Here is a 252720-nt window from a genome sequence, read left to right on the forward strand (position 1 = left end):
CTAGAATGTTTTAATTTCAGTGAAATCTATTTTTCCTTTGTTATTCATGCTTTTTGTGAATCTATTGCTAAATCTGAGGTCATGAAAATTTACTACTGTTTTCTTCTGAGAGTATTATTGTTATAGCTTTTACATTAGGTCTTTGATCCATTTTGAATTAATTTTGTATGTGATGTGAGATAGGGATCCAACTTTAATCTTTTGCATGTGGATGTCCAGATGTCTCAGCACCAGTTGTTGAAAATGCTATTGTTTCTTCCCTTGAATGGTTTTGGCATTCTTGTCAAATTTCAATCGACCAGTGATTGATATATTTATTTCTGGAATCTCGTTTTTATTCTCTTGTTCTCTGTGTCTGCCCTTATGCCAATACCACACTGTCTTGGCTACTATCGTTTTGCAGTAAGTTTTTAAATTGGGAAGTGTGAATCCTCCAACTTTATTCTTCTTTTCTAAGGTTCTTTTGTCTGTTCTCAGTTCCTTGAAGTTTCGTATGGATTTTAGAATCAGCTTGTCCACTTCTGAAAAAAAAAAAAAAAAACGAGAGAAAAGCAGTTATAATTTTGATAGAGATTGCATTGACTCTGTAGATCAATTTGAGGAATACAAAACACAATTTTAAAGTAATATCTTTTTCTTTTTTTTGGCCACATTGCATGCAGGATCTCAGTTTCCCCGACCAAAGAGGGAACTTGCTGTGGAGTCTTGACCACTGGGGAAGTCCCTCAAGTTGTTATTTTAATACCCTTAACTATGGAGTGATTTTTGTATGTAGCAATGAATCGCTGTTGAATATACCAATGAATTGCTGTTTTATGTAGCAATGAATACTGTTTACAGGAAAATTGAAAAAAATGAAATGTCCACACATATATGTCCTCTTTATGGATAAACAAAATGTGGTCTGTATGTATAAATACAATGGAATGTCATTCAGCCTTAAAAAGAAATGAAATTCTAATATATGCTACAACACGGATAAAACTTGAGAACATTATGCTTAGTGAGATAAGCCAGACAGAAAAGAACAAACCCTGTACTCTTCCTCTTGTACGAGATGCCTAGAATAAGCAAATTCATGGAGGCAGAAAGTGTAATAGAGGTTACCAGAGACTGGGGAATTTTTGTTTATTGAGAGAGAGTTTCTATTTGGGAAGGTGGAAAAGTTCTGGAAATAGATACTCGTGGTGGTCGTACAACACTGTGAATGTACTTATTGCTACTGAGTTGTATGCTTAAAAATGGTTGGCATCATATAAATTTTATGTTATATACATTATACCACAATTTTTTAAATACGGGACTTCTCTGTTGGTCCACTAGTCAGGAATCCGCCTTGTAATGCAGGGGACATGGGTTCTGTCCCTGATTGGGGAACTAAGATCCCACACGCCACAGGGCAACTAAGCCTGTGTGCCGTAACCGCTGAGTTCGAGAGCCACAACTAGAGAGTTTGTGTGCCGCAATGAAAGATCCCACATGATGCAACGAAGATCCTGCCTGCGGCAACTAAGAACCAATGAATCAAATAAGTAAATGTTTAAAAAAATATATAGGGACTTTCCTGGGGGTCTAATGTGTAAGGTTCTGAGTTCCCAATGCAGAAAGCCCAGGTTTGACTTCCCTGGTGGCTCAGACGGTAAAGCGTCTGTCTACAATGCGGGAGACCCGGATTCAATCCCTGGGTTGGGAAGATCTCCCGGAGAAGGAAATGGCTATCCACTCCAGTACTATTGCCTGGAAAATCCCATGGACAGAAGAGCCTGTTAGGCTACAGTCCACGGGGTCGCAAAGAGTCGGACACGACTGAGCGACTTCACTTTCACTTTCAGGGAACTAGATTCCACACGTCACAGCTAAGAGAGTTCATAAGCCGCAGCTAAAGATCCCTGATGACGCAACTAAGACTCAGCACCACCAAATAAATAATTTTTTAAAAAATGTTCTCTTTGAGTCTGAGTTTTAAAACATGGCTAATCAACTCACTCATCTGGATCACTCTCGAGAGTCCTTGGGTGATAAAACCGCTCTCTAACACATTACTCTTCTGAGCAGCTTTGTCAGTTCTCCTGATTGGCCCCATTCCTGACTCTAGCCGCTTGCCCTACTACAGGGCCACCAAGCTCCTGACCCAAGGATTCAACTTTCACTTCCTGGAATTGACAACAGGATTCTACTTGCTGGGCTTGGCCTTTGGGATGCCCCAGCGCAGGACTCAAACGTTACCCATGATCCTTTGCATTCCTGGCGCTACTGGCAACCACTTGCTTCCCCCGTGTGCTTCTGCTTTTTCCAATTAATTAATATATTTTGATTGGAGGACAATTACAATGTTGTGATGATTTTTGCCATACATCAACATGAATTGGCCACAAGTATACACGTGTCCCCCCCATCCTGGACCCCCTCCCCCCTCCCCCTCCCCCCTCCCCCTCCCCCCTTCCCCCTCCCTCCCCACCCTATCCCTCTGGATTGTCCCAGAGCACCGGTTTTGGGTGCCCCGCTTCATGCGTTTGAACTTGCACTGATCATCTATTTTACATATGGTAATGTGCATGTTTCGATGCTATTCTCTCAAATCATCCCACCCTCGCCTTCTCCCAGTGAGTCCAAAGTCTGTTCTTTACATCTGTGTGTCCTTTGCTGCCCTGCATGTAGGATCGTCGTGACTGTCATTCTAAATTCCATATACATGCATTAATATACCGTATTTGTGTTTCTCTTTCTGACTGACTTCACTCTGTATAATAGGCTCCAGTTTCAAACAACTCATTAGAACTCAGCCTCTTTATAGCTGAATAACATTCCATTGTGTATATGTAACACAACTTCCTTATCCATTCATCTGCCGATGGACATCTAGGTTGCTTCCGTGTCCTAGCTATTGTAAGTAGTGCTGCAATGGACATTGGGGTACACGTGTCTCTTTCAATTTTGGTTTCCTTGAGATGTGCACCATGTGCTTCTTACATCCTCTGAACTTTGAGATGCTCTAGGCTCTGCTCTTCAAATAAAATGCTTGCAAAATTTGGGATATGTTTAAAAATTATTACTTGTTTATCTGAAGTTCAAATTTAACTAAATGTCTTGTATTTTTACTTGCTAAATATGGCAACCCTAGTCCCAGAGCTCTCCCAAGGATATTTCAAAAGAAAATGCACCAGGAAAAATATATGAATATTTTTTAATTTTATTCTCTTTCCTGGTGAAGCCATTTTTCAAAGAATCACCTACGTCAGTATGTCAAGTCCTTTAGCAGCCAGGCTAATAGTCAAAAACCCAGATTTAAACACATATACAATCCTGCACTCAAGAGAGAAGATAGTGTATAATGAATCTGGTAGCATTTTATTCCACTGGGATTCAATGTATTATTCCACTGTCACTCAATGCAGTTTTTCACAACAAGCTACATTGTATGTGTATTTAACCATATAATTTTATACTAGATTAATTTACACTAAATTTTAAATTTACATTAAAAAAATGTTTTCTCAAATTATTTACAAAGCATGATCCTCATATAAATAGCACATGTCAGAGTTTTATTTAACTCATTAATGAAGGAACCAGAAGACAGAGAAAATAGTTGAATTAAAATATGAGAACCTGGGGGGCTTCCCAGGTGGCACTAGTGGTAAAGAACCCACCTGCCATGCAGGAGTCGCAAGAGACATCTCTTGGGTCAGAAAGATCGGGAAAGGCACCCCACTCCAGTATTCTTGCTGGGAGAATCCCGTGGACAGAGGAGCCTGGTAGGCTACAGTCTGTGGGGTTGCAAAGAGTCGGACATGACTGAGCGACTGAACTGAACTGAACTGAACTGAATCAGTTTTTGCAAGTTAACATCTAACTTTACAGTGTTGTGAGATATCCAGGCCCTAATCAGTTGCTAGCCAAACAAAGTTACACTTTCTGAGAGACATGACCTCAGGAGAGTTAATGAGAAAATGCTCTAATGTGGGGGCTTCCTTGGTGGTCCAGTGGCTGAGACTCTTCCCTCCCACTGCAGGAGGTGCAGGTTTGGTCCCTGGCCGGCGAACTAAGATCCCACATGCCCTGCAGCCAGGAAAAAAGATCCCCTAATCATGTTTTTGCCCTCTGTCCAATTTCTGGAAATTTTTTTCTGTACACCACCATACACAACGTTTATAACTATATTTGGTATGGAAAAATAAAGGATAGAGACAAATGATATGCTTGGTCCCCTTACCATTCGTCCTGGGATGAGCCGGGAAAGGAGATAAAAATCTACTCTTCCCTCACTTCCTCTTTGTGTCCGGGGCACTCTGGTCAAAGAACGAGTCCAATGTTTAAAGTTGTGGATTTTTCAAACAGGAGGTCACCTAAATGCAAGCCAACTAGTTCACATGGTGCTTGTCCAAAAAAACCCAATCTGTTCCAGTACTGGAGGAAAAATTGACTAACGTTGTCCAAAACTGGAGTCTTGCTAAGTATTTTGAAGGCTAACTTTTACTGTTTAAATTTTGGCATCCGTGCTGGATTTACCTTTAGCCAATAGAAGCCCCTTCTCCTGAGAGGATACTCCCTCCTCCTGAAGGCAGCTCACAGCCCAAGACTGACAGGTAAGGATACAAAAGCCTGGACCTTCTGTCTCAAGGTACAGTTCACACTGCAGAGCTCCTCAAGGTGTCAGGCAGAAGCTAGACTCCAGGTAAGACACATTCTCTCTTCGTTTTTTTTCTTTTACCTTTTCAAAAAATGTTTACGTAGTTATTTTATGTTTGGCCGTGTTGGATCCTCGTTGCTATGAGTGGGCTTTCTCTAATTGCGGCAAGCCAGGGCTACTCTACTTGTGGTACACAGGCTTCTCACTGCAGTGGCTTCTCTTGTTGCGGAGCACCGGCTCTACATTGCATGGGCTTCAGAAGTTGCAGCTTGCAGACTCTGGAGCATGGGCTCAGTAGTTTTGGCACAGGGGCTTAGTTGCCCCATGGTATGTGGGATCTTTCTGTGTTCCTCCCTGGCATTGCAAGGCAGATTCTTTTTTTTTTTTAACATTTATTTTTATTTATTTATTTGGCTGTGTCAGGTCTTAGCTGCTGTGTGTAAATCTTTAGTTGCGGCATATGGGACTTAGTTCCCAGACCAGGGATCAAACCCAGGCCCTCTGCATTGGGAGCGTGGAGTCTTAGCCACTGGACCACCAAGGAAGGCCTGCAAGGCAGATTCTTAACCACTGGACCACCAGGGAAAGCCCTCTTGCTTAGCTTTTGATCCCTGCCCTTTCCTTGAAAGCACATACTCAAGAATCCCTATTTCCGCATCTAGGGAACATGACATAAGTCAAGAGGATCAAGTGAAAAGTAAGCTTCCTTCCTGCGTCTCTCCTGCAGGCATCCAGTTCACTCATAAGAGGTAAGCAGGGTTGCCAGTGTTTTGGATAAACTAACAGAAATATAAAATAAAAATATACCTGAGTCTCCTACATTGAGATGAATTCTTTACCTTCTGAGCCACCAGGGAAGCCCATATATATCATATGTACATATAAATTAGATGTATGAAATATGCATGTTTGTGGGTTTATTTTTGTTTAATATAAACAAATGGTATCACTGTCACTGTTTTGCATATTTATTTGAAAATACATGTTGGAGATGGTGCCTAACCAGTAAACAATGCTGTTTCACCTGTGGAAGCCGTTCAGTATTCTGTTGTAATTAGGAAATTGATCCTCTAATTATGAACATGTAGGTTGTTGCCATGTAGGGCTTCCCTAATGGCTCAGTGGGTAAAGAATCCATCTGCAATGCAGGAGACACAGGAGATGCAGGTTCGACCCCTGGGTGGGGAAGATCCCCTGGAGAAAGGAATGGCAACCCACTCGAGTAGTCTTGTCTGGAAAATCCCATCGCCAGAGGAGTCTGGCGGGTTGTAGTCCATGGGGTCACAGAGTTGGGCACGACTGAGCACAAAGCAGATGCTGAGGTTGTCTCCAAAGTCTAGGTACTAAATAAGTACTTGTGGGAATGCTATAGTGAATCCTGTTTTGTGTGAAACATCATAAATTATGAATATTGTTATAGGGAATATTCTCATTCGAGGAATTTCTGGGTCAAAAGGTACATGTATTTTGCCAGATATTGCTGAAGTGCTTTCCACAGAAGTTAAATCAGTTTTCACTGCCACGGAAAATATGTGGAAATGGCTGTTTGTCTAACCCTCCCCAACATGATGTGTGGCTATTTGTTTTATATTTGCCAGTCTGACATGTAAAAAATGGTATCTTTTACAGTAAATGACATTATGCATGTATTTATATATTTAAGAGCCATTGGCATTTCCTTTTGGGCACTATTTATGTTCTTTTCCACTTTTATATTGGATTTTGCTATTTATTATTAATTTGTAGACACTCTATATATTAGGAAAATTAACTCTCTGAAATGTAAATATTATTTCCAAGTTTATTGTTACCCTTTTCCTTTCTTTATGCAGTTTCAGTGCCATGCAGAATTCTGTCTTGTTTTTTTAGGTAGTTCAATATATAAATCTGTTGCTTTATTGTTCTTGATTTTTATGTATTACTGGGCAAATTCTTCCCTGGTTCTAATTGTTTTGAAAATTGTCCCACATTTTCTTCTGATACTTTTATAAGTTTTCCCTTTTTTTAACATTTAATCTAATGCATTTGAAATTTGGGTACAAATTGAAAAGAAATAATGCAGTTCTTTTTTTTTTTTTCAGATGAATAGCCAGTTATCTCAATATAATTTATTTAAAAACCTATCTTATTATTTCTGTCTAGATACAATAAAAAATAAATGTTGGACTTCATTAATGTTTTTCAGGACTTGTGGAGATAATATGATTTTGCTTTTCCTCTAGTAAGTGGTGAATTATTGAACAATCCTTGCATTCCTGGAGTAAATATCACTTAATGAAGCTGTATCATTTTTTATATTTTTATTTATTATTATTTTTAATTAAATAATAATAGGCTGTGCTGTGCAGCATGCAGGATCTTAATTCCCCAACCAGGAATTGGACCCATGCCCCCTTCATTGGGTGTCCAGAGTCTTAACCACTGGGCCCCCAGGGAAGTTCCTGTATTATTCTTTTAATGTACTCCTTAATTCTGTTTGATTTAGGTCATACCTGAATGGTCTAGTGGTTTTCCCTAGTTTCTTCAATTTCAGTCTGAATTTGGCAATAAAGAGTTCATGATCTGAGCCACAGTCAGCTCCTGGTCTTGTTTTTGCTGACTGTATAGAGCTTCTCCATCTTTGGCTGCAAAGAATATAATCAATCTGATTTTGGTGTTGACCATCTGGTGATGTCCATGTGTAGAGTCTTCTCTTGTGTTGTTGGAAGAGGGTGTTTGCTATGACCAATGCATTTTCTTGGCAAAACTCTATTAGTCTTTGCCCTGCTTCATTCTGTACTCCAAGGCCAAATTTGCCTGTTACTCCAGGTGTTTCTTGACTTCCTACTTTTGCATTCCAGTCCCCTATAATGAAAAGGACATCTTTTTTGGGTGTTAGTTCTAAAAGGTCTTGGAGGTCTTCATAGAACTGTTCAACTTCAGCTTCTTCAGCATTACTGGTTGGGGCATAGACTTGGATTACTGTGATATTGAATGGTTTGCCTTGGAAACGAACAGAGATCATTCTGTCGTTTTTAAGATTGCATCCAAGTACTGCATTTCAGACTCTTTTGTTCACCACGATGGCTACTCCATTTCTTCTGAGGGATTCCTGCCCACAGTAATAGATATAATGGTCATCTGAGTTAAATTCACCCAAGCCAGTCCATTTTAGTTCGCTGATTCCTAGAATGTCGATGTTCACTCTTGCCATCTCCTGTTTGACCACTTTCAATTTGCCTTGATTCATGGACCTGACATTCCAGGTTCCTATGCAGTATTGCTCTTTACAGCATCGGACCTTGCTTCTATCACCAGTCACATCCACAACTGGGTATTGTTTTTGCTTTGGCTCCATCCCTTCATTCTTTCTGGAGTTATTTCTCCACTGATCTCCAGTAGCATATTGGGCACCTACTGACCTGGGGAGTTCCTCTTTCAGTATCCTATCATTTTGCCTTTTCATTCTGTTCATGGGGTTCTCAAGGCAAGACTACTGAAGTGGTTTGCCATTCCCTTCTCCAGTGGACCACATTCTATCAGATCTCACCACCGTGACCCGCCCGTCTTGGGTGGCCCCACAGGCATGGCTTAGTTTCATTGAGTTAGACAAGGCTGTGGTCCTAGTATGATTAGATTGACTAGTTTTCTGTGAGTATGGTTTCAGTGTGTCTGCCCTCTGATGCCCTCTTGCAACACCTACTGTCTTACTTGGGTTTCTCTTACCTCGGAGGTGGGGTATCTCTTCACGGCTGCTCCAGCAAAGCGCAGCCATTGTTCCTTACCTTGGATGAGGGGTATCTCCTCACCGCCGCCCCTCCTGACCTTGAACATGGAGTAGCTCCTCTAGGCCCTCCTGCACCCGCACAGCCCCCGCTCCTTGGACGTGGGGTAGCTCCTCCCGGCTGCCGTCCCTGAGCTTGGACGTAGGGTAGCTCCTCTCGGCCGCGCTTGTGCCCCGTCGCAGCCGCCCACGCATATCTGAGGAAATATCAGTAACCTCAGATATGCAGATGACACCACGCTTATGGCAGAAAGTGAAGAGGAACTAAAAAGCCTCTTGATGAAAGTGAAAGTGGAGAGTGAAAAAGTTGGCTTAAAGCTCAACATTCAGAAAACGAAGATCATGGCATCTGGTCCCATCACTTCATGGGAAATAGATGGGGAAACAGTGGAAACAGTGTTAGACTTTATTTTTGGGGGCTCCAAAATCACTGCAGATGGTGACTGTAGCCATGAAATTAAAAGACGCTTACTCCTTGGAAGAACAGTTATGACCAACCAAGATAGTATATAGAAAAGCAGAGACATTACTTTGCCAACAAAGGTCTGTCTAGTCAAGGCTATGGTTTTTCCAGCAGTCATGTATGCATGTGAGAGTTGGACTGTGAAGAAAGCTGAGCGCTGAAGAATTGATGCTTTTGAACTGTGGTGTTGGAGAAGCCTCTTGAGAGTCCCTTGGACTGCAAGGAGATCCAACCAGTCCATTCTGAAGGAGATCAGCCCTGGGATTTCTTTGGAAGGAATGATGCTAAAGCTGAAACTCCAGTACTTTGGCCACCTCATGCGAAGAGTTGACTCATTGGAAAAGATTCTGATGCTGGGAGGGATTAGGGGCAGGAGGAGAAGGGGAAGACAGAGGATGAGATGGCTGGATGGCATCACTGACTCAATGGACATGAGTCTGAGTGAACTCCGGGAGTTGGTGATGGACAGGGAGGCCTGGAGTGCTGTGATTCATGGGGTCTCAAAGAGTTGGACACGACTGAGCAACTGAACTGAACTGAATTGTGTTTGGAGAAGGAAACGGCAGCCCATTGCAGTATTCTTGCCTGGAGAATCCATGGACAGAGGAGCCTGATGGGCTACAGTCCATGGGGTCGCAAAGAGTCGGACATGACTGAAGTGACTTAGCATGTGTGCGTACATTAATTCTGTTTTGTTGTTATTCTTTGTCACTAAGTTGTGTCCAACTCTTTGCAACCCCATGAACTGCATCATGCCAGGCTTCCCTGCCTTCACTATCTCCCTGAGTTTACTCAAACTCATGTCCAGTGAGTCAGTAATGCCATCCCACCTCTCATCCTCTGTTATTACTTTCTCCTCCTGCCTTCAATCTTTCCCAGCATCAGGGTCTTTTCCAGTGAATCAGTTCTTTGCATCTGGTGACCAAAGTATTGGAGCTTCAGCCTCAGCATTAGTCCTTCCAATGAATAATCAGGGTTGATTTCCTTTAGGATTGACTTCCTTGCTGTCCAGGGGATTCTCAAGCGTCTTCTCCAGCACCACAGTTTGAAAGCATGAATTCTTCGGCTCTCAGACTTCTTTCCAACTCTCACATCCATACATGACTACTAGAAAAACCATAGCTTTGACTATGTGGACCTTTATTGGCATAGTGAAGTCTCTGCTTTTTACATAAATATTTGTAAGTTATATTAAGCTATAGTTTTAGTTTTTGGTAATATCTTTGTGGTTATATTCACTTCATTAAACATTACGAAGCCTTTTCATTTCACGCTTTAGAACACAGGAGCACAGAGTCATTATTTCTTAAGGTTTGGTAGAAGTTTCAGTGAAAATGTTTGTGCCAGGATGGTTTGGGGGGGAGTAGCTCTTTAATATTTCCCCCCATTTTTCTGTGGTACTCAGTCTATTTATATTTTCTATCTATTCTAAGGTCAGTTTTGGCAATCCTCCATTTGAACCAGGTTCTCAAATTTCTTTTCTAGTGATATACAAGATAGTCTCACCTCAATCTATTAACTTCTCCTGTATCTATATTTAACTTTCATATAAATTCTTATTTTATATATTTATGATTTTACTCTTTTAACTTCAATTAAGTTTAAAAAACAATTAATCTTGCTTTATTTTTTTTTGAAAAATTCTGTTTGGGGTTTATTTCTCAGATCTGCCACTTAAAAATTGTTAATTTTGCTTTTATATTTAATTCATTAATTTTTATAATGCAAAGATTATTTTCTTGTGTTTTTCTAATTTTTTGATTTGAACATTAATTCTTTTACTGTTAATCTTGCTTTTTAAAAAATTAATGTATTAGAACTTAGTACTTTTGTATGTATCTCAGATGTTTTCCTACATGAAATTCAGTTACAATTTCACTTTCAATTTCCTCTTTAATCCAAAAGATGTTTAAAATGTTTATGATTTACTGGTATAGTCATATTATTAATTTCTAATTTAATTATATTAGGTAAAAATAATATTTTCAAAAATTAATGTTGCCTATATAATTTCTATTTTTTGAAATTTATTAACTTTTAAAAATCATATTTTGTGAATATTCTTGGTCACATAAAAAGATGTATTTTAATATGGAGAGTATGGAGTTATATAGGGCTTCCGAGGTGGCTCAGTAGTAAAGAATCCTCTTGCCAGTACAGGAGATGGGGGTTCAATCCCTAGATCCCCTGGAGGAGAAAATGGCAACCCACTCCAATATTCTTGCCTGGGACATGCTGTGGACAGAGGAGCCTGGCAAGCTACAGTCATGAGGTTGCAAAGAGTCGGACACAACTGAGTGACTGAGCACACGTGCACACATAGGGTTATTTATATAAATTAGGGCCTTAATATGTTTGAATCCTTGGTGGAAAGACACAGGGAAAAAATATCATTTTAAAAGATGGTTTTACTACTCCTTTGTTGTAGAGAGTATTGTGGGAACACTGTTCCTAGGGTTTTAGGGAAAGAGAAAATATTGTTTTAAAATTTATAGCTGTAATTTTTGTCTTTGCTTTGTAGGTTGTAAAAGCTGTAAAGAGTCTTTTAAGAGCTGTTATTTGATGCAAAAAAAAAACAAGATTTTGCAGCATGGCTGATTTAGGAGTAGTAACGATTTATGTACAGGTTTTTTTTCCTTTTTTGGCTGTGCTGGCTCTTCACTGCAATACTTGCTCTTTCCCTAGTTATAGCACCCAGGCTTAGTGGCTCCATAGAATGTGGAATCTTAGTTCCCTGACCAGGGATCGAACCCATGTCCCCTGCATTGGAAGGCAGAATCTGAACCACTGGGCCACCAGGGAAGTCCCCTGATATATGGTTTCAAAGTTCCACTTTCTCTGTACTAACATTCACTTATGTTAAAACTTTCAGTAAACCTCCTATATGGAGTGTTTGGGAGTTAAAAAAAGGAGACCTTTGTGAACATTTGAGGTAGTGGAGGGCTGCAACCACCAGGAACAGTTACAATACAAGCAGTGGTGACCAGCAGAAAAAGACCTGACTTTGGTACTGAGGATTGAGACCTTAAGGCGCCATTCAACAGAGAAATTGGGTTCAAGTGTAGGTTAATTCAGGAATAAACTTGACATACCTTCTCCTGGAATATACTGGATAACACAAAACATTGAAAAGAGAAGCTACAGCCTGCTAAGCCACGGGTTGGGACAATCTATCCAGCAGATACTTATTTCATGTCATTGTAAATAATAAAAGCTCATTGTTTTATTGAGTACTTGCTATTTGCCATCCACTGGCACTGGGCTGATGAATATACACATTAAATGAATTGTGGTTCAGTTGCTAAGTTGTGTCTGATTCTTTGCAACCCTATGGACTGAAGCACATCAGGCTTTCCTGTCCTTCACTATCTCCCAGAGCTTGTTCAAACTCATGTCCATTGAGATGAGATGAGATGCCATCCAATAATCTCATCCTCTGCTGCCTCCTTCTCCTCCTGCCCTCAATCTTTGCCAGCAGCTGGGTCTTTTCCAGTGTCGGCTCTTTGCATCAGGTGGCCAAAGTACTGGAAGTTCAACTTCTGCCTCAGCCCTTCCAGTGAATATTCAGGGTTGATTTCCTTTAGGATTGACTGACTTGATCTCCTTAAAAACTTTGGATACTATATTTAAGACAAATAAAGACAGCTTTGAAAGATGGAGCAAAGAAAACAGAATAGTTAGGGACCCCAGGACTCAAGGATTGCTGTGTATTGAATTCTGTAGGTTTTCTTTTTCTCTCATATTTTCAACTGGGTCCTGGAGAAGCTACCAACCCAGAAATGCCATGTCAACCAAAAAAAAAAAAAAAAAGTCTAAGAAAAATTCATTCTTTCTAGCCAAAGGACAGGAAAGGAGCAGTCTAGTAAGACTGAAAACTTGTAGACAATAATGGCCCTACTGCAGTCAAATGCCTCAGGAATAACTGGCCCCATCCCCACCCTTGTCAACAGAGGTTGAGTGGAGAGCCTAGACTTCCATCCTCATCTCGCTGGAATGAGGCACCCTCCCTGCGTCTGAATGATGTCAGAGAAGGTCGTGAGGAGCCAGGACTTTCATCCTAACCACCCTGTTCAAAAGCCCTCCATCCTCCACAGCTTCATGCAGAGAACTTGGCTCCCACTCCACCTGGCAGTGAAAGGCAGCATCCCACTCCCTCCACTGGTGTGATGTGGGAGGAAACCTGCTGAAATTAAAGCTTTCAATAAGAGGAATGATTTCATAACATAATAACCAAGTTGTCTGGAACTAATTTAGAAAAAGAAACCCTACTCCCACGAATCAGGAAAAGTCTCCACTAGAATGAGAAAAGATGGCCAAACAGATGGCAAGACCAAGATAACACAGATGTTGGAACTAGCCGATGGGGGTTTTAAAGAGTCCATCATAAAAAATACTGCAATGAAAAATTTTGAACATGCTTTAGACAAGTGAAAAAAATGGGAAATTTCAGCAAAGAAATGGAAACTATAAAGAAGAGCCAAAAGAGAATTTTAGAACTGAGAAATATAATAAAATATAAGAACTCTCTGGAAGGGCTAAATAGCAGACAGGAGAATAAATCAGTGAGTTTGAAGTGAGATCAGTAAGACTTATCCAATTAGAACTACAGAAAGAAAATAAACTGAAAGAAAAAAAAAAAAAATGAAGAGAACCTCAGGGATATGTGAGATCATAACGAGTCTTTCCAGAGAAGGGAAGGAGTGTGAGACTGAAAAAGAGCTCAACAAAATAGTGGCTGAAAGTGTTCTGAACTTGGCAGAAGATATTAACCCATAGATTCAAGAAGCTGTTGAATCCCAATCAGGACAAGCCCAAAGAAATACATACCAAGATTGATCCTAACCAACTTCTGAAAGCTAAAAACAGAAAAAAAGAGAGGAGACAGAAGTGATGTCTACAAGTAAGTAGAGTAAAAACAAATTGAATGATGTCAGATTTCTCATCAGAGATCATGGAGGCCAAAAGGAAGTGACTCAACATTTTTGAAGCATTAAAAGAAAAGAACTGTGAATCCAGAATTCTACATTCAGTGAAAGTATGCTTCAGGTAGAAGAGGATATCAAGACATTCTCATGGAGAAAAACTAAAAGGATTTGTCAACACAGACTAAACCTGAAAAGATATAGTTAATGGAAATTCTTTAACAGAAGGAAACTTACAAAAGGAGATGGGTGGTGTTTTTGTTTTGTTTTTTGGCTGCACTGAGTGGCATGTGGAATCTTAGTTCCCAGACCAGGGATTGAACCTATGCCCCCTGCGTTAGAAGCTGAGTCTTAACCTCTGGGCCTCCAGGGAAGTCCATGAAACTTATAAAAGGAGGAATCTTGTAACCTGAGGAAGGAAGAAGGAAGGATAATGAATAGAGTAAAAATACTGATAAATACAATTGACTTTTCTTCTTGAGTTTTTAAAACTATGTTTGTTTGTTGAAGCAAAAACGATAACATTGCCTGACATACCTCAATATGTGGAGAGGAAACACTTAAGACAATTATAAATGGGGATAGATAAGGGGAAAAGACAGTAAGGTTTCCACGCTTCACTCAAACTGGTAAAATGTCAACACCAAAAACTCCCTTAAAATTAAAAGAATGTAGAAAATTAAAAATAAGTGATACATTTCACCACCAGTTTTATACCATCATTTAAAAAAAATGTAAACCAAAGAGCTCCTTTTGAAATGAACATGTGAAAGCCTTTGCTTTTGCTAGAGTGCTCAGTACGACGAAGGTAAAATTTGTCCGTGCTGCTGTAGGTGGAGAGACTATATATTTACTTTATAAAAATGGCTGTGTTCTGTATCTAAAGAGCAGTGTGCGTATGTATAAGCATGTGTGTGGGGTGTGTATGTGTGTCCATGTTCGAACTTATGGCTCAACCTGTGTTTTTTTTTTTTTTAAAGTCTTTATTGAATTTGTTACAATATTGCTTCTGCTTTGTGTGTCCTTGTTTTGGCGACCAGGCATGTGGGATCTTAGCTGTCGGACCAGGAATCAAATCCACACCCCCTGCATTAGCAGGCAAAGTTTTAACCACTGGACCGCCAGGGAAGTCCCTCAACCAGTTTTCATAACCGACTTTATGAGACTTTAGTGCTACTTCAGGACCTCCTGGTTGACGATAAGCAGCAAGCACTTGCAGAGAAGTCATTCTTCCCACTTTGACACAACAACCACAAGCCTCTGGAAGTTCGGGGGTGCAGTAGGGGGTCCAGGAGATCAGCACTGCTCCTTGACTCTGGATTTGTCTTGAAGACTCCAGACAGCCAGGGAAGCTGATCAGACAGGAGCAAAATGAGGGTCATTTTGTCACCAGCAGTGAGACAATACCTGGGGAACTCTGAGAAAGGACAGGGCATATAGGAGCAAAGACTGGGTACCCTAGTGGGAGGGAGGGGCTCAGTATCTTTGTAACTGGCTCAGCAGCAAAGAATCCGCCTGCCAATGCAAGAGAGTTCGATCTCCAGATCCCCTGGAGAAGGAAATGGCAACAACTCCAGTATTCTTGCCTGGGAGATCCCATGGACAGAGGAGCCTGGCAGGCTGCAGTCCATGGGGTCGCAAAAGAGTTGGACATGACTTGCAACTAAACAGCTAAAGATCCTTAAGAAAATATGGCTTCATTTTACTCTTAACTTCAGTGTAACTTTGACAGATAAGCGATAGTTGCATTCTCAGAGATCTTAAGCTGTCGCTTATTCTCCAGGTCTAGAGAGCTAAACCACTTTCGAGGAGAGATCATTTCTAAACATTCTAAAAAGTTACTTATTTACTTTCATTTTCTATTATTTATTTTGGCTGCACTGGGTCTTCATTGTAGCGTGTGGGCTTCTCTAGTTGCGGCACACAGGCTTAACTGTGGATGTGGGATCTTAGTTCCCCAACCAGGGATCCAACCCAGGCCCCCTGCACTGGGAGTATGGAGTCTTATTCACTGGACCATCAGAGAATTCCCTCAAAAGAAATGTTTAGACTTCCTCACTACTTCTATTTATTGTCTGAAAGATTTTACTATTTGAAAATTGATCCTAGTTGCAAACCATTCTCTCCCAACATGGGGTTAAATTTTAGTTTCCTGTATTTTGTTTTCATTTGAGTTGGGAGACTGTTGACCTTCATATTGATCTTTAAAAGTAATATTTTAGAGGGTGCCATTAAATCATGATTGCATTAGTTGGAATTCTTTTGGCTGTGAGTAACAGAAACCCAACTCAAATTAGCTCAAACAGTAAAGGATTGCGTCTACTTTCAGCTGTAGCTGGATTAGGGGCTCAAATACTATCTACAGGGGCTCATGTTTTTCTCCTACAATCAAAGGTTATGTCTGTATCTCATGAGACTTCCCTGGTGATCCAGTGGTTAAGAAGCCACCTTCCAATGCAGCGGATGCCAGTTTGATCCCTGATTGGGGAACTAGATCTCACGTGTCATGGAGCAACTAAGCCCATGTGTTCCGGTGTTAGAGCAGCAGTTCGAGAAGCCCAAGAGCTGCTGTAGGGTAAGGGAGTTAGAGAAGGTGAGGTTTGGAAAAAGACCGAGCGGGCACTTTACAGGAACAGATCACCTTTAATGAGGCGAGAAGGGGCAGCCATCAGATTAGCGAGCGGCTGCACAGACCCAAGAAAAGAGGAAGTATATACAGGCATGTATGTGGAAAGCTACAGTCTTAAGGGGTCTGTTCTTCTCCAAGGTTGTTCGGAGTAGTTATCTCTTAAATGGCTGGGGCCAGGAATTCTGGAGACCGGCCAGAGGCTGGACCGGCTGGGAGCTGGGCGTAATCAACCTTAATGTCCATTTTTTTCCTTCGGGTGAGAGAGTTCTTTGTTTTGCATAGAATAGTGGGGAGGACCCAGAGGGGAGTTTTAACTCCAGGCTATTTTGGGCCGTGTAACTTTCCTTCAGCTGCAATGAAAGATCCCGCATGCTGCAACTAAGACCCGACACAGCCAAATAAATAAATAAACAAATAAAAAGCTAATTCAAAAAAAAATTTTATATAAAAAATCAGTATCTATATCTCGGAGAAATCTCTCCAACAAGCAGGCAAAAGAAGTCTTATTGAAAACTGCATTTGGCCTAGGTTAGTTCAGGTAACTGTCTAAATCAATTAACGTTCCCAGGGAAATGAATGGCCAGACCTGGTTACCTGTGGGGGAGTGAACACTGACAGTCTCACCAGACCCACTTGATAGGACTTCCCCACAGGAAAGAAGCAGTCTGGTATCAGAGTATGAGGAGAGGAATGCAAATTACACCCCAAATGATAGATGCCCAACAGACGTCTAGCTGTTGTGCTTGGCAATATGAGTACAGAAGTAATAAAACACAGACACTACCCTCAACGGGCTCATTTCCCCCAGTTTTCTTCCTTTTCTTTCCTTTAACAATTTAGTAAATGGCTTTACCTCATTTTTAAGGTGCTATTCCAGACTGGAGCCTTCTGATTTCTATCTGAAAGGTCTTTGAGATCTGGAGAGTTTCTGTTTCAGATTTATACTCAAGAAAAATTCCTGATCATCCTGGGACTTTCCGATTCACACTGTGAGAACAAAAACATTTAAAATGAAAACCATTATTTATCGAATGTGTTGTAAGGAAAATATAACTGGTAAAACTAGAGACTCCTCTTATTAAAAAGAAGTAATGCATGATTAAAGCAGTGCTGAGGAAAAGAATTCCCATCTAGATTCACCAATCATGACATGGGTGTTCCTCTGACATGTCCACACATGTGATGGGCATACCTTACATGTGTACATCATTCATGCTCACTCCACCCATCCCAGGAACCTGCAGAGTCAAGGTCTTTTTCAGATACTATTGAGACTTGGATTACGCTTGGATGAAGGGGTGAGGAGGGAGAGGACATATACAAAACTGCAAATGCCAAGCCATACTATCTAATTTGTCAACTCCTTCATTTTTAAGAGTCACCATTTATAACATGAGCAATCAATGCTTGTTGAAAAGAAAAGAACCTGAAACATTGATTGGTCTATTCTCTTGCTTCAGGGACAGATCTGTAACTGATTTAACTATGCAGTTAATCCTCAGGCAATAACATTCCAGGTATCTTCCGTAATTCACTGCATTGAAGCCCATCCCTAGGACTCAACCCAGAACTTGGTTGGGCTGGGAACAAAATGAGGCATAAATAAATGGGAGTGTTCATGAGTGACAGAGAGAAATAGACCAAGAAAATTACAAAAAAAGTTTTTGAAATGAAAACAGGATTCTTTCAAAAGTTATGTGATTGGATTTTCAGGTAAACATGATGGATGAACCACATCTATTTCTCTGCTCCATCCGGAAACCACACCAAAATGACAAGAGTCCACCTTTTTATTGCACCACTTGAAAAAAAGTGAAGTGTAGTTAATGTACAGTGTTGTCTAGTTTCAACTGTACAGCAAAGTGACTCAGTTGTATGTGTGTATATATGTGTGTGTATGCATGTATATATTTCCGTAAGGGCTTATAAAACCCACATGAACTTTTTGGCCAACCTAAAATATGTATATCAGTTCACTTCAGTCCAGTCGTGTCTGACTCTTTGTGACCCCATGGACTGCAGCACGCCAGGCCTCCCTGTCCATCACCAACTCCCGGAGTTTACTCAAACTCATGTCCGTTGAGTCGGTGATGCCATCCAACCATCTCATGCTCTGTCGTCCCCTTCTCCTCCCACCTTCAATCTTTTCTCGGTATCAGGGTCTATTCAAATGAGTCAGTTCTTTGCATCAGGTGGCCAAAGTTTCTGCTTCAGCATCAGTCCTTCCAATGGATATTCAGGACTGATTTCCTTTAGGATGGAATGGTTGGATCTCCTTGCTGTCCAAGGGACCCTCAAGTCTTCTCCAACACCACAGTTCAAAAGCATCCATTCTTTGGCGCTCAGCTTTCTTTATGGTCCAACTCTACCATCCATACATGACCACTGGAAAACCATAACTTTGACTAGACAGACCTTTGTCAGCAAGGTAATGTCTCTGCTTTTTAATATGCTGTCTAGGTTGGTCATAACTTTTCTTCCAAGGAGCAAGAGTCTTTTATTTTCATGGCTGCAGTCACCATCTGCAGTGATTTTGGAGCCCAAAAAGATCAAGTCTGTCACTGTTTCCACATCTATTTGCCATGAAGTGATGGGACCAGATGCCATGAACTTAGTTTTCTGAATGTTGAGTTTTAAGCCAACTTTTTCACTCTCCTCTTTCACTTTCATCAAGAGGCTCTTTAGTTCTTCTTCGCTTTCTGCCATAAGTGTGATATATATTCTTTTTTCAGATCCTTTTCCATTAGAGGTTCACACTGACACTGAGTATAGCTCCTCGTGCTATACAGTACGTCTTTGTTGTTTAACTATGTTACACACAGTAGTTTGTGTCTGCTAATCCCAACTCCTAATTTATCCCTCCCTGTGGAGCACAATAAACTGTGGAAAATTCTGAAAGAGATGGGAATACCAGACCACCTGATCTGCCTCTTGAGAAATTTGTATGCAGGTCAGGAAGCAACAGTTAGAACTGGACATGGAACAACAGACTGGTTCCAAATAGGAAAAGGAGAACGTCAAGGCTGTATATTGTCACCCTGCTTATTTAACTTATATGCAGAGTACATCATGAGAAACGCTGGACTGGCAGAAACACAAGCTGAATCAAGAGTGCCGGGATAAATATCAATAACCTCAGATATGCAGATGACACCACCCTTATGGCAGAAAGTGAAGAGGAACTAAAAAGCCTCTTAATGAAGGTGAAAGTGGAGAGTGAAAAAGTTGGCTTAAAGCTCAACATTCAGAAAACGAAGATCATGGCATCCGGTCCCACCACTTCATGGGAAATAGATGGGGAAACAGTGGAAACAGTGTCAGACTTTATTTTTCTGGGCTCCAAAATCACTGCAGATGGTGACTGCAGCCATGAAATTAAAAGATGCTTACTCCTTGGAAGGAAAGTTATGACCAACCTAGATAGCATATTCAAAAGCAGAGACATTACTTTGCCAACAAAGGTTCGTCTAGTCAAGGCTATGGTTTTTCCTGTGGTCATGTATGGATGTGAGAGTTGGACTGTGAAGAAGGCCGAGTGCCGAAGAATTGATGCTTTTGAACTGTGGTGTTGGAGAAGACTCTTGAGAGTCCCTTGGACTGCAAGGAGATCCAACCAGTCCATTCTAAAGGAGATCAGCCCTGGGATTTCTTTGGAAGGAATGATGCTAAAGCTGAAACTCCAGTACTTTGGCCACCTCATGTGAAGAGTTGACTCATTGGAAAAGACTCTGATGCTGGTAGGGATATGGGGCAGGAGGAGAAGGGGAGGACAGAGGATGAGATGGCTGGATGGCATCACTGACTCGATGGATGTGAGTCTGAGTGAACTCCGGGAGTTGGTGATGGACAGGGAGGCCTGGCGTGCTGCGATTCATGGGGTGGCAAAGAGTCGGACATGACTGAGAGACTGATCTAATCTGATCTGATCACCACCCTTTCCTCTTTGGTAACCATAAGTTTGTTTTCTATGTCTTTGGGTCTCTTTCTGTTTTGTAAATAAGTTCATGTATATCATTTTTTTTATTCCACATATAATATGACATTTGTCTTTCTCTGAGTTGAATTTTTAACAGCTTTAATGAGGTACATTTGACATACAGTTAACTTCAGTTGACCCTCTGTATCCACAAGTTCTGTGTTCATGGGTTCCACATCCACAGAGTCAACTAATATGAATGTATTTGGAAAAAATTTTCTTCTCTAGAAAGTTCCAAAAGCAAAACTTCCCTTATTGCACTGGCTAGCATGTCCAGTGATATGCTGAGTAAAAGGGACATAAGCATACTTGTTTTGCTCCTGGTCTTAGGGGAGAAAGCATTCAATAATTTTGCCATTAAACATTATACATAATTAAATATTATATTAGCTGTAGGTTTTATCAAGTTGAACAAGTTCTCTTTTCTTTCTACTTAACTCACAACTAGATCCTCTAAAAAGTTATGTGGTTGGATTTCTAGCTGACCATGCTTGATTGAGTACATAGATTCATCAGCTCCTTCCCAAATCCTCACCAAAATTATCATATATAATTTTTTAAAAAAGATATAGACTCATAAGAATAAAAAACAAAAGCCAAAATATTGACAACCAAAAAACCAGACTTAACAGCACTGAAAAAGCTGAAAGCCTACTTTTCAGTGGTGGGGGAGCAATTTAGAACAAACTTAATGGAAAGGCAAAACCCTCCAAAAAGACCTGAACTCAGCATAAGTAAGGAATAAGTACTGGGACTTCCCTGGTGGTCGAGTGGTTAAGACTTCACCTTCCAATGCAGGGGATGCAGATTCACTCCTTGGTGGGGGAGCTCAGATCCCACATACCTCACAACCAAAAAACCTAAACAGAAAACAGAAACAGTCATGTAAGAAATTCAATAGAGACTTTAAAAATGGTCCACTTAAAAAAATCTTTCAAAAAATAAATAAAAAGAAAACTTTAAAAAAGAAGAACCAAGGGTTTCCCTAGTGGCTCAGTGGTAAACAATCTGCCCGCCAAGGCAGGAGACATGGGTTCAACCCCTGATCCAGAAGATCCCATATGCCATGGAGTAACAAAGCCCTTGCACCACAATTACTGCGCCTGTGCTCTAGAGCCTGTGAGCCACACTACTGAGCCTAGAGCCCCTGGACTGCAACAAGAGAAGCCACCATAATGAGAAGCCCACACACCGCAACTGGAGAACAGCCCCCGATCATCACTGCATCTAGAGAAAAGCTCACGCAGCAAGACCCAGCACAGCCAAAAATAAATAAATATAATTGGAGTAGACAATGGCAACCCACTCCAGTACTCTTGCCTGGGAAATCCCATGGATGGAGGAGCCTGGTAGGCTGCAGTCCATGGGATCGCATATAAAAGAAGGACCAAGTACTTCCAAAGGTAGGATAAGAGTGTGGGAGGATTGGCTGATTATATGAATAAGAAGCAGTTAAAACAACAGGTGAGAAACAGAAAGTCACTTTCCCCACCTGGTGCCACCAGAAGGCTATCCTTCCCCCACAATAGCACAATACTGGAGGCTCAGTACTGAAAACTCTGAACCAAAGAGCATATGAGGCAGAGCTGAGGGCAGGGTTAAGTGCCACAGTGAGACGAGGGGAATTAATTATAGTCTAGATACTGAATGGGATCAGCAGCATCCTTTCCCTGCTGTTTTGTGAAAACCAGGCTTATGCATCTATATTAATTCCTCAGGCTATTGTACTGCAAATTAGCTGGTTTAAAACAACATCTCTGGTGGCTCAGACGGTAAGGTAAAGAATCTGCCTGCAATGTAGGAGACTTGGGTTTGACCCCTGGGTCGGGAAGATCCCCTGGAGAAGGGAATGGCTACCACTCCAGTATTCTTGTCTGGGAAATCCCATAGACAGAGAAGCCTGGTCCAAGGGGTCTCAAAGAGACAGACACGACTGAGTGCCTAACACTTTCACTTTCACCTTATTGTCTAACAGTTAAGGAACTAGAAGTTGGAAATCAAGGTGTTGGCAGGGTCATGCTTTCTCCAAAGCTCCTAGGATTTTTCCTTGTCTCTTCAAGTTTCTGATAACCTGAGGTATTATTCCTTCTACCTCCATCCCCACATGGTGGTTCTTTCCCTGTGTGTGTGTGTCTCTATCTCCTCTTATAAGGACATGTCATATTGGATTAAGGGCTCACCCTACACCAATATGACCTCATCTTAATGAATTACTACCCTATTTCCAAATAAGGTCACATTCTGAGGTACTGAAGGTGAGCAACAGATCTTTTTGGGGAACACAATTCAACCCATAACTGCATTCTAGGCAGGAGGTTGAAGGATTACTCTCTGAGAAAACTGACCTAGTCAAGCGGAACAAACCTAAAGATCCTGACATTTGGTGAAGTACAAATCAAACATCCTTGTTCTTGCCTGATCACCCCCTAGTGATCTGATTCATACATACAAAGCTTCTAAAATATTTTTGTTATCCTCCCACTAAATAAACATTTAAGGACACATTCTATCGTGAAAGACAGAGATGAGATGAAAAAAAGGAAGTTCAGGTAAATAGAATATGCAGGAAGCATAAAAAAAAATCTGTAAAAACCTTTAGAGAAATAACAGAAGTTACATCTACGACACAAGAACAGATTTCTTAAAAGTACAGTAAGAGATTTAGAAAAAGTTCTTGGAAATAAAAAAATAACAGTATTTTAAAATTCAATACATAGTTTGGAAAATAAAATAGAGGAATTATCCTAGAAAGTAGAATCAAAATAAAAGATATTTGAAATAAAAGGAAAAAAGCATATGAAAATCAGTGAGTGCAACTAATCCAGAAAGTCTAATGTCTAACAAATAGTTCTGGAAAGAAAGACCAGAGCAATAGAGGTGAGAATTTTTCAAAGAAATAAGTTACCTTTTATCTTTGATGCTCTCTGCTGTGTTGTTCCATACCCCCAAGTCATTACATCAGTCATTGAGAGATGGTTATTGGAAGCTTACAATTAGCAATGAAAATAAAACAGAGGCAATATTGTAACAAATTCAATAAAGACTTTAAACTTAGTAACCTAAATACAACCACTAAGAATAAGTTATCTGTTCTAGGCACTTACCAACATCTCTTGTCTGACCTAGGCATAAATGTAAGCTTTTAAAAATGAGCAGTAACTGGAAATTTCAGAGCACCAAGGGACTAATAAACTAGTCAGATATTCTGCTACTCCTTTTTCTCCATGGCAGTGTATCTCAACCTTGTCTACACATTAGAATCACTAACAAAGCTTTTAAAATTCCAAACCCCAGCCACACCTCAGACCACGTAAATCAGAGTCTCTTCAAGTATGACCCAATCGTTGTATTGTTAAAACTCCTCGGGTGATTTCAATGTACTGCCAAGGCTGGGAACCATTGCTCTATAAAAATCGTCATGTCCAGCATTCAGATAATACCACATTGGTTTCAGTGTTTTTAAAATAACCTCAGCTTTCTACTTGTAAGATGTACAAGCAAAATTTGATCCTCTACCTTTTTTTAGAGATGGTGTTAGGGAAAGGGAGATTTTCCCTCTCCGCAAGTCACCTTCTTCAAAGAAATGGCTGCTCCAACCCCATATAAAACCTCTCTTTAAGACAATAAAAATGAGCAGGGATAATATCTAATTATAATTCTTTTACCCATGTGAGCTATGTTCTATAAACAAATCTCTTTCTGTTCTTTAACTGCTATATTAAACAAAAAGTTATTTTCATGTGCACAGCAAAGTAATTCAGTTATACATGTATCTATTCTTTTTTCAAATTCTTTCCCCATTTAGATTGTTATACAATATTGAGCAAGGTTCCCTGTGCTATACAGTAGCTCCTTGTTTGTCCATTTTGTTTTATTTCTTTTTGAGATTTTTTGATGTGGACCATTTTTTAAGTCTTTATTGAATTTGTTACAATATTGCCTCTGTTTTATGTTTTGGTTTTGGGCTTCGAGGCATGTGAGATCTTAGGTCCTTGACCAGACCAGGGATCAAACCTGCACCCCCTGCATTGACAATGGAGAGTCTTAACCACTGGATTATCAGGGAAGTCCTGGTTATTTATTTTAAATATAGCAGTGTGTACATGTCAATCCCAAACTCCCTAACTGCCCCTCCCCCACCCCTGCCCTGGTAACCATAAATTCATTCCTCTTAGTCTGTGAGTTTATTTTGTAAATAAGTTCTTTTGTATCATTTTTTTTTAGATTCCCCATATAAGTGACGTCATGTGACATTTGTCTTTATCTGACTTACTTCACTCAGTATGATGATCTCTAGGTCCATTCATGTTGCTGTAATGGCATTATTTTACCTTTTTAATGGCTGAGTAATATTCCATTGTGTATATGTACTACATCTTCTTTATCCATTTCTGTCAATGGAAATTTAGGTTGCTTCCATATCTTGGCTATTGTAAACAGTGTTGCAGTGAACACTGGGAGTTAGCACTTAAAAAAAAGAACAGTTTTAATGAGACATAATTTACATACTGTGAAAGTCACCCATTTAAAATGTACGGTTCAGTGGTTTGGGGTATATTTGCGGAGTTGTCATCACTACCAACTAATCTCAGAACAATGTAGCTAATGGGCCGTGTTACAAACATAGGGGAAGAGTCCAAGACTAGAAAAACATCATTCAAAGTTGCAGTTTGAGTAACAAAATAGGAGTAAATCAAGTTATCATCATAAAGCAAGCATATCCTTGCAGCAAAGTTCATGTCAAACCTTAGGCTTGGAGAGCTAGCAGAAAGAACTGCTGGCAGCATTTATTTTATTAAATGACACTGTCGGACACAGAAAATAAATTGCCACCGTGTATGCATTCTCACAGATATTTAGCTCTTGAGTTGCTCAGAACTATGTAAGAGCAGGAGGGAAAAGTGCTCAAAGACTTCGTGTTCTGTTTGTTATTGCAAGCCCATGTTCCAAGAGAACATTCTGTGTTTTAAGTCTGAGGCATCTCACCTTCACCTCTGACCTCCTCTGGGGCAGAGAGGAGTGACCGGCTCCTCTCACGTGCATATCAAAACCAGTCCTCTGCTATACAGTAGGTCCTTGTTGGTTTTCCATTTTAAATATAGCAGTGTGTACCTGTGCATCCCAAACTCCTTAACTATCCCTTCCCCCAGGGAACTCTGCTCAATGTTGTGTGGCAGCCTGGATGGGAGGGGTATTTGTGGGAGAATGGATATATGTATATCTATGACTGAGTGCCTTTGCTATCCCTCTGAAACTATCACAGCATTGTTAATCAGCTATAATCCTGTATAAAATCAAAAGTTTAATTTAAAAAAACCAATCCTGAAAAGTTGTGACAAGAGAGGGACTTTCCTCGTGGTCCAGTGGTTAAGACTCTGCGCTTCCAATGCAAGGTGCGAGGGTTTGATCCCTGGTCAGGGAAATAAGATCCCACATGCCACATGGCATGGCCAAGGGAAACAATTTATTTAAATCTATGAGAAGAGAGAGTTTGGTGTCTCCATTTCCAAGTGTTCTCCACGCAATAGCCCTGGGAAGCAAGATAGGCAGGACCGTGTGGACTCGCAGATCTTTGGTCCTTGTTGATTTTCACAAGTTGTTGCTTTACCAGTGGGAGAAATTATAGGTGTGTGCAGTGTTCATGATACCTCGGAACCAACAGGTAAAGTGTATTCCTTTTATTTAACATCTGTGTTCACCAAGGAACCTTTTTTCTCCTTGTATACGAGGGCTTTCTGATTCTCCAGGAAGTCAAGTGTCTCTAAAAGTTTCTGCAATCTGGTTTTGTTGTTGTTCAGTCGCTAGGTCGTGTCCTACTCTTTGCAACCCCATGGACTGCAGCACGTCAGGCTTTCCTGGAGGCTTCACCATCTCCTGGAGTTTGTTCAAACCCATGTCCATTGAGTCCATGATGCCATCCAACCGTCTCATCCTCTGTCATCCCCTTCTCCTCCTGCCTTCAATCTTTCCCAGCATCAGGGTCTTTTTCAATGAGTCAGCTCTTTGCATCAGGTGGCCAAAGGATTGGAGCTTCACCTTCAGCATCAGTCTGTCCAATGAATATTCAAGGTTGATTTCCTTTGGTATTGACTGGTTTGATCTCCTGGCAGTCCAAGGGATTCTCAAGAGTCTTTGTCAGCACCACAGTTCAAAAGTATCAATTCTTCCATACTCAGCTTTCTTTAGGGTTCAAATTTCACATCCATACATGACTATTGGAAAAGCCATAGCTTTGACTATATGGACCTTTGTTGGCAAAGTGATGTCTCTGCTTTTCAATATGCTGTCTAAGTTTGTCATAGCTTTCCTTCCAAGGAGCAAGGGTTTTTTAATTTCATGGTTGCAATCACCATCTGCAGTGATTTTGGAGTCCCCCCCGCCAAAAAAAGAAAATCTGTCACTGTTTCCACTTTTTTCCCTCTATTTGCCATGAAGTGACGGGGCTGGATGCCATTATCTTTTTTTTTTTATATTGAGTTTCAAACCAGCTTTTTCACTCTCCTCTTCCACCCTCATCAAGAGTTCTTTAGTTCCTTTATACTTTCTGCCATTAGAGTGGTATCATCTGTATATCTGAGGTTGTTGACATTTCTCCCGGCAATCTTGATTCCTGCTTGTTATTCATTCAGCCTGGGATTTCTCATGATGTACTCTGCTTGTGAGATAAATAAGCAGGATGACAATATTGTCACCCTGCAATCAATACTTGAGTGCTAAGGAATACTCAGGAGACATTAACGGTATGCTATTCCCTTCCCCTTTGTTGATTTCCCTGCTTCTTGCCCCAATCTCCAGTTTCCTACCTGATCCATGACCCAGAGCTTCGGAACCAGCTCTGAGCTTCTGAGTGTCCTAGGATAGGCTGCAATAGATTGCGGCATTAGAGTTCCTCATCTAGGACTTCGTTCATGGCACAGTGGATAAGAATCCACCTGCCAATGCAGAACACATGGGTTTGATCCTTGGTCCAGGAAGATTACATATGCCATGGAGCAAGTAAGCCTGTGTGCGGCAACTACTGAGCCCACTCCCTTTAGAGCCTTTGTTCATCAACAAGAGAAGCCACTGCAATAAGAAGCCCCCACAACACATCTAGAGAGTAGCCCCCACTTGCCACACCTAGAAAAAGCCCACTTGTAGCAACAAAGACCCAGCACAACCAAAAAGAAAAAGAATTCCTCACCAAGAAGTCTCCATGTTCTCATTTGAGGATGAAGTGAAAGGGATGAAATTGCTCCAAAGACACTGCCAATTTTTAACTTTATCTGAGCTCCTGGACAACAAGGAGAGTTGGGAAAGTCAACCACACCCGTACCTCCTCCTCACCCACCCTTTTGCATTCTGGGAAACAGGCTCACTGGAAAGAACCTTTTTTCTCCATATGACTTAGATAAGGCTGATGAAATACAGTAAGTAAATTAATTATTTAAATAAAATCTATACCCTTCCCAGATGATATAATTTTTTATCTTTTCCGGACGCTCCTTCTAAATGTTATGCCCAACAGATCTTCCAAGTGTCCAACTGGCTCTTGACTTATGCTATTAATGCTTCCACGGGGTTTTGCTCATTATAATGAAATTAGCATAGAGGGCAGCCCTTAGCATGCACTTATAAGGTTATGCAGTCTGTTCTCAGTCAAGCTCTCTGTTCCCCTTGGTACAATCTCAGCTCTGTCTCACTTTACTTTTTTAACTAAAAAAGTGCAGAAACTGAACTACCTCTTCCTCATTATCAGTGCCTGTGCCCTTGCTGATCAAAATGTGTTTATCTTATTCTACTGATTCAATGCACTCTTTTTTTCCCCCCACTAAGTTATTCACGAAAAAATTTTCACCAAGCATGTATCACCATATGAATATATGCCTTCCTTTCAAATCCTCTGTTAACTACAATTTACATCTTTCATAGCTATCCCACTTGTGATATACTAAATATCCTAAATCCAATGCAGTAAATTCCCCTTTAATGATAATGTTACCTAATATTTACAATAATATTGAGAGCCTGGAAAATGTACTCTCATACCAGGAAAATGTGCTTTCCTATCAGCTGGTGACACACCAGCTCTATAGGAAGGAAGAAAGGATATGCAAATAAAGAGGTTAGACTGAATGTCACTCCACACACTGCTTTAATCATGTCTTTGTGGGGAAGAATATGCTCCCTGACCTTGATTTTATACTGAAGGAAATCGCAAAAATAAAAACTGTAATCACAGAGATCGGGATTGGGGAGGAAGGGGACATAGAGCCTCATGCCAGCCAGGCTGCAGACATCCGAGGCGAGGACAGGTGCTCCCAGCTGCTCAGGGTCTATCAGCAAACGGAGAACCTCACACTGGTCTCCTGTTGCTGAAGCAAACTTGATTTTGTTTCATTTTTAGAGCTTCAGCTAAACAGTGTATATTTTGCAATGGGCCCATTGGGCTTCCCAGGTGGCTCAGTGGCAAAGAATCCGCCTGATAATGCAGGAGACGTGGGTTCGATCCCTGGGTCGGGAAGATCTGCTGGAGAAGGAAATGGCAACCCATTCCAGTATTCTCACCTGGAGAATTCCATGGGCAGAGGAGCCTGGCGGGCTGCAAAGAGTAGGGTCGCAAAGAGTCAGACGTGACTTAATGACTGAGTATGTGCTGTTGGTGCTACTTACCTGCCTAACTACATACACGGTCAGAGGACCCTAACCAGTTGGACCAGTCTTGGCCGAGTTGCTCAGGGCAGTGACGTCCTAGCCTGAGTCAGGCTCACTGGCAAGTAGTCCCAGGGCTTGAGACGCAGGCAGCAGAAAGATAGAAGGCCAACTGCGGTGGATCCAGACATGTGCCGGTGCTGACAGCTGCCTCAGAAAGCAGATCCTGCAATATGGAACAGACCAGAAGGGCTATAAGAAGGACTATCTGATGACTCATAATATGTGTTTGGAGATTTTTTCCCTGTAATCTTTTATATCAAAATAATTTCAAACTTACAGAAAAGTTTCAGTCAAAAAGAAAAAGCAAGAGAGAAAAAAAGGGTACAAAGGACTCCCATACATGCTTCATCTCAGTCCCACTTTTGTTAACCTTAGGCCACTTTTACTTTTTAGCTTCTCTTATCATTATTATTAATTTTTTGGACATGTGGGATCTAGTTCCCTGATTGGGGATTAAATCCACACCACCTGCTTTGAAAGTTCAGAGGCTTAAACACGGGATCACCAGGGAAATCCCATCTCATATTATTATTTTCCCAAACCATTTGAGAGTAATTTGTTTACGTAATGCCCCTGTACTTCTAAACACTTCCCACTTCTCATGAAGGCAAAGAAGCATATCTTCTCTTAGGTCTCTTTCACTGAAGAAAAAAAAAATCTACTTATACGATTATCTTTTCATGAGCGTTAACTTCACAAACAGTGAAACAAAAGATTATAAGGATCTAAGAGTAAGTGTTCTCTTCAATTTTATATTTTCTGTCTAGCGGTCATGTATTAATACAACATTATGTAGTATTTTAAGCTGTTTTTCACTTACGTTTAAATCTTTAGGCCAAACACTGCATTAAATTGGCTTTAGGAAAAGTCTGAAATATTAGAGGGAAGTCAGGAAAATGTGTCAAATACATGATTTCTAAACTTTTTAGATTAATTTTAGAGCATTTTTATTGGCTTGTGACTTTTAATTTTGTTATGATTTCTAATTTACAGGGAAGTTTCAAGACGAGTACAAAGATTGTTTGCGTACTCTTCACCCAGTTTGTTTTCATTCTCCTGCATTAGATTTCTCATTATCTCCCTCTGCATAAAAAAAAAGTACACTTTTTCACGTATACATGTACAACATGCGCTATAGTTTAACAAAAAAGGAGAGAAACCTGAAAATATCAGGCCTTTCATTTCTAAATATTTCAGTGTATATTTCCAAAGTACAAGGACATCTTAACGATCAAAATCAAGAAGTGAAACACTGATGCAATGCTATTAGCTAATCCGTAGTAAAATTCATGCGTAGTCCCAGTATTGACTTTATAGCTGTGTTCCCCCCAGTCCAGGGTCCAGTCCAGGATTATGCGTTGCCTTTAACTGTCGTGTCTCTTCAGTCTCCTTTAATTTGGAACAGATCAATGACCCTTCTTAAAAGGCTTGAAAAAACTATTTTATCTAATGTGCTAGCTTCATGAAAGAGATTCAAAATTGTGACCAGCTTTAAGTGTCAATGTGGGTATAATTTGTGCTGGTCATTGTGCTATATTCTTATTGGGGATGGAACTGTATCCAAAGAACTTTCTCCTCCATGTTGGTATTAATCAAAAGTTGTTATAATTTGTAGCTGTTTTTCGCCACTTAATTGGTGTTGATTGGAAATGTTCTGAAAAAAGCTTGGGTTTTTTTTTTTTTTTTTTGCCACATAATATAAATATAGTAATAAAAATAATGTAATAGTTGGAAGAAACTTAAATATGACAAAACTGCAAGAGGCAAAGTAGTTGTCTGAGGAGGCTTTACAGATAGCTGAGGAGAGACAAAGCAAAAGGCAAGGGAGAAAGGGAAAGATAAACACAACTGAATGCGGAGTCCCAGAGAAGATCAGGGAGGGATAAGAAAACAGTGCAAAGAAATCGGGGAAACAACAGAATGGGAAAGACTAGAGATTGCTTCAAGAAAACTGGAGAGATCAAGGGAACTTTTCATGCAAAGATGGGCTCAATAAAGGACAGAAATGGTCTGAACCTAACAGAAGCAGAAGAGGTTACGAAGTGATGGCAAGAATACACAGAACTATACCAAAAATGTCTTAATGACCTGGATAACCACAGTGGCATGGTCACTCACCTAGAGCCAGACATCCTGGAGTGTGAAGTCAAGTGGAACTTAGGAAGCATTACTAAAACCAAAACTAGTGGAGGTGATAGAATTCCAGCTGAGCTATTTCAAATCCTAAAAGCTGATGCTGTTAAAGTGCTGCACTATAAATGCCAGCAAATTTGGAAATCTCAGCAGTGTCCACAGGACTGGAAAAGGTCAGTTTTTGCTCCAATACCAAAGAAGGGCAATGCCAAAGAATGAGAATGTTCAAACTACCACATGGTTGTGCCTAATCCACATGCTAACAAGGTAATGCTCAAAATCCTTCAAGCTAGGCTTCAGCAGAACATGAATGGAGAACTTCCAGATGTACAAGCTGGATTTAGAAGAGGTAGAGGAACCAGAGATCAAATTGCTAACATTCACTGGATCATAGAAAAAGCAAGGGAATTCCAGAAAAACATCTAGTTCTGGTTCATTGACTGTGATAAAACCTTTAACTGTTTGGATCACAACAAACTGGAAAATTCTTAAAGAAATGGGAATACCAGACCACCTTTCCTGTCTCCTGAGAGATCTGTATGTAGGTCAAGAAACAACAGATAGAACTGGACATGAAACAAGTCACTGGCTCGAAATTTAGAAAGGAGTACGTCCAGGCTATATATCGTCACCCTGCTTATTTAACTTATATGCAGAGTACATCATGCGAAATGCCAGGCTGGATGAGTCACAAGCTGGAATCAAGATTGCCAGAAGAAATATCAATAACCTCAGATATGCAGATAATACCATTCTAATGGCAGAAACTGAAAGGAACCAAAGAACCTCTTGATGAGGGTTAAAGAGGAGAGTGAAAAAACCAGTTCAAAATTCAACATTCAAAAAACTAAGATCATGGCATCTGGTCCCCTCACTTCATGGCAAATAGAATAGGGGAAAAAGGACAGATTTTATTTTCCTGGGCTCTAAAATTTCCTGCAGACAATGACTGACTCTATGAAATTACAAAACCCTTGCTCCTTGGAAGGAAAGTTATCACAAACCTAGACAGCATATTGAAAAGCAGAGACATTTTACTTCGTCGACAAAGGTCCATTTAGTCAAAGGACTATGGTTTTTCCAGTAGTCATGTACAAATGTGAGAGCTGGACCATAAGAAGGTTAAGTACCAAAGAACTGATGATTTTGAATTGTGCTGGAGAAGACTCTTGAGAGTCCCTTGGACTGCAAGATCAAACCAGTCAATCCTGAAATTAGTTCTGAATATTCATTGGAAGGACTGATGCTGAAACTGAAACTCTAGTACTTTGGCCACCTGATGCAAAGAACTGACTCATTGGGAAAGACCCTGATGCTGGGAAAGATTGAAGGCAGGAGGAGAAGGGGATGACAGAGGATGAGATGGTTGGATACCATCACTGACTCAGTGGACATGAATTTGAGCAAACTCCAGGAGATAGTGGAGGACAGGGAAGCCTGGCATACTGCAGTCCATGGGGTCACAAAGAGTCAGATATAACTTAGTGACCGAACAATAACAACAAAAATACAACTAGTATGTATGTTTTCAAATACATACCTTAAAAAGATCAGCTGCTGCTGCTGCTAAGTCGCTTCAGTTGTGTCCGACTCTGTGCGACCCCATAGACAGCAGCCCACCAGGTTACCCCGTCCCTGGGATTCTCCAGGCAAGAATACTGGAGTGGGTTGCCATTTCCTTCTCCAATGCATGAAAGTGAAAAGTGAAAGTGAAGTCGCTCAGTTGTGTCCAACTCTTAATGACCTCATGGACCGCAGCCTACCAGGCTCCTCCGTCCATGGGATTTTCCAGGCAAGAGTACTGCAGTGGTGTGCCATTGCAACAAGATGTATATGAGAAAAATTATAAATCTCTGATAAAAGAAATTAAAAAAGAACTAAATAAACGTAGAGATATTTCACGTTCATCAATAGGAAGATTCAAATTGTCAAGATGTTTATTTTTGTTCAGTCACTTAGTCGTGTCCAACTCTTTGTGACCCTGTCGACTGCAGCATGCCATATGTTAGATCAGCCCAATTTGATCTGTGGGTTCAACACAGTCTCAATCAAAATCTCAGCAAATCATTTTGTGGATATCAATTAAGTGATTCTGAAGTTTATATAAAGAAGCAAAATGACCAACACAATATTAAAGGAAAAGCACGGGGTCAGAGGACTGCATTGTGAAAGAATAGATGAACAGATCAGTGGAATAGAATTGAGAGTCCAAAGATAGATCCATATAAATAGAGTCAGCTAATCTTTGACAGAAGAACAAAGATAATACAATGGAGAAAATATCATCTTTTTCAACAAACGGTGCCAAGCAGCGAGGTATCCATATGCAAAAAAAGAAAAATTTCCAGACACAGAACTTAGAATTGTGACAAAAATAATAAATCAAAATGGATCATAGAACTCAATGTAAAATGCAAAACTATTGATGTAAAACTCCTAGAAGGTAACATGGGAGAAAATCTGGGTGACCTCAAGCATGGTGATGACTTTTTAGAAGCAATACCAAAGACACAATCCATGAAGGAAATACTCGATAAATTGGACCTCATTAAAATTAAAAACTCTGCTGTGCTCTGTGGAAGAAACTGCCAAGAGAATGAGAAGACAAGCCACAGACTGGGAGAAAATACTTGGAAAAGACATGTCTGATAGAGGACTGTTATGCAAAATACACAAAGATTTCTTAAGATGCAATAATAAGGAAACAACCTGATTTTAAAATAAGCCAAAGATTGGAATAGAAAGCTCACCAGATACCTCACAGATGGCAAATAAGCATACAAGAAGATGTTCCACATTGTATGTCATTAAGGAAATGCAGATTAAAATAAGTGTGAGCTAACACTGCACACCTAAAACCCAAAACACAGACAACACTAAGAGCTTGTGAGGATGTGGGGCAACAGGAACTATTGCTATGAACTATAGCAACATTTGAACTATCAACAATGAACTATCATTCATCGATAGTGGGGTTGCAAAATGGTACAATCTCTTTTGAAGACAGCCTGGAGACTTCTTATGAAACTAAATACACTGTTACAAAATGATCCAGCTTGGTATTTACCCAAATGAGTTGAAAACTTATCTCTACCCAAAACCCTACACACAGGTCTTTAAAGCAACTTTATTCATAATTGCCAAAACTTGCAAGCAATCAAGATGTCCTTCTGTAGGTGAATGGATAATAAACTATGGTATATCCAGACAGTGGCTAGTACTCAGCACTAAGAAGAAATGAGCTATCAAGCTATGAAAGGACATGGAGGACCCTTAAATGCATGTTACCAAGGGAAAGAAGGCAATTTGAAAAGGCTGTATGATTCCAACATTCTGGAAAAGCAAGAACAATGGGGAAAGAAAAATATCAGTGGTTGCCAAGGGTTGGGGCAAGGGAGAGATGATAGAGCACACAGGTTTTTAGGGCAGTGAATCTTCTGTACTATATTATAATGGTAGATACATGTCATTATGCACGTGTGCTTACTAAGTCATTTCAGTCGTGTCCGACTCTTGGCGACCCCATGGATTGTAGCCCACCAGTCTTCTCTGTCCATGGGATTTTCCAGGCAAGAATACTGGAGTGAGTTGCCATGCCCTCCTCCAGGGAGTCTTCCCAACCCAGGGATTGAACCCACGTCTCTTATGTCTCCTGCATTAGCAGGCAGATTCTTTAGCACTAGGGCCACCTGGGAAGCCCACACGCCACTGTACATTTGTCCAAACCCATAGAATACTCAACACCAAGAGTAAATCCCAGCATAAACTGTGGTGTAAGAGGTGTTGATGTAGATTCATAGATGGTAACAAACGTACAACTCTGGTGGGTGGGGAAGGTTGATAGTAGGGAGGGTTGTGTGTATGTGGAGGCCAGGGATACATGGAAAATCTTTGTACCTTCTACTCAGTTTTGCTGTGAACCAACCAGTCCATTCTGAAGGAGCTCAGCCCTGGGATTTCTTTGGAAGGAATGATGCTAAAGCTGAAACTCCAGTACTCTGGCCACCTCATGCGAAGAGTTGACTCATTGGAAAAGACTCTGATGTTGGAAGGGATTGGGGGCAGGAAGAGAAGGGGACGACAGAGGATGAGATGGCTGGATGGCATCACTGACTCAATGGACATGAGTCTGAGTGAACTCTGGGAGTCGGTGATGGACAGTGAGGCCTGGCGTGCTGCGATTCATGGGGTCACGAAGAGTCGGACACGACTGAGCAACTGAACTGAACTGAACTGAACACTGCTCTAAAACTTGTTTATCTAAAAGGGAAAACAAAGGACTACTCTAGCGGTCCAGTGGTTAGGACCCAGTGCTCTCACTGCCAGACCCCAGGTTCAGTTCCTGGTCGGGGAACTGAGATCCCTCAAGCTGCACCTCAGGCAAAAAAAAAAAGAAGCAACAACTATAACTGAGATTCCCTACAGAAACATCTTTCCTGTTGAGGGGAGAAGCACCTTTCCTGTTCTCACTGGTCTTTTTAAGGAGGGATCATCTGAATACATTTCTGTATGTCATTTTTAAAGCCAGTTTTCAAGTGGCTTGCTTAAGTAGCACACCTCAGGGATATATTCACTCTCTTCACTAGCTCTCACACCGCTGACATATTATAACCTTTAACACTGAGGATGCAGTTTCTCAAGATGATCAAACTGAGGAGATCAACCCCTGAGCATTTCAGCCTTTCTCAGCAATGGATGACTTTCAGTGCAGATCATGGACATAAACAGATGGCGTAGTGTGGTTATAAACAACATCTCAACAGGATTGTACCTGAACATGAAGAAATCCAAGACAAAAACCAAGAAGTAAATTAGGAATCCTTTCTTTCTTTCTTTCTTTCTTTTTGGCCACATTGTGTGGTTTGGCTTGTGGGATCTTAGTTCCCCACAGTGTTAGCTGCTCAGTTGTGTCTGACTCTTTGTGACCCCATAGACTGTAGCTCACCAAGCCCCTCAGTCCATGAAATTCTCCATGCAAGAATACTGGAGTGGGTTGCCATGCCCTTCTCAAGGGGATCTTCCCAACCCAGGGATCAAACTTGGGTCTCCCAGGGACTGAACCCTCGTCCCTTGCATTGCAAGCAGATTCTTTACCATCTGAGCCACCAGGGAGGGATCAAACCCAGGCCCCAGCAGTGAAAGCGCTGAGTCCTAACCACCAAATCGTCAGGAAATTCCCAGGAATCCATTTTTTTTCTGTCTCTCAAGTTGAAATATTTGCCTTTTTAGTTTTGGGTATATGTTCATTGACTTTGCATAATGCTGGGAATGATATCAGTTAAAAAAAAAAAAAGCTGCTCTAATTTCAAGATTCCCCTTCAATCACAATATTTAGCAGCAGCTGACGGTGATACCCGGAGAAGGCCATGGCACCCCACTCCAGTACTCTTGCCTGGAAAATCCCATGGACGGAGGAGCCTGGTGGGCTGCAGTCCATGGAGTCACTAAGAGTCGGACGCGATTGAGTGACTTCATTTTCACTTTTCACTTTTATGCATTGGAGAAGGAAATGGCAACCCACTCCAGTGTTCTTGCCTGGAGAATCCCGGGGACGGGGGAGCCTGGTGGGCTGCCGTCTATGGGGTCGCACAGAGTTGGACACGACTGAAGCGACTTAGCAGCAGCAGCAGCAGCATGTGATACCCAACACACAATGCCCATCCCAGGGACCTGGAGCAAAGCTTGGGTCATTTCCTTTAGCAGAGATAACATTAGAAAATAAACCAAAACACAAAAGAAAAGCCTGACTGGACATAAAACTTGATCTGCAGTTCAAGCTGTATAGAAATTACTTTATCTGTCATCTGCTTCATGGATACCCACCTTTATAACTATTCATTATGAACATTATAAAATTCACCTTATAAGCACGAATGAAGTTGAAAATCTGTTAAGGAAAAAAACATTAGATTGCTTAGAAAAAAGGCAACGAATGCAAATAAGTTATTATCTTTCCAAAGAGTAAGAGAGAATAGCTATAATTCACTTAACAACTTAGTTTAATGAATGGCGTAGATTTAACATGGTAATTGTATTATTAAATTGGCTCCTGAGAATTTTCTAAGCATTTTACATATATATCCTTTGTCATTTAACTCTTATGAAAACCCTGTAAGTTTCGATTATTATCAACATGCTTCTGTAGGTGAGTAAATTGAAGTACAGAGAAGAAAAGTCACATAACTAATAGACCAGGGAAAGGACATTCAACACTCTCACTGTCCTACCTGAAGACAACTGAAGTCACACATTTCTCTCCCAGATCGTTTCCCTGGCAATGAGGGAATGCTGGGGAATTAAGACCTTAAGAGGTAGACTTCTCTGGTGGTCCAGTGGCTAAGAAGCCATACTCCTAATGCAGGGGCTTGGGTTCGATCTCTGGTTAGTGAACTAGATTCCACATGCTACAACTAAAGATCCCTCATGCTGCAATGAAGATCAAAGATCCTGCGTTCCCCAACTAAGATCTGGTGCAGCCAAATTAAGAAAAACAAACAAATAAACAACCCAAAAGCAACCTTCAACCAAAAAGGTTCAGGAATTGGTCAATAAATATCCCATCTTCCTTGCCTCTCTGTGAGACGATTCTAAGTATTCTGCACAAGGATAGAGCCCTGACTGCCCACTGTAGTAACTCATTCATTAATGTCTCCTTTCCTGGCTCTCTCTCCTTCCCAGTCTCACTTTTCAACTCTCCCATCATCCTTGCAGGGATCACTTCCTGAATCAACCACCTTCCTCCCCCACTGGTCCCAACCTCTGCATATCTATGCACTCTTAAGAGCTGGTTGTCACCATAGCTCCTCTTGGGAGGGTACACATTCATTTTACTGATTTGGCCGAAACTTGAAATCTGTCATGGTGACTATATATTTATCTTATTCCCCAAGTCTGCAACTTTTCAGGCAGTTATGACACAGAGGGGATTTAAATGAACCCATTTTTGAGATTCCCTGTTTCACTGTGAAGCTTTTCAGAGAGCACCCGATGCAGTCAGCAGCTTTGGCCCAGTCATTGCAAGCTGCTGCTGGGGAACAAAAATATTTAACAGAAGCCTGGACTGGGAATTTCTCGGGTTCTGATTCTGCCTTATTCCGTATTCTCATACAACTTATGTAACTTCTCCCATATTATGATTGGATATTATTTTATAAAAGCACTTTGTAAAGATTGAAGGGCTTTTAGCTTCCTTGGTGCAGTTCAGTTATCAGAAGGATCTAGAGAAGATTGGCTTGGTCATATTCCATGCCTCCAGGAAAAGGAAATCCAGTACCTCGGTCAAGACCGCTGCAATTCCCTGTGGAGTTCTGGTCTCTTGGCCTGGCTGTTGTGAGCTGCCGACACTGAACCCTTGCTCTCCATCGTGCAGTTCCAGATTGTTCTTTCATCTCTCCTCTTTGATCCATCTCTTCGTTTCTATACCAGAAGCAGCTCCTATTTACCCAAGGTTTGGAACTGTCTACAACGACCGCTTAGCGGAACAGAGCCACACAGCATCTTAAAATCAAACATCAGGCACTCTGGTTCCCAGCAGTCTTTTGGCTACATCTGTTGTTTCTGCCTTACTCCTCTCTCCTCTGTGCTTGCCCTCCCAGAAGAAAAAAAAAAAAAAAAAAACAACATAAAAAACAAATTCTTTCCATTTCCTCTGTAGAGTAATTTGACCTCAAGTCCCTACTTTCCACCCAAAGTGGCTGGGAGCCTTCCTCCAGGACTTTTATGGTTTCCTTTTTTAGATATAAATCTTTGGACTATCTGGTATTTGCTTGTGTTTAAGAATAATTAAAATTCTTTTTATTGTGTTATATAAACAAATACAAGGAGGTACAATATAGTTTAGCAAACAGATCAGGAAAAAAAAAAATCAATGAACCAGAAAAAAAAACCCAGGATGAACAGGAACATAATGTTCAAAATGAACCAAAGATGCCCTCTATGACCTGTGTTCCCAGGTGCAATGAACACAGAGATACACTGCTCAGAACCCCTCAGAAACTCCTCGGGTTATACCAGCAAGCTTCTTCAAAGAATTGCCCCTGGGCTATTGGAGCCACCTCCATCTGGAAGGTTCGAGATGCCTGAGAGTGCCCATTCCCCAAGATGGCTGGCAAGCAGCCCCTGACTAGTGAGGGTGGACGAAGCCCAGCTCCCTAAACCTCAAGACTTCAGGAACTCAAGGTACAGTTTATGCTCCAGAGCTCCCTACATGCTCAGACCATGTCCAAGAATTCATCAAAAATTGCACCCTTTTCTTGTCTGCCTCCCCTTCACTGTCCTGCTTCCCTTACTCCCTTATTAACCTGTGCCAGGAGAACTTCAACTTGAATCTGTGGTTCAGTTGGCTTCTGGAAGAACCCAATCTAAGATGCTAGGTATTCTATTTTATTGCAGAGACACCCTGGGAATTCATTCTTTCATATATATACAGTGAATACCTTTTATATATTTGATGCTGTTATGAAAAAAATGCTTAAAGTGAGAAGCCAGACAGAGAAAGACAAATACTGTATGATATCACTTATATCTTAAATCTAAAAAAATACTGTTGCTGCGTTGCTTCAGTCGTGTCTGATTCTGTGCGACCCCATAGACGGCAGCCCACCAGGCTCCCCCGTCCCTGGGATTCTCCAGGCAAGAACACTGGAGTGGGTTGCCATTTCCTTCTCCAATGCATGAAAGTGGAAAGTGAAAGTGAAGTCGCTCATTCGTGTCTGACTCTTAGCCACCCCGTGGACTGCAGCCCACCCGGCTCCTCCATCCATGGGATTTTCCAGGCAACAGTACTGGAGTGGGGTGCCATTGCCTTCTCCAAAATACTACAAACTGGTAAATGTAGCAAAAAAGCAGACTCATAGAGAACAAGCTGGTAATGGGGAGAGGTGGGTATATAGGGGTGAAGGATTAAGAGGTACAAACTATTATGTATAAAGTAAGATACAAGGATATATTGTACAACACAGGGAATATAGCCAACATTTTACAATTACTGTAAATGGAGTATAACCTTTACAATTATGAATCACTATATACCTGTACACCTGTAACATATAATATTGTACATCAACTATACTTCAATAAAAGAATAAAAAGAATAAATAAAATAAAGAGAATAATTTTTTTAAAGAAACAATTATGATGATATATATAATACAGTCCAGACCTGCATGGAAAGTAAAAACTAATTAGTGAGGTGAGACATGGAGAGACAGAAGCATAAGACGAGGTCAATTGCTTTTTTATTCATGCAGAAAATATCAAATATCTTCCATATATGGGCTTCCCAGGTGACAGAAATGGTAAAGAACCTATCTGCTAATGCAGGAGATATAAGAGACATGAATTCAATCCCTGGGTTGGGAAGAACCCCTAGAGGAAGGCATGGCAACCTACTCCAGTATTCTTGCCTGGAGAATCCCATGGACAAAGGAGCCTGGTGGGCTGCAGTCCAAGGGGTCACAAAGAGTGGAACATGACTGAGATGGCTTAGGACACACATACACACACACACACACACACACACACACCCTCTATGTATACATGATGGAATCTGAGAGAGATCGAAAAGGAGCGCTCACAGCTTCATGGTTTCATATGCTGGGATTTGGAGGACACATAAGATTTCCAAACAAAAAGTTGGAAGCAGAGAGCATATAAACTGGGGAGAAACAGTATGGGAAGTTGAGCATGTGAGGTTGACAAGGTACAGCGAGCCACAGTGTTAAGAGAACCCCTGAGAGGATCCTTTGTCTTCTCAAAGACTGAATCCCTGCCATTGTAACTTCCTTCATTCTGCCACTCTATTCTATGGGCATACGGTAGGATGCAGGTCAGTGACCTCTGTGCTTCTGTGCTTTGTAGATACAGATCTTAGGCAACATGTTCAGATATGCAAAGATATTACATTCATTCTTTTTATATTTATTTATTTATTTACTTTTTGGCCACACCGCATGGCCTGTGGGTTCTCATTTCCTGGACAGGGATCGAACCTGGGCCCCACTGCAGTGAAAACGCAGAGTCTCAATCACTGGACTGACAGGGAAATCCCTACATTTTTTTTTTCCCTGTATGATTTCCCTTATAATTGTTCTTGTAAGCCTCTGTTCCACTTGGAGTGGTGGAAATTTAATCTTGGTCAAATTGTGTGGTCCCTGCTACCCTTTTCTCCTTAAGTTTTCATCCAAATTCCTGCCTTCTGGAGAATTTGGTAGGATCCCTAATCTTCTTCATCACCTAGGCATCTGATACTTGGCTTATCAGACATGAGCAGTTCACTGCTGAGTTGTCCTTCGTTCCTACCCTCAAGACACCTCTATAGCTCACTGCTCTTTCTGCTCCTCCCATGCAACATTGGAACACATAGACTGGTGGGTCTGGGAGGTGAGTCCCTGGGATCTGCCCAGGGGTGAGCAAGGTGCAAGGTCTCATTTCTACTTGTTTATTTATTTTTTGGCTGTATCGCGTGACATGTGGGATCTTAGTTTCCAGATCCGGGATTGAACCCAGACCCTCTGCATTGGAAGCACAAAGTCTTAGTCACTGGACCATCAGTAAGTCCCACTATCTCATAAATTTATAATGAGAGTTAAATGAGCTAATATTTGTAAAGTGCTTAGAATAGTGTCTGGCTCTTGATAAATGCTGTCTGGGTGTTTGCTATATGAAGCACTTTATATATGTTGACTGTTTAATATTTAGTATGTCCTTTCCCTTTTATAGTTGGCACTTGCATGGGTCAGGTAGAAACCAGAACAGAAAATCATTTATCTTTACTGAGACTGTCACTATTACTTGTCTTGACAATTGTACTGAACTCCAAAGGGGTCTCATCTGTAATCTCCTCTTTTTCCAGACCATCTTACCTATTGCTGTTAGTAGCTCTGGTCAAGTCTCTGCTTGTTTCCAAAGTTTTTAATAGGTCTCTATTTCCACTGTGAGACTTTGCTAAGTTTTGTACAGAAATACCTTTCCTAAGTACTCAAAAAAAAAAAAAGAGAGAGAGAAAAGAACATGTGCCCTGGGATATATATATAAACTAAAACAATGAAGCACAAGTAAGAAATGTCTTTGAATTCTAGGCTCTTAAAATTTTATGTCAGCTTTACATTCTAATCCATAACCTGGCCATGCTTATTTTAACTTCAGAAACATTTCACACGTCTTGCTAATCAAGAAAGTTTTCAAGGGACTTTTCCTACTTGTTTCCTTGGTTAATTGATGAAAGCTATTGCATCAATTTTGGATAATTAGACTGAATAACAGAGACCTGACAGCTCAGACTAGGCAATTTATTTTCGCTGTTGGTGTTACAATACTTCTAGAATCCAAACAGTTAAATGTATGGATATATATATATATTTTGTTTGTTTGTTTGTTTGTTTACCTGCTTTAAGTGCTATGTGGGATAATGATTAAGTAGAGATGCACTGAATGCTGACAAAGAGGTGGAAAAGTACATTTTCAGACTCCTGTTGATTAAAATTTTAATAAATGTGCCTTCGTGCTGACAGGTTGTTGGACTCTTAGGGTTGTAAGCGAGAGAAAGTCAACTTAAACAAGCTAGAGCAGAGAAGGGAATTTATAGCTTAGTAAGTTAAACGTCCAGGGTGGCATCTGGCTTCATCAGTGGCTGTTTCCAGGGGTCAAATGATCAGGTCCCTGGCTCTCCGCTTCTAGGAAGGATCTTTCCACAAGGTAATCAAGATGGCGATCATGGTAAATGGTACAAGTTGAAAAGAGCTCATTTTCCCTATTCCCGCTGGTAGAGACAGACCAGCTTTGCTCAAATCTATTCCTCATTCAATCACTGTGACCACGTGGGTAGGATGCAGTAAGTGATCAGACCTTGATCAAGAGCCACACTTACGTCTGGGAAGAAACGAGCCTGTCACCACTCCACACCTCACACTCCTAGATGACTGATGCTTCCTGTTTACCCAGGACTATAAAGTTTCCTATGCATAGAACTTTAAGTGCTAACACTGAGTTAGGGCAAACCAAGGCAGTTGGTCTCTTTCTCCCGTTACCCAAAGGAAAATTGGTTGCAACTCAAGGGTGGGTGGGAAAGGGTGCTAGGCAGAAAAAATACTTAGCTGCCTTCCACTGTGCATCACAGGATTGAATTGCTTTGGTTTATTGGCAGACAGAACTCATTTCTGGCCATTCCTGCTCCCCAGGCTTCCCAGGAGGTCCAGTGGTTAAGACTCTTTCCTTCCACAGAAGGGGATGTGGGTTCAATCCCTGGTTGGGGATTGCATACCCTGAGTCTCAGCCAAAAAAAAAAAGCGGGGCGAGGGGGGATTGGTCATTCCCGTTCCCTTATTCTCTCAAGATACTTGTCAAAAGACTTTTTCAATGACTGGAAGAGCTTACTGACGATTCTTAGTTAACTGCCAATATTTGAAATCTAACACAAATGAACCAAAATTCTCAAACAACCCATAGTTCCACCATGAACTCTCCTCTGACGTTTAGTCGCTCAGTCATGTCCAACTCTTTTATGGCCCCACGGACTGCAGCCTGCCAGGCTCCTCTGTCCATGGGATTTCCCAGGCAAGAATACTGGAATGGGTTGCCATTTCCTTCTCCAGGGGATCTTCCTGGATCAGGGATAGAACCCATGTCTCCTGCATTGACACGCAGATTTTTTACCACTGAGCCACCAGGGAAGCCTGAATTCTCCTCTAACTCAGACTTTATTTTCACTTCAGTAGTCTTGTCACATACAGTAAAAATATTAGCTTTACTTTGTAATTGTCATCTGAGAGTTTAGCTTTTAAAAGGCAAATGATTCAATTTTGTGATTGATAAGATGGCCTTATAAAGAATTCATTCATTTAATCCAAATTTTACTCTTTGTCATAGCATTTACTTTCTTTTTTTATAAACAAAGAAAAATAACAATTCAATATTAAGTTAGAAACCTGTGATCAGCTGCTCTTTCTAATTCAGTATGTATCTGCATAGTAAAGCAAGTTCTCAAAATCAACATATTAAATATAACTTATACTCAAAAGAAGAAATGATCAAACCACTAATTTGTTTTAAGAGCAATCTTTACTTCTTTACTAGTCCTCTAAAAAAAACTACAAAAACAGATTATTTGCAAAATGTGTTCTTGAAGCAGGGCCTGGATGTGAATTACCACTTCTGGAGTTCTGTCCATAATATGTTTCATCTCTGCCTATCCCTGTATTTTTAATTCCAGAAAATGCTGTGTGCTAAAATCCTTTACTATTTGGTTGAAAATATTTCCATCAGTTTACCAACATACATCTTCACAGACATCACCAGTACAAATATAATAAAAATTTCCTAGTCAACCGTGAAAAATATAATTTTTCATCCAATTATATGAAAAAGAACTGGATTACATATGACTTAAAAAAAAAATCACTCGTGTGTTTATTAACTGTGCTATTTTTATAAGAACATATTTTTCAGATTGGCAACCTCTTTTTGACCTGAACAGATTTGGAAATATCTATTCCGGGAGATAGTGAAGGACAGGGAAGCCTGGTGTGCTGCAGTCCACTGGGTCTCAAAGATCTGGACACGACTTAGTGACTCAACAACAACAACAACAAATCACATAGCTTGTTGCCAATTTTTCTTTTTCCTTTTTGGCCAGAGCATATGGGATCTTAGTTCCCTGACCAGGCACTGAACCTGCACACACCGAATGGGAAGCACAGAGTCTTAGCCACTGGATCCCCAGGGAGGTTCCCAGATTTTAAAAAGAATTGTCAGTTTCCAAGGTAATTTAAAAAAATAGTCTTGAAGCTTTACGAAATTTTTAATTGATCTGTGAATTTTATTCTAATACCGTAGTCAGGACTTCTCTGTTTATAATTTTAAAATGCGGTTACAGTTTAAGTTTGCAAATTTGATTTTTTTTTTTCAAATTTTTTTTCTTTAACTGCACCTCACAGCATATGGAAATTCCATGATCAGGGACAGAACCTGTGCCTCCTGTAGTGGAAGTGCAGAGTCTTAATTGCTGAGCCATCAGGGAAGCCCCACAAATTTGAATTTAAGTCACTTTGAATATAATGGTTTCAGGCAATTATTACTCAGTTTTCTCAAAAACCAGATACCAATCTTTAGACTCATTCACACTTGTACAATAATAGAAATTTGTATTAAACATCTGATTATATCCTGTATATGTTTTAAATGGACTTCAGCTTGTTAAAATGATGGTTGGAATATAGCACTGTCAAAATAATTACAGGAAAACTGGGGTAGTTCTCACTGTCAGTAGCCTCAATAATTTCAGGTTTTTCTGAATTTCTTTTGTTCTCACTGTTTCAAACTAACTAGTAAAAACTTAATCCTTTTGATTCCTGTTCCCATTTGAAAATGCAATTATCAGCATATTTCAAACATCACAATGAAAGAGAGTGTGTTATCAGCTTTCATAACAAATCCCCATTCTTGCCTCCAGTTTTCACACAGTAGTATTGATCCCTCCCACCCTGATCCCTGTAAACAATGACTATTGGAGCAACGATGGTGTGTGACTTCTGAGATGAGGCTATAAAAGGCATTGTCAACTTCTGTTTGATCGTGGATCACTCACATGGGGAAAAGTCTGCTGCAATGTCACAAAGATCAAGCAGACCTCTGGAAAAATGAAAGAGGTGAGGAGCTGAGGCCTCCTGCCCACAACCATTGGAGTGAGCCACATGGAACGGAGATTCTCCAACCCAGTCAAGCCTTCAGCTGACAGCGTGCGTGCATGCTAAGTCGCTTCAGTCGTGTCCAGCTCTGTGCAACCCCATGGACTGGGGCTGGCGAGGCTCCTCTGTCCATGCGATTCTCCAGGCAAGAAAACTGGCATGGGTTGCTGTGCCCTGCTCCAGGGGATCTTCCCAACCCAGCAATCAAACCCAGGTCTCCCGAATTGCAGGCCCTGGTTGATGTCTTAAACTAGCTTCATGAAAGAGTGTGTGAGGAAACATCCAGCTATGTTGCTCTCAAATTCCTGGTCACCCTAATCCGTGGGATTATGAATATATACTGATTTGTTTGTTTGTTTTAGGTGGTGCCATGCAGTATGTGGGATCTTGGTTCCTTGACCAGGGATGGAACCCAGGCCCCTGCATTAGGAGCAAGGAGTCTTAGCCACTGGACCACGAAGGAACTCCCCTGTATATATATACACACATATATATTTTTTGGCTGTGCTGGGTCTTCGTTGCTTTGCACGGGCTTTCTCTAGTTGCAGTGAGCAGGGGCTACTCTATTGCAGTGCACAGGCTTCTCATCGTGGTAGGTTCTCTTGTTGCAGCGAACAGGCTCCAGGGGCGCAGGCTGCAGCAGTTGTAGCACGCGGGTTCAGCAGTTGTGGGCGCACGGAATCAGTTGCTCTGTGGCATGTGGATTCTTCCCCAACCAGAGTTCGAACCCACCCCCTGCATTGGCAGATGGATTCTTATCTACTGTGCCACCAGGGAAGTCCTATACTGTTTTTTAAAACCATTAAATTGAAGTAATTTGTAATTCAGTAATAAATAATGAAAAAAGACAATCAAAGAATTGATGCTTTTGAACTGTGGTGTTCGAGAAGACTCCCGAGAGTCCCTTGGACTGCAAGGAGATTCAACCAGTCCATCTTAAAGGAAATCAGTCCTGAATATTCATGGGAAGGACTGATGCTGAAGCTGAAACTCCAATACTTTGGTCACCTGATGGGAAGAACTGACTCATTTGAAAAGACCCTGACGCTGGGAAGGATTGAAGGCAGGAGGAGAAGGGGACGACAGAGGATGAGATGGCTGGATGGGATCATCGACTCAATGGACATGAATTTGAGTAAACTCCAGGAGTTGGCAATGGACAGAGAGGCCTGGCATGAGGCAGTCCATGGGGTTGCAAAGAGTCAGACACGACTGAGCGACTGAACTGAACTGAACTGAACTGAAGGATAATCAGACAGAAACCAAAGTTTCAAAACACAAACTTTTGTGTGTTTTTTTCTTATCAGACAATGCACTGCTAAATGAAACTTAAAAAGTGACACTTGGAATAAAATATCCAGTCATAAGCAACTGAGCAGGAATTGATATAATGAGAGTTAGTAGATCATTTTCTTTGTCACGGAAAAATTTAAACCAGGGCACATCCCTGGTGGTCCAGTGGTTACAAGTCGGCCTTCCAATGCAGGGAGTATGGATTTGACCCCTGGTTGGGGAACTAAGATCCCACATGCCCAGCTCAGTGTGGCCAAAAAAAATTTTTAATTAAAAGTCTTTTATAAGGTGGAAAAATTTATTTTTGAAGATATTGGCTGAGTACATCCTTGTGGACTGAGCAAGAAATCTCACATTAAAGCAATGTCTCCCAGTGATATTTTCATGGCTTTCTTACCACATTCTAACTCACCTTTGATATGTTTGATGGGAAACCATCAATGGACACCCTGATAACATCAAACCACCAAAATTTCCTATCATTCATTGCACATAAAATTTCCTATTTTTCCAGACTCTTATGGAAAAGAAGATTGGCTGCCATGAAAAAGTGGAATGTTGTTTATTTTCCTTATTGAATGCATGTGACAAACCTTTTTAGGACTTAAAAATTCTGGTAAGAACTCCTCCATATAAGTCCCAGGAACCAACTGAAATGGCCAGGCCATGGTTGCTGAGCTCAGCCTGGTATTTCCTGCCTCTGCATCCAGATTCCTTCCCTGTCCCTGGGAGCCCTTCTCTGCTTCTCCTTGCTGAGGTCACATTCATTTGCCTAATGTGCTCCTATCTATAGAAGTAGCTCTTAAATCTGCCATGTGAGAATCATTTTTCCCACCTTGGACCCCACTCATTTATGACTATTTCTACATCCAGCATGATAACATAAACGTTTTTGAAGTTGAAAGTTTTGAGTTAAATTCTTCTTGCCAAGAAGCATTAAGTTCCCTCTGGCTTTGAATGATCCCTCATAGCAGCAGTCCCCAGCCTTTCTGACACCAGAGACTGGTTTCCTGAAAGACTGTTTTTCCACGGACTGGGATGTGTGGTTTTGGGGATGATTTACATGCATTACATTTACAATGCGATTTATTACATCAGCTCCACTTCAGATCATTAGGCATTAGATCCCAGAGGTTGGGTACCTGTGGGAACGTAACTCAAATTCTTAAAAATGGTAGGAACCCCAAAGGTATTTCCTAGTTAAAGAAATACATAAATAAGTCCTGTAACCCAGTGTCGTAGTGGGAAATTAGGAGGCTTGAAGCCATTGGTAATATAGTCGGGTAAAGCCTATCTAATAGGCAGGGTGATTAAACACTATAATTCTCAATGCATCTGGACCTGATCACCCTTTTAACTCTTAGCCCCGTTCTTCAACAAAGCATTCTAGTCTTTGGGAACCTACCTTTGACTGTTTTGGTCTGCAGCAGGTCTTAGTCATGGCATGCTGAATCTAGTTCGCTGACTGATCGAAACCATGCCCTCTGCGTTGGGAGAGCAGAGCCTTAGCTACTGGACCACCAGGGAAGTCCCTGGCTTTCTTATATTGGAAATTTATGAGAAAATATTTACTCACAGAAACAATTTTATAACACTGTTGCAACTGGTAGGTCTATTTCATCATTAATTTCTAGAGCGATCTGTGAAGTTTTATCAGATTATTTTAGCCAGACTTCCTTAACACTTGCGTTTAATTTGTCTAGGGTTCATTATATGCCACCTAGTATTGTTTTTCAAATATATCTACTACACTGATGAAATCTTTTTGTAAAATTTCATTGAAGTATAGTTGATTTACAGTGTTGTATAAATTTCTTCTGAACAGTTTTTGTACCTATATATATTTATATATTCAGTTATACATATATATATGTTCTTTTTCATATTCTTTGATGGAATATTGTCACTTCCTAATGAATTTCATTTTATTTTTACCAAAAAAGAAAAAAAAAATACCTTTGACTGTGGGAAATGGGATTTGATTTTACCCTACTTGCAAGCTAATTACTCAGCCTTTTGCTGTTTCATAGATGCTAACGGAAGACCCAAGACTCCTGCATCAGAAACAAAAGCCTTTTCCACTCAAGGCAAATAACCAGCATCAGTTCAGTTCAGTTCAGTCACTCAGTCGTGTCCGACCCTTTGCGACCCCATGAATCACAGCACGCCAGGCCTCCCTGTCCATCACCAACTCCCGGAGTTCACTCAGACTCAACGTCCATCAAGTCAGTGATGCCATCCAGCCATCTCATCCTCTGTCGTCCCCTTCTCCTCCTGCCCCCAATCCCTCCCAGCATCAGAGTCTTTTCCAATGAGTCAACTCTTCGCATGAGGTGGCCAAAGTACTGAAGTTTCAGCTTTAGCATCAGTCCTTCCAAAGAACACCCGGGGCTGATCTCCTTTAGGATGGACTGGTTGGATCTCCTTGCAGTCCAAGGGACTCTCAAGAGTCTTCTCCAACACCACAGTTCAAAAGCATCAATTCTCCAGGGCTTAAGCTTCATGTTTGCACCCTTCTGCTTTGTCTCCACCCAAATTTCAAAGGGTTCTGTTACAGGAGAGAAACAGAGTCTGGGAAATCCTCTGCTCGATAGCAAGCCCTAAGTAACCTGTTCTTTGTCCTGGAGGAAGACATCATTTCACCCCTCCAGGCTGCTCACTGCAAACATACCAGGCGAAGAGGGGCCACGAGGCAAGCTGGAAGCCGGGATCTGGGAACCCTCAGCTCAGTGTTCCTACCCAGACTAATGTCTCCTTGAGTAGCAAAGTGCAAAGGCACTGCTGCTGCTGCTGCTGCTGCTAAGTTGCTTCAGTCGTGTCCGACTCTGTGCGACACCATAGACAGCAGCCCACCAGGCTCCCCTGTCCCTGGGATTCTCCAGGCAAGAACACTGGAGTGGGTTGCCATTTCCTTCTCCAATGCATGAAAGTACAAAGTGAAAGTGAAGTCACTCTGTCATGTCTGACTCTTAGCGCCCCATGGACTGCAGCCTACCAGGCTCCTCCGTCCATGGGATTTTCCAGGCAAGAGTACTGGAGTGGGGTGCCATTGCCTTCTCCGCAAAGGCACTGCTGCTGCTACTGCTAAGTTACTTCAGTTGTGTCCGACTCTGTGTGACCCCATAGACGTCAGCCCACCAGGCTCCCCCGCCCCTGGGATTCTCCAGGCAAGAACATTGGAGTGGGTTGCCATTTCCTTCTCCACACAAAGGCACTAGGGGGAACTAAAAATAACTGCGTGTATTCGTGGTTGGGGCAAATTATGGACAAGATACAAAAAGACCAAAAACCCCAACTGCCATTTCCGAACAGCCAGGAGCAAGAGCAGGGTACTGTGCGTGTAGGCAGTACATTAGGAAGTGAAAGATGCACACACCACCCCAAAGAGGGGGGTAAACCACCCACACCAGCCCTCTGGCCCCACCCCTGGACCTGCCCCTATCCTCACCCCATATAAGAAACCAGCTCACCCTACCGTAGCTCAGGAAGTGAGCAAGCAGGCAAAGCTCCCGGCCCTGCTGCAACAGAGGCCTCCAGTAAAGCCTTGCCTGAATTTCTCGTATGGCCTCTTATCTATGTCTATTTTGTATTTAATTTTTTAAGTTAATTTTTAAATTTTTGGCTCTGCTGGGTCTTCCTTGCGGCTCTCTCCAGTTGTGGTGCATGGACTTCTCAATGTGCTGGCGTCTCTTGTTGCAGAGCATGGGCTCTAGGGCGCTCCGGCTTCAGAAGTTGTGGCCTGTGGGCTTAGTGGCATGTAGACTCTTCCCAGAACAGCGATCGAACACATGTCCATTGCACTGGCAGGCACGTTCTTAACCACTGGGCCACCAGAGAAGTCACATCAATTTCTATTGATCAAGGAAACCAAAAACCGTTGTCAGTAACAGTCAGGGTCTCCTTTGTTGGCATACAGAGCAAGACGTATGTGAGACTCATGTAGGAGAGTCTCTCTCCCCACAGTCATTATTAATTTCCTTCATTTAGACTGATAGTTTACATAAAACACTGATGCTCAGACAAATTGATAGTTTACATAACTAAGAACTCAGAACTTGAGTTTTCTTCAGTTTTTTTAGGAATATGATATAATTTTATTTTTTGCGTTTTTTAAATACCTAAAATTTTTTGTTGGATTATAATTAATTTACCGGTTATTTCAGGTATACAGTGAAGCATTCAGTTATACATGTAATAACTTGAGTTTTCTAATTCTAAATTGGTGTTAATTTCAATAGACTTGCATGTACTGTCTAATATATGCAATACTTTATTAATAATTTTCATTTTGATCACAGGTCTAAATAACATCTGAATATTGATAAAATGTTAAATATAAATGTGAAAATATTGCCTATAATTTTATTAAATGTTATTTTTAAAATATCATTAAAATATTATAAAATATAATCTATATGTTACTAAGTATAACCTCATTTTTTTTTTACTTTTCAAAATGTGGCTACTAGAAAAAATTTAATTGCATATATTTTGTATTTCTACTGGATAGCACTGCAATAGACCATAAATCTTTTATCTCTTATTTTCCTTTAATTGATTCTTAACTTTTTAACTATTTTTGTTAGTTTTAACATAAATGTAGTAAATGTACCACGTACTAGTCTTACATACATAACTTGTTGAATTGACACCTATGCATACACTTCAATAATCACTATTCAGGTCAAGATACAGAACATGTCCATTACTGAAGAAAGTTCTCTTGGGCCCTTTCCTAGTTAACACCCACCGATGGCCATTCTTTGTGATAACCACTCTTCTAACTTTTATCACCACCAGTAAGTTTTCCTTGTATTAGAACTTCCTGTTATCAGAATTGAAACAGAGCAGATCCTTGTCCCCCATGCCTTTTGTCTGTAGAAAAACTTTAGCCAAGGAATAAATTTAATAGGAGAAGTGAGAACATGCGGAAACAAAGGAAAACAGTCAAAGGAGACCAAATAATAATGGTTTAGTCATTAAGCGTAGTCAAGGACCTTCAGTTCCTCCTTAAGGACTATAGATCAGATCAGATCAGATCAGTTGCTCAGTCGTGTCCGACTCTTCGCGACCCCATGAATCGCAGCACGCCAGGCCTCCTTGTCCATCACCAACTCCCGGAGTTCACTCAGACTCACGTCCATCAAGTCAGTGATGCCATCCAGCCATCTCATCCTCTGTCGTCCCCTTCTCCTCCTGCCCCCAATCCCTCCCAGCATCAGAGTCTTTCCCAATGAGTCAACTCTTCGCATGAGGTGGCCAAAGTACTGGAGTTTCAGCTTTAGCATCAGTCCTTCCAAAGAAATGCCAGGGCTGATCTCCTTCAGAATGGACTGGTTGGATCTCCTTGCAGTCCAAAGGACTCTAAAGAGTCTTCTCCAACACCACAGTTCAAAAGCATCCATGTTTCGGCGCTCAGCCTTCTTCACAGTCCAAATCTCACATCCATACATGAGCACGGGAAAAACCATAGCCTTGACTAGACGGACCATTGTTGGCAAAGTAATGTCTCTGCTTTTGAACATGCTATCTAGGTTGGTCATAACTTTCCTTCCAAGGAGTAAGCGTCTTTTAATTTCATGGCTGCAGTCACCATCTGTAGTGATTTTGGAGCCCAGAAAAATAAAGTCTGACACTGTTTCCACTGTTTCCCCATCTATTTCCCATGAAGTGGTGGGACCGGATGCCATGATCTTCGTTTTCTGAATGTTGAGCTTTAAGCCAACTTTTTCAGTCTCCATTTTCACTTTCATCAAGAGGCTTTTGAGTTCCTCTTCACTTTCTGCCATAAGGGTGGTGTCATCCGCATATCTGAGGTTATTGATATTTCTCCCGGCAATCTTGATTCCAGCTTGTGTTTCTTCCAGTCCAGCGTTTCTCATGATGTACTCTGCATATAAGTTAAATAAACAAGGTGACAATATAAGCCTTTATGTACACCTTTTCCTATTTGGAACCAGTCTGTTGTTCCATGTCCAGTTCTAACTGTTGCTTCCTGACCTGCATACAAATTTCTCAAGAGGCAGGTCAGGTGGTCTGGTATTCCCATCTCTTTCAGAATTTTCCACAGTTTATTGTGATCCACACAGTCAAAGGCTTTGGCGCAGTCAGTAAAGCAGAAATAGATGTTTTTCTGGAACTCTCTTGCTTTTTCCATGATCCAGCGGATGTTGGCAATTTGATCTCTGGTTCCTCTGCCTTTTCTAAAACCAGCTTGAACATCAGGAAGTTCACGGTTCACACATTGCTGAAGCCTGGCTTGGAGAATTTTGAGCATTACTTTATTAGCGTGTGAGATGAGTGCAATTGTGTGGTAGTTTGAGCATTCTTTGGCATTGCCTTTCTTTGGGATTGGAATGAAAACTGACCTTTTCCAGTCTTGTGGCCACTGCTGAGTTTTCCAAATTTGCTGGCATATTGAGTGCAGCACTTTCACAGCATCATCTTTCAGGATTTGGAATAGCTCAACTGGAATTCCATCACCTCCACTAGCTTTGTTCATAGTGATGCTTTCTAAGGCCCACTTGACTTCACATTCCAGGATGTCTGGCTCTAGGTCAGTGATCACACCATCGTGGTTATCTGGGTCATGAAGATCTTTTTTGTACAGTTCTTCTGTGTATTCTTGCCATCTCTTCTTAATATCTTCTGCTTCTGTTAGGTCCATACCATTTCTGTCCTTTATCAAGCTCATCTTTGCATGAAATATTCCCTTGGTATCTCTGATTTTCTTGAAGAGATCCCTAGTCTTTCCCATTCTGTTGTTTTCTTCTATTTCTTTGCAATGATCACTGAAGAAGGCTTTCTTATCTCTTCTTGCTATTCTTTGGAACTCTGCATTCAGATGTTTATATCTTTCCTTTTCTCCTTTGCTTTTCGCTTTTCTTCTTTTCACAGCTATTTGTAAGGCCTCCCCAGACAGCCATTTTGCTTTTTTGCATTTCTTTTCCATGGGGATGGTCTTGATCCCTGTCTCCTGTACAATGTCACGAACCTCATTCCATAGTTCATCAGGCACTCTATCTATCAGATCTAGGCCCTTAAATCTATTTCTCACTTCCACTGTATAATCATAAGGGATTTCATTTAGGTCATAACTGAATGGTCTAGTGGTTTTCCCTACTTTCTTCAATTTAAGTCTGAAGAGAGAAGGGAATGGCAAACCACTTCAGTATTCTTGCCTTGAGAACCGCATGAACAGTATGAAAAGGACTATAGATAACATTCTGAATATCCTGTGAGTTACCTTATAAACACTGAAACCCGTTAGGTGGAGAAGTTAACGATGACCAGACTGTAGCCATGACATGCATGTGTGCATGCTCAGCTTTGCTCAGCTGTGTCCCATTCTTTGCAACCCCCTGGACTGTGGTCTGCCAGGCCCCTCTCTCCATGGGATTCTCTCTAAGAATACTGGAGTGGGTTGCCATTTCCTTCTCCAGGGGATCTTCCCAACCCAGGGATCAAACCTGAGTCTCCCCCATCTCCTCCATCGGCAGGTGGATTCTTTACCACTGCGCCACCTGGGGATTAGCCATGGCGTAAGCTGCACAGTTCTGAGAACTGGCCTCAGAGAAATGGAAACAAACCCGTCCTGGAACTGAAGATTAACTCTGCCTAAATTCCAGTTGAGCTATTTCAAATCCTGAAAGATGATGCTGTGAAAGTGCTGCACTCAATATGCCAGCAAATTTGGAAAACTCAGCAGAGGCCACAAGACTGGAAAAGGTCAGTTTTCATTCCAATCCCAAAGAAAGGCAATGCCAAAGAATGCTCAAACTACCACACAATTGCACTCATCTCACACGCTAAAAAAGTAATGCTCAAAATTCTCCAAGCCAGGCTTCAGCAATATGTGAACCGTGAACTTCCTGATGTTCAAGCTGGTTTTAGAAAAGGCAGAGGAACCAGAGATCAAATTACCAACATCTGCTGGATCATGGAAAAAGCAAGAGAGTTCCAGAAAAACATCTATTTCTGCTTTATTGACTACACCAAAGCCTTTGACTGTGTGGATCACAATAAACTGTGGAAAATTCTGAAAGAGATGGGAATACCAGACCACCTGACCTGCCTCTTGAGAAATTTGTATGCAGGTCAGGAAGCAACAGTTAGAACTGGACATGGAACAACAGACTGGTTCCAAATAGGAAAAGGTGTACATAAAGGCTTATATTGTCACCCTGTTTATTTAACTTATATGCAGAGTACATCATGAGAAATGCTGGACTGGAAGAAACACAAGCTGGAATCAAGATTGCCAGGAGAAATATCAATAACCTCAGATATGCAGATGACACCACCCTTATGGCAGAAAATGAAGAGGAACTCAAAAGCCTTTTGATGAAAATGAAAGAGGAGACTGAAAAAGTTGGCTTAAAGCTCAACATTCAGAAAACGAAGATCATGGCATCTGGTCCCATCACTTCATGGCAAATAGATGGGGAAACAGTAGAAATAGTGTCAGACTTTATTTTTCTGGGCTCCAAAATCATTGCGGTGACCGCAGCCATGAAATTAAAAGACGCTTACTCCTTGGAAGGAAAGTTATAACCAACCTAGATAGCATGTTCAAAAGCAGAGACATTACTTTGCCAACAAAGGTCCGTCTAGTCAAGGCTATGGTTTTTCCCGTGCTCATGCATGGATGTGAAATTTGGACTGTGAAGAAGGCTGAGCACCGAAGAATTGATGCTTTTTAACTGCAGTGTTGGAGAAGACTCTTGAGAGTCCCTTGGACTGCAAGGAGATCCAACCAGTCCATTCTGAAGGAGATCAGCCCTGGGATTTCTTTGGAAGGACTGATGCTAAAGCTGAAACTCCAGTACTTTGGCCACCTCATGTGAAGAGTTGACTCATTGGAAAAGACTCTGATGCTGGGAGGGATTGGGGGCAGGAGGAAAAGGGGACGACAGAGGATGAGATGGCTGGATGGCATCACTGACTTGATGGACATGAGTCTGGGTGAACTCCAGGGGTTGGTGATGGACAAGGAGGCCTGGCGTGCTGCGATTCATGGGGTGGCAAAGAGTCGGACACGACTGAGCGACTGAACTGAACTGAACTGAACTGAACACGATCAAGATGACACTGACCACACCACCGATGACCAATTCAATACGTCTGTCACTGCTGACTGAACTTTTTTGCACGCAGCCCACTCCCTCAGCCTATAAAAGCTCTTGCCGGCTGGTAGTCAGTTGATGGGAGTGGGCCTTTGGACAGGCATCTGCAATGCCCCCTATTCCCCCTCCCCCTAGTTACCAGCATCCAAAATAAAGCAAACTTTCTTTTCCAAAAATCTTGCCTCTAATGGCTTTTGAGCGATGCGCAGCCAGATCCCACTTTCGATTATAGAATCACAGAGTATATATTCTTTTGTATACGATTTCTTGTGCTCAGCATGGTGTTTTTGAGATTCATCCTCATTGGCAAGCGCATCAGTAGTTTGTTTTTTTATCGCTTTGTAGAATTCCATTGTACGCTGTGTACCACAGTCATCAGTTTTCCCGTTGGTGGGTGTTTGGGGTGTTTCCAGTTTGGACTCATGAATAAAGCTGCTCTGAATGCTCATTTTAACACTCTGAACACCTTTTAACCTTTGAGGAGAGATTGTGATCTGTCTTTGGTAAGCCACCCAACCCCCACACTCCAGTATCACTAACACCATGCCCCCCTTGATGGATATTTGTTGGAAGTATAGTTTTAAACTAGCAGTGTGGTGATTTGTCTGTCAGTCTCCATGTGGAAAATAAAGTCCAGTGTCAGAACAAAGTTGAGTCAAAGTTTCCACGATTATCACAAATAATGAACAAATAGGTCAGGAAGTCAGTCTCCTGTATTTATATGATCTATTTCAGTCTTGTTGCCAGTTAAAAATAAACTTGCACTCCCAGATACATTTGGTGACTGATTATGAAAAAAATGTAGTTGTTTCTTATGCTGTTTTTTCCCTTAATTTTTCTACCCATTTCCTTTATCTTCTTGTCCTTTTCTTTTTAACAGCAATTCAAAGGAAAGTAGATTCTCAGTGAAATTATTGCCTAGATATTCAAAGAAAGACTATTATATATAAGGAGTGTTATTATTTTGGTAGTAAATTACAAACTTTTTTTGCTTGTTTGTTTTCTTTCCTTTAAAATTATCTGCTGGGGAGAAGCCAGATATCCTGTGTTTAAATCATGAATCTGAACTCATGAGTGAGGCTGGAGACTTAACATTTGAGCCTTAGCTTTCTCGTCTTTAAAATGGCGATATAGTATCTTCCACATAGGGCTGCTTGGAGGATTAAAAGACTTAACATGTGTCAGGCTTCCCTGGTAGCTCAGTGGCAAAGAGTACACCTGGCAACACAGAGACACAGGATTTGATCCTTGATCAGGGAAGATCCCACACGCCACTGAGCAACTAAGCCCATGCTCCCCAACTTCTGAGCCTGTGCTGTAGAGCCCATGAAGCCCATGCGGCCTACAGCCTTGCTCCTTAACAATAGAAGCCACTGTAATGGGAAGCCCCCACACCACAACTGGGGAAGCATTTTTGGGCTTAAGGAAAGTAAAATTTGCTTTATTTTGGATTCTGGCACTTGCTCACCGCAACTAGAGACAAGCCTGTGTAGCAAGGAAGAACCAGCACAGCCAAAAATAAATATTTTTTTTAAAAAAGACCTAACAAGTGTCAAGCTGAGCAATGGCCTTCGTGAAATCCATTTCTCACTAGACCTACGCCTTCTTCCTGTATGAGCTGCTATTTTTGTTTCTTATCCTCTTTGTCTCTCTGATAACTCAAGCATCATCAGATATGTCTGCCAAGATTCCTAAACTGTGTGCTCAAGTACAGCACTGTGCTGCCAGAAACTCACCAAGAGCATTCCAGGGGACTTTCCTGGTGGTCCAGTGGTTAAGACTCCCATGCTGCCAGTGCAGGGGACATGGCTTCGATCCCAGGTCAGGAAAGTAGGTTTCCGCCTGCTGGTGCAGAGTGGCTGAAAAAAAATAAAAATAAAAGAAAGAGCATTCCAAAATAATTTAACTTTAAAGGGCAACAGTGATATTTGGCATGCTATGCTATGCTATGCTAAGTCACTTCAGTCGTGTCCGACTCTGTGCAACCCTAGATACGGCAGCCCACCAGGCTCCCCCGTCCCTGGGATTCTCCAGGCAAGAACACTGGAGTGGGTTGCCATTTCCTTCTCCAATGTATGAAAGTGAAAAGGGAAAGTGAAGTCGCTCAGTCGTGTCCGACTCCCAGCGACCCCATGGACTGCAGCCTACCAGCCTCCTCCATCCATGGGACTCTCCAGCCAAGAGTCCTGGAGTGGGGTGCCATTGCCTTCTCCGATTTCCACGATTATCACAAATAATGAATATTTGGCATACGTCAGTCATAGAGTGAACTACCAGCTCCAAGGAGTTCCAAGTTCCAACATTAGATTGTGGTACATTTTTTGCACTGATATCTTATTTTTACAAGGCTTTGTTTTCTGTGGTTGCTGTGATAAAAAGCAAGTGCTACACGAAAATCAGTGGACCACAGGATGCAGATGGCCATGTCCAGTCTGATTTCAAGGTTTTAGAAGTTGTGCAGTGTATCCACAGGTATAGACACTTTATTAGTGTGTTATTTAAGAATGAAATGAAAATGCACTTCCTTCAGTTTATGTGTATTATTTTTCATATGTCTACCAAGATGTTAGGATGTGAATACTCATTAAGTTGTTTGGATCTTAGTATTAAGTAGATGGTAATTGTTAGGTGTTTCTTTTGGTCTATGGGTGTGTGAAAAATGACTGAGATAAAGTGCTGAACTAGGAGGTTTGAGAACTTTCTGTTCTACGGATGTTCAACAGAGGACAGACAACAGTGATATAGAGAAATAAGTAGATTTTGTAGGAGGTATGTAATGATAATAACAAATGTTAAATTTAAATAGTCAAGTCTACATCTTATAGATAAACAGGTTATTCCTCAAAACACCCCACTTTTTTAAAAAAAACTTTTTTGGGAGTATACTTGATTTACAATGTTGTTTAATTTCTGCTGTATAACAAGGTGTCTTAGCTATATATATATATATATATATATATATATATATATATATATATATATCCTGCTGACAATGCAGGAGACCTAAGAGATGCAGGTTCAATCCCTGGGTCTGGAAGATCTTCTGCAGGAGAGCATGGCAACCCAGTCCAGTATTCTTCCTTGGAAATACCCATGGACAGAGGAGCCTGGAGGGCTACAGTCCATAGGATCGAAAAGAGTAACACATGAGAGAAAAAAGTTAGTTCAGTTCAGTTGCTCAGTCATGTCCGACTCTTTGCAACCCCATGGACTGCAGCACAACAGGCCTCCGTGTCCATCACCAACTCCTGGAGTTTACTCAAACCCATTGAGTTGGTGATGCCATCCACCCATCTCATCCTCTGTTGTCCCCTTTCCCTCCCACCTTTAATCTTTCCCAGCATCAGGGTCTTTTCAAATGAGTCAGTTCTTCCCATCAGGTGGCCAAAGTACTGGAGTTTCAGATTCAGCATCAGTCCTTCCAATGAATATTCAGCATTGATTTCCTTTATGATGGACTGGTTGAATCTCCTTGTAGTCCAAGGGACTCTCAAGAGTCTTCTCCAAGACAACAGTTCAAAAGCATCGATTCTTCAGCACTCAGCTTTCTTCACAGTCCAACTCTCACATTCATACATGACTCCTGGAAAAACCATAGCATTGACTAGACAGACCTTTGTTGGCAAAGAAATGTCTCTGGTTTTTTAATATGCTGTCTAGGTTGGTCATAACTTTCCTTCCAAGGAGTAAGTGTCTTTAACTTTCATGGCTACAATCACCATCTGCAGTGATTTTGGAGCCCCCCAAAAATAAAGTCTGCCACTGTTTCCACTGTTTCCCCTGTTTCCCCATCTATTTGCCATGAAGTGATGGGACCAGATGCCATGATCTTAGTTTTCTCGATCTTGAGCTTTAAGCTAACTTTTTTACTCTTTACTTTTTCACTTTCCTCAAGAGGCTCTTTAGTTCTTCTTCGCTTTGTGCCATAAGGGTGGTATCATCTGCATATCTGAGGTTATTGATATTTCTCCCAGCAATCTTGATTATGGCTTGTGCTTCCACCAGCCTAGCATTTCTCATGATGTACTCTTTATAGAAGTTAAATAAGCAGGGTGACAATATACAACCTTGATGTACTCCTTTTCTGATTTGTAACCAGTCTGTTGTTTCATGTCCAGTTGTAAATGTTGCTTCCTGACCTGCATACAGATTTCTCAACAGGCAGGTCAGGTGATCTGGTATTCCCATCTCTTGAAGAATTTTCCACAGTTTGTTGTGATTCACACTGTCAAAGGCTTTGGCATAATCAATAAAGCAGAAATAGATGTTTTTCTGGAACTCTCTTGCTTTTTCCATGATCCAGCGGATGTTGGCAATTTGATCTCTAGTTCCTCTGCCTTTTCTAAAACCAGCTTGAACATCTGGGAGTTCACGGTTCACGCATTGCTGAAGCCTGGCTTGGAGAATTTTGAGCATTACTTTACTAGTGTGTGAGATGAGTGCAATTGTGCGGTAGTTTGAACATTCTTTGGCATTGCCTTTCTTTGGGATTGGAATGAGAACTGACCTTTTCCAGTCCTGTGGCCACTGCTGAGTTTTCCAAATTTGCTGGCATATTGAGTGCAGCACTTTCATAGCATCATCTTTTAGGATTTGAAATAGCTCAACTGGAATTCCATCAACTCCTCTAGCTTTGTTTGTAGTGATGCTTCCTAAGGCCCACTTGACTTTACATTCCAGGATGTCTGACTCTAGGTGAGTGATCACACCATCGTGATTATCTGGGTCATGAAGGTCTTTTTATATAGTTCGTCTGTGTATTCTTGCCATCTCTTCTTAATATCTTCTGCTTCTGTTAGGTCCATACCATTTCTATCCTTTATCGAGCCCATCTTTGCATGAAATGTTCCCTTGGTATCTCTAATTTTCTTGAAGAGATCTCTAGTCTTTCCCATTCTGTTGTTTTCCTCTATTTCTTTGCATTGGTCACTGAGGAAGGCTTTCTTCTCTCTCCTTGCTATCCTTTGGCACTCTGCATTCAAATGGGTATATCTTTCCTTTTCTCCTTTGCTTTTCTCTTCTCTTCTTTTCACGGCTATTTGTAAGGCCTCCTCAGACAGCCATTTTGCTTTTTTGCATATCTTTTTCTTGGGGATGGTCTTTATACCTGTCTCCTGTACAATGTCACGAACCGCCATCCATAATTCATCAGGCACTCTGTCTATCAGATCTAGTCCCTTAAATCTATTTTAGGGGCTTGATTTAGGTCATACCTGAATGGTCTAGTGGTTTTCCCTACTTTCTTCAATTTAAGTCTGAATTTGGCAATAAGGAGTTCATGATCTGAGCCAAAGTCAGCTCCTGGTCTTGTTTTGGTTGACTGTATAGAGCTTCTCCATCTTTGGCTGCAAAGAATATAATCAATCTGATTTCGGTGTTGACCATCTGGTGATGTCCATGTGTAGAGTCTTCTCTTGTGTTGTTGGAAGAGGGTGTTTGCTATGACCAGTGCATTTTCTTGGCAAAACTATTAGTCTTTGCCCTACTTCATTCTGTATTCCAAGGCCAAATTTGTCTGTTACTCCAGGTGTTTCTTGACTTCCTACTTTTGCATTCCAGTCCAGTATAATGAAAAGGACATCTTTTTTGGGTGTTAGTTCTAGAAGGATAGAACCATTCAACTTCAGCTTCTTCAGCATTACTGGTTGGGGCATAGACTTGGATTACAGTGATACTGAATGGTTTCCCTTGGAAACGAACAGAGATCATTCTGTCATTTTTGAGATTACATTCAAGTACTGCATTTTGGACTCTTTTGTTGACTATAATGGCTACTCTGTTTCTCTTAAGGGATTTTTGCCCACAGTACTAGATATAATCGTCATCTGAGTTAAATTCACCCATTCCAGTCCATTCTAGTTCGCTGATCCCTAAAATGTTGACCCTAAAATGTTCACTCTTGCCATCTCCTGTTTGACTACTTCCAATTTGCCTTGATTCATGGACCCGACATTCCAGGTTCCTATGCAGTGTTGCTCTTTACTTGTTGCTCTTTACACATGCATATTCTTTTTCATATTATTTTCCCACTATGGTTTACCACAGGATGTTAAATATAGTTCCCTGTGCTATACAATAGGACTTTGTTGTTCATCCACCCTATAGTAACAGTTTGCATTTGCTAATCCCAAACTCTGTCCTTCTTTCCTCCACCCTTTCCTGTCCCAGAGCGAACATGAGCCTGTCCTCTGTAAGCCTGTTTTTGTCTTGTAGGTAAGTTTGTCTGTGTCGTATTTTAGATTCCACATATAAGTGATCATATGGTGTTTTTCTTCCTCTTTCTGACTTACTTCACTTGATCATGTTTCGGTCCATCCATATTGCTGCAAATGGCATTATTTCATTCTTTTTATAGTTGAGAAATATTCCATTGTATATATGTACCACATCTTCTTTATCTGTTCATTTGTTGATGGACATTTAGGTTCTTTCCATGCCTTGGCTATTGTAAATAGTGCTCCTATGAACACAGCAGATTTATGTATCTGTTCTGATTATGGTTTATTTTAAACTAATTTTTATCAGAGTATAGTTGCTTTACAATGTTGTGTTAGTTTCTACTATACAGAAAAATGAATCTGTTATATATATATACATATATTCCCTCTTTTTTGAACTTCTTGAATTATGGTTTTGTTTAGTAAATATGCCCAGGAATGGGGCTGCTGGATTTTATGAAAGAACTGCTTCTTTAATTAGTTAAATCCTATATATTCTCAAACCTCTGCCAAATCCTATATAGTCTCAAACCTCTATATATAAACCTCTTCAAGGAAACCTTCCCAATTTACAACTCTCCCACCTCTGTTCTCTGTGCCAGCTAGACAAGGAGGGACTCTCACCCAGGCTTCCAGAAACCCTCTGCTTACCCGATCCTTGCATCCTAGACATGTTGACTTTCTTGTCTCTACATAGGTATGTTGTGGGCAGAGATCATATCTAAATGAACTTTGCATCTGTGGCCTATGGTACAGTGCGTAGCATAACAAGCTCTCAGAAGATATCTGTTGATGAATTAATGAAACATACAGAGGAGATACACAGGTAACGGTAGCCAGTGTTAACTAGACATTGCATAGGTAGTTGCAGAGTTACTCAAATACTTGCTGTTGTTGCTTTAGTCACTTAGTCGTGTCCAAATCTTTTGCGACCCCATGGACTGTAGCCTACCAGGCTCCTCTGTCCATGGGATTTCCCAGGCAAGAACACTGGAACGGCTTTGCCATTGCCTTCTCCAGGGGATCTTCTTTACCCAGGGATTGAACCAGGGTCTCCTGCATCTCCTGCACTGGCTGGCAGATTCATTATCACTGAGCCACGTGGGAAGCCCTACTCAGACACTATACGCATATTGTCTTATAACATGAAGACTACTTAGTTATCTTATAACTCAAAGACCTTGAGCTATACAAATTCAGTCACTTTTAGTCACAGGGACAAATAGGGCTGAAACTGGAATCCACAGCTCCTACATATTTTTTTGTTTTCTATACAACATACTGCACCTGGTCACTGGTAATTATTAACAGAACATAAACTTCTGTGGATTGGACCCTCTTTTTATATTCTTCTGTAACCCTTATGGCTGTACAAATAGCTGAGGAAAGAAGAGAAGCAAAAAGCAAGGAAGAAAAGGAAAGATAAACCGAACTGAATGCAGAGTTCTAGAGAATAGCAAGGAGAGATAAGAAGGCCTTCTTAAATGAACAAAGAAGAGAGTCGAGAAAAACAACAGAATGGGAAAGACTAGATACCTCTTCAAGAAAATTAGAGATACCAAGGGAACATTTCATGCAAAGATATGCTCAATAAAGGACAGAAATGGTATGGGCCTAACAGAAGTAGAAGATATTAAGAAGAGGTGGCAAGAATACACAGAAGAACTGTACAAAAAAGATCTTCACAACCCAGATAATCACGATGGTGTGATCACTCACCTAGAGTCAGACATCCTGGAATGCGAAGTTAAGTGGGCCTTAGGAAGCATCACTACGAACAAAGCTAGAGAAGTTGATGGAATTCCAGTTGAGCTATTCCAAATCCTGAAAGATGATGCTGTGAATGTGCTGCACTCAATATGTCAGCAAATTTGGAAAACTCAGCAGTGGCCACAGGACTGGAAAAGGTCAGTTTTCATTCCAATCCCAAAGAAAGGCAAGGCCAAAGAATGCTCAAACTACCGCACAATTGCACTCATCTCACATGCTAGTAAAGTAATGCTCAAAATTCTCCAAGCCAGGCTTCAGCAATATGTGAACTGTGAACTCCCAGATGTTCAAGCTGGTTTTAGAAAAGGCAGAGGAACCAGAGATCAAATTGCCAACATCTGCTGGATCACTGAAAAAGCAAGAGAGTTCCAGAAAAACATCTATTTCTGCTTTATTGACTATGCCAAAGCCTTTGACTGTGTGAATCACAACAAACTGTGGAAAATTCTTCAAGAGACAGGAATACTAGACCACTTTACTTGCTTCCTGAGAAATGTGTATGCAGGTCAAGAAGCAACAGTTACAACTAGACACGGAAAAACAGACTGGTTCCAAATTGGGAAAGGCGTACGTCAAGGCTGTATATTGTCACCCTGCTTATTTAACTTGTATGCAGAGTACATCATGCGTACAAATGATAAGCTGGATGAAGCACAAGCTGGAATCAAGATTGTGGGGAGAAATATCAATAATCTCAGATATGCAGATGACACCACCCTTACGGCAGAAAGTGAAGAAGAACTAAAGAGCCTAGATGAAAGTGAAAGAGCAGAGTGAAAAAGTTGGCTTAAACTCAACACTCCAAAAAGGAAGATCATGACACTGGCCACATCACTTCATGGCAAATAGATGGTGAAACAATGAAAACAGTGAGAGATTGTATTTTCTTGGGCTCCAAAATCACTGCAGATGGTGACTGTAGCCATGAAATTAAAAGACACTTGCTCTTTGGAAGAAAAGCTATGACAAACCTAGACAGCATATTAAAAGCATAGACATTACTGACAAAGGTCCGTCTAGTCAAAGCTATGGTTTTTCCATAGTCATGGATCGATGTGAGAGTTGGACCATAAAGAAAGCTGAGCACTGAAGAATTATTGCTTTTGAACTGTGGTGCTGGAGAAGACTCTTGAGAGTCCCTTGGACAGCAAGGAGTCAGTCCTAAAGGAAATCAGTCCTGAATATTCACTGGAAGGACTAATGCTGAAGCTGCAGCTCCAATACTTTGGTCACCAGATGCAAAGAACTGACTCATTGGAAAAGACCTTGATGCTGGGAAAGATTGAAGGCAGAAGAAGGGGACAACAGAGGATGAGATGGTTGGATGGCGTCACTAACTCAATGGACACGAGTTTGAGTAAGCTCTGGGAGTTGGTGATAGACAGGGAAGCCTGGTATGCTGTAATCCAAAAAATCAGACATGACCCAGCAACTGAACTGAAATGAACTGAAAGAAAGTAAGGGAATTCCAGAAAAACACTGATTTCTGTTTTATTGACTATGTTAAAGCCTTTGACTGTGTAGTCACAATAAATGTGGAAAATTCTTAAAGATATGGGAATCCCAGACCACTTTACCTGTCTGCTGAGAAACCTGTATGTGGGTCAAGAAGGAACAGTTTGAACCTTACATGGAACTGACTGGTTCAAAATTGGGAAAGGAGTACGATAAGGCTGTACATATTGTCACCCTGTTTATTTAACTAATATGCAGTGTACATCATGTGAAATACTGGGCTGGCTGAGTCACAAGCTGGAATCAAGACTGCTTGGAGAAATATCAACCCCTCAGATATGTGGATGATACCACTCTAATGGCAGAAAGTGAAGAGGAACTATAAAAAGCCTTTTGATGAGGATGAAAGAAGATAGTGAAAAAACTGACTTAAAACTCAACATTCCAAAAACTAAGGTCATGATATCTGGTCCCATCACTTCTTGGCAAATAGAAGGGGAAAAAGTGGAAGCAGTGACAGATTATATTTTCCTGGGCTCCAAAATTTCCTGCAGACAGAGATTGCATCCATGAAATTAAAAGACGCTTGCTCCTTGGAAGGAAAGCTATGACAAACTTAAGACAGTATATTAAAAAGCAGAGATATCACTTTGCTGACAAAGGTCAGTATAGTCAAAGCTATGGTTTTTCCGGTAGTCATGTATGGATGTGAGAAATGAACCATAAAAAAGGCTGAGTGCCAAAGAATTGATGCTTTCGAACTGTGGTACTAGAGAAGACTCCTGAAAGTCCTTAGAACTGCAAGGAGATCCAACAAGGTAATCTCAAAAGAAATCAACCCTGAATACTCATTGGAAGGCCTGACGCTGCAGCTGAAGGTATAATCCTTTGGCCACCTGATGTGAAGAGCTGACTCACTTGAAAAGACCCCTGATACTGGGAAAGGTTGAGAGCAGGAGAAGGGTGTGGCAGAGGATGAGATGGTTACATAGCATTACCGAATGTACATGAATTTGACAAACTCTGGGAGACAGTGAAGGACAGGGAAGCCTGGCATGGTGCAGTTCATACGGTCACAAAGAGTCGGACACAACTTAGCGAATGAACACCATCACAACAACCCTTAGGAAAGGAACCTCTAGACAGCAAGGAACAGTTATTATAGTAGTTGATTTAGGCCCAACTGCATGGAAATTACAGCTAATTAACTATGGAAGAAACTTTACATCATGATACAAAGAGAAACAGAGTAATATAGGGGAAAAAAAAAAAACCTCAGAGTAAACACAGAAAAGGTTTCTTTGGATTTGGAGAGTGTATTATTATTTTGTTCTTATTTTGTTAATGTGAGCATTTCATTAAATTCATTCACTTATTCAGCTTAAATTGATTGAGCACCCATTATCTGTCTAGCACCATCCTAGGGAAAACACGAATGATCTTGGAGTTTCTGTGTAACAGAAGAGACAGATATTTAAAATTATTAAATTGTGGCTGGAAATAATTAGCAGGAAGGTAAATAACATGTCCACTTAGAATGTATTCTAGAACAGTTTACACCCATTAACATGACTTCCATACGTTGGCCACCTGATTCAAAGGGCTGACTGATTTGAAAAGACCCTGATCCTGGGAAAGATTCAGGGCAGGAGGAGAAAGGGGGGCAATAGAGGATGAAATGCTTGAATTGCATCCCCAATTCAATGGACATGAGTTTGAGCAAACTCTGGGAGCTAGTGAAGGACAGGGAAACCTGGCATGCTGTGGTCTAGGTCAAAAACAGTTGGATACAACTGACCGATTGAACAACATCATGGATAAAATTAATCACCCCAACCAAACTAAATATTGTGGAGAATGTGGAGCAACTGTACTTCTGAGCACTGCTGATGGGAGTTTAGTATGGTACAGACATTTTGGAAAACAGTTCAGCAGTTTCTTCTACAGTTAAACATACACTTATCACACAGACCTAGTAATTCTAGTACTTGGTATTTACCAAAGAGAAATGAAACCGTGTCTCTGCACAATGACTTGTACACTAGCGGTTATGGCTGGTTACAGCCGGAAATCTGAAAAATGAAACAGTGCAAATGTCTATAAACAGGTGATGGGGTGACAAACTGTGGTGCTTCCATATAAGGACTCCTACTCAGCAATAAAAAGGGACTACTGACACACCAACAGCACTGGATCAACCTCAAAACATCCTAAAGGAAAACGCCCAACTCAGTAAAAGCACAGACTCTATGAAGTCATGTGAAATTAAGTAATATGGAAACCTATGCTACGGTGATAGAAATCTGATTAGTATTTCCTGGCAAGGCTCTATCGTTCCTAGGATGGTGGTTATTCACACTTTGAATACCTTTGCCAAAACGCACGGACCACTTAAAATCTGTGCATTTTAGTCTGTGTAAATTAAACCTTTTTTTTTTTTTTTTTTGTAAAGGATAATCAAATGGCAACCCAACAAGTGGCGGTGGCTGGAAGCAGGGGTCATTATTAACATTTTTTTTGTACAAGAAAGTGTATTCTACAAAAACAAAAAACAAAAAATCCCAAACAAACCAACAAAAAAACAATAAGACCACGACCAACAAACCCAAACGCCCAAAGCCTAAAAAACCCCCACAAATCTGGCAGTGGAGTTAGGGAAGGGGAATTCCAAGTCAAAGAAACTTTCCCAAGTATTGATTTAAAGTGTAGGAAAACGTGAAAGGGCCTAAGATTTTACAAGGCGACGGCTGAGTGCTGAGGTGGCGGCTGGCAGAGAACTGTCGGCTTCCTGGGGGTGCCAACCCAGACCGACCACAACTTCCCCAGAGGCTCCACGACCCCCAGCAGCTCCCGCTCCAGCCGCCGCCTCCGCTAACCTTGTGTGAGGACCAGCGGGCAGGCGGGCGGGCGCTCGCTCGCCGGCGTCGCGCTGACGTCACGCGCGCGCTGACGTCGCCTGCGGCCGCGGCCTCTGAAGCGGGTTGGGGCGCGGGGGGCGCCGAGTTTGACTAGTTTGGGGGGCCGCTGGGTGTCTGGCGCTGCTCCCGCCGCCCGCCGCGGCCCGCGAGCCGCGCCTCGGCCGGACCGAGCGCGTCCCGCCCGTTCCCGCGGGGCCCCGCTCTGGCGGCTGGGCGGCGCTCGGCGAAAGTTGGCCCCTCACGAGCGGGCGGGCGGGCGGGCGGCCGCGGCCATGGAGCCCCGCAGCATGGAGTACTTCAGCGCCCAGGTGCAGCAGAAGGACGTCGGCGGCCGCCTGCAGGTCGGACAGGAGCTGCTGCTCTACCTCGGCGCACCGGGCGCCATCCCGGATCTGGAGGAGGACCTGGCCCGTCTGAGCAAGACGGTCGACGCTCTCACCGGCTGGGTGGGCTCGAGCAACTACCGGGTAAGCGGCGGCTGCGCGGCCTGGCGGGGCACGCCCTCTCCCGCCGGCCCTTTAATCCCGGACGTGCTCGGACGGCCGAGTGGGCCCCCGGGTGGCCCCGGGCACCTCTGGACTTGCCCCCAGCGGCGAGCCTGCCTCTCCGAAAGCTAGCGGGAGCCCACCTTCCCACCAAGACCAACTTTTTCCACGATTGTGAGCTGTGGCAAATTCAGTGATTCCGTGACACCGTGTGGAGTTCCTTGGCACTAGGGCATTATGTTTCAACACCTATTTTAAAAAATTAGTGATCATTTACATGCGTAAAAGTGTAGCAGACCCTTTATTATACATTCGTACGTACCTGTGTAACACTACCCAGGGCAAGACGTAGGACAGGAAGATTCAGATTTTAAGTTCAAAAGAGATGTCAAGTTAATCCTTTTGAATTAGTATTTTTATCCTACTTAATCGCCTGGTTTCTTTTTTCTTGTATAATATTTTCTGTTTCTGAAAGGTTGTGCTTTTCGTGTCTAAAGCATCTTTAGAGCGTAATAAGGTGCCTGATTAAGTTTACCGTTAAATCTAGTGAAGAGTCTGACTTCATGGCATTATTTATTTGCTTTTCGTTTATAGTCGACGCAAAGCAGTTGAACGCTCTGTGTCATTTTGTTTTGCCGTAGTTAAGGACTGACTCGGATTTGAAACCGTGCCATGGCAGGTTAGCTGATACTGGCAAAAAATAAAAAGATGAGGTACAAGAAGGAATGAGTGTTTCAGAAGAGCCGGTAGTAGGCAGGTTGTAATGTAGCCACGTTGGGAGACCAGGTAAACTTTTTGTAATCAGCCTGTACTGTGGTTTTTAGCAGTAACTTTGCTTTCTAGTCTTCTGGTGGCAGTGTTGCTTTAAAATGCTGGTCCGAGCATCGTGTGGTTGAAGTGATTCTTCTTAGTAACTGATACTTATAACAGCGAATAGGCTGTACTTTGAAATCATTATCATCATAGAGAAGAAAGGGAAACTCTAAAATTATTATGCAGATTTAATGATGAAACTTAAGAGTTTTGGAAGGGTTTGACTTTTTACAAGGATAATAAACAGTTTGAGAATTAACCACCTCAGTGTTCCATTATATACTGCTTCTGTATTACTTTTGAAAACTTTGAGAAAAGTTAGTGTTTAAGGATACACCATTACTGTTTAGAGGATTAGTCTTGTTTCTTTGGAAGACACGACCTAAATTTACTTGCACTGTAGGAAGGGCATACGCACTTAAGATAGTTGCTTTTGTGTGGTAGCCGAGGCTGCTGTAGAAAGTTGGCTCTTTGGTAACGCTTATGTCACCCCTATGCTGCCTGTGGTTGAATCGGCACTCCTCAGAGGTGCCATCAGTGAATGACAGTTGAGCAGTCCCATCTCCTGAAACATATTCTTGGCTTCTGTGATTCCACAGTATCCTGCTTTTTCTTTGATGTCTTTGCCCAGAACTTCTACTCAGTGCTTTGTTTTTCCTTTAACTGGTCCTTCAGAGTTAGATCCATCAGGGACCTGACTCAAGTTCTTATCTCTACTATACGTTCTCCCCATGCTCCTCTCCCCATGCTCCTCGGTAGACACTGTAGCCTGAGACAGTTTCAGAAATCGGGAGAGAACTCCCATAACCTCAGCTACAGACTTCCTTTTGTGCCCCTGTCACTCTGCCTTTTCTGTTATGGAAGTGAGCCTTTCTCACTTCTACCAGTTCCTCCATATGGGTATTGAAGGCGTGTGTATCCATGCCCTCTTGTCTTCTCAAGGACATGAATTCATCAATTTGGATCTCTCCTGCCTGAATCATTATTCCTCTCCTTTCTACTGAATTCTATAAGACCTTTTCTGACATTGTTCCGGAGAAGGCATTCTAATTAGTTTATTTTAAATTTATATACTGAGTTACCAAGCTAAGTCATCATTTTTTACTGAAGGTACAATGACTATTGAAATCTTTTGAAAAAAAGTGTATCAGTTTTTTGAATATACACACAAATAGAAGTGTACTTAAATTTCAAATTATGCTGAACAAAATAGTTTTTCTTCGGATTTGTTAGTACTTCACAATTTGAGTGTCTTTAATAACATTCATTGCTTCAGTGAATTTGAGTGCGTATACTTAATGCTAAGTATTTTTCCAGATATTGAGAACCCACCTATGGACAAGACTAGAAAGGCTTATTCACTCAGCTTCAGTTGGGTGTTAAGTAAGGACCTACAATGTGCAGACACTCCTCTGGGCACTTGAGATACAGAAGGGGGTGGCAACCCAGTCCATTATTCTTGCCTGAAGACCCATGGACAGAGGAGCATGGTGGGCTATATATATAGTTCACGGGGTCACTAAGAGTCGGACACAACCGAGCGACTAACATTATTACATGAGGACCTACGATGTACAGATATTCTTCTTGGCACTGGGATACAAGAATGAAAAAATGACAGAAGTCCTTGCCTTTGTGTGCTTGGATTCTCGTGGGGGCTGAGGAATAAACAAGATAAATAACTGGAGTCTCTTCTGTTTTAGATGATGATAAATGCTTTGGAGAAAAGCAGTGAAGGGAATAGAAGCATTGGGTAGGATGCAGATGTGTGAATTTTAAGTTGTCGGTGAAGACCTCACTGAGGGGAGTGAGATTGCTGCTGTCACGGAGATCCTATTAGAAAGAGGAAGGCAGATGGGTATACAGATTTGTTCCATGTAATAAGTGCTTATGAATCAACTGATGTGAAAGAATGAGGCGAAGATGAGACTGTTTGGGATGTAAAGGAAGTGAGATGAAATTTGAGTACGTTTAGGAAAGAAATATAGGAGTGAAGAATGCCTTTGGGCAGAGGAAACCACAAATGCAGAGAACTTAGTTCTGCTGAGGAACATAAAGTAGGCCAGTGTGGCTAGAGTTTCTAAGTGAGTTGAGGTGTTCAAAGAGGTGAAACTGGGGAGGCAGGTAGAAAGAGCTGTATAGGATTTTATTCTAAATCATTAGAGGGTTTTTACTTAGAGGTTTGGCTGCTTTGTGAGGTGAGTGAAGTGAGGGAAGTTGCTCAGCCGAGTCCGGCTCTTTGTGACCCCATGGACTGTAGCCTACCAGGCTCCTCAGTCCATGGAATTTTCTAGGCAAGAGTACTGGAGTGGTTGCCATCTTTGTGAGGAGTGGACAGTTAAAGCAGCAAAAGAATCGGAGAGTTGGTGGCTCAGACTGGTTAGGTAACAGTGGCAGTACTTGAGAAGTGAGAGATTGGGGTGTGATTTAATGGTAGAGCCAACGGCATTGAGTATGAGGGTTGAGAGAGAGGAATTGGGGGTCACTGCATTGCTTAAGCACTAATAGAGGGTAGTGTTTACTGAAATGGGGAAGACTGAGAAAACAAGTCAGGTGAAGGAAGTAAAAAGTTAGGTTTGAGAAGGTGGTTTGACATCCAAGTTGAGATGTTAAACCAGCAGTTGGGATCTTCAGCTGAGTGGAGAAATCATTAATTAAAGGTTTAAAAATGTGTGGATAGGTATGTACATTATATAAAATATATATGCTCTGGCATTTGATTTTGGTAAGTCCTGTGATTTTCAGTTCAGTTCAGCTCGGTTGCTCAGTCGTGTCCGACTCTTTGCGACCCCATGAATCACAGCACACCAGGCCTCCCTGTCCATCACTAACTCCTGAAGTTCACCCGAACTCATGTCCGTTGAGTTGGTGATGCCATCCAGCCATCTCATCCTCTGTCGTCCTGTTCTCCTCCTGCCCCCAATCCCGCCCAGCATCAGAGTCTTTTTCCAATGAGTCAACTCTTGAGGTGGCCAAAAAGCTGAAACTGGAGTTTCAGCTTCAGCATCAGTCCTTCCAAAGAACACCCAGGACTGATCTGCTTCAGAATGGGCTGGTTGGATCTCCTTGCAGTCCAAGGGACTCTCAAGAGTCTTCTCTAACACCACAGTTCAAAAGCATCAATTCTTCAGCACTCAGCTTTTCTTCACAGTCCAACTCTCACATCCATACATGACCACTGGAAAAACCAAATTTAAAAATGGTGTTATAGCAATAAACCTTGTAAAATGTTCCTTGTAAAATGTAGTTAAATATGATAACCACCATTTGAAGAGCCCTTGGTGAGTACCACGCATTGTCTCTGTGCTTTGTTTCCATTATCTCATTTCATCTTTAAGGTGGCCTTAGAAAGCCAGTACTGTTTCCTCATTGTGTAGAAAAGATGTCAGTGTTTTGGCTTAGGTCCTAGACCTGGTAAATTGGTAGAGTACTTGAACCAAGGGACATTAGAATTTTCCTTTCCTTTTCTGTACTTTGGTAAACCTCTTCAACATCCTATCACTTGTCATCTCTACTCTTTTTTATTTTGTCTGTCTGTAAATGTAATAAGTAGACTCTCAAAATGGGAAGAACACTAAATAGCATTTATATTATAACTGTGTAGTGCTGGGCTAGTAACATGCTAGGATTTCAAGTCTTTTCTTGTAATACAAAATCACAGCTCTTTTACCATCTGAAGGATGATGCCACCTTCCAGTGTTAGCAAAACCTTGATTGTATATCTTATAAACCATCAATTTCTTACAGTATACTATTTTTTTTGTTTGAAGTCTGTCTGTATATATGGATCTTGTCTTTTTCGCTTGCCTGCCACATTGGAAGAACATCCAGGTTTTTAACTTTTTACTATTCACATTGTTCTTTTGCATTGTCACCTGTATGTGTGTATGAGAGTTCTGTAGGGTAGTGATTGTGAACCCTGTCCAATTTAGTGCCCCCTCTTTTTTTTTTTTTGGCTGTGCCATGTGGCATGTGGGATCTTAGTTCCCTGACCAGGGATCAAACGCATGCCTCCTGCAATGAAAGTATGGTGTCTTAACCACTAGACTGCCAGGGAAGCTGCCAGCACCCTCTTTTAATGCTCCCCCTTACAATCCTGAAATAAAGTTTATAGATAATACTCAATACACATCATTTTTAAAAATCCCCAGTATGTTCTCACTGTACTATAAAGGAAAATTACATATAGTTACAATGAGATAAAATGTTTCAGTGTATAAATGTGCCAGCCTGATTACCCAGGGAGACATAATGCTAGTCAGATGGCTGCCCCAGTCCATGTTGCTGTAAATGTTACCACTGCCAATTCAGACCACTACTGGTGTGTGGTTGCTGGTGGTTCAGACTTTACAAGTGGCATTACTGTCAGTGATTGTGATATTCTGGAACTCTAAATTCTGAACCTTGTTTCATTCCTTTCGTATAGTTTGTATAATTTCTTTCTTTATTTACTAATTGTGAAAATAATGAGGTAAAAGTAACTAGCATGCTTCAGTGTTGGCCAGATAGTTTTTATTATCATACGAAGTCTTGCATTTAAATATGTCTAATACATTTCAAGTTCCTTAACCAGGGATTGAACCCATGTCCCCTACAGTGGAAGGGTGGAGTCTTAACCACTGAATCTTCAGGGAAGTTCCCAGTTATTATTCTTACTAATATCCAAACTGTTCTATCAGATGACCCTAAGAATCTTTGGTAGTCTTTGCTCTCTGGTATCATGAGATCATATTCCTGCTCCTGCCCTGGAATCAGCTACTTGGTTCCTTTTTGTGGGAAATGGTATGTGGAAACTACAACGTAGGTGCTCATGGAACTTATTGTTACTCATTTGATCTTTGTTTCTAGATTTTTTAATTTTAAAGAATAATATTTCTTCAGTTCATACTGATATTCAGATTCAAGACTGCAGTTTTTGCTATTTTTATATATCTTCCATCTATATCTCCTTTTATCAACAGAAATTCTAAATAACATTGACAGTTTCTCTTTGGCAGAGTTTTGTTTTTGTCTTTAGGGTATATCCCACTAGAGAGGGACAGTCAAATTGCTTTATTTTAGTCACTTGGAATAGTCTTCTGTGTGGTTATGCTGTTAATTGAGTATACATTTCAGTTTACTTGGGCTTCCTGGTGACTCAGATGGTTAAGAATCTACCTGCAGTGTGGGAGACCTAGGGTTGATCCCTGGGTCGAGAAGATCCCTAGAGAAAGCAATGGCAACCCACTCCAGGATTCTTGGCTGGAGAATTCCGTGGACAGAGGAGCCTGGGTGGGCTACAGAGTTCATGGGGTCTCAAAGAGTTGGACATGACTGAGTGACTAACATCCCATTATGTTTACTTATTTTATTTCATTTTCAATGAAATTAGTTATTGCTGCAAAGAAGGTATATTCAAAGTAGTCTGTTTTCTTTGTCTGTGACTTATACCCTATTCCCAGCCATAAAATTATTTTTTTCTGATTATCTTTCCATTGTTGTTATTTTTTAAACATTCATAACTATATCCCTTAATATTTGTAGCCCTCCTTTAAAATTTCTTTTAATTAAAATTTTTTAATTGGAGGAAAATTGCTTTACAACATTGTGTTACTTTCTACTACGTGAATCAGCTCTAAGTATACATATATTCCCTTGCTGTTGAGCCTCCCTTCCACCCCCGACCTGTAGTCCCATTTTTAAATATATATTAAATATGTGTCTCTCCAACTTGCTTTTTTCACTTAATGTATCTTGGAGTTCATTGCAAAGCAAAAGTTGGGTAGCCCTCAGTTTTATTTTTAAAGTGTCATAGTACTCAGTAGTGTGGATGGACCATAATTTTTGAATCTGTCTCATACTGATGAACATTTGGGTAGTTTGCAGTCTCTTGCATTAGTCTTTTTGTGTCTTCTCATAATTTTGCTGGTGTATCTTCAGGATAGATTCCTAAGTGAGCTCTTACTAAGAGTGCGTGTTTTTCCTGCTTTTTTCAGATATTGCTTTCATCATCTATGAAATTTTGTGTATGAGTGTGACTGTGCACTTCCAGTTAAGTTTTTAATAGCTTTATTGATGTAATTCACATGTTACACGGTTCCCTCGTTTCAGATGCACACCTCATTGTTTTTTAGTGTATTTGCAGGTATGCATGACCGTCAGCACAGTCGATTTTGGAGCATTTTCATTACCTCAAAAAAAACCCCTGTACCATTTAGCTGTTACCTCCCTACCCCCTACATCCACTAGCCCTAAGCACTACTCATCTACTTTCTCTGTTTGGATTTGTTTGTTCTGGACATTTCTGAGAAGCTGAATCACACAACATGTAACCGTTTGTGTCTGGCTTTTTCACTCCTCAGAAGGTTTTCAAGGTTGGTCCATGTTGCAGCTTGTGTTGGTCATTACCCTGCTGTGTGCTTAGTCGCTCAGTCAGGTCCGACCCTTTGCACCTCCATGGACTGTAGCTCGCCAGGCTCCCCTGTCCCTAGGGATTCTCCAGGCAGGAATACTGGAGTGGGTTGCCATGCCCTCCAGGGGATCTTCCCAACCCTCGTCCCCCGCATTGCAGGCAGATTCTTTACTGTCTGAGTCACCATGAAGCCCATCAGTCATTACTGTTTATGGCCAAATTGTATTTGATTGCATGCATATACCACATTTTGTTTATTTACCAATCTGATGGCCATTTGGGCTTTTCTACCTTTGGGCTGTGATGAATGATGTATAATGACATTGGCATGCAAGCATCTATGTCCTGCTTTAATCCCTTTGGGTATATACCTAGGAGTGGAATTGTTGAGTCCTCATTGTTTCTGCACCCACCCCCCAACTTTGTTGTTGTTGTTCAGTTGCTAAGTCGTGTTTGACTCTTTGTGACCCCATAGACTGCAGCGTGCCAGGCTCCTCTGTCCTCCTCTATCTCCTGGAGTTTGTTCACATTCATGTTCATTCAGTCAATGATGCTATCTAACCATCTCATCCTCTGCTGCCCCCTTCTTTTGCCTTCAGTCTTTCCCAGCATCAGGGTCTTTTCCATTGAGTTGACTCTTCACATCAGGTGGCCAAAGTACAAGAGCTTCAGCTTCTGCATCTGTTGTTCCAGTAGATATTCAGGGTTGATCTCCTTTAGGATTGCCTGGTTGGATATCCTTGCAGTCCAAGGGACTCTCCAGAGTCTCCTCCAGCACCACGATTCGAAAGCATTGATTCTTCAGCGCTCAGCCTTCTTTATGGTCCAACTCTCACATCCATACATGACTACTGGACAAACCATAGCTTTGACTAGATGGACCTTTCTCAGCAAAGTGGTGTCTCTGCTTTTTAATATGCTGTCTAGGTTTGTCATAGCTTTTCTTCCAAGGAGCAAGCATCTTTTAATTTCATGGCTGCAGTCACTATCCACAGTGATTTTTGGAGCCCAAGAAAATAAAATCTGTCACTGCTTCCACTTTTTCCTCTTCTATTTGCCATGAAATGATGGGACTAGATGCCATGATCTTAGTTTTTTGAATGTTGAGTTTGAAGACAGACTTTTCACTCTTGTCTATCACCCTCATCAAGAGGCTCTTTTAGTTCTTTATTTTTTGCCATTAGAGTAGTATCATCTATATATCTGTGGCTGTTGATACTTCTTGCAGTCTTGATTCCAGCTTGTAAATCCTCTACATACACTTTAGGCTGTCTCTTTTTTCTTGTACTTCAGAGAGGGGTTTTCTCCTTTCCCCAGTGGTAAACTGCGGTTGCTTCTTCTTACCTTGCTGCCTCGTTTATGAGTAGTGGGGCTATTCTGTTTTCCTGGCCCAGCTTCAGTCTTAGGAACCCTCTGTCCCTGACCCTTAAGGTAAAGCTCTGTCAGAAATCCTGTCCCTCCTCACCTGGAGAGCTTTAACCACGAGAGCCCAGCGTGGTTTCCTGCTCCTGCCCTTGAAGTAGAAGGCTTTTTTTTTTTTTCCCTTTTCTCTTAGTAGTTGTTAGTTTTTACCTCTGTCAGGAGGATAACAGTGTTTCTCTTTCCATCTGTAGCTTCAAACTTTTGTTTCTTATAGGACAAGGAGCTGGAAAAGGTTTGTGATTTGCTTGCAGAGGTAGCTACTCGTTTCTACCAAGACTTGTAACTACCAAGAGACTTTCTCTGATCTCCCACCCTGTTCTCAGTCTTAATTGTGAGTGTCTAGTGGAGGTTTGTGGAGAAAGCCTGCAAGTAGACGTGAACTCTCCTTGTGTCTGCCGCTAATAGGTTTCTGTATTTTCACGCTAACCCACACTCAGGTATTAACAAGGAGTTGAATATACCTGAATTCTTTTTACCCACTTGTACTGTGGCTTCATCTTATGTCCTCTTCCACATGTGACCTACTGCTTATGTCTCATCTCTCCTTGGCATCTGTCTTTCCTTAAGATTTCAAGCTAGATGATGATTCTACAACCATAGCTTTCTAAATGGATTCAAGAATAGTTACGGTTTTGTAGATTATTTGGCTTTTTCTTGTTTACAGTGGGAGTGATCATTGTTTCCAGTTTCTTCATCCTAGACAGAAGCTGGAATTCCTCTGTAATGAAATGTGCTGTTTTTGCTTAAATGTTTCATTTAAGAAACATTTCAACATTACAGGAAACTTGCAGATATAGTCCGTGAACTCCTGTGTACCCTTTACCTAATTCAGCAGTTATTAATATTTTGCCAAATAGGCTATATCACTATCTTCCTGCATTTGCATATTATTATTGTTATTGGCCATTTAAGAATAGCGTGCCCTAAGCTCATGACTGTTCACCCTGAATATTTCAGTGGTAATAGATGAAGAACTTTATGTCACAGTTACATATTGTTATACATCTGTAATTTGTATTCATTAAAATTTCTTTCTATCTGTAGGTCTCATTAATGGGATTGGAAATTTTAAGTGCCTTTGTGGACAGATTATCAACACGATTTAAGTCCTATGTAGCAATGGGTAAGTTCATTTTATTTACAAATTATTTTAGTGTTTCACATACTGACTTTTTCATAGTTTTTGTTTAACAGAATTAGTTCTCTGTAAATGCACAAATGTAATTGTATACAATTCAGAGATCTACTACTTAATATTTTAATTTGCTGAGACATGAAAGATTTTCAGTTCAGTTCAGTTCAGTTGCTCAGTTGTGTCCGACTTTTTGCAACCCCATGAATCACAGCCCACCTCCAGGCCTCCCTGTCCATTACCAGCTCCCAGAGTTCACTCAAACTCATGTCCATCAAGTCGGTGATGCCATCCAGCCATCTCATCCTCTGTCGTCCCCTTCTCCTCCTGCCCCCATCCCTCCCAGCATCAGGGTCTTTTCCAATCAGTCAACTCTTTGTTTGCATGAGGTGGCAAAAGTATTGGAGTTTCAGCTTCAGCATCAGTCCTTCTAGTGAACACCCAGGACTGATGGACTGGTTGGATCGCCTTGCAGTCCAAGGGACTCTCAAGAGTCTTCTCCAACACCACAGTTCAGAAGCATCAATTCTTTGGCCCTCAGCTTTCTTCACAGTCCAGCTCTCACATCCATACATGACCACTGGAAAAACCATAGCCTTGACTAGATGGACCTTTGTTGGCAAGGTAATATCTCTGCTTTTCAGTATGCTGTCTAAGTTGGTCATAAATTTCCTTCCAAGGAGTAAGTGTCTTTTAATTTCATGGCTGCAGTCACCATCTTCAGTGATTTTGGAGCACAAAAAAATAAAATTTGACACTGTTTCCACTGTTTCCCCATCTATTTCCCATGCAGTGATGGGACCAGATGCCATGATCTTCGTTTTCTGAATGTTGAGCTTTAAGCCAACTTTTTCACTCTCCTCTTGCACTTTCATCAAGAGGCTCTTTAGTTCCTCTTCACTTTCTGCCATAAGGGTGGTGTCATCTGCATATCTGAGGTGATTGATAAATCTCCTGGCAATCTTGATTCCAGCTTGTGTTTCTTCCAGCCCAGCGTTTCTCATGATGTACTCTGCATGTAAATTAAATAAGCAGGGTGACAATATACAGCCTTGATGTACTCTTTTTCCTAATTGGAACCAGTCTGTTGTTCTATGTCCGGTTCTAACTGTTGCTTCCTGACCTGCATATAGGTTTCTCAAGAGGCAGGTCAGGTGGTCTGAAAGCCTATTTAAATAAATATGTTTCCTTTGAGACAAACACAAAAGCAAAAAAATTATCGAATATACATCTAATAGATTTTTACTTCTTATTTCAATTTTTTTTTACTGTATCTTTTACTTTTTTGTAACATATTAATAATTTGTAACATAATTTGCAGCACCACTTTTCAGTCTTATCTGTGGTGAAGGACCAGTTTTTTCATTGCTAGTCTATTGCAGACCAGTATTTTATAAAATACAGTACAAATAAATTATAGTGAAATGAAATGAAAAAAAATACAAGGCTCAATTTTTATTGTGAGAGTCAACAAATGTAAAATTTACTTTGGTCATATTGTTTCCAAACCGTGTTTTAGAAACACTCACTGTCTTGACCACAAGATGTTTGTAGACTGGCCCTGGGCTGCTGGCCATGCTCCGACCAGCACTTGTGGTGTGTCTGCAGTCCAGAGTGCTGCGCCACTGTCACACTTGTGTATAGAAGTTAGGTGGCAGACTGGGCTTGACTTGCCTTTTCAACCGAAGTGACCTTTGTGTGCCTTCTGGAGTGCTTCAATAAGTGGATTTGGTCCTATTATATAGAAATGTATTTAAGAATAGCCTCAGATGTTTGTGATTTCTTTTATGGATTCAGTTAATGCCTCACAGTATACCATCATCCTTATTTTCAAATTATCTTTTGTCAGCTTCATGTTCAGTATACCACTCAATTCTGCCAATATATGCCTTTATTTTTACTGCCTCTCCTTTCAACGGAAGTATGTTAGTAACTGTCCCTATCTGTATTATTTCCTTTTTAATCAATCAGATCAGATCAGTCGCTCAGTTGTGTCTGACTCTTTGCGACCCCATGAATCGCAGCACGCCAGGCCTCCCTGTCCATCACCAACTCCCGGAGTTCACTCAGACTCACGTCCATCGAGTCAGTGATGCCATTCCAGCCATCTCATCCTCAGTCTTCCCCTTCTCCTCCTGCCCCCAATCCCTCCCAGCATCAGTCTTTTCCAATGAGTCAACTCTTCGCATGAGGTGGCCAAAGTACTGGAGTTTCAGCTTTAGCATCATTCCTTCCAAAGAAATCCCAGGGCTGATCTCCTTCAGAATGGACTGGTTGGATCTCCTTGCAGTCCAAGGGACTCTCAAGAGTCTTCTCCAACACCACAGTTCAAAAGTATCATTTCTTCGGCACTCAGCCTTCTTCACAGTCCAACTCTCACATCCATACATGACCACAGGAAAAACCATAGCCTTGACTAGACAAACCTTTGTTGGCAAAGTAATGTCTCTGCTTTTGAATATGCTATCTAGGTTGGTCATAACTTTCCTTCCAAAGAGTAAGCGTCTTTTAATTTCATGGCTGCAATCACCATCTGTAGTGATTTTGGAGCCCAGAAAAATAAAGTCTGACACTGTTTCCACTGTTTCCCCATCTATTTCCTATGAAGTGGTGGGACCGGATGCCATGATCTTCGTTTTCTGAATGTTGAGCTTAAAGCCAACTTTTTCACTCTCCACTTTCACTTTCATCAAGAGGCTTTTGAGTTCCTCTTCACTTTCTGCCATAAGGGTGGTGTCATCTGCATATCTGAGCTTATTGATATTTCTCCCAGCAATCTTGATTCCAGCTTGTGTTTCTTCCAGTCCAGCGTTTCTCATGATGTACTCTGCATATAAGTTAAATAAACAGGGTGACAGTATACAGCCTTGATGTACTCCTTTTCCTAGTTGGAACCAGTCTGTTATTCTATGTCCAGTTCTAACTGGTGCTTCCTGACCTGCACACAGATTTCTCAAGAGGCAGGTCAGGTGGTCTGGTATTCCCATCTCTTTCAGAATTTTCCACAGTTTATTGTGATCCACACAGTCAAAGGCTTTGGCATAGTCAATAAAGCAGAAATAGATGTTTTTCTGGAACTCTCTTGCTTTTTCCATGATCCAGCAGATGTTGGCAATTTGATCTCTGGTTCCTCTGCCTTTTCTAAAACCAGCTTGAACATCAGGAAGTTCACGGTTCACATATTGCTGAAGCCTGGCTTGGAGAATTTTGAGCATTACTTTACTAGCATGTGAGATGAGTGCAATTGTGCAGTAGTTTGAGCATTCTTTGGCATTGCCTTTCTTTGGGATTGGAATGAAAACTAATACCTGGTTCCAATTCAATCTTTGTATGAATTGCTTCTGAAAAGATGATTTTTGAAACTGTCAATCTCTTGGTTAAAATCCTATGATAGATGTTAACATGTGTTACTTGCTTATGTCTTATCTTAAAGTAATTTGAATTAACATTTAGGAAATTTTACATAAAAATTCATATTTGCAGCTTGTCTTGAAAATTGGCCAATGCAGCAACCCTGATCGTCTTTGCATTCCCACATACGAATGTCTATAGAAGCTCTGCTGTAGCTTCCTCTTTGGGTCACGAGCTTTCCAGCGCTTAAGTTCCTGCCATTTCCTCTTGTCTCCTCATAACTGGAATCTTGGTTATAATACACAGGTTGGAATACTGCAGTTCTTGGATCTGGTTCGTTTTTGGTGTTTCTGGCACCTCCTTGACTGTAGGCATCTGAATTTGTGACCCCTGCCCTACTAGTTTTGCAGACAATATTTCAGACTTCAGAGTAATTCTGGGTATTCCATATCTCACTTACTTCTCACACATAACCAGATGTAGTTTGATGTATGTACTGACTGCTGGAATTTAGGTACTGTGGAAATATTAGGACCAGAATCCTCATTTGTTGCCTCCCAGGACTATCCTGTTTTTAAAACTTACTTCTGATTTTGCTGTCCTTGGAGTTTCAGTCTTCTCAGCCCGTATGACTCTTCTCCACCTCAGCAGCCTTATTTATCTGTGATCGTCAGTAAATAGTGTCCACTTTTGTTAATCAAAAACTTGCTCACTCTTGTTAGTTCTGGCTTAACTTGTTTATGCCTCTGCTATGCTGTTTTTTCTTTTTCAAATCTTCTTTTCTCCAGGGTCCTTCCTTTCTCTTTTAATGATTTACTTCTGATTTTAGTATGTAGGGGTTTTTCAGATTAATCTCACCCAGTACTGAATTTTTCTTTACTTCATGATTCTATACCCTTAAAAATTAATTAATTACATTAAGTTGTTTTTGTTGGCTAGTGCTTTTTGTATATATTTTCCACATAACTACATAGTCTTATGTGTATAGCTTTTTATCTGTTAATCTCTTACTCTTTTTGTTTACCCCTATGCATTTACTGTTAGTGTTGTTTTCACTCTAAACCCTAAGTGTTCATTATTGTTCTTAGTGAAACGTGAGCTTGTTATTATTTCAGAGTCAGTGTGATGTAATAGGAATATTTAATCACAGTTTTGCTACCATTTATTGAATGCCTATTTTTTATCCATTTACTGGGCTTCTCTGCTTTACATAAATGAAAGATTATCCTCAAATAATTATTTCTAATTTGTGTGACAAATTACCTCTACAAGATAGGCTGTAGTGTATCTTTGTGCTCTTAGAGAAATATATTAGTAGACTAAGAATCCCAGAGTTGACTTGAAGAATCTGCCTGCAATGCAGGAGACCCGGAGTCTATCCCTGGGTTGGGAAGAGCCCCTCGAGAAGAGAATGACTACCCAGTCCACTATTCTTGCCTGGAGAATTCCACATCGAACATGACTAAGCAACTAACACTTTCTTGTTTTACTCCGTCTTAAATCTCAGCCAAACCATTTTAGAAGCCTTTCCTTGAAAGGAAATTGAATTCAGTTATGTTTTGGAGGTTTTTTTTTTTTTGATAACATAACCTGTAACCTTGGATATATGTAACTTGATATGAGTGATACTGTTTTTCTTTTGATACACTTAGGTTATTAACTATTGTTACAGATATTTTTAATCTTTTTATAGTAATAGTGAAGTTTTAGGAAAATTGGGATCCATGGTCAGTTCTAGTACCAAAAAGAGTATGGACTCTATTAATGTAATTCATTAGTATATTTACATTTTCTTTGGTTACTAGATGTTTTATGGAAAAATTAAATGTTCAAACCTCCCCAAAACACAATTTAATTTAACACTGACCACCGGCCTTGGTTATTTTTTGTCTGTCCCCTCCCTGCCACTACCACCCTTGGTCATGCAGGTTGCAGGATCCTAGTTCCCCAACCGCGGATTGAACCTGGCCCCTTGGCAGTGAAAACAGGGAGTCCTAACTACTGGACTGCCAGGGAACTTTATGAAAACAAAATCCAGTAAAGATATTTAAAGATATTTACAAATCTTAAACAGATAAGTTTTAGTCCAAAATGATGTTGTAGAAAGTATTAGAGCAGTCAGGGTACATGGTCCTCAGATTTGCATCTTGTAAATGGTTTGCATCTTATAGAATGCTAAGAGAATAAAATAATACAGCTATGCTTCTGTGTTTATACTAACTAATAAAATATACTAACTCCTTTCATGTTTCACTGTCCAAATTCCAGTCTATGATAAATGTATTTATTTGTTTAACAAGTTCTTTTTGAGAGTTTACAGAGTGAAAAGCTCTGTTTTGGATTCCCAGTGATTATTGATTGCATATGTTGAATAATACATAATTTGGAGGTCATTATATACAGATCTGTCAGGAAGAGTGCTGACACTTCTGAATGCTCGTTATGGTCTTGGCACAGGTGCTTTTTACCAGTTTTACTTATTCTCTCACTCGCCATGTGAGGTATAGACCTGGATCCCTCCTTATTTTACAGACGAGAAAATCTTTGAACTAAGAGAAGTTTCCTATCTTACGTAAACAAATAACCAGTAGAGCTAGAAATAAATCTTGTTCTATTTGACTCCAAGAGTATATATATTAAAAAGGGATTCTAGTGCAAAATATTTATGAAATTTTGTTAATAGCTGTAAGTCTGCAGTTTATGTAGTGTGAAGTTTTTTGATTTTGTTGTTTATAAATTTTAGTTTTTAAATTGAAGTGAGCTCCTGTTTGGGTCAAATTTTTTTTTTGACTGCAGTTTAGGAGATCTCAGATCTCCCACCAGGTATAAAACCCTGCAGTGGAAGCAAGCAGTCTTAACCACTGGACCACCAGGAAAGTCCCTTTATTTTCTCTTTGGAGTTAAACTCAACCACTCAGGAATGATGTGTCTATTTTTATTTTCCCATTATTGTCATGTGGTTGTTAATACACATACACACACACCACCTCAGGTACAAATAAATGGAATTAATTATGACGGTGACCTAGAAGATTACTTAAATCCTGGTTTTCACTACTTGCTACTTGTGTGACCTTGATCCAGGTACTTAAAATGCCTCTGGACCTTCTTCATCCAATGGACCTACTCTATTTCATAGGGTTGTTATGAGGATTAAATGAGATAATTCAGTGCTTCAGTTCAGTTCAGTCGCTCAGTCGTGTCAGACTCTTTGTGACCCCATGAACCGCAGCACTCCAGGCCTCCCTCTCCATCACCAACTCCCAGAGTCTACCCAAACTCGTGTCCATTGAGTCAGTAATGCCATCCAACCATCTCATCCTCTGTCATCTCTTTCTCCTCCTGCCCTCAATCTTTCACAGCGTCAGGATCTTTTCCAGTGAGTTAGCTCTTTGCATCAGGTGGCCAAAGTATTGGAGTTTCAACTTCAACATCAGTCCTTCCAAAGAGCACCCAGGACTGATCTCTTTTAGGATGGACTGGTTGGATCTCCTTGCAGTCCAAGGGACTCTCAAAAGTCTTCTCCAACACCGCAGTTAAAAAGCATCAATTCTTCGGCGCTCAGCTTTTTTTATAGTCCAACTCTCACATCCATACATGACTACTGGAAAAACCATAGCCTTGAATAGACAGACTTTGTTGTCTCTGCTTTTCAATATGCTATCTTGGTTGGTCATAACTTTCCTTCCAAGGAGTAAGCGTCTTTTAATTTCATGGCTATAGTCACCATCTGCAGTGATTTTGGAGCCCAAAATATAAAATCAGCCACTATTTCTACTGTTTCCCCATCTATTTGCCATGAAGTGATGGGACCAGATGCCATGATCTTCGTTTTCTGAATGTTGAGCTTTAAGCCAACTTTTTCACTCTCCACTTTCACTTTCATCAAGAGGCTTTTGAGTTCCTCTTCACTTTCTGCCATAAGGGTGGTGTCATCTGCATATCTGAGGTTATTGATATTTCTCCGGGCAATCTTGATTCCAGCTTGTGCTTCTTCCAGCCCAGCGTTTCTCATGATGTACTGTGTATATAAGTTAAAATAGCAGGGTGACGATATAAGCCTTGACGTTCTCCTTTTCCTATTTGGAACCAGTCTGTTGTTCTATGTCCAGTTCTAACTGTTGCTTCCTGACCTGCATACAGATTTCTCAAGAGGCAGGTCAGGTGGTCTGGTATTCCCATCTCTTTCAGAATTTTCCACAGTTTATTGTGATCCACACAGTCAAAGGCTTTGGCATAGTCAGTAAAGCAGAAATAGATGTTTTTCTGGAACTCTCTTGCTTTTTCGATGATCCAACAGATGTTGGCAATTTGATCTCTGGTTCCTCTGCCTTTTCTAAAACCAGCTTGAACATCTGGAAGTTCACAGTTCACATATTACTGAAGGCTGGCTTGGAGAATTTTGAGCATTACTTCACTAGTGTGTGAGATGAGTGCAATTGTGCGGTAGTTTGAGCATTCTTTGGCATTGCCTTTCTTTGGGATTGGAATGAAAACTGACCTTTTCCAATCCTGTGGCCTCTGCTGAGTTTTCCATATTTGCTGGGCATATTGAGTGCAGCACTTTCATAGCATCATCTTTTAGGATTTGAAATAGCTCAACTGAAATTCCGTCACCTCCACTAGCTTTGTTCGTAGGGATGCTTCCTAAGGCCCTCTTGACTTCACTTTCCAGGATGTCTGGCTCTAGGTGATTGATCACGCCATCGAGATTATCTGGGTCATGAAGATCTCTTTTGTACACTTCTTCTGTGTATTCTTGCCATCTCTTCTTAATATCTTCTGCTTCTGTTAGGTCCATACCATTTCTGTCCTTTATTGAGCCCATCTTTGCTTGAAATATTCCCTTGATATCTCCAATTTTCTTGAAGAGATCTCTAGTCTTTCCCATTCTGTTGTTTTCCTCTGTTTCTTTGCATTGATTGCTAAGGAAGGCTTTCTTATCTCTCCTTGCTATAGTACATAATAATATCTAACATTTATTAAATGTTTTGTTTTGTCTCTGTCTGTCCAAAGCTGTCAGAACCAGAGTCCCACAGTAGCCAATTCTGTAGATGTGGGAGAACTTCTCTAGTGTTAACAATATATGTCTAAGCAAGATGAGAAGGATTCGGACTTTGCTAGTGGCCCATTGTCTAGGACTGCCCTCCAAATACAGGGGACCCAGTTTCGATCCCTGGTCAGGGAACTAGATGCTACATGCAGCAACTAAAGATCCTGCATGCCACAGCTAAGACCCAGCAGAGCCAAATAAGTAAATAAGTTAAAAAAAATCAAAAAAAGATGAGAAGGATTTATATTGTTTCAACTGACAGATACTTCAGTTGCCTCATGGTTAGGGTTATGATTTTTATTATGGCAAAGATTTTGTTTCCTTAAATAATCATTTCCTTGATTAAGCTTAGGTATTTGGATGATCATTCCATTTTGCATGGTTGGCTTTTCATTTTCTTCCAAAAAGGATGTGTTTCTTCTTCCCTTAAATGTTGTTAATCATCATTATATCAATTCTGATTGTTACACTGTAGACAGTGTTACATTGTAGACTACGTTGGCATCACATTAGCTACACATTTAATTGTATGTCTGTAAATAACTAATTAGGCCTCAGCCTCTGTGGCCTCAGAGAAAGGAAGGCTGTAGCTGTAAGATCACAGTAAAAACAAAAGAAGTTAATATCTGTGCTTTTGAACCTGTAGGCTGATGGGAGCAGTAGGGGACCCATTTGATGTTTACCCAGTGTCCCTCACTTTCTGAGTTGTTTACATGTATCTCAGTAATCTGAGGTGAGTACTGCTCCAGACATTTATGGGTTGAGGAGATAAAGACAAAAAGATTAAGTAGTTTGGTCACACACCTGATATCACCACACTAAGTGATAGTGGTAACTTGCTGCTGCTGCTGCTGCTGCTGCTGAGTCGCTTCAGTCGTGTCCGACTCTGTGCGACCCATAGACGGCAGCCCACCAGGCTCCGCCGTCCCTGGGATTCTCTAGGCAAGGACACTGGAGTGGGTTGCCATTTCCTTCTCCAATGCATGAAAATGAAAAGTGAAAGTGAAGTCGCTCCATCATGTCTGACTCTTAGCAACCCTATAGACTGCAGCCTACCAGGCTCTTCCGTCCATGGGGTTTTCCAGGCAAGAGTACTGGAGTGGGGTGCCATTGCCTTCTCCAAATGGTAATTTAAGGGATTACAAAAATATAATTTTGACTATGAGGTGTTTTTACCCTATGGGCTGACTACAGCCCATAACTTCAGTTCTAGCCACCCTCCCATTTGCTCCTTCCCCACCCTCAATAGGTATGATTTCTTCACAGTGCTTTGTTGAGTTATAGTTATGGAAGCCTGTTCCATGAAAACTCTCCAGGAATGGACTCTAACCTGCCTTTCCAGCCGTCTTTCTTGGAATAGTGCCAGAGGCTTGGATATAGTAGAGAAGGACCTCAGTCTCATGGACCAGGCTTTTTTTTTTTGTCATTTGAGTAATACATTGTACATATAGAAGAATACATATCAAGCATGTACAATTTAAGGAATAATTGTAAAACCAACAACTGTCTATGCCCAGGTCAAAAAACTAGAACTCTTCCAGTTCCTTATAAGTGCTTTCCTGTAGACACCTCCCACTATTTACCAGAGGTGACTATTGTCATGACCTTGGGATAATCATTCCCTTGCTGCTCTGTAGCACTTAACCATCTATATGAATCTCTAGACAGAATAATAGTAAGTTTTGCCTGTTTTTTGAATATTATTAAGTGGATATCATACCGTGTGTATTCTTATGAAACTTTGCTTTTCAGTTATTTTTGATTGGAGTCACGGATAGAGAACTTGAAACAGTTTGCTTCATAACTTTTCATTATGGAAATAATTGATGTCTGTAGTTTTGTAAAGTACAGTTCATAAATGGAGATGAATTATAAATATTTATTCTTTTCTCTCCTCATTTCTCTAGTTATTGTAGCTTTAGTAGACAGAATGGGAGATGCCAAAGACAAGGTTCGAGATGAAGCTCAGACTCTGATACTGAAATTAATGGATCAGGTAGCACCACCTATGGTAAGCCTGCATTTTAAAGTTCAGATTCTGCTCATTGATGATTAACTAACAGTAAAGATAGGTGGTAATCACAGCAAGTCAATAAAGCCCCAGGGATGTGAAACTTAGAATTTTAAACAGTGAATTATTGCTAATGCTTTAAAGACATTGAAATTTTTAAAAAGTTGTCAGTATTTAACTGCTTGATTTTTTGGGTTTTCTTTTTCTTATTTTCTGCTCTTTAATGCTTTTTCAAAAAGCTAACTTACAGATTTCAGTGATTTGACAGTGTACTGATTATATTATTTGTTAGGATTTTCTGGTTTTCACTACCTGCAAATTATATTGGTGTTCAGTGAGGGTTATATGAGTTTCTGAAACCCTTACTGAGACAGGGAGAAAATTTTTATTGTAACAAGTGGTTGCTAGTTATATAAGGCATATGTTAGATGATAGTACCTGTGTTTTATGAATGTGGTAGAAAAAAATTGGTCTTATGGATGTATTTTGAAGGAGGAGTAAAGTGACATGTAAACAAATATTTAAAGAGTAGCTCACTTTTAGTGGGAAAAAAATCAGTTTACAAAATATACAATGATATTGTGTTACTTAAAATGCAATATAAGAATTGTATTATGTATATTTTATTTAAAAAATCTGGAGAATTGAGTTGTAAAAGTAGACTTCCTCTGTTTTTTTATACCCTAGAATATAAAGATATAAATATGTATATAAGTCCTTATTTATAACTTGGTGAGTATCCTTTGACACTTGCTTAGCAATTCGAATTTTAACTTGTTTTTGACATGCTATTACAATGAGTGCTATAAAGGGCATCCTTATGTCTTTGGACATAAACGTAAGTATAGAGAAGTGTTCTGACATGGTGTTAATAGGTCAGGTTATTCACATTTAAGACTTTTTTTTTTGTAAACTTGTAAGTTACTCTCCAGAAAATTTGGCAGAGAGAAATAATATTAGTAGAAATTGAATACAGAGTCCAGGGAGAATAGAGTCCAGGAAGAGGCATTTGTATGTATGTATGTGTGAAAGTTTGTGTATATGTGTGTATGTACACATTAGTCAATGGTAAGGGTGGTGTTTCTTAAATGTGGAGAAAAGACTGATTGGGACAGTTGGCTATATGTTTGGGAAAACAAAGCTCAATTCCTTCTTATAACAAACCCATGTAATTGTTTTCGATTGTATAGGTTTATCTATGCTTTTTCAAAAAGAAAAGATTACTGGGTGGGTAGCAATAGAATGATTTGCCCAAATGTGTTTCTGTATTTGGATCCAGTGTTAAGAGGAAAACAGCCTGAATTATAAAATGTTGAAAAAGCCTATTCCTTGTGACAGTCTGTACTAGTTGCTAGGCAACATTGGACCTTTTAAATGCTGACAGTACTCCGAGGCTTATAATGGTAGCATTGTTACTGAAGGTTTCTAAAGCTTAGAGAAATTTCTGTGTCCTTGGAAGTTCTAAGGTTTTTAGGTATTAGACACAGTTTTTCCAAGAATAATTGAAATCTAAAGTAAAAGATAGAAAATCGAAGTTAAAAATGTGATTAAGATATTAAAAATGGGTGAGAGCAGCATCAGTGCAAATTTGGCTTAGAAAAGCTTGCAGAGAAGTGAACAGTCCATGGGAAGGTTTAGCTGTCAGTAAGGCTGGTAGTACGGTCGAGAATAGATAAAAGATTATAACATGAGTAATTTAATTTTTTGTTATACATGTTTACTTTTCTTTCAAATAGTACATTTGGGAACAGTTGGCCTCTGGTTTTAAGCACAAGAATTTTCGATCTCGAGAAGGCGTGTGTCTGTGTCTTATTGAAACATTAAACATGTAAGTTTTATGATTATTGAAATATGTTTTTCATTTTTCTAGAAAAAACAATGTATCGATTTCACAAAGCACAAGGAAAGCTATAGAAATAATAGATTTTAAATAGTTGATAGTTGTTAATTGATCTCTGTCACCAGCATTTTTATCTTATTTGATAGCTTTATCTGCTAATTTTTTTGTGTGTAAGTGCTCTCTCATGTTGTTAATTAAAAATTACTAGTCACTGATAAGTTTCTCTTTTTCTCTTTCGTATGTTAGTGGTTGCCACCCGAAATGGATGGTCATATAACAAATATGCTGGTAGAACTTAGAATCTACTTCTGTTCTGGACCCAATTTGGAGTTTTCTTTAACTCTGTGGTATTTTAGCTGTTGTAGCCAATTTCCCCAGCCCCCTTTTGCCACTTGCCCTAGGCGTTCTAGAGCAGTGCAGGTGGTTACCAAAATCATGGACTGAGTAAAACCCCCCAGGTAATCAGACAGTGCAGCTGGCCACAGTATGCAGAGATCCGACAGCAGAGATGCCGCAGAGCTCCAGTCTGAGGAAATTGTAAACGAAAGCGTTTGTTCTCTTTCTGGATTAGTTTTTTCAAGTTCTGTGCAGCAAGATAGGTAGTGTGTAGGAGCTTTCAATTTTTCCTGTAGTGTTACTTCCTCTTCTCTAACTATACCTTTGTTTTATTTCTTTTACTCCTCTATGGTCCTTTCTGCCATCTAGAGCTTGTAAGTGCATTCAGTCCGCACAGCTTTTGTGGTTTTTGGCTCCCTTGTCGTTTGCTTTCAACCCATGACCTCATCAAAATATTAGTAAGCATAAATAAATATCTTTTAATTTACTTATTTTAGTGGAATGCCAATTTGTGTAAGACCCAGAGTCTTAAAAAAAAAATCAGTATTTTAATACAAAAGTTCAAATTTTCTGAGTGAGTGATAGGTTGCTAGGTTTAAGAGTGCCATTAGTTGAACATTTTGCTCCGTTGGATCATGTGTTGACAGTTTTCATTGTCGGTCATGATTATTAAAGTTTCCATATCTCACATTGTTTAGGATTAGTTTTTGCTTGTGTCTCATACTTTTCATGTTTGAATGATGTATGCTCATGCTCTCCACCATATTTGTCTTATTGAGACAGACAAGAAAAAAGTATAACAGTGTTTTGTTTACTATTTAATTAAAACCAAATTCTCTTTACTTTTTTTTTTTCAAATTATATTTAGTTTTGGGGCTCAGCCACTAGTCCTCAGCAAGTTGGTACCACATTTGTGTATCCTGTTTGGCGATTCCAACAGTCAGGTAAAATTTTATTTATATTCAAGCACTAAATTTACAGTCAGTTTTTTTGCCACCTCTTGTTTTCTAGTGCTCTTATTCCATGTTTAAAAAAGAAGAGAGGGTGAAGGGGAGTGGTAAAATCAAGATTCCACTTCATTTTTTTTTTTTTTCAAACTCCACCACATTTAGTTTTTAAGAACATGTTTTATTCACAACGTCACTTAAGTTAGTTAGCTGTTTGGCTAGTATTAAGGATAGATGGGACTTAAAGGATAATTCTTAAGTTAGAAAGATTGAGTAACAAAGAACCTGGACACCCTTCTGTAGTGTCCCTTCTATGAGCTAATTGTGAGGACACATTGTCAGCTTCCTTTTCATTCCTGCATTATTTTTGCAACAGTCATAACCCTGCTTGTGCCAGTGGTATATCACTTGCTGGAGATTTCATGCCCTGAGCCACAGATACTATAGACATAGTACAGGAATGTGCTCTGGAACTTGTCCCTTGTGGTGGGGTTGAATCTTGACTGTAACTCTTTTAGCACAGCTTGGGCATTTGGAATGACCCTGAGCTAGGTTTCCCTGCTTTTAGGCCCTTGTTCTTCCTGTAGAGGTTTGTAGAGAGTTCTCCTGTCTCTTTATTTCCCCTTCTGCAGTGAGCTGTGCAGAGGAACTAAGAGCTGTCTTCCACATTCCTGTGTTTAGGCCGTATTTATTTTTTCTTTTCATTGTGGTAAAATATTCAAAACATAAAATTTACCATTTCAGCCATTCTTAAGTGTAGAGTTGGTTCACTGGCAGTAAATACACTGGCATTGCTGTGCAGCCATCACCACCAGCCATCTGCAGAGCTTTTCCATCGTCCCAGCTGCCACACAGTGACTCCGCATTCCCCCAGTCCTGCAGCTCCTGGCAGCCATGTTTTACTTTCTCTCCCTATGAATTTGACCAGTCATCATGTGGAACCATGTGATATTTATCCTTTTGTATCTGGCATATTTCACTTAGCATACTGTCTTCAAGGTTCATCCATGTTGTAGCGTGTGTCAGAATTTCCTTTTGCTTTCTAAGGCTAACTAATATACACCACATCTTGTTTATCTATTCATCCACAGATAGATATTTGGGTCGTTTCACCTTTTTGGCTATTGTGAATAATAATGCTGTGAACATTGGTGTATAATTTTCTGTTTGAGTTCAGGCCACGTTTCTAAAAGGCAGTTTTATTCCAAGAAAATGTTAACTGTGATAATGATTTGTATTATCACTTCTTTACACAATCTTATTACAAATAGAAGCTTTTGTAAAAGTCACATTTATTTAGATGCTTCTTAGATTTCTGTAAAACTTTTACAAGGTTTCTCTAGACATTTCTAGATAGGTCATCTGGGTTTTTATTAATGACCTAACGTAATCTCCCAGGGGTTTAAAGGCATTAAAACCAACTTGGAGCTTCAAGTTGGTCCGTGAATGTAATGTTATCTGGAGGTAAAGTATTTTATTGTATCTTGTATTTTTTTTTTTTAAGTTCTGAATTATTTGGCAGGTTAGAGATGCTGCAATATTGGCTATGGTGGAGATTTATAGACATGTGGGAGAGAAAGTGAGAGTGGACCTTTATAAGAGAGGAATTCCCCCTGCTAGGTACGTATTACTAAATATATTTTTTTGTCACTGGTTTTAAAGGTTTTAATTTCATGTGCTTATTAGGTTTAATTTTCTGGACTGTCATCATATTCAAAATATATAAAAGGATACATAGGTCAGTTCAGGTCAGTCACTCAGTCATGTCCGAGTCTTTGTGACCACCCCCTGCAGCACGCCAGGCCTCCCGGTCCATCACCAACTCCCAGAGCTTGCTCAAACTCATGTCCATAGGGTCGGTGATGCCATCCAACCATCTCATCCTGTGTTGTCCCCTTCTCCTCCTGCCTTCAATCAGGGTCTTTTCAAATGAGTCAGCTCTTCACTGGCCAGAGCTTGGAGTTTCAGCTTCAGCATCAGTCCTTCCAGTGAATATTCAGGACTGATTTCCTTTAGGATGGAATGGTTGGATCTCCTTGCAGTCCAAGGGACTCTCAAGAATCTTCTCCAACACCACAGTTCAAAAGCATCAATTTTTGGCGCTCAGCTTTCTTTATAGTCTAATTCTCACATCCATACATGACCACTGGAAAAACCATAGCCTTGACTAGACAGACTTTGTTGGCAAAGTAATGTCTCTGCTTTTTAATGTGCTGTCTAGGTTGGTCATAACTTTCCTTCCAAGGAGTAAGCGTCTTTTAATTTCATGGCTGCAATCACCATCTGCAGTGATTTTGGAGACCCAAAAATAAAGTCAGCCAGTGTTTCCACTGTTTCCCCCTGCCCCCATCTATTTGCCATGAAGTGATGGGACCGGATGCCATGATCTTAGTTTTCTGAATGTTGAGCTTTAGGCCAACTTTTTCACTCTCCTATTTCACTTTCATTAAAAGGATCTTAATGAAAGTTCTTAATTTAACTAATTAAGGCTCTTAATTAGTTCTTCTTCACTTGTGGCCATAAGGGTGGTGTCATCTGCATATATGAGGTTACTGCTATTTCTCCCAGCAATCTTGATTCCAGCTTGTGCTTCAACCAGCCCAGCATTTCTCATGATGTACTCTGCATATAAGTTAAATAAGCAAGGTGATAATATATAGCCTTGACATACTCCTTTTCCTATTTGGAACCACTCTGTTGTTCCATGTCCAGTTCTAACTGTTGCTTCCTAACCTGCATACAGGTTTCTCAAGAGGCAGGTCAGGTGGTCTGCTATTCCCATCTCTTTCAGAATTTTCCAGTTTATTGTGATCCACACAGTCAAAAGGCTTTGACATAGTCAATAAAGCAGAAATAGATGTTTTTCTGGAACTCTCTTGCTTTTTCCATGATCCAGTGGATGTTGGCAATTTGATCTCTGGTTCCTCTGCCTTTTCTAAAACCAGCTTGAACATCTGGAAGTTCACGGTTCATGTATTGCTGAAGCCTAGCTTGGAGAATTTTGGGCATTACTCTGCTAGCCTGTGAGATGAGTGCAATTGTGTGGTAGTTTGAGCATTCTTTGGCATTGCCTTTCTTTGGGATTGGAATGAAAACTGACCTTTTCCAGTCCTGTGGCCACTGCTGAGTTTTCCAAATTTGCTGGCATATTGAGTGCAGCACTTTTGCAGCAGCATCCTTTAGGACTGAAATAGCTCTCTTCAATAAATAGTGATGTGAAAGTGGGATTTCCACATGTAGTAGAATAAAGTTTAACTTCTTCCTCATACCACATCCCAAAATTAACTCAAAATGCATCACAGAACTAAGTGTAAAATGTTAAAACTTACAGAGAATGCTAGGCAGTGGTTTCTTATATGTCACACCAAAAGGATAAGCAACCAAAGGAAAAAAATAAGATGCACTTCATCAAAATTAAAAACTTGTGCTTCAAGGGACATCATCAAGAAATCGAAAAAAAGACCCACATAATGGCAAAAATATTTACAAATAATACATCTCATAAAAAACATGTGTCCCAAGTATATGAAGAATATATAATAAAGAACTCTTAGAGCTCCACAGTAAAAGGACAGATGACCCAATTTTAAAAACAGGCAAAGGATTTGAATAGAAATTTTGTCAGAGAAGATACACAAGTGGCCAGTGAGCACGTGAAAAGGTACTCAGCATCATTAGCCATCAGAGAAATACAAGATGATACTACTAGGTTGGCTAAAATTAGAAGATAGACAATAACAAGTGTTGTTGAGGATGTAGGGCAATTAGAAGGCATTGTTGGTGGGAATGTAAAGTGGTATAGCCACTTTGGAAAACAGTCTGTAGTTCCTCAAAATGTTAAACAGAATTACCATATTATCCAGCAGTTCTACCCCCAGCTATATACACAAGAGATGTGAAAACATATCCACGCAAAAGCTTGTGCACAGATGTTCATAACAACATTGTGAACATTCATAATAGCTAAAAAGTCAAAATGTCTCATATCCCCACATGTCCGTAAGCTGATGGATAAACAATAGAATATATCTGTAAATGAACTACTACTTGGCCATGAACAGGGGTGACCGATATATATTATAACATAGATGAGCCTTGAAGACATTGTCAGTGAAAAAAGCCACCCATATTAGATGATTTCATTTATATGAAATGGCTAGACATGGCAAATCTGTAGAAAGGAAGCTAAATTAATGGTTGCATAGTTCTGAGAAAATTGGAGAGAGTGACTGCTAATGAGTATTGGGTGGTTTTTGGGATAATAATGACATCCTAAAATTGATTGTGTACATCTCTTAGCTTTATATTAAACGCCATTGAATTGTACACTTTAAAGGGGTGAATTGTGTGGCATGAATATTTTATCAGTAATTGGCTGATACACCAAAGAGATTATGTTCTGAGATACCTAATTCTCTCTTTCATGTTGTATTTGTGATTTTTTATTATGACTCTAAACTTATATATGGACTTCAGATAGAGTTTCTTTCCCAGTTCCATCCTAATGCTTTATTGGTCTCTATCCTTACCCTGAATCAGAACCTTCCAGAGCTTTACACATCTCTATCCTTTGGCCGTCTAAGTTGCTTTTGGATATTCCAGCCTCTATTGTATTTGCCTTCGGTTAAATTGCCTAATTTTTTTTCTTCCTGAATTACTTAAAAGATCCTAGTTTCTTCTGCCTACTCTTAGGTTGTTTCCTCCTTTTCCATCAGATTATGTAGCCTCCATTTTGAATAAGGTTGTTTTTCTAAATAGCTATATTATTTTATAATAGCCTTTTATTGTTTATTCCTATCTTTCTCCCTATTACTGTTATATTTGCTAGTATTTCCTCTTCCCATTAAAGCTGCCTGTATCTTCACTCTTTGCTGTTTCATCTGTCCCATGTCAATTCCTTACCAACCATCCTTTCTCTCAGAGCTTGCAGCCCTTAGTTTCCTCCTCCCATTTTGTTACTGAATAGTTGAGTGCTAATTTCATGCTCCTTAACATCTTGCTCTGACTTTTTCCCGAAGAGCTTTGTGGCCTGTATGGTCTTCATTCTGAACTCCTATCTTCCAGTTCCAATTTTCCCTACCTTGGCTCATCTTGTCCACATGTTGTCTGGGCAGCCTGTTTAATGTCTATTCAAGTCTCCGGAAGATAACTGTTCTGTAGGCTGAAGGGACTTGGTATCTTTTGACTGAAGTACTTTCAGATGTATGAATATTTGTTGAATTTAATGCTTTCAGATGTGTGACTCTGAGATGAGTTTAAGGTTTAGAAATCCTGTTATAATAAATTTCTAGAAGATTTTCAATTGAAAAAAAAAAAATTTCTAGACCAAACAGTATCTTCATCCTCAGTTTACAAGTAAAAGATGACAGAATGTGGACTAAGGCTTAACTAAAGTTTTAGAAGTGAAATTATGACAGAAACATTGATGTGAGAAAAACATTTGGCAGTTAAAGACCTACCTAGATCTCTAAGTCATAAATTGAAGAGTAAATCATAGCATGATATAATATTGAAAAATTTAAAAATAGTGCTGTCAGTGTGATCCCATTTTGACCCAAAGAAAATTCATATATATAAATATAAAGAATTGGAAAGCAGGCAATTGAATAAATTCTCTGGGTGGTGGGATTGTGGGTTTTTTCTTTGTTTCTATTTATGTTTCCTAATTTTCTTTTGTAATGAGTATATATTACTTTTTTAATAAAAAACACATTTTTAATTAGAAGTGATAACAGAAATGTAGAAAGTAATTATTCTGAATGTAAGAGTTAATAGAGTTGGTATTGAATTAAAATTCAACATGAGATTATCAGTGACATCAGCATTACTTTAATTTCTGACATTTTGTATTTCATTGTTTTTATGTTTAAGTTTCCTTAGTGTGATTTTTATGTACTTTAAAAAAATGTCTTGGTGACTGAGTGGATTCATTGTAAAGTTGGAACTAAAGTACTTTTGATGGGTTTGGAGAAATAATTTTATGATGAAACTATGAAACTGTCTTGTGTAAAAGTTATCTTTTTTTAAAAAGTGGAATTATAGTAGATGTACAGTAAGTTCTGGGTGTACAATATAACAGTTAACAATTTTTATATTCCATTTATGGTTATTCTGTTCCCTTTGTTGTACGATATATCCCTGTAACGTACTTATTTTATACATTGTAATCCCCTTCCTTTGAAAGTTACCTTTTTACAAATACACCTGTGAATGTGTAGAGTTCTACCTGTATTTGACTCCTCTTCTCTACCGAATAGATGGGTTTTGTGTCTGCTTTCAGTACGTGAGTTAATTATAAAAAGAGAGTTGTATACAACTAACTGAATCCCTGGGATTGTTTTTTCTCAGGGAAGTGGTGAAGGAAATTGTTTCTAATTGAAAGTGTATGTAAAATAAACAGAATTTATTCTTTATTCCCAGATTAGAAATGATACTTGCCAAATTTGATGAAGTGCAAAATTCAGGCGGTATGATTTTGAGTGCCTGCAAAGGTAAGAATAATTAAGTTAATCCAGATCTCAAACATTTCTGAGATTAGGTAGCAGAGTTTTAGATACTAAGATATGCCTTCAAGTCAACTATTATATCACTGATTCAGCAGATTTGACTTTGTGGGTTAAAACTTGGTTAGGATATAGTAACAAAGCCTTTATATTTCTTCTGATCATTACCTATCCTCTGACTCTTTTGGAATAAGTGAAAATTTAATAATGTGTTAATTGTGTAAAGTGGTATTATTCTTTAACCTTATTTTTGGTATCCTCTGTGTTGAAGATATGATGACCCCCTTGTCCTCTGTGTCCCTCTATGCATAAAATGTGTTTTTTACTCAACTTATTTTGTAATTGAAGTGTAGTTGATTTGCAGTGTTGTGTTGATTTCTGCAGTTACTCAGTTATACACATATACACGTTCTTCTTTATGTTCTTTTCCATTATGGTTTGTCTCAGGAGATTGAATATAGTTCCCTCTGCTATACAGCAGGCCCTTGTTGTTTATCCATTCTGTATATAATAGTTCTCAGCTGCTCACCCCAATTCCCAGTTTCCCTTCCCCTTGGCAACCACAAGTCTCTTCTCTATCTGTGGGCCCATCTCTGTTTCATAGATTGGTTCATTTGTTTTATATTTTAGATTCCACACATAAGTGATATCATATGGCGTTTGTCTTTCTAACTTAACTTCACGTAGTATGACCATCTCTAGTTTATCTGTATTACCACAAATGGCATTATTTCATCCTTTCTATGGCTGAGTCATGCTCCATTGGGTATCTGAGCCACATCTTTTTTATCCATTTATCTGTCAGTGGACATTTAATGATTGCCATTCTGACTGGTGTGAGGTGGTACCTCATTGTAGTTATGATTTACATTTCTCTAATAATTAGTGATGTTAAACACCTTTTCTTGTGCCTGTTGGCCATCTGTGTGTCTTCTTTGGAGTATTATATAATTAGGTCTCTGCCCACTTTTCATTTAGCTTATTGGGGTTTTTGTTGTTGTTGAGTTGTATGAGCTGTTTGTATATTTTGGCTGTTGGTATAATTAAGCCCTTGTCAATTGCATCGTTTACAAATATCTTCTCCCATTCCATAGGTTGTGTTTTGGGTTGTTTTTGTTGTTGTTGTTTTAATGGTTTCCTTTCCTGTGCAAAAGCTTATAAGTTTGAATAGGTCCCATTTGCTTATTTTTGTTTTCATTTCTATTGCCTTGAGAGACTGACCTAAGAAAACATTGGTATGATTTATGTTAGAGAATGTTATGCCTATGATAGCAGAGTAATTGTTTTATGTAACTGATTTTTAGTAGAAATTGTAGGGTTGATTACTCTGTTACACCTGTGTTTAGACTATCAGTGATGATACCAGTGAAGAAACACAGACATAGGAACTTCACCAGTATAATCATTTTTGGCTTCTTAATTAGAATGAGACCTCCTTGGATTCAAGGAGGCTTGGTGTTGGTATCTAGCATTTATTTGATTTTGTGGTTGCTCTTCTTTTTTGTAAGGTTTGCTAAATTGTGTTTCATCTTACTGGGTAGCATTTACCTTTAGTCCTTAAGTGTTAATTAACTGTATATGTGAATAATATAGTCTATTTCCAAAGATAGTATAGGTAGTTTTTTCACCTAGGAAAATAGGTTTATTTTATAAAGATAGTATGCTTAGCTTAATAATGTATATGATACTGGAGAAAAAATTTGTTGTATGAATTGTTATAGTCAGGTGACAGGAAGACTAGTTACTAATATAATTTAGTTATTTTTCTCCAGATTAAACCAAGACTTAAGTATTCTTGCCTGGAGAATTCCATGGACAGAGGAGCCTGGTGGACTATAGTCCATGGGGTCTCAGTGAGTCGGACACGAGTGAAGTGACTTAGCATGCAAGCCTTGTTGTATTGCATTCAGGCAGATGTAGTAAGAGTTTAGTGTTAAGAAGATTGTGTCCACCCTAATCTAAACTTAGTTGCAGGAGCATAAGTTGATTTTAGCACCACCAGTCCTCACCCTGATTGCCAGCTGTTTCTCGATCTTCCTCTCTGAATAGAAGGTGTTTTAAGTACTTTGTTCTTATTTTTCCAGCAGTTACCTCTGTCCATCTCCATACAAACCAGAAAGAGCAAAAAAGATGGCGAATTGTTAAAATTCCTTGAATTAAGGAATTGTGTTTTTGTACCATGTACAGTGCATTCTCATTTGTGTATTCCAGACTGTGTAGTCACAACTCTTAAGAAAAATACAATGCATACTATAAATTTAAGATATTTATTATTTGATTGTGATTTATTTTGAAAGTATTGCCCTTCTTGTATTTTGTGAGGTTATTTTTGTTACCTTCAAAAGATAGAAGGTTTTTTTGTTTCTTGTTCTTTTAGCTCTCATTTCTTTTTCTTTTGATGATCTCTCCATAAACAGGGAGATTTAGGGTTAGTACCTGACATTTATGTCTCTTGGAAAGAAATCTTCAGGAATCCTTTTGTTTTGGAGATTATAATCTGCATATTGAAAGTAAAGTCAAATGTGAACGTTAAAAATCTATAATATATATACTGGTGTGTAAAAATTGGTCAGGATGATTTTGATGATGGTATTGTACTATCATTGAAAAATACTGTAACAGCTTTGTTATTAAGAGGCTAAAAGAGGAAAGCCCATTTATCATGTTGGCAGGTCCCAGGGCCCAAGCCTCTCTCCCCCCTTGTCTTTATTCTGTCTCAGTGATCTAATCCAGCCCAAAGGCTTTACATGGTAACTATTTGCTGATGACTCCAAGTGTGTAGTTCTAGCCCTCATTTATCTCTCTGTGTTCTACATCTCAGAGCCTGTCACCTTGATGTGGCCTTTCCCTTTGGATGCCTGATAGGTATCTCGGGCTTAACAGGTCCAAAAATTAAAGCCTGTTCTCTTCCTTTCCCTCAAATCTGTTCTTTCCCCAGTTTACCCATTTCAGTCAATGGCACCACCATCAACTCAAGCTAAAAACTTTCCTGATTAGAATTATTAATAATTTGCATTGATCTCCCATTCTAACAAGTCATTTCTCCCTCTGAAATCCTAATATGTGTCAAGTTTGCTAATTTTTTTCACATCTCCACTGCTAAAACCCTTCTATAAATCTCCTTTAGCTTTTACCTGCAACCTACTGCAATAGGTTTTAGTTCTGTGTTTGACCCCTGAAATCTGCTTTCTACCAGAATTGAGAATGGTCTTCTTAAAATGTAAATGGATTTTGTCACAAGAGTGAAGAAGACAGTTAAAGTTTCAGCCTAGACAAACCTACATTCTAGGGACAGAGAGATCATAAGTAAGTAAACACATGGATATCCAGAGTGATTGCAGTTGGTAATGAAAGAAAATACAACTACTCCTTGTCTAATGAATTTACTGAAATTAATTTAAATTATTCCTTAAAATCCTCGCTGCTAAGTAAAAAAGCCATTAAATGAATAATTTCCTAATTTTTCCTAACATTATAGTATATTTCATCCCAACCCAAGATGCCTGAATAATTTTCACAGGTAGAAAAATATGTCAATTGAGCACTGAAAACCAGTTTTATTAACTGGCAAGTTGAAGAAGGAAACAGCAACCCATTCCAGTATTGCCTACAGAGAATCCCATGGACAGAGGAACCTGGCAGACTACAGTCCATGGGGTGGCAAAGAAGTCAGACATGAGTTAGTGACTAATCAACAATAGCAAATAAGATTATACCTAAAATAATGTAGTGAACGTTTATTTGACTCCATTTTTTTATTTCTGCACAATTTTCAATCCTTTGTTGGGTCATTGTTACTGTTCACTCAAACTAAAACTTGAAAATAAAGTTACAGACAGGAAAGCATTTAAGTCAGAATAAAGGCTCAACATGGAAATCTGTAGAAGTAGTTCATGCACACAACAGAATGAAGAGCTATTAAAGATATCACCTCTTCTCTCTTTCACTTGGTGTACATATGCAAAACAAATTATTGTGAGTTCAGCCAAACCTGGTATTTAATTTGGATTTGTTTCATCTGATGTTCTGTGACTAGAAAACTGTTACGAGAAGTAAAAACTTTTAGTGTGTCTTTGCCTAAAACTATAATAATGAAATACCATACTTCTTATATTGATTTAGGTTGTTTAGGGATGAAAAAGTGATCTTATTATGTATAAACAAACAAAAACCAACCCAGAGGATTTGTTGTAAAAGTGGTATAAGTGTCTAAGAGCCACTGTAGTTTAAAATCTGTCATCTGCACAGTCATTAAGTGAAGTAAATAGGGTATGGAGATGTTAACTCAGTGATGCCACATTAGACAGAAGGGTGAGCAAGCCTCTCTGAGCATTGACATATTTGAATTGAGACCTGATAAAGGAGAATGAGTTGGTCATTGGATACATGGTGGTAAAAAAACGCTTTGGGCAGAGAAAGTGTGTCTGTAAAGGCTGAGAGGTGGACAATATCTTCATATATATGAAGAACGGAGTGGAGGAGGCCAGGGCTGACTAGAACCTAGTGCGGAAAGGGCTAGGTTGGAGGCCAGAGCGTCTGTGAGAGCTAATTGGAAATGTAAACAGCAACCACGATATGAGGGTCTTGTAGGCCTTAGGAGGAGTCTTGATAGGCTTCTGGGAATAAGAAGGATTTTAGGCTGGAGAAGCTTGTGGTAAGTGGTAGTGATATGACCTCAAACTACCTTATATACGTTTATTGTTTGGGAAAATTGTCTATTTTATTTCCTCTTCCATCTACCTCTTCTCTCCTAAAGCACGTCCTAATGCATAACCTTACATCTCATGCTTTTGGCTCTGATTTCTTTCATGCTTGCCATATCTGTACCCTTTTAAGTTTTGTTTGAACTCTTTGACTTGATTTTCTAGAGCATTAGTTCAGCACACTCAAGAACACAAAATAAATTCTATTATCAGAGATTTGAGTGTGTTGTATAATTTAGGAATAGTGAGAAATGCATGGTTTTTTTTTTTTTTTTTTGTCTTGAGGGTATTTCAAGTCTGACTTTAATTCTCATTATAGAGTAAGTTAGGCAGAATCCTTAAGTGCAGTGGAATTAACTGCTATTAGAAGGAAACTGGACTTAAAATTAATCAAATCATGGCTGAAAGAAGGCAACAGCAGCCCTGTAGGAAGGAAAAGACTGAAACTTGCAGGCGCCCTGTGATTATGGCTGGGTCTGGTGTCATCATGGAGCTTTCTAGACAGGCTCCTACGCTCACCGAGATGTAAACACGGACGTGTTGGTGGCTGTGACTGCAAGTCTTTTTCTTTTTTTTTTTTAACTGAAAAAACTCCACATAATCCTGATTTGTCACGTGTGTGTGTAGGACCGAATGCAGTCTTGGCGTGTAATCATTGTAAGATATCTCCCAGCTTCTCTTTTTGAAAACAGTTGTAGGAAAATAATTGTTTTAGAAGGTTGGCAATAAAATAAAGCATAGAAACTAGGCTTTGAAATTACCTTGGTATTTGGCTATACGAGGCAATAAGGTAACTGGCAGTCTAGTTGATAACATACCCTTTGGCAAAAGCAAAGCAGCCCTTTCCTTAGGTTGAGTGAAAAACGTGTCTGTCTGTGACCAGGAGCCCCAGGGCCTTCTCGGAGCTTGGCAGTGTGCTGATGGCTGTGCAGCGGGGATGGAGGGTGCTCCAGGTCCCCGCAGCTGCGCACTGGCTGGGTCCTGTCTCCACCAGAAGCAAGCTTTGTTCCGTGTGGCCCTGCTGTCCGCACACAGAGCAGCCTTTGATGGGCTGCCTTTGACGTGATTTGTTTACGGCAGCCAGAAATGCTTCCTGCATAATGAGAGCAGTTAATCATGGAAACTGGGCTATTCCTGTTTGTGTGCTTCTAGCAGTCTCCGTTGTAAATATTAAAAGGTAATGACAAAAGGATGAAAACCTCTAAAAAAGGCACAAATCAGTTAATCCATCAGATCATGTGATTGCTACTGATTACATGGATATCTTTAGGGAAGCAGAAAATGATTGTTGAACACATGCCTTGTGTTTTGATGACTGCATTAAAAGTCCCTCAGTGGGATGGCATTTATTGGCTCCCAGAGCTTTTCTTACATTAAATTTCAGGCAGGCAGCACAAGGAGAAATACCACAACCTGTATCTAACCTCTTACATGCAGTTAAAGAATAATCTTGATCAAGCTCTGCAAGGCTCTGCTAAAGAGACGAGGGTTTTCAGCAAGACCCCAGACTTTTATTTTGAAGTGGAGTAGCAGCTGTTGGCTATTGCGGTGCAGAGCTGCAGCGCGGCCTGGGTCACACCGTGCTCCGGGTGTCTGCAGGGTGTCTGCAGGCTGCAGGCCGAGCCCAGTGGCGCAGGCACCGAGCTGCATTTGTTTGTTGTGCTGTTTGACCTCTTGGTTTGAGAGAGCTCCCTGGACCATCTGAATGGCTATGGGAGATGGTGAGTAAGGTTTATTTTTCTTCTTTTGCTTGTGCTGCACACTTCCTTTTAAAGTGACGATCATTTGCTGTATAAGAGATGCATTTCCCCCTAAAGAACGAAGGGCACTGTGTGTGTGTGTGCACACCGCTTGTATGTGCATATATACACGTGTGTGCACTTGTCATTGGTGTCTTTTTCTACTTGATATGTCTGTATGGAATCTGGCAAATACGACAGTTTACCTTGCATCTTACCAAGCAAACCCTCAGTCTTCGGTGGTGGATATAAAGGGATATTGAAAGAAACATGGAAAATATGCAGAAGCTTTGAAGAGAGAACATGGCCTTTGAAAGAATGACAGATTTGACAGAGTTACCTAGCTTGACAAAATTGCTGTTGTATTTGACAACAAGTAGAATTCTATAGTGATTAAGTAGATAAAGAGGCAAAATGGCTTGCCGTAGACACTGTTTTAATTGATGTGCTTGTTATTTGTCAATATCTCTAGTAGGTAGTTCTCTAGAAAATATTTAGTCCTTTACAAATTCTATACAATATAGTTTGATTAAAAAAAATCGATTTTGCCAGTATTTTATTGTGATAAGAATAATTTTTAAAATGTATTTTTATAGTGCTGTCTAGTTTTCCAAAGCACAGGAGTGTACTTATTGTCCATTAACTCCTCAGGTACAAATAAATGAAGTGTGAAGAGGATTTTGGTTTTTCCATTTCACAGCTTAGGAAACTAAGGCTTGTTGAGATTATAAATCCCAGATTCAGGGACAGAGCAAACCAGAATCAAATCTAGAGCCTCAAGTGTGCCTTTGGTATTGGCCTTCATAACATTTAGTACTTCCGGTTTTTTTTCTTCATTATTAAACCTTTTGTTAAGATGCTTAGAGGTATATATACTTTATAATCGCATGAGCACCAGAGATGTGTACAAAGGGGAATTGAGGTTACTTCAGAAGTGTTTCATGTGTTTTTTACTACGTTCTTAAGGAAGGTTGGTCTGTATTTGGAAGTTTTTTTAATAGTTTCAGCCTTCTTTTATGACTATTTAATGACTTCTGTCTAAGGAGTTTGTCCCTTTGGGATGCTGAGGAATAGAGTGCAAACTTATGTTAAAAAAATCATATTGGTTAACAGTCATTTAAATAACTATATATATGTTAATGGAATATGGTAGTAAATCTGATTTTGCATATTGTTATAGTTTATTTCAAGAATTTATCTAACTTTTATATGTCCTTATAGAAATAAACAACAATGTAATTTTAACTTCCAGTTTGTAAGGCAAAAGCCATTAAAATTAATGAATTAAGTTCTCATATACTTAAAGGCATTGCCAGATATATTTGATTGTTATTTTTAAACCTTATTTTCTAAGGAGCTCTAAATGTTGCATTTTATTTGGACTGTATCCAGATTTTATTTCCTTCTTAAACATTATAGGTTCAGTAGCTATCAGTGTATATTTACTTACTTTTTCTTTTTTCAATAATATTAAATCCATTCAGACTGTTTAAGAATGTGTTGATTTTTTTAAAAAATCAAAGTAACAACCTCTTATAAAGCTCAGAAAATAACCTTCCCACATATTCTCTTCCTCTTTAAAATGAAAATACTTTTATTGGATTTTAGTGATAAAGTAATACATCTTTATTAAAAAATTAAAAATCTAAGCAGTAACAGGTCATCTTGGGGTTTATAGTTCTTAAGAGTTTCATATGTACTCCTCTGTATATTAGTCTCTCTCACCGGTAGTATACATGTATCATACTAGTATCTTGAGAATACATACAGCACTGGTTTATGCTATTCCTTATGTATTTTGGGTTTTATTCTTTAATAAGCTAGTATCTTCTCTCTTTCAAAAATCAAATAATGTAAATAAAGAACCACCTTTCAACCACCTCCAAACCCCTAAGCCTAGAGATAAGCAGAGAGGAACACTTTTATTAGTATGGAGTTTGTTTTTTCATACCTTTTACTCTGCCTTAACATTTATATTAAGTATCAAAATAGTTTTGTTTTGACTTTGTTTACATGAATGGTATCATTCTCCACATATTTTTGCCATTTACTGTGTCTGCTCGGTAGTGCGTAGTGGTGGATTTTTCTAAAAATGCCATCCTATGTAACTGTTCTCCTTGTTTGCACTGTTGCATAGTACTCCACAGTATGGATGTGTGTCATAAATATCTCTTTGTCTATGGAATTTCAGATTGCTTAATCACATATAACTTTTCTAAATGATTCTGAAATGAACACCTTTGTACAAATCGTGTGTGTGTGCACATATATTTTTGCACACACATTTTTAAAACAATCTAGAAGTAGAATTTCTGGATCAGAGTTTTTATTCATTTCAAGTTGTTTTAGTTCTCTCAAATTTCTTCCCCAAAAGGCTTTACCACTTCTTACCAACAGTGCCTTCTATCTTACATTCAGTTCTCATGATTATTAATCTTCTAAAAATTTGTATATCAGATAGGTACAAAACATCTCACTCTTTAAAAAAAATCTCCTGTCTTCTTTCTGATAACGTTGATCATCTTCATATGTTTGAATGTTTATATATATATTTTTTACTGTGAATTGCTTTGTGGCATCTTTAGGTGACTTTTTTTTCCCCCTCTGCATCTTTTGGGCTTCCCTGGTAGCTCAGAGGGTAAAGAATCTGCCTGTAATGCAGGAGACCCTGGTTTGATTCCTGGGTTGGGAGGATCCCCTGGGGAAGGGATAGGGTACCCACTCCAGTATTCTTGGGCTTCTCTGGTGGCTCAGCTGGTAAACAATCTGCCTGCAATGTGGAAGACCTGGGTTTGATCCCTGGGTTGGGTGCATCTTTTAGAGATATTTGAGAATAATTTCTAAAATTTTTTTTAATTAATTTTTACTGGAGTAGAGTTGATTTACAATGTTGTGTTAGTTTCTGTTGTACAGCAGAGTGAATCAGTTATACATATACTTACATCCACTCTTTTAAGATTCTTTTCCCATGTAGCTCGTTGCAGAGTATTGGGTAGAGTTCCCTGGGCTCCAGCTTTTTGCTTTTGGCTTTTTCATTTATAGTTTCTCTTTCTGTGTCCTGGTTATTAGTCTGTTATCTGTTAGAAATGTTATGTAGGCTTAACTTCATGGACATATGAAAGATTTTATTAACAGTTTCATTTCTAGGCAAACTCGGTATTGAGAAGCATTGTAATGACTATCAATTGAAGAGTTGTTGGGGTGGCTTTCATGTGCCTTTTTGTTTAATTGTCTTTATCTCACCCAAGGGTACAAAACAAAGCAGTCAGATGATTATGAAGTAGCTCTGGGCAGTTAAACCAGACAGAGTTAAAAACCTGTAGGATTAATATGTGGCGCTGAGCCCTGAAATCTGCCTCAAAAGCTCACAAGAGGAATTTGGCCTTTTGTTGTTATGCTACAGAGTGACTGGAAAGAAATAAGGTTTTGTTGCAAATAGATTGTTTCTAAACTTTAAACAATTCAAAGCAGTCTATTCTTCCAAACATGAATCTTTTAAAAAAGACAAACAAGTGATGATATAACCTTGGCTTTCCCTTAGCCTTTTGGGACCATTCTAATCTGACATGTAACTACTGGTTTGGGGGATCAAGAACAATAGCAAGAAATTAATGCTGAATAGATTTCTCTCCTTCCAAACCCTTGACTGTTCTACGTGATACACTCGGAGTCAACAATTTAAGGCACTGAAAGAAGCAGTCTTTTAACTTACTGGCCAAAGGGGCAAACTTTTCTTCTAGGAGCAATAAGGGGGAAAAATAGCTATGACGAGAGGAAGTAAATTAGAAGTGAGAAAAAAATTTGGGCATTCAACAGCAATAAAGGCAGGAGGGTAGTAGTTACTAAGATTGAAAATCTTCTTGAAACAGACCCGTTTACCCATCTGGGTGCAAAGTGTTGGACATCAACAGCAACATATCTGCAAACATGATGTTGCTCATGAACCTGATTTTTCATGAAAAGGTTTACATCTTTTCTTTGTACATGTAGAATATGTAGTTGATGTTCTTGACAGCTGTTGTAACCAACCTGTAGCTGTGGTGAAATTTTAACTACCTACAATAATGACATTTTAAAGGTTTTAAATAATCCTTACTATGAGCCTCATATATTGTTTAGTTTGATATTATGGTTATTATGAAATACGTCATTATTTAATTTTATTAATACCAAATAGTGATTTAAATTGTGTTTGTCCTTTTACTTCACGGAATTACTGAAGGTCTTGAATTTTTTAAATTATTTTTAATTGAAGGATAATTGTTTTATAGTATTGCATTGATTTCTACCAAATATCAACATTAATCAACCGTAGGTTTACCCATGTTCCCTCCCATTTGAACGTCCCACCTGTCTCCCTCCCTGTTTCCTCTAGGTGCTTATTGAGCCCCAGTTTGAGTTCCCTGAGTCATACAGCAAATTCCTATTGGCTGTCTGTTTTACATATGGTAATGTATGTTTCCATGTTACTCTTTCCATACCGCCCACCCTCTCCTTCCCCGCACTGAACTGTGTCCATAAGTCTGTTCCCAATGTCTGTGTCTCCATTGCCACTTGCAAATAGGCTCTTCAGTACTATCTTTCTAGATTCGATATATATGTGTTAGGATGTGATGATTGTTTTTCTCTTTCTGACATACTTCATTCTGTATAACAGGCTCTAGGTTCATCCACCTTATTAGGACTGTCTCAAATGCGTTCCTTTTTATGGCTGAGTAATAGTCTGTTGTATATGTAACACCGCTTCTTTATCCATTCATCTGTCAGTGGACATCTAGGTTGCTTCCGTGTCCTAGCTACTGCAAATAGAACTGCAACGAACATTGACTTACAGGTGTTTTTGGTTTCCTCAGAATTAGTGGAATTGCTGGGTCATATTCCTGGCTTTATTCCTAGTTTTTTAAGGACTCTCCACACTGTTCTCCACAGTGACTGTATCAACTTGCATTCCCACCAACAGTGCAAGAGGGTTTCCTTTTCTCTACAACCTCTCCAGCATTTATTGTTCGTAGATTTTTTGATGATTAGCCATTCTGACCGGTGTGCGGTGATATCTCATTGTAGTTTTGATTTGCATTTCTCTAATAATGAGTGATGTTAAGCATCTTTTCCTGTGTTGGCCATCTGTATGTCTTCTTTGGAGAAATGTCAGTTTAAGTCTTTTGCCTATTTTTTGATTGGGTTTTTTTTTGGTGTTGACTTGTATGAGCTGCTCATACAGTTTTGAAATTAATTCTTTGTGAGTTGTTTCATTCGCTGTTATTTTTTCCCATTCTGAGGGTTGGTTGTCTTTTCACCTTTATATGTGAATAGTTTATAGTTTCATTTGCTGTGCAAAAGCTTTTAAGTTTAGTTAGGTCCTACTTGTTTGTTTTTGTTTTTATTTATTTTTAATTGAATGATAATTGTTTTATACTATTGCATTGGTTTCCACCAAATATCAACATGAATCAGCCATAGGTTTACCCGTGTTCCCTCCCATTTACTCTAGGGGTGGGTCATAGATGATTTTGCTGTGATTTATGTCATAGAGTGTTCTGCCTATGTTTTCCTCTAGGAGTTTTATAGTTTCTGGTCCTATATTTAGGTCTTTAATCCATTTTGAGTTTGTCTTTGTTTCGGTGTTGGGAAGTGTTCTAATTTCATTCTTTTACATATAGCTATCCAGTTTTCCCAACACCACTTACTGAAGAGACTGTCCTTGCCCTATTGTATATTCTTGCCTCTTTTGTCAAAAATAAGGTGTCTGTAGGTGTGTGAGTTTATCTTTTGGCTTTCTGTCTTGTTCCTTTAGTCTGTATTTCTGTTTTTGTGCCAGTAGAAGGTCTTGAATTTTTAAAGATGCCTTTGACAAAGAGAGTAAGAGTCTTCAAATATCTTTTAACTAGTTATTTAATAGAGCTTCCCTGGTGGTTTAGATGATAAAGAATCTGCCTGCAGTGCAGGAGACCTGGGTTCAATTCCTGGTTGGGAAGATCCCCTGGAGAAAGGAATGGCAACCCAATCCAGTATTCTTGCCTGGAGAATTCCATGGACAGAGGAGCCTGGTGGGCTATAGTCCATGGAGTCGCAAAGAGTGGGACACAACTGAGCGACTAACTCTAGTGAGTTAATATCTACCTAGAAATTTTAAGAGACTACCAAGTTTTTTGGCTTCTCTTAAACTTTGTATGGAATAGACTTCATTTTTAATAACTAAGAAGTAACTAAGATTAACTGTGCTATTGAACATGGTATTTTCCTGTGAATATTGAAATCTGGTGATTATTTTGTTTTGAAGCACTTTGATTTTCAATTTCTAATCATTTTACTAATTTTTTTTATTTTAGTTTAAATTGAAGGCATTCTTTATTGTTACTGTTGGATTATTTTACTTATTTTTTAAAAATTTTATTGGAGTATGATTACTTGATTATTTTACTTCTGTAAGCTTGTGGGGTTTTTTTAGCCCTAGGAACTCGTCTTGTTTTGTTTTTCTTTTAATAATAATAAGTTTCTCCCCTTAATTCGTTTTAGTCTCACTTTATGGAATTGCTTACAGTCAGATATTGAACCTCCTAGATTGAGTCACTGTGTCTTTTATGTTTTGTCTTAAGTTTTATGTTTTTTCCTTTTATTCTCTGTTCTGGGAGATTTCCTTGATTTTCTCATCTAGTTCTATTAAATTTTAATTTTGGCAAACAGAAGTTTAAATGGTTCAAAAAACTGACTTTTCGTTTTCTGGTGGTTCCGTTTTTACAGAGTCACTTGCTTACCTGTATGCAAAATGTTGAACTCCCTGAGTTGAGGGTGGGACAAGCTTAATGATGAAATCATTCCATGGGTTTCCAGTTGTTCTTGCTAATCAGCCCTGTACTTACAGGCTTAGAAATTGTTGCTTCTCTGTCATTCTGCAAGGTAAATGAGTTCTCTCTGCTGTTTCAGAGAATTCTGAGTTGCAGCTTTTCTGTGATACTATTCTTCAAAATGGTATCCTTTTTATTTGCATCTTATAGGAAATCGTTCTTATCTATAGGTGCTGATTTCACATACTCTCTGCTCTGCTTCATTTTCTTTGCTCTTACGGTGTTGCTTATCATTTTATTGGGGTTTCATTGTAGGGTCTTGAGCAAGAGAGTAAAGTGATTCAAATTACCACAATTATTTAAGGAAAAATTTCAAACATACCCAGAAATAGAGAATATATGGTAACAAACCTCCCTTACCACCCATTATCCAGCTTCAAGAAATTATCAGTATATAGGTGATCTTTATTCATCTGTATCCCTACCTATCTGCTCTAGCTTTATTCTCCTGCTGGACTGGGATGTGTTTGTTTGCACATAGGCACACGCACTCCTTCACATATGTAAAACAAAGTAAAACATCTTTTTATAAAACAATTATATGACCATTTCACATCTAAAAAATTAACCCACAGTATCAAATACTCAGTGTTCACATTTCTGTGATTATTCCATACATGCCTTTTAATGGTTTGAGTTCAGTTCAGTCACTAAGTCATGTCCGATTCTTTGCAACCCCATGGACTGCAGCACGCCAGGCTTCCCTGTCAATCACCAACTCCTGGAGCTTACTCAAACTCATGTCCATCCAGTTGGTGACGACATCCAACCATCTCAACTGTTATCCCCTTCTCCTCCCACCTTCAATCTTTCCCAGCATCAGGGTCTTTTCCAGTGAGTCAGTTCTTCACATCAGGTGGCCAGAGTATTGGAGCTTCAGCTTCAGTGAATATTCAGGACTTCCAATGAATATTCAGGACTCATTTCCTTTAGGATTGACTGGTTTGATCTCCTTGCAGTCCAAGGGACTCTCAAGAGTCTTCTCCAACACCACAGTTCAAAAGCATCAATTCTTCAGCGCTCAGCTTTCCTTATGGTCTAACTCTCACATCCGTACATGACTACTGGAAAAATTATAGCTTTGACTAGACAGATGTTTGTTGGCAAAGTAATGTCTCTGCTTTTTAACATGCTCTCTAGGTTGATCATAGCTTTTCTTCCAAGGAGCAGGCATCTTTTAATTTCATGGCTGCAGTCGCCATCTGCAGTGATTTTTGAAGCCCCCAAAAATCAAGTCTCTCACTGTTTCCATTGTTTCCCTGTCTGTTTGCCATGAAGTGATGGGACTGGATGCCATGATCTTAGTTTTCTGAATGTTGAGTTTTCAGCCAACTTTTTCACTCTCCTTTCACTTTCATCAAGAGGCTCTTTAGTTCTTCTTCACTTTCTGCTGTAAGGGTGGTCTGCATATCTGAGGTTATTGGTATTTCTCCCGGCAATTTTGATTCCAGCTTGTGCTTCATCCAGCCTGGCATTTCTCACGATGTACTGTACATATAAGTTAAATAAGCTGGGTAACAGTATACAGCCTTGATGTACTTCTTTCCCAATTTGGAACCAGTCTGTTGTTTCATGTCCAGTCCTAGATATTACTTCTTGACCTGCATACAGATTTCTCAGGAGGCAGGTAAGGTGGTCTGGTATTCCCATCTCTTGAAAAATTTTCCACAATTTGTTGTGATCCACACAGTTGAAGGCTTTGGCATAGTCAATAATGCAGAAGTAGATGTTTTTCTGGAACTCTCTTGCTTTTTCGATGATCCATCGGATGTTGGCAATTTGATCTCTGATTCCTCTGCCTTTTCCATATCCAGCTTGAATATCTGGAAGTTCATGGTTCACGTATTGTTGAAGCCTGGCTTGGAGGATTTTGAGCATTACTTTACTAGCATGTGAAATGAGTGCAATTGTGCAGTAGTTTGAGCATTCTTTGGCATTACCTTTCTTTGGGATTGGAATGAAAACTGACCTTTTCCAGTCCTGTGGCCACTGCTGAGTTTTCCAAATTTGCTGGCATATTGAGTACAGCACTTTCACAGCATTATCTTTTAGGTTTTGAAATAGCTCAGTTGGAATTCCATCACCTCCACCAGCTTTGTTCGTAGTGATGCTTCCTAAGGCCCTCTTGACTTCTCATTCTAGGCTGTCTGGTTCTTGGAGAGTGATCACACCATCATGGTTATCTAGGTCATGAAGATCCTTTTGTATAGTTCTTCTGTGTATTCTTACCACCTCTTCTTGATATTCTCTGCTGCTGTTAGGTCCATAGCATTTCTGTCCTTTATTGTGCCCATCTTTGCATGAAATGTTCCCTTGGTATCTCTGATTTTCTTGAAGAGATCTCTAGTCTTTCCCATTCTATTGTTTTCCTCTATTTCTTTGCATTGATCACTGAGAAAGGCTTTCATATGTCTCTTTGCTGTTCTTGGAACTCTACATTCAAATTGGGTATATCTTGCCTTTTCTCTTTTACCTTTCGCTTTTCTTCTTTTCTCAGGTATTTGTAAGGCCTCCTCAGACAACCATTTTGCCTTTTTGTGTTTCTTTTTTTGGGGAAGGGTCTTGATTGCTGCCTCCTATACAATGTCACAAACTTCTACCCATAATTCTTCAGATAATCTGAAGGTTTGAATTAAGATTCAAACAAGGTTCACCATTGCAGTTATTAATAGATCTCTTAATCCTCTGTTCATATCTTTTTCTTTTTCTTTGTTGAAGAAAAAGCATTTGAGAGTTGCCAGCGTATACAGAAGATGTTTAAAACTATTGAGAATGGATGAAACTACTCATAAAGTGTATTGTCTGGAGAAGAGGATATTCACCATTTAGTGGCTGAGTGGAGGAGAAAGATACTGAGCTACAGGGACTTGTGAGGTCAAAGGGAAGCCAAGGAGAGTATCTTGTTGTAACAGCTGAGTGGAGAGTGGACAACCAAAATATTTTGGATTATTGTTTACTAATCTCAGTTGCTAATTTAGCTATGACCGTGGTCATAACTGATATGTAAAAGTGTAAAACGGTTTAGTAATCCAAAGTCCCTTTACTCATTGTTTTAATTAGAATAAGGAAGGATATAGCTTCAAGTGAAAAGAGGAACTTTGGTGTAAGAAACTACTTAATTTGAAACAGTGTATTTTGTGCATGAAAATCCATGATGTGGGTTCTTAACTGAACTAGTTGGTTTACTGAAGAAAATCCACACCCAATTAATTCCTGGTTTTGAGAAATGTTTTGGCTCGCTCTTTTGCTTGCCATGTAAAATGGAGAAGTTTTTAATCTTTTATATGGATTCAGAAGCAGAAATTGCAGATTTTGGAATATATGTACCCATAAAAGTGAAGTAGAATGTTTAAATAGCCATATAAAATATATGACTTTCATTGGAAGGAAAAAGGGAAGGGACTTATAGTAATATGAATTTACTGTTTCTTCTCGGAAACCTTGTAGACCAGTTGTGTTTTGGAATTCAGAATATGTCAGAGTATAGAAAAACAATATGTTCATACACCATGCATCCTTATATAACAACTCTACTTGGGTCTGAGACTGTCCCTTGTAATCAAGTACATTAATATTTTTTGCAGTCAAATGTATGCAAATTCACAGTGAGTAAAATAAGACAATAAATAGTCTCTCGTCAAATCGGATCATATTTTGCTATAAACTGAGTTCAAATCAGTTCACATTTTGCCACCAAATGAATTTAAAAAGACAAAGCAAGCTGAAACTGGACTTCCAGAGATTTTTGGCTTTCAGGAATGCATATACAGGATTGTGGGCCTGTAATACCTCAGTGCTTGCTGAGGACTGTTTGCAAGTGTTGAATTTAGGAAACAAAAGGTAAAGCCTTATCAAACTTGGGCTTCTTTTTTCCCTCCCCCTCAATTTCTGCCTGTCCCTCCCCCTGTCTTTTTTCTTATCCCCTTCCTCCTCTTTTCTCCACCTCCATTTCCTTATCCTCTGTTTCCCTCTTTTCCTTCTCCTCCCCTTTTATTTCTCCCCCTCCTCCCTTCTGTTAACATCTCTTCTTCCCGGTCTCGTCCTCTTCTGTCATCTCCTCTTCCATCTTCATCTCATTTTCCTGCTCTTACCACCTTCTCTCCTTTTCCATCATGTGTATTACCACTGCAGCCTACTCACTTTATTAGTTTCTGTCTCCTAGTTCTTTTTAATATATTCATCCTTCTCAGTTTCTGCACCAAACCATAGTATTGTCATTTGAAACATTGAAGTGAGAACAGAAGTGTCAACATAATCATGATTTATAGGTTGCTTTTTGTATTTGATCCTTTTTTTGGTTTATTCAGTAAATATTAAAGTACCTACTGTATGTATCCTAGGTGATTTTTTTTTCTGATTTTTCTTTTAGTTCACTAATGATCCCTTGAGCTGTGTCTAGTCTACTATTATGCCTGCCTACTGAATTTAAATTTCAGTTATTGTATTTTTATTTTTAGAAGTTCTATTTATTTTTTTAAAATCTGTGTCCACTTTTAAAAATATTTTTCTGACCCCTGAAGTTATTTTCAAGCTTGCCTAGTAAAAACTTCCAAATGTAGATACTTCATAGTCTATGCTTAAGAATTCTCAGATTTGAATTTGGAATGCTGGATAGGATCTTGATAATTCTGGAATCTATTCCTGCTGTCTGTTTCTTTCTGTTTATTCTTTCTCATGGTGTCTTATTACCTGTCACGCCAAGTGACATTTGGAAATTTATTTGTGCAAAAAATATGAGGCCAGAGACTTTAAAATTTTTTCTATTTATTTTTAATTGGAGAATAATTGCTTTACAATGTTGTGTTGGTTTCTGCCATACATCAGCATGAATCAGCCATTGGTATAAATTTGTGGGCCAGAGACTTTCTTCCAGGAAAATGCTGCATTTGCTTTGGCTGTTGCTTGGGAGTACTACTAGTGTGAGCCTACTGAGTTTAAGGGCCTTGGGTGTCTCAGCTGTCCAAGTAGTTGACCTTGATGAAGTCCTCCTGATTTTTTCTCTATTGCTGTCTTTTGAGAAAAGTTTGAAAAGAATAAAAGACTATGAGAGGGTAAGGGTTTATTTTTAGTTCACTTTAACCTTGCAAGTAGTCATTTGGTACTCCAGTTTTTGGTGGAAAAAGTCTATTAATATTTTATATCTTATGTGAGTCTTAAATTCTGCTTCCTTTTCCCTATAGACCTTCAAAAGTACAAGTTTTGTCTTTGTATTTCTTACTGTTTGTCAGGTTATTAAGAAGACTTTAATTGTTTAATAAGTGTTTATTTTTATTTGTTTTGTTTTGGTTGTGTTGGTGCTTAGTTGTGGCACACGGATCTTTCCTAGCAGCTCAAGGACTCTCTAATTGTGGTGCCAGGGCTCAGTAGTTGTGACCTAAGGGCTTAGTTGCCCCAAGGCATGTGGGATCTTAGTTCCCCGACCAGAGATCCAACCCACATCCCTTGCATTGGAAAGTGGTTCTTAACCACGGGACCATCAGAGAAGCCCCAAGAAAACTTTTTTAAGTGTACGTTTTATCCAGTTTTTATATTTGTTTGCCTTTAGTTTCATTTTAGATAACCTAGTAACACTCAGATGACCATTATATCTACTACTATGGGCAAGAACCCCTTAGAAAAAAATGGAGTAGACCTCATAGTCAACAAAAGAGTCTGAAATGAAGTACTTGGGTGCAATCTCAAGAACGACAGAATGATCTCTGTTCGTTTCCAAGGGAAACCATTCAATATCGCAGTAATCCAAGTCTATTCCCCAACCAGTAGTGCTGGAGAAGCTTAAGTTGAATGGTTCTACAAAGACCTACAAAACCTTCTAGAACTAACGCCCAAAAAAGATGTCCTTTTCATTATAGGAGACTGGAATGCAAAAATAGGAGGTCAAGAGATATATGGAGTAACAGGCAAATTTGCCCTTGGAGTGCAAAATGAAGCAGGGCAAAGGCTAACAGAGTTTTGTCAAGAGAATGCACGGGTCATAGCAAACACCCTCTTCCAACAACATCAGTTCGGTTCAGTTCAGTTGCTCAGTCATGTCCAAGACTCTTTGTGACCCCATGAACCACAGCACACTAGGCCTGTCTGTCCATCAACAACTCCCGGAGTCCCACCCAAACCCATGTCCATTGAGTCGGTGATGCCATCCAACCATCTCATCCTCTGTCATCCCCTTCTCCTTCCCTCAATCTTTCCGAGCGTCAGGATCTCTTCCAGTGAGTCAGCTCTTCGCATCAGGTGGCCAAAATATTGGAGTTTCAGCTTCAGCATCCGTCCTTTCAGTGAACACCCAGGACTGATCTCCTTTAGGATGGAATGGTTGGATCTCCTTGCAGTCCAAGGGATTCTCAAGAGTCTTCTCCAACACCACAGTTCAAAAGCGTCAATTCTTCAGCACTCAGCTTACCTGATAGTGCAACTCTCACATGCATACATGACCACTGGAAAAACCATAGCCTTGACTAGATGGACCTTTGTTGACACAAGAGACAACTCTATACATGAACATCATGAGATGGTCAGTACCGAAATCAGATTGATTATATTCTTTGCCACTGAAGATGGAGAAGCTGTATACAGTAAACAAAAACAAGACGTGAAGCTAACTGTGGCTTAGATCATGAACTCCTTATTGCCAAATTCAGACTTAAATTGAAGAAGGTAGGGAAAACCACTAGACCATTCAGGTATGACCTAAATCAAATCCCTTATGATTATACAGTGGAAGTGAGAAATAGATTCAAGGGATTACATCTGATAGACAGAGTGCCTGAAAAAGTATGGGCGGAGGTTCCTGACATCCTACAGGAGGCAGTAATCAAAACCATCCCAAAGAAGAAGGAATACAAAAGGGCAAAAGAGTTTTCTGAGGAGGCCTTAAAAATAACTGTGAAAAGAAGAGAATTGAAAGGCAAAGAAGAAAAGAAATTATATACCCATTTGAATGCAGAGTTCCGTAGAATAGCAAGGAGAGATAAGAAAGACTTCGTCAGTGATCAATGCAAAGATATAGAGGAAAACAATAGAATAGGAAAGACTAGAGATCTCTTCAAGATAATTAGATACCAAGGGAATATTTCATGCAAAGTGGGCACAATAATCCAAGTCTAGGCCCCAACCAGTAATGCTGAAGAAGCTGAAGTTGAACGGATAGAAATGGTATAGACCTAACAGAAGCAGAAGATACTAAGATGAGGTGCAAGAATACACAGAAGAACTGTACAAGAAAAATCTTCATGACCCAGATAACCACGATGTGTGATCACTCACCTAGAGCCAGACATCCTGGAATGCAAAGTCAAGTGGGCCTTAGGAAGCATCACTACAAACAAAGCTAGTGGAAGTGATGGAATTCCAGCTGAGCTATTTCAAAACCTAAAAGATGATGCTGCGAAAGTGCTGCACTCAATATGCCAGCAAATTTGGAAAACTCAGCAGTGGCCACAGGACTGGAAAAGGTCAGTTTTCATTCCAATCCCAAAGAAAGGCAATGCCAAAGAATGTTCAAACTACTGCACAATTGCACTCATCTCACACGCTAGTAAAGTAATGCTCAAAATCCTCCAAGCCAGGCTTCAACAGTGCTTGAACCATGAACTTCCATATGTTCAAGCTGGATTTAGAAAAGGCAGAGGAACCAGAGATCAAATTGGCAACATCCATTGGATCATCAAAAAAGCAAGAGTTCCAGAAAAACATCTACTTTATTGACTACACCAAAGCTTTTGACTGTGTGGATCACAACAAGCTGTGGAAAATTCTTCAAGAGATGGAAATACCAGACCACCTTACCTGCCTCCTGAGAAATCTGTATGCAGGTCAAGAAGCAATAGCTAGGACTGGACATGGAACAACAGACTGGTTCCAAATTGGGAAAGGAGTACATCAAGGCTGTATATTGTCACCCTGCTTATTTAACTTATATGCAGAGTACATCATGAGAAACACGGGGCTGGATGAAGCATAAGCTGGAATCAAGATTAACGGGAGAAATAATCAACAACCTCAGATATGCAGATGACACCACCCTTACAGCAGAAAGTGCAGAAGAACTAAAGAGCCTCTTGATGAAAGTGAAAGAGGAGAGGAAAAAATTGGCTTAAAGCTCAAGATTCAGAAAACTAAGATCATGGCATCTAGTCCCATCACTTCATGGGAAATAGATGGAGAAACAGTGGAAACAGTGAGAGGCTTGATCTTGTGGGCTCCAAAATCACTGCAGATGGTGACTATAGCCATGAAATTAAAAGACGCTTACTCCTTGGAAGGAAAGTTATGACCAACCTAGACAGCGTGTTGGAAAGCAGAGACATTAACTTTGCCAACAAAGGTCTGTCTAGTCAAGGCTATGGTTTTTCCCGTAGTCATGTATGGATGTGAGAGTTGGCCTGTAAAGAAAGCTGAGCGCTGAAGAACTGATGCTTTTGAACTGTGGTGTTGGAGAATACTCTTGACAGTCCCTTGGACTGCAAGGAGATCCAACCAGTCCATCCTAAAGAAAATCAGTTGGGTGTTCATTTGAAGGACTGATGTTGAAGCTGAAACTCCAATACTTTGGTCACTTGATATGAAGAACTGGCTCATTTGAAAAGACCCTGATGCTGGGAAAGATTGACAGAGGGAGGAGAAGGGGATGACAGAGCAGAAGACGGTTGGATGGCATCACTGACTCAAAGGACATGAGTTTGAGTCTTTTTTGTACAGTTCTTCTGTGTATTTGTGCCACTTCTTCTTAATATCTTCTGCATCTGTCAGGTCCATACCGTTTCTGTCCTTTATTGAGCCCATCTTTGCATGAAATGTTCCCTTGTTATCTCTGATTTTCTTGAAGAGAAATGTATATGAGTGCATAAAACTGTAGACTTCTGATTTTTTACCCCTATTGGGTTGGGCTCCTTCATCATTATTAAAAAGTCTCTAGTAATGCTCATTCAAATTGCTTTGTTTGAAATTATTATATCTACACGAACCTTTTGGTTCAAGTTTATAATGGTCTGTTTCTTCCTTCTACTTTTAACTTTTTTGTGACCCTTATATGTAAAATATCTCTCTCATTTAAGCAACCTGTTTTTAAATACAGGTTCAGTCTTGGTCTTGTACTTGGACTATTTAGTTCATTTACTTTTAAAGTAGTTACTGGGTCTGGAAACGGAGCCCCGCCCTGTCGTGGTCACGTGAGCCGCTTGCGCGTCACCAGACGCTCTTGACAGCCTGCTGTGGGCGCCGAGTCAGCTGATCTTAAGAGTTGTGCTGCGTGCCGGCCGGTCCGGAAAATTTTTTAAAAAATAAAAAAATAAAGTAGTTACTGATATATTTGATTTTATTTTTCCTTTTTCTTTTAGTTCTATTTTTATCCTCTGTCTTTTGTTGTTTGCTAGTTTTTTTCAATTAATCAGTTCTTTCTTGTTGTTTTATTTTTTCTTTGATTTCTTTTTTTATGTCTGTGTTTACTCTTATTTCAGTGGTTACCCTCAAGCAGGGGTAGGGATACTGTTGCTTGCAGGCTAAATCCAGTCATCCTCCTGTTTTTATACATAAAATTTATTGAAACACAGCCACACTCATTTGCTTACATATTGTTATCATGCTTTAACACTACAGTGGCATAATTGAATAGTTGCACAGAGAGACTACATATATGTAAGGTTTGCAAAGGTTATAATATTTCCTATATGGCCGTTTAGAAAAAGTTTGCCTGTTTCTATCAAGTTCTTAAACTTGATCTTGTATCAGAATCTCCAGGAGAGTTTGTTAATCCAGAGTTTCTGATTCATTAGATTTGAGTTGGGGCCTCATCATTTGCATTTCTAACAAATTGCCAGATGATGGTCAGCTGCTGGCCTGAGACAACATTTTGAGTACCACTGCCTTAGAAGTTACAATCTTTGTAACCTCTCGCAAAGTTGCATCTTTGGCTTGCTGCTGCTGCTGCTAAGTCACTTCAGTCGTGTCCGACTCTGTGTGACCCCATAGACGGCAGCCCACCAGGCTCCCCCATCCCTGAGAGTCTCCAGGCAAGAACACTGGAGTGGGTTGCCATTTCCTTCTCCAGTGCATGAAAGTGAAAAGTGAAAGTGAAGTCGCTCAGTCGTGTCCGACTCTAGTGACCCCATGGACTGCAGCCTACCAGGCTCCTCCGTCCATGGGATTTTCCAGGCAAGAGTACTGGAGTGGGGTGCCATTGCCTTCTCCAATCTTTGGCTTACTGCAACCTAAAATAAATCACTGTGTTTACTACTTTCACGTTAATACTGAAAGCTTTAGAACCCTTTAATTTTGCTCACCTCTTAGCACTATTTTATATCAGTCTTAGGCAACAACTCAAATGTCTATCAACAGTAGAATGGATATTAATAACTCGTGGCACATTTCATGCACTAAAAAACTTGAAGCAATGAAAATTTGTCTTCCAAACATTTTATTGAGTGAAAAGAAACTAGGTACTAGAGTACCTATTATTCAATTCCTTTTGTATAAAAGTTCAAAAATGGGCAAAACTGACTAGACTAGTTAGCTTTGATAGACAATAACGACTTTAGGGCAATTCAGTGAGGGTGCTTAGAGAATATTGATAATGATCTACTAGTCTGGAGACTGGTTACACTAGCATATTCATTTTGTGAAAATTAATTGAGCTGCGTGCTTTAATTTATATACTTTTCTCTGCCTTGCTTTGATAAAAAGGGAAAAATTAATTTCCTAATAGTTTTAGAATGTTAAGAGTTAATTATTTTTAAGTGGTAGAAGTATTTACTCATTTCAATTCTTGTGTGTGTGTAGGAACAGAGAGCACTGTTTCCATGGGAACTTCTGGCTGCTCAGTGTTTTAGTACCTCTCACTCTGTAGATTTGTGTGTATACCCTGTCCTTCTTAGCTGCAGTTTTTAAAAATAGGGTGGTGGTCCCCCCCCTCAAAAAAAAGAAGATTTATTTGAGATTATATTAATGTTTTTTAACAGAGCAGTCTCCATAGATTTAATGGATCCAGACCGGCTGCCAGTAGCATATTGCTAAAATATGTATATATTTTTTAACTAAAAGATACATTTTTCCTACAAGTTGTACTGTTTAAGAAAAACACTTGCTGAAGTGTAAGGTGGTTTGTATTAGGGTATCTATTTGATTCTTTTTTTCCTAGTAAATAAAACAGTCTTAACACTTGTCTGGTATTTTTTTTAATACATTGAGTAGTTGGACTTGCAGTGGTTTGTAGGGATGATTCTGTTTTACCTGATTTGGGTGTTTGCGTAGGTAGGCGATGCAGACTGAAAGGAAGAGGTTCTGGCATATTGATCTGAAGCCTCTGGTAAAGCTGCTTCTCTGCCTCACCCATCTTGTTTGTCGTGGTTGGTTTGTGCAGGGTCCTAGAGAAAACCATCTTCTCAGACGAGTAAAATGCATGCGTCTTGTGATTTGGAGGATGGGTTGGGGGTGGGAGGGTTCATTTTATACGAGGAGGTTATACTAGTGTAGTTATTCATAAATAGTCCAAAAGGAGCTTTGTAGAATATTTTTGAATCTTTGATGAGAACACATTGTTCAGTTTGGTTTCTGTGGCCTAAAAAAACAGCAAATTGTAAGATTACAGAGTTAATTATGCACAGTAACGAGCGCTGTGATACTCCGTGTTTTACTGATGCAATAAGAAGCACTCCAGCAGAACAAACATTGCAGAAAAGGTTATTTTTTTCTTTGTATAAATTTTCATGTGAATTAAAGAGAAGGAAACATATTTAGGTTTATAAACCTTTAATTTTGAACACGCTTGAAATTTTTGTTATAGACTTAAGGATTGCAGCTCCATGGAGAATTTTTTTAAATACATGGAGAATTTTTACCTTTCATCTGGCAGTAGCTGCCATAAGATGATGTCACCTTGTAGCTGATTGGCTGTTACAGCACCTAGGGCAGGGAAGAGAAAGAAAAATGCCGGCACAAACCTCAGTGGTGGTTCTGTGGTTGTTGCTGTCTGTTTTTGATAGAATCTTTGATTAGTATCAAATCTATTGTATTTGGCCATGTGAACTATCCAGAGCATCCTAGGGTGAGGGAAATTAAGAGCTTTCAGAGGAATGAGGCGACTGATTTGCAAACGGATCTGTGATTGTAAGTTGCAGAATCTGGGTATAAGAAATAAGGCAGGGTGTGCTGGAAGATGCACTATGGGAGGAGCTGGCAGAAAATGCTTGTATGAGTAGCAGAGAAATGAAAAATGCTTCTTACTACTCAGCGTTAATGTGTTTGGTTTTATGTTTTGATATGTTTTGATTTAATATAGCTAGGTAAGAACTAAGATAATATTGTAAACTGATTTTAAATTACACTGGGTTATTTTATATAGTGTTAGTATATAAATGCTTATTCAGAGGAGCTTTATTTTGTATTATCTATCTTAGAAAGTAGTGACTTTATACATACCTTTTTTGATTTTTGAGTTTTATGGAAAATTGAGCAAAGCTTGGTTCTCTTAAAATACATTTTTCTGACACTTTGTGCAGATAAAAGCTTTGATGATGAAGAATCAGTGGATGGAAATAGGCCATCATCAGCTGCTTCGGCCTTCAAGGTTCCTGCACCTAAAACATCCGGAAATCCTGTCAACAGTGCAAGGAAGCCTGGTTCAGCAGGTGGCCCTAAGGTTGGAGGTAACGTAAATCCATTTCAAATCTGATGTGCTTGCCTCATGCCCTTGATATGGCCACACATACTTAGAACTACAGAGGAATATGTTTATTCATGACTGCAGCAGGATTGCAGAGCCAGAGAATCTGTTGCAGCACTCAGAAGAATGTGGTGCCTTTCCGAAAACATTTAAAATATCGTATATTGATATTTCCTGTCAGAACATATGTGAATTTGTGTTTTCTTGAGATTATTTATTTTTCAGATGCCATAAAAAGAGATTTAAGGGCGTGTTAGGGGTTTGGGTCTTTTTGTTTTCAAGGAGAAAGGTTTTTCAGAATTTGGCTATTTTCAGGTGCTTTAGTTGTTAAGGAAGTACTGATTCATATAACGTTCATATACATTTATCTAGGGCAGAAGTCTAAAATACTCTAACATTGGAGAAATGGTTAAAGATCCTGGGTATTGAATAATTTGTCACAATAGGAAATGGGTGGTGGTCAAGTAAAATTAGCTCAAAAATGTTTTTTGGATTAAATAATAATAAATAGGAAAAACCAGGTTTTATGGCAGTTATACAATACATAGTATATTCTTTGATCATAATAAACTTTTTAGCATATTTTTTATCTTTGAATTTTTTATGAGTATTTTTTTCATCCACTAATTAGAAAGCTGTATTTTTAAGGTGCTAGTTTTGCCAGGTTTTTACAGTAAAATGAATTCTATAAGAAAAACGATAAATATTTAATGCTAAAAAGACAGTAGTTTCTTTCTCTTTTTTTAATTAATTAATTTATGTGTTATAATTTAGAAAAATAGATTTTTCCTTGTTTATGATAGCTAGTGGGAAAATCATAGTCTTCAGGATTTTGTTTTTCCTCTTTTTGTCTACAGTTCTTTTATTAAAAACAAAAAGGAAAGAAAAATAAACTGTGTTTTGACCAGGTTCTATAAGTTGTGTTTTCTTGATCTTTCTATACAACCAAATGTTATTTTCTACGTCATAGGATATTCTAAACATAGTAAAACTATTATAAATATTTCATCTTTTAAATATCCTTAATATTAGCAAGAAAGATGGTATGGTATGGTATATACATGTATATTTGCATGCATATAAATAATTTCTCCATATTTTGAGTAATTTATACTTTAGTATTTAATCATTTTCTTTTTGTTTTGCAATTTTAGGAGTATATTCTCATTCTGTAGTTGTTATATCCTATTACATGATGTCTAGTATGGATTCTTATCTCTGGTATAAAGTTAATGACATTCTCGGTGGCTTACTTTTGTAACAAATGGCTACCTTCACTAATTACACGGGGAATATGTTTTCTTTATTTTGACTTATAAGTTTCCAATCTGTGATATTATGATAATTATTTTATGAAATTGTCTTGACTTAAAATGGATTAATCTTTAAAATGCATTGTGAACATATTTACCATTTTTGTGACTCTGAGCCAGTGGTTTATAATTAGCTGTGATTTTCATGTTTTCTTTTCTTTGATGAAAGTTGAGATTGTAGTTTACCTACTAAAAGTCACTTAATTCTGATGTTAATCAAATTTATAAAATCAGATTTCTTTTTAAAGAAGCAGAGACTTTCTTAACACCATACTCCCTTCTCTGATTTGTAATCCTACCAGATAGAGGAGTGTAGGTAGCTTTCAGGATTGTCATCATTAATCACTCATACAGAGGATGCTGTCTGTTTTGGTGGTAGCCCTTTTGATAAAAACAAGGATATACCTTCGTTTTTCCTTCATTCCTCTCTTCCTCCTCCTCATTATTTTGGCAATAGCATATTCATTCTGCGGTTTTTTGCTTGTTTGTTTCTTTTGTTTGCCATAGCTCATTTAGGTTCCCTGCCCATTTTTCTATCTAAGAAAAAAACTCTTAGCCAGAAGATACTGATATTGCTTCAGAAATTAATGCTATTCTTGGCTGTCAGTCCTTCTTTGAAAATATGACTTTCAACTTTTTTGTTCTTGGCAGAGGCTTACTGATTTTTAAATGAGTTGCAGATAGTTTTCTTAAGAGTTGTAGAATCTTTGAGTTAGAAGGGACTTTGGGAGTCATATAGTTAAATTTACTATTTAGGTATAGCAGTCCCTTTCACAGTATTCCTGATACGTGGTTGATTATTCAGCATATATTCAGGGATTAAATTTGGAACAAAAACCATCTGCAGTACCACTACACAAGACAAAATCAACTGTACTTTGTTCTAGTTATTTTTATAGTTACTTTTCCCATTATTTTTACACATACAGATATTTTCTTAGGAGGGCAGGATTGGCATCCTTCATTACATAGTTTTGTATACGTTTTTTCTTTATATTAATACTTAACCCTGACCATTTTCTCATTGTCTTAAATTACTAATTTAAAACTACTCATGGCTAAATAATATCTAGGCTTGCTTTCATGTTTTCTGCTGTCATATGCCATCAGTCTCATGTATATATTTCAGCACATCTCCTGCCATTTCTTGGAATAAATTTTGAAACTACTGAATCAAAAGGTGCATTGATTGCTTATGCTCTTTCAGTTTGGCATAGTATCCTTCATAAAAGTTAGAAGCCATTTCAAATCTGGATAATTTAAATTCTTGTTTTATATTGCTTAAAAATCTGCTCCTTGTAACTTACGCAGAGAAGGTGGATTATTTGTTAACACTATACTTTCAAATACTTGAGGGTTGTCCTGCCTCTGTTATAACTATTGCATTTTCCTGACTGTACATATTATTTCTCATAACTTTATATGGAATAATGGTGATTCAGTCCAAGCATTTTGTTTTCTACTCCGTGGTATTTAATAAATAGGCATGATTAGTTCCTAATTGAAAGGGTACAGTAGGTAGAGGTATATAATAGTGGTAAAAGCCAATCACAGTTCACTGTGTTTAACAAATTTCTTTTCAGGTAAGATTCCCAAAATAAAAATAAAGTGAGCTTCTTTAGAACCCTGACTGAATCTGCTTTGAAGTTTTGGAGTTTAATTTACTTCTACCAGAGATATATGTCGAGATTAAAGAGGTTTATGCTATTTTTAGCAAAATATCCTATCCAGTTAATTAAAGTCAGTAGGACCTGTGTTTAATCTTTAGTGTTAGTTTTGTTTTGTTCTTTGGCTTTATGTGCCAACATGTTCTCATACTTGGTTCTCTAAACCAAGGAGAATTTTTTAAAAAGATTATGGGTTGCTCCATATCAATATACCATTGCTATGAAAATCCATATTATGTGGATATCAAAAGTATCTTTATGCTTTGAAAATCAGAATAAAGATAAATTGAATTCCCTTTAATAGTCCATTCTTCTGAATAACATTTGTGATTTCATAGTAGGAATTTAGATAAACACATTTTCCCTTCTTTTGGCTTAATGGCTTCAATACAGTTGGTGAATGTACTTGATTATTTCAGATATTTACATTTTTATAGTATTTCAGTCAATAATTTTTTTCAAAAAAAACCTAGGGGCTGTTTTTATGTATGTTTTCATTTAAACCTTGAATTTAATAAAACTCAAGTTTTATTAAAACTCTGATTTAGCTACTTTATTATCTCAGTTTTACTGATAAGCAAACTATAATTTGGTAAATTTAAGCAACTTGAACTGGTCATGCTTTTAATAAGTAGGTGAAGCACAAAAAGCATTTTGTTATATTGCCACCAGTACTAAACTCACTAAACTTTAGATCCCAAAGTTCTGAGATTAAAATCTATAGGAATCATCACTATTTTCAACATCCACAAATCAGTCATTTTAAGCCTCAACTAGTGTGATTCCCAACAAAGTAGAATATTTGGAAATAAGCAAACTAGTAATTTTTCATTATAAATGGAAATGCTTTTTTTAGTGTTTTCCTCTTTACAATTGCCTTTTTAAAGCTTATCTTCTGAGTTATAATGTCCCTATTCCTGTACCAATTATTTTGGCTGCTATTCCTTTTTAAAAATAAAAATTGAGTTAGATGATGATATAATTGTTCTTATTTATAATTCATACCAGAATTTGAGGTTAGTGATTTTGTTTATAATTCATACCAGATTTTGAGGCTAGTGATTTGTCACCTGTCTTGCTTGTCTTACCTGTTTTATTATTTATGTCCAAATATCTATTTTCCACAGATTATGCTAATCATTCCCATTTATTCCTGTCATGCAAACAGCAAAGTTGTTTTCCCTTTTAAACAAAATCAAGATTATGAAAATTGGTATATAATTAATAAAACAAATCTCATAGAATTTGTTTAATCTTGAAATCTGAATTTTTAATTTGTAAACCTTAGTTTCTTGTTTTTGAAATTATATAAAACCAAGTAACTTTCCTGTTTGTGTATTTTGTTTTGCTTGCTTTCTTCTTCTTTTCTTCCCCCTAATGACTAGGAATGAGACTACCCAGAAGATTTTAACCCTAAAGTTATCTTAAAAGGTGGTACAACCCCAGTTCAGATGAAGAGACTCATAAGTAAATGATATATCCAAGACCAGGTAGTTACTAGCAGAGACAAGACAAGAGCCGAGTGTTTGGCCCACTGTCAAGGGCTTTTTGGATCATCTCTGGATCATCTCCTCCCTCATACTACATGAGATACATATTTCTTATTTTTATCCTATGTAGCAAAACACTATTACATTTGGAATTTAGGGATTGGTTCTGTCTTAAATTACTGTGAATCCCCTCTCATTTATTCATAAGAAGCCCTGGTGCTATCTCTCTTAACTTTGGTTTTAAGATAAATATGATTTGAATAATTAACTGGTAAGTAGTTAAATATAAATCGGTAAGCTGCCTAATTAGCTGGTATGTCTAAAAATATATGTGTTTTGCTCCAGTTATTTTCTTTTACCTCAGTTTCGTCTTAACCTGTTGTGCAAAACTTGAAACAAATTTCATTGTGCAAAGTTTATTTTATGAAGCTTTCAGAATATTTAAGAGAAGGGAGGAAGTAGTATAAACAACCAGACTATTTTGATTGAAATTAGTAGGCATATTGAAAACCCACTCTCTTCAGAGATAAGTTATTGTTCTTGTCTGCATCTTTGCGTAGAGCCTGCTATGTGTAGGGCTTCACATTAGCCACTGAGCAGACCATCAGAATGCTCAAGGGAAAAGCAAGTGGAAAAGAAATGACAATATCTGTCCATGCTCATTGTCCCACCAACTAGTGTTAGTGCTTGTTAGGGTTTTGGCCTTTCCATGCTTCATTTGCCTATACTTCTTGACTTGAGATTTAAGTGTTAGAAAACTATAGTGTCATATATAGGTAGGCAAATTGACTTCAAAGTTTGTCTCGGAAAAAAGTAAAATGTCACTAACATAGGTCACACATGGGAGGGACTTTTTCCATTAGTTAGACTTGTTATACTTGGTCCATATAAAGTAGAAATTTTTAATATTGATAGGTTATAATTCCAAGCTTATATTTATCACATTATATTATTGAATTGATAAACATTATTTCTATGATGACCATGTTGTACATTTAATTTTTTAATTAAAATTTTAAATTTCTTTTTTTAGAATTAATTTTTACTGGAGTATGGTTGCTTTACAATGTTGTATTGGTTTCTACTTACAGCAGAGTGACTCAGCCATATGTATATGTGTATCTCCTCTCTTTTGGGTTTTCTTCCCATTTAGGTCACCACAGAATATTGAGTAATTCCCTGTGCTCTACAGTAGGTTCTTAGTAATTATCTATTTTATACACAGACATTTTCCCTTTTTAGAATCAGTTTTTGTGTTTCTTAGTAATGCAATGCATAGCTTGATTTTTTTTTTTTTTTTTTTTTTTTTACGTAAAAGGCATGTTGTTGTTGTTTGGTTGCCAGGTCATGTCCGACTCTTTGCCACCCCCTGGAAGGTAGCCTGCTAGGCTCTTCTGTCTATGGAGTTTCCCAGGCAAGAGTACTGGAGTAGGTTGCATTTCCTTCTCTAGGGGACCTTCCCGACCCAGGGATTGAACCTGCATCTCCTGCATTAAAGGCAGATTCTTTATTGCTGAGCCACCTGGGATGCCCATGAAAGATATACTGACTGTTAACAAGTCTAACATTAGAAAAATGTTTAGAAAAAAAGTTCATAATATCTTGTCTCTAATCTCTTTGCCCTAAGTAGCCAGTATTATCTATGATATTCGTTCCATATCTTATTCCATGTTTATTTGTGTAGGTATTCAGATTAGATTTTGCTCACATTAAATGTGCTCATAAACACTTTGCAACTTGCTTCCCCCACCCCAAAACATATTTTTGTTTTTTTAACATCAAGAATGGGAGCTATCACATTTTTTTAAATAATGTAGAGTATTCCACATTATTGATGTACCATGATTTAATAAACCATTTCAGTGTCACTGTCATTCAGGTTGTTCACAACTTAATGCCATTACTAAGAATGCAGGTCTCCATGTGCTTATATATTTGGACCTTCTGGTGCTTCTAATCTGTAGAATTGTTCTATTTGTTGTTGTTTAGTGGCTAAGTCATGTCCAACCCTTTTGCGACCCCATGGACTGTAGCCTGCCAGTCTCTTCTGAAGAGAATACTCTAGGTTACCATTTCCTTCTCTAGAAGGAAATCTGTAGAATAGACTCCTTTAAATAAGGTTGCTTGTGTTTCATTTTAATAAAGACATTATTTTACCTTCTCCAGCATTGAATAGAACAGCTTCATTAATTGTCATTTTGGTGAATGACATTTGGTGAATGTCATTTGGTACCGCTTTCTTTTAATTTGCATCCACCTGTCCAGCCAGGCAGCAGTGAGCAAATATTTACTGAAAGCTTTTTCAGTGTGCTGCTACTTTTTTAATCTCTAGGAAATATCAGGGAACGGAACCAAGACCTGTCCTCCTAGAGTTTATATTCCAGTTAAATTTGGAATATTTGAATTTATTAATGGGAATTAGCATATTCTCTTGTACGAGTTATAATTTATTATTTTCCCATTTTTAAAAATTGGAATGTTTTATCTTCTCAACAGTTTGTTACAATTTTAAAAATATTAGGCCTTTTATGCTCTTATTATAAGTCACAAATATTTCCTCAGTCTCTCTTTTGTCTGTGGCATTTTTATATCAAAATTTTAAAATTTTGTTTTGGTAGGTAAAATATCTGTCCTTTTTTTTACTTCCAAATTTCCTATCTTGTATAAGGACGATTTTGAGCAGTCCCAAAAGTTTATACAAATAGTCTAATTTATTCTAAAACATAAAATTATTTTATGTTTAGTTCATTCAGTATATCTGAAATTCTTTTGTATAAGGTGACAGTATATTCATTTTAATTTTCTCCTCAAGCATGGACAAGTTATTGTCTTTACAATTAGATGAAACATTCTTTACTCCATTGACTTGCGATAACTGCTAACTGTGGATTTTGATTCCTGTTGTTTCTTTCCTTTTTCCCTGATGTTAATCCATACTTACTGTAGCTTTTAGTGAGCTAGAATTTATGTAGTTTTTTTTTTTAATGTAGCTTTTATTATGAAAAATTTTTAGCATATAGCAAAGTTGGCATACCACAAATAATCATCACCCAGATTTAACAATTAGCATTTTGCCATATTTGTTTTAATCATCTCCATATAGATATATTCCCATAAATACTTTTTTCAAAACTTAACAGTTGGAAAGTAAATTGTCAACATCAGAACATTACAGCCATAAGTATTTAATATGAATCTTCTAATTCTTAAAAATGTCTTCCTTATAACCATAATACCATTATCATATGCTGGAATAGTTCATAGTAATTTGTATAAAACAATTCCCTTACCAATTTTTATACCACAACATTGGCTTTTTTAAAAAAGAGTCTAAGCCAGTTGTCTTTTAAGATTTTCCCATATTGTGGATTTGTCTTGATTTCTCTGTGGTGATATTTAACTTGTTCCTTTAAGCCCTTTTATTTTCTGTAAATTTATTCTTTTAAATTATACACCTCCTTTTAAGCACTTCCATTGTATACTCAAATTTTCTCAAATATCCTAAGAATATTTTCAAAGAACAAGTGATTCTGTGGGGCCTGAAAGAAAAATATACTGTTTCTTAGTTCAGGAATGCCCTCTTCTGTTGGTATCGTGAAATGCAACCTCTTTTCTAATAAATACAAGGGGGTTTTCTATTATACTTCTGATTCTATGACACCTTCTTGTTTCAGGAGAACCCTTATCTTCTCTTCCTTTATCCACCAGGCTTTGAAGGGATACCCACCTCATCTAGATGCTACTTATCCCTGGTTCTGCAAGGAACCGTACTTGATACCTGCGTGCTCCTCCGCCGGGATCCTCCTCTTCCATACAAATTCCTCATATTTTCTCTCCAGCAAGGGCTCTGTAGTTGACATTGCTGGTTTTAGGATGTTTATATTCCCCATTTATTTATAATGGGACAATTGAAGTTTGAAGTGAGAACGTGTATAACAAGTTATGTGCTCTGGGCAGTTTTGTTTTCCTTTTTGGTCTTTCTCTGCGTTTTGGAGTATTTCGTAGAACATTTGATTTGAAATTGGATGACTACCATTTTACCCTGCGAATCAGAATGTCTACTGTTAAGTTTTAAGATTGCTTTTTAAAAAAGTTTTAAAATTTCCTTTCAAGAGGAAATAACTTTTTTGAAATGGATAATCTGTTATCTCAGTCTTTTGTTGAATTTTAGGACATCATTATTGAATTACTTTCCCTGTTAATCTGAATCATTTCTTTGTCATCTTTCAATTTTTTTTATACATTTGTGAATCTATTTTTGAGGTTTGTATTGTGTCTATCCCTGCACTAAAACCTAATTGTCATCTTCATCTTAGTTTTGTAAGTCTTGATTTCTGGTTGGGCAAGTACTTCTACCTTTTACTTATAAGGATTGTTTCAACAGTTCTTGGCCCATTGGTCTTCCAAATAGATTTTAGAATCAGCTTGACAGTTTCCACAAAAAGTCCTGTTTGAGGCTTGATTATGGCAGTAGTTTGGGAGGACTGGACATCTTTATGATACTGAGATTTCCTGTCCATGAACACAGAGTATCTATCCACTAATTTTAGGGTTCTTTAATGTCTCATTAAAATTTAATCGTTCTTCCCCTCACAATTTTTCTTTTTTTTTTTTTTGTTTGGTTTGGTTTATTTCTAGTACCTGAAAACGTTTCTCTTTTATAGAAAAACATAATATTTTGTTAAGTTATAAAACTTTATTGAAAAAAAATTTTAAAGGCGTGAGTAAATGGACATGCTACTACATTCCTGGATAGGAAAACAGTATTACAAAGATGTTAAGTCCTCCCCAGATTCATCAGCAGAGTCGATGCATTTTCTTTTCTTTTAAATAGAAGTGTATTTGACATATAAGATTAGTTTTAGTTCTACCACATAATAATTCAAGATTTGTATATATTGCAAAATGAGCAGCATAATAAGTCGAGTTAACATCTTTTACCATACATAATTGCAGAACGTTTTTTTTCTTGTGATAAGAACTTTTGATATTTACTCTCTCAGCAACTTTTTTTTTTAACTTAGTTTTATTTATTTATTTTGCTGTGCTTACTTGCAGCGTGTGGGGTCTAGTTCCCTGACCAGGGATCGAACCTGGGCCCCATGCATTGGGAGCTCAGAGTCTTAGCCATTAGACTACCAGGGAAGTCCCACAACTTTCAAATATGCAATATAATATTAACTGTAGTCAGCATACTGTACTTTGCATTCCATGACTTAATTTATTTTATAATTGGAAGTTTGTATCTTTTTACTCCCTTCGCCTATTTCATCTACCCCTTGCCTCTAGAAACCACCAATCTGGTCTCTGTATCTGTGCTTTTTTTTTAGTTCACAAATGGCAAGATCATACTGTATTTGTCACTCAGAGTAATTGCCCTCAAGGTTCCTCAGTATAGTATTTTTTAATTTAAAATTTCTAACTTTGTTGCTTGAAGCATGGAAATTAAATTAATTATATTTTGATTTTACAACTAGACACCTAGATAAAGTTTAATTTTTAGATGATTTTACTATATATTGTTTTGAGCTTTTTATCTACCCCAAAGTTTGGTAAATTATAGCCAACAGCCAAATATGTCCTTGCTATCTGATTTAAGAAATAAAGGTTTATTGAAATGTAGCCACACTCATTCATTTGTGAAGAGTTGAGTAATTGCACCACACTCCGTGAGGCCTAAAATATTTTTTATCTGGCCCTTTTCAGAAAAAAAAGCCAACCTCTTATTTAGATAAGCAGACCATCCTTAGGTAATGTTTTGTTTTCTTCATTTTCAGTGCATTGACTTTTTACACTTGTGTTCTTATTTAAAGATTAATCTTCCTAAGTGCACAATTAGATTTACAGTTCTTTTAAAACTTTGAGGATATTAACGTACTCTCTGGCTCCCACTGTTGCTTTGGAGAAGTCTGTTCTGTTCTAGGTGATCTCTTCTTTCTCTGGTGACTGACTCTTTGGTGTTCTGCAGTTACACCACAGAGTTCTAGGCGTGGGTTTCTTTTTCATTGTCTTGTTTGGGTTATGATGTGCATCCTGACTCTATAGATTGCTGGTTTTCATGAATCTTGAAAGTTCACAGCCATTATCTTTTTGTGAACATTTCCATTCTCTCTCTCTGAGGCACTCCGATTAGATAGAGATTAGAACTTCTCGTGCTGTCCTCCGCGTCTTTTCATATACTTGCGTTTCCCTGTTTCTTTTGGCCACATTCTGAGTAGTTTATTCAGGTGTATCTTCTAGTTCTCTAAATATTTCTTTTGTTTAATCTTTCGGTCAAAGTTGGTTTTGTTTTGTTTTAATTTAAATAGTTGTAATACTGCATTCTCCTCCCCCCCAAATTATCTGTTTATTCCTGTTATCTTTTGTTGATTGGCATCTTTGTGATTCTATCCATATTATTTCTTTAAGCATTATACCCTCATCTACTAATATTCTGTAGTCTGTAACTTGGAGAAGGAAATGGCAACCCACTCCAGTGTTCTTGCCTGGAGAATCCCAGGGACGGGGGAGCCTGGTGGGCTGCCGTCTATGGGGTCGCACAGAGTCGGACACGACTGAAGCGACTTAGCAGGCTGTAACTAGGCAGTTCTCATATCTACACTTCTAAAATTCTGTTCTCTGTTCCCTATGACTTAGTTCACAATGGTTTGCCCTCTTGTGTACAGTCATCCCCCAGTATCTATGAGCGTTGGTTCCAGGACCCACCACAAATACCCACGTCATCGGATACTCAGGTCCCCTAGTCAGTCCTCCCTATTTGCAATTCTGCACCCATGGATTCAGCAAACCATGCATTATGTAGTACTGCATTATTTATCTTAAAAAATCCTAGAGTAATTCCTTTGTGGTTCAGTGGTTAGGACTTTATGCTTTCACTGCCATGGGTCCAAGTTCAGTCCCTGGTTGGGAAACTAAGATCCTGCATGCCATGCAGACAAAAAAATAAGTAAATAAAACAAAGTGTAGACCTCAGTATTTTTAAAAAACTAAATTCTAAAAAACTATATGTAAGTGGACCCTTGCAGTTCAATTCTGTTTTGTTCAAGGATTCAACATATTTGAACTTTGATTGTCAGTTCATTGCTTGAACTTGGTCCTTCAATTGAATTGGTCCTTCAGGTCCAAATTGAAGGTTCTAGAAGCTTTCCTCAGAGGAAATTTATTTATGCTACACACTAGAGAATCACCAGATAGGGACCCCTTCAGCCTACCCTAGGTCTTGTCTCAACTAGAATTCTCAGTTACTCCTCTCCACCTCTTTCCTGGGAAGTTCACTTTTCAATAGGGAAAGCTGCAAAATTGTATTATAAAATGAGCAACTGTCAGCAATGAAAGCAGCTTTTATAGCTCTCTGTGCAGTCTGCTGCAGCTTGCCCTCTAACCACAGTAATTCACATGTCTCCCACATACAAAACGGTACTCGTGGACATTTCCCAGAAGTCTCATCCTAATTATACCATTGGCTTAAAGTCCATCATCTTGTGATCTGCCTCAGGTCCAGGTGCATGTGAGCCTCTGGGTGGCTTCTGTCCATCCTAAGGCCTCTGAACTAAAGAGACATCTACTTACACCCCACGTAGTCAACATGTGACGGTGGTACCGGCATGGAAAAACCGTAATAGACACTCTCATTTAAAAAGGGGAGGAACAGGAACGTCCTAACAGTCACTGATCTGTAGCATTTTGAAGTCCTGCAGGAATCTGCGGTCAGGTTCCCTTACCTCAGGCATCGTGAATGTTCCGTCAAGAAGGTTTCATTCTCTCTTTGGGTATGCTTCTCTGAACCATTGTTTTCCTCTGTTGTTGGTTGCGCCCTGGACCCTCGGCTCTGCCCCCCAAAATCTTTTCTTCTTTTGCCTAGAAGTGTCTTATGTTTTCAGCTGAGTATCTTTTTCAGCCTACTTCCCTTAGAAAGTTGAGGATCCAGAAAGCTCTTCTGTCTTTTCATAGCACTCTTCAAAAGCATCAATGGTTGTTTCATTAGCGTAATTCTCTTGAAAAATGATGGATGTTTTATGAATTTTATCAAGGTTCATGCCATACTTCCTTCCATGTTGTTTTTCCTGCATTTATCTTTCTCTTCAGTGCTAGTCGCTTCATTGTAGCGTGGGAGGAACCTGCCTCTTTCCACCTCTGAGACTTTGCTCGCCTTGCTCCTGTATCTAAAACATGCTACTTTACCCTTGGCTTAATTCACCTTTGTATCCTTAGTAGTTAAGGACTGGCAAGCATGAAGTTTTCTCTTTATACTTGAACCTCTAGAAGTAGTATTTGGGGATTTCTGAGAGTGCCTGCTCTAGCCAGTCTGGCACACGAGAAGCCATGCTGTCTCCTGACGGTACCCCTAATCGCCCTTCCCCTCCCTGTGCCTCCCAGTGCAAGTGATTACCAGCTTAGAGTAGATTCTGGAGCAGGGGTCAGCAGACTGTAGTACACAGGCCAAGTCCAGCCAGCTGTCTGTCTTTATTTCACCTATGAGCTAAGAATGTTTTCTACATCTTTAAATGACTAATAATATTCAAAAGAAGAATAATATTGTATGACATGTGAAAACTGTATCAAATTCAAATTGCAGTAGTCTGCAAGTAGAGCTTTATTGGAATACAGCCTTGTTCACTCTTTACATATTGTCTGTGGCTGCTTTTAGGCTATAATGGCAATTATAGTTGAGAAATTGCAACAGAAACCACATGGCCCCCAGAGTCTAAAATATTTACTCTCTAGTCCTTTACAGAAAAAAAATTACTGACCTCTGTTTTAAAGTGGTTAGACAACTGTGCGGGCTTCCCTTGTAGGTCAGTTGGTAAAGAATCTGCCTACAGTGCAGGAGACCTGGGTTCGATTCCCAGGTCGGGAAGATCCCCTGGAGAAGGAAATGGCAACCCACTCCAGTATTCTTGCCTGGAGAATCCCATGGACAGAGGAGCCTGGCGAGCTATAGTCCATGGGATCACAAGAGTCAGACACGACTTAGCAACCAAACCACCACCACCACCGCTAGACAACTGGGCAAAGCTCTTCTTTTCTGTTTCAGCTCATTAACGTTCTCTGGTGTGATTGTTAACCCAGTTACGTTTGAAAGAGCTTTAGTCAATTTGGAAGCCAGCTTTGCTTGTCCCTTCAGCCCAACCTTTACCTGTGCTCCTGCTTTCAAACTTAATTTATCTAAATACGTCTCCTTGGTGTGCATGCCCATTCTCCTTTTCTTGCAGTAATATTTGACATGAAAGCCCATTACTCTTTTTTACTTCCTTCTGTGTAGTTATTTCCTTGCTGGTGCTAAAGGGATTTTGTGGTATGTTTAGGTGAACTTTTTAAAGTTGTATCAGAAGATGAAATGTTGAATGTGAAATGAAACAATTGATTCAACAGTTTATTTCCTATGCAGAGATCCTCTTCCTATAATACTTTGTAGGCCAAACACTCAAAATGAAGGTGAGGAAAAAGATTAGGCAAACTAGGTTTATAAAAAGGTCTCCTTATAAGACATGTGAGGTGTAAGAAAGGTTAGAATGCAGAGCTCAGCATGGCCTCTATCTTCGCACTATTAGCAGCACTTCTGCTTAACCACAGTGCTTCTCAGAAGTAAGAGTAAGGTAGATTAGGGTCAGCTATTCAAACTATGTAAATTCTTACCAATATTCGTGTCCAGGTTTAGAGACCTAACTGTCATATCTGAGATAGTCCTAAGGCTGATTTGTCTCTGTATCTCTGCAGGACTTCTTTTTTAAAATTTACGTGTTTGGCTGCACCGGGTCTTAAATGTGGCTCATGGGATCTTCTGGCTGTAGTATGTGAACTCTCCTTATAGCATGTGGGATCTAGTTCCCTGACCAGGGATTGAACCTGGGCCCCCTGCATTGGGAGCACAGAGACTTAGCCACTGGACCACCAGGGAAGTCCCTCTTGTGTCAGACTTCTAAAAGCCATTTAATTTCTGCTCCCCCTCTATTGTCCACTAGCTTATTTGACCCTACTCATAATAAGACAGAATTTACTGCATAATCAAGACATTATGATTGGAGTAAAAATTGTGACTTTCAAACTTAGACTTTCCTATGTATGTCTTTAGTCATTGGCACTGGCCTTATCAGGGTTTAGTCAGATTCTCTGCATTCCCTTGAGGCCTTTGGCATTTGTTGTGGCTGGCGGGCTGATGTATGGGCATTAGCATTCTGTTGTACATATGACACTTGAGTAAATTGCATATACACTGTGATGACTCTTCATACTGCACTCCCCCTTCGCATCTCCATTTGTCAGTAGAACTTTCTGCTTTGCATTCTTGAGCACACTAAGGATAACTGGCTGTGCTGTGGTGTTTCTGTGCAGGTCTCCTGTACCAGCTGGGATGTATACTTTACAGGAGTCAGATATTGGTTCTCAGACTTCCCTAATGGTTGCTCAGTTGCTCTTAATATTGTAACAAAGTATTTTGCAAGAAATGGTATTAACATATAAAGGAACAAAATATATTAATAATTGTGGAAAGAAAGTTGTTATGAAAACTGTGTTGAATGTTTAGGAACTACTGGATAAGGTTGTTACTCAGTTGCTCAGTTGTGACTCTTTGCAATCCCACGGCTGCAGCACAGCAGGCTTCTCTGTCCTTCACCATCTCCTGGAGTTTGCTGAAACTCATGCCCATTGAGTTGGTAAGGCCATCAAACCATCTCGTCCTCTGTCGTCCCCTTCTCCTCCTGCCTTCAGTCTTTCCCAGCATCAGGGTCTTTACTGATAAGTTGGCTGTTCGCATCAGGTGGCCAAACTATCGGAGCTTTAGCTTCAGTGTCAGTCCTTCCAATGAATAGTCAGGGTTGATTTCCTTTAGGATTGACTGGTTGGATCTCCTTGCAGTCCACGTGATTCTCAAGAGTCTTCTCCAACACCACAGTTCAAAAGCATCAATTCTTGAGTGCTCAGCCTTCTTTATGGTCCAACTCTCACATCTGTACATGACTACTGGAAAAATGATAGGTTTGACTATATGCACCTTTGTCTGCAAACTAATGTCTGCTTTTTAATACACTGTCTAGGTTTGTCCTTGTTTTCTTCCAAGGAGCAAACATCTTATAATTTCATGGCTTCAATCACTGTCTGCAGTGATTTTGGAGCCCAAGAAAATAAAGTCTCTCACTGTTTCCATTGTTTCCCCATCTATTTGCCATGAAGTGATGGGACTAGATGCCATAATCTTCATTTTTTGAATGTTGACTTTTAAGCCAGCTTTTTCACTCTCCTCTTTCACCTTCATCAAGAGGCTCTTTAGTTCCTCTTCACTTTCTGCTGTTAAGGTGGTATCATCTTCATATCTGAGGTTATTGATATTTCTCCCAGCAGTCTTGATTCCAGCTTGTGAATCATCCAGCCTGGCATTTTGCATGATGTATTCTGCATAGAAGTTAAATGAGCAGGGTTACAATATACAGCCTTGATGTACTCCTTTCCCAATTTGGAACCAGTCTGTTTTTCCATGTCCAGTACTAATTGTTGCTTCTTGACCTACATACAGATTTCTCAGAAGGCGGGTAAGGTGGTCTGGTATTCCCATCTCTTGAATTTTTCACAGTTTGTTGTGATCCACACCATCTAGCATTGTCAAGGAAGCAGAAGTAGATGTTTTTCTGGCATTCTCTTGCTGTTTCTATGATCCAGTAGATGTTGGCTATTTGAACTCTGGTTCTCCTACGTTTTCTAAATCCAGTTTGAACATCTGGAAGTTCTCGGTTCACATACTGTTGAAGCCTAGCTTGAAGGATTTTGAGCATTACCTTGCTAGCATGTGAAACAAGTGCAATTGAACGGTAGTTTGAACATTCTTTGGCCTTGCCCTTCTTTGGAATTGGCATGAAAACTTACCTTTTCCAGTCCTGTGGCCACTGCTGCTAAATTTGCTGGCATACTGAATACAGCACTTTAACAGCAGCGTCTTTTAGGATTTCAAATAGCTCAGCTATAATTCCATAACATCCACTAGCTTTGGTCGTTGTGATGCTTTTAAGGCCCACTTGACTCCACACTGCAGAATGTCTGGCTCTAGGTCAGTGATCACACCATCGTGATTATCTGGGTCGTGAAGATCTTTTTTGTACAGTTCTTCTGTGTATTCTTGCCATCTCTTCTTAATATCTTCTGCTTCTGTTAGGTCCATATCATTTCTGTCCCTTATTGTGTCCATCTTTGCATGAAATGTTCCCTTGGTATCTCTGATTTTCTTGGAGAGATCTCTAGTCTTTCCCATTCTATTGTTTTCCTCTATTTCTTTGTATTGATCGCTGAGGAAGGCTTTCTTACCTCTTCTTGCTGTTCTTTGGAACTCTGCAGTCTAGTGGGTATTTCTTTTCCTTTAGCTTCTCTTCTTTTCTCAGCTATTTCTCAGACAACCATTTTGCATTTCTTTTTAGGTTAATTAGTGGCTTTTAAGTAAGTACTGCCTACTGAGTTTACTTTTTGATTGTGTATATACAGTAAGAGATCTCTATATATGTTTGAAGTTAATTTGAAGACCCTCATTTTTTTCACATTTGCTTTCCTGAGCACTGCAGCACACATGGATCCTTTATCTCACTTATTTGCCATCAATAGTGACATTGTCGCTTAAACTGTTCCTCTTTTTAAATGTTTATCCTTTTACCTGTATTTCTTGTGTCCTTGCTGTTTCGTTGAATGAAGGGTGAGAGGGTTTGTATAGTTTGGATTCTTTTACCAGCCTCGTCTAGTATCTTATAGAGAGTTAATCAACTACTACTAAGTACCTTCTCTTTTCTGAGAAGTTGAAGAGTTTTTAATGTCTTCTTGTAAAATGGAATGTCTCAAAATTATGCCTTTTTCATATCAAAAGTTAATTTTTTCATGGCATTCATGGTGCTAAAATGCTTAAAAGTAAACTTAAAAAAATTTTTTTTTCTTTTTAATTATCAGGTGCTTCTAAGGAAGGAGGTGCTGGAGCAGTTGATGAGGATGATTTTATAAAAGCTTTTACAGATGTCCCTTCTGTTCAGGTAAGGGTACCAGTAATGTAGCATTCCCCATTCATATTCTATGTTATAATCACTTGTTTTTGTCCGTTTTTTCAAATCTTTTTTTTTTCTGAATTGACTGCATAAATAAAATACTTGACTTACTATTATCAAATTATTATTTATTGGTACATTTGGATGTTCAAGTGATTTTTCAGTGAGGCTGAGATAAAATTAAATCCATATCGTTGAGTCATATTACATTACAGTGTCTCAGTATATCCACTGTTTTTTTTAAAGGTGCTTGTAAACAGTGTTCTTTCATTTTTTCCCCCCTATCTTTTTGTCTGCTTCATCTATTTCTCCTCTACAGCTGCATCCTTCTTTATTTGACTGTTGAATATTTGAGATTTCTTAAGGGTTTAGTTTTAGGCCTCTCTTCTTACTCTCCATTTTCTTACTAAGTCACTTCCTTCAAATCTATGGCTTTAGTTCCTGCCTTTACATAGATAATGCTTAGTTTTTTATCTCTAAGCCAGACGTCTCTTTATTGTGAAAGTAATTTTTCCACCTATTGTTTCTTTACATCTCCTTTTAGATGTCTCTGAGGCATCTCAGGTTCAACCTGTGCACAACTGGATTCATGATCTTCTCCTTTCAAATGTACTCTTTCAGGATTTCATGTGGAAGCCATTACTGAAACAGTTACAAAATCCAGACACCTAGAAATTATTCCTACTGATTGCTAACTTAGCAGGGAAAGCAGGAGGCAGGAAAGGCTTAGACACTCCATTGATCCTTCTCTAACAGAATGTTATCTGGTCCCCCTCTGACCTCTTCCACCTTGTCTCATGCCTTGCTGCTGTTGGTATTCTTGTTTCTGGCAAGTTTCGTTTCGTTTTAAGTAAAAGGGGAATTTAATGGCTGATGAAAGTGAAAAACATAACCAGGGCCATTTTGAGGTATCCATGTATACCACTCAGATGGTATCCAGAACCCTGTTCTTTGTTAGGTCTTATTTCTGGACCCTTCTACATTGTCTTCCCTTGCAGTCAGCAATATGGCTATAGCTGTTCAAGCCTCAGACCCTCACTACACTCTGTCTCTTCTCCTGGTTGACCATGTAAAACTTGTATTTCATTCTAATCGAACTGATTTGGGTCACATGCCCACTTCTGAACCTTGACTGTGATGTAGAGAAATCCTGTGTACTGACTGACTTAGGCCTGGGTCCCTGGTTCTTTGCCTGGTTTCCTTTGCACTCTTTACTACTGTACTTGGCCTTCTCTCAGTTTCTTTCAGGGCTTTGGCACATGCTGTTCACTGATCTCTGTTTTGTCTGATGATATCTGCCCCAGTTTATGTTTGACTTTCCTCACTGGTTCACTTCCCTCTTATATGTACACTTTCATGACAGTGTGTAATTCTCCTTGGTGGTACTTTCTATTTGTAATTTCATATTTTATATAATTTGATTAATTCTTTTCTCTTTTGACTAGATTATATGCTGCTGAGACAAAAACCATGCCTATTTTTTGGTAACCATAGTGTCCTTTATGCCTAGAATACTGCATCCTTGTTATGTGAACACTTGTTAAGTTAGTGAAAGGTGTTTGGCAGTTAGCTCCTGAGGGAAACAAAGTGAGCATCTCTCCTGGCTGCTGTCTAGCATGGACAGGGGTGGAGGAGGTATTAACCTAAAACAAATACGTATCAACATATGAATGCAATTTAGTTCAGTTCAGTTCAGTCGCTCAGTCGTGTCTGACTCTTTGTGACCCCATGGACTGCAGCATGCCAGGCTTCCCTGTCCATCACCAACTCCTGGAATTTACTCAAGCTCACATCCATTGAGTCGGTGAGCCATCCAACCATTTCATCCTCTGTTGTCCCCTTCTGTTTCCCAGCATCAGAGTCTTTTCAAATGAGTCAGTTGTTCACATCAGGTGACCAAAGGATTGGAGTTTCAGCTTCTGCATCAGTCCTTCCAATGAATATTCAGGACTGATTTCCTTTAGGATTGACTGGTTGGATCTCATTGCAGTCCAAGGGACTCTCGAGAGTCTTCTCCAACACCACAGTTCAAAAGCATCAATTCTTCGGCACTGAGCCTTCTTTATAGTCCAACTCTCACATCCATCCATGACTACTGGAAAAACCATAGCCTTGACTAGACGGACCTTTGTTGACAAAGTAATGTCTCTGCTTTTTAATATACTGTCTAGGTTGGATAACCTTTCTTCCAAGGAGTAAGCGTCTTTTAATTTCATGGCTGCAGTCACCATCTGCAGTGATTTTGGAGCCCCCCAAAATAAAGTCAACCACTGTTTCCCCATCTATTTGCCATGAAGTGATAGGACTGGATGGAGAAGGAAATGGCAACCCACTCCAGTATTCTTGCCTGGAGAATCCCAGGGACTGGGGAGCCTGTTGGGCTGCCGTCTGTGGGGTCGCACAGAGTCGGACACGACTGAAGCAACTTAGCAGCAGATAGGACTGGATGCCATGATCTTAGTTTTCTGAATGTTGAGCTTGAAGCTAACTTTTTCACTCTCTATGAAATCAATAGATTTGTTATATACCTGAAGTCATTTAGAGGAATCCTTCCTATTTTTACTAATCTGTAGGATATTTGTATTTCATTTTTAAATGACAAAGCATTTCAAGAGTGTATTTGAAGTTACTTATGAGTGGAGAAAATACCCTTAACTAGGTAACTGGTAAGGAAGATAAAGTATTTTATTTTATTATTGTTTGTAATGTATTTCCATTCTTCATTTTAAAAATGGTGCTAAAATGGGAAAAATACTGTTAAATGATTATTTTAAACATCAGGGCATCATTTTGTTGTGGCAAGAAATATTAATGTTATCATTTTGCATCTTTTCTTTAAGATCTATTCTAGTCGAGAACTTGAAGAAACGTTAAATAAAATCAGGGAAATTTTGTCAGATGACAAACACGACTGGGATCAGCGTGCCAATGCAGTAAGTGTTCTATTTTTTATTTTCTTCTCTCTCTCTTTCCTCCCCACCCCGCCGCCACCCCAGTGTTCTTTTTCAAAAACTTGGAAATTTAGTAGTAGTACTATCTGGTATTTGCTTGTGAAATAAAGTCTGATAAGTAGTATTTCACTCTGGAAAACAAATTGAGATATTAGGCCTTTTTCAGGGTGCATTTTTTTCTGTTTTGCTGTTCAGGAAGAGTCTTTCTCATCCATTTGTTACTGTCTCCACCTGTGTTACTTGTTGAGCTTCCCTGATGCCCCAGTGCCGTGGCTTTCCTTTGGGTTACATAGTTGTGGAGTAAAGGGAACCCTTGGGCACTTTTGGTAGGAATCTAAATTCATAGGGATGGCATTAAATCTGTAGATTGCTTTCGTAGTATGGCCATTTAACAATATTCATTCTTCCAGTCCAAGAGCATGGGATAGCTTTTCATGTCTTTGATTCATCTACAGTTTCCTTCATCAGTGTGTTATGTTTCTTAGTGAATGTCTTTTACCTCCTTGGTCAGGTTTATTCCTAGGTGTGTGTGTATGTAATATATATGTAATGAAAGTGTTAGTCCCTCAGTTGTATCCAATTCTTTGTGGCCCCATAGACTGTAGCCTGCCAGGCTCCTCTGTCCATGGAATTCTTCTGGCAAGAGTACTGGAGTGGGTTGCCATTTCCTTCTCCAGGGCATCTTCCCGACCCAGGGATCAAACACAGGCAGATCCTTTCCTGTCTGAGCCACCGTGGATGTGGTTTTAAAAGATTTTTTTTTTTTACTTTCTGATATTTCATTGTTAGTATAAAGAAATGCAACTGATTTCTATATGTTAATCTTGTATCCTGCTGCTTTGCTGAATCCATTTAGTAGTTGTAATCGTTTTATTGTGGCATCTCTAGGGTTTTCCAGAAAATCATGTTACTTGCATGTGATGGCAATTTTACCTCTTCCCTTCCAATTTGGATACCTTTTATTTCTTTTTCTTGTCTGATTCCTATTATTAAGAGTTTTAATAAATCTTGTGTTGAACCGAAGTGGTAGAGTGGGCATCCTTGTCTTGTTTCCGATTTTAATGGCAGTGTTTTCTGCTTTTTACCATTGAGTGTTGTTTGGGTTTGTCATGAACCATTGGCTGTGAGTTTGTCATAAATAGCTTTTATTGAGATATGTTGAGATATGTTTCTTTTATACCCACTTTAGTAAGAGTTTTTTATCATAAATGGTTGTTAAATTTTGTCAGATTCTTTTCTGCGTCTGTTGAGATGATCATATGATTTCTTTTGTTGATGTGCTGTGTCACATTTTTTGATTTGCATATGTTGAACCATCCTTGTGACCCTGGGATGAATCCAGTTTGATCAAAGTGTATGACCCTTTTCATATGTAATTGGATTCAGTTTGCTAATATTTTATTGAGGATTTTTTCATTTGTATTCATCAAAGATATTGGCCTGTAATTTTCTTTTTTGGTAGCGTCTTTGGTTTTGGTAGTAGGGTGATGGTGGCTTCATAGAATCACTTTGGGAAGGTTCCCTCTACTTTAGTTTTTTGTTTTATTTATTTATTTGACTGCACCAAGTCTTAGTTGTGACATGGGGACTCTTTTAGCTGTGGCGTGTGGGATCTAGTTACTGACCAGGGATTGAACTCAGGCCCCCTGCATTGGGAGTGCAGCATCTTAGCCATTCCACTAGGGAAGTCCCTCTTTTTGGAAGAGTTGGAGAAGGTTTGGTGTAAGTTCTTTTTTGTATGTTTGATAGAATTCCTCAGTGAAACCATCTTGTCATGGACTTCCATTTGCACGGAGCTTTTTTTAATTGCAGATTATGTAAATTTTTCATGATCAATGATCAGATTGTTCAGGTTACCTGTTAATTCTTCATTCAGTTTTGGTGGGCTGTATGTTTCTAGAAAGTAAGATGGACTTGTTCTATTTTGTGCTGTATTAACAATATTACAAAAAAAAAATAAAAAAATAAAAAAAAAACAATATTACAATAAACATCTATGCATGTGTCTATAACAGTGGTGTTTTTATTTTTGTAGGTTAAATTTTTATAGATGAGGTTGACGGGTAAAGAATAGATGATACAGTTTTATTTCAGTAGATATTGCCAAAATATTTTGAACAAAGATATTAGTCATTCATGATCTACTTAACAGTAAGAATATATGTTTTCTGTCTGGTACTGGGTTTTACTGAGTCTTAACTTTTGCCGATCTAAGGAAGGAAAATGGTGTGTCTTTGTTGTAATTTGCATTTGCTTATCACTAGTAAGGTTGAAGGCAATGGCACCCGACTCCAGTACTCTTGCCTGGAAAATCCCATGGATGGAGGAGCCTGGTAGGCCGAAGTCCATGGGGTCGCTAGGAGTCGGACACGACTGAGCGATTTCACTTTCCCTTTTCACTTTCCTGCATTGGAGAAGGAAATGGCAACCCACTCCAGTGTTCTTGCCTGGAGAATCCCAGGGACGGGGGAGCCTGGTGGGCTGCCGTCTCTGGGGTCGCACAGAGTCCGACACAACTGAAGCGACTTAGCAGCAGCAGCAGCAGCAGTAAGGTTGAACACGTTTCGTTGTATTTATTTTAGCCAATGTAATATTTGGTTGTCTTTTTTTCACTTTATTGCCATTCCTTGTGCATTGTACTGTTGTGTTGCAGATAATTTTTTCCTACCATATTGTGATTTTTTTAGTTAATCTCATTTAGATGCCTCCTGATTTCTGCTTATGATAGTTTCCCTTCTTATATATACTTAAAGTTATATAATATTCTTTCAACTATTTTTTTAATATCCACAATATTTTTTTATACTTTCCATCTTTAGTTCATCTTTTTTAACTTTGAAAGATATCTTTAAAAATTTAGAGAAGCTCAGAAATTAATATGCTGCTGTTGCTAAGTCACTTCAGTTGTGTTCGACTCTGTGACCCCATACGTGGCAGCCCACCAGGCTCCCCCGTCCCTGGGATTCTCCAGGCAAGGATACTGGAGTGGGTTGCCATTTCCTTCTCCCATGCATGAAAGTGAAAAGTGAAAGTGAAGTCACTCAGCCGTGTCCGACTCTTAGAGATCCCATGGACTGCAATCTACCAGGCTGCTCCGTCCATGGGATTTTCCAGGCAAGAGAACGGGAGTGGGGTGCCGTTGCCTTTTCCAAGATTAATATGAGATTCTACATAATAATGGGTATTATTTAGGTAAACTTTTAACTTCTGCGTGTGACCACAGACGTGCACCTGAGTATGTCTTTTGTCACAATTTTAAATAGACTCCCTTAAAACTTTAAGATTTATTTATATACTCAAACATTATATATGTCTATTATACATATAACTGAATCTGTAATGTTCTTTTCCAGAAAGCTGTTTTGTTTCTTCACATGTTTATTTATGTTTAGTGCTGTTAAAATGTCTGAATATAGTTATAAAATCTAATGAAAACTTCTAAAATTTTGTTCAAATAATGTTTAGGAAGTTGTTTGTTTTTTTATACTGCTTTACTTTTTAATGTCAGTAATGAAAATTTTCTTTATTTCAGCTAAAGAAAATTCGATCATTGCTTGTTGCTGGAGCTGCACAATATGATTGCTTTTTCCAGCATTTACGCTTGTTGGATGGAGCACTTAAACTTTCCGCTAAGGATCTTAGATCCCAAGTGGTTAGAGAAGCTTGCATTACTGTAGCGTAAGTATATTCTTTGTGTGATAAGTATTTTTTATGAATTAATTTCGTGCTCATTGATTGAGTTACTCATTCAGTAAAGCACTAGTAAGATAACCCCCCTAAAGCATGATCCAAAAATCATATGCATAAGGATTAAATTTGTGTGATTTTGAAAAAAAAAAAAAAATCTTTCTTAATAGTACTTTATACCAACTTTGAACTATGTTTATATGTCAAAAGTCGACTGGTAGATTTTTGGTCACTAACTCTGTGAGTATAAGAAAAAAATGAATGGGTCTCAGAACCGGCTCTTCTTATGTAATGTTCTCTTTGCTAATTTGGATATTAAGCTTTTTTTCTGACATTTTAGCAATTGTCCTCGAATTGTAACATCCATCATTAACTTATCAAAGTCTAAACCTATTCAGTATGTTTATATTTTTCTATAATTTAAGGATGGTAGAACACTTGAACTCTTCTTACTGCTGCTCCTGACCAAAAAAAAAAATTTGTTGTATATATTGTTGTATAAGCCTTCCTTTGGAGAGAGGGAACACTTAGATACATACTATTAGTATTTATAATCCGGATCATATTAGATGTCCTAGTCAGAACAGAAAAAAATAAACTAAAAAACTCAGGAAATAAAAACTATGAGGATTGCAAGAAAAGGAACAAAACTGCCCTTATTAACAGATGATATAATTATCCATGCAGAAAAAGTCAAGAATTAATAAATGATTATAATTAAGGAACTATGTAGCATGGTTGCTAGATACAAGTCAATATACCAAAATAATTGAGTATCTCTTGATAGCAAAACAAAACAAAAATCTTCAAATTGTAACCTTGGAAAATACTTCATGATGAGAATTCCGCTTCTTGCCATGATGCAATAACTGGTATAGGATTAGCCCTCTTGCAGAAAACTGAAGAAAATGTATAAGACAACTGTGTACAGATAATGGACAGCAGACAGAGCAGGACTGTAATTCTTGAAACATATCAGTTGAACAGTACCATCAGCACAGTTTTGACCTGGATGCATTTCTGAACCGTGGAGGGGGAGGGAGAACCCAGGCAGAGCAAGACAGTCTTACTCAGTTGAAGAAGAAACAAGAGATGGGAGGTTCTGAAAGCTGAAGTGGCTAAACTTTTCAGTGCAGAATACTGGGGAGAAGAGAGCTATAACAGAAAAAGAGCCATAGAAGTCTGCATAGGGGATCCATGAGTCCAGTTGAACACTAATCTGTGCATGTGAAACGTACAACTCTCTGGGGACAGGAAAGACCTACTGCTGGAAGCCATGAGGTAAACAACAGTTCCCAGAACTTGCATGGGCTGGGACAGGTTCAAGTTTTGAGGAACCAGACTGGAGAGACCTTGTCAAACCCCCAGGGCATGCATTTGAGACCCCAGAAAGGCTGTTGTGTAGGAATCGTACTGCTCAGGCTACTCGAAGCTGAGTACTCTCAGGCTACCCCTCCTAACAAGCTGGGAAAGATGAGGCTACTTCCAAAGGACATCACCTGCTGACCAGAACAAAAGGCTCACACTTTAAAGGAGGACAGCAACATCAGGGCACAGGTGGCCTCCCCTGCTTCTCATCTGAGTTTCACAAGGGAAAACTGAATGTGTAACTGAACACTAGTAAATAGGTCTGAGTACTGCTTTGAATCAGGAATCTGATATTTCGGAGCCAACTGTATTCTAAATAAGGTATAAGTATGTAGAAATGTGAGTATTTACAGCATTCTTCATAAGTGTTTTACCTAAAGTCATACTGCTGCTGCTGCTGCTAAGTCACTTCAGTCGTGTCCAACTCTGTGTGACCCCATAGACGGCAAACCATATCAAATTAATTAGGCTGGATTAGTTGTTTAACTGCAAATTTGGAAAGAGAAGACACATTTGTTTAGAGTCACCCAACTAACCAGTGCATCTGTGCACGCTAAGTCACTTCAGTCATATCTAACTCTGTGCGATCCCATGGACTGTAGCCTGCCAGGTTCCTCTGTCTGTGGGATTCTCCAGGCAAGAATACTAGAGTGGGTTGCCACGCACTCCTCCAGAGGATTTTCCCTGCCCAGGGATCAAAGCTACGTCTCTTATGTCTCCTGCATTGGCAGGCAGGCTCTTCACCACTGGCGCCACCTGGGAAGCTCCAGTCAATGTATGTGTGTTAGTTGTTCAGTTGTGTCCAACTCCTTGGGACCCCCTGGACTGTAGCTCACCAGGCTCCTCTGTTCATGGAATTTTCCCCAGGCAAGAATACTGGAATGGGTTGCCATTTCCTTCAGAGGAACTTCCCAACCCAGGGACTGAACCCGAGTACCCTGCATTGCACGCAGATTCTTTACCGACTGAACCACCATTCTTTACTGTCGGTTTACCAGGGAAGCTGGTAACCATTGTATGGTAGAGTTCTGTGTTCAATCAAGAATTCTGAAATCCTACACCAAACATGTCAGGAAGTATTTGTGACTGAAATAGTAGTGGTACCATTAATACAAATAGCAGAATACTGATTTGGGTAAGATTTTACTTGTTTGTACAGTATGTTGAATATAAGATTGATACTGGGGCATCAGAATGAAAATATCTGATGGATAAAGACTAAACATCAGGACAGTCAAAGCTGAGTGTTTTACCTGTCATGTTCATGCTTAAATTCTGAGATCAAATGGCTTCTCTATTGCAGAGAGATGCTTAAAATGCCAAAGTCAACTCTGCACTAGACAGTAAAAGGTCAGGGAGAAGAAAGAAATACTTAATATCTGCACTTCCCTTTCTCTCTTTTGTTTTTCTGCCATTTTAGAACTGGTTAAAATAAAGATTTTAGGTTAATTCAGTAAAAGAATATTTTAAAATTACATGGTCCTACCTATATTTAATGTTAAACTATTTTTCTAAGACAACATTTTTTGTCTTCCTTTATAGCCATCTTTCAACAGTTTTGGGAAACAAGTTTGATCATGGCGCTGAAGCCATTGTACCTACACTTTTTAATCTCGTCCCCAATAGTGCAAAAGTCATGGCGACTTCTGGATGTGCAGCAATCAGATTCATAATTCGGGTAGGTTCTTTTCCTTTCTTTTTTTTTTTTCCTGTCTTCCTCTGTGTGTCTGCCTGTCCATTTGTCTGTCTCTCTCTCTCTCTTTTAATGTACTTAAATAAATCATTGGAATTTTTTTAAACCCCAAGAAAAAAATTACTTTTGAGTAATTTTTCTGATAATAAAAGTAATACACAGGTATTAATGAAATTTAAATAGTAAAGAGGATCACAAAGTAAAGATGCTTGTATACAGAATATAATAGGCACAATACGCATGTGCATGTGTGAGCGTGTGTGTGTGAATCATGTTACAGGTCAGGTCAGTTCAGTTCACTCAGTCGTGTCCGACTCTTTGCGACCCCATGAATCGCAGCACGCCAGGCCTCCCTGTCCATCACCAACTCCCAGAGTTCACCAACACTCACGTGCATCAAATTGGTGATGCCATCCAGCCATCTCATCCTCTGTCGTCCCCTTCTTCTCCTGCCCCCAATCCCTCCCAGCATCAGAGTCTTTTACAATGAGTCAACCCTTCGCATGAGGTGGCCAAAGTACTGGAGTTTCAGCTTCAGCATCAGTCCTTCCAATGAACACCCAGAACTGATCTCCTTTAGGATGGACTGGTTGGATCTCCTTGCAGTCCAAGGGACTCTCAAGAGTCTTCTCTAACACCACAGTTCAAAAGCATCAATTCTTCGATGCTCAGCTTTCTTCACAGTCCAACTCTCACATCCATACATGACCACTGGAAAAACCATAGCCTTGACTAGACAAACCTTTGTTCGCAAAGTAATGTCTCTGCTTTTGAATATGCTATCTAGGTTGGTCATAACTTTCCTTCCAAGGAGTAAGCATCTTTTAATTTCATGGCTGCAGTCACCATCTGCAGTGATTTTGGAGCCCCCAAAAATAAAGTCTGACACTGTTTCCACTGTTTCCCCATCTATTTCCCATGAAGTGATGGGACCAGATGCCATAATCTTCGTTTTCTGAATGTTGAGTTTTAAGTCAACTTTCTCACTCTCCTCTTTCACTTTCATCAAGAGGCTTTTTAGTTCCTCTTCACTTTCTGCCATAAGGGTGGTGTCCTCTGCATATCTGAGGTTATTGATATTTCTCCTAGCAATCTTGATTCCAGCTTGTGCTTCATCCAGCCCCCAGCCTTTCTTATGATGTACTCTGCATATAAGTTAAATAAGCAGGGTGACAATATACAGCCTTGACGTACTCCTTTTCCTATTTGGAACCAGTCTGTTGTTCCATGTCCAGTTCTAACTGTTGCTTCCTGACCTGCATACACGTTTCTCAAGAGGCAGGTCAGGTGGTCTGGTATTCCCATCTCTTTCAGAATTTTCCACAGTTTATTGTGATCCACACAGTCAAAGGCTTTGGCATAGTCCATGAAGCAAAATTACGTGTTTTTCTGGAACTCTCTTGCTTTTTCCATGATCCAGCAGATGTTGGCAATTTGATCTCTGGTTCCTCTGCCTTTTCTAAAACCAGCTTGAGCATCAGGAAGTTCACGGTTCACATATTGCTGAAGCCAGGTTGGAGAATTTTGAGCGTTACTTAACTAGCATGTGGGATGAGTGCAATATTGCAATAGATAGTTTGAACATTCTTTGGCATTGCCTTTCTTTGGGATTGGAATGAAAACTGACCTTTTCCAGTCCTGTGGCCACTGCTGAGTTTTCCAAATTTGCTGGCATATTGAGTGCAGCAGTTTCACAGCATCATCTTTCAGGATTTGTAATAGCCCAACTGGAATTCCATCACCTCCACTAGCTTTGTTCGTAGTGATGCTTTCTAAGGCCCACTTGACTTTGCATTCCAGGATGTCTGGCTCTAGGTGAGTGATCACACCATCATGATTATCTTGGTCATGAAGATCTTTTTTGTACAGTTCTTCTGTGTATTCTTGCCACCTCTTAATATCTTCTGCTTCTGTAGTAACAGACAAATGTTAAACAGTAAAAATGTTACAAGCAGTGGTAATAGATGACAGCAAATTCTTAATATTTCTCATCATCCACCTCTTAAAGGTGGCAGAAGAAGAGTTAAAAATGTAAAACTTCCCCACTTAAATTTTTAAATTTTGCTCTTCTACAACTCACCACTCTAACCATACAGGATGTACTTTTCCAAACCTCTATTTTGTGCCTATACAAACTATATTTACTACAAAATGTAAGTGTAGCATTTATATTTTATATATATGTATAAATGTTTTTTTACCTTTGCTTTTTAAACTTCATGTACTCAGGCAGCTTCCCTTGTTTAATTATTTTTGATGTCTAAGTCAGGTCTTAGTTAAGGGGCATAATATTAAGCTGTCCTCACCATATTTGAAGTTTGTGAAATTCTTTTTCTCTGTCCTTTACCTTACGCTGTGTATTATTAGTATCTTAAAGGTTTTAAAATTTAATAATTAAAGAATATTATTTCATATTCTACTTTGCATTTCTTGGATTATTAGAAAACATTAGGTATTTTTTTCCTTTAATAGTTTTTCTAAGGATTGCCAGTTTATATTCTGTGCATTTTTTCCTTGCGTTTTTTTCTATGGCCTTTTTTCTGTGTTATTAGAACAGTTGGTCCTCCTTATCCATGGGTTCTGCATCTGTGGATTCAACCAACCTCAAATCAGAAATATTTGCGGGGGAAAGAATTGTAATGCGTTTCAAGAAGCAAAACTTGATTTGCCTTCTGCTGGCATCTGTTTCTATAACATTTATAATAATTACAACTATATGTGTATCATTTACATTATATTAACTAATTAATCTAGAGATGACAAAGTATACAGGAAAAAAAAGTGTAGGTTTTATGCATATACTGTACCATTTTATGTAAGGGATTTGTATATCCCCGAATTTTGGTATCCTCACAGGGTCCCAGAACCACCCCCGTGGACACTGAAGGACAACTGTATATTAATTTTATTTGTAAATATTTTCTACCAGTTTGTCATTTCTTCATATATTGTTTAAGCTACATTTGATATATATATAGAAATTTGATATTTTTTTGTTTTGAGACAATTCTATTTTTGTGGGTTTTGTTATATAAAGTTAAAACAACCTTCCCCATTTCTCAGTTATAAAAATAGTCAGTTTTTAAACCTTTTATGATTTTGTTTCTTAGATTTAGATCTAACTTAATTTTATTTTTGTGTACAGTATGGATATCTGACTTTGTTTTCCCCCAGATACAAAACCAGCTGACCCCGTGGTGTGTAGTAGATTATAGTTCAGTCTTTTCTTAAACTACCACTGTTTTCTTGTAGTAAATTTCCATAAATATATGGGTCTGTTTTTTAAATGCCTTTCCAGTTTCTTTGATCAATTTGTCCTCTCCTGGTAAATGATCTCTCTCTCTAATGCTGCTGTTACCAGGTGTTTTTCAGCAGTAAAATCTGTGCCTGTGAAGAAATCCATGAATCTATCTCAGAAAATGTCCCTTTTCTTTCTGTTTTAATATTTTTGTAAGCTTCACTAAATCTGGCACCTTCATAACAGTGTTCAAAACTGGTGGAAATGATTGAAATCTTTATTTTTTTCTCTGAGTTTAATAGGAGTGCTTTAAATATGACCTCTGGGATGAATTTTTGGATATTCTGGATTAGGTCTGAGAATTTCCTCCTATTTATATTTTGCTAAATTTTGATCAGTAGTAGATGTGGAATCTTGTCAGATATCCCTTTAGAAATGATTGTCTCTCTTCATTTATCCATTGTACATTCATGAAATGATTTCTGCTTGGCCATTTACATTATCATACTGCTAGATGCAGTTGGCTAATACTTAAGAAGACTCTTGACATGAAGTTGTATACTGTTAATTTAAGAAAAGTTTCTTCTACCAGGGTTATATTACCATTTTGTATTATATTATTATATGTTCTTTTTTTAAAAAAAAAAAAGGAAAATACTTGCTAGAGGTATTGTTAAGAGATTTTTTATAAGCTTCAAATTTGTTACATTGGTACCCATGGGGTTCTTTTATTTTTTTCTAGTTGTTTAATTTCTATATTTATGTTTCTTAATTACTTTATTTGACTTGCTGTGGCTTACTTCTTTTTTTCCCCTAGATTTTTGTGGTATATTCTCACTTTGTCATAGTTTTTATTATTTAATCACATAAGACTTTCTTATCATAATGTTGTGTTCTGAGTTTGGCATTAGCAGCATCCAGCGATTTAGATTTACCACACTCTATTTTATATTTCTCAGTCGTTTGTAATTTCCATTTCAACTTTCTTATTGAATTACATAAGGATATTGTCTGCATTTTCAGATGGTTCTTTTGTCATTCTTATCATTTTGTAATTTCATGACATTCTGATCAGAGAATTTGATGGTACAATTTCTTTTTCATTGAATAACCTGAATTTTGTTAATATCCGAGTACATCATATATTTAGATAGGTAGTCTTTTAGTATTTGTGAAATATGGAATTCATTTATAGAGTGCTTTATTCATTTCTAAATCTAGTTTGTTCATATTATTCTAGTTCTTTATGGTCTTATTTTTTTTTTAAATCTTATTTTCTTAAAAATTTCTTGTTCTTTGTCAGTGTCAAGAATAAATTCTCTTTTACTTCCCCAGCCTTTTGGAAAGTATATATTAAAAAAAAAAATAAGAAGTATATATTTTTATCTTATTTGTGTCATTGTTTTCCCCTTAACCACTGAATTAATTTCGAGCAACTAAAGTTGACTATGGTGGGTTTTTTTTTTTTTCTGCTTTTATTCCTGCCCAGTGTTTATTAGGACTCTTCCCATTAAAAATATTTGCTTGATCTTAGTGTGTTCTTTAAAGAAGGCAATGGCACCCCACTCCAGTACTCCTGCCTGGAAAATCCCATGGACGGAGAAGCGTGGTAGGCTGCAGTCCATGGGGTCGCTGAGGGTCGGACATGACTGAGCGACTTCACTTTCACTTTTCACTTTCATGCATTGGAGAAGGAAATGGCAACCCACTCCAGTGTTCTTGCCTGGAGAATCCCAGGGACGGGGGAGCCTCGTGGGCTGCCGTCTCTGGGGTCGCATAGAGTCGGACACGGGTGAAGTGACTTAGCAGCAGCAGCAGCACTGTGTTCTCAGTTTTCATAGATATTTATTTTTTCATATTTCTAAATGGCTTTGCTTTGCCATTATACAAGAATTCAAAAATTGGACTTCAGGTTCACATTTCTTTTCTCTCAGAATTATGTCCTTTTCACAAAGAATTGTTTTCTTCACTCTGTTGTTTTTATAGTGAGATGTTGTTTGATTCTTTTATTTAAAAACAGCACCACTGCTGCCTTAGGAAGCTTTGTAGGAGAGTCTCTCTGTTAGGAGTTCCCTCACAGCATCTTTCATTTGTGCTGTCTTTACACAGAGGAGCAAGATTTCTGACTAAAATGAAGTTTGTTCAAATTTATGTTAGTTTTCATGTATCATTTATTTATTGCTTCTGTTTGTTTCCTGTCTTTCAGTTGTATATGTTCTCAGGAAAAATCCTTTAAATTCTCCTTACTTGACAGTACCCAATTTGCCATTTTTAGGTTTGTTTATACTTCATGTATTATTTTCAGATTGCCTGTTTTTCATGAGTTTGTCTCATGTTATTGAGACAATAACATGTCCCATCATCTCACAGAAAATACGGATCAGGTTGTTGTTGTTTTACATTATTTCCTGTTTTCTATATTTTTGTTTGTTTCCCAGGGGCCTGCTTCTAAGTTGTTCTGATTTAGTATTTGTTTGAATGCATCATCTGTAATTGTGAGGATCACTTATTTTCCTTTGGAATAGCTCCCCTGAATATGGTGTAGCAATAGGTTAGTCTCTAGCCCCATCTCTGCCACTGTGTTGTTTAAGAGTTAATCAGCAGCAGTAGGATTTTGAGATCATGAGAGAGAGGAGGAGGAAGGTAGGTGAGACCTGCTATGTAGTATACTATGGCTAGGGAGTCCCTTTGGGCTTTCTTTTAACTCCTCAGTAATGTTCAGGGATGAGTTCTTCTGGATGCTCTAATAGAAATAAAGTACATGAAAAATGTAATGCACTCGAATCATTCCAAAACCATCACCACCCCACCCCCTGTTGCCCTCCCCCCCCGCACCCCCAACCTGTTCATGGGAAACTTGTCATCCACAAAACTGGTCCCTCGTGCTAGGGGAGCAAGTCCACAGAGCCCTTCCATACTGGATATAGCAGTTGAATAACATGCAGACCAGCACTGTGTTGCATTATCCTCATCTTGAACAACTTCACGTCTGTGGGTGGCTTCCCTCTGTCAGAGGTGAAAACAGTGTTCCCTCTGTGTTGGTTGAGTTAGTTGTGGCCACTCACTCTTTCCTTCACTCTGAGACTTGTTTCCTCCCAAGTACGGAGGCTCTGTGGGCTGACAGCCTTTAGCTGCAGCCTCTTCAAAGCCTGCGAAGCTTGTAGAGATCTGCCTTTCCTGGAGTCTTGCCCTTTCCTAGTTATGGCCCATATCCAGTAAACTGATTGACGTGGAAGAGTAGAGTTTGGCCATCTTAGGCCATTTTGAGACTATCTTCCAGAGCTCCCCAGTGACTTTGGGTAAAGAGGTCCTTGGGCTATATCACAGATTGATTTCTTCCTTTGCCTAGTCTTGCTTCCTTCTCACTTCCACCAGTGTTGATTCCAAAAGCACTGCTTAATATTAAAAAGGCTGAACTCCATCTCACAGCCTGCTTCCTAGGTAACCCAGCCTGTACCATCAGCTCAAAAGAAAAATAGGAGATTTAAAGCATCAAATATGTATCCTTAGGTTACTGTTTTATTTTAACGTCTCTTGTGAACTTCTTAGTGTTTGCTTTACTAAAGAAGAGGTGGCTCAGGTGGTAAAGAATCTGTAATACAGAAGACCCAGGTTCGATCCTTGAGTCAGGACGATCCCCTGGAGAAGGGAATGGCAATCCACTCCACTATTCTTGCCTGGAGGATCCCAGTAACAGGGTAGCCTGCCGGGCTACAGTCCATGGGGTCGCAAAGAGTCAGACACAACTGAGCGACTAACACACAAACACTCTCACCAAAGAAGAATGTAAGAATTACTAATAGAAATCAGAAGATTATATACCTGAATTCTAGAGAGCTGTGGTTCAGCCAGGATGAAAGTTCAGTTAAAATCACCGTTTCAAAGTGCATTCTTGATAATTACGCAGATTCACTCTGATAACCTGCTTTGATGACATAGCAATACTGTGCTCTCCAGCAGTAGCCATGGTACATCAAAAAATAAGACCAGTATGTGTCTGGTTCCCCCCAAAGTACACTGTCCTAACAGTTGTCTGTAGTTATCAGTTAACTTGTCCTTATTATTTAATATTACAACCACATCTGCCCTTCTGAAATTGTATCGTTACTATTTAATTTGGGAAAACCTTTTGACTGGTCTTAATTTCTTTCAAAATCTGATTTTATGGTTATTTTTGTTCTTTTCTAATATAGCTAAATACTTGAATGCAAAGCAAGTAAAGGAAGAGATTATGTAAGGTACACGGTATTTCTCAACCTCTTCTAAACTGTCTTTTTCAGCATACTCATGTACCCAGACTTATACCTTTAATAACAAGCAATTGCACATCGAAATCAGTTCCTGTAAGGAGGTAAGTTTTGAAAAAACTTAGTATAGCTTTATGTTGAATATTGCATTATGTCTGATTCTTAGTTGGGTACAAAAATTAGTTGTCATCAATTTCTTGCCTTCTAGAAACCTTATTAAAGTTTTTTAACTTAATGTAAGGCAAAAAGGAACAAAGTGCTTATTATGACTATCCACATTTCTTGGCCTTTTCGTATTAAAGTGTGTCTGAAAGTCGCTCAGTCATTTCTGACTTTTTGCGACCCCATGGACTTCTCCATGGAATTCTCCAGGCCAGAATACTGCAATGGGTAGCCGTTCCCTTCACCCGGGGACCTTCCAAACCCAGGGATCAAACCCGGATCTCCCACATTTTGGTTTATTTGGGCCACTATTTCTTTGGTTTTCAGAGAGTTTGGAGTCTAGAGTCAGCCCTCACCTAGAATCCTACAACTTTGATTGACTGTCCTGCCTTGGGCAGTCATTTAATTGCCCTAAACCTCATGTCTGTGTATGTTAGTGGGTCTAATGATGTGGACCCCATAGAGTTGTGAGGTTAAATGAGAAGGACACTAGAAGACATGAACATAGTGTTTGGCACAGAGTATACAATCATGTTAGTCTGTCAGTGTCTGTCTCATTATTTCTACAGTCTTTGATATCACTGGTATCACCACTAGCACCATTAGTGTTAAAGACAAAAAACAAGATTTGTGTATTGGATATTTCAGGAAATTGTAAAAAACTCTTTCCCCTCTTTTGTTTGATAAATATGTTTATTTAAGTACTTAGAATGTTCGGGAAAATAAGACATCATTGTTACCTGTGATTTGGAATTTGGGGACAGTTGTTTAATTACCTCTCTCTTATGTCAGGGTCAGCAAATAACAGTCCATTGGGCAGATCTGTCCAACAGTCTAGTTTTGTACAGGCACAAGCTAAAACTGTAACTTAACATTTTTGAAAGGTGGTTAAAAAGGTGGGAAAAAAAAAAATGAGAGACTGTGTTGTTCTCAAAGCCTAAAATATTTGCTGCCTGAAATATTTACTCTCAGGCCCTCTACAGAAAAGATTTACCAGTCACTGTCTTACACTGAATAAAATGGTAATTGGAAAATTAGGGATGTTACAGAGAAGAGGAAGTCAAGAAATGCATCATAGAATTATCCTGAAGATGGGGAGTATTTCAATACCTGTAAAGGAAGTGAGGTGTAGGCAGAGATGGAAAGCTATGCTGCAGGCTGCAGAGCCATTGGACAGGCCACTGAGCCCAGAAGGTGTGATAAATGGGAGGTTTCAGTAGGAAAAGAGGCTGACTGTGGAGGGAAAGGGGATAGATAGAAGTCAGGATATGGAGGGCTTTGAATGACTGGAAGAGAAATTCTGATATTGTTTGATCAGCGGTTTTTGGTGAGAAGTAATGTCATCCATCCTAGTTTTTATTCCAGCAGTGAACAGTGATTAAAAAGGGACAATGAAAAGCATTGGTTTAATTAAGTAGGACTTCTTACATCTCATGTAAGAGATGGGGTGGAAAACTGGAGCTGTATTTGTGATAATTGAGAGGAAGATTGAAGATTTTATTGAGTAAATTCAAGAGACTTCAGACAGAATTGAGACGTGATTATTGGATTTGGATGAGGGAGGTGATAGCAACTGCTTCAAATGTCAGGGTTTAAGTCCCACTCTGTCACTACGGGCAAATTAGTTTAACCTCCGTGTTATTTCCTGATCTGTACCATACGGACTCCACGAGTAGATTGAGAGGGTAAGGATTAATTTGTTGTTTTGTATGTAGTGTTTGAGTTGACATCATAGCTTTCTTGGTCACCATTGTGTATCTTCAATTTCTAGTGCATAGTAGGTGTTTGATAAGTATCTTTTAAATTAAATTAAATTTTATATTTGAAAAACATTTTCAAGTTAAAATTAAGGTCTTTTTGAACTATTAAGCATAGGAATAGTTGGAGTCTTAAAAAAATTTAAGTATTTGATAGTAAAAATATCTAAAAATATGTCTTATACTTTAATTCAGAAGACAAAACGCTGTATTATAGAAGAAAGTATTAATTAACATTTAGTTGTAAAATTATATAACTGAGTATTAATGTTGCAACATTTAGTTAATAGTTTATTTTTATTTTTCAGGCGTTCATTTGAATTTTTAGATTTATTATTACAGGAGTGGCAGACTCACTCATTGGAAAGGTATGCATCGACTCTTCCTCTTCCACCACTCTCCCCTCCCCTTTGTCATCAGTTCTTTAGAAATTGATGGTATTGGATTTGCATTATTTCCCATTTTCCTTTAAAAGTTATTTGTACTGATTTTCCTTTAAAGCTGAGGTGCTCCTCTTACTCATCGTAGCTGTGATTTTCTTCTTTGTGGGGTGAATGAGGGTCTCTTAGGTGAATGGGCAAGAAATTCCAGGTTAAATTGGGCAAGAGATTCCAGGTTTTATAAGAAATTCCAGGTTAAATTGGGCAGGTAGTTTAAAATGTATTTCTAGTCATGTAAGATAGGTTTCTCAAGGTGCAATTAATCAAGTAATGAATGATTTAGGATAGAAGAAAGGCACTTCTTTTCAGAGGAAAGAGATCAAAAACGTGAGAGAGATCTGTTGGCAGATTTCTCCACACCAGCTGTCAGGTGTCATTGGCCGTGTATATCCTGGGCAGTGTTTAATGAAGCTCTGCAGCGAAAAAGAGGAAAATAAGGGCAGCGAGTCAGTCACTGGCTATCTGTATGGCTGTATTTCTCATTTGTTTCACATGTGAAGCTTGGGATACACATGTATTTATGTTGAATACATTGCTGATTTTCCATTCTTATGGAAAGCATTAAATTTATTCACATCCCATTTTTAAAAAATAGAATATGTTGTTTACTGCAGGCATGATATAATTCCAAGTTTTCTTTAAGTTCTTTTGTGGCAGCTGCTATTCAGTCTGGTTAGTAACTGATTGTACTGCTAGCACATTTCTACACTGGTAGGTTAGTGAGGAACCACACACAAGATTTTCTTTAATTCATGAAAAATTTAAAATGTTAGTACTATTTGTCTGGATTCCATATAAAAATAATTATGTTCAGGTTTATAATGTTTGACTTGTCAGAAGGAAACCATACATGAATAAAATTAGTGGGGCAGATTATTAGGAAATCTTGCAATCTTAGATTCATTATTATATGCTAGTTGCCTTTTTTCTCCCCCTTGCCCATTTGTGATTGCTGTGTGATATACAGTATATAGGCAGTATCGTTTGTGGTGAAATAGATAGTTTTATACATGATCCCAAAGGTACTTTATTTTATAGACATGCAGCTGTCTTGGTTGAAACTATTAAGAAGGGAATTCATGATGCTGATGCTGAGGCCAGAGTGGAGGCAAGAAAGTAAGTCTATAACGTATTTTTGTGGTGGTTTAAACATACTTTGGTCTTTTCTTCGACAGACATTATGCTGGGAGAATGAAAATATTGAAAGTGTCCCAAGTATTGTATTTGATCAGCTCTTTAGTCAAGTGGAGATTGATTTTTCTCCATTAAACCTGTACTGGTTGTCTTATCAGTTCACTCAGCCTTGTTGTTTATATATCCATCAGTATTCGTATTACATCATAACATATTCACTTTTGTTGTGAATAAAAATATCTAATTTACTGAACATTTGTTACGTACCTGATACTTTGTAGGGCAGTAGGTATATGTTCTTTTTTAATCCTTAAAATGATCCAATGAAGGTGCTATCTCCTTTGGCAACTGAAGTTTGGAGATCTGGAAGTTTGCACAAGGCCACCCAAATTGTAAGGATTATAGTCAGATTTTGAACTGAGATTCCTTTTCTCAAAAGCCTGTTGTCTTCCTCCAAAAACTTGTTTAATTTAGAAAGTATTCACTTGGCACATTGTGGCTGTATTAAAACCTTTGGGGTTAAAAACTTTTGCTTTTCTTGAATGTACACATTTTACGGTTAATGTGTAATCATGCAAAGTTATTTCTTTAAGGTGTTTTTGTTTTTTTAGTAAAAAACCTTAAATTTTGTTGTTTGTTTTACAGGACATATATGGGTCTTAGAAACCACTTCCCCGGTGAAGCTGAAACACTGTATAATTCCCTCGAGCCGTCTTATCAGAAGAGTCTTCAGACTTACTTAAAGAGTTCTGGCAGTGTAGCATCTCTTCCACAATCAGACAGGTCCTCATCTAGCTCCCAAGAAAGCCTCAAGTAAGGTCATATAAAGGATCATTACTGATTACTTCCTCTTTTCAGCTCCACAGAGTTCCTTAAGTTGGATGGCTGAGTATCTGATTGCTTTCTTCTTAAAGCCTTGGAAGAATGATGACTGAATGTGCTTATTTCCTTTGGTCTGTTGCCTCAGGGGTTGGATTACATGCCTGTATAGCTTCTTCTCATTGGGTTGAGTTTTAGGGATTCAAAGTTTGTGCGAACATTTTCAGACACGTTTTGTTAGAATATGTTCATATCTTTGAGAAAGACTGGAAACCACTAATTCATATACTTTTTTTTAATACACCCAAAATAGTCCATATAGTAAGTAGCCCATTTCTAGGGCACTGTTGTGGAGGGATTATAATGGAGATTCATAAGTCATCTTTAAAACTTTTACACAGCACTGTGTGACTGGTAAACACGCCATTGCTTTCTTTGCTTGCCTCTGGCATAGTTTGAGATTTTCAGCAACTCCCTCCAGGGGACAAAATTATCTAGTGTCTGACTCACTTCTCTGTGACTCCACTCTCATCATTATGCTGGCCACCTCAAACCCTTGCTGCCTTGGCAGTTATACCCTATTTTCTGTTTCTCTAGCCCTGTAAGATGGCTAAGATCCCTAGCAGTGGCCACAAATATCTGCAGATTTCTCTAGGGAAGAGCAGCTCACAGAATATCGGTCTGCCTCGCTGTAGTTGCTGTGTCTTTAGGGTCTTCACCCCCACAAAGACTGCTAGTTGCGTTGGCAACTTCCTGGTCCTGGACAGGTACCAGCGTGGGCGAGAGAGGTATCTGGGGCACAATTGCAGGAAGTACTGACAGGGTCTTATGAGTACTGTACTAAATAAGAGTTCAGTGGCTTACAAGTTTTCAGAGTAATAGAAGATACGATTTGATTAAAAAAAAATAATTATTGTAGGAATAATCGTACCTAAACTTCTATTTAAATTTGTGATAAATCCTTCACCTAAAATGAGCTTTGTTGCTTTTTTTCCCTTTACTTTTTCTTGCTGTACTCAAACTTTGTATATGAGTCGGCTGAAGATCATTGTTAAAATACAGAATCTGATTAAGTAAATCTGGGATGGGACCTGAGATTGTGCATATTTTACACATTCCCATGGAACAACAGACTGGTTCCAAATAGGAAAAGGAGTGCGTCAAGGCTGTATATTGTCACCCTGCTTATTTAACTTATATGGAGAATACATCATGAGAAACGCTGGGCTGAAAGAAGCACAAGCTGGAATCAAGATTTCAGGGAGAAATATCAATAACCTCAGATATGCAGAGGACACCACCCTTATGGCAGAAAATGAAGAGGAACTAAAGAGCCTCTTGATGAAGGTGAAAGAGGAGAGTGAAAAAGTTGGCTTAAAACTCAATATTCAGAAAACTAAGATCATGGCATCTGGTCCCATCACTTCATGGGAAATAGATGGGGAAACAGTGGAAACAGTGTCAGACTTTATTTTTCTGGGCTCCAAAATCACTGCAGATGGTGACTGTAGCCATGAAATTAAAAGATGCTTACTCTTTGGAAGAAAAGTTATGACCAACCTAGATAGCATATTAAAAGCAGAGACATTACTTTGCCAACAAAGGTCCGTCTAGTCAAGGCTATGGTTTTTCCAGTGGTCATGTATGGATGTGAGAGTTGGACTGTGAAGAAGGCTGAGCGCTGAAACATGGATGCTTTTGAACTGTGGTGTTGGAGAAGACTCTTGAGAGTCCCTTGGACTGCAAGGAGATCCAACCAGTCCATTCTGAAGGAGATCAGCCCTGGGATTTCTTTGGAAGGAATGATGCTAAAGCTGAAACTCCAGTACTTTGGCCACCTCATGTGAAGAGTTGACTCATTGGAAAAGATTCTGATGCTGGGAGGGATTGGGGGTAAGAGGAGAAGGGGATGACAGAGGATGAGATGGGTGGATGGCATCACTGACTCGATGGATGTGAGTCTGAGTGAACTCCAGGAGTTGGTGATGGACAGGGAGGCCTGGCGTGCTGCGATTCATGGTGTCGCAAAGAGTCGGACACAACCGAGCAACTGAACTGAACTGAACTGAAGGTGATGTCACTGCTTTTTGTCTATGGACCATTCTTTGAGTGGCAAGGATCTAAATAAGGTATTTTATTAGAACATCTTTAAACATAAACAACTTTGAAATCTGTGGACTTGAATCAATCTGCCTCAGCATAACAGTTTTAGGAGACAGTTATAAAAATAATATAATATTGGGTTTGATAACCAAATGCCAAATTTACCATTTAATAATAATAACTTAGGGCTTCCCTGGTGATTCAGATGGTAAAAAATTGGCCTGCAGCGTGGAGACCTGGGTTTGATCCCTGGGCCAGGAAAATCCCTTGGAGAAGGGAATGGCAACCCACTCCAGTATTCTTGCCTGGAGAATTCCATGGACAGAACCTTGTGGGCTACAGTCCATGGGGTCACAGAGTCAGACACAGCTGACCGACTTACACACAATAATAACTTAAGAATATTTTCAGTAGTCTGACATTACCTCTCTTCCCCTCACCTTTAAAATTTGTAGATAGGGAATTCCCTGGCAGTCCAGTGGTTAGGACTCTATGCTCTCACTGTCATGGACCCAGATTCAGTCCCTGGTCTGGGAACTAAAAATCCCACAAGCCAACTTCTCTGGTGGTCCAGTGATTTAAGAATCCCCCGCCAATGCAGAGAATACAGATTCGATCCCTAGGCTGGGAAGATTGTACATGTCACAGGGCAGCTAAGACCGTGGGCCACAGCTGCCGAGCCTGCGCTCTACAGCGCAAGACCCACAACTACTGAAGCTCGGGCTCTAGAGCACGCGGCTTCAGAGAGCTTGTGCTTCTCTAGAGCACAAGAGAAGCCTCCGCAACGAGAATGCCTTGAACCACAACTAGAGGAGGCCAGCACAGCAACGACGGTCAAGTGCAGCCAAAGATAAATAATAAAATTTTTAAAAATCCCACAAGCCACATAGCACGACAAGCAAGTGAAAAAATGAATAATATAATAAAGTAAAATAAAATTCATAGGTATACTTTCCAGGCCCTCTTACATACTTAGATATGTTTATTTTGGGGCTGCAGAGTACCATTGTAGTTACAGGTAAGTAATCAGAAAAGATATTAAAGGAGGCAGTGGATTCTTTTGAAATGATTCTAGCTGTTTTGCTTTCTGTACGTGTTAATACACGTTACCCTCAGCAGCAGTTGTAGCTTTGTTTCTCTTGCCCCACACAGTAACACTTAATAGCACTACTGTAGATGGCATTATATCTACAGAGTAATTGCTTGACTTTCCAGTGGCCACAACTGTTATGACTTAGGTGATGGAGGCTTTGGTTTCAGTGACTCCCTGTGTACTGGTAATAATACTCCCTCTCTCTCCTTCTAAGTAAAATACCTCAGAATAAAAGTGTTGGAGAGGGCCATTATTGAGTTCCCTGTTATAATATGTGTGCCGAGGACAAGAGTGAATAGCAGCCACCTGGTCCCTGTTCCTGTAGAGCTTACAGTCTTTATTCAGTGCTAGTTATTTCATTTTTGCTTCACAACTAATTTAGATACCAGTGATACATGACAGCAACTGTTCTGAAGTGATTTGTCAAAGAAAAATTGAAACCAAGTACTTCTCAAGTCTTCAGAAATCTCAGTGGTGTTTCATTAAGTGTTATCAGAGGAGTGATAAATTATTAAAAGTATTTCTTTTTACCTTGCAGTCGCCCCTTTTCTGCAAAATGGTCTACAGCAAACCCATCTGCTGTGGCTGGAAGAGGTAAATTGCCTTTTTAAGAGTCATAGCATATTTTACTTAATAAAGTAAAAGTGACTTTATAAATAAATGTTACTGTGTAAAAAGCTTTTCTCACTCAGTGTGTCATCAAGAATTTAAAAGTTTAAAACATTTTTAAAGTTTTCCTTAAAAGTTTTTGAAGCACATTAGAACTGTTTAAAAGCTAAATAGTTAAAAACAATAGCTTTTAAACTGTTTTAATGTGACCCACAAGGAGAAAATCATTTTACATTGTAAATACCACACATACACACTTTACAACCTGTGTTTGTATACCATATACATGTACTACATACAATGTATTATATGTAATTATATACCTACAACATACATGTAACATGTAGTATATTATATGTCAATATATGTGTATAGTATAATCTGAAGTTCCAGGAAGTCTACTTACCTTTACTTGTGACACACTCTGTTTTCTATTTTGTTTCATTTCTTTAAAGTGCCATCCTGACCCACTCAGTTAATTTCACAGCTTTATTAATGGGTCATAACTCAGAGTTTATAAAATTCCTTATTAAAACTGAAAAACTAAACACCAGAAATTTATTTTTATTTTATTTTTTATGTTTTAATATTTATTCAGGTCCATTTTTGAACTGAGGTGACTTCTTTCAGCATCTCAGCCATTAAACACCAGAAATTTAATGACTTAATTTGCATTGCCTGAGAGTGGCAGAACCTGAATTATTTTCTGAATTATCTTATCCCCAGACTGGTTCTACTTGCATTATTTTTATGGTCAAATAAATCTGTTTATCTTGTGTAGCACTTCAGTTTCATGAATCAGTTGTAAATATCATCTTTTCATTTACAAAACAATCCTATGAAGTTTTAACAAAGTATAGTTATTTTTTCCCATTTTTTTGGAAGGGGGAAATGAGGCAGAGAAATATTGAGAAAAAATTGTCCAAGATGATTTACTTGCAACAACATTGAAACTGGGGCATCCTGATTTTAAAGTACTTTTGTAGAATCTAGAAATAAAAGTACTTTTCTAGTATCCATTTGGCCACTATTTCCTTTTTGGATCATTATTCAGTATCTTGTGGTGATTTCAAGTGTATATAATTTTTACGCCATTTGCAATGATGAAAATAATACAGGTTACCTTTCCTTTGTTCTTCATAGTATCAGCAGGCAGCAGCAAAGCCAGCTCTCTTCCTGGAAGCCTGCAGCGTTCACGAAGTGACATTGATGTGAATGCTGCTGCTGGTGCCAAGGCACATCATGCTGCCGGACAAGCTGTGCGAAGTGGCCGGTTAGGTGCAGGGGCCCTGAATCCAGGTTCCTATGCATCACTAGGTAAGCTGGCTCACTATAGGAAACTGTACTGCATTTTCTCCCTGGTCTCAGGACACTAATGAACCGTCATCAATTTCAGTAACGTGGTGATAACTTTATCATCTCTATTTCATTCTTTCTAATTATGAGTAGTCAGTACATGTTATATGATTCTGTCCTTGGAATGTAGTTCTGAGATATCTAAAATGCCTTATTTCTCCTCTTCCTAATCATCTTGATCAAAGGAACAGCTCTTGATTCCTTGATTTGCCTGTAGAATTTTCTCAGTTCTGCGCTACTGCCTCATCCAGCTGCTGGTTACTGAGGAAGTTCGGTCTTGTACCCAGCTTCTCTGTTCCCCTTCTCCTACCTCTGTTCCCTTCCCAAGAAGGTAAAGCCTTTTGGGAATCTGGGAAAACTGCAAAGCTTAATCATAATCAAAACTTAAACTTACATCCCCAAAACCATTCAGAGTTTGTTTTTTATATCCATCGTAAGAGTTTCCGGTTGGTTAGCCGTATTATTTGTCTTACTTTTGTGCTTCATTTTTCTTTCTCTTGAGTAGTAGTGATAGAACACTAGGCAGGTAGACCACTGGCAGTCCATAGGAAGTGCAGAGATTCTGGATGTGTATGTACTACATGGGGAAAGTGGCATGGCTGCATCCAGTGAGGAAAGCATAGATTATTCATTAAACGGTGTTTAGACACATGGCTTGCAATCTGGTACAAAAGTAAGTTAGAATCATGTTTTACACTGTATAACAATTTATTCCAGGTGACTAAAAAGTTGAACAAAAATATAAAGCAACTTGATGAGAACATAATAGTTGAATATTCATCTAATCTCAGGTTGGAGAAGACATTTCTAAGTATAAAAGCCAAAAATCCATGAGGGAAAAGTCTCTCAGATTGAAATCTAAGTGTAACAAGTGGCTGAAAACAGAAAGGGAAAAAGGTTTTGCCAGGTACTGCAAAAAAAGCTAAAATGTCTTCAAGTTTTATACATCTCGGGAATACAGGTGAGCTTATTTTTATAGAAAAAAAATTTTATATATGTCAAGAAAAGCATATTTCAGAATTGCCACCAAAACAGCAGAACAGATATTGAACATCAGTTGTAATCAAACAGATGCAAATTGACCTATAAATAAAACAAGAAAGTTAAAGTTAGTGACTACTGGTCATAAAGAATGCGGTTAAAAGTACAGATGTGAAATAATCATGGAGCACTTTTATCTGAGTGGCATTTTCATGATACCCATGAAGCTTTTTTAAATGTTCGATGTTTTGAGCCTATAGTCCAATGTTTTTAGATAACTATGCCAAGAAATAGAAAGAACGTTTATTATGTTTTTAATAATGTATTAGATTCAAGTTTGATATGTTACAAGGGGAAATGTTTAAGTTATGGTATACCCTTATATATGCCATGCAGCCACTGACAAGTCATATTTTTGATAAAGATCAAGTGATATAGCCTACTAAAAAATGTATGATAATTTCATCATTTTGCATAAAATTATACATATGAAGGACTGGCAAATACGGTTTTTTGTTAAGATTCATCTATATCATTGCATGTAGCTAAAGTTCCTTTATATTTCTATATATAATGTTCTGCTGCTGCTAAGTCACTTCAGTCGTGTCCAACTCTGTGCGACCCCATAGATGGCAGCCCACCAGGCTCCCCCAGCCCTGGGATTCTCCAGGCAGGAACACTGGAGTGGGTTGCCATTTCCTTCTCCAATGCATGAAAGTGAAAAGTAAAAGTGAAGTCGCTCAGTTGTGTCCGACTCTTAGCAACCCCATGGATTGCAGCCTAACAGGCTCCTCCGTCCATGGGATTTTCCAAGCAAGAGTACTGGAGTGGGGTGCCATTGCCTTCTCCAATTATGAATAATACTTATGAACATTTTTATTTATAGGACTGTACAAAAATGTTGACAAAGATGTCAACAGTGGGTTGATCACTGCTTTTAATTTTCATAAAACTTTTCTGTATTTGAAACATCACCTTGCTAGAAACGCATTATTATTTCAGTATATGAAAACCAATCAATATAATATACCTTGTAGTAGAACAAAGGATAAAAATCACATGATCACTAGATGCAGAAAAGGCATTTGACAAATTCTGTCACCCTTTCATGATAAAAATACTCAACAAACTGCGATAGAAGGAAACTTTCTGAGCCTGATAAAGATATCTGTGAAAAATCCACAGCTATCATATATGACATGATGAAAGACTGGATGCTTCTCTGAAAATCAACAAGATAAGGATGTCCACTCTTGCCCTTCCTAAGAGCATTGCCATGGAAATTCTAGCCAGGTCAGTTAGGCTAGAAAAAGAAATAAAAAATATCGAGATTGGAAAAGAAGTAAAACTTGATCTTACATATAGAAAACATGATCGTATATATAGAAAATCCTAAGAAATTCACAAAAAACTATTCGAGCTTTTTAATGAGTTTAGCAAAAGTTATAGAAGGTAAGATCAATATGCAAAAATCAGTTGGATTTCTAAATGCTAGCAGTGAACAATCTGAAAATAAAGTAAGAAAGCATTTCCAATGACAATAACCGCAAAAAGAAAAAATACTTAGGAATCTATATAACAGAAGGAGTGTAAGACTTCTCTAGGAATAAACTACTCCTGTGTTTCTCCTTTACTCTCACACTCACACTGCTGACACCAATGTGTGGGATTTCACACCAGCAATTATCAGACAACAGCTGGGTATCCTTCAGTGCAATTCAGTTGGAACATAATATATATTAACACAGGCCTCACAGGTTAAAGGCTCCCGCCCCGACTCATCCACACTTCAGACATCAACTGCAAGTCCAGGTTGTTACCTGTGCTTCTGACCAACTGGCTCTAAGTCAGAGGTGCCCTTGCCCCCCTCCTTTACAAAGGGAATTAAAGGATATGAATGAGCAGTCAGATGAAGAGATACAGGGGACGAGGTCTGGAAAAGTCTGAAGCCCAGAGCTGCTTTCCCTGTGGAGTTGCAGTGTGCCGCTCTCCCAGCATATGGGTGTGTTAAACCAACGAGGACCTCTGAATCTTGTGCTTTTGGCACTTTTATGGAGGCTTCATCACAAAGTCCTAGTTGATCATTTACTTGGTCTCCAACTCCACGCCCCTTCCCAGAAGATGGAGGATGGGGCTGAAAATTCCAAGCTTCAAACCATGGTTTCATCTTTGTGGGACTGTCCCACATCCTGAAGCTGTCCAGGAGCCCACCAGGAAATGCCGCAGTAGAACAAAAGACACTCTTGTCACCCAAGAAATGCCAAGGAATTTAGGAGCTCTGTCAGATACTAGGTCACCAGCAAATAATAGAACAAAAGGTACTCCATCCTACCATGTAAGAAATTACAAGGGATTTAGGAGCTCTGCCAGGAATTAAGGCCATATGTATGTTTTCTTTCACATTTGTACACTGAAAACTACAACACACTGTTAAGAGGATTTAAAGATCTAAATAAATGGAAAGGCATTCATTGTTAAGATAGGAAATTGACTTACGGATTCAATGTAATCCCCAAAGGCCAGCTACCTTTTTACAGAAATTGACAAACTGCTCCTAAAATTCATATGAAAATGCAGAGGATCCAGAATAGATGAAATAATCTTGGGAAAAAAAGAGCAAACTTGGTATACTCACACTTTCTGATTTCAGAACTTACTTCAAAGCTACAGTAATCCAGTCCATGTGGTACTGGCATAAAGATAGACATGTACACCAATGCAAAGAATTGAGAGTCCAGAAATAAACCCATATATCTGTGATCAGTTGATTTTCAACAAGGGTGCCAAGACCATGCCATAGAGAAGAATTCTTTTCAACAAATGATGCTGGAACAACTGGATAGCCACATGCCAAGAAATGAATTTGGACGCCTATCTCATACTATATCCAAAATATTAACTCAAAATAGATTAAAGACCCAAATGTAAGAGCTACAGCTATAAAGCTCTTAGAAGGAAACACATGTATAAATCTTCATTACCTTGAATGATGCGATGTTTTCTTAGATGCTTTACCAAACACACACAACCAAAGAGAAGCTGGATAAAGCTTGGACTTCTTCAAAATTAAAAATTTTGTTTCAAAGGGCACCATCAAGAAAGTGAAGAGACAACACACAAAATAGAGAAAAATGTGCAAATCACGTATCTGATTAAGGACTTAGATCTCAAATATATAAAGAATTTTCATAACTCAGTGACAAAAAGACAATTCTGTTTAAAAAATAGGCAAAGGATTTGAATACGCATTTCTCTAAAGACAATATACAAATTACCAATGAAAGCACATAAAAAGATGCTCAACATCTTTAGACATTAGGGAAATGAAATTCAAAAGCACCTCTTCATGCTCACTAGGATGGCTGGTGAAGATATGGAGAAATTGAAACATCACAAGTATGAGCATCACAAGTATCTGCTCATGGAATGTAAGCAGAGCCACCCTGGGAACAGTTTGGCAGTTTCTCAAAAAGTGAAACAGAGAGTTCCACTCCCGGCTGTTTACCCAAGACATATGAAACATATGTTCTAATTAAAATATATACATGAATAAATGTTCAAGCAACATTATTCATAACAGCTGTAAAGTGGAAACAACTCAAATGTTCATCAGCTGGTAAATGGTTAAGCAGATATGTACATACAATGAAACGGAATATCACTCAGCCATAAAAAGGATCATATTACATAAAAATGAAATACTAGTGCATCCTCTAAGATGGATGGAACCTGAAAGTATTACCAAGTTAGGTACAAACTGGCACATATTTATGATTCCATTTACATGAAATGCATAGAATAGGTGAATCCACACAAACATATAAATTAGTTGTTGCTAAGTGATCAGAGTTGGGAAAAATAGAGGGTGACATCAGTGGGTGTAAGATTTCTTTTTAGAAGTGATGAAGGTGTTCTGGAATTGGATATTTATGAGGGTTGTGCAGTCTTGTGAATATATTAAAAGCACTGAATTGTGTACTATGAAAGTGAATTTTATGGTACATGAATTATACATTAATTTTTTAAGTGGGGAAAATGGAAAACATAATAAAATTTATTCATTATGAGTCTTAACAAAACATTTAATAGTGTTTATTTTTAGTACTAGGAAAAAAATATTGAATTTGAAATGTTTTAATGTGAATTTGAAAGCCATTTGCTACAATGTTTTTTTCATAAGAAAGTCGTAACAGTGCCATGAGATTCCTTAATTTGTTTCTTTGGTTCCTTAAGGTTTGAAGGGCATGTTTGCTTTCTTACAAAAGGGAAAGGTGCCTCTGTCCTCTTCTTTTCCTGACCCAGGCTCACATTCAGGGACAATGAGATCCTTGCCTGTAGCTCTTTCCGGGCTTAGAAAATAGATTTTCTCATTCTTTCTATTTCTGTGTCTTTTTCTCTTTTCCTTACTGTCTTCCTTCCTTCCTTCCCTCCCTCCTTTCCTCTCTTCTTCCTTTCTAGACGCCCTCCTCCACTCTTTCTGACCTTTCTTATACAGATGTGACTTGTGTTTTCTTTGTTTTCTTCACTTTGATTCTTGTTTATAATGGCTGAACATTTATGGGTCCAGAGATAATATGCTTCTGTATTGAAACAGTCTCTCAGTCTATCAGTAGGTTGCTAAAGGATGAGCAGCTAAAAGCTTGTTGAGTTTTATGCATTTGGAGTTTGACATCGCCGAGACGTCAACCTGGAATTGTTTTGGAGGCACAGTAGTATATGAGAAAGAATTACATACAGTGGCAGAAAACTCAGGAGAGAGATCTGTGCTTGAGATTAGATTCAGAAATGATTAGAGATTGTTCTTGTCATAATCTTTCAATATTAAACTCAATACATTACTGAAGCAGTTGCCACTGGGTTTTTCCGCCACTAAAGTACTGAATCCTTTGACAGTGGGGTATGATGAGTGTTTTGAGGTTCACCCTTTAAAACTTTATCCTGAGGAAGGAGTTTATCCTGAGGAGACAGGAATTTCTGTTAAGGAAACCTTGATATATCTATGCCAAATGGCTAGGTTTGTGAGATTGCCTAAATGAAAAAGAAAGTAAATGGTTTCAGTGGTGTCATGTGACAGAAGTCAGACTTGATTGAGGAAGAAGTTGGAAGGAGAATCTGCATAAATTATTCCAATGCTTAACGGTTGAGAAGAGATGAAAAAACATTGTAGCAGTTATCCATAGTTAAAGGTTAATGAACTTTTTGTTTTTTTAAAATTAAGGGAGTCACATATGTTTGTATACTAAGTTGGTAGGATCAGTAGAGAAGAAAAAGTTAAAATGCAAGAATGAGAGGAAATCGCTTATGGCCAGAATTCTTACAAGAGGCATAAGGAATAGGATGTAAGCGCTAGGGAGTTAGCCTTGGATGTTGAAGGGTTATCAGCGTCACTGAGGTCGGGGGAAGAAAAGGAAGAAGCAGGTAGTTCACGTGTCTTTGGGGCAGCTGGGCATTGAGAACCACGTCATCAGGAGTTTACTGTGTCTGTGTTTTCACGTTTGAGGAAGCAGAGTCAGGACACTGCTAATAAAAAGCAGGATGCAGGATGTCTGAGAGGTGACTAGAAGTATGCTACAGCTTGTTGAGGGGCCACAAGAGATGGGGTACTCTTCTGGCCTTCCTGCAACCTCCCACACATTTAAGAGACTTGCTGGAAGAACTCACACGACTTGGCTGTGCTCATGGCTGAGGTTTATTAGAGCAAAAGGACACACAGCAGGATCAGCAAGGGAGAACATCCCGTTGGGTGTTCTGGAGGCGTTGAGGCACAGGCTTTCAGAGTTATCACTCCCAGAGGTAGAACGATGGGCTGTGTGAAACATGCTCCTTCCTCTGTCAGTGACTGTAGAACATGTGTGTAGTGTTTCTGCCCGGAGAGACTCACTGAAGACTCAGCCCAGGGTGAGGGTAAAGGGGGAGTGGTGAGGTAGGCACTGCCATACACCCAGCCACAACTACCAGCATCATTCTCCCAAAGAGAGAGTAGGTGTTCCCCATAAATCACATTATCTGCAAAAACAGTTCAGGCAAGTTCTTTAACAGGAGTTCAGTACCTTGTCCCCAACACTGAAACAGTCAGGATCCAGAAGTAACTTCCCAGCGGCCAGCTAAGGGCCAGCCCTGTAACTAGGCTCTTCTTAAGAGTGTCAGGCCTGGTATGTTAATAATTTTCTGCACAGTCACTCAAGGCCAAGCCTGATGATTTCCCTAGTTTCTAGCAGTGCCTTTATGCATGACTTTGTAGTTTTATAATTGTCTCTGTTGGGGCACCTCAGTGTAGCGGGGTAGAAAATTAGAGTCATTTGATTTATCCATACTTCAGGGCTTACAGGACCGAAAGTGCTAGAAAAGGATGGGGTGAGGAAGCAGCAAGGCAGTAGAAGGAAGATAATGACAAAAGAGCTAAATTTAGAGTGGAATTTGGGGGTGTGCTCTAGCCTATAGAGGAAGAAAGAAAGCAAGGCGAGGTGACTTAGATTATGAGAAGCTCAGCAGACCCAAGCAGGAGGTTTGTCTGATGGTGGAGGCGTCCAAGGTTGGAACATGGGCTTCTCTAACTTCTCTAGGCAAATAAAAACTAGACTGATTATCAATTCAGTTTTTTTTTTTTTTTCTGGTATCTTTGTCTAACAAAGGAAACTCATTCTTATTTAATCTAGTATGTTTTAATTGAAAAAAAGCTTCATGTCTGTGCTATGAATTCTGTCTTCTTAAAAATAATGTTTTCCAGGGGTTATAAAATCTTTTTCTAATATACCAAGTTTTCCTCTGTTCTTTGCTTGCTCTTTCATCAAAGAGGATACTTCTGACAAGATGGATGGTAAGAACTTCCTTTTCTAATTCTACTAAAAAATTTTATGGTTCTTGGATTCTATGTAATATCTTTGTTCTCTTAATTTCTGAAAATAGACTGCTTATTTAGCAGCAGTCTTAATGTGAAAATGGTTCCATAATTCTCTGATTGAATTTGGGGCTAGACATACCCATTTTGGGTTTCTCAGTTTATTCAAATACTAGATTATTGTTTGTTTAAGTTAAATCAGTTTTCTTTTTTTAACCTGAGCCCTTACAATATTCTCGATTTCTCAAGTCTTTCTCAGAAATACCAGATTCAGGAGAAAGGAACCTCATAAGTCACATAATTCAATTCTTTAGCTTACTAACTCTGCTATAGAGAGAGACAGATCACATATTTTACAGATTCATATGTCTCCTCTGGTGGCTCAGTGGTAAAGAATCTGTTGCCAATGCAGGAGACACATGAGACTCAGGTTCAATCCCTGGGTCAGGAAGATCCACTGGAGAAGGAAATGACAACCCATTCCAGTATTATTGCCTGGGAAATTCCATGGGACAGAAAAAAATCAGATACAGCGTAGCGATTAAAAAACAATAACAGTGGTCATTTATGAAAATAAAATGCCAGGTACAGATGCTGCCTTTTTAAGAGTGTGTTTCAAATGAACATTTAATCAAAATTGAACTTATTTTGAGCTGTACCTTTTAAATTTCATTATTTAGTTTATCTTTAGTTGCTTGATCCAATATGATCATTTTTATCTGTATGATATTTTTGTCTAGTACTAGACTCTATTATCCTTACTTCTCCTTCACATCATCAGATACTACAGTGTTATCTAGGAACTTGAGCTTTTTTGTAAGAACTTGTAAGAAGATCATGAATCTGTAAGTCACAGTATGAGATCTAGGAAAAATGGAAAACTGTGTGTTTTTCTGTCAGTTATTACATAAACTCTGAAACTGGTTTATCTTCCACTCTGATGATTTATTTAATCTTGGCTTGGGTACATGTGTGTTATTTATAATTGGTCTCTGTGCATCTCTTTATGTTTAATGTATTTCATAAATTTAAGGAATTATTAAATGAATGAAAACCCACCAAAAGGTAGTTTCTATATTTCAGACCATGTGGTATCACTTCTGTCACTGAGAGTCTGGATCCTTAAAAAACAAATTATTCTCATTTTCCAGATGAAAATTTTTCTTGTTTGGGTCAGAAACATCAGCCTATTTGAGAAATCACGTGTGTTATATAATGTGATACTCTAACTGATGTTTAGTCCTGCTTTTTTTTTTTTTTTTAATCTATATACACACACAGAGAGAAATATCTGCTATTGCTCTATAATAGTAACAAGTTCTGATATTCATCCTTGATTTTTTTTTTTTGACCGTGCTGTGCAATTTGTGGCATCTCAGTTCCCCAGCCAGACCTTCGCAGTAAAAATGTGGAGTCCTAACCAGTGGACTGCCAGGAAGCTCTCTTTACTTGATAATTTTTTTTGCTAGCTTTTACAGCATCTTAGGGAGTACAAAAAAGCTTGAATAAAGAGCTGACAGATTCATAGGTAACGCTTTGATGAAAACAGCACGGCCTGGGTCATGGATGTGATCCCATGTTTGTCAGTTCCTTTTCTAGTTCTTCCGTGGGCTCCCTTTTGAGAATGCTCAGAAAGTATTCTTACACTGGAAAGATACATTAAAACATTTGTTTGGAAGGGAGCAGTGACAGAGTTGTATCATTCTTGAGTAATTAGTTTTGTTACTTTTCTTCATTTAAAATTTTCAATATGAAATACAGTGGACAAACTGGTCTGTTACAAAATTTTGCTGTTTTCAGTTGTCTAGTTTTAACTGTTTTGTGCTGTGAGTCTTTAGGTTACCTCAAATTTTGTTTTATCTCAAAACCTTTTAAAAGCTAATATAAGGCTATCAAACTAGAAGATATTTTTTTCTTTTGCCCTTTTGTTTTCGTCTTGGGTGGGAGGCACAAGCAGAGTCTTAATATCAACATTGGCAGACTTTGTTGAAATGTTATTGTTTTATTTCTCTTATTTAGGAACAGCATCTGAAGATGGTAAGAATTAAACATTTTGTTAGTAACACAAATACCTCTACATTAATATTTTCATTAGGAATTAAATATTAAAAACTAAAATAGGCTACTTTCTTTGCAGATCTGTAATTTGCCAGCTGTGCTAGCCTCTACATTTTGTGTTTGGTTGTGTTATTCATGTAGGTTTTTTTTTTTTTAATCCTTCATCCTGGAGTTTTTGCTGTGTATCTTGCATTATCTCATGCTGGAAAAAATATAATTGCTTCACGTGTTTAATAATACCTAGTATAAAGTTACATAGTTTCATTTTTCCTGTAGTGACATTAACGCTTTTCTTTTATGTTTTTGTTTTTTAATTTTTGCCAGTTCATTTATACTTTATGAGTGCACGCACCGTTGCTTTATCATTGGAGTTTAAATATCATCCCATTTAAATGCATTTATTTTGTCAGCTTTTAAATGTATCTTTGATTTTGAATCAGTGCCTGGGGAATTGCATATAGTTTGAATTTGGAAGTACAAAAACCTTGCTAGATATAATACTTTATATTACTGAACCAATTTACCTTTTTAAAAATATTTATTACTTTTCAATTTGGAGAAAGGAAAAACTTCAGTGTTTTTATTTATTCTACTTAAAGGCTATCTTATTAATTAAGCCTCTGATATGAAACACAGTTTTTTCCCAGATTTTATGAGTGGTATTTTCTTGTAATACAACCAGGTAGATTTGACATTTTGATGGTCTCATGTTTACTCTGACATATTTAAATATTTTCGTATTTTAAGTTTTAGAATACTTTATAAAAATGGTTTCTGGCACTGTGTCACTATAATTTAGATGGTAATATCAAACTACTTTATCCTAACTTCTTTATTACAATGGATAAATTTTGCATTTCAAAAATAATAATTTTCTTTCTATTTTACTTCTTGGTCAGGAGAACATCATGTCCTATTCTAAGCAGACTCTGTAAAAGGGTGAAAGTCCTGAATCATGAGCTTTCGGGGGGCCTTGAAGAAGTTGATAGAATGAGAGGATCTACCACCTGTACTTCTCATTTTGCTTCATTTAATTCCTTGTTCTTAGTTATTCTCTTCTCTTCCCTCACTCATTTCATAATTTGGAAGTTTTCCTTACCTCTAGATATGTTTTCTTAATTAATATTGCCGTTATTAAGCTAGCCCGTAGATTGTGATTGCCCTCCAAGTTGTGCCTTTTAAATGAAAAGGATTCTGAGCCCTTCTCCATGATCACATTGGTATGGGTTCCAATGTGATAGTGATTGAGGCTGTTGCTCGAGAACACCAAAGTACCTACTAGTAATATATTTTTGTTTTTTCTGATGACAGTTTACTTAAGCACTTTGATAAATAAGCATTCTCTCCTTTGGTTCAAGAGCTCTAGAAACATTTCTGCGCCTTGGTTTCTGGAGGGGGATGAAACAGTAATAGAGAAGGAAGGAATACTGATTGGAGTTAGAGAAGGAAATGTGTAGAGAAAAGTGCCAACTCCTCTGTGATTGGTATTTCCTCAAATAATTTTATAAATGGAATTTGGTTGTTTGGGGAAGAGAATAGCAAACGTGTCCATGTATATCTGTAGTACTCTGATGTTTAGCACACCATATAAAAAGATATTTTAGCTAGTATTGTATCTTCATGCAAATCCCTTTGGAAGTACGTTTTCAGTCAGAAAGGCTGGGCTCTTGTTTCTAAGCTTAGGCTTGTATTTTAAACTATAGGCTGAATTTGAGAATAAATTAAATTTCATGGAAACTGAATAAGTGTATGCCTGCGGTAATTATCTTAATTATAACCCTCCGGGACTAATAATATCAAACTGAGAATGGAGATCTTTTAGCTTGACTTTACTCTTACCCTTAAAGGAAAGTTAGTTTATGGTGCAACACATAAAAAACAGTATATATTTTTAAAATTTCAAGGGAACGCTAATCTTTAAAGTGAAGTTTACAGTGTTACAGAATTTAACGATACTTGAGAAGCACACCCAATTAGAAAATTATAGTGAGATTTTTTTTTCCCCTCATTACTAAATATTATAGAAAAATGTCTGTAATTATATAAATCATTTTATTCTTTAGGCCGGGTGAGAGCAAAGCTTTCAGCACCACTTGCTAGTATGGGAAATGCCAAGACAGATTCCAGAGGAAGAAGTCGAACAAAGATGGTGTCTCAGTCACAGCGTATGTATTGCCTATTAGTTCTCTCGTGTTTCTACAATGTTAGGATAAGCGTGTTCTTTGTATGTTACTGTATTAGGAGATTGACCAGTGGAAAAAGACAAAACTAATTCCCAAAAAGACAAGCCACATACTGAGTTCTTGTTCTGTACTTTAGGTTCATCATCACCTGACAAAAATGAAGGTATTTTTTTTCAATGTTTTGGGTCAGTTGTGCATGTTTTCGAACTTTTGGAGTGGGTGTTGTCTTGTCTTTGGTGTGTTATTAGGGCTGCATCATTGATACCTGCCACTTAGAAAGAGAAACTTCATCTGTTACACAGACTTTTGCATGGAGATAACACAACTCTCTTAGCATTAAGGTTTTCACAGTCTACTCAGAAACTTGTAAATGTGGAAAATTGTGCTTTTTAGGGGCAAAATAATTGCTGTATGTTAGCATCAAATCTGGTTGCATCTAGCTAATTATTCAAGGACAGGTATGTAGTATCTTTGTACTTTCCCTAAAATCCATTAAGAGTACAGTCAGCATTTTTGGCAGGTATATACTGACTCATAAAGAGGAAACAAATTGAAATGACCAGTTTTGTTAATATTCCTTGTTAAATTTAAGATTTATATTTTTGCAATTTCATTGGAAGCTGAGTTTCTCATAAGCGCAATTATTAAAAAGCACAATTTTGAATTCTAGGTAAAATGAATGATCCATTCCTCTGTGTTCCAGAATAGTAATATATACACTTATGGCATAATTAATTTAAAAGAGATCTCTTTTCTTCTTTATCAAGAAATTTTCCTTAGTACATGCCTCTTAGAACAGGAATTTTTTCTAGGGAGGTAATTCTGGGGTTCTTCTTTATATCAATACTTGGCCATTTTGGAAAGAAATAAACATAGCTATCTTGTACTGTTCTTTAGATAATATTTCAAGATATAGATGCCCAGTTCATCTGTTTTTTAACTTGATTCTTGAATCTTAGGGAAAGGAGCTGGGCTTAGAGGGTGCCAGGAGATGATTAGACAAGTCCAGCCTAGCAGATTCTCCTCTTTCCCAAGTTAAAAAAATCCAGGCAGGGTAAAGTTTGGAGCACTCAACAAGAGTCCTAAAAAGAAGCAGAAATGCTCCAGTAAAATTGGTCTGCAAATTGTGGATTATTTACAAATAGGAAAAATAGAGTAATTGTTTAAAGTAACTTAATCTTTAGCAGTATAACACAGGAGTTTCGAGCCTTGCTATTCCAAATATGATGCCCAAACCAGCATCAGCATCACCTGGGAAATGCACACCTGAGAAATTCACCACAGGTGTAGTGAATTCAGTCTTTAACAAGATCATTAAGTGATTTCTGTTACAGTCAGGTCTGAGAAGTATTGATTTAGATCATGGTATCTGGAGCTGTACTTCCCAGAGTTGATCATGGCTATTCCAGGTTATTTAAAGTTGTTACACTTCTGTGTACTTCTAATATAACCAGTAGAATGAATAGGATAGTCTTACAGGATTGTTGTGAGGGTGAAATTAGTATACTTGCCTGAGCACAAAGTACATGCTCTATATTTTAGCTGATAAAAGTGATCTCCTTGTTTTTCTTAATGTAATGTCAACTGAATTTTATACTCCTGTTGTGCATTTTTCTATACCTTGTTAGTCTTACTGCCTTCAGGAAACAAAAATAATGGTGAAGGAAATTTAAAGCATAAGGAAAAGTAAAGATAGCAACCAGAAGCTGTATCTAGTATCTTAAGGATAAAACTCAATTTCATGTGAAATATTTTACTGAATTTTCTTCTAAAGTAATACTAAGACTGAACTCATGGCAGAGATTCAAAGTGCTTTGTGTATGATTTTCTTAATATATTACTTAAGGACCTCCATTTTAAGTGTATTATAAGTACTGATCATATCGAGAATATACAATAATTTTTTTATATTTGGTTTTTGACATTGAAACCCTATGCACAGTACTTCAAATCCTCTCCTAGAGTGTGAGAACATAATAATAGGCTTTAAGACCCAGTAAGATTTTAAGATCAGATAACTTTCCCACAGTAAAATCATTTAGGTTTTAAATCATACTGGTGAGGTTTTTATTTGCTTTCTTATATATTTATTTGAATGACTGTTTCCTTTCAAATTCTTTTGAAAAAAGATATTGCAGCTTTATATAATTTGATGCAAGTCTCTTTACACATATTTACACAGAAATATTACTGTGGTCTCCATCTTCACTTTGTTGTAAAGTAATTCACTGGGGTTTGCATGGCCTTTACATACTTTTATATCACCATTTAGGGGAAAAAAATCTTGAGTCAAAGCAAGTATGTTCTAATGGCTAACCAAAAATAAATTGAAAGCAGACCCAATGGAGAGACTTCCAGACTTAATTATTTACTTAAAGATTGTGTCTTTTCTTGTCGGTAGTGACTGACCGATGTACAAATGAACAGCCTGTCAGAAATGTTGTCTCCCCACCCACCCTGCTACTGTTCAGTTTTTTTCCCCCAGTGTCTTAAGAAAGATAAAATCTGTAGCGTTTTCATGTAATTTTTCTTCAGCTAGAAGATGCTGTAATTCTTCCTCACCTGTAGTTTTTAAATGTTTAAATTTTTATTATTTAAACATTTAATTATCTAGATTGTAGGCCTATCAGAAGAAAAGCTGAAAAACCTGCACTTACACCTTCATTTCATCTGCTTTGTACATTGATGTCTGATCTCAGTGACCAGCTGTGAAAGCTACTCAGTGTTCTGCTTTTGTTAAAGTTTGCTTTTTTTGCTTTAGGATTTTTAATTTTCAAAACTGACTAAAGCTTTCTTATTTCCATCTGCCATGCATTTTAAATCTGCTCCTTCCCTCTTCATGGATTATAACCCTTACCCTAATTCTGCCTTTACACTTGTTCAGGATCACAATCTGCTAATACCATTGGTGGTAAGAATCTATAGACTTTATATGTGCATCAGTTGTTTGATCATCTATTTTCATTATCAAGAATGGGTTCTATTCAGCAGAAATTCTTAACATTTAATATTCTATCATTTTGTAGCCATTATTGGGATAAAATTTCCCAATTTTGATTTTCCTGTGACTTGTCCTTATTTGTTACCAAAACCCTGGTTTTTTAAAATTATCCATGTTGATCCCACAAAGTGTAAACATCCCAAAGCAGGGGAGCTTTAGTAGTGCCTTGAAAATAGCTTGTAAAAAGTATAAAACAGTGATTTGAAAACTTTAGGCAACACAAGAGAAATTAGTTATCCAATTTCAAATTTTGCAAATTATTTTCTAGTAGCATGATATTGCTAGGTGCATCATACACTTTTTTTTTATCAACTGTGGTTTTCCTCAAAGAAATAATTAACCTGCTAGTTCTTTTGCTGGGGAAAGAGCCATGATATTTTCTTCTTCTAAGTATGAATGACTGCAAAATGGGTTGTAGGCACTGGATTATCATGCTGTTCATGGCAGGTAGTGGAGAAGAGCATGAAATGATTAATACTGCCAGTTACATTCCCTAGCACAGGGCATGAATGAATTCAAATATATAGAGAGGGAGCTTACATAGTTTTGATAAATTCAGCCAGTCTAGAATAGATGGAGTGGTTACTCTTGCTTCTATACTGCATGTTTCTTCTCTGCTGAATAGATCCACATCTCAAGGAGTTCTCCAGTTTCCTACCAACACCTTCACCTCCTAAACTTACATTGGTTTTAACAGAATAACATGTTGTATGTGGTCAGTTCATTATACTTTTTATATTGTCACATTCCCATAAAATATTCCATCAGCTTACCTTGCATTGTGAGTTTGTGGCATGTTGGGTGTTCGGGTGTTTTTGGTGTGTATGTTTAGTTTAGACGCTGCATGGAGAAAATAGGTGCCTTGTGAGTATCCCTAAGGTTATGACTGAAAGAAACCTCATCTAAACATTCTTCTCCTGAAATGTCGTGGAACAGTTCAGATGAACCATCATTTTAAAGTACACTTGTATAATTTCCCTGCAATAATTTAGAATTCTTTCTACACAAATAATAAATTGTCAGTTTCATCATAAACATTGCTTTGTTTTATAGTATTGCTATAAACAGCAGAAGATGAGTTTCATATTGTATACTGGTAAAGTTTAGGAATTAAGCATGAGTTTAAATTGTATTCAGGAACACCGTGCCAAGAAAACAGTAACAAGGGTCACAGATCAGCAGCCTATGGATCATATCCAGTCTGCCTCTATTCATGTGCTATTTGGTCTGTACAACATGATAAAAATCAGAAAATGTCAGAGCTTTCATTAAAAACAAATCCAAAAATGTGGCCAGTGTTACCTCAATACGGGGCTGGTTTGAACTAAAAAGTCACCACTCCCTCCCTTGAACTCAGCACTCCTTCTGCAGTGACATTCCCTGCTTCTCCCCATTGACTTTGAGTCTTTAATCTTTGCTCTGTGGAAGTGAGGCGTGACTGGGTAAGATGATAGAAGGTGAGCAGTGACTGTGGAGAAGTGTCCAACAAAGAGAAAACGTTGCTTTCATGGAGTTTTATTTAAGTTCAGGTTTAACTCTTATAATGCTACTATCCAGAATCTAGAGTTAAATTATACCTTGGACTTACCTAGTTTATTTTCCTTGTCAATGCAAACACAAAATGCTCTGGTTGACAAGGAGCTTACCCCTTTAAAAACTATACAATTCTAGTTTGAACGCATGTTTCTTTTTTTAAAAGTCTTGCCCCCGTCTTTGAGATTTTGTCCAGCTCCCTCTCTCTACCTGACCACATCTTCTCTCTTCCAAGACTGGAAATTACTAGTTTTGAAAGAATCTATTTTCTTTGATATTTATTTGCCCATTAATCTTTGTTCTACCAAAACATCTACATGCCAGACTTTGGCCACCCAAGACCCCTTTTTTATTTGAAGGCAGATAGCAAAACCTGTTTCTTTTTTAGCTGGCCCAACTTTGTAAACATTTAAAATTTAATCTTGGGACTTTGCTGGCTTTCCAATGGCTAAGACTCCACACTTCCACTGTGAGGGGCACGGGTTTGATCCCTGGTTGGAGAATGAAGATCCTATATGCCACTCAGTGTTGCCAAAATAAATAAATGAACAAATAAATAAAATTTAATCTTGTAAAAATTTTAAAATGTATGTAAGTAGCAAGATAGACAACTTTGTTATGCCCATTTCAAGACATCTCAACAGTCAAACTGTTTTAACAGTTTGAAAAACAAATTTTTCAAACTGTTATATTATAACTGTTATATATTATAACAGTTATGTTAAATTATAATAAAATAAATTTTATTATATTCTTAACAAGAATGTTATCAATAATAGAATTATTGTTTCCTTATAAATGTATAGCTTTAATAGATACCTTTTTAACATAGAGTTAAATGAAACTATATTTACATGAAGTGTATTGTTAGATAAGTTATTTCTTTGGAAACCTTTTCTACTATTTATGTTCCAAAAATCATAATAGTGTTTTCCTTATTAAACATAACATCTTATATTCCCCAAAACTGAAAATATATTTACTTGATTTACCATTCAACCCTAGTATGTGTGTATACATATATATATGTGTGTGTGTGTATATATATATATATAGTATATCTTTTTATTCCAGGTTTTCAGTATATATATAAAGCTTCCTCAATCTATTTCCTTGGAACTTAGAACTTGCCATTGAATCACAGGTTTCTCAGATGTACTTCTTGAATTTTTATCCTTTTGACAAAGATCTCTTGGAGTTCACAGGTTGACATTTATATCTGTGTTTGGTGTTCAGCTGGCAGCCGGTCTGGTTCTCCAGGCAGAGTTCTGACCACAACAGCCCTCTCCACTGTGAGCTCTGGTGTTCAGAGAGTCCTGGTTAATTCAGCCTCCACACAGAAGAGAAGCAAGATACCCCGAAGCCAGGGCTGTAGCAGAGAGGCCAGTCCATCTCGGCTCTCAGTGGGTAAGATCCTTGTGTGAAACTTGGGACCTTGTGTTTCTTTTGTACTTTAGGACTTGGTAGCATTGAAGACCTCATTTAGGTACTTCTAAGTTTGAGGAAAACAACTTCAAATTCAAGAAGAATTGAAATATAGGTTTAAAAATGAAATTAGATGTCTTATATTGGAAGTGGTATTTCTATTTTAAATCTGTTTTTTTCTTTGCAGCTGTTTAATTTTAGTAAAATACACTTTGCTCTTCTAATCACATATAAACTAGAAGAGTGTAATCAAGAATTTTTAATGGTATTCCTGGTAATGCTTCATCAAGAATCATTTCTTCTCATCCTTAGCAGAACTTGTTATTTATTAGCTTTATAAGAAAGAAAAGAATGAAACCAAAATATCAAAAATACAAACCCTTCTCCTGTTTACTCCACTTCTGTGCTGCCATTGCTTCATGCCAGCCCGAAGCAGTCGGATTCCTCGGCCAAGCGTGAGTCAAGGGTGCAGCCGGGAAGCCAGCCGGGAGAGCAGCAGGGATACGAGTCCTGTGCGCTCTTTCCAGCCCCTTGGTGAGTTGTCTGGGCTTCCCTGTTGTGTTCGCACCATCTGATAACCTCAGAAGACCCTGGATTTAGCTTTATTAACTGTATCTTTGCCTCTCTTTTCTGTCTTTTTAAGGACAGTCAGAGGGAAGTTACATGTTTGGGAAGTTCCTTTAACATTTACTTGTCTTAAATAAGCAAATTAGACATTAGATAAACAAATTGCCTTCATAGTCAAGTAAATATCACACAGATTCAGATTACATAACATTGAATTCAAGATTTTTTCTTAATAATATAAAATATAAAGATAATATTTAAGTAATTACTCTTAAGTGAAATGTGGACTATTTAGTTTGATAAGAATAAAGATGTTTATGCTTTTCAGTAGAATTATTCACTCTTCACCTTAGATATTTAAGATTGCTGGAAAGAAGACTGTAAAATAATATTTGAACTACTTATGAAAATGGAAGGGATTAATATTTTTATATATTTTAGAGTTTAATAGCATTTCCCATGCATTAGCTTTTATCATGTCATTGCTGTGCAGCCTATCTGTTCCTTATTATAGAGATTGTACCGTAACCTTGACTGTAATACTACATTTACCTCAATTATAAAATGTTAAATGGTCTTTTAAAACTTTTAGTATTTTAGAGTAGTTGGAGAGGCAGAATTTTTTTATGTTGAAAGTCTTTAGAATTTCTGTGTGGTCCTCAGGATTTTAAATAGTACTTTATTTTTGTACACTTACCTAAAGTCATTTCATGTTTTTTTCTTTTAATTCCATAGAGTGTAGGTTATTGAAACACTTAAGAGAGTTGCACTTCAGATTTTGTGACACTTAAATAGAACATGGTTCCACTCGTTAGCTGTTGGAAGCATTACTTCCTTCAGTAGACCCTTTGGTATAGGATTTCTGAGAAATTAAGTTTCTTTTGGGCCATTTGGTTCAACTATATCACTACTGAACTATCCTCTACCGACTCTTTGAGCTAGGAACACAGACAGGGAAATCCTCAGCCCTTGTTTGTGTTCCAGTTCCAGGTGCCAACGAGTTTCCTTCTGTACTTTGCCAGAGATAGGTTTAGTTCATGTATGATGATACAGTAGGTTGTAGCGTGTCTGTGTATGTGTGTATACATGCAGACACACATACGTGTATATATAGATTGGTTAATCCTCATGCATGTCTGTTTAAAAATGAAATAAATCCAATATTTGCATAACATAAGCACATCACCTTAAGAGTTGAAGTGGGCTGTAGTCATTTAAGAGTGTCTGTTCTAGGGTCGGATGGTCTGGTTGACATCCCAGCTCTGTAGCTGTTGTGTACCAGGGCTTCCTTATCTGTAAAATGAGGATAACAACAGCACGTAGTTCTTGGCATTAATCTGAAGGCACTTAAAGCAGAGATTCCCTGGAAACGACCCTCCAAGCAGCGCTTGACACCGTGAGCGTGTGGCCATCAGGACTGCCGTCTGCCAGCACCGCTCTTCTACCTCTTGCCCCTGAACAGTGCCCGCTCACCTGCAGTTAGTGGCGTTATATATTAGTGGCAAGGATCTTTGATTTTTTTAATGGTATAATACCTTGTATAATGTAGAATTAGTAGAAAGCATGAGATAGCAAGAAAAAACAAAATATGTTTCTAGACCGTTTTAAAACTGTACACCAGAGATTAGAGGAAATCTATAACCAACTTCTAATTATAAACATGTTAATATGCCTATTTTTAAAGAGAAAGTGAAAGTGTTAGTCACTCAGTTGTGTCCCCCATGGACTGTAGTCCACCAGGCTCCTCTGTCCATGGGATTCTTCAGGCAAAAATACTGGAGTGGGTTGCCATTCCTTCTCCAGGGGAACTCCCCAACCCAGGGATTGATCCCAGGTCTCCTGCATTGCAGGCAGATACTTTACAGGCTGAGCCAGGGGGAAGATATTGTTTAGTCATTAATCTTCTAGATTTATCTCAGTCTCCATTTGGCAGTTGAGATCATTAAAATTTTGTTATTAAAGGAGGCAGTTTTCTCAGTTGTGATGAAACATCCTATTTGGTTTAGAGGTGGTTAACCTTTTTATCATACAGTTTTAGAAAAATTAAATTTTATAGCCTTTTGTTTACATATAGATGTTGCATAGCAAAGATAGGGGATTAGCCCTATTTGTTAAACGAGGATAAAAATACCATTCCCAGAGATCAGGATTTTCTGGTTCATTTGCCTGCATTTTGCTGTCTTCCTTTATTTGGTGAAGCCTTCTGTCGCCTCTGACTTGCATATGGCCATTCAACACAAGAATCCCGTGGTTTGCCACTTACTCAGTTGTAGCACAAAGCCAGCGTCGGGGCCCTGATACACCAGAAGTAAACCAGAGCCAGGCAAAGATGAACTCTGGAACTTGCACTCTTAGTTTCCCTGTTTCTGGAACTAAGATTGAAAAAAAAGGCTACATTATTACCAGCATATGAGTGTATCTTCAGCCACAGATAACTGTTGATTTCAAAAGGTTTTTTATCTATTAAACCATTTCCATATTGGTTCAACTCTTCCTTATCATTTTATTAATTATTCTGTTGGGTAAAATTAAAACCAACTATATATTAGTATGTTTTACTAATGATACCGATCACCTTTCAGGGTCTAATTAAACATTTTTTGCAACATTCTGTCTTTAATCCTGTCTTTACATCTTTTTGATCATTTTCTTATTCATTCTGTGACAAAAGAGTAATTCATATAGTAAAACTACTTCAACTGTTCTAATATGTCTGCGGCAGAGTAACTTTTAAAATAAGGGCCATATGTTTCATTAAATAATAAAATGAAATTTTCCTCCCTTATTTGTGCATTTAAGAATAAGACTGACTTTATAACATGATGAAAATAAGGATTTTAAGATCTAAAGTTTTAAAATAGACTAAATTTAGATTTAGAGAGATGTCATAAATATAGGGAAAAGTCACATATTTCTAGATTTTTTAAATCAAATCAGTAATATTCCCCTTTTGGTGTTCAAATGTGCTTTGATATTTAAATCTACTGAATTCCGCACTTAGGTTGTGTAAACCATTATAAAAAATGTTTATGCTAATATAAATGAGGTATGTTATCTTTTGAACAATGTGAGGATGGTCTGTGTACTGTTCAAGAGCAAAGACCCTGAAAGACTACAATTACTGAGTGTGGCCTTGATCAAATTAATGAACCTTTCTCTGTGCTTTAGTTTAGCCATTTGTCAAATTGAATAGTAACAACTACCTCCCTGCGTTCAGGATTAGAGGAGATAAGATTATTATTGGTTACTATTTACCATAGTGGTTTTTTTTTTTAAATTGCAGTGTTCATTTTTCTGTTTCATGCTTGTACTTTTGACATTTCCTTCCATTTGAATACTTGCCTCTTTGTCTCCTGTGGGCTTATGTCTGTCCCCTTAGGTGTAAGATCTGTTGTGTGTCAAGGATGATATTTGCCCTTATCTAAGGCACTATTCTGATCCTTAAGCATTGAGTAGTACAATACCATTGTTAACTGACTGTCCTTGCCTGACTGTAGTGCTGCCACTATTCCTGTTTCTGTGGTAATAGATGAGGTTTGTATGGTCCTGTTATTCCAGCCTCCAGACACCATTCCAGATCCACTGGTGCCCTCTACGCCCCCGATGTGTATGGGGTCTCAGGTGAAGGATGAGTACATTTTCACTATCATCTGTGCATTCATCTCAGTTTTTTGTCCTTTTCAGTTCCCATTGAGTAATCATGTTTTAAAATTGATTTGTTTTTATTTTAATTTGTTGAAGAATAAGTCATTTGTGTGTTTTGTTGTTGTTAATTTTCCCCCAAGTAACTTTTTTCCTTTCAGCAATCTTACTTGAGCATTTTTCTCACTGGAGATGGACATTTTTCTTTTGTATAACCTAAGTTATGTCATTTTAAAATAGAATAGAATTGTTTTATGTTCTCTGTTATGTACTTCATCTTTTGTATATATGTTAAAAAAAAAAAAACCAAAATGGTGGATGAAGTGTTTTAATTGTAAATGATGATATATTGTAACAAGTAGTTGAGGAGAAGAACCCAACTATGATTTGTCTTTACATACTTCAGAGTGTCAGGCAATAGTAGGTGCTTAACAAATATCAAATGATATGTCTTTTAGTTATGGAATGAATCAGACTATCTTGAAGGAGAAGAGAGAATCATTGGAGGAGTTTTTCCTTGTAAATTCTTGGCATGGCTTCATTGAGCTCCCTAATCATTACTGGTTTGAGGATTGATCTTTGTTCCGGGCCATTCTGTGGCTTACCCACATGGATGAAATTTGCCTGACTGATAGAACTGGATTAATTACAGGGCTACCTACTTCCAAGCCCTTAGTTGACTAGCCATACTTTCTTCTATCTTCTGGTGATAAATGTATCATAGCAACTGTTCCTTAAATTCACTTGCCACACATTGTTAGTGATTTTAATTGCTTTTACCATTTTATTTGACCAAAACTAAATGTACCCAGAGAATACAATATTGCTTTTAAAATGCTTTGCCCCATTGGTTTTTTTTTTTTTCCCCCCTCCTCAAGGATCTCAAACTTTCCAGCCTGACCATGTTACATTTACGGCTCTCTCAAAGCTGTTTTCCTTCTTCTGATGAATTAGGTCCGGGGTATGGGATCAGCCAATCAAGCCGACTGTCATCCTCGGTCAGTGCCATGCGAGTCCTGAACACAGGTTCCGACGTGGAGGAGGCAGTGGCAGACGCCTTGGTACTCTTGTCCATTTCCTTATCACTATAGATGTTCCAGTTAATGAAACTAATATATGAGTGAGCCAGTCCACAAGTGTGGGAAAGGAGATGGAAGATTCTTGTGGATTAAATCTAGGAAGATCAAATGTGGCAGTATAAAAAGCAAAACAGTATAATTTATTGTTGATCTTTATTAATTGGTCAGGTTTTTAAGCCAAGGCCCACGATGGAATGTCAGAAATATAAATACTGGTATTGTTAATACAGTGTTTTTATGCACTGTAGTACACTGAAAATAAAGGCAGACAGATGAGTATGTAAATATGTACACTGCAAGTGTATAATTTCAAAGCTAGCTCAACCTTGAGTAGTTAGGGGTTGTTTTAGTTTGGAGTAAAGTTTGTATAGTCTTTTACTTATTTGTATTTTCTGAGCTGAGAGAAAGTACAATTTCAAAACAAATTATATTTAAGATATCTTTCTAGTTCTTTAAACCTGAAACATTAAACAGTGAGGCTTCAAAATATCACCTACAGATCCGTGATGGTTTTGTCAGAAGAGTGACGTACAGATATCACTGTAGTTTTTCCTCCCCATGAAATTATGAAGGAAGTACTTGAGACAGTGATTATGATTGGCTTTTGCCTTTTTCCCTCATCAATTCAGTATGACAGTTTCTCTTAAATTATGACATTAATCCTATTTTTGAGAAGCATCTACTCATTTTCTTACACAGAACTTAACAAAGGTGTCATGTTTGTTTTAAAATAAGAAAGTACATTGTGCCTTTTAAACCTGCATGCCACCTCTTAACCATTGCCGATACGCCATGTGCCACATATATTTGAAAAGCAAGTTTTTAAAAATATTCATCGGTCATAGCTATAGCATATTAAATGTAATCACATGTGAGGTTCTGCCCTGTGCTGAATTTTTTTCTTTACCTCAGCCACCTGATTTTTTTTCATAAAAATACTTACTAAATATGAACTTTGTTCTCTTGAGCTTGGGATATATTAATCACATCTTATTCTGATGGTATTAAATTAGTCATATGTTTTAAATTTATTCTTCCTGATCAGTGTATTTCTCAAATCACATTTTCTAGTTTCCTCTATGTGAAGGATTTACTAGTTAAATTCTATGCATACAAATTTTATGAATTGATTGGACTACTCTTGAATAATCTTTATCCTATTATTTATAATAAGATGTATTTGGTTTATATGAGGAATATTTAGCCATCAGTGCTAAAAACCAAATCCCAATAATTTGATTGTGTCTACTTCCATTATTTGCATAGCATAGATATTCCAATTATAACTATCAATTTTTAGGAAAAGACTATTTAACTATTAAGCCTGGTTGGACCTAGGGAAAATCATAGAAATAAAATTAAGTTTAGGAATGACAAAAAGATACAAATAGGAAGAAGACTTGAGTCTTTTGGGGAAATTGGTTATGTGAATATTTCTGTAACTTACATATTTTTCTTTGGACTAAAGGATATTGACAAGATTAAAGATATAACCTGCTAATAAGCAGTTCTTATGTATCTAAATATTTAAAAGCTTAATGGTTCTGATTATGGGCATTGTTTATGCCTACTTCACTGTGCTGTTTAGCAAAATGTTCTTCATTATTTTCAATTTTTCTCTTTAAAAATCTACTGCTCTCAGCTCTTAGGAGACATACGGACTAAGGTATAGACATTGCTATTTTCTGACATCTTATGGTACCATAACGTTTTTTTCTTGCCTTCATCAGTTTAACAGATGATAGTCTTCTATAAAAAATTCAAGTGGAAGTAATAAAATCTTTAGACATACATCACCTTTCTGTACATATGATTATATGATTATCAGTAGGGAGATAGTACTTAAATAGTGTCCTGTGGGGGTTTTCATCCTTTGAGCCTGACTACTTTGCACAAATGCGATGATGTCATTGACGCTATGTCTATAACAAAACTTGGAGCCTAAAACAAAAGTATCATGTTTTTGCCATTCTAAATTGTTGGTGCCTCCAAATCAAATCAATTTAGTGATGGAAAGTCAATGAAAAACTATTTTTAATTAAGTTCAGGTTATATTTCTTTTAGATTTTAAACTTGAATAATTTAAGTCACCCAGAGCTATGTAAAATTATTGTTCTTCAGTGTTTCATAGAAACATCTTCATCTCTTACCAGCCTGAATTCACATATCAGATTACATAAAGACTTAATTCTGATTCTCTCAGGGAAATCTCAAATAATCTATTCCGTCTCATTTCACTTTTAATATTCAAGGTAAAATTAGCAGTTTTATAACTTCAGATGTGAAGAAATCAAAGTAATGCTTTTTTATATATATTGAAATAGATAGTTTAGACACATTAGGGAAAGCATGGAGAACCCTTCAGGAGCTTGCTTCCTAAAAGTAAGAGTAAGCTAAACGGGCTGTCATCATTCTTTGTGGTTTTCTTCTCAAAGAAACATCAGGGATGGGTACAAGTGAAGGAAGAGCGGCAGAGAAATGATAATGGAAGTGAAAGAAGAATAGAGGAAAAGGGAGGTAGAGAGACAGAAAAAATAGAACTTTACACAGGAAACAGGTTTTTCTCGTCCATTCTCATCCTTTAAAAAGGTTATAATTTCTTTGTAACAACTCAGAGTTTTAGCACAGAGCCTGTTCATTTACACTCTGGTAGTAGTTCTTGGTTTTCCACAAAAAGAAAAAAGAAAAGGAAAAACCTCATGTTTTTAGCACTCCCCACTTTATGTATCTGACTTCCATATAGTAGTTTTATTCTGCTTCTACCACTCCCCATAGTTAAAGAATATTTCATCTCCTACTAACTCCTAAAACATGTTTTCTGAAAAAAACTAAAATTTCAACATTTTATTATTACAATGATTAGCAGCATGCTTTACACTGATTTTTAAACAAAGGCCAGTCCTTTTCTGGTCAGTAGAAATCGTGAAATACCGGCATGTTATTTTAGCTACCACTAATGAGAGTCTTTACGTATAACAGAAAAAACCTGCTCGAAGAAGATACGAATCTTACGGGATGCACTCAGATGATGATGCGAACAGCGATGCATCCAGTGCTTGTTCGGAACGCTCCTACAGCTCTCGGAACGGTAGTATTCCCACGTACATGAGGCAGACAGAAGACGTGGCAGAAGTCCTCAACAGATGTGCCAGCTCCAACTGGTCAGAAAGGAAGGAAGGCCTCCTGGGTCTGCAGAACTTACTAAAAAACCAGAGAACGCTAAGGTGAGTTACATTGTCTTCAAATAATTATCCTGTCTGTTGAGCGCTTTTTTGAGGGGGCACCGTTCTGGGTCGGAGAAGGCAATGGCACCCCACTCCAGTACTCTTGCCTGGAGAATCCCAGGGACGGAGGAGCCTGGTAGGCTGCAGTCCATGGGGTCGCTAAGAGTCGGACACGACTGAGCGACTTCACTTTCACTTTTCACTTTCACGCACTCAAGAAGGAAATGGCAACCCACTCTAATGTTCTTTCCCGGAGAATCCCAGGGACGGGGGAGCCTGGTGGGCTGCCCTCTATGGGGTCGCACATAGTTGGACACGACGGAAGAGACTTAGCATAGCATAGCATAGCATACCGTGCTGGGTCTTCACTGCTGCACAGGCTTTTCTCTAGTGACGGGAGCATGGCTGCTCCCTGGTTGCAGTGCGCAGGCTTCTCACGGCGCTGGCGTCTCTTGTTGCAGAACATGGGCTCTAGGGCACTCAGGCTTCAGTAGTTGCGGTTCGTGGGCTCAGTAGTTGTGTTTTCCAGGCTCTGAAACACAGGCTCAGTAGTTGTGGTGTAGGGACTTAGTTGCTCCATGGCATGTGGGATCTTCTGGACTGGGGACTGTCTCTCCTGCATTAGCAGGCAGATTCTTTACCACGGAGCCACCAGGGAAGGCCCTGGTTAGCACTTTTTGACTTGACTTTTTCATAACACTTTAAAGATATTAGTATGGGCTCATATGTGTCCCGAATTCAAAAAGTGGCATCAGAATATTATCCCAAGCCCTAACCCTTTAGGACCATCCATACTGTTGTTATTTTTTTTTAATTATAATTATCTTGCTCTATTTAAAGAAACATTATTAAAGGAAACTTTTTATTCATAAATAGTTATTAAATAAAAATGTTATTAATTAAATGAAAATAAATAATAAAGTATCAGATCAGTTCAGTCGCTCAGTTGTATCTGACTCTTTGCAACCCCATGAATCTCAGCACGCCAGGCCTCCCAGTCCATCACCAACTCCCAGAGATCACTGAGACTCACGTCCATCGAGTCATTGATGCCATCCACCCATCTCATCCTCTGTCGTCCCCTTCTCCTCTTGCCCCCAATCCCTCCCAGCATCAGAGTCTTTCCCAATGAGTCAACTCTTCGAATGAGGTGGCCAAAGTACTGGAGTTTCAGCTTTAGCATCATTCCTTCCAAAGAAATCCCAGGGCTGATCTCCTTCAGAATGGACTGGTTGGATCTCCTTGCAGTCCAAGGGACTCTCAAGAGTCTTCTCCAACACCACAGTTCAAAAGCATCAATTCTTCGGCGCTCAGCCTTCTTCACAGTCCAACTCTCACATCCATACATGACCATAGCCTTGACTAGACGAACCTTTGTTGGCAAAGTAATGTCTGCTTTTGAATATGCTGTCTAGGTTGGTCATAACTTTCCTTCCAAGGAGTAAGCGTCTTTTAATTTCATGGCTGCAGTCACCATCTGCAGTGATTCTGGAGCCCAGAAAAATAAAGTCTGACACTGTTTCCACTGTTTCCCCATCTATTTGCCATGAAGTGGTGGGACCGGATGCCATGATCTTCGTTTTCTCAATGTTGAGCTTTAAGCCAACTTTTTCACTCTCCTCTTTCACTTTCATCAAGAGGCTTTTTAGTTCCTCTTCACTTTCTGCCATAAGGGTGGTGTCATCTGCATATCTGAGGTTATTGATATTTCTCCCGGCAATCTTGATTCCAGCTTGTGTTTCTTCCAGTCCAGCGTTTATCATGATGTACTCTGCATATAAGTTAAATAAGCAGGGTGACAATATACAGCCTTGACGTACTCCTTTTCCTATTTGGAACCAGTCTATTGTTCCATGTCCAGTTCTAACTGTTGCTTCCTGACCTGCCTACAAATTTCTCAAGATCAGGTGGTCTGGTATTCCCATCTCTTTCAGAATTTTCCACAGTTTATTGTGATCCACACAGTCAAAGGCTTTGGCATAGTCACTAAAGCAGAAATAGATGCTTTTCTGGAACTTTGTTTCTTTTTCCATGATCCAGCAGATGTTGGCAATTTGATCTCTGTTTCTAAAACCAGCTTGAACATCAGGAAGTTCACGGTTCACGTATTGCTGAAGCCTGGCTTGGAGAATTTTGAGCATTACTTTACTAGCGTGTCAGATGAGTGCAATTGTGCGGTAGTTTGAGCATTCTTTGGCGTTGCCTTTCTTTGGGATTGGAATGAAAACTGACCTTTTCCAGTTCTGTGGCCACTGCTGAGTTTTCCAAATTGGCTGGCATATTGAATGCAGCACTTTCACAGCATCGTCTTTCAGGATTTGGAATAGCTCAACTGGAATTCCATCACCTCTAAGGCCCACTTGACTTCACATTCCAGGATGTCTGGCTCTAGGTCAGTGATCACACCATCGTGATTATCTGGGTTGTGAAGATCTATTTTGTACAGTTCTTCTGTGTATTCTTGCCATCTCTTCTTAATATCTTCTGCTTCTGTTAGGTCCATACCATTTCTGTCCTTTATCGAGCCCATCTTTGCATGAAATGTTCCTTTGGTATCTCTGATTTTCTTAAAGAGATCCCTAGTCTTTCCCATTCTGTTGTTTTCCTCTATTTCTTTGCATTGATCGCTGAAGAAGGCTTTCTTATTTCTTCTTGCTATTCTTTGGAACTCTGCATTCAGATGTTTATATCTTTCCTTTTCTCCTTTGCTTTTCGCTTCTCTTCTTTTCACAGCTATTTGTAAGGCCTCCCCAGACAGGCATTTTGCTTTTTTGCATTTCTTTTCCATAGGGATGGTCTATGTATAATAAAGTATACATAATATTAAAGTTGACTCATTTATTAAAATTCATTCCTGATAAGTTTTTCAGTGAGACGAAAGAATATTTATGTTCTGTTGAAAATGAAGGTATATTCCTGGTGTTCATGTGATATTTGAATCTTGATATAATATGAAATGGATTTGGAGTGCATTTCTCTAAGAACAGAAGTTTAAGGACTTCTCTGGTGGTCCAGTGGTTAAGATTCCATGCTTCCTCTGCAGGGGGCACGGGTGTGATCCTAGTTAAGGAACTAATATCCCACGTGTCATGAGATGTCACCAGTAAATAAATAAATAAAATTAAAAAATTTTTAAGTTTATATTGATTTTTAGTTGGGTTTGATTTGGTTTCCTGTCCTACTGGCTCTTGCTTGCTTTCCCCCTCTCTGTGTAGTGTTTTAAATCTCTACAGTCTATCCCTTTAGGAACCTAGTTTCAGAAAATTTGTAAGTTTCAGTGTGATGGAAAATAGAGGGCTACTTCCTGCCTTAATACCTGAAATTAGGGTTTGATTTTAGGAGGTGTTAGAACTGTATAATTTACAGTGTTTGTCTATGTACTTCCTAATATATTTTAATTACATATTATTACAGTTCATCAATATTACATATTATAGTTCATGAATCACTACAATAAATCATCATAATGTTGTTTCCAACCCCACCAAGGTTAGATTAGTGTTAGGTTCAATGTATTCTTTTAAATGGCAAAGAAGTAGTCGTAGTTTAAAAAGATTTTAGCCCTCAGGTGGCAAAATTTAAGAAAACATAAAAGCATTTAAAAGGGTAAGATTCATGTGCTGGGAGTGTCATCTGTATAGTTTACTCTGCTGTGCTACATTAATAAAGTACAGTTGTAATTTCATATAACTTTCAACCTTTAAAATATTGTATGTATTACTACAGAATTATTGTTGCATTTGATAAATTGTACTTAGCCCTGACTAGTAAATCCTACAAATTGCTCAATTTTGAGAGCTGAATTTTTTTGTGGGGAGGGGGGGCAGGGCGGGGGGCAGTGCGGGGCTTAAAAAAAAAAAAGAAGCCCAAATATATATGTAAGTCACTTTTAAATGACTTCTTCCTACAGCAGTGTATTAATTAGCCACTTTATTATTTTGACAGTCGAGTTGAACTGAAAAGATTATGTGAAATTTTCACAAGAATGTTTGCTGATCCTCATGGCAAGGTATGTTTTAGTATTTAAGATTACTCCTATAAGGTGTCATTATTATATTGCCCCAAAAAAGAAGTAAATAATAACAAAAAACTATAAGCCATTTTTATTTATTTATTGCCCTAAAATGGCAATGATCTTTTCAACATAATTGAAATTGAGTATTTGATATCATACATAATTTAGAAGTTGCTCTCTGATAACTATTTAAGCTTCTCTAAAAGAGGGATTATCTAAGGCTATAAACTAAAGAGTATATAGTCACATGCACAACTCTTCTACAATTAGTCAGGGTGAGTATTTATATTACTAAAAGCATTTTACTATTTATAAAGGAAATAATCGGGATAAGTTGAAAAAAGTTTCTAACTTTTTATTCAGTTTTCTTCTTTATTAACATATATTCTTAAAAGAGCAATTTTGTAGACAAGATCTGCCATTAAAAAACAAAAAGCATAAAATACGGTTTCACCTATAGTTTGTGAGTAATAAAAAGAGAAACATTTCATATGTTGAAAGAGTTCATAAAAATCTTCAGAACTTCGTTCAGCTTTTAATGCTGATTAAAGTATATGTAAGTACTTATGTATACTCTGCATGTGTACTGTGAAATTTTTGTTTTAAAATGTAAAGTTTTGTCGTAAAATGTACTCATTTGTTCTATTTTCAGCAGTGTGTTTGGCAGTGGTGAAATTTTATTCAGTATCTTCCTTTAGGACACCAGCTGTCTACATGAGAATTTCTAACCTATGTGAGAGGGAGATGTGGAAGGGAAATCATAAGAAAAATATTTATGAATTTTGCTTCATTTTTTTTATTGTCTTCACTTTATTGTTGCACATTTCATTCCTTCTCATTTTTTTTCTATTTTCAGTATTTTCATTACTTGTGACACTACTTAAAGATAATAAAATCCCATTCTTTACATAGACTAAAATCTGGCTAAGGATTATAAACTGTCTTAACTTTAAAGCAATAATTTCCAAAGATTATCCTTTTATCTGAAGGCATATTTATTTCAGATAAGTAAATACCTTCATTTAAAAGGTAAAAGATGTTCAAAAATAGAGGTAAAAGATGTTCAAAGTGCATTCTATTTTTGGAATTCATTTAGATTTCAAGATCCCATTAAAGACAAAAAGCACACTAAGTTTATAATTTTTAAACTGAGCATGTAGATAACTCCATTTTATACTGATATTACTACCACTGATTACTGTAGAAATTGTTATAATGGAAGAATTTCTATAAATCCTAAACAAATTAACTGTTGATATTTTTTTTTGTTAGCAGTATGAGTCAAAGGACAAGACAGTTATGATCTGTGTGGACTTGTTTTATCAAATAATATTTTGTTAATAATCTATACAACTTTTAAAAATAGAGTTTTAAAACATCTTCAATAAGTAATATAATTCATCTGTAGTGGAACGTATGAGAGTGAGGCTGTTACTATTTCTTGAAGTCATAGTTTTTCATTTTTTATTAGGACAGTAATGCAGTTTAGTTGGATCCTAGGATTTAACAGTGATGAGACTTTTTTTAAACAGTCTCTTGAAGAAAAGCTTTTTTAAATGAAGTAAATTTTTAAATTAAAGTCTCTTGAAGATCAAATAGGAAAGCCAAGTTTGATGTTGGTGAAGCACAGGTGTTTGGCCTCCCTTAGTAAATATGGAGAACCAGCCACGATCCTCCCTAGAGGTGTCAGGAAGGAGACTTTCTGGTTTTTTTCCTGTGGGGTTTTATAACAGCGTACAATTCTTATTGATCCATCTGGCTTTGCTTTGTTTTGTTTTGTTTTGTTTTAGTTATTTCACTGAATACAGATATAAAGGGAAGATTTTTGTTAACTCGTTTTGCTCAGCTTTTATTTGGTGATTGTCCATCAGAGACTGCCAATAATGTAATTAATTAAGAATAAACTGGCTATATCACCATACACTGGGGATTTAAAAATATCAGGGTTTGATTTGAGTTTTTGCATATCTTTATATTGTTCAAGTAGTAGATATCCCTCCTTTTTAATTTTATAAAGTACTAATAGTCCAGTCATTTGAATCAAGTAGCTGTTCTTGATGCTCTCTTTTCCTTCCAAGTAAAATTTTAGTTTTATTTTCCCAACTGCTGTCTATCAAGAGTTGGTTTTTTCTTTCCCCCTCCCTATAAAGGGCCAGACAGTATATATTTCCGGCTTTGTGGACCATAATGATCTTTGTTACAGCTCTGCCATTATAGCACAAAGGCGTCTTTTGACGGTATCTAAACAAGTGACCATGGCTAGGTGTCCATAAAACTTTACTTAGGAACATTGAAATATTAATTTTCATCAAATTATCATGTGTCACTAAATAGCCTTTTCTTTTGATTAAAAAAAAAAGCTATTTTAAAATGTAAAACCATTCTTAGCTTGCAGACTATGGTTTCCCAACCCCTGTTGTATACAATCAACTCTAATGATTGACACATTGACACCAAAATAAAAACATGTTCAAGAACCTCTACTCATGGTCATGCCACTGCTTGAAGGTCAAGACTGTTGACTGGGACCAGAACCAGTGTACCGGTCCCTGGTGGGTTAAATCAACCTTTATTCCTATATACGCTGTCCATTTCTGATCTGTGATTTTGGTCTAAAAGCTCAGTCCTGCCTTTCCTGTACCTCTTGCTTTTCTCTTCTGTCCTCCATAGAGACTGTGTCAAATAGTCTTTCCTTAAATTTAACTCTAGCCCTGTTGACCTCTCATCTCGTGCCCTGAGCATTTGTCCTGGCCTCTTAGCTTACCAAGAAAATAGATGCCATCCAACAGAAACTCCATTTCCTGCCTCCAAACCAGCAAAATTAATTGCACATAAGCCATTCTTTCTACCTTTTATCCTATGGAAATGGCAGGAGGTCTTACCTTGAAGCTGTTGGCAGCCACATAAACATGTACTCTCTTTTTTTGCTAATATACTCTCATCTGCTTGGTCTTCCAGGAAGTTTTCATAAATTTCAGCTTGCTCTTTGACATGCCTTTTTATTTTTTGGCTTTGCTGTAAGTGTATTCAGTTTATCTTTTCTGACACTAGGGGATGTGGTGTGGGAGAGGAGGAGAAGGGTGGTTTTCTGTTGTGTCTGATCCGGTCTTCCTCACAGCAGACAGCCTCTCTTTTCAGACACCTGTCTCTGCTTGTTTTACTAGTGTTGCTGTGGCTTAGAGCATTGCCCTAGGCCCTCCTTTTTCACTCTGTACCTTATTTGAAGCTTGTCGCCCACTTTATCCTGATGACTCTCAAATGGTACTCCCAGCCCATATTTTTCTCCTTCACTTACCTAGTTACATGCCTTTGGCTCATCTTAAACCTTAAAACTATTTTTCCTCTTGAGTCATGTTATCTCGTTAGATGAAGCCACCATCCCCTCATTGGGCATCAGTCTAGAAATTTACTCAGTCCTAATTGATTCAACCTTCTAAATATTTCCATTCTCACTACTCATTCCTGGCACAATTGCCTTTGGCCTGCTGCACCTCCTCCCCACCTTCTGTCCCTAAATTTTCTTTCACTCTGCATCCTTGAATAATCTTTCTAAAAGGTAAATCTTCTATCTTGACTTAAAACTCTTCAGTGACTACTCATTACCCTCAAGAAAATATTCAAAGAAAGCCTGTCATTTTTGCTTGTTATTCCCTTTTCACTCTTAACGCAGCCTGAAAACTATGTTCGTTTCCCCAGATGTGCCCTGCACTTTTCCTCATAGCCTCGAAACCGATCATCGAAGTCACTTCTCTTTCTTGCCTCAAATATGCTCTCCACCATGAATTGGAATCACTTATCTGTAACCTCAACCACCCTGAGAGCTCACAGGGCAGAAACCATCTGAAGCCTTGCCCCCAGAATGGTCCATAGGGTTTTGGAGACACTTCCTGTCATGAAATTGGTTGGGTGGACTTTCCCGTGTCCTTTTAAGTTGAAGTCAACATTTCAGTCTCTCTTAACAGCTCTGAAATGTAGCAGTAGACCACCTGCTGTCCCCAGCAGAAATAGGAGACTTAGAGAACCAGGGTGTGAGCAGCAGCCCCATCTCCTTTCATCTAGGATCACCTCCAACCCCTAGAACGTTTCTCTTATTTGTGTTAGTAAGTATCTGAGTCCAACTGAAATATCAGGTGAACTCCACTATACAGTAAAGACATCCCAGAAAGGAAGGGCTGGAAAAGAGCTGTTTTTGAGTACAGTTGAAATAGATGCTGGATTTTTTTTCTGTGACATGAGTGATGTGGTTGGCATTTACAGTGTACAAGCTGAAATTATTTGATGTCCATAACTTGATAAACTTTTTTAACTTTCAGATACTACTGATTCAGTCGTGGTATCTGTGTGAAAGTAATTTATATTATAAAGCTGCAAATGTGTAGTTTAAAGCCTCTTAATATTTTCCTGAGAGACAGCACCACACAGTGATAACAAATATGAGTAGTGGAGCTGGATTGCTTTGGTTCAAATCCTCCCTCCATCACTTTTTAGCACTGTGTGCGTTGGTTTCTTAATCTGTAAAATAGAGTTAATAAGATTGCAGTGATAATTAAATGAGTTAATGTATGTAAAGTCCTTACAACACAGTAAGCGCTACATATGTTTTTTTTTTTTTAAATAAGTTTGAAAAATTAAGGAATTCAAGGCAGATTTTTATTTTGATTGCTCTAGACACACTTTTTCCTCCAAACGTAAGATGTGTCAGAAAGTTTATCCCCTGTGATTCTGACAGTCGACTCAGAAGAAACTACTTGAGGAGAGCCACCTTTACTGAAGAACATGCTTTGATTTGACATATTATGGTCTGTGTAGTCCTGCCTACCTACAGGTCTTAGAATCAAGAGACCAAATATGTATCTTACCTAGGGAAAATTAAAAGTTGTAGTATCTTTTTACCTTCATACGATAGTAATTGTTCCAGGCCGTCACAGAAATAATTTAACTTGTGAATACATTGCTTCTCAAGAGGGGGAAAAAATAAACGAAAAATTCTTAGATACTATGCTTTGGAAGCAAATGTTGGCACTGTTCAGAAATGTTGGCATGTGTCTGTTAGTCTTAGGTTCTTTCCAGAAGTTGAACCTCAAGGATAGTAGGGTCTGAAAATAAGGGAGTTTTCCTTTTTTTTTGTTTGTAAATTTTCTTGGCAAGAAAATGAGAGAGAAATACAGGAAAACCACATATTCTTCTCACATACCATTCATTTAACTCTTGTGTTAAAAACTGTTTTGAGTTTGTCATAAAACTTTGGAAAACATCTGTCATTTTTATTTTCTAAGTGTTTTTCTCCCATACAGGAACTTGGCATTGATGGCGACTAATTTGTGTGTTTTTCTTTTTTTTCTTTTTTTCCTTTTGCATGCTGTCCCCTGTGTTGGAACTCTCAATAGAGAGTAAGTTGGTTCAGTATTTGTTGGAAACCTAACTTTACTGCATGACTGTGAAATTAACCCTTTTTCTCTGTTTTCTCTCCCAAAGAGTTCATGCAGTGTTGGAACCTTTGCAATCCACGAAATGCTATCTGCAGTTACGCAAACTGTCATTCTGTTTGGAGATGTGCTTTTTAATCTACTAATTAATCTAATTTGATTATGTTCTTCTGTTCTATATTTGATGACTGGCACACCTAAGGCATGGGGGCTTCCCTGGGGCTCAGTGGTGAAGAACCTGCCTGCAACGCAGGAGACCCAGATTGGATTCCTGGGTCGGGAAGATCCCCTGGAGAAGGGAATGGCAACCCACTCCAGTATTCTTGCCTGGAGAGTCCCATGGTCAGGGGAGCCTGGAGGGCTACAGTCCATGGGGTCACAGAGTGGACACGACTGAGCGACTGACACACACCTGATATAAGCAAGGCTGCCTCAATTGTAATAACACAGATATTACAGTTCTTTTCCCAGTGAACTACAGTTGTGAAATATGTAGGATTATACATTGAGTCTGTTGAAGGTTATTAAAAAAAAAACAATTCCCAAGTTTCACAATCAATTTTTTTAAATTGAGTTCTAACCTCCTCATATGCACTTTCTACTGTTCTGTTAATGGTGTCCCATAAAAGGAAACAGAGCAGTTTAAGGAGCAGTGATCTCAGCTTTCTCTTCTGAAATCAGATGTTTAGCCCAATGTTTTATTAGTATATCCACTTTTCTATTTCTCCTTTAATCATAGATAAGGAAATGGGAGAATATCAACATCTATCTGACAGTGAACTCTTTGTGATACAGCAGTCACATGAAATTTTATGCAAACTTCCAATGTATATTTTGGATGGAGATATATATGTGTGTGTGTGTGTGTGTGTATATATATATATATATATATATATATATGCATAAGCATTTTGAAAAATAATAGTATAATTCTATATGTAAAGTACTATTAGTACACATTTACAGTTTTATTCAGCTATACTCACATTTTATCTAATCAAAAGAAATTTCTACTTAGGAGACTCAGACACATCTTCCTGAAAAAAATAGCAGTTCAGATCTTGACAGGAATATAAACTTTGGATTATATCAGGATGAGAAGAAAGGGCCTCCTACAAATGACTACCCTGAGTCCAGAGAAGTTGGAGATGTCAAAAAGTTTATAGTAAAGAAAACCTTGGCTGTAGTGAAAGGCAGGTCATCCATATCTTCCCTTGCATTGAGAAAAGGGGTTGGTTACTAAGGTAAATTTTACTCAACTAAAAGAAAATTCTTACTTTTAAGGCAACTTTTCCTACAGTATCATCAGACAACTTTTTAATTGCATCCTCAACCTCTGATAACTTTAGATTTGGTTCTAACTGGTGACATAAGACTAAAATAGAGCCATTGTTCTCAAATGCTATATATTCCAGATAGGAAGATAACATAAATACAGAGAAATTTAAAGAACACTGTAAAGGTAGCCCAAGTACCAGTTTCAAACAGGGATGGACAGTGGCTATTATCTAAAGATATTCAAGAAGCTCTTTGGCTGGGACTTGAGTGGTAAGCTTTGTAGGGAGTCACGTACTTTGTGTAAATAGAGGGATTAGAGAGTGTGGTAGGAAATCAGGAGTGTGTGAGGTACATGTTTAGGGATGAAGACTTTATGTTGCCAAATCGTCCAACATCAGTCTGAAGAGTTAGAGCCTCGTCTAAGCATTTGAGACATTTTTCTATAGACAGGGAAGGGACATTAAAGAATTTTGTTTCTGTCAAAAGAGTGATGTCACCATCTGATAGAAAGAAGTCTGAGTTGGTCTGCTGTTTTGTAAATAAAGTTTTATTGAAACAGAACTGTGTTCACTTGTCTGCATAGTGTCTGTGGCTATGCTATGACGACAGAGTTGAAGAGTGCGGCCCACATCATATGGCCTGCAAAGCCTAGAATATCTGCTTTCTGGCCTGTTAGAGAAATCCAGACTTGAGGTCAGAAAGGCCTGGTGCCTACAGTGATGTTCTGATCGACAGATTTGAGTAAGGCCAAAAGTGAGAGCTATTATAGAGATTATTATGGGGCCTAGAAGGCTCTGTCAAGGAAGTCATAATTTCGATGAAAAGAGAATCAGGATGAAGATCTAAGAGGTCTCCCCACATTCAGGATACAAAAGGAAAATGCCTGGTAACAATGAAAAAAGGGAGATAAGAGGAAAAAAGTGTCAAACTATGGAATGGCCCGGCGTACTAAGCTCATGAAAAAGCTATGACATTTCTTGATTGGAAGGTAATTGATGGGTGCAATAGGATGGAAATTGAAAACGAAATTCTTGAGACAGTGTCTTCTGCATTGGTAAACAGATAATTCAGGTTGAGAACAGAAGAGTAAAGATAGAGGAGACCGTACTTTCGAGAGCAAGAATACAAGTAGAAAGACTAGTCTTCGAAATAAAATTGGCTCTTCCTTGGAGAAAGAGTTATTATAAGGATAGCTATAGAAGAAATCAAAGTGAGGGGAAAGTCAGTGGAGAATTTTATCATGAATGGCAGTCAAGTAGATGAAGAAGTTGTCCAGTAATACTAAAAGCCAAGTGATTTAGCCATTGATGAGCTGTGGAAACCTTGAGCAAGTAGGTCCCCTAATTTTCTAGTTCTCGATTTTCTGAGAATCAGATAAAATGAGCGAGTTGACTTAGGCATTCTAATGCCTTTGATTTTCTAAATGGATTTTGGTACAGTGAAAGCTTAAAGTTGGAATCTTGAGGAAAATAGGCAGCAGTTGGGACACTAGGAGTGAAAGTGAACCGGAGAATTAGAGAGTGTTGTGCTGGTGCACCAGGCTTAAGGGAGTAGCAGGAAGCCCCGATTTGTCATGTTTGTTACAATTCCCGAGGTGTAAATAGTCCCAAATGGCTGATTTCAAGCCATCAACCACCTCACAAAATTCCTGGATATTTAACGTTTGACTTTCTAGGCATGTACTGACTAACGCCAGGACGTCACTGGACAGATTTGCTAGTCAGAGTGAGTACTAGGTTAAATACATGTATTTGTTATGAGTAGGTCTATTGACGTTCCTCAGGCCCAGAGACAGTTCAGTGAAGCTGTGGTCCAAGTGGTTCTGGTAGGGTAGTACCGGAGTTAATGAATCTGCATTGTGATTAAGAACAGTGTTGAGGCACAGGTACTTACTGCCTTGAGGTCAGAGGTAACAAATTTTAAGTAGTCATACTTTCTGCTTTTACAAATAACGTCTTGAGCAAAGTGTATGTTTTCTAAGGCTTCCCAGGTGGCACAGTGGTAAAGAATCTGCCCGCCAGTCCAGAAGATACAAGAGATGCAGGTTCGATCCCTGGATCAGAAAGATCCACTTGAGTAGGAAATGGCAACCCACTCCAGTATTCTTACCTGGAAAATTCCATAGACATACAGGCCTGGCGGGCTATATTCATTCCACGAGGTTGCAAAGAATCAGACATGACTGAGCACATACACACAAGCACATCTTTTTCTAACTCAAATTCAGATGTTAAAAAGCTTAGTTACAATTCTGATAGATAAAAAGTCCTTCATTTCTAACATGAGAGAAAAACAGGAATTCGTGTATAACTACATAAAGGAAAGTGAAGAAATAAAATATATATTGAGAGTAAAACTCTTAATTTTAAATTAGCATACTTACTTTGGACTTAACTTTTTTAAACCATAGATTTTATAATCCATTGGGATTATAAATTGTCTCATAACACAACATGGCTGACATTATCTTAAGAACTTTTCCCTCTTTATGTAGAAATAAATTGTCCAGTATGATATTGAATTTATTGATGAGATATAACCTTATTGTATGTCACTTGTTGTAAGTACTTTTAATGAGATAAATCACTTAGGAATCTTAGCTTCCCTCCCCTTAAATTTTTCTTGAATCTTATAAGAAGTTTAAAACTAGTAGATTAATATTGGAAACAAGTATAAAACCCCTCGGTAGAAATGGAGACTAATAGCATGCCATCTGGTTCTTTGTAGAAATCATTAAAATGTAGATGTAGATTTGTGTCCTGATTTTATTTATTTTAGGCACAGGTATCCCATTTAAGGAAGTCATTTAAGGCTTCCCAGGTGGCACTAGTGGTAAAGATCCCACCTGCCTGATGCAGGAGTCGTAAGAGACATGGATTCTGTCCCTGATTTGGGATGATCCCCTGGAGGAGGAAATGGCAATGCACTCCAGTATCCTTGCCTAGAGAATCCCATGGACAGAGGAGCCTGGAGGGCCACAGTCCATAGGGTTGCAGAGTCAGACATGACTGAGCAACTGAGCACACAGGTCATTTAAAATTACTTTTGGGGCAGTTTTAATAAATAATACATCTTATACCAAAGAATTTTGTGACTACTAACATTGTGAAAACTAAGAAGTCTCCAATTAGCCCATTATGTTAAAAATCATCTTATATATTAAGGTAGCTGTCAGCATAGTCTTCCTCTGATTAACTCACTGACACTTCAGAGAGCTGGGGGCTGGTGAGACTATGGGTAGTTTCTTGCCCTAAATTCAGATAAAATGAATTTCAGTTTAAGCTATGGCATCATTGACAGCCTTAGGTGTGCCAGCCATTATGGCCAAAGTTTCTTTACCAAGTGATGCTGCATGGAATAGCTAATTGTCGAACTTCAGCAGAAGTTGGATAACAGTTCAAATGTACTCTTGTATCACAGAGTCCAATGAAAAGCGAGAGAGATTGTTTTTTCCGCTTGGCTGCCAATCGCTGTGCCTCTGATTCCTGTATTCCTTTCTCTTTCAGTTTTGAATTGATCATAGAGGTCAATATTTCCTCCTTTTTCTTCTCCTTCCCCCATTTACCCACTGTAGGTATTCAGCATGTTTTTGGAGACTCTAGTGGACTTCATACAAGTCCACAAAGATGATCTTCAAGATTGGTTGTTTGTACTGCTGACGCAACTACTTAAAAAAATGGGTGCTGATTTGCTTGGGTCTGTTCAAGCAAAAGTTCAGAAAGCCCTCGATGTTACAAGGTAAGATTTTTCTTCATATATTTCCACTTAATTCTTCATATATTTCCACTTAATTACTGAGTAGTAATTAAGAAAATTTAGTTTTTGTGTTGAAAGTTCAGATTTTTGAGTCCTTTCAAACCATCAAGATTTCATGAGCTCCATTTGAAAATTGTTAATGATGTCCATTTACATGGTGTAATTTGATACAACATAGGTTCTTAGTTCAAACATTGCATTTAATCTATAAAAAATTTCATTAACATCGGTTGAGTAATTCAAGGTAGTAATTTATTGTAATTAAGATGTAACTGCAGCTTTTCTGGTAAGCGGCCTGAGATGACCCCTAAAAATGGTGCGCTATTCACTTGACCCAGAAAACCCCACAAAATCATGCAAATCAAGAGGTTCAAATCTTCGTGTTCACTTTAAGAACACTTGTGAAACTGTCCAGGCCATAAAGGGTATGCATATCCGAAAAGCCACCAAGTATCTGAAGGATGTCACTTTAAAGAAGCGATGTGTGCCATTCCGTCGTTACAACGGTGGAGTTGGTAGGTGTGCACAGGCCAAATAGTGGGGCTGGACGCAGGGTCAGTGGCCCAGAAAGAGTGCTGAATTTTTACTACACATGCTCAAAAACACAGAGTAATGCTGAACTTAAGGGCTTAGATGTAGATTCTCTGGTCATTGAGCACATCCAAGTGAACAAAGTGCCCCCCTGCTGCGCAGGACTTACAGAGCTCACGGTCGGATCAACCCCAACATGAGCTCTCCCTGCCACATTGAGATGATCCTTACTGAAAAAGAACAGATTGTTCCTAAACCAGAAGAGGAGGTTGCACAGAAGAAAAAGATATCCCAGAAGAAACCGAAGAAACAAACACTTATGGCCCGGGAATAAATGCCGCAAAAAATAAATGCAAATAAAAGTAAAAAAAAAAAAAGATGTAACTGCAAAGTAAAAGATTTTATTCAATCTAATATAAAGATAAAATATTTGCTAAATTTAAAAAGAATGTTTTATTATGCATTCTTTTTTCAGAAGATTTTGAACCAATGATACGTTTTTACTTTCTTGTGTAGATTGTTGAAGTGACTTATTTCAAATATCCATTTATTAAGTCGAGGTGAGTCTAGAATTCAGATATTAGGTATGGAAACATCTCTGATACTGTTGAACTTTTCCCTGAACACATTTTCTGATGAAATCTATAACTGAGGCAAGAGATCATTATTTGCTCTAGTGTTGCTTAGGGGGTTAAATTTATACTTGCAGGGTATAAATTCAAACGTTCTGCTAAAAGCTTACCTGCTGACTTAATTTTTAATTTTTTTTTTTGCTTTGTTCTTTCCGTATTTCAGAGAATCTTTTCCAAATGATCTTCAGTTCAATATTCTAATGAGATTTACAGTTGATCAGACCCAAACACCAAGCTTGAAGGTAAAAACTTGAGGTCTTTTGAAGACATTGTAAGGAACTGAAGTATTTTATTCATAAAGTTAATGTTTGTACTTGTGTCACATGAGAAGCTGTTCAATCAGTGGATTTTGTTTTTATAAACTTTCAGACAGTCAAGCCAGCACTTCGGGACCAGCTTCACTCTTTTTGGAGCTCCAAGGTTTTATTGGTTTTGTTTTAATCTGCATTATTTCTTTTCTTAACTCTCTTTACAAACTCTGCAGTGTTTCCGATAATGTTTGTATGCATCTATATATTCAACTACTAACCATTATAAGCCTCTAAAGCATGCACGGATTTGATTTCAAATGTTATTCGGTGCCAGATTATCTTCCGGAGAAGCTTACTGGGGACTCATAGTTAGAAAGCAACACAAGTATGGCCGTCTAACCCTAAGCTGTTGTGCAAACTCTCTCTATAAAGTCTTTTCTCATTTTATGTTTGTGATTTCCCAGTCCTTTTTTTTTTTCTTCAAAGTTTAGGAGTTTGAATAGGTATTCTGGGCAGAATATCAGTTTTGCCTCTGTATTTCAATTAACAAAAATTTTTAAGTTTAATCTCAGAGCTGTTCTCCAGTTCTTCTTAATTGAAACAGTAGCTTTTTTTTTCTTCTTACAATGTGATATTTCTGATGTGTGCATAAGCTTTTGATTTGGGATTAGCTTTCTCAATTGTTATTAGCACACATTTTCTAATAATTTATGTGGAAACTAGGTAGATACCATTTTTTTGTTACAAATAATAATTTAACATAGAAGAAAATATGTACCCCTGAATTCTTTACTAAAAATGGTTTTATTGAGTTTTCTTAAATGAGATTAACGTCAGGGAAATAACAAGCATATGTACATTTACAAGCCTTGTATTTTCTGCTCTGTTCTGCACGAAATGTTTCTATAAGCATTATTGCCTTGGATTGATTTCCCTTTTAAGTTTCTGAATATGATTTTGCCTTAAAGTCACAATTATGTTTCTTACCAGGGTTGACATGTACTCAACATATGTTATTTTCTCAGAGCTGCTTTGTGAAAGAGGTTCCATCTGTTTTGATTTTTAAAAGTGACCTGCAGAAGGAGAATAATTTACTTGCTATTATTGATAGACATTGTTTAAACTTGTTATTTGTCCAAGCCATTGTGCTAGATATTCCTTATAATTTTGTCATTAATATTTATAATACGTGATGAACTGTAAACTGTGGAAAGAATTATGATTTAGGTACTGGTGGTAGGTATTCAAATGGTATTGAAAACATATAGAGTTGTTACATGGGCCAGTAGAAATGGAGGTCTGAATCATTAGTTTTCAAAATAAGGGTTGCTAAAGGCCTGAAGAGAAAGACAATGGGAAGTATAAAACTAGTTTCCCTATTAGGAAATGTCATACTGAAGACTGAAATCACAGACTGTTTATCTGAAAGTCATACATACATATACATACACATATATACGTCACGATGGTTTAGTCGCTAAGTCACGTCCAAGTCTACAACCCCATGAACTATAGCCTGCCAGGCTCTTCTGTCCATGGGGTTTCCTGGACAAGAATACTGGAGTGGGTTGCCATTTCCTTCTCCAGGGATTTTCCCAACCCAGCGATCAAACCTGGGTCTCCTGCATTGCAGGCAGATTCTTTACTGATTATTTACCTCATATTACCTCATATTTATGAGAGAATATGTATGTGTATGTGTATATGACTTTTAGAGAAACAGTCTATGTAAATATATGTATGTATATATCATAATCTATTATATGGACATATGTATGGCTTTTATATATTATACACACATATATAAAGCTGCAGGGGAAAGTCACTGTAGGAGAAAGACACCCACAAATTGATGTCTTAGGATAGCAAAAAGGAATTTTATTGGAGCTGTATGTTATGCTGAAAATAAAAGTAACTTTGAGATGGTTGACAGGATTAAGAATTAAAGACTTAACAGATTATAGAAAACCACAAATAACTAAATAGCTTCAGTATGAGATTTATCAAAATTCTTTATTTAAAAAGTGCTGGATCTTTCAGATAAAATTTTATATTTCTCACAGACTGTCATGTAGCCAAATGTCAAAAAGGAAGCAATAAAATAGACAAAGATGGCATACAGAGTGATTTTATTTGAGTAATATTTTTTTAATAAATGGAACTTTTTGACTTTTTTTTCTGAGTTTCAGAAATATGTTTAGAATTATACACACCTTAGCAACTATATTGTTTTTCCTCTCTGAAGAAGAATGCATGTTTATGTTATAAAAAATACAGACTATGTTTATAACCTTTTGAAATATACTACCAAAATATAAATTTTCAAATGATTATATATGTATTACGGTTGTTTTGCTTATTTGTATAGTAAACACACCTATTCTATGAAACTCTTTAGAAACTTTACATGCCTCTATAAATTGCCAAGACTTGGTACTAATTAAATCTCACATAGTCCAAATAAATATATTCAAAAAACAAAATGCATTGATGTTTATTCTTTGATTTACTTTAGCTTTCTTTCAGCTGGTCTCACCAATAGAAGGTGACGTGGCTTAAAAATCCAGAATATTATGTATAATAATTTAGTTGGACCTGCTACTCAAAATTAACCATACATCTGTTTCCCTCTTCACTGTATGATTTACTCAGGATGGTGATGGGTTGACTTAAAAAAAAAAATTCTTAAAGTTACAGTTACTTCTTAAAATCATGTATTATGAAATGAAGACAATAAGTTGATGCTTTCTGTCTTCTTTAAACTGGAAGCAGAGAGGGGAAAATGTTCAAGAGTCAGAAGTTTAACTTATTACTTCTGTATATTAACTTGACATAGTACTTCCCAGAGACCTTATTTGGATTGAGTGAGAGAAATGATCAATAATCAGATCAATAATAGGGGATGAAGGAGTACAGGGGAGAAGGCAATGGCACCCCACTCCAGTACTCTTGCCTGGAAAATCCAATGGACAGAGGAGCCTGGTAGGCTGCAGTCCATGGGGTTGCTAATAGTCAGACACGACTGAGCAACTTCAGTTTCACTTTTCACTTTCATGCATTGGAGAAGGAAATGGCAACCCACTCCAGTGTTCTTGCCTGGAGAATCCCAAGGACGAGGGAGCCTGCTGGGCTGCCGTCTGTGGGGTCGCACAGAGTCAGACACAACTGAAGCGACTTAGCAGCAGCAGCAGCAGGAGTACAGAATTCCTGATTACCTTAATCTTTGACAATATTTTTTCAAAGTTGCTATTTTAATCATACATTTAAACCTTCCTTTTTCTAAGTCTGCAAATCAGCATTTAGTACGTGTTTAGAGTCTGCTGTATCCAGGGACTGTACAGTCTCCCAGGTGCCATTTCTAAAGTGCACTGATAATGTCTTAGAGAATCATTATTTAGAAATCTAGAATGTTAGACGTGACTTTAAAAACAGTGGTTCTAAAAAAAAATAATAAAAACAGTGGTTCTCTTAACTTTTTCTACCCTGCCATACTGAGAAAGGGGAGATTATTTAATAATGGCTTACTCTAAGGATAAAGAAGGCTGCATCTGAGAGAGAAGCATGTATGCTTTGCCCCACCTCTTGCTGATTTTGAAGCCTGCATCCTACCACACTCCTACCTACCATGCCACCCACATATCAGGAATTTCTAGGAGAATAACAAGACTTTTAAAACTCATATATTATACTTCTTTTATGCACATAAGTATTGTCTCTTCCCCAGTAGTCCTTCTGTAAAGCTTTTTTGTCACATTTATTTTGAGAGGTGGTTCTAGCGGTTGATGGACCTATTAAGGAACCTGGTCTCATTGGAGCCTTAATGTATATTTATCAAAAACCTGTATTGCCCACTTTGATTATCCACTTGATTACCCACTGGATGTATAATACCTTATTTCCAAAACCCTTTGGTTCGTTTCCCCAAGAGGCAAATTATCCTTCAATGTATAAAGACTGGTTCCCGGGGAGATCTAGACAAGAGTCAGCTCTAAGCTCTGAAGGCAGACTAAAGGAGAAGTGTCTAATCTTATCAAGAGAGTCTTCAACAATTGTTCAAAGATGGGTAATAAAATTTATAAATTCTGCTATGTGTGAGAAAAAAGGCACATTATCATATACTTGTACCTCTGATAGGTAGGTGGTTGTATGTATAACTTCTTTTGCTGTTGATGCTTTTTCATTTTGTATTTGTTAAAAAAATATTACCTAACTATTTCTCAAGTGTTCTTACTGCCTGCCGATGCCCAGCTGATTGTCCTCTCTCTTTGTGCATCCCTGTATAGGTGAAGGTTGCTATCCTCAAATACATAGAAACTCTGGCCAAACAGATGGATCCAGGAGATTTTGTAAATTCCAGTGAAACTCGCCTGGCAGTGTCTCGGGTCATCACCTGGACAACAGAACCCAAAAGTTCTGATGTTCGGAAGGTATGTTTTAGTTTAAGATTCAGAAGATAAATTAGAAAAGCAAATCAGTCATTTTAGATTGCCAGTTAAGGAAGCTAATATTTTCAGGATGTTACCAGTTAGCATAGAGTTATTTACCTGGTGATATAAAGACCTTAAAAAAAAAATCCTCTCTTTTAAATTTTATCCAATTAATGTGACTGTAATTTTCAAACTTAGAGTCAAAAATAGCTGTCTTTGCCACAGTCTCCTAACCTCTACTCTTACAGCCATTCAGAACTTTTTCCCTTGCATTTACCTATGTATTTCAAATAAGAGTTGGTACTGTTTCTTGATGTATTAATTTTAGGCATTATTTACTGACCTGTTGATAGATTCAGTCATTGTGTATCTGTCTGTCTGCCTTTATAAATGAAGATTTCACTTTCCAATATCCTAGCCTATGTCTTTCCCCATAACCTTCAAAATACTTATGAATCAGCTGTTGGTAATCAGTAGAAAAGAGTTAATTTTGACTGTGGAAGTATTAATTCCTTCACCAAGTGGTTAATTACTGCCTCCCTCCTTATGGAAACTTTATTTGTCCTAGTGTTAATAATTTGCCTTGGTTTTCATTGTCCTGTTTCTCCCCCCAACATATTTTTTAAGTGTTAATAGGTTCAACATCTCTGCCACATGCTCATGGCTGAGATTTTCCATATTCTCAAAAACACTGGTTATTTCTTTTCTGGGGTGTTCCTTTCTAGACCCTCTGTTCTCTTCACCATCTTCCTGAGATTCCTCTTCAACCCTAACAATTCGTTTCTTGCATCCTGTATCTGGCTCTACTGACAGAACCAGAGTAATCAAAACAATATGGTACGGACACAAAAATAGACACACAGATCAATGGAACAGAATTCTGAGAGCCCAGAAATAAACCCATGCACAAGTGGTCAGTTAACCTATGATAAAGCAACCAGGAATATACAATGAGGAAAGAATAATCTCTTCAATAACTGGTGCTGGGAAAACCGGACAGCTACATGTAAAAGAATGCAATTAGAACATTCTCTAACACCGTATACAAAAATAGACTCAAAATGGATTAAAAACTTAAATGTAAGACTGAATACTGTTAGTATCCTAGAAGAAAACATAGGCAGAACACTCTCTGACATAAATCACAGTAGTGTTTTTTGGTTCCATCTCCCAAAGCAAAGGAAATAAAAGAAAAACAAATGGGACCTAATTAAATTTAACAGCTTTTGTAGAGCAAAGAAAACCATAAACAAAACAAAAGACAGCCTATTGAATATGGGAGAAAATATTTGCAAATGACTGTTAAGGGATAAATATCCAGCATATATAAACAACTCGTACAACTCAACATCAAAAAAAAAAAAAACAGCTTAATTGAAAAATAGAAAAACTGAATAGACTATTTTTCAAAGAGAAAATGCAGATGGCCAACAGGCACATAAAAAGATGCTGAAAATCACTAATCATCAAGGAAATACAAATCAAAACTACAAAGAGATGTTACCTTACACCGGTCAGAATGGCTGTCATCAAAAAGAACACAGATAACAAGTGTTAGCAAGGATGTGGAGAAAAGGGAACCCTCATACACTGGTGTTGGAAATGTAAATTGGTGCAGTCACTGTGAAAACAGGTCCTTAGTTTCAAAGAACTAAAAATAGAACTACCCTATGACCCAGCAATTTCATTCCTGGGTATATGTCTTACAAAAAAAAAAGCAAGAACATTAATTTGAAAAGATATACACACACCAATGATGTTCATAGCACCATTATTTACAGTTGCCAAGATCTGGATGGTAGCAACATGTGTCCATCAACAGATGAAAGGATAAAGAGGTGGTACACACACACACACACACACACACCATGGAATACTACTAAGCTGTAAAAATGAGCACAGTTTTGCCATTTGCAGCAACATGGTTGAACTTTATGCTAAGTGAGATAAATCAGACAATGACAAATACTGTACGATGTCACTTATGTGTGAAATCTAAAAAATTAAACCAACTATTGAATATAAGAAGAAAGAATTCTATTCACAGATACAGAGAACAATCTAGTGGTTACCAGCAGGAGAGGGATAATATGGGAGTGGAGAATGATGAAGTACAAGCATTTAAATATAAAACCAGTCACAATGACATATTGTACAAGGGAAGTAATAAGTATAAATGAGTTATAATGTATGAGTCACTATAGTATACACCTGTAACTTGTATAGCAAAAAGTACTTCAATTTTAAAAATCAGGCCAAACAAACAAAAAAGATTAAGCATAAATTAATAAAATAGAGAGTAGAAAAGTGATAGAGAAAATTAGTAAAACCAAAAATTGTGTTTTTTGTAAATATTAACAAAATTGACAAACTTGTAGCTTGATAGAAAAAAGAAGGCTGAAATTACTAGGTTTAGAAATGAAAAGAGATTTTTATTACTAGCCTTACAGAAATAAAGATGATTATAATTGAATGCTACAATATTGTATGCCAGGAAGTAGTAAACTTGAATGAAATGGACAAATCCCTAGATAGACACAAATTAACAAAACTAACTGGAAAAGTCAATAGAACAAGTTAAGAGATTAATTTAGTAATCAAAAAACCACCAACAAAGAAAAGCCAGGCTCAGATGGTCTAACTGATGAGTTTTACCAAACATTAATATCAATTCTTCTCAAACTCTTCTTTAAAATCCATAAGAGATAGGAACACTTTCCAACTCAATTCTATGAGGGCAGTTGTATCTTGGTAACAAACCCAGACCAAGACATCACACAGAAAAAGAAAACTACAGATCAGTATCTCTTACAAATATGGACACTTTTAATCCTCAACAAAATACTGGCAAACCAAATTCTGTAACATAAAAAGAGACTTACATACCAAGACCAAGTGGAATTTATCGCAGAAATGCAAGGTTGAGTTAACATCTGAAAGTCTCTTATAGTACTCCATATGACTACTAAAAAGACAAAAGCCACATGATTATCTCATCAGAAAAGGCATCTGGCAAGATCTGACATCTTTCATGACCAAGACTAAATAGCAAGCAAACTAACAAGGGAAGGGAACTTTCTAAGCCCAATACCGGGCACCTCCAAATATCCACAGCTACTTAATGGTGAAAGATTGGATGCTTTCTCTGTAAAATCGGGAACAACAGATAGATGTCTGTTCTCACCATTTCTGTTCAACGCTGTAGTAGGGTTCTAGCCAGGACAGTTAAGCTGGAAAAAGCAAAAAAAAAAAAAAGAGAGAGAAAATGAAAGAGACAAAAGAGAAAGAAGGAAAGAAAAACTATTTCTATTCGCAAATGATATAATTTTATGTATAGAAAATCCTTTAGAATCACTAAAATATTATTAGAACTAATAAACCCATTCAGCAGGATTGCAGGGTGCAAAATTAATATACAAATATCAGTTGTATTCTAAACACTTGAACAATCCAAAAATGAAATTAAGATAACAATTCCATTTAAAATAGCACTAAGAAGATTAAAAAGCGATAAATTTAACAAAGGAAGCACAGAGTTTATAGTAGAAACTATAAAACAATATTGAAAGAAATTTAGGATGGAAAATCATCCCATGTCCTTGGGTGAGAAAATCAGGTCTTCTGGGATCAGAAGACTTACTATATTAAGATGTCAGTACTCCCCAGAGTGACCTATAAATTCAGTGTAATCCCTACCGTATCCTAGCTGGCTTCATAGAAATTGAGAAGCTGATTGCAAAATTCATAATGGAATTCCTGGGGCCCTATAATAGCCAGAGCAGCCTTGGGGGAAAAACAAGTAGGAGGACTTTACACTTGCTGACTTCAAAACCTAATACAAAGTAATGGTAATCAAGGCAGTGTGGTAATGGGTTAAAGATAGACATAAAGACCAATAGAATAGAACTGAGAGTCCAGAAGGAAACCCGTGTCTGTGGCCAATTGATTTTCAACAAGTGTGCCAAGACCATTGCCCTTGGTAGGTCATATTTGTTATACTTTTCATAATCCCGTCTTACTTTCCAAAAACAAATGGTAAGTCGAAAAAATGTTTTTTATTGTTTCAGCAAAGAAATTTGAAAGCATGTAGGAACATCTTTTTCCCTAGGAAAGGTGGTCTGGCACTACTGAATAGAAATGTTGAATGAAGAAAATGGTCTCCTTTGAGTAATCATCTGCTTCTTATATGTCTTTGTTTTCTAGGCAGCCCAGTCAGTCCTGATTTCCTTATTTGAACTCAATACCCCAGAGTTTACAATGTTATTAGGAGCTTTACCAAAAACTTTTCAGGATGGTGCTACCAAACTTCTTCATAATCACCTTCGAAACACTGGCAATGGAACCCAGGTCTTTTTTCACTTGTTTTATTTTTTTTTGGCCGTTGTTTAATGTGATGGATGGTTAACAACAGTAATTGCTTTCTTTTTTTGCATGAAGTAAACTTTGATCCTAATGTGTAATTTTTGCATCTGCATTAGGCAGCATTTCCTGAGCAGAAATAAATATTGTCCTGGAAAGAATAGTCCTTAGGCCTGTAATTGTTCTATTATTATTTGGTGTGCATTAGGGTGGTGGTGAATGGTGACCACAGTATGAACAAGGAAAGTGAAATATAACAGAACTTAGATGAGAACTTAGATCAGTGCAAGCCATGAGAATTAGAACATGCTCTTTAGATGAACCAGTCTTTATTGGAGGACCAGAAAGGATGACTTATTCCAGGAATAACAGGCCCAAGGAGAGTAGTGCTTTAAAGGACGTGTTCACATTTAATAATTACAGGCTTGTCAGTCTATAGGTGCTTGAATAATACAAGAGTTTGTTTTGGAGAAGTAAGATCTGAGTAAATGAAGCGTTAGTGTTATATCTAAATGGTATTGAACTATTTGCATAATATGCCAAAGAATTGAACTTGGGTTTTAAAAAGACAAAGAGGACAATACCTTTGATAATGCATAAAGGAGAAAGCAGATGCACTTATGTCAGGAGTAAGGTAAAGTGTAAGGGGAAAACAATGTGAGAACCATTTCTTGGGGCCAAAGTCAATTACTTTTTTAAATGGAAAGGGGGAATTCCCTGGTGGTGCAGTGGCTGGGAGTCTGCACTTCCACTGCCAGGGCCGTGGGTTGACTCTCTGTTCAGGAAACTAAGATCCCACAAGCTACATGGGACAAAAACTAAAAATTAAAAACATAAAAGGAGAAGATATTGTTTTATTATCTTAAGAGATAGGCAAATTGCTAATATGACCAGATTTTACTTCTTTGATGTCTTTGTAAAAATCATTTGTAAATCAAACTGAAGGAGGAACAAAAATTTAAGTGATTGTAATGATTGGAGGTAAATTTCCAGTTGTTCAAGCTGGTTTTAGAAAAGGCAGAGGAACCAGAGATCAAATTGCCAACATCCGCTGGATCATGGAAAAAGCAAGAGAGTTCCAGAAAAACATCTATTTCTGCTTTATTGACTATGCCAAAGCCTTTGACTGTGTGGATCACAATAAACTGTGGACAATTCTGGAAGAGATGGGAATACCAGACCACCTGACCTGCCTCTTGAGAAACCTGTATGCAAGTCAGGAAGCAACAGTTAGAACTGGACATGGAACAACAGACTGGTTCCAAATAGGAAAAGGAGTACATCAAGGCTGTATGTTGTCACCCTGCTTATTTAACTTATATGCAGAGTACATCATGAGAAACGCTGGGCTGGAAGAAGCACAAGCTGGAATCAAGATTGCCGGGAGAAATATCAATAATCTCAAATATGCAGATGACACCACCCTTATGGCAGAAAGTGAAGAGGAACTAAAAAGCCTCGAATGAAAGTGAAAGAGGAAAGTGAAAAGGTTGGCTTAAAGCTCAACATTCAGAAAACAAAGATCATGGTATCTGGTCCCATCACGTCATGGGAAATAGATGGGGAAACAGTGGAAACAGTGTCAGACTTTCTTTTTTGGGGCTCCAAAATCACTGCAGATGGTGATTGCAGCCATGAAATTAAAAGATGCTTACTCCTTGGAAGGAAAGTTATGACCAACCAAGATAGCATGTTCAAAAGCAGAGATATTACTTTGCCAACAAAGGTCCATCTAGTTAAGGCTGTGGTTTTTCCTGTGGTCATGTATGGATGTGAGAGTTGGACTGTGAAGAAAGCTGAGTGCTGAAGAATTGATGCTTTTGAACTGTGGTGTTGGAGAAGACTCTTGAGAGTCCCTTGGACTGCAAGGATATCCAACCAGTCCATTCTGAAGGAGATCAGTCCTGGGTATTCATTGGAAGGACTGATGCTGAAGCTGAAACTCCAGTACTTTGGCCACCTGATGCAAAGAGTTGACTCATTGGAAAAGACTCTGATGCTGGGAGGGATTGGGGGCAGGAGGAGAAGGGGATGACAGAGGATGAGATGGCTGGATGGCATCACCGACTTGATGGATGTGAGTTTGAGTAAACTCTGGGAGTTGGTGATGGACAGGGAGGCTTGGCGTGCTGTGATTCATGGGGTCACAGGGAGTCGGACACGACTGAGTGACTGAACTGAATGATCGCAGGAAGGAATTGGCTTAGGGCAGGGAGCTAATTTAAGATTGTTAATTTGGAATCTTGTTTAATTATTGAGGAAAAAAGATTGTTGTTGTAATATTTAGGAGAAGGAATAGCTGAGGATAACAACAACAAAAAACTTAAAGAGCTAGATTGCTGAATGGGAAGAAAGTTTTTCCCCACAGAAACTAGAGATAAGTACATGAATATTTTAAAATAACGACCTAGCAGGACTTCCTTGGTGGTCCAGTGGTTAATAATCTGCCTTGCAGTGCAGGGAACATGTATTCAATCCCTGGTCGGGGAACCTGGGATCCCACATGCATGGAGGAACTTGAGTCTGCATGCCACAATTAAGGCCCAGCGCAGCTAAATGAATTTTAATAATAAATTTAAAAAAAGAGAACAGTAAAATAATGACCTGGGAACTTCCCTGGTGGTGCATCGGTTTAGATTCTGTGCTTCCAGTGCAGGGGCATGGGTTTGATCCTGGTTGGGGAGTTAAGATCCCACTTATCTCACTACACAGACAAAAAAATTTTTTTAATCTTTTAAAATACATAAAATAATGACCTCTTAATATAAATCTGGCTCTTTCATGTGTTCAACATGTTGACTGTATGGCTTCCCTAGGAGCCTGTCATATGTTAATGTTTATTTGGTTCTTGTCCGTCAGGGTTCCATGGGAAGTCCTTTGACAAGACCAACACCACGGTCACCAGCCAACTGGTCCAGTCCTCTTACTTCTCCTACCAATACGTCACAGAATACTTTATCTCCAAGGTAATAAAAGGATAGTTTACCATCATGGTTTGTATTTGCAGATTCCCATTCTTAGAAAAACTGACATTAATATCAATCCAGTTGATTACTACGTAACTAAAATGTCTTGGACACATAGAAACTTAGCAAATTAAAACAATGTTAGGTTTATCCAAAATGAACCCTTTAGATGATAATAATATATAGGATATGGAATTCTTTTTCTTGTAAGTGACAGGAAAACTTATGGACACAGCTTTTGGAAAAAAGCAAGCAGTAATTAAACATTAAATAACATAGTTACTGTTTCTCAGATAAGCTGTATAAATCCATTAATTTCCAGTTGTGTCTTTCAGTTATAATAGTTGATATAAACGAGATCAAGTTATAATGAAAATTTTAGATCTAATATTGGCCAACCACCTGTTAAAAATAGAAAAAAAAAGTTTATAGACAAAAAAATGTAAAAATAAAAACATAGGGAAGGGTTAAATATAAAATGGCAATATGTATACTTCTTAGGAAAAAAATGTGATCTTGAGATTGATCCTTCATGAGACTTGTGAAATTTTCACACACTTGAGCAAATCCCACGTGAGCTATGTTTCAGAAGAAGTTATTAATTAACTCATTAATGGATTAACATTTTTTTCCCTTCTCCTGGTCTTTAAAAAAATGGCTTAGTAGCCATTATTGTCCTTATCAGCTTGATTTTTGTTATTAGCCATATAGCATATTCTTCATCATATTCATTACAGTTATATAAGATGTTTCATTATATTGCAAAACATATTGCAAACTTACCATCATATTTTTTCATGCCTATGATATGTGATAATTATGATGGCTAAATTCCAGACTGAGTTGAATTTTAGAATCTGATTATAGAATTCATATTTCAGTGGGACTTCCTGGCAGTCAAGTGCTTCGGGCTCTCTTTCCACTGCAGGGGGCACTGGTTCCATCCCTGGGGTCAGGGAAGTAAGATTCTACATGCCTCATGATGTGGCCAAAAAAAAGAATTCATATCAGTAACACTTATATTCTATGTTAAAAATTCTCAATTGTCTTACATATTTGTGTAAAATGTGTTAATCTCCTCTTCCAGCAGTACCCACTGGGGTTAGCAAACTCTGTAAAGAGTCATATGGTAAATATTTTAGACTTTGCCAGCAGGGTAGTCATTGTCACATCTATTCAACTCTGCTGCTGTAGTGTGAAATAGCCATAGACAATAGCTAAATAAATCAGCATTGCTATGTTCCAAAATAATTTCGGGAAGATCCCCTGGAGGAGGAAATGGCAATCTACTCCAGTATTCTTGCCTGGAAAATTCCATGGACAGAGGAGCCTGGCGAGCTACAGTCCATGGAGTCGCAAAGAGTTGGAGACGACTGAGCACGCACACACGCACACACATAACTTGAGTTTTATATAATTTTCATGTGTCATGAAATGTGTTTTGATTTTTTTCTCAGCTGTTTAAAAATGTAAAAAAAAGTTCTTAAGGTGAAAAGAAAAACCAGTTGTCAAGGGCTGTGCCTTATAGAGTCACTATAAACTGCCCTTGATGAGCAAACAGGGGGACATGCTCTTTAGCCGTTTGTACCTGTCAGGTTTTGTTTCGCTAATTATGCTTTAGAACATACGCATTCTCTAACTCTGTCTTTATAAACATCCTGTGCCATTTCCTCAGATGTATTTGTATTTTAAAACTACACAGAAACAAAAATTAATTGTTGTCTTTTTCATAGTGCTTTTGATTATGACACAGAAAATATGAACTCTGAAGATATTTATAGCTCTCTTAGAGGTGTCACTGAAGCAATTCAGAATTTCAGCTTCCGTAGTCAAGAAGATATGAATGAACCATTGAAAAGAGATTCTAAAAAAGATGATGGCGATTCAGTGAGTATTTGAATATTCTTACATTCTACACGTTTTCATTAAGAGTTTAATTTTGTTTTTAAACTTTTCTTTCTGTCACTTTCAGATATAAACTTCCAGGAGTCAATTGCTCAGTATTTACTGAGTACCTACCTTGCTCCAGGCTCTGTTCTGAGTCTTAGATTTACAAGGCATAGATAGATGCTGCCCTCAAGTTCCTTGTGGAGTTTCGGATAGAGATTAGTGCTGTAGGAAAGATGACATTTGCATTGAGACCCAAAGAGAGCCATACAAGATCTAGGAGAGGAGAATTCCATTAAGGAAATAGCAGGCACAGAGACACTTAGATGGGAGCAGGCTTTGTCCAGCTGAGAACCAGGACGAAAGCCAGTGTAGTTACGAAAGCACGTGCGTTATGAAAGAGCGGAGGACCAGAACATCGACAAAATTAAGTGTTTAGACTTTTTGAAAATTCCCGTTCAGTGTGGTGGTATTTTCATCAGTTTATGTGGTTCTAGTTAAGAATGTTATGACTCATCTTTCTAACATTGTGAATATTATTGTTCAGTTTGTTATTTCTGCCACTATATAAAGAGCTGTTGATATTTCTACTCTACTTCGACTTTTCTCTGACATCTTAGACTTTTCTAAGAACAAGCTATCCCACCATTTCCTGTGGAATCTTTGGTTTCTCAGTGTTTGCACAGTTGTAGAACACTGCAGTACTTTAGCAGATCTCTAAAGGGCCCCCTTCTCTGCCTCCTGACTTCTTTCCTGCTATTGTTTTTCTCCCCATGCCTACATGGCAGATGGGCCAGAAAACTGAATGCCAAAACCCTGCTTACTACTCGTATTTGAGGTTCCCTGCCTCACAAGTTGAGTGTGGCAGCAGTAAGAGGTAAGGAGGCATCACTGCATGATTGAGACTTCCCTCCTAGAGTAGCAAGGGCAGTGCCAAGTAGTGGATTCCGGCAGGAGTGAGTGTGCCATTTACTCACTAGTCAGATTATCATTTGTAAACCTCATGTCTGCCTAAGGAAAATAGGGATGTTACTGCATACCTTAAAAAATTATTATGTGTATAATAAATCATGTGATTCCATCTAGCCCAGACCTCTTCTGAGTTCCAGATTCATACATCTAGCTTCCTGTTTGAACTCCAGATCTTTCCCCCAAACTGTTCTTTTCTGTCTCAGTTGATACAATGCTAGTTGCTCAGCCAAAAACCTTGGACACACAGTTGTCCTCATCTTGTCTCTGTGTCTCATCCTCCCTACTCAGTCCATCAGGAAATCTGTTTAGTCTGTCTTCAAATACAAGCCGCAGTCTACACAGTAGAATTTTTTCCCTTGTTACCTCTCCAACCTCATTCCCTACTACTCTTTTCTGCTCTAGCCACTTGCCTCCTCGCTGTTCCTTCAATGTACAGGGCATGCTTTTTGCCTCAGTGCCTTTGTCTTAGCTGCCCCCTCTGCCTTAAACATTCTTACTCCAGATAGCCATGGCCAGTTTCCTCCAGAGCTTTGCTGCAATGGCTTCCCAGTGAATCTTACTCTAACCACACTGACTCACCTGCAGCCTTGGCACTCAGATCCCTTTAATACTGCCCTTGCCTGCCATAGGAGAGTCACCTCCTACTGTACCACATATGTAACTCACTCATGACATTTTCTAATGTCTCTGTCCCTCGACTAGAATGTCAGCTTCATGAGGACAGACGGCATTCTCTCATTTGTTAACTAATATATTCTCAATGCTGGTAATGATGCCTGGCATGGAATACGTGTACAGTAAATATTTAAAGAATATTTGTAGAACACCTTGCCACTGGCATAGCACATGGTTGCTCACTGTATGGTGGTAATGGTGATACTGATGGTGGTAATTGGTATTTTGATAAGTTATGTTAATGTGCCCAAACTCCATCATGCAGCATTCCAAAAGTCATGCTGTCCTGTGTGGCCTCTTGTTCCTTAAGTAGGCCTTTTTAAATTCAGTTTTCTTATACTTTATTGACATATTGTCATTGTAGAATTTACAACCTTAATAATGAAATCTGGGAGCTTTTTGTTCTGTGTTTCTAATGAAAGTTGTTTTGATCTTTTACTGGCATAGAGAAACTTGCTAATCACATTGTATATATTTGATCCCGCCCTTAATAAGGAAACTGTAGGAATCATTAGAGACAGCATTCTTTCATGATTCTTATTTGCCCTTACGGCTATGGTTTCTTTACGTCTTTTCTAGTAGACTTTGACTTTCTGAATGTAAGTTTTAGCTCATCATCATGTGGATTTCTGTGACTTAATTTTTTCAGCTGGTTTTTGTTATCTTTTCAAAATAGCCTTTCAAGCAGTAGGGAAATACCTTTTTAGACTTTCAAACAGACATTTGAAATGATTTTATTTGCTGTTCATTCCTCTTCCCATTAATAGATGTGTGGCGGCCCTGGGATGTCTGATCCAAGAGCAGGAGGTGATGCTACTGACTCAAGCCAAACAGCCCTTGATAATAAGGCTTCACTGCTCCATTCAATGCCTGCTCACTCCTCTCCACGCTCTCGAGACTATAATCCATATAACTATTCAGATAGCATCAGTCCCTTCAACAAGTCTGCCCTCAAGGAAGCCATGTTTGATGATGATGCTGACCAGTTTCCTGATGGTATGTCCCATCTGTGTTCGGAGGACTGGTAATCAATGATGCAAAAGAAATATATGCGTTCTTTTTGTGTAATTCCCTAAAAAGGAAGGATCTTTGAGGGTGGGAATGTTCTCTGCCATCTTCTAGGAGCTCATTTCTATTGGTTCAGTAGTTTTCTTCTTCATAATAAAAGGTTAATCCTCCTAAGAGCATCTTTGAAATCAAGAAAACTTTAGTTTTCCCAGGAACAACTGAAACCAGTTACATTTTCATTTAGTTATTAATTTTTATACGGAGTGACAAAACCCTTTAAAGGGATACCCATTCTTTAGTGTGAAGTTATAAACTCTTTAATCAAGGATTGAATATGGGAAAAGGTACAATTAAGATTTGGAGTTGGCTTAGGTCTAAGCTCTGTGTGTGTGTGTGTGTGTTAGTCGCTCAGTCATGTCAGACTCTGCTACCCCGTGGACTATATAGCCCACCAGGCTCCTTTTTCCATGGAACTCTCCAAGCAAGAATACTAGAGTGCGTTCCCATTTCTTTCTTCAGGGGATCTTCCCAACCCAGGGATTGAACCCAGGTCTCCTGCATTGCAGGAAGATTCTTTACCATCTGAGCCACCAGGGAAGTCTGGGTCTAAGCTCTTAATATATAGGAAATAAGCTGCCTCACCTGGGAGGTTGGTTGGCCTTCCTGCACTTCACTTGTCACGGTTTGAGATCCATCTTACCTGCCCTTCTGACCTTAGTATGCTGTAAGGTTTGGATAAGATGTATAGAAACTGATTAGAAAGTGTAAAACAGTGCGAATAGTATTTTTTTTATTTTCTTTGTTTTTAATAATAAGGAATTGCATATTTCCTCTGTAAATTACGTGATTCATTACTTCTTTATTGAACTAAAGGCTTAAGTAATCTTTAGTAATATGTAACTAAATGTAGATAAACTTGAAAGTCTCCCCCTCAACACTGCCTCATGATTTCATGATTAGGTATTCATAGTTTCTGGTATTCCTTTATTCCCTCAGTGTTGCTGTCAGTGAACTTATTTTTGCATAAACTTTTGTGCACATACACAGATAATTTTAAGAGCATTCTAGAAATAGAATTGCTCAATTAAAGGATATGTAAGTCTTAAGTTTTCAGAGTTACTACCAGTTACCAACTCAAAACACATGGCCAGTTTAAGTAGTACTGATTTCCTTAGCAACCCAGAATGTTTAAGTGTTTTTATGTTTTATCATTATGATAGGTATAAAATAGGTTATCCTAATGAGCCTTTCTTTAATTGTTAGGAAGACTGAAAAATTAGCTCTCAATTTTGTTTTTTAATTTTTCTGATTTTGAAGAGGAGAAAGATCTCTTCACTTCTGTATTTCTTTACTAATGCAGTCGATGAATCATGTTTTTACCAACATGTCATATTAAGTGACTGAATATATCACAAATATCACAAAGGCAAAATTATGACAATATACCAAATTCCCTAAATTACATAAGAATCTATAAAATTGTGACCATTATGCACTTCGGTGTGTTTTAATCTATCATATGTAGTTGACTATGCTGTTGAGGTTTAGTCACAATAGCAGCATAACAGGAGTGTGTGAATAAACTGGACATAGCAGCAAAGTGCCCTTGGATCCCTGAGTCATACCAGCAGCCTGGTGATTGAGACCTAGCTTTAACAACTTAATTGTTTTTATATTATTTATGCACAGCAGTCACAGCTGCTTCATTGCCCATCTATGTGTGTGTCTATGTGTAGGGTTGCTTTTTTTTTTAAGTATTATTTCAAAACAGGCAAAAGTTTAAAAGTTGTGAATACAGTTCCTCCTTGAGAAGGATCAAACCCCATCAACCCTAAAGAAAATCAACCCTGAATATTCATTGGAAGGACTGATGCTAAAGCTGAAGCTCCAGTATTTTGGCCACCTGCTGTGAAGAGCCAACTCACTAGAAAAGATCCTGGTGCTGGGAAAGATTGAGGGCGGGAGGAGAAGGGAATAGCAGAGGATGAAATGGTTGGATGGCAGCATCAACTCAATGGACATGAGTTTGAGCAAACTCTGGGAGATGGTAAAGAACAGGGAAGCCTGGCGTGCTCAGTCCATGGGGTTGCAAAAAGTTGGATACCACTGAACGAATGAACAACAACAACAAATCAGAAACAGGATATTTACAGTTTTAAAATACCTCTCCAAAAAAAAAAAAACCCTACTAATTACAAAATGAGTAACTTCACAGTGGAGAAGCCTAGGAGCAGCACCATAATTAAGTAATCAAGGTTATATCACCAACCTTGGGCAAAGTGAAATCGTGTGTTAGTCAACAGATGCACTGTCACTTCTGTGATACTGATGCCAAGAGCACATAATCTAAATCTGATCATAAGAAAACATCAAACAAACCTTAATTGAGGGAAATGCTACAAAATAACTGGCCTTTAGTTTTTAAAAGTGCCACGGTCATGAAAGCCAAGAAAGGACTGAACACTGAAGGAGACGTGAAGACTAAATGCAACATGACCTTCTTATAGGTATAGACACATAATTTCCTATTGTATTCAATGGGTTATAATGTTTAATTATCATTATTTATTTTGATGCTCAAGTTGTCCTTGACTTGACTACCAGGATCCCATTTAAGCTGGCTTTGTGTCCTTTTAACATGTCCCCATCCTTACATTCTGACACAGCATAATCTTACACTGTCCTTACTTCAGTCCTGGAACTAGCCATTTGTCCAAGGATCAATCCTTGGTTTCCTTTAATAGGAACTGATCTTTTAAGACTAAAGTTTGGGCACTTGTTATATACTTCCTCTAAGTGACTAGAGCTAAGGAGTATGTATGCATTGATATATATCTATTTCTGTTTCTGTCAAAAGCTGTATGTTTGTACCAATAACTCCAATTGCAGTCTAGCACCATGAGATTAATTTTAGTTTCTCTCTTTACATGCTGATAACTCCTGTGAGAAGCCTGACTTCCATTATCTTTAGTACATTTACTTATTTGATCAGCCCTCCTGTGTGCAACCTGTTCTCCATCCCGACCACCACTTCCTCACTTGCACACACGCATGCCTCACCCTGCTGGGCTCCCCCTTCCACGTGGACACTGACACCCAGTGCTCTTCTGCTTGGGCTCTTGACAGATCACACCTGGTTGCCACTACATGGGGACACGCTTCCTATTCTGGCTGAACTCTGAAACGCCTGCCTTTCCCCTTCTCACATGTGGAAACCCTCTTTACTCTGACCATGAATGTGTCCCCAGGCCCGTAATTTTGATGAGTGAAAAAATATCTTCATTTTATGAGATTGAGGAATTGTGTTTTTACCAACTTCTCATGTTAAAAGAGACTCGATATATCACAAATATCACATCACAAAGCCAAAATTGTGACAGCATAGCAAGATCACCCCCTACTCTAATTTTCTTCTCCTTTACTAAAGATCATCTGTTTCCTATTTGTTAAAGGAAAATATCTTTGGAAATTAGCTGAAACCTAAACTGGGTTGAATAGTTCTGAACTTGAGAACATTATTTCTTCACAGTGTAATACTTGATTGACTTCTGAAACATAAGCTGGACCTTTTATGTTGAATAAACACTCTTCAAAGATGGATAAGCCTCCTACTAAACCAAAATAGTAGTTTCTCCAGGCTTTGTGCAGCAGTTATTTTCATTTATTGTCTGTTTTCTTTTTAAAATCTGAGGTGAAGACTTTGTTTGACATTATTGTGAATGTTGCTGACACTATCCTATTTAATATATTGACCTCATTTTTGCTGTTTTGACTTTTCTTTTATACCCTGGCCCCAGGTAAAATTTCCCCTCTTCTTTTTGTTTTTACAATCTAAAACTTTTGTTCAGTTCAGTTCAGTCACTCAGTCGTGTCCAACTCTCTGCGACCCCATGAACCGCAGCACGCCAGGCCTCCCTGTCCATCACCAACTCCTGGAGTCCACCCAGACCCATGTCCATTGAGTTGGTGATGCCATCTAACCATCTCATTCTCTGTCGTCCCCTTCTTCTCCTGCCCTCAGTCTTTCCCAGCCTCAGGCTCTTTCCAGTGAGTCAGTTCTTCGCATGAGGTGACCAAAGTATTGGAGTTTCAGCTTCAACATCAGTCCTTCCAAAGAACATCCAGGACTGATCTTTAGGATGAACTGGTTGGATCTCCTTGCAGTCCAAGGGACTCTCAAGAGTCTTCTCCAACACCACAGTTCAAAAGCATCAGTTCTTCTGCGCTCAGCTTTCTTTACAGTCCAACTCTTGGATCCATACATGACCACTGGAAAAACCACAGCCTTGACTAGATGGACCTTTGTTAGGAAATAACTATTTTCTTCAAGTGGGAGTTTCTATGAAAGAAAATTTGTTTTAAAACTCTGAGATACTCTTATTAAGTATGTCTCTTACTCAGATGTTTCTGTACATGTCACAGACAGATACATACATTAGTGATAGATTTATCAAAATAACAAGTCAAACTCACTCATAGCCAGTTCTAATTATGACCTTCGTAAAGTTCACCAGGGACTGTAATATTCCAGAATATATACTATCTCTGGTGAGGATAATACTGTTATTCAAGAGAAACTCATGTTTTAGACCTAGATTCTCATTCTGACCCTAGGAGGTGGGTGCCGTTTTCCAGTTCTACTGATAAGAAAACCCAGCCTCCACAGTAATTAAGAGTGTGCTCCTGTCCCACAAAGGCTGAGAGAGAGAGGCTTGCTGAGACTCATGAGCCTCTGTTCTTTTCACAGAACCACAATGCCTTTCTGTGTTAGAAGAGGAAATACAGTTGACTATACTTTCTCAATAAATAATTTGTCCTTTCTTTGGCAGAAATTATTTTCCTGTCAGTCATCTGTCCAGACCATTATATGTGACAAATCATTTCTAATTATCTTCTAGAGTAATTACAAAGCCTATATTCATGAAGAAGAGAACTGAGTTCCTTTGAAACAAAGCGTTTTCTTGAGATTTCCCTTTATTCAGCTGAAATAAAATACACTCTTAATCAGAATGATTTTCTGACATCTTTGAAAGTCTGATAATGTAAGTTCTCAGGAGTGATTCTTGAGGAGTTTGTAGAGATGTATTTATCCTGCTGCAGTAGTTCTTGTTAAACCAGCAACATTGTTCTAATGTTGGTCTATAACAGATGAATTTATTATAAGTTTATTTTTATTCTCCAAATTAAGATCTTTGAACTGAAATTTCATATTTTTCATGATTTTGCTTTGCATTCCTAAAAAATTATTCTTAATTTTCCAAAATCCTAATTTGGTTCTCCTCAGTGCTCATTCTTTCCAGATTACCTCAAGTTATCATTTCAGTAGTCACATTTTGTGCTGTCATATATGAGTGTTTGGGGATCAGAGGTTCTTAGTGCTCTTACTATAGTTCCACGAAAGTTGTCCTAACACATTTCCTTTTTTATAGTTGGTAAGTGTTGTCGTTTTATTTGATTCAGTTTCCCTTGCCTATCATTGTTAGTTTTATTCCAATAGAAGTCATCTGGGAACTTGTGTGGAGGTTCAGTGATTAAGACTCGGCGCTTCCAATGCTGAGTGGGGCCAAGGGTTCAACGCCTGGTTTGAGGAGCTAAGATCTCCATGCTATGGGGTGCACCCAAAAGGGGGAAAAAAATCATCTGTTCTGGTAGTTCAGCTTGGTTTTCTTTCTTCAGATTTCTGAATCCTCTTAAGTGAAATAGAGCTTTTCTTTCCGTAGTTGTAGATTTCCTGAGATCTGTAATGTCAAGTCATTGGTATCTCTAGGTCCGTGGCTAACCAGCCAGCAGGATGTGCACAGTAGTGTCTATTTTTACGGACCAGTAGTGAGCCATCTGGCAGACTACAACCTCCAGGTCACTTTAGGAAAACGTGCAGTTTCCTCTTGAACCTTTCCTTTTGTTGGCTCTGACCCTCTCCAGAAGACCAGAATGCTCGTGCCGAGCAGAGCCACAGAGCATACGGCTCCACAGTGTCAGCCGTCTTTCCTGGAGAGGCAGTGACCCAGGTGGACCTTCTAGGCTCAGGCACCATGGTCTGTGGTTATTTTATTCCGGAGACGGGGTTAGAAGGGAACGGAATCTACGGCACAAGCTCTGCTCACACAGATGCCTGCCCAAGTCCCTGAAAACCTGAATTTATCATGTATTTTATCATCAAAAGAATTTAGGAAGAACTCTGGTGTTTTGTAGTGTTCTGAAGTGAACTTTTGGATTGAATTGTCTTTCCTACAAAGATGACTCAAAGCATTATCTGGTAACTGTTGAAAAATAACCAGCATGTCCTTAAAATTCAGAAAATTAATGAGTTCATAATTACACTTTTAAAAAAGAAAGCAGAAACAAATGAAAACTCTTCGGTAACCACTGGGCCCAAACTTTTGACTCTGAAATTTAAAGGGAAATATTAAACTCCTTTTCAGGGTAATCAGAATAGCACTAGTTGACAAACTCACGCTCAGAAAAATTACAACACATTTTTAACTCCTGATAAAATAATTAATTCAACCCCTTCAGTAAGTGAAATCTTTAATTCAGAGATTGACAGACAGAGAACTTTACAATGGTGGGATCAAGTTGTTACTGGTTAAATCCAGTGATCACTATTGGTATCGCTAAAAATGGAGTACCCAAACCCTGTGAGCCTCTTGGCATGACAACATAGAAATGCATGCTGAAGTGAGTAAGGATGAAATGATACATTTGGGATTTGCTAGAAATACTTGAGAAAAATAAGTGGGGGTGGGGGCAAAGATGATGTAAGAATGGTAAAATCTTAGTCTTTAAGTCTGGGTGATAGGGGTTCATAATATGATTGGGGGTTCATTATACAGTTCTCTCTCTCATGAATTTTTATCATAAACAGTTTTAAGCTAGCATTGAGGTTCTGGGGATGACAAATGGAAAACAATCTTAGTCATTGTTCTTTGCTGTTTTTATAACCAACTTTCTGTCTGTGTCTCATGATGTTATAAAGTTATCATCCCCATCCTTGTGAAAGTTGCCGTCTAAAGTCACAGAATTAACATCATGTCCATATGACAGATCTTTCCCTAGACCATTCTGACCTGGTTGCAGAGTTGTTGAAAGAGTTGTCTAACCATAATGAACGTGTAGAAGAAAGAAAAATCGCCCTGTATGAACTCATGAAACTGACACAGGAAGAATCTTTCAGTGTTTGGGATGAACACTTCAAAACGATATTACTTTTATTGCTTGAAACCCTTGGGGATAAAGAGGTAAGTAGCAGAACATATAAACAATAGCCTGTTTTTGTGTCTTGGGTTGCCTGTCATTGCCTATTAATCAAACACTACACATATTTGGCATTTGGGGAAATGAGTCTTTGCTGCTGCTTCAGTGTGCATGAAATTTTTACCATAAAATACTTTTTCTTCTCAACCAAGTAGATCAATGATTTTGAGCAATTAACCACAGGAAAAACGTTGCTGACAAATTTTTATTCAAATGTGCAACTTTTTTTTGCATATTTGAATCAATTGTTCAGAAGTAAAAATTTTTTTTTAATAGAGCTAGTGGTTCTTCGTATCTTTGAGAAGTGTAGTTTTCAGCTGGAGATGTGAAAGCTTGATTATGTAATATACCACATATTTTATGCAGTTCTCTACCGTTCCTTCAACCTATATTAAGACCCTTGCATTCAGTTCAGTCACTGAGTCATGTGTGACTCTTTGCGACCCCATGGACTGCAGCACGCCAGGCCTCCCTGTCCATCACCAACTGCCAGAGTCCACTCAAACTCATGTCCATTGAGTCGGTGATGTCATGCAACCATCTCATCCTCTGTCGTTCCCTTCTCCTCCTGCCTTCAGTCTTTCCCAGCATCAGGGTCTTTTCCAATGAGTCAGTTCTTCACATCAGCTGGCCAAAGTATTGGAGCTTCAGCTTCAGCATCAGTCCTTCCAATGAGTATTCAGGACTGATTTCCTTTAGGATGGGCTGGTTGGATCTCCTTGCAGTCCAAGGGACTCTCAAGAGCATTCTCCAGCACCACAGTTCAAAAGTATCAATTCTTTGGCGCTCAGCTTTCTTTATACTCCAACTCTCACATCCATTCATGACCACTGGAAAAACCATAGCTTTGACTAGACAGACCTTTGTTGGCAAAGTAATGTCTCTGCTTTTTACTATGCTGTCTAGGTTGGTCATAACTTTTCTTGCATTACAACATTAAAATGTTTCTTTATAGCCTACAATCCGGGCTTTGGCTTTGAGGGTTTTAAGAGAAATCCTAAGGCATCAACCAGCAAGATTTAAAAACTATGCAGAATTGACTGTCATGAAAACACTGGAAGCACATAAAGACCCTCATAAGGAGGTGAGTTATCTAACAGTTAAAGTATTATTTTGTTCTCAGTACTTTTGATATTATTGTATGAAACATAAATGTGTTTGGAAAGTGCCCTTGGCAAGCATTTTCTTTATGACTGCTTCATGTTCAAGGTAGTATCTAATTGAAAGACAAAAATATGTTCTTTTCTGTTAAATTAGTAATGTTGATATCATGGCATTTTATCCCAAATAGGCTAACTCCAGGATATAATTTATCTGATTTTATTTTCTCCTTTCATTCACTTTTAGATTTCCACTTAGAGTTTACCAGTCGTAACTTCACTTTCCATTTACCAATAGGATTTCTTTTTTTAATAACTAGTGGAAATAATTATTGTTATTTTAAAGTGGTAAATTGCCTTTAGGAGCTAAGTATCTGTTAAAAGAGTTTACTCAATAAAACACTGAGGACAGCTTTCCTGAAAAAGTCCTATAAATCTGTCTCATTACTTCATTGTTCAGATATCCCCACCATAACCAATGGCATTGATGAGACAATCATAAGGACTTTTATTAAAATCTTAGAAATAATTAGAAAAGCCAGTTTCAAATAGGGACTGCAGTTCTAAGAGAGAGCATTAGGTGTCTCTAAGACATAAGCAAAAGCCAAGTCAAAAAAAAAAAAAGAAAGTTAAAACAGCAATGAGACAGAATGGGTTAAAGCTTAGTACAAGAACCAAAACTGTAAAACTCTCAGAAGAAAGCATAGGTATCAAACTTTGTTACCTTGGATTAGGCAGTAGTTTCTTAGATATAATGCCAAAAGCAGAGATAACAAGGGAAAAGGTGTAAATTGAACTTTTATCAAAATTAAAAACCTTTGTGCTTTAAAAGACACTCTCAAGAAAGTAAAAAGACAGCCCACAACATAGGAGAACGTTTTTGTAAATCATGTCTGATAACAGCCATAATATATGAAGAACTCTCATACCTCAACAATCAAAAGATAAATAACTCAATTTTAAGTGAGCAGAGGACCAGTTGACACTTCTTTAAAAGAAGATATACAAGTTGCCAATAAGCACATGAAAAGATTCTCAGCCTCATTCATCTTTAGGGAAATGCAGCTGAAACAACACATTTCACATACATGACAATAAGAAAATCTTGATGATGCTATGAAGAAATCAAAACCATCTGAGTTATTCACCTTTCAGAAGCTATGACTGAATCTTGTGGTATTATGTGCCATAACTTTTAAATCTACCTGGATTTTTAATCCAGTTTTAAAAAATCCAGCTGGTGTTTGAGTGGTACATCTGTGGCATCTTACTGAAGCCTTAAAAAAAAAAAAAAACTATGTAATATTTGTAGTTTAGTTATCCACCTTCTGAGCCAAATAAGGCCGGCAGCATACCAATTTTTACAAAAGATAAAATTGATATCCTTAAGCTATTACAGCCAAAATTAGCCCTTGGTCTACTGACTTCCCAGGGGCTTCCCTGGTGACTCAGTGGTAAAGAACCTGCCTGCCAATGCAGGAAACATGGGTTTGATCCTTGGGTTGGGAAGATCCCCTGCAGTAGGAAATGGCAACCCACTCCAGTATTCTTGCCTGGGAAATCCCATGGACAGAAGAGCCTGGTGGGCTACAGTCTATGGAGCCGCAAGAGTGAGACACAATGTAGCAGCTAAACAACAGCAGCTTCTGATTTCCAGTGTATTTTCCATTTTTCCTTTCTAAACCTCTCAGGTTGAGAGCATAAGTGAGACAATACCAAAAATAGCCACAGAAGCAGTAATCTTTATAAACAGTAGGGGAAATAAATTGTTAATTTGATAACATATTAATGAAATGACTTTTATTTTATTCTGTAATAATGTGATAAAAGGGGCACAAGCCATCCTGGAGTTGAGGGTCCTAACAGTGAGCAGGGTCTCAGCATGGCTGATCTGAGGACTCCAGTGACAGGGTAGTCTAGGTGGACAGAGCCTCCGCTCCCCTGCAGAACTCGACCACAATATCGTGTTCAAACTGCTTTAATCATTAAACCAAGCCAGCATTAAGAGAGTACAGAAAAATAAAGACATAGTCCCCAAACTCACAAAATTCATATATTTTTATATATAGAAACCTTTTGATTGCAGGCACAGAAATTGCTTTTTGGTATCGCCAAACCTTCTATATTACAGCACTGAACAAAAATGTAACCCAATAAATACATGCTGTTTATTTTTTAAAAAGAGAGAGAACACAGAAGAAGGAAGAATGATATAATAAAGCCCCATGTATCCGTTTAGTTACTTTCATGTTTTCAAAGAAAACTCCAGATCCCACGTTGTATTATGTATTTCATGAAATGTGCACACCCAGGACACAGCACACATTTTACAGAATCACTTCCCTGCTCAGTATTGCCCTCTGTCCTAGGTGGTGAGATCTGCTGAGGAGGCCGCATCAGTGTTGGCCACTTCCATCAGCCCGGAGCAGTGCATCAAAGTGCTGTGTCCCATCATCCAGACTGCAGACTACCCCATCAACCTGGCTGCCATCAAAATGCAAACAAAAGTAATCGAGAGAGTGTCCAAGGAAACGCTTAACCTGCTTTTGCCAGAGATCATGCCAGGCCTAATACAGGTAAGCAGTAAAACTTGGAGAAAGAAGCTGTGTTGATACACTGGGGATTCAGTTATTTTAGGTACTTGGCCAGTGTCATGACCAAGCTTCCTGCTGTCTTGGGGTGTTCAGAGCAAAAGACTTCCGATAGCTAGCTCTGTGTGTGTGTGTGTGTGTGTAGGGGTTGGGGGGTAGTATACACATAACATAAAACTTAACTGTTTAGTGTGGTAACGGAGCATTTAATGTGGTTTTGTCTATGCATACAAACCCATACATATAAAAACTCTTTAACAAAAACGGGATCTTATTTTGTGACATGCTTTGCTTAAGTTAATCAAAGACTATGAACCTTTTCCATAGAATGGAACCTTTTACTATTCCATTCTAATAAATACTGTGCTATAGTATAATTTTAATGACTAGTATTAAATAGTGTGTGTGTAAGATGCCATCATTCGTTTCTTTGTGCATCTATAGTATTAGCTTTGTGACTCTGTTCTAAGCTGCAGCTACTAAGTTGTGAGGTCCTTGAAGATAAGATCCAAATGTCTTCCTTCTTTATCTGTGCTTTGGTGCTAAGAACAGAATATACATAATTGGTGTGTGTCACACATACAGTAGTGGACATGAATAAATGTTTGTTGGATAAATAACTTAGAGTAATGGTAGGGATGGGCCAGATGTTAATTTAATTCAGCCTGGATTAGAGGAGTACCCTGACTGCTAGGCCAGAGAGGTTAGGTTTTATTCATTAGTGAGGAGCTGCTAAATACCCTAAAGCTGAAGGCTTTAGAAAGGTTAGTTCAGAGACTTTTGCAGGCACTGGGGTGGCCTCAGAGCCAGAGATTGTAGCTCACCAGGCTAAATAAGAAAGACCCTGATAAAAAAGGCTGACAGTGGAGTGGGAGTGCTCAAGGGGAAAGGGAGGAGGGAAAGGGACGTCTCTGCCTGAAAAGGTGAGAAGTTAACTTCACCCAGTCAGTAAAACTCTCTCGTCAGCACGCTTAACATCTTCTCTCTGAGTTGTAGTTCTGTTTCTGTGCCATGGTGCTTTTCTCAGATCCTGCAGGAGTACTAACAAGGATTTCTTCCCAGGGTTATGATAATTCGGAAAGCAGTGTTCGGAAAGCTTGTGTCTTCTGCCTGGTGGCTGTTCATGCAGTAATTGGTGATGAACTAAAACCACATCTCAGTCAGCTCACTGGCAGTAAAGTAAGTAGGGCTGCTCTCTCCTAAAGATGGTGGCCATGGGGCGCTCTTCAAAATGTACTTCTTGATGTGTGTTGAAGGCTAATTTGTTACTTGACTTTTAATTAGGCTTTAAGCGTCCAGCCTAAGTCCTCTTACCCTTTGCAGTTTAGCTATCTGTACTTTCCCGTCTGTCACTCAAGTGAAGTCAGCGGTTTGTAGGATAGTTGGTAGATTGCTGTGAAAAAAATGTCTACTGCTTCTGGTTGTTCCTGATCACCAGCTCACTCTTCCCACTCTTACACTCAATTCTTACCCTATGACTGTTTAAAAATAAATAGAAAAAGGGGAAAAGAATAAGTAGCAGTTGGAAATTCCCTGGATGTCCTGTGGTTAAGGGTCTGTGCTTCCACTGTAGGGGGACAAGGTTCTCTCCCTGGTTGGGGGCCGAAGATCCCACACGCCACATAGTGCAGCCGAAAAAAAGAGAAAAACAGAATAAAGTGTGGTTATATATTCATGGATTTATATGTACCAAATTATGGAACACTAGAACATTTTTTAAATTCTCCCCTATGAATTACAATAATCAAATATTTGTTCTCATTCTCTTTCTGCTCTTACTATGGTCACCATAAATGTTTAATTTTTATTTGATATGTTAAAATAAATTTTACAATTAGTCCTTAAGATGTAAAAAACATCGGTCTTGTTTTCTTCATTTCTTTGGTATCATCAAAACCTTAAATCTGTTCTAAAGGGTGAGGATAAACTATGATTGTTGAATTATGGTTTATGAACCAGTTAGCAGGACACTCACCTTCATTTAAAAAGTTTCCACAAATCCTAACAATTGTAATTACTATAATCAAAATTATTTTCTAAGTAGCAAAAGGGAATAAGAAATACATATAAAGGAAAAAGAACTCAAATGTATACCTTACATTAAAATCTATACAAGTTATAGATAGATTAAAGCAGTGATTCCTAACCTTTTCTATATTACAGACCACTTTGAGCTTTGGGTATAATCGCATCTCAAGAAAAATAAACTTATCCAGAAAATTTTACACCTAGTTTCAGAGGGTTCAGTGAGCCACTGAATGCCATGGATGCTGGGTTAAACCATTGGATCAAAGCGTAAATGTTAAGAAAAGAAAATTTTGAACAACTGCGTGGTTTTCAGAGGAAAAAGTTTTCTGAGTTTTGTGTAAAGTTAGGTCCTGATAAGCCAAAGTTATCTGTAGAAGAATTAAAATTCATCACTTTATCAGCATACTAGGCAGCCAGTAGTAATGTTGCATGTGAAGACAATAAGAAGGTGGGAAAAATATTTGAGAATGACATTTGGTTAAAAAAACAAAAAGTAAAAAACAGAATTGTATGTGCTTTGATTCCAAACTATAAAAATATGATCTCATACAGTACAGACTGCAAAATGACAGAGAAATCAAAAACATTCCTGTTAGGAGAGTAATGACATAGTTGTCTGCGATCTTCGGTGCTGGAACCCAAGAGCCTAATTTCATCTCCTGGCCCACTGCTCTCTACCCTTTTGACCTTCGGCAGGGATGGTACATCCTGAATCTCAATTTCCTCATCTCTAAAATGTTGTGAAGATAAAAAGATAGAATGTAAGGCAGCATATTGTATAGCACATAATGCTCAAATGTTTACCATTTTTGTCCTAATGGTGACTTCTTTAAGTGTTATATGTTAATCACTTTAACAGTTTTTGAAAAGGCATGCTACAATACTCAGTCATGAACAAAACTAAGACTTAAATTTTTTTTTAATTCTTAATTATCAACAATAACTAGTGCATTATAATAACTCCTCAGTCTAAAATACCTCCTGAAGCTTGCATATGTGTATAATTTTTTTTAATGAGCATCTCAGGATAATTTAGAGCAGCTTGCTCAAATGACATGTGTTTGGCTTGAATCTGCAGATGAAGCTACTGAATCTGTACATCAAACGTGCACAGACAGGTTCTGGAGGAGTTGACCCCACTACTGACGTTTCCGGACAAAGTTAGTGAAGCTGACAGAAGTGAACCAGGTCTCTCAAAGAAAGGACAGACAGACCACCCTCATCAATGAAAGGAAATTTTCAGATACATCTTTTGAAACTTACCACTGTTTCCCAGTTTTAGTTTTTTGTTTTGTTTTGTATTTTCCGTAACAGAGGACTATCCTCAGTCTGCATGTAACTTTTACAATAGTTGTTCCAAATTCAAGAAGAAGCAGTATTAACATCAGTTGATCAATACAAAGTAATTTTTAATCTAACTCATCATTTCACACGTTTGTACTTCTTTGTCTTCCCATTAACCTTTGCCAGTGTTACAATTGTATAATTTTTTTTTTTTAATGCTGGTTAAACAGGAATGCTTAAAGCTTTAAAGTTTAACAGTCTAAAACATTTTTTTTTTGGCCTTTATTCAAATGCAGAATAGTATTTTTATTGCTACTTTAAGTTTTGTTCCGTATCATGTCCTATGCTAGAAATACTGAAATGATGTGAAACAAAGCAGGACTGATTTGAACTCCAGCTGGACCCTGTTGGTGTGATGGTGATACGTGTCGTTAGTTGCAACTTCTTTGGGGTGATCTGTAGTTTAAAACTAAGACCTCAAAGAAACTTTACAGAACCAGCCAGTTCTGTAAAGCTGGTATCATTTGTTGGTTGTTGACCTTGCCACGTTTATTTAAAACCATGTCCCCTCTCTGATCCCTTAAGAAAGCTGCACCAAATCATCAGCCTGTGTTTTTCTTGTTACTTATTCAAGTAGAAGGTTTCATTGCAGGGTTTTTTGGTTTGTTTATCTTGGTTGTGAATGATGCTTTTTTATTTATTGATATCAAATTCACTTATGAATAAACTTGATAATGGAAACAGACAAAAAGAAAGCAAGTGCATGTGTGTCCTTGACCGTCTTCTGTTTCTCATTTAACGAACAAACTAATGATCGCGAATGGGAGTCGACCAGCACCTTCTCTTTATATGGTGGAACCTGGTTTCCTTTTGCCATGAAATTGTCTTACTTGAAAACATTGATCCTGATGAGAGAGAAGATGGTGCCAAGGCTATTATTATCTTCATGTAATGGGCTCAAATTCTCTACCTCTTCAGGGCTAATACTTTTAACTGAGCTGCTGCCTATATAGTGTCTTTTGGAAAACTACTAAAAGGGTGATTTTCTGTTACTTTTTAGCAAATTTTTTAATCACCTTTTGCTACACCTCTTATTTTCATGTGCAGCCAACTTTAAAAAATTACCGGTTTTTGGTGAAAGGCAGATTAGATCATATGGAACCAGGATACTAATGATTTCTTACCTTGACTTTTTTTTTTTGATCTTAACATAAAGTGAATTTGACTGGAAAGGCAAATGGCTATTAGGGAAGCAATTTGCTATTGTTAACAGAGTTATCTGTACTTTCTTTGTTTAATTGAAAAAAAAATGTAGAAATGTATGTAAAGAATTTAAGACAAGAGTACTGAATGGATGATTTGTCATAGGCTTTTACCTTCCTTTGTTTTTGTTCTAGCAGCAGGAAAATAGTTTCTCTACATCACCCCCCCCCCTTACCTGTAACAATTTTGTTTTCTACTGTTAATTACATTGTGTATTTATAGTTCTATGCTTACTGTTGTGCATATACTGGCAATAAAACTGTACATAACATTACTTGAAAAAATTAACAATGTATATCAGTTGTTTTTCTGTCTTACTGTGTGGCAAGTCACTTATCTCCTAACTAGGATTTTAAAAGCTTTTAGAAAGTCCTATATCAGTGGTGTTATCATGAATTTGTAAGTGCATCTGAAGAGAAGATTTGTCAAGAGTAGCGACCACAATCCAATGTATATATCTCTAAATGCATGTATATATTATCGCTTATCCTTGAAAGAGTATTTTAAGCATTGAACTTGTCTCAGTAATGTTTTGTTTCACGACCTTGGTATGTTTTACAATCATTTTGGATCGAAATATTAATTTAATTTTGACCTCTTTAAGGTCCTGCTCTAACTACTGTTGACAAGTAAATAGAGTGACATAACCTGAATAATAACTCTACTTGAAAACTTAGATCACACACCTGGCGCGTAAAGGCAGGCACTCAAGAAATGAATGGGTAACAGAAGATTATGGTTTAATGTGACAAGGTAGAAAGCTAAGTCACGTTTAAAGTTCTATTATTTCAGTTGATAAGACTATAAGAAAGTTACTGTTGACTATTCAGATTGCTATTTACAATACCTTTAATTTGTTCATTTCAGAAACATCTTAAGATGTCAGCTATTAAAGAATGGTGATAAAAAGCTACTGGTTAATTTTTTTTTCTTTCTACTTTTCTCCCCTAAGCATCAGTGTCATTCATTTACCCACGCTGCTGAAAACCAATTAAAAAAGCATGTAATTCCATGTTTTAAAACATGTTTGTTTCTTGTGGGTTTTCAAAATCTTTAATAGACTTTTGACATTTTCAAGTAAGATATGGTTTGAATTTGAGGTTTCAGATTTGGAGTAAATGCACTCTATTCCTTCATATTTTATTAGAAACTTAGGTCAAAACAACTTTTTACCAAGTTATGTCTAACATTAAAAAGCTAAAATCTTCAGGCCAGATCTATTTGTAAATTCAAGTGTTTCTTATTATTGTTAATTTAGAATAACATTTACAGTAAAAAGAAACGAGAATTGGTAATATTACTCCATAATATATGAGGTGTTTTTTTTTTCTGAAACATTTTTTATTGAAGTATAGATGATTTACAGTGTTGTGTAAGATTCTGGTGTACAGCAAAGTGCTAAGTTATACATACATATTCTTTACCATATTCTGTTTCATTATAAGTTATTATAGGATATTGAATATAGTTCCCTGTGCTATATGGGGGTGTGTGTGTGTGTGTATAATATTTTATAAATAATAGTTTTTATCTGCTAATCCCAAACTCCTAATTTATCCCTCCCCCCCATAAGGGTTGTTTTTTTTTTTTCTTAACCTTTGACATCTTTGCTTCCTGTATTGTTTTAGTTCATTTTATTGTAGTTAATCAGTATAGTTTTATAGCCATACAAATGCAAGGTCCAGAGTTAAGCTTTAAAAAACCTTGTCAGTTAAAAAGTTGTCCATGGCTATTGTGGAATATTTGGAAAATTTGCAAAAGAAATTACCTCTTAATAGCACCACTTGAGATGATCTGTGTTGCTCTTTTGTGGATTGGATTGCTAAAATAATCCATTTGACTTAATGCTGAAAATGATAAAGGAACTTGTTGTTGTGTTAGTCACTCAGTCGTGTCCGACTCTTTGCAACCCCATGGACTGTAAGCCACCAGGCTCCTCTGTCCATGGGGTTCTCCAAGCAACAACACTGGAGTATGTTGCCATTTCCTTCTCCAAAAAGGAATATTAAGTTTTATTAACCAGAGAATGAAAAGTTTAGATTTCAAAACTAAGGTTTTGAATGCATGTGTTCTGTGCATGTATTTTAACATTACATTTTGAATATATTCTCTATTTGTTTTTCTATAGGATGATGTCTCATGACAGCGAAATATTCCTTGGTATGTGTGCAGCATAATCCTGGGTTGTAGACCTTTGCTGAATATTCCTGTAACAAATAGCTACATCTATGGCACATCTCTCATTATTTCATACTAGGTAACTTTATAGATGTCTTTACTATGAAATTGCCAAATGTAGAAAGATATCACTTATTTAAAGATTTCCTAGTTACTTAAATAGCTGTGTCTAAATTATTCTAGCTGGGTTTAAATTATTCATGTAATAGTAATCAAAAGTAAAACAAGAAAATACAAGAAATCTTTATATGTGTAAGAATTTCAGTATCTCAGATTTACCTACATTCATTCATGCAAAAGATAGCTGAGTATTTGCCTTCACTGACCCAAAGTAGAGCAGATAACCATGATGCAGTGTGGTTAGTGCTCTTGTAGAGAATAACACACAAGGTGTTGATGGGAGGTAGGGAATGGGGGTGACGGTGCACATAAGGTGTAATCACAGAAGGCTTCCTAGAAGAGGTGAGGCGTAAACTTTGTCTAGAGCTAAATGGGTCTGAGACTTATTGGGGTTACAGAACCGGAACAACAGAGGGAAGCCAAAGAGCAAGGCAATGCTAGGGCAATATGTGCAGTAAGTAGCATTAGGGTGTATCACTAGAACTTTTTAAACCATGGTTTGTTTGATAAAGGTAAAAAAAAAATTCATTCTCTCTTAAAATTCCCATAAAAGATCTTCTCCCCCCAAATCTGTGCATTCTCACAATCAAAAAAAAAAAACAGAACTTGGATATAGCTTTTCTTTCCGTGGTTTTAGTTCAAAAGTTTTCCTTTTCTTACACAGTTATAATACTGTATCCGCTTTCCAGACTGAACATGCCTTTTGTATCTACCCAACTGGCCATCGTTACACAGCTTGGTTTAGCTGGAACATGGGATGCCAGTGGAGACTGGCACCTGACTGGGTACTAGTACTCATCTAACTGAACGAAGGAGTTCACCGAAGACAAGCTGAAAAACAGCATGATTATAGAATTAACATCACAGACCCCTCAATTTTACATACTCCGAAAACTTCAGAAGTGAGTTGGTTTTTAGGTTACAATTTTTTTTCCAGATTGGTCTCTATGAATCTGGTTCTGATTATCATTATTTACCTAGTAAATGTTTGAGCACCTGCTGTGCATTTGAAAGTGAAAGTCGCTCAGTCGTGTCCAACTCTGTTCGACCCCATGGACTATACAGTCCATGGAATTCTCTAGGCCAGAATACTGGAGTGGGTAACCTTTCCCTTCTTCAAGGGATCTTCCCAACCCAGGGATCGAACCCAGGTCTCCTGCGTTGTAGATGGATTCTTTACCAGCTGAGCCACCAGGGAAGCTGTGTATCTGACACCTCTAAAATCTATCTGCTGTTAATATGTAGCTGTGGATCTGGTAAATGGGAGAAATGCATTAATAGGCTTTCAGAAATGGGATCAGTATAGGAGGAGTCGGCCTGTAACTCGGGGTAGAAAGTGCCCAGAGTGTTGCTTTTTGCAAACCATCCTGACCAGCTAGCCCTGAGTGCAGCCCCAGTCTCCCAGTATTTTTTTTCCTTAAGAATGTGTGAGAGCTTCCCAGGTAGCACAGTGGTGAAGAATCTGCCTGTAAGGCAGGAAACGCAGATTTAATCCATGGGTTGGGAAGATCCCCTCTAAGAAGGAGTGGCTACCTACTCGAGTGTTCTTGCCTAGAGAATCCCATGGACAGAGGAGTCTGGTGGGCTACAGTCCGTGGGGTCACAAAGAGTCGGACATGACTGAGCATGCACAAAGAAAGTGAATCTGATATTTTTGGAGTGAGTGAACCTCATTCAGTCACGTCAGACTCTCTGCCACCCCCTGCATTTTAGCCTGCCAGGCTCCCCTGTCCATGGGATTCTCCAGGCAAGAATACTCGAGTGGGTATGCCATTCCCTCCTACAAGGGATCTTCCTGATCCAGGGATTGAACCCAGCTCTCCCTCATTGCAGGCAAATTCTTTACCATCTGAGCTACTATTTTACTGTTTTATTGGAAGTCAGTGCAAAAAGAGAGTGCTTGCTGGTTTTAGTCTATAACCATATTTATAACTTTAATTTTTATCAAAGTTCAGGTCAAAGTAGAGACTTACACTTGAGTTACTTCAACAAAGCAAGAAATGTGCTTTTTCTTCTCCATCCTCCTAAAACCACAGTTCTCTGGGATGATTTTGCCCACTGGAAGACATCTGGCAGTGTCGAGGCTGTTTTGGTTGTCAGAACTTGGTAAGGAAGTGCTGCTGACATCTAGTGGGTGCAAGTCAGAGATGCTACTAAGCGTCTTACATGCACAGAACTGCCCTCCAGCAACCCCCCTCAACAAAACAAGTATGCAGCCCCACATGTCAGTAACGCCCAGGATGAGAAACCTTGCATCAAAGCAAAGACGTCTCCATAGACAGCTGCGCTGGCAATACAGCCCAGTTTAAAAATGCCGAATCAGTTGTTTACACTAATGTTGAATAGAAAATGAAGAATCCAGAACTCATTTTCAGCTGAATTTTAGGGTAAATTTTCCCATGTTTTAATACATATGAGCTCACATGCCAAACATTCAACACAAAACATCGATCCCCAATTCTGTCCAAACTATTTTCTGTTCATTTTCTCCTGCCACCTACTCCATTCTGAAGTCTCAGTCTAATGCCTGGGTGCTAGGGTAGTCCTTTGCATTTTGCTCTTGTAAGAGAAATGGTAATTTTTATTTCTAAGAACTGATTTCTGGCTCTTGAGGTCAGAAAATTTCCATACAGCGAGGTTTTCTCTAGGTGTGCAGCAGTGTGGATGACCGAGAAGACGCCGAAGAATGGCCTTAAGGTTTGTTGAAAAGTATTAAAAACTTAATATTCAAATATTGTATAACTCCACCTGTATGAGGTACCTAGAGACAGAAAGTTTAATACAATGGTGTTTGTCGGGTTTCAGGGAGGAGGGAAGAGGGAGTCCCTATTAAATGAAGGCACAGGATTACATGTTGCAGTGATGAAGAGTTCTGGAAATGGGTGTTGGTGATAGTTGCAAAACTGAATATGCTTAATAACACTGAACTAAACATTTTAAAATTATTAAGATGGTAAATTTTATGTTACATGCATTTTTACCACATATAAAAATAGCAAAAAAGTAATGATCATTAAGATAGGGTCAAAGTACAAAAGCTATTAAGAACTTTATTCACAACCTGATTACCATAAATGACTCTATGTAAAAATGTTTGGGTAAATAATATATCACATGATACCCGTGGTGTATCAGAGTAATATAAAAGAACAGAGGAGGCAAGTTAAAGCGACTTACTTTTTAATTAATTTTTATTGGAGTATAGTTGCTTTACAGTGGTGTGATAGTTTCTGCTGTACAGGAAAGTGAATCAGCTATATATATATGTATAGCCCCTCTCTTTTAAATTTCCTCCCATTTAGGTCACCACAGAGCATTGAGTAGTTTCCTGTGCTGTACAGTAGGTTCTCATTAGTTATCTATTGTATGAAGCAACTCTTTCAGAAGTTGCATATTGACATGTATTGCCACAGAGATTGCAATAATTCAATCATGGCTTCGTCTCTTGCACTCTCTACTCACTCTGTTCATACACTGATTTCAGTGATTCTGACTTCAGTGCTGATGTGTTTTTCTAAATTTGGCATATGGACTCGGACCCACTTTGTCTTAAGTCCTACCTTCTTTAAGGTTGTATCATACCGTAGGTAGATCTGCCACCCTCTGCCTCTTGTCACCACCCTCACCCTCTGCTGTTGCATTAGCTACTTGGCATCGGTCCCAGATTTCCTCATCTTCCCAAAAGAGGATAGTAGCAGAGAATGCGTTTTACAGAGGAACTGGTGCTCAAGTACAGAGTCACTATTTCCAGCATTTGGACAACTTCGTCTCTCAAAACTCCCAGTTCCTCATCCACAGAATAGCAAAAACAGTAGCACTTAGCACATAAGAATATCGTGAGACCAAATGAAGTAATGCCTGTTTCTTGGACATAGCCGGAAGCTCCAGAAGGGAGGGCCTTTACAGCTGCAGGCGGGGCACAGTGATTGAGCTGCCACCCTGGGCTGTTGCTGTCTTCCTTCATGCTGAGTCATTTCACCTCCTTGGATCTGAGCTTCTCCACCTAGCCATCACAGACTCAGCATTTCTTTTGCTAATTGCAGGGCTTTAAAAAGTTCTGTTTTTAATTGTAGTAAAAAAGGGAAGCATGTAACATTGAGTTCACCATTGTAGCCATTTTTAAGTATACAGTTCAGTAGTGTTAGGTACATTGGCATTGTTGTATAACAGATCTCTAGAACTTCATCTTGCAAAACTGAAATTCTGTTCCTATTAAACACTAATTCCCTTCCCCCTAGCCCTTGGCACCCATCCATCTACTTTCTGTTTTTATGATTCTGACAACTTTAGGTACTTCATAGGAGTGGAATCATATAGTATCTGTCCTTTGGGGACTGACTTATTAAACACTGAGCATAACATCTCCAAGGTTCATCAGTGTTGTGGCATATACCAGGATTTCCTTCTTTTTAAGGCTGAATAATATTGCATTGTATCTACTACATTTCTTTATCCTTTCATCTATCCGTGCAAATTTGGCTTTTGAAATGCTGCATAGGCCCTTTTATTTAAAAAACCATTTATATATTTGTAACACTGTCTGCAATATTTGAACATAGGAAGTCTTAATGTTTATTTTATAAATGAATGCATTAGTAAATTAATTCAGTGAGTCTTTATCCAGATCTCATAAAAACAGTACAGTCATCCTACATGTTTTCACATTTTGACTAGCTGCTCTGTATTTTAGCATGAAAATATGTAATACTAATTGTTCTTTCCTATGTGTCAAGTTTTGTGCTGAGTACTTTACATGCATTAACTTTTTGTTCCAATCCTACACAACAAGTATTATCATCATCATCCCCAATTTACAGAATAGACTTAAGACTTAGAGAAGTTAATTGATTTGCCCAAGTTGTGTAGCTCAAGCTGTGTTTTAAACCCAGACTATGGCCAGAGATAGAAAACTTAATCTCTGTGCTATAAATACTCTAGTTATTGTACATGAACACTTGTAAGGTCCTCTCCCAATTTTGTGAATATTGGTGCCTTTTAAGATCTTAAAATCAATAACCATTTATGCATTTCAAAAATACTCCTTATATAGTTTGTATAACCGGTGCATAAAAAGTTTCTAAAATGCACACATCTCACCTATGGAAGTACAAAAGTTCTCAAAATAAGTAAAAAATAATGTTCATAGTCGTTAAAGAAGATGCAATTTCCATATCCTCTGTCGTACTGGAAACATCGATAAAATGAGGCCTTATAATTCAACCCAAATGGGAAATTCCCTGGTAGTCCAGTGGTTAGGACTGTACACTTCCAATGCTGGGGGCCTGGGTTTGATCCCAGATGGGGAACTTAGATTCCACAAGCTCTGTGGTGTGACCAAAAAAGAAAATTTCACCCCAAACATTTGTCTTGGACATGCTTGGTAACACAGTGTGACTAGGCAGGGCAGCCAGCTCCAGCCCTACCTAACATCTCACTGAGACTAATCCTTCTGATTTCATCATCCTTTCCTACTGCCCTTCCTCCCTTTGCTTGCCTGTCTTCAAGCCTGGCTGGTGAGAGATGACTCAGGAAGAAGCCATACAGTAGCCCTAAGGAGGGATAGCCAGCCCAGACTGGAATACAGGTAGAGTAGGCTCCTACAGGTGTAGTAGGGGAATGTCTTCAAGACGAGGAGGGAAAGAGGGAAGAGAAAGGGGGGGATTCATGTAATGAATGAATGTATTGGGAAGAAATTTTCTCACACTGTGGGAGTGGATGTAGGTAATTTGACAAGCAAATGAAAAGTGAAGTATGTATCATAATATAGTATATGCTTAATTTTGAATATTTACACATAATGAGGGCTTCCCAGGTAGCTCCAATATTCTTACCTGGAGAATTCCATGGACAGAGGAGCCTGACAGGCTCCAGTCCTCCGAGTTGCAAAGAGTCGGACACAACTGAGCAAGGATGACTACTCCTGCTACTACTATGCATCATGATGGTAACAATAAAAGCTAACTTCACCAAAAAGCTGCATTAGCTGTGTTTGGGTGGGAGGTATATAGACTATTGAAACCTCACCTTCCCTTGAAAGTGAATAGATAGTGTCTAGAACTATGTATCAGGAAACATTGCTAAAGGTTAAAAGTGTGCTTTGGAAAGGGGCAACCTCATGAGAAGGGAGATTAGGACAGAGGACTGTGTTTTGTTGGATCTTTTTATTATTGGATTGTTTTGCTGTTTTTAAAAAAATCTTTATTGGAGTAGGGTTGGTTTACAGGGCTTCCCTTGTGGCTCAACTGGTAAAGAATCCACCTGCAATGTGGGAGACCAGGGTTCAATCCTGGGTTGGGAAGATCCCCTGGAGAAGGGAAAGGCTACCGACTCCAGTATTCTGGCCTAGAGAATTCCATGGACTGTATAGTCCTTGGGGTCGCAAAAAGTCAGACATGACTGAGTGACTTTCACTTTCAATTTTCATAGTTCATTTACAGTATTAGTTTCTGCTGTACAGCAAAGTGAATCCATTATACATATACATATCTCCACTCTTTTTTTAGATTCTGTGCCCATATAGGCCATTACAGAGCATTGCGTAGAGTTCCCTCTGCTACACAGCAGGTCTTCATTAGCTATTTTATATATAGTAGTGTGAATATGTCAATCCCAGTCTTCAGTGTATTCGTAGTAGATGTTTCAAGCCACATACTTCTGCCGCTTTGATTTTCTTAAAAAGTAAATGCCTTACACAAGCACTTGCAGATGTTCATGGTGGCAAAAGCATAACCAATAAAAAACTAACACGTGTACATGATATGATTTTATAGTCCGGGGGGAAAGGGTTCATTCGAGATTGCAAGCAGGGATATAAAGACAGGGGGACCTGAAGAAAGAAAAAGAGTATAGAGATGTGAGGTATAGAGATGTGAGTATACAGGGGTATGACTTCATATATATTTCTTTTTTTAAAGTCTTATCCCTACAAAAAAAGCCTTCTCATCTTTTCCTCTGCTTCCTTGACCCAGTCTGCCCTTTTTTTCTCTCTCTGTATTTAAACCAGTATTTATGCATTACAAACACCAATCTAAGTGATATCTCAATTCAGAGAATCCCCTACCACACCAGTAATCCATAATGGTACAATTGGGGCACACTGATTCTTGCTTTAGGTCCTTAGATCTCAGTTTTAACACCTTTCCTGCCAAAGAA

General features: G+C 38.4%; 1 protein-coding gene and 3 long non-coding RNA genes across 42 annotated transcripts; 1 reads left to right on the forward strand and 3 right to left on the reverse strand.

The window, feature by feature from the left end:
- Positions 1–453: 453 nt before the first annotated feature.
- LOC113880900 lies at positions 454–4871 on the reverse strand. Its single transcript, XR_003507867.1, has 2 exons — positions 3651–4871; positions 454–521 (listed from the first exon to the last, which is right to left on the reverse strand). It is a non-coding gene; the product is annotated as an uncharacterized LOC113880900 (long non-coding RNA).
- Positions 4872–21205: 16334 nt separating this feature from the next.
- LOC113880933 lies at positions 21206–38766 on the reverse strand. Its single transcript, XR_003507882.1, has 5 exons — positions 38484–38766; positions 29036–29240; positions 27567–27656; positions 23289–23369; positions 21206–21243 (listed from the first exon to the last, which is right to left on the reverse strand). It is a non-coding gene; the product is annotated as an uncharacterized LOC113880933 (long non-coding RNA).
- An 11643-nt stretch (positions 38767–50409) lies between these two features.
- LOC113880628 lies at positions 50410–68717 on the reverse strand. The gene is made up of 3 exons (XR_003507784.1): positions 68629–68717; positions 58046–58168; positions 50410–51035 (listed from the first exon to the last, which is right to left on the reverse strand). It is a non-coding gene; the product is annotated as an uncharacterized LOC113880628 (long non-coding RNA).
- Positions 68672–243558, forward strand: CLASP2 (cytoplasmic linker associated protein 2). Of its 39 annotated transcripts, XM_027523017.1 has the most exons (44): positions 68928–69137; positions 78826–78904; positions 89225–89328; positions 91065–91156; positions 92373–92448; positions 93974–94071; positions 98872–98942; positions 124733–124879; positions 142288–142367; positions 145220–145312; positions 148863–149008; positions 151928–152063; positions 159597–159667; positions 161791–161850; positions 162961–163038; positions 163702–163869; positions 167610–167665; positions 168824–168997; positions 176811–176834; positions 178875–178892; positions 180977–181078; positions 181233–181259; positions 183981–184007; positions 186867–187037; positions 187482–187589; positions 191181–191243; positions 192219–192325; positions 193986–194009; positions 195323–195567; positions 199513–199576; positions 204970–204972; positions 209861–210024; positions 211369–211447; positions 211575–211625; positions 215740–215883; positions 220087–220230; positions 223102–223208; positions 224942–225095; positions 227510–227738; positions 234795–234988; positions 235960–236088; positions 238474–238680; positions 239758–239874; positions 241802–243558. In XM_027523017.1, exons 1-44 carry the CDS (start codon positions 68943–68945, stop codon positions 241886–241888), a joined length of 4713 nt encoding a protein of 1570 aa, XP_027378818.1. In that variant the 5' UTR covers positions 68928–68942; the 3' UTR covers positions 241889–243558. The 39 variants fall into 39 exon arrangements, with proteins under 39 accessions (XP_027378836.1, XP_027378818.1, XP_027378825.1 ...); XM_027523024.1 differs by lacking the exon at positions 211575–211625; XM_027523018.1 differs by lacking the exon at positions 204970–204972.
- Positions 243559–252720: the final 9162 nt, after the last annotated feature.

The sequence above is a fragment of the Bos indicus x Bos taurus genome, chromosome 22 (assembly GCF_003369695.1).
Source record: "Bos indicus x Bos taurus breed Angus x Brahman F1 hybrid chromosome 22, Bos_hybrid_MaternalHap_v2.0, whole genome shotgun sequence".
Lineage (NCBI taxonomy): Eukaryota > Metazoa > Chordata > Mammalia > Artiodactyla > Bovidae > Bos > Bos indicus x Bos taurus.

Coding starts and splice junctions, on each gene's coding strand:
- CLASP2 (XM_027523017.1), top strand. CDS start 68,943: ATGGAGCCCCGCAGCATGGAGTACTTCAGCGCCCAGGTGCAGCAGAAG. Junction 152,064..159,596: donor CAATCAGATTCATAATTCGG/GTAGGTTCTTTT, acceptor TGTCTTTTTCAG/CATACTCATGTACCCAGACT. Junction 184,008..186,866: donor ATCTGCTAATACCATTGGTG/GTAAGAATCTAT, acceptor TTTGGTGTTCAG/CTGGCAGCCGGTCTGGTTCT.